General features: G+C 48.1%; 3 protein-coding genes across 7 annotated transcripts in view; 1 reads left to right on the top strand and 2 right to left on the bottom strand.

Annotated features, from left to right (window-relative positions):
- Positions 1-103,481, bottom strand: part of colec12 (collectin sub-family member 12) — a 354,609-nt gene extending 251,128 nt beyond the window's left edge. Inside the window, exons 1-2 of one of the 2 annotated variants that reach the window (XM_085992803.1) lie at positions 102,917-103,481; positions 74,667-74,720 (exon numbers count right to left, since the gene is read on the bottom strand). In XM_085992803.1, coding sequence (XP_085848929.1) covers positions 74,667-74,720; positions 102,917-102,947 — 85 coding nt within the window. In that variant the 5' untranslated portion in view covers positions 102,948-103,481. The remainder of the gene's footprint in view (positions 1-74,666; positions 74,721-102,916) is intronic. The other variant, XM_085992804.1, reaches the window with a different exon arrangement.
- A 20,537-nt stretch (positions 103,482-124,018) lies between these two features.
- LOC147114826 (uncharacterized) lies at positions 124,019-256,872 on the bottom strand. 4 transcript variants are annotated; one of them, XM_085992799.1, is made up of 6 exons: positions 234,106-234,223; positions 218,904-218,998; positions 163,272-163,455; positions 159,108-159,208; positions 151,603-151,839; positions 124,019-128,129 (listed from the first exon to the last, which is right to left on the bottom strand). In XM_085992799.1, the coding sequence occupies exon 6, from the start codon at positions 128,113-128,115 to the stop codon at positions 125,761-125,763; it is 2,355 nt and encodes a 784-aa protein (XP_085848925.1). In that variant the 5' UTR covers positions 128,116-128,129; positions 151,603-151,839; positions 159,108-159,208; positions 163,272-163,455; positions 218,904-218,998; positions 234,106-234,223; the 3' UTR covers positions 124,019-125,760. The 4 variants fall into 4 exon arrangements, 2 of the variants coding, with proteins under 2 accessions (XP_085848925.1, XP_085848926.1); XM_085992800.1 differs by lacking the exons at positions 218,904-218,998; positions 234,106-234,223 and adding an exon at positions 256,844-256,872; XR_015078997.1 differs by lacking the exon at positions 124,019-128,129 and having other exon boundaries at positions 151,471-151,839; positions 234,106-234,228.
- tyms (thymidylate synthetase) lies at positions 218,257-241,676 on the top strand. Its single transcript, XM_085992802.1, has 7 exons — positions 218,257-218,478; positions 220,957-221,030; positions 225,093-225,267; positions 225,436-225,537; positions 226,783-226,958; positions 228,903-228,974; positions 241,002-241,676. The coding sequence occupies exons 1-7, from the start codon at positions 218,343-218,345 to the stop codon at positions 241,137-241,139; spliced, it is 873 nt and encodes a 290-aa protein (XP_085848928.1). The 5' UTR covers positions 218,257-218,342; the 3' UTR covers positions 241,140-241,676.
- Positions 256,873-288,358: the final 31,486 nt, after the last annotated feature.

Genomic DNA, 288,358 nt, shown 5'->3' with positions numbered 1-288,358 from the left:
GGCGAACAGAGAGGGCGGCTTGACCTTCAGGGTAGCCAGACCGCACACTGTGAGGGGCGGCTGGGACCCACCGTAGGTAAGCGTGATACTTTGGTGGTGGCACTGGAAGTCCAGACCCAAGATCACGCTCACACAGAGATCTGGCATTATCAATAGTTTAAAATCTCTGTAATCATTGCCTTTTACCGACAACATAACGCGCAGAAACCTATAATTTTTGAGGTATGAGTCTTATCGGCCATGGCGATTTTGCCCTGTGTGGGGACTATCGTTAGAGAAAGTCGTTTTACCAGGCTAGGATGAATAAAGCTTTCGGTGCTCCTGCAGTCAATCAAGCATTTAACCTTGTTCCCGTTTACCTCTATGTCCATCATCGATTTAGACAACGGATGTGGCCTGGATTGATCCACTGTGATCGAGGCCACCAGTGGGTCCTGGAGGTCCGTGTAGTCAGGGCAAGATGGTGGACTCCATGAGGGTGGACAAGATGGCTTCCAAGATGGCCGCTCCCACGGCGCGCACGCGGCGGTGGTGGAGTTGGAGGCGGGGTTCCCTCTGCAGACTTTGCTGAAATGTCCTTTCTTCCCGCATTTAAAACAGGTGGTGCCCTTTGCTGGGCACAGATGCCTGGAGTCTTTGTCCTGACCGCAGAAGTAGCATTTCGGGCCCTGATGCATCGCGGCAGTAGTGGGGCTCCTGGGTGGAGGCTGGGGCTCCGATGGTGCTGGGCTGGCCTGAGACCTGGGAGGTGAAGATGGCTTCCAAGATGGCGGCCCCCACGGCGCGCACGAGGCGGAGTGGGCCGCGTGGCCTGGGGAACAGGAATCAGAGTTCCTCTGGGCCATATCCAGCGATCGCGCTATATCTATAGCCTGTTTTAAGTCCAGTCCCTCCTTTTCAAACAGTTTCTGCCGAATATAATTTGAATTGAGGCCCGCAATAAGGGAGTCTCGAATCAGCTCCTCCGTGTACACGATGGCAGACACGGCCTTACAGTTACAGTCTCTGCCCAGTACTTTTAGGTTTAGTATAAAGTCCTCTAGTGACTCACCATGCCGCTGCCTGCGAGTAGTCAGAAGATGCCTGGCGTACACCACGTTTATTGGCCGCGCGTAGTGGGCCTTCAGGATGGTGCAGGCCTCCTCGTAGCTGGTGGCATCTTGGATGAGAGGGGAGACCCGATGGCTCACCCAGTTTCGCAGGATTCCCAGTTTCATGTCTCCGGTAGCGGTTTCGGCTTCGGCTGCGGCTATGGCAGTGGATGAGTTTGCAATGAAAAATTCGAAGCATTGGAACCAGTGTCCGAACTGTGTGGCTGCATCTGAGGCATGGGGGTCCAGATCCAAGCGCTCTGGTTTCAGGAGTCGATCCATCTTGGTGTTTTAGTGATTAAAATTGATGTGCCTTCAATAACTCAAAGACAAGGGCCTAGAAATTCAGTAGCGTTCGCCAGCCGTTAACGCCTTAAGAGGGGTAGATTTCCAGCGCTAGGCACTTAGCGCCCGGGCGCAGTCCGAACTGCGCCTACGCCCAACTTCAGTTGACATTTAGCGCCGGCGCAAAGTGTTTGCGCCCGCTCAGCTGCGCGCGCAGCTTATGACGTCATTTCGTCGTGCAACGCTGTTTGTGCGCCCCAAACCGGAAATTCAGTGGCGCCCGCCCAATGTGGGCGTGGCGCTGTTAAGAACTGTGAACTGGAACGCAGCAGAGGCCCTGCGGGCCTCGGGGAGCGCTAATTAAAGGGCACTTAGACTGAACTATAAAGGCCAGCCATTTTGCTGCCATGACTTTAGTGCTTTGGATTTCTGGACAGAGACCAAGGAAGAGACCTTACTGATTTGGGCCAACATAGGAGAGGTATTTTTGGCTTCTGGCCAGAGCTTGGAAATTAGACTCATTGTGATTTCACTGTTTGCAAGTTTATTATGGGGGCTGCATGGGGTTCCAACCCTCAGTTCCAGCATTATGTGCGAAGGGCTCGCAGACGCTGTGTGAGAGGGCCAGCCATGCCTAGACGCAGAGGGGCCATCAGGCGTCGGCAACGTAGGCCTTACCCACTCAGGGAATACCGGCAGCAGGTGTCCTATCTCACCATGACTGCCGCGCATTGTGTTAAGAGGCTGTGCTTCAGAAGGGAGGTGGTTGCAGAGATCTGCCAGCTGCTTCACAGAGATCTGCGTCCACAGCTGATGTGCAGGACATCTCTGTCGGTGGAAGTGAAGGTCACGGTGGCTCTGAACTTTTATGCAAGCGGCTCCTTCCAAGCCGCTGCTGGGGACATAGCGAGCATCTCCCAGTTCGCCGTGCATCGCTGCATCCGGCAGGTCACCGATGCCCTTTTCGCAAGGAGACACCAATTCATCTCCTTCCCCATGACCCTAGAGAGGCAGGAGCAGCGTGCAGTCGGATTTGCCAGGATCGCCGACTTCCCCATGGTGCAGGGCGCCATTGACTGCACGCATGTGGCTATGCGGGCACCTATCGACAATGCCGAGGATTACCGCAACCGGAAAGGCTACCATTCCCTCAATGTACAGCTGGTGTGTGACCACAGGCAGCGCATCCTAGCTGTCAATGCCCGCTTTCCAGGAAGCAGCCACGATGCATTTATCCTGCGCCAGACTACTGTGGCTGACATGTTCCAGGCACAGCCTCCACCAAGGGGATGGCTTATTGGGGACAAGGGCTACCCTTTGTGTACATGGCCCATGACCCCGCTCCGCGCGCCCAGGACCCCTGCGGAGGAGGCATACAACGAAAGCCATCAAGCCACAAGGAACATCATAGAGCAAACGATTGGCGTCCTCAAGCAACGGTTCCGCTGCCTGGATCGTTCCGGCGGATCTCTACAGTATTCGCCGGATAGAGTCTCCCAGTTTGTCGTCGTTTGCTGCATGCTGCACAACCTGGCTATCCGCAGGACTCAGGCACTGCCACCTCGCGTTGGACCACCACCTCAGGAGGACGAGCAGGAGGACCATGAGGAGGAGGAGGAGGAGGAGGAGTACCAGCCCAGGAGGGAGCCACAAGGTCCAAGGGCCGTCCGCCGGCGGCTTATTGAACGACACTTCTAGGCCCCCTGTCAGGGAATGGCTTGTGGCAATGAACGCACCTGAATGCAGCTGCTCCGCAAGCCCTCAGCCGGTTAACGCAACAACCACTTGAAACATGACACCTGGACAAGCTGAATAAATAAAAAGCTTTATTTAACAAACTCAGGGCCCTTCCCACATGAAGCAGAAAAACAGACAAGACCCCCAAAAAACAGTCAAAAACATATCTCACTCCCACAACCTGGGGAGGAATAACAAAAATTGTCCTTCCAATTGGCCTTCATCCTCGGCCTTACCAAAATAAGACCCCCCCTCCAGAACACAAACACCCCCATATAAAAAAACATTTGCCTTCATCCTTGGCCTTACCAAAATAAGCCCCCCCCCTCCAGAACACAAACACCCCCATATAAAAAAAACTGTTGGCAACACACTCTACTTGGTGTGCCGAGAGGGCGAGTCCTTGTGCAGGCTTCTCCGGCCCCTGCCCGACCTGTTGCTCCGCCTCAACCTGGGCCCTGTGGGTGTTGCAAGGCTGGGGGAAGGCTCCTGAGGGGCACAATGCGTGACGGCAGATGCCCTTGGGGGTCGGCCTAGACGAGGTCCGGCCCTGGAGGGGCCGGCTGCTGACTGCTGCAGCTGTGGCTGGCCAGCATCAGTCTCTCCAGCAGCTCGTTGCACCTTGGCTGGGGGAGTGGCAGTGGCAGCTGCAGCAATGGGGGCAAGCTGGCTGATGCCAGGCGCTCGCTGGTCGCCAGAGACACTGGCACTCGGCCGGCCTGGCACTGCAGCAAGCGCAGCAATCTGGTGAAGGCCAGACCGCTGTGCTGCAGCAGGGCGGCGGGTGCCCTGGCGATGCTTCCGTGACACAGCGAGTGTGGCAGAAGTGAGTGCGCGAACTGCCCTGGTCTGTGCCCGCATCAGATCAGCCAGTGTCTGGATGGCACCACTCATGAACTCGCGACTCGCGTCCTGTGCTGCCGCGAGTTGGTCGACACCCCTGGCCTGTGCTGCCACGAGTTGCTCGACACCCCTGGCCTGTGCTGCCGCGAGTTGCTCGACACCCCTGGCCTGTGAGTCCCCGAAACTGACCACACTATGAGCCAGGGACTCAATGGCCTGAGGCAACTGTCCCACAACCCCCATGAACTCGTTGTGGCGCCGCTCCGAGGCCATGGACATTTCATCAAGGAGGCGCACCTCCTGGGCGAGGACCGTCTCCGGACTGGAGGGCGGACTCTCCCTCTGGGGAGAAGGCCGCCGAGCTGCCCAACCCTTCCCGCGTGCCTGGACGCCACTGGGCCCAGCAACTGCCCTCCCCTGCAACACTTCCCCCCTCTGGGGAGAAGGCAGCCGTGCTGCCCGACCCTTCCCGCGTGCCTGGACGCCACTGGGCCCAGCAACTGCCCTCCCCTGCAACACTTCCCCCCTCTGGGGAGAAGGCAGCCGTGCTGCCCGACCCTTCCCGCGTGCCTGGACGCCACTGGGCCCAGGAGCTACACCCCCCTGCAACACTTCCCCCTGGCTCTCCTCCAGGCAAGACGTGTCCCCTCCATTGCCATCCCCTGGCGCGGATGAGGGTTCCCCCGATGTGCCGCCTTCCTCTTGGTCCTCGTCGTCCTCCTCTTCCGAGGGACTGGCACTCTCAGCTTCAGGGACCTCCTCCTCACCAGCTGAAAGCAGGAAGGCACAAGAGTAGCTTTAGAGTGAGGACAGGGCGTCAGCGAAGGAGGCATGAGTAGTGCCATTATGCGCATTGGTGGGACAGTGGCAAAGGATGTAGATCTGAAGCGCAAGGGGAACCAGAGAGGTCCAAACGGTCATGTCCTTACCATTGGGTCCCAGCACAGGGTCGGCATCTCCAATAGCAACGGGGCCAGTCACCCGGCCACGCACGAGTCGAGCCACGCTCTCCTCCAGCTGACTGAGCTGCTGGAACTGGGGACGGCCTCCCCCGGTGACAGTCTGGCTCTTCAAATTCCGCGCCAGCTTGGCCTGCAAGAGAAAGGACGGCCTCTAAGTACAGTGTGGTGCCCTGTTGTTGTGTGCACTGCCTCCCATGGTCGAATAGCTTGGCCAGTGTGTTAAGTGCAGAGAGTGCTATTGATGATCATGCCAGTGCCATAGCTGCGGGAGGAGGGCTGGCCATTAGGCCTTTGAGGTCCCTTTGCCCATAATGTGAGGTGCACATGCAAGGATGAGGAGGACACTGGAAAGGGTACTCACCCTGACCAACCGACTGAGGTCGTTGAACTTCTTGCGGCATTGGTCAGCAGTCCTGGGGACATCGCTGTTGGCTGACACCCTCAGGGCGATTTCCCTCCAGGCTCTCCTATACTGCCTCCTGGGAGCCTTCTTGCCACTGTCCGGGCACAAGATCTCTCTGTTCTTTTCCAACCCCCTAAGCAGCACCCTCAAAGCATGCTCTGAGAAGCGCTGCGCTCGTTCACGGGCCTTCTGCATGGCTTCAGGTGCTATTTGGGTCCACCAGCAGTGTTCAGGCCTAGCTGCAGGGCTCCACTATCCAGGGCGTGGCTGCAGACAAAGTCGACCCTTCCCCCTTTAAGAGCTGGCCGGCGTCAGGGTGTCTGCTGTCAATCAAAACATGACCGCACCTGCGCTGCGCCCGGCCTCGGCGTTATCAGTCCGCACCGCCGGCTTAGCGCCTAAAGATAGGAGTGCAACGCCAGTTTCAGCGCTCGCCCAAACTCCTTGGCCAAAGCCACTGAATTTCGGCGAAGTAGCCTCCACTTTCCGGCGGGCGCTAACTTTAGCGCCCGCCCGACTTTACCGCCCCAAAAGTGGCTATACTGAATTTCTAGGCCACGGATTTTAAAGGATTCAACTAAAGGCTTTTAATCACTAAGAACATAGCAGCATAGCAGGTCTTCCCACATCGGGCTCGTCTGGTAGTGAATGACTCATGCAGCTCCTGAGACCTTTATATGGCAAAAGACAGGGGCGTAGCCAATACACGCAATAGGAACAAAGGGGTGTGGTTCACACAATACAAGCAGGTAAAATACAATCAGGTCTGATTGAGGCATATTTCATCACACCCCTCTCATTCTTCTAAACTCTAGCGAATATAAGCCTAATCGACCCAATCTCTCTTCATACGTCATTCCTGCCATCCCAGGTATCGGTCTGGTAAATCTTCGCTGCACTCCCTCCATGGCAAGAACATCCTTCCTCAGATAAGGTGACCAAAACTGCACACAATACTCAAGGTGTGGTCTCACCAAGGCCCTGTAAAAATGCAGCAAGACATCCTTGCTCCTGTACTCGAATCCTCTCGCTATGAAGGCCAGCATACCATTTGCCTTCTTAACTGCCTGCTGCACCTGCATACTTACCTTCAGCGACTGGTGCACAAGGACACCCAGGTCTCGTTGCACTTCCTCTTCTCCCAATCTATTGCCGTTCAGATAATAATCTGCCTTCCTGTTTTTGCCACCAAAGTGGATAACCTCGCATTTATCCACATTATACTGCATCTGCCATGCATCTGCCCAATCACCCCACCTGTCCAAATCATCCTGGAGTTTCTCTGCATCGTCCTCACAGCACACACGCCCACCCAGCTTTGTGTCATCTGCAAACTTGGAGATATTACATCTAGTTCCCTCGTCTAGGTGATTAATATATATTGTGAATAACTGGGGTCCTAGCACCGATCCCTGCGGTACCCCACTAGTCACTGCCTTCCACTCGGAAAAAGACCCGTTTATTCCAACTCTTTGCTTCCTGTCTGCCAACCAGTTTTCTATCCAAGTCAGTACCTTACTCCCAATCCCATGTGCTTTAACTTTGCATGCTAGTCTCTTATGCGGGACCTTATCGAAAGCCTTCTGAAAGTCCAAATACACCACATCCACTGGTTCTCCCTTATCTATTCTACCAGTTACATCCTCAAAAAATTCCAGTGGATTAGTCAAGCATGATTTACCTTTTGTAAATCCATGTTGACTTTGTCCGATCCTGTCACTGTTTTCGAAGTGCTCTGCTATTACATCTTTTATAATGGACTCTAGCATTTTCCCCACTACCGATGTCAGGCTTACCGGTCTATAATTCCCCATTTTATCTCTACCACCTTTTTTGAATAGTGGGGTTACATTAGCTACCCTCCAATCCATGGGAACTGTTCCAGAGTCTATAGAATTTTGGAAGATTACCAGCAATGCATCTACTATTTCTAGGGCCACTTCCTTAAGTACCCTGGGATGTAGATTATCAGGCCCTGGGGATTTATCGGCCTTCAATCCCATCAATTTCCTTAACACCATTTCCCTACAAATACTGATTTCATTCAGTTCCTCCCTTTCATTAGACCCTATGTTCCCTGACATCTCTGGGAGTTTATTTGTGTCCTCTTTTGTGAAGACCGAACCAAAGTATGTATTTAATTGGTTTGCCGTGTCTTTGTTCCCCATTATATTTTCCCCTGATTCTGACTGCAAGGGACCTACGCTTGACTTTACCAATCTTTTTCTCTTCACATATGTATAGAAGCTTTTACAGTCCGTTTTTATGTTCCCTGTAAGCTTACTCTCATACTCTATTTTCCCCCTCTTAATTAATCCCTTTGTTCTCCTTTGCTGAATCCTAAACTGCTCCCAATCCTCAGGTTTGCTGCTTTTTCTGGCCAATTTATATGTCTTCTTCTTGGATCTTATGCTATCCCTAATTTCCCTCATTAGCCAATGTTGAGTCACCTTTTTTGTTTTATTTTTATGCCAAACAGGGATGAACATATTCTGTAGTTCATCCATGCAATCTTTAAATGTTTGCCATTGCCTATTCACCGTCAACCTTTTAAGTAACATTCCCCAATCCATCCTAGCCAACTCGTGCCTCATACCATCGTAGTTTCCTTTATTTAAATTCAGTACCCAAGTCTCTGAATCAACTACTTCACTCTCCATCTTAATGAAGAATGCTATCATATTATGATCGCTCCTCCCCAAGGGGCCTCGCACAACAAGATTGCTAATTAATCCTTTCTCATTACATAATACCCAGTCTAAGATGGCCTGATCTCTAGTTGGTTCCTCGACATATTGGTCCAAGAAACTATCCCGTATACACTCTAGGAATTCCTCTTCCACAGTATTGTTACTAATTTGGTTAAACCATTCTATATGTAGATTAAAGTCACCCATGATAACTGCTGTGCCCTTATTGCAAGATGAATTTCTAGCCCCCCATCTTTTGAGTGTCAATGTGACCTTTGCCTGCCTAGGGTGTGGGCCCGAAAAGTGGCTGTTAAAATGGCGCATGCAGCGTGGCTCCGGTAAGTGCCACGCTGACGATATTTGAACGCCCCATTCCTCTCAAACACAGAGGGTTAAAATTGGGGCTTTAGAACATTTTCAATTTATCAAAGCATAAATGTTGCTGCAAGTGTTAACAAATAAACTTGGTTATAACATATGGAAAATGTTGGATGCATTATAACTATCCAGAGTTTAATATATCATAATTTCCTTAGAAATGCATACTACAGCTTTGCTTGAGTTACAAAATTGACAGGTTGCAAATGTAAACCACATGTTTGGTCAAAACACAACCTTTTGTGTTGCTAATAAGTGGACTTTTGTAAAGTCCCAATTAGGTTTTATGAATTCCAATAAGACACTACACGAGTACTTTCTTGAACAGAATATATGATAACTATTAATACTTTTGTGTTCCTGAACTTGGTTTTCTGAAGAGTAATTTAAAATATATTGCTTTTATCTGTAGGAAGTAATGCTTCCCATGGGTAAATTACATTTCATGAACATGTTCGATATCTAACGTTCCTTTTAAGTTCTTGCATGCTAGTGTAAGGCAATAGTCAAAACTGATTACTAACAGATGCTTTCCTCATGAAAAAATAAAACAAATTTGCTGAGTAAGTTATTAAACTGAAAAAGAAGTTTTCTTTGCTTTGCAAGTTAAGAAAATCTTCTGCATATGATTTACCAAACACAATTACCACTTTTTAAGAATTACTTGCAGCCATGGAGAAAGTTATGAGATGGTGAGTAAGTTACTGCTTGGTCATTACAAGTCACATGAAAAATGACAAGCTACTGAATAACTTTGTTGCCATAATGTCTTCAGGATGCAACAAATTGAAAGTTTATGGGCACATTAATCCACTAATCCAACTACAGCCTGTATGCAAGATACATTTCACCCTCATTAGTCAGTTTTACCATTATCTTCTCAGCTTCAAGACTGTTGTCAAACCTTGGCTCTCAACATTTTCTACTGCATTTTATGCTACGCTATGTCAAAGAGCACTCACTAAAGAAATGCATCTTGCTATAACATCTAAAATGTTTGTAACATGACCATTAGAGATAGATGAGTCTAAAATCCAATTGTAAAATTATTTCTTACTTTCAAATTCAGCCACACATGAGTCAATCTTCAATTTTAAAATTATATGCTCATGTTTTACTTTACATCCAGTATGGATATAGTTTAGAACTGTGGGGAAAATACTTATATCTATTTTGCCTCTCAGTAATTAGTATTATTATGTGGCCAGCCATGTTATATGTCAAGAGTAATACATTGCTTCTCTTACAATGCACATAACATTAAGGCGCTGGCTGGCATGGTAAGTTAGAGTATGATCATCTGAACTATAGAACCTAGGTCTCGATTTAGCAAAAAGGATTTAAAATGCCCCACTCTCTACTTAGTGTTAAAAGCCTAGACAATGGTTTTGACAAGACGCAATCCAGTTCACAGTGGCTAGAAGTTAACAGCAAACAGCTACCTATAATTTGGTATTAATTCAGCAATCTGGTTTAAAGTGTTCACACAGATACATGGAGAGAGGTGCCTCTTCAGAGATTCGGGTTCTTGGATGAGTTAAACTTTATACCACACTTCAGAGGGTTTTAGTTCTCATTGCCAAGAAGAAAATCCATTCCCCAGGGTTATCATCCCCCATCCTGGCTATGCTTAAACACAAGCCCCAAAACATTATTTCCTTCCAAAGGGTTTAAAAAGCTTATGTTATATTTTATATTATTTAAATTGGAAACTGAAAGAAAGACTTGCATGTATATAGCGTCTTTCACGACCACTGGATGTCCTAAAGCGCTTTACATCCAAAGAAGTACTTTTTGAAGTGTAGTCATTGTTATAATGTAGGAAACACAGCAGCCAATTTGCATACAGCAAAGTGATAATGACCAGATGTTGATTGAGTGATAAATATTGGCCAGGACACGAGAGATAACTCCCCTGCTCTTCTTTGAAATAGTGCCATGGGATCTTTTACGTCCACCTGAGAGAGTAGACGGGGCCTCAGTTTAACATCTCATCCGAAAGACGGCACCTCCAACAGTGCAGCACTCCCTCAGTACTGCACTGAAGTGTCAACCTAGAATTTGTGCTCAAGTCTTGGGACTTGAACCCACAACTTTCTGACTCAGAGGCAAGGGTGCTACCAACTGAGCCACTGGCTGACTGGTCAGAAACAATGCAGGAATTGGGCATTGTTATGAGGCACAAGTTGAGTTAATTCACACTATGAATTATGTGACTGGCTACAATAAGTAGCCCCATGGACTAGTCAAGATCAACCTGACATAGTTGTACTCAAAGTCATATCTTTCAACCAACATTTCAGACTCCTCCTTCATCAACCCTGGGTATATCCTGTCTCACCGGCAGGAAAGACCCACCACAGGTGGGGGCATAGTGATATACAGTTAAGTGGAGGTGTCCTTTAAGTCCTCAATGTTGACTCCAGCCCCTTTAATGTCTCATGGTTTTATGTCGAACAACGCTAGGGAAACCTCCTGCTTATTACAAATCAATACTCCTCCATGTTGAACACCACTTGGAAAAAGCACTGAGGGAAGTATGGACATAAAATGTGCTCTGGGTGTGGGACTTTAATGGCCACCACCAAGAGTTGCTTGGTCATGCCACCACTGACCAAGCTGGCCAAGTCCAGAATGATATAAAAATAGAAAATGCTGGAAACACTTAGCAGGTCAGGCAGCATCTGTGGAGAGAGAAACAGAGTTAACGTTTCAGGTCGATGACCTTTCATCAGAATGATATAGCTGTCTGAATTGGCCTGTGTCAGGTGGTGAAGGAACCACACAAAGAAATTACCTGCTTGACCTTGTCATCACCAACTTACCTGTCGTAGACACATCTGTCCACAATAACATTAATGGAAGTGACCACTGCACAGACAAAGTCTCTTCTTCACAGTGCAGTGTGACACTACCACTGTGCTAAGTAGAACAGACTAAGGGTAGATCTAGCAGCCCAAAACTGAGTATCCATGAGGCACTGTGGGCCTTCAGCAGCAACAGAATTGTATACCACCACAACCTCATGGCCCAGTACATCCTTCACTCTTTCATCTCCATCAAATCAAGAGATCAACCCTGGTTCAATGCAAAGTGCAGAAGGATCTTCCAGCAGCAGCACCACCATGCATACCTTAGAATGAGGTAACAATCTTGTAAAGCTACAACACAGGGCTGCCTGCATGCTAAGCCCCAAAACTAGCAGGTTATAGACAAAGCTAAACAGTTCCACAGCTAATGGATCAGAGCAAAGCTCTGTAGCCCTACCACATCCAGTCAAGAATGGTCGTGGACAATCAGGCAACTAAAGGGAGGAGGAGTTTCATGAACATCACCATTCTCAACTGTGGTAGAGCCACCACGTGAGTGCAAGACAAGGTTGAAGTGTTTGCAAGCATCTTCAGTCAAAAGTGCCAAATAAATGATTCTACTTATCCTCATCCTGAGGTCCACAGTGTCATAAGAGCTGCACACCGGAACTAGCTAATGTGGACAATTGCCAAGGTATGTCCTTTCCCCAAAATGCAAATCAAACCCAGTCAATTGCCCACTCTCTCGCTCAGCTTCCTCCCAATCATCAGCAAAGTGATGGAAGAAGCTCTCAAGTTACGCCTACTCACTAATAATCTGCTCTCTGATACTCAGTTTAGGAACTGTCAGGCCTTTTTTTCTTCCCTCCCACATGGCAGCTGTCCTTCATTCTGCCAGCGCAATTCACACTTCATCTAGAGCCATCCTTTATTCCTTAACCTGTCCCATTACCACCTCCTCTTGCCTTGAATATCTCTTAATGTCTCTCAATGTCTCTTAATCTCTCCTGCTTTCTATCCTATCACTGACCTTCCCTTTTGTTCTTTCATCCCCTCCTCCTTTTCCCAGCCCCTAAACCTGCTTTCCATTTCCTGCTTTTTTCCAGTTCTGACGAAAGGTCTTTGACCTGAAATGTTAACCCTGTTTCTCTCTCCACGGATGCTGCCTGGCCTGCTGAGTTTTTCCAGCGTTTTCTATTATTATTTCGGACTTCCAGCATCCGCAGTATTTTGCTATTGTATTAGGAATTGTCAGAGTCACTCCACTCCTGACTTCATCACAGCCTTGATCCAGACAAGACCGCAAGAGTTGAATGCCAGAGGAAAAGTGAGAGTAGCTGCCCTTGACATTAAGGCAGCATTCAACAGAATATGGCACCAAGCAGCCCTAGCAAAACTGAGGTCAATGGAAATTGAGGTGAAAACGCTCCAGTGGCTGGAGTCATACCTGATGCAAAGGAAGATAGTCGTGGTTGTCTAGTCATGGTTGTCGGAGGTCAAACATCACAGCTCCATGACATTACTGCCAGAGTTCCTCAGTGCAGTGTTCCTGGCCCAGCCATCTTCAATTGCTCCATCAATGACCATCCCTCCTCAAAAGGTCAGGAGTGAGGCTGTTTGCTGATGTTCCACAATGTTCAGCTCCATTCCAACTCTTCCGATAATGAAGTAGCCCATGTCAGTCAACAGCTGAACCTGGGCAATATTCAGGTTTAGGCTGGCATATGACTGGTAACATTTGCACCAGATAAGTGCCATCCCTTACAAAAAAGGCCTAGCCATCTCCCCCGAACTTCAATGGCACCACCATCACCGAATTCCCTGCCATTAACATCCATTAACCAAAAGTTTAAATAAGCTACACACATCAGCACCATGGCTGCAAAAGTAGGGCAGAAGGTGCGTACCCTGTGATAAATTGCCCACCTCCTGTTCCTTCAATGCCTCTCCACCATCTACAAGGCTGAAGTCAGGAGTGTGGTGGAATACCCACCTGCCTGGACAGGTGCAACGGAAACACTACTCAAGAAGTTCAACACCATCCAGCACAGAGCACTTCATTTGATTGGCGTCCTTACCACCCCCTCCAGCACCAGTACATTGTGACTATATACTAGCTACAAAGTACACTGCTGCAAATCACCAAGTTTACTTTGACAATAACTCTCAGGTTCATAACCTCTACCTCTGAGAAGGACAAGAACTGTGATGTCAAAGGAAGACCATCTACCACAAGTTTCCCTTCAAGTCACACAAGTTATTGCTTCATCATTGCTGGATCAATATATGGACATTCCTACCTAATACCATTGTGGGAGTACCATCAATACAAGGACTGTGGCAGTTCAAGGAGGAGGCCTACCAGCTGCTCAGGGCAACTAGGGATGGGCAATAAATACAGCCTTACCAGCATAGTCCACATTCTGAGATCAAATGAAAAAATTATGTTACCATGCCAACAGCCAAGAATATGTACTTCTGGATGGAATTTACTTGGCTCATATTACTCTGCTTGAATTCAAATTGCTCTTACATTTGAAAGTCAAACTGGGACACAACAAAAATATGGACAGATTACAATGCTTGTAATATAAGAAGGGAGAATGGGGGAATTAATAGGGAGGAAGACTCTGGAAGGCAATGGTCCTTGGGAGGTTGGGGGGGCAAATGAATTACTTGTTCTGTAATATTGTTACAAATTTGTGTGTTTTACACTGGACATTCTCTTGGGTTCAGTGATCCAGAGTGCACCTTTTTCTACCCAATATCTAGTTAAATAATAGTGTGACCCAGGGATTTTAACGTAGAAAACTTGTTGTATAAACCAGCTACTTCAATCTCGCATGTCCATTTTCCAGTCTTTATGAAAGGCAGACTGCAAAACACTCTAGTGACATGAGGCACGATTGTAAAACAACAATGACGGTCATCTGACCCTATCCTTAACTCTCCATCTTCAGGGAATTAGCCTGTCAAGCTGTCAAAGTTATCACTTTGATAAGGGAGCTTGAGGTACCTGAATGTCTGTTAAGCTAAGCCCCCTGCTGGGTGCATTTAATGAACCATACTTGCAGAGTCAGTTTACAATTAATTGACCTCTTGGGTTTTCCCCATTGTCTGAAAGCTACAGAAATGTGCATAAATAAATGATTTTATAGCTGGGACATCTACCTTTGAGTAGCTAATTAACGCTTTAAATTACCATAGTCACTACCCTAGTTTAATATCTACAGGTTAATGTTAAATCAAGAATACGGTATTTATTATTAAAAATATTATAAATTAGCAAATTTCTCCTCAGGTAATACCAGTAAATTCCTAAATGGTACAACTATATTAATCATCAATGCATAAGTACTTCAAAATTCATGTAATGAAAACACAATTCCAAAAAGGGTATGTTGCTTAAGTACTAAAAATGTCCCACTGCCCTTTCTTGGTTCCCAGCTTACCTATAACCTCAGCCAGAACATCTCCAGCAATGGCTTCTCTTCCCGCCCTGCATCATTACCTCTGGAGTCTCCCAAGGATCTATCTTTGAACCCCTCCTATTCCTCATATACATGCTACCCCATGTACCCTGATACCAGTTCTCCCTCTCCATCACCTCTCAATGGCTCCACGTCTCTGTGTTGGCAGACTGCTTGTCCGACATCCAGTCTTGGGTGAGTTGCAATTTAAATCAGTTAAAAATTGGGAAGACCAAGGCCATAGTCTTCGGTCCCTGTCGCAAACTGTGTACTCTTGTCACCATCTCCCCCCCACAACCAGACTGTTTACAACCTTGCTGTCCTATTCAACCCTTGAGTTGAACTTCCAACCCCATATCCTCTCAGTCGCACTGTCTACTTCCATCTCCATAACATCACCTGCCTCAACCCCTGCCTTAGCCAATCAACTGATGAAATCCTCATCCATGCTTTTGTTATCTCTAGACTTGACTATTCCAATGCTCTCCTGGCCAGCCACCTAATCTCAACCCTCTGTAAATTTCAGCTTATACAAAGAGAATTCTGGAGGAGCTGAAGGGTGGAAATAGGGAATGGCAAGGCCATGAAGGTATTTAAACACAAAGGCCTAGAAATTCCCCGTTGCAGCGTCGGCCGTTAATGGCAGTTTTCCTGAAAAAATGGCAGCCGCCTCGCTTCCACCTACTTCCAGCATGGGACATGGTGGCTGCCATTTTGGAGAGGTCAATAGCGTTGCCGATGCCTGCGCTCGCCTCGCCAATGCAAATTTGCTGATTGTGATGTCAATCGGTGTGCAACGTCTGATTTGATGCACAACTGTGATTTTGGACATCGCCAAACACCATAACGCCCTCTCCTAATCATGCACAGAAGAATGTGCATGCTGCAGTACTGCAGAGACGATGTTAGCATTTCTTAAAGGGATACACCCATCTTTCAGGTAAGTTTCGATTTCAGCTTTTAGAGTTTAAAAAAATATTTTATTGAAGTAGTGGCTTGTTGCAATACATTTAATAAGTTGTTAAAATGTGTAGGGAGTGCTGCTGGACTCTTGCAAGTCCTTAAAGGAAGGCCTCTGAGAAGACCACTTGCTCACAGTCCTGGGGGCACATAGAGATGAAGGGGACAAGCTGCTCGCAGACGGAAGAGCAAGAAGCAGAAGAGGAAAAAATAAAAGAGCAAGAAGCAGAAGAGGAGGAAGCGGAAGGAAGGAGGCAACCAAGACAGCCCCTTTCTGGCCGGGATATCCGGGATCGAATCATCCACCTACGGTACCAGTGAACACAGCCCCAATTCCCCTTTCAACATTTGCCCCACACCTTACCTTCCCTCTGTTACTGACCATCACAGCATCCTCTTGGCCACAATGCTGAAATAAAAGCCACCACAAAGCAAACTTTCCAATCCAACTTTATCCATATATGCATCAAATATTACATCAAAAAATCAACTGATCACCCTCGTGCATTCCCTTAGTGACTGTCTTGCATGTGCCTTTGCCTATGTCATGCAGTGCTACCCCAGTGGCTGCAGCATGGCTGGGGAAAGGCTACTGACTTTCAGTGGGGAAGACTGCAGATGGTCTTGCAGAACGACCCTGAGGAACTGGTGACTGGGAGTGTGAAATCGAATGATGGTGTTTCTTCTTCTTCACTCTCCTCTCCCTCTTCTTGGTTAACCACTGGCTGGGGAGGCTGGATTTCTTGGGTGTCTGAAATGAGGAAGGCATAAGGGTAGGGTTGTGGTGAGGGGAGGGTGGGAAATCAAGAGCTGCATGCTTACACAATGTGCAGCTTGTACATCAGAAGATATTGTGGGATGAGGGGGAAGTGAGATGCGAGGAAGAGGATAACATATGAGGATACTGGCATCTTGTATTCTTTCAGCCCTGCCACTGGCCAAGAACTCAGCCATGCCCCTGCCAAGAATGGTCAGCACTGTCTCCTCCAAGGGGGTGAGGTGAAGCTAGAAATGTGAGGTGTGCCTCATGTTTGGTAGACATTGTTGGTAGGTGAGTGATGGGTGGGGGGGGGTGACGGTCGTGCATTGAGCAGTGTGTGAAGTTAGTGTTGCAGTTGGTAGAAGATGCATTCACTGACTGACATAATAAAGACTCACTACGCACTTGGTTGTACATAAAGCAAGGCTTTAATCGACTTGTAACAAAACATGGAGGTCTAGTTAGTAGCCACTAGCTTCCTGTTCCCAGACTGTCTCTGGCCAAGCTGGGCCCATGCCCTAGTATTTATACTCCTCGGGTGGCACCCTCAGCTGGCCGTTCAGTAGTACTTCCTTGTAGAAGTTGCGATTTATGACACTGACCTTGACCACTCGTCTGAGGTCATGAAACTTCTTTGGCCACTGGAGCCAGTACGTTGCCCAACACTGCTGGCAGTGATGGCGGGTAGAGGACCTCTCTTCCAGTGTTGAGCCCCTGCACAAAGCTGGAGTGCTGCGTGCAAGACCGTGGATGCCCTTTTCCAGGCCTGTTGAGCCATTTGTGTTAGTGCTGAAGCACTTTTAACACCTTTTACGTGCAGAAGGCAGTTCAGCTTTAAGAGGTGAAGATTGCCTAATTTGGAATGATTTTTAATGTGCTTTTTACAGAAGGCAGTTGAGCTTTAAGGGCTAGAGACTGCCTATTTTTGATTGATTTTTAATTTTTTATTCAGGAGGCAGTTCACCTTTAAGGGCTCGAGACTGCTTTCTAACCATGCTTTAAGGAAATGTAGTCTCGTTCCAGGGATGCAACATTGGGCCTCCTGCTGAGCGCACAGCCTGAAGCAGCACGCACGCGCTAAAATTATTCAAATTAGCAGGCAGCACCAAAATAACGTGCTTCCTGTGATTTTTTAAATGGACGCGAGCAAATCTCGCCCCGTGGTTCCACCGCCTGTTTTCGGGCCTAATCAAATTTCTAGGCCCAGGATAAGAATTTTAAATTGGAGCTGTTGGAGATCCGGGAGCCAATGTAGGTCAGCAAGAACAGGAGTGATGGGTGAGCACTACCTGGTGCGTGATAGAGCATGAGCACCAGAGTTTTGGATGAGCTGAAGTTTACACAAGTCTGGAGGTGACAAATGCATGGATGAGAGTTTCAGCAGCAGATGGGCTGAGGCAGGGGCAGACATTTAAGCCATTTCTGGGGGGAGTTTCCCCCAAAATTATGGCTGTAGATCAGGAGAACCCTCGCGGTCAACAAATTCTTTTGCCACCGAAGTGATTTTTATCAAGTCAGCAACACTACAATTATCAAATGAGCAGTTAGAAAATTATTTTCATTGAAGTCATAATGATTAAGAGAGGGGACACAAATTGTATACACTATGTACAGAAAAAAAGAGAGTTAGTAATCCAGCACAAGATAGAAATGGCAGGGCAGGATGTAGCAGAACTTCTTGTAACTTTGGTTAAAGTATGATGAACTGACTTTACGGCTAATGGAAAAGAAAGACTGTGGGTTTTGCTACAGCTAACCACAAACTTTGTCTGCTGCTCATCTCAGGAAGAAAAAGTATACCAGAAATAATAACAACTTTGGTAATTTGCACATCAGCAGAATGGTAATGAGAGAAAAACAACTCCTTATATGGTAAAATAAAAACTTGCATTTATATAGCGCCCTTCATGACCTCAGGAAGTCTTTACAGCCAATGAAGTACTTTTGAAGTGTAGTCACTGTTGTAATATCGGAAAGGCAACAGTCAATTATGTGCACAGCAAGCTCCCACAAACGAGATAATGTAGCAGGAAGCCATAAAGGAAGACAAAGAATATTGCCATACAAGCATACAAGGTATTGATTGGGCTCGCTTCAAACTGTATAAAAGGAGAACGAACTGTGTTACTGGTAGGAGAGACAAACACAGCTCAGTGGAGTAACCACTGCAGTTGTTGAGATCTACATACAAGAACAAAGAACAAGAAGACAAATCAAATAGAGCACTCAGTAATGTTGCTACCATTTTCTGTAGTTGTTTTCTCCACTCAAAGTCAGAACTAGTAATAAGATTAATTCCCCTAATCATAGGAACAAGCGAAATTAACAACCTTACATTCCTTCAATTTCCTGCTTCCGACTGTCCATTTTACGCTGCTACAATGGGTGAGCAACAGTGAAAAAATCCAGCTAAAGTTTAAAAAAACTGGTAAGATATAATTCCTTCATGCAGAGGGTGGTAAATGTGGTGTATGTAACCTGTTCCACCTTAAGAAAACTACCTTAAGAGATGTACTACTTTCTCTTGGCTGCTGTATACTGTAATACCGGTGGTGACCACACCGGTATATAAGTGTTGTGTAGGGATTTGCTGGGCAGTTCAGCCCTGACCTCCGAATAGTAAAGACCTGTTAAAATTATTCTTGTGGTCTGTGTCCAGTGATTTATAATAAGCATAACTGGGACACACAGACTTAACAGTGGCGACGAGTCCGATCTTACCCTGCGGCAGTTTTACATCCAAGGCAGCTTCGTCCTCAGAACGGGCGTCGAGAAGAGGCATCCGCCCTCATCATCCTGCTGAGCACCATCGCACGGGAGGCATCGAGAACCCGGGTTAAAAAGAAAAATTCTGACCACGAAGCCCTCCATCAGCGACAGGCAGTGACCATCCCTTCTACCACGGTGGTGGGTAAGCCGATCAGCGACACGAGCAGAAAGTCGGCCACGTTGACTGTGGAGTGGGGGAGGGAAAACGGAGGAAAAAGGGCGGCGAACTCGACCACGGCTGGTGAAAAGGGCCGGGCTGCAATCGAGGCCGAGAGGCGCAGCGACTGGGGCAGCTTAAGGCGCGAGAGCCGCGGAGAACTCAAACGCAGCCAGTGTAAAGGACCGGGCTGCATGCGGGGGAGTAAAAGCAGCGTCGAGGAATTGAGAACCGCTGGGGAGGCGAGAACGGCAGCAGCACGGCAATCGCCATTGCAGCCAGCGGGGGAAGAAGGCAAACGCGTGAATCCGCCATTGTAGTCGGCGGGGGGAAGAAGACGAGCGCGGGAAAGACCGCCAAGCGCGGGAAGCCACCATTTTAGTAGGCGGGGGAAGAAGACAAGCGCGGGAAGCCGCCATTTTGAGAGAAAGAAAAATTTTAAAAAACTTGCAAGGATGCCTAAACATGGGAACATTAATACCTTTGATAGCGATATCGAAGATTGGACCACGTATGTAGAACGCATGGAAGTTTATTGTAAAGCAAATAAGGTACCAGATGATGAGAAAGCACTAACCTTATTAAGCTCAATGGGTGCGAAGACATACGGGCTATTGAAGCACCTTCTGTCACCAGATAAACCGGCGGATCAGACTTTCGCGAATATTGTTACTGTCCTGAAAAATCATTTAAACCCCATGCCGCTGATGATAGCGGAACGATTTAAATTTTACAGAAGAACGCAGCTGAAAGACGAAAGCAACGCTGAATTTTTAATTGAACTGCGTAAGCTATCAAAGTACTGTCAGTTTGGAACAGGACTAGCAGATGCGCTGAGAGATAAATTTGTGTGTGGATTGTTAAAAGAAGGAACACAAAAGCGACTGCTTGAGGAGAATGATCTTACGCTTGATAAAGCTGTCACTATTGCAGCATCGCACGAAGCCGCAGCGAGAGGCACTGCGGAAATGCAGCTATGGTCACCGGAACTCAGCACCAATCAAATGGTCTTGGGTACAGTAAAATGTTATCGTTGTGGAAAGACAACGCACGATCAGAACCAGTGCTGGTTCAAAAATCAGGAATGCAGAAAATGTGGCAGGCTTGGTCACATAGCTAAAGTATGCCGGTCAGGAAAGAAGACCAGCAACAAAAAGTCACCGCAGGAAAAGTACAGAAAGGTACAGTTCGAACGAACAGAAGTCAAATTCAGACTCCAGCAGTAATGAACTGGGTAGTCTAAAAGTACACAATGTTGGTAATGAAGCAGACCTCCAAACAATTTAGGTCACACTTCAGATAGCAGGAGTCCAAGTGAAGATGGAATTGGACACTGGATCGGCATTAACGGTCATGAATAAGCAAGATTACAAAAGGTTATTCCCACATATTCCCCTACGGGATACGGAGATTGTATTGAAAACATACACGGGGCAAAGAGTATACCCCATCGGGAAGATAGAGGTAAAGGTGGTCCACAAGGGCAAAGAAAGCCGAGGAATGGACTTATATGTGCTACCTGAGGGAGGTCCACCACTACTGGGACGGGAGTGGATTAGGAAAATAAATATGGACTGGCATTCCTTAAAAGCACTAGCGGTAGATTCCGGTAAAAAAGATGTCAAACCCAAACGATTGTCCAGAATATTGGACGATGCTAAAGAGGTGTTCCAACAGGGACTGGGAACACTGAGAGGAATTACGGCAAACATCAAGGTTGAAGAACATGCAAACCCGAAATTTTTCAAAGCCAGACCGGTACCTTATGCGATACGACCTGCTGTGGAAGCTGAGCTGGAAGGGCTAGAATGTTCAGGAGTACTGTCTAAGGTAGACTGGAGTGAGTGGGCCACACCCATTGTCCCCATCATGAAGCGTTCATCGAGCAACAAGCCGGAGGAACCGGGGAAGGTTCGCATCTGTGGAGATTTCAAGATCACTGTTAATCCGGTGCTTCACACGGTGTAGTATCCGCTTCCGCGGATTGAGGATATCTTTGCTTCGTTGTCTGGTGGGAAACACTTCACCAAGATAGACCTGGTGCAGGCGTACTTACAGATGGAAGTTGAGGAAGAGTCACGCCAGTATCTCACGATCAACACGCATAGTGTGACGGTGCCAGTCAGTTCCTTCTTTAGCCTCTAGATGGCACCTTCACCTGTTTGGCTCTAGCCCTTTGTTAATTGTTCCTAGCCTCCTGTGTTAATTCTTAACGGCCTGTTAGCTGTTCATGGGTTGCACCTGGTTTTCTTGGTATATAAGTTCTGTGGTTGCTTCCTTCCTTGCTCAGTCCTAACCGGGGATCCGGGGACTAGCCTTTGCTCTGTGGCTCCTGGCTTTGACTAGCTGGGTGCCATGGTTCTCTCGAGTTCTGTATTTAAGATGTAACTAACTCTGTTTTCTTGTTGTTCTTAGTCTTGATAAGGTGCTGGGTGGACTAGCCTGTTGCCATGCTGGCGCTTGTCTTGAGCTTTGTATTGAGAAGCCTGTTACCCCTGCGGCAGCCCCTCGTGATAGCGTGTCTCGAGTCTCGTCTCGGCAAGCTGGTTGCGCTTGTGGTAAGCTTATCCCAGCTCAGTATGGACAAGTATGTTGCCTCATGGAAGCTGTCCTGAGTTCCTATTCTTGACTAGCCGTTTTGTAACTTGTCTCGAGTTCTATGTATATTGTTCTTCTCTCGAGTTCTATGTATGATGTGGTGTTCCTGTCTCGAGTTCTTACGTATGTTGTTGTGTTCCTTGTATGAATCTAGTTATGTGTGAATCTAGTTAAGTAATGAATAAAGTACTGTTCCTTAAGATTGTATACCTGCCTCTAGCCTGGTTTCTGCACTTGGGTCCAGAACCTACCTTGCCCGGAGAGCACGGCCCCGTGGCTCCCCAACCCTGACACATAGAGGCTTGTACCGGTATAATAGACTGGTTTTTGGAGTGGCATCAGCTCCAGCAATTTGGCAGAGGGCCATGGAGCAGGTATTACAGGGAATTCCAGGCACACAATGTTACCTGGACGATATTCTGATTACAGGAGATGATGACGAGGAACACCTTGCAAATTTGGAACTGGTGCTCACCAGATTGAAAGAATATGGACTTCGAGTTAATCACCAGAAATGTGAGTTCTTTCAGAAGCGGATCTCGTACTGTGGTCATGTCATTGACCAGGAGGGGCTTCATAAGTCTCCTGACAAGATTGAAGCTGTTGTGAAGGCTCCCGCTCCGGATAATGTATCCCAGTTGAGGTCGTTCCTAGGGTTGATTAACTATTACCATAAGTTTCTGCCAAATTTATCCATGGTGCTGCACCCGCTGAACGCTCTTTTGCAGACGGGAGTACCATGGAAGTGGAGCGAGGACTGTAAGAGGGCCTTTCGTAAAAGCAAGGCATTGATCACCTCAGAGGAAGTGTTGGCTCACTTCAACCCAACGCTGCCTATTCGTTTGGCTTGTGATGCTTCTCCATATGGTATTGGGGCAGTACTCTCACACAAGTTGCCAAATGGCCTGGAGAGGCCAGTTGCGTTCACATCCAGATCATTGACCTCCGCTGAGCGCAACTATGCTCAGATAGATAGGGAGGCTCTCAGCCTTGTGTGGGGAGTAAAGAAGTTTAATCATTACCTGCAGGGCCAAAAGTTTACGCTTCTGACAGACCACCAGCCGTTGGTATCCATTTTTAACCCTAAGAAGGGTGTTTCGGTGATGACAGCACAGAGACTCCAGAGATGGTCCCTTTTCCTAGGGGCACATCAATATCAGATCGAATTCAAAGGTACAAAGCAGCATGGCAATGCTGATGGGCTGTCGCGCCTGCCACTACCTACAGAGGAGGAGGCACCGACGGTTGACCCTGTTGAGTTATTTCACTCGACCATCATCGAATGTTTACCAGTCACCAATGCAAGTATTGAAAGAGAAACCAGGAACGACCCGACACTGTCCCGGGTCTACGAAGTGACAGTGAAGGGATGGCCAGCACATGGTGATCCACTGTTATCGGCATTCTCAGCAAGACGAGAACAGCTGTCCGTCTGTCAAGGAACATTGATGTATGGAACAAGGGTGATTATTCCTCCTAAGTTAAGAGAGAGAGTTCTAAAGGAACTGCATGAAGGTCATCTGGGGGGAGTCAAGATGAAAAGCCTTGCTAGGGCTTATGTGTGGTGGCCGGGTATCGACCAACAGATAGAGGATCTGACGAAAAGCTGCGCAGGGTGCCAAAAAGTGCAAAATGCACCTCCGATTGCACCGCTGCATCCATGGGAATGGCCTTCAACCCCATGGCAACGTGTACATATTGACTTTGCTGGTCCATTCATGGACTCCATGTTTTTAATTGCGGTGGACGCACATTCTAAATGGCCAGAAGTGATTAAGATGACTACCACTACCTCGGAAAAGACGATCGCGGTGCTAAGAATGATATTTGCGAGAAATGGATTGCCAGAACAAATATGTTCAGACAACGGACCGCAGTTCGTGTCAGAAGAATTCCAGAAATTCATGAAGAAGAATGGGGTGAAACATTATACCTCTGCCCCATATCATCCGGCTACAAACGGGTTGGCTGAGAGATTTGTACAAACGTTCAAAAAAGCAATAAAGGCCATGAGTGAAGATCAGATTCCACTACAACACAAGGTGGACAAATTCCTACTGGCATATCGAAACGCCACTCATGCAGTGACAAAAGTCCTGCCATGATGTTCTATAACAGGAGGTTGCGGTCCAGGTTGGACTTGTTAAAACCAAACGTGCGGAGGGAAGTTGAAAACAAACAGTTCCAGCATATAAATAACAAGACCACTCAGAGTTTCGAAATAGGACAACCAGTGTTAGCCCGGGACTATAAAAACGAGAAATGGCAATCTGGAACAATTTGGGCCAGACAAGGACCCCTGATGTACATGGTAGATATTGGTGAAAATGTAATACGGCGTCATGCTGACCAACTGGTAGAATCGAGAACAAGGGTCGAACCCATGGTTACGGCAGAGACAACCGTGGAAGAAGTTAGTGAACCTGAAGCATCTACCTCAGAAGTGAATGTACCTGATGATGATGTCCAATCCATAAGAGATCAACTAGATGAGTCACCCCAGCAACGAGAATCAGAGACCCCTGAAAGGCGTTATCCAACTCGAATCAGGAGGCCTCCTCAGAGACTGAATCTTTGAACTGTTTTGCATGAAGTTGTATATATATATGTTATTATGTTATGTTAAATGGGGATATAACTGTTAAGCTAAAAAGGGAGGATTGTGGTGTATGTAACCTGTTCCACCTTAAGAGAACTACCTTAAGAGATGTACTACTTTCTCTTGGCTGCTGTATACTGTAATACCGGTGGTGACCACACCGGTATATAAGTGTTGTGTAGGGATTTGCTGGGCAGTTCAGCCCTGACCTCCGAATAGTAAAGACCTGTTAAAGTTATTCTTGTGGTCTGTGTCCAGTGATTTATAATAAGCATAACTGGGACACACAGACTTAACAGTAAACGTACATAATAGTCTACTGAGTGAGACAATGGAGAGAGGAGATGTAAATTTTAAGAACACGTTGAACAAACTTTTTGGCAGGCAGGGCTGTTTAAGGAATAAAAACAGAAAATGCTGGAAGTACACAGCAGGTTAGGCAGCATCTGTGCAGAGAAAAACAGAGTTAACATTTCAGGTCGATGACCCTTTGTCAAAACTGTTTAAGGATATTGGAGGTAAAATGGGATAAGAAGTTCTGTGACAACCAAACCATTGTTTTTTTTCTGGTGCGTATCATCCTCAGGTGTCCGTGGCTCAGGAAAGGAGCAGGCAAATTTCCTCAGCATTTGTCAAGGAGACTTCTGGTCATTTCCCTTCATCTGCCTCCAATTAAGCCACATCAATAAAGGGGGTGGGGGAAGATGTAGAATCGTACTGAGCACAGCCTTCATCACTTAAGTGTAAAGGACTAATAGCATGGCCTAGAACTTTGGGCGGCTGAGACTGCAAGTTACTTATACTGCACCTGAATGGTGATGCCTAAGGCAACCCTGATATTGAGTCTCTGGCCTCATTATAATTGGGCCGCCATGGTGCAATAGCCAGCCAGAGAAGAGGAGATCAAAATCGGGTCACTGTTAGCATCCCAGTAGCCCTCGGGTAAGTGGGTCTAGTGGTCAGGTCCAGGAGCGGGGTGGGGTACGGCAGTTGCTGTGCCGGAGATTGAGGGGGCCAGGGATTGAGGGGGCCCGGGATTGTGGGGGCCGGGGATTGTGGGGGCCGGGGATTGTGGGGGCCGGGGATTGAGGGGGCCGGAGATTGTAGGGGCTGGAGTATGAGGGGGCTGGGGATCCAGAGGGCTGGGGAGCACGAGTGTCGGGAGCAGCAACAAGCTTTAGTTAAATGTGGGGTTGGGAAGAGCACTCCTGCTCCTCAGGGCTCCACATTCAGGTAAGTAAATGTGAAAACTTATCTTGCAGTTTGCAGGCGATCCCAAGGTTTGGTTTTCCTGAGCGCTTCCCACGCTGGCACGGGCTGCCTCAGGGCAAGCCAATCTAGAAGTGGGGGCCTCAAATAGACGTTAGGCCTCTTATTTGCATATTCAAAGGGCCGAACACCTTCAGGTGTGGGCAAAGGATGACTTTTCTTTCCTAATATGGCGGGTGGCGCACTTCTGGCTGGAAATGTGTGCGCACTTTCCGCCCGCCATATTGGGGCCTTAGTAGGCCAGTTAGTGCCTGAAAAATGGATGCTGCGCAACTGAATTTATAGGCTCATATTTTTTGCCCCCAGGGTTCAGGGATAATCTAGTAGAATTTTAAAAATACTTTCTATCATTGAGGCAATTTTATTTCAATCTATTTTTCTTACTCAAACATCCTCTGATTAAGCCTAATGTAACCATATTTTTATAGGTAATTGGTACTGACATGGGTTCCAATGGTCATTGGGCTCAGCTTGTGTGCGTGTTGATCTAAAGGATCGTGGTAAAATTGCATTCCTTGAGCAATCTAGACGAATTTGAAAAGATAAGAAAAAAAATGATCTCTGGAGAATATTCTGGTATTTTAATGACAGCATTATAGAGAACCGTCAACCTATTCCAAATGATGTAAGGATAGACAAAAGATAAATGCATTCTGGAAAGGCACATTAAGATAGATTTCTTGCATCATGTAGTTATATATGGAGTCTCTTCAAATGAATGCATATGCCTCAACCACTAAAATTCTGAACGTAGAAAAAAATGTGTGGCATCTAAATTTATTATACAATAAAGTTTTCATGTTCTTGCTCAATTCCAAGTGATTACAGAAAACAGCAAGCATGTGCTTTTTTTCCTTTATATCTATCTATCTTATAAACCGGTCCGTCCGTCTGTCTGTCTGTTTGTCTGTTTGTCTGTCTGTCCGGCTATACAATCAAAAGTTATAGAGCATACCTACACATATGTTATATCAAAGGAAAGCTTATCATTAGGGGACTCTAATAGGCATATTTACTTTTTGGTCAGACAAAAATTGTTCCGACAGTATACAAAAAAGGTTCAAAAAACGGCAACATTCCGCTCATTAGCGTTGAGTGACGTGATGGTTGACCAATCGTACAGGGGATTAACCTGATGGTTGACCAATCGGTGCATCATGGGGGGCCTAATCCTTCTGAGCTGAGGTGAGTGGCCGCCATCTTGATTCCTAACGATTTATTTTTCCCACTTTCTGTGTGTTTATTTTTCCCACTTTCTGTGTGTGTGGAGGGGAAATTGTTTTTAAAAAAAGTAAATTAATTTGAAAATATTTTTTCTAAGCTGATTAATTTTCCTACCTTTCACCCTCTTTTTTTCCTCCTGACTCGCTACCTCCGCCAGGCGCCGCAACCTTGGGGGCTTACCCCACCTGCAGGCCTCGACGCCTCGGCCTCTCCTAGCCAGCCACGCCCGAGCTAGGCACCGCCCGTCCCGCCCCGCGATCGCCGCCATCTTGGTAAAGGCTGGCGGCGCGGGACTGGGCCGAGCATAGCCATCGCTGCCATCTTAGTAAAGGCTGGCGGGGCGGGAGTCAGCACGCGCGTCAATGTCAGCCCGGAGCGCGACCTGAGCTAAGGTGAGTCTGGCCGGGCCTCACGCGCTAGGCCGTGCACCGGCCGGCCCTGAGGCGCTGATCAGTGGAGGGGGAGGGAGGGAGAGGGGGGGGAGGGAGGGACAGGAGAGGGGGCGGAGGGAGGGAGAGGAGAGAGGGAGGGAGAGGAGAGGGGGAGGGAGGGAGAGGAGAGGGGGAGGGAGAGAGAGAGCTAAGGTGAGTCCGGCCGGGCCTCATGCGCTAGGGAGAGAGAGAGGGAGAGGAGAGGGGGCGGAGGGAGGGAGAGGAGAGGGGAGGGGGGAGGGAGGAAGAGGAGAGTGGGGAGGGAGGGAGAGGAGAGGGGGAGGGAGGGACAGGAGGGGTGGAGGGAGAGGGGAGGGAGGGAGAGGGGAGGGAGGGAGAGGAGAGAGGGAGGGAGGAGAGGGAGAGGAGAGGAGAGGGGGAGGGAGAGGAGGGGGGAGGGAGGGAGAGGAGAGGTGGAGGGAGGGAGAGGAGAGGGGGAGGGAGGGAGAGGAGAGGGGAGGGAGGGAGAGGAGAGGGAGAGGCGGAGGGAGGGTGAGGAAAGGGGGAGGGAGGGTAAATGAGAGGGGGAGGGAGGGAGAGGAGAGGGGGAGGGAGAGTGAGGAGAGGGGAGGGAGGGAAACAGTGAGGGGGTGGGACAGGGAGGGAGAGTTTGCCTTCTTCCTTCCTTCCTTCCTTCGCAGGGATCGATCGGACCAGGCCTGAGGCGCTCCTTCCCCCCCTCTCTCTCCAGGCTAATCCCGAACTAAATCCACCAGTCTCTCTCTCTCTCTTCCCCCCCGTCTCTCTCTTCTCCTCCCAGTCACTCTCTTCTCCCCCCAGTCTCTCTCTTTCTCTCTCTTCCAACAACAACATGCCCTCAAAAAACCCTTGGCACTGCCGGGCACTCCAGCTAGTTTATAATAAAAGCGCTCCTCAAATCTGTAGCACTCCACAGATATGAATACATTTGTTACTATTACAACTGCATAGAACATGCAGATTAATGCTGATTATGGGACAAAGAGATGTCTTAAACCATTTTGTGAAAGTGGCAGTGTAACTGCAGCCTTAGTGACCTGAAACAGATGCTCAAGGAGAAGATGACCAACAATGAAGGGTTGAAAGTAAAGCAAAAGGAGGGAAGTACAATATCCCTATTAAAATTACAGAAAGAAAAGTCCATACTATTAACAATTATGAATAAATTATTGCTCACTGGGTAAAAATTATCTAGAATGTACCTTTGGTTATGAGATTTACAACATATTTTGGCCACTTCTAGAGCCCTTGTCATAACAGTTTATTGCTATTACACTCAATGCCAAATCAAATGAGTTCAAATCCCCAGAGGTCATGCTAATGTTATACAATAATCTGGTCAAGTGCATCTGAACTGCTGCATACAGTTTTGTTCACAACAACATAATGACCTAGACATCCCACTGTTCTTTACTTGGCGGAAATGCAGCAGACATGCCACCTCCACAACCCCCAGATTAGCTATACAATGCCAAAAAAAATTAATGACTTGACCAGGATGGGCGAGGCACATATGCAACCCTCCCCACTGAAGGACTCACTGGCACCATCTTATCTGTTGTCCTTTTGGCATGACCAATGGGCTGGATTCTCCTCCACGATCCCACCTGATTTCAGGCAGGATAGCAGCAGAGAATGAGGAAAAATTGCTGCTTCACTGCCCCTCTCCCACTGTCCCTGCTGAGAGCGCTGCTGGTTACTCTTTCCCCACTTGTTGCATGCAAATGGCAGAAGGGAAAGTGGCCTCAGTCTCTGCCAAGGCTGCCAATCTTTGGGGCTCTTCTCCTCCTTTAAATGCCTTGATGCCTGTTCTGCTGCTGCAGTGATGATCCCATTGCAACACCACTGGAATATTGCTGCTGGTCACTGATGGGCTCCCTCTTGGCAGCAGGAATCCCACCAGGAGCCCGCCACACATCAGAAATAAACCCCAACCCAGGGAAATGGATTGGGGCCATGCAATCAGAGGGGTGGCTGAAATCCTGTCCGGCTGGAACTCCTTCCTGAAGAAGGGAATCCAGCCTAAAGTATCTGTGTTTTCTGTGTACCAGTTTGGACATTGTGAAGTGCCAATGCTCACTCCCACAGCTGTCTGTCCATTGGCAACTTGGGTGACTTCCTTGGGAGAAGTATCATTAGGATATTCACAGCTCTGATAGAGACCATTTGAGCTGCTTTTCTGAAAATAATGGTGTAGTGTATGTACCTTGAAGAAGGAACTATATTCTGCAGCCCCTGTATACTGCAGTACCAGTAGTAACCACCCCTGTATATAAGCCTGTGTAGTAACTTTGTATAGTAGTTGCAGTTTTGTCTCCATTCAGTAAAAACCTGTTATAACCAACTTCTGCAGTCCGTGTCTCAATTACACACGGACGTTACACTGGCGACGAACAGATCCGAACTTACCTACAGTTCTGCACCACCTCACGGGGATCCATCCCTGAAGCGAAGTTGTTAGAGGTCGAGGCCAGAAGAAAAAAAAAACGAACTGAAGAAACGGGCGTCGACCGTGGGCAACCGCCCTCTGATTCATCGAATTCGAAGATTTGCAGGAGAGGCTGTCGAGAGCTGGGCTTGGTTATCCAGTCTATGGTGTTCCAGCTAATCGGGCTGGTGGCAGGTAGTACACTGATCCTTCCTGGGCTGCGGCGGGCTGGAGCTCGATCGGGTGGCTTTTCAACGGGGCCGAGCAGCGTTGTCGGGAAGAGGAGAGAGAGAGGGTGGAGCACACAGGGCGCGGCCAGTGCTACGAAGCCTGGCAGCGTACAGACCCGCGAAGAGGGAGGAAAGTGTCCCATAGGGTCTGCTCTGACGACGGGAACAGTAATTAAAATAAAAGAAATTAGAAGTGCAGAAAGCCGCGAGGAGCTGCATTTTGCCACGGGGACCACGGAGAGCGGCGTTGGCAGCAGCGCGGGAGGGAAGTGCGCGAAGACCATAGGGCGTCGCCATCAAGGCATAAAAACGCCAGCAACAGCGCTAGCAGCAGCGGAAAAGACAGAAAGCGCGGGAGGCGCCATCTTAATCCAGCGGGGAAGAAGGCAAAGCGCGGGAGGCGCCATTTTGTTCAATCAGGGAAGAAGGCAAAGCGCGGGAAGCGCCATCTTAGATCTCCAAGATGCCGAAGACTGGCAATATCACTGCCTTCAATAATGCAATAGTAGACTGGACCACGTATGTGGAAAGAGTCGAAGTATATTGCAAGGCAAATGAAGTAGCTGATGAGAAAAAGGCATCGGTAATACTAAACTTAATGGGCGCAAGAACGTACGGCCTATTGCGGTACCTGATCACTCCAGTCAAACCGATGGCGAAGAGTTTGAACAAAATTGTTGATATCCTACAGGAACACCTAAATCCTACACCGCTGCTGATAGCAGAAAGATTTAAATTCCACAAGAGAAATCAGCATAAAGATGAGAGCAATGCTGATTACGTTACGGAACTACACAAGCTATCAAAGCACTGCCAGTTCGGGGCAGGACTGACAGATACCCTACGGGACAAATTTGTCTGTGGACTCCAGAGTGAAGGAACCCAGAAGAGGTTACTCTCAGAGAAAGAGCTGACGCTAGATAAGGCTTTCAGCGTGGCAGTATCGTACGAAGCAGCAGCAAGGGGAGCTGCGGAAATACAGCAAAAGACACAGGAATACGGCACCCATGAAATGACATGGGGATTTGAAAAATGTTATCGCTGCGGCAGAACAACCCATGACCAGAAGGACTGCTGGTCCAAGGACAAAACATGCAGGCAATGCTGAAAGATGGGACACATTGCATGAGTTTGCAGGTCCGGGAAGAAGACTAACGACAACAAAAAGACTACTAAGGAAAAGTACAGGAAAGTACAAAAGATGACGGACAGTACTTCCGAAGACCAGGAGAGCGATAGTGAATCCGGGAACAAGAGACTAAGCTGTCTCAAACTACACAACGTAATCACAAAAGAGGTTCACCGAACCATTTGGGTCACCCTCACGATAGCAGGGTCCCAAGTCAAAATGGAATTGGATACAGGATCAGCCCTGAACGTCATGAATCGACGAGACTAAGAGCGGCTATTCTCACACATACCCTTGAAAGACACATCCATTGTCTTGAAGACATATACGGGGCAGAAAGTATACCCCAGAGGGAAAATAAGGGTGCCTGTTGAATACAACGGCAAGGAAATACAGAAATTGTATCTGTACATATTGCAAGATGGTGGACCACCGTTATTGGGATGTGAATGGATCAGAAAGATAAGTTTAGACTGGCACTCCATTCAGGCACTGACGGTGGCTGGTAAAAAGGATGACGACATCACACCTGGGCGATTGTCAAAAATCTTGGCAAACGCTAAAGAGGTATTTCAACAAGAACTGGGAACTCTTAAAGGCGTAACCGCCTCGATAAAAATAGAAGAGAATGCAATTCCCAAGTTTTTCAAAGCAAGACTGGTATCATATGCAATTCGTCCAGCCATCGAGGCAGAGCTGGAGAATCTGGAGAATGCAGGCGTGTTAACTAAGGTAGACTGGTGCGAGTGGGCGACACCCATCGTTCCTGTCATGAAGAAAACGTTAAACAATAAGTCTGAGGAGCCAAGGAAGGTTCGCATCTGTGGGGACTTCAAGGTGACTGTGAACCCAGTCCTTCACACAGTACAGTATCCTCTTCCGAGGATAGAAGATATTTTCGCCTCACTATCTGGAGGGAAACGTTTTACAAAAATTGACCTAGCGCAAGCATATTTGCAGATGGAGGTTGAAGAATCCTCTAGGAAATATCTCACGATAAACACTCACAAAGGTCTTTACCAGTATAATCGACTGGTATTCGGAGTTGCATCAGCTCCGGCTATATGGCAAAGAGCGATGGAACAAGTCCTGCAAGGGATTCCGGGGACTCAGTGTTACTTGGACGACATCCTAGTGACGGGTGAAAATGACAGTGAACACCTTGCCAACCTAGAGCAGGTGCTCACTAGACTAAGAGAACATGGGCTACGAGCCAATCGCCCCAAGTGCGAGTTTTTTAAGAAACAAATATCGTATTGTGGCCACGTGATTGATGAAGAGGGGTTACATAAGTCCCCTGACAAAATTGAAGCGGTAGTTAAGGCCCCAGCGCCTGAAAATGTGTCGCAACTGAGGTCATTCCTCGGATTGGTGAATTACTACCATAAGTTTTTGCCGAATTTGTCCACAATTCTGCACCCACTGAACGCCCTGCTACAAACTGGAGTAGCATGGAAATGGAGCGATGAATGTAAGCGGGCCTTTCAGAAGTGTAAAGGCCTGATCACTTCAAGAGAAGTATTGGCTCACTACAACCCATCACTACCGATAAGACTGGCGTGTGATGCATCTCCCTACGGCGTTGGAGCGGTACTGTCACATAAATCCCTTGATGGTTTAGAGAGGCTGATAGCTTTTGCGTCACGCTCGTTAACTGCAGCCGAGCGTAACTACGCCCAGATTGACAGAGAGGCCCTCAGCCTGGTGTGGGGGGTGAAGAAGTTCAATCACTACCTGCACGGACAGAAATTTACTCTACTAACTGATCATCAACCTCTTGTCTCCATTTTCAACCCTAAGAAGGGCGTCCCGATAATGACAGCACAATGGCTACAGAGGTGGTCCCTTTTCCTAGGGGCACACCAATATGACATCGAGTACAAAGGAATTAAACAGCATGGGAATGCTGATGGATTGTCGTGCCTACCGTTGCCGACGGTGGAAGAAGCACCTGCAGTGGATCCTCTGGAGATATTCCACTCGACCATAGTCGAATGTCTACCTGTGACGAATGCAAACATAGAAAAGGAAACACGAAATGACCCAACACTCTCCAGGGTCTATGATTTAACGGTGAAGGGATGGCCAGCACATGGCGAACCACTGTTGCCAGCATTCTCGCCGAGAAGAGAACAGCTGTCAGTGTGCCGAGGAACCTTGATGTGTGGATCCAGAATAGTAATTCCACACAAATTGAAGGATAGAGTGCTCAATGAGCTTCATGAGGGTCATCTGGGAGGGGTAAAAATGAAGAACTTAGCCAGAGCCTTTGTGTGGTGGCCGGGAATCGATAGAAAAATCAAAGAGATGACCAAGAGCTGTACAGGATGCCAGAAGGTCCAAAACGCCCCACCACAAGCCCCTCTACATCCATGGGAGTGGCCCTCATCTCCATGGCAAAGGGTACACATTGATTTTGCTGGTCCATTTATGGACTCGATGTTTTTAATTGCGGTGGATACACATTCAAAGTGGCCAGAGGTAATAAAAATGTCCTCAACCACCACAGAAAAAACTATCACAGTCTTACGAACCATATTCGCCAGAAATGGGCTGCCTGAACAGATTTGCTCTGACAATGGACCACAGTTTGTGTCTGAAGAGTTCCGGAGGTTCTTAAAGAACAATGGTGTTAAGCATTACACATCTGCCCCATATCATCCAGCCACCAATGGATTGGCTGAGAGGTTCGTTCAAACATTCAAGAAGGCTATCAAGGCAATGTGTAATGAAGACATACCCCTACAACACAAGGTGGATAACTTCTTGTTTGCCTACCGGAATGCGACACATGCAGTTACCAACCAAACTCCAGCCATGATGTTCTTCAGTCGAAGACTAAGATGCCGCTTGGATTTGGTTGAGCCAAACATCAGAAGAGATGTGGAGAACAGGCAGTTTCAGAATATGAATGAAAGGCCAACCAGGAGTTTTAAGACAGGTCAACCAGTTTTGGCCCGGGATTACCGCACAGAGAAATGGCAGCCAGGAACGATCTGCACACGGCAAGGACCTCTAATGTATACCGTGGACATTGGAGAGAGCATTGTAAGACGCCATGCTGACCAGATTCTAGAGTCACTGGAAAACGTCAAATCTACACCACGATCCTATACACCTGGTGATGAAACCGAAGTACCAATTGCATCTACCTCAGAATCGATGATATTGGAAGCAGACGAACCAAACAACGACGTTGATCCCGAATCAACTTTGCCAGAAGAACCTGATACCCCAAAGAGGCGTTATCCGGACAGAATCAGGAAGCCTCCTCAAAGACTGAATTTATAATTGATTAACTTCAGCTAATGTATATAGCAACTGTAATTGCAAATATGTTATTTAATTATTAATCGAATGTTATGTACTGTTTAGCTAAAAGGGGAGGAATTGTAGTGTATGTACCTTGAAGAAGGAACTATATTTTGCAGCCCCTGTATACTGCAGTACCAGTAGTGACCACCCCTGTATATAAGCCTGTGAAGTAACTTTGTATAGTAGTTCCAGTTTTGTCTCCATTCAGTAAACACCTGTTGTAACCAACTTCTGCAGTCCGTGTCTCAATTACACACGGACGTTACAAATGGTCTTTCAGAGAATGTGCCCAGCACCAGTGGCCTGGCAGGCTGGTCTTCTCAGGACCTAGTATTCTCTCAGTAATGCAGGTCCACCAATTTTTTTCTCTCACATCCCCTAGATGCCTGAATATGTTGGTATGCCGTAAAGGACCAGGTTGCCCAGACCATTATACTGGAGATGCAACCTATAAATAGTCTTTTTCAGAAAATGGCTGCCAGAGTGAACAGCTACATCAAACCCATGAGGTTCATAGTGACCACCAGCAGCCCGACAACCCCTGCACTCAGGCATTGAGGTGGTACCTAGCAGAAGTTCAGTGTTAGCTACAAGTACTAGAGCATGTGGACGCACTAAAGGGAAGCACTATGGGGATGACCGAGTATCATGTTCCTCTTATTTGAATATAAAGCAATACATTTCCTTGGTACTTATTGGAATCTCAAGTGTTGCTCCCTAAAGTTGGATGTAAGAATTGCATGCTCTATATACTTTGTTGGCTGGATAATCCATCACCCTTTTATTTGCTTCCTATGCAGACAGACCCTTCTCTCGTCCTTTTGGTCCTTCTCCTCATTGTCAAGGAAAGCCAGGTACCGAGGAATGCCCAGAGGTAATGTCACCTTAATTGGCAAGCAAGGGGAATTCCCCTTTAAGAGATTGTCAGAACCCTTTAAAACCTTCTTGATCGTGATTCACAGCTTCAGTCCTGAAGAATAGTTACCCTTACGGTCACAGCCTAAAACTGACTGCAGAAATAAATGATCTCCTAATATGAACTGAAAATCCTAACTTACTCAAACGATTTTTGAAGTTTGGCAGCATTTCATTGCCTCCATTAGAATTTATATTCTTGAGTATTGGGCCCTCTATTCTGTACAAGCAGGCTTTACAAGTAGCATACAGTAGGGTGAAATGATGGAAAATCTAGCAAATAATATCATCCTATCCTCACTTATATGAAGCTGCTGAGTTGGTGACAGGTGGTAGAATTACATCTTAAGCTTGGGAGGAGGGGGCTGAGGAGAAAACCTAGTGGACAAATGCGTGGCCAGAAACTTGACGGCCCATGATTCTGAGCTGGTTTCTGTCCATGCACACCATGTTTGTGCTCATTTTCAGGTGGACGAAGGTTGAAGATTGAAGAGATCGCAAAGTCTCTGTTTGAAGAATGGACTCAGTCAAGAATATTTTGTGGACTTTATGGGATTTTTCTGAGGGTATTTTCCCTGTGATGGGATCGCCCTGTGCAGATACGTGAAAAACTGGTTTGTTAAAACTCCAGAGAACACATGGCAGTTGGCTGTGACAAAAGAACTGTCAGTCATCCAGAATGTATGGGTTCACCCGACAGTCCTGGAAAAAGGAAGGGGGGCCATTGACGAAGGGGCTGAGGACCCTGAGGCACCCGTTAAACTTGAACCTATTAGAAAGCCACTCTAATATGCAAAAGCACTTCTCACCTCCATCTCAGAAGAGAAGCAGAACAATGAACCCACTAGCCTCGCCAGCCGAAGAGGAGCCACTTTTTCCCAACACAAAGACTGAGAGATGTCCCAGACTTAGGGCCATTAGTCCAATCACGGAATACTCATGGGTCTGATTGTTGTGTATGTACCTTTAAGAGAATAACTGGTCTCAGACTGCAGTACCGGCAGTGACCACCCCTGTATAAAAGGCGCTAGTGAGCCTCTGTGTTTTCAGTTTCCCTATTGACTTCAATCAGTAAAGACTTGTTTTGTTCAACTCCTGCTGTCCGTGTCTCAATCATTCACGGACATAATACTGGCGACGAGCAGATACGAACTTACCTACAGTCTGCACCACCTCCTGGGATCCATTCCTGCAGCGAAGTGAGCAGAGGTCGAGGCCAGAAGGAAGAAAGAAGCAGTAGAAATGGGCGTCGACCGTGGGCATCCGCCCGTGTTAGCGGAGTTGAAGATTGCTGGAGAAGCTGTCGAAAGCGGGACCTGATTCCTGTCGACGGTGCTTCAGCTAATCGGGCTGGTGGCAGGTAGTACACTGATCCTTCCTGGGCTGCGGCGTTCATGAACTCGAGCGGGTGGCTTGCAACGGGGCCGAGCAGCGTTGTCGGGAAGAGGAGAGAGAGAGGGTGGAGCACACAGGGCGCGGCCGGTGCTACGAAGCCGGGCTGCGTATAGACCCGAGAAGAGGGAGGCAAGAGTCCCACAGGGTTGTTCCATGATGGGAAAATAATAAAAAAAAGAAATATTAAACGCGCAAGAAACCGCGAGGAGCTGCAGGTTGCAACGGGAACCGCGGAAAGCAGCGCTAGCAACAGCGGGGAAGAAGGCAAAGCGCGGGAGGCGCCATCTTAATCAGCGGGGAAGAAGGCAAAGCGCGGGAGGTGCCATTTTGTTAAATCGGGGAAGAAGGCAAAGCGCGGGAGGCGCCATTTTAGATTTTCAAGATGCCGAAGACGGGCTGTATCACTGCTTTTGATAATACAACAGAGGACTGGACCACGTATGTGGAAAGAGTCAAGGTATATTGCGAGGCAAACAAAATAGCCGATGAGAAAAAGGCATCGGTATTGCTAAACTTAATGGCCGCTAGAACGTACGGCCTATTGCGGGACCTGATTACTCGAGCCAAACCGAAGGCGAAGAGTTTTAACGAAATTGTTGCTATCCTACAGGAACACTTAAACCCTGCACCGCTGTTGATAGCAGAAAGATTTAAATTCCACAGGAGAACTCAGCATAAAGATGAGAGCAATGCTGATTACCTTACGGAACTACGCAAGCTATCAAAGCACTGCCAGTTCGGGGCAGGACTGGCAGATACCCTACGGGACAAATTTGTCTGTGGACTCCTGAGTGAAGGAACACAGAAGAAGTTACTCTCAGAGAAAGAGCTGACGCTAGATAAGGCTTTCAGCGTGGCAGTATCGTACGAAGCAGCAGCCAGGGGAGCTGCGGAAATTCAACAAAAGCCACAGGAATACGGCACCCACGAAATGACACGGGGATTTGCAAAATGTTATCGCTGCGGCAGAACTAACCATGACCAGAAGGACTGCTGGTCCAAAGACAAAATATGCAGGCAATGCTGAAAGATGGGACACATTGCACGAGTTTGCAGGTCTGGGAAGAAGACCAGCGACAACAAAAAGGCTACTAAGGAACCGTACAAGAAAGTACAAAAGATGACGGACAGTAGTTCCGAAGACCAGAAGAGTGATAGTGAATCCGGGAACAAGAGACTAAGCTGTCTCAAACTTCACAACGTAATCGCAAAAGAGGATCACCGAACCATTTGGGTCACCCTCACGATAACAGGGTCCCAAGTTAAAATGGAATTGGATACAGGATCAGCGCTAACCGTCATGAATCGACGAGACTACGAGCGGCTATTCTCACACATACCCTTGAGAGAGACATCCATCGTCTTGACGACGTATACGGGGCAAAAAGTATACCCCAGAGGAAAAATAAGGGTGCCTGTCGAATACAACGGCAAGAAAATACGGAAATTGTATCTCTACATACTGCAAAATGGTGGACCACCGTTATTGGGATGTGAATGGATCAGGAAGATAAGCTTAGATTGGCACTCCATTCATGCAATTACGGTGGACGGTAAAAAAGATGACGACGTCACTCCTGGACGATTGTCAACAATCTTAGCTAACGCCAAAGAGGTATTTCAACAAGAACTGGGCACGCTTAAAGGCGTAACCGCCTCGATAAAAATAGAAGAGAATGCAATTCCCAAGTTTTTCACAGCAAGACCGGTACCATATGCAATTCGCCCAGCCGTCGAGGCAGAGCTGGAGAATCTGGAGAAGGCAGGCGTGTTGTCTCAGGTCGACTGGAGCGAGTGGGCGACACCCATCGTTCCTGTCATGAAGAAAACGTTAAGCAATAAGTCTGAGGAGCCAAGGAAGGTTTGCATCTGTGGGGTTTCAAGGTGATGGTGAACCCAGTCCTTCACACAGTACAATATCCTTTTCCAAGGATAGAAGACATCTTCGCCTCACTGTCTGGAGGGAAGCGTTTTACAAAAATTGACCTAGCACAAGCATATTTGCAGATGGAGGTTGAAGAATCCTCTAGGAAGTATCTCACGATAAACACTCACAAAGGTCTTTACCAGTATCATCGATTGGTATTCGGAGTAGCATCAGCTCCGGCAATATGGCAAAGAGCGATGGAACAAGTCCTGCAAGGGATTCCGGGGACTCAGTGTTACTTGGATGACGTCCTTGTGACAGGTGAAGATGACAGTGAACACCTTAACAACCTAGAACAGGTGCTCACTAGACTACGGGATCATGGGCTACGAGCCAACCGCCCCAAGTGCGAGTTTTTTAAGAAACAGATATCATATTGTGGCCACGTGATTGATGAAGAGGGGTTACACAAGTCCCCTGACAAAATTGAAGCGGTTGTTAAGGCCCCAGCGCCTGAAAATCTGTCGCAACCGAGGTCATTCCTCGGATTGGTGAATTACTACCATAAGTTTTTGCCGAATTTGTCAACAATTCTGCACCCACTGAACGCCCTGCTACGAACGGGAGTAGCATGGAAATGGAGCAATGATTGTAAGCGGGCCTTTCAGAAGAGTAAGGACTTAATCACTTCAAGAGAGGTATTGGCTCACTACAACCCAGCACTGCCGATCAGACTGGCGTGTGATGCGTCTCCCTACGGCATTGGGGCGCTACTGTCACATAAATTCCTTGATGGTTTAGAGAGGCCGATAGCTTTTGTGTTACGCTCGTTAACTTCTGCCGAGCGTAACTACACCCAGATTGACAGAGAGGCCCTCAGCCTAGTGTGGGTGGTGAAGAAGTTCAATCACTACCTGCACGGTCAAAAATTTACTCTACTAACCGATCATCAACCTCTTGTCTCCATTTTCAACCCTCAGAAGGGCGTACCGATAATGACAGCACAACGGCTGCAGAGGTGGTCCCTTTTCCTAGGGGCACACCAATATGACATCGAGTACAAAGGAACTAAACAGCATGGGAATGCTGATGGATTGTCACGCCTACCGTTGCCGACGGTGGAAGAAGAAGACCTTGCAGTGGATCCAATGGAGTTATTCCACTCGACCATAGTCGAATGTCTCCCTGTGACGAATGCAAACATAGAAAAGGAAACACGGAATGACCCGACACTATCACGGGTCTATGATTTAACAGTGAAGGGATGGCCAGCACATGGCGAACCACTGCTGCCAGCATTCTCGCCGAGAAGAGAACAGCTGTCAGTGTGCAGAGGAACCTTGATGTGTGGATCCAGAGTAGTAATTCCACCTAAGTTGACGGATAGAGTGCTCAATGAGCTTCATGAGGGTCATCTGGGTGGGGTAAAAATGAAGAACTTAGCCAGAGCGTTTGTGTGGTGGCCGGGAATCGATAGAGAAATCGAAGAGATGACCAAGAGCTGTGCAGGATGTCAGAAGGTCCAAAACGCCCCACCACAAGCTCCTCTGCATCCATGGGAGTGGCCCTCATCTCCATGGCAAAGGGTGCACATTGATTTTGCTGGTCCCTTCATGGACTCGATGTTTTTAATTGCGGTGGATGCACATTCAAAGTGGCCAGAGGTAATAAAAATGTCCTCAACCACCACGGAAAAAACTATCACAGTTTTACGAACCATATTCACCAGGAATGGGCTGCCTGAACAGATTTGCTCTGACAATGGACCACAGTTTGTGTCTGAAGAGTTCCGGAGGTTCTTAAAGAACAATGGTGTTAAGCATTACACATCTGCCCCATATCATCCAGCCACTAATGGATTGGCCGAGAGGTTTGTTCAAACATTCAAGAAGGCTATCAAGGCAATGTGTAATGAAGGTATACCCCTACAACACAAGGTGGACAACTTCTTGTTTGCCTACTGGAATGCGACACATGCGGTTACCAACCAAACTCCAACCATGATGTTCTTCAATCGAAGACTACGATGCCGCTTGGATTTGGTTAAGCCAAACGTCCGAAGAGATGTGGAGAACAGGCAGTTTCAGAATATGAATGAAAGGCCGACCAGGAGTTTTAAGATAGGTCAACCAGTTTTGGCCCGGGACTACCGCACAGAGAAATGGCAGCCAGGAACGATTTGTACACGGGAAGGACCTCTCATGTATACCGTGGACGTTGGAGAGAGCATTGTAAGACGCCATGCTGACCAGATTCTAGAGTCACTGGAAAACGTCAACTCCACACCACGATCTGATACACCTGGCAATGAAATGGATGTACCAATTGCAGCTACCGCAGAATCGGTGATATTGGAAGCAGGTGAACCAAACAACGACATTGATCCCGACTCAACCTTGCCAGAAGAACCTGATACCCCAAAGAGACATTATCCAGACAGAATCAGGAAGCCTCCTCAAAGACTGAACTTATAATTGCTTAAACTTAACCAATGTATCTAGCAACCATAATTGTGATTGTAATTAGTTATCATTTAGTTGTTAAATGAATGTTATGTACAGTTTATCTAAAAAGGGAGGAATTGTTGTGTATGTACCTTTAAGAGAATAACTGGTCTCAGACTGCAGTACCGGCAGTGACCACCCCTGTATAAAAGGCGCTAGTGAGCCTCTGTGTTTTCAGTTTCCCTATTGACTTCAATCAGTAAAAACTTGTTTTGTTCAACTCCTGCTGTCCGTGTCTCAATCATTCACGGACATAATACTGATGATGGCCCATCACTAACTAAACACCGAGTGCTTAGAAACAAAAGGATTTTAAAGATTGGCGAGAAAGATAGGGGTAGCAAGACTCCTATAAAGATAGATCCTTTTCCACCATTTGCTCTCTCGCTCTCGCTCCACCAAGATCAACCTAACAAGAAGAAGTACCAGAGGAAGAAGCCGCTGAGACTGAGAACCCCATATCCCTCATAGGGAACGGCCTCCGGGCAGTGACTTCCCACAGCTGAGCGGAGCAATCGAGACCGACTGTGTGTGGTGGTAAGCATCGTCTCGAGTGTCCCAAGCCGGTAACCAGATATCCCAGACGAGCTGGGTGAAGTGTAAGGGGCTCAGGGTTTTTCGCAGAAGTGAAGTTTTTGGGCTATTCCGGGGTGGAAGCTTCGTTTGGTTCAGCCAGGCGAAGGGGTTTATGCGACTGGGTAATTCATTGGTAGGGGTGGAGTTAGAGTCCACCATAGCAACAAGGGAATTACTGCTTGTTATAGTCCCCAGTTTTGTACTGTATGTATGTTGTTTGTAACCTGGATCTTATTCTCCACAGAGACAGTGATTTCGTTTAGTAGTGCATGTTTTAGCCAGTGTATGTTAGACCAAATAAATATAAGAATGATTTTTCACCAAAGCATTCCTGTCCGTGACTTATTCCATTTACACTCTGAATAATAATTCCCGAGTAAGGCGGGGGCGATTCAAACTGTCTGTCTAGCAATTGGGCTAGGATCAAAACTGCTTACAAGATCCAGGCCAATGGGACCAGGCCCTAGAGGTAGTGCAGAGGAGAGCAACAAGGCTGATACTCAGTGTTAGAAGGATGTGCTAGGGCTTATCAGCTTGAAAAGATGTTTAGGAGGGGACCTTATAGAGTGACATTAGCTAATTAACAACAGGAAGATAAATGTAGAACAGTATTTTTGGACATACCAAGGAAGCAGGGCAAGAGAACACAGACTTGGGATTCTGAAAATGAAGTTTAAGATAGATACTAGGAAGTTTTTCATGCAGAGTGTAATCACAAGTTGGGAGGGTTGTTGAAGCTAAGATATTGGACCTCATTTAAGAAACAGCTAGATGCTGTAATGTTAAGTGGGTATGGTTGGTATTTTGGAGGCATCAGATCAAATGGGCCACAGGACCTCTTTCATCCAAACCCTTTTTGGTGAAATTCCTGACCCCTATTCTAGGATAGAACCTATGCATTCCACATTGGTAAACAAAAGTAGATATATCGTCTTTACATGTCCTTTTACGTGATTCTTTTATGAAGGGGAACAATAAAGTTTTGGCCATTAAGTTAGGTTCTAAGGACATGGTACTCTACCAGGAAATTGCACTCATTGGCCATCTAACCAGATCAGTTAATCTTGATTGCCTACGAAAAGCAATGCAGTGATGCAGCACACTGGAGCTGCAACCTGCTGCACCACAGTGCTAGGACGCAAAGTCACATCTGCAAATCCCCATTTTGGTTTCTTAATGGGAATTAAATATTCCAGGATACTTAACTTTTAGAAGATATAGGCAAAATGGAAAGGGAGGCGGGGTAGCCCTGATAATAAAAGATGGGATAAAGACAGTAGAGAGAAAGGATCTTAGCTCTGACAATCAAGAAGTAAAATCCGTTTGGGTGAAGCTAAGAAACAGCAAGGGGCAGCAAACATTAGTTGGAGTTGTTTATAGGCCCCTAAAAAGTAGTTGTAATGTAAGGCAGAGTATAAATCAGGAAATTAGAGGCACATGTAACAAGGGTAATGTGGCGGAGCCACTAAGGGACTCCAATCAATTGTATATAATTCCCTTTAATAATATGTTGGCTGCAGCCTGAGTCTGTATCTTTGTTTTCACTGTTTACATGTACAGAGCGCGGTCACTTTAATAGCGCAGGCAAACGCGATGACATCACGCCGTTCATCACGTGATCCTCCACCGGCGGGAAAAACGTGATGACATCATGACGTCAGCCACGGGACCGCCCTAGCTGTCCTCGTGGAGCCTCCGAACTGACTAGACCTATATTCGATATTCTCCTGTAGTTATCTGTTAAACTCTGTTACTTATCATTAAACCTCATTGATTTGATCGCCTGAGTGGACCTCAGTCTTTTGGATACGAACTAAACATTCCTACATTGGTGACCCCGACTTTTGCGAACGGTTTTCACAGAAGTTACCGAACGTGGAATCGAACGCCGTTGTTTTAAAGCTACCACAGTTCTGGGAGCAACAGCCAGCCGCATGGTTCATCCAGGCTGAAGCCCAGTTCGCCATCAGGAACATCGTTGTGGATCAGACCCGTTACTATCACGTGGTCTCCGCCCTCGACAGCGCCACAGCCTCGCGGATCATCAGCCTGCTTGGTAATCCACCAGAAGACCGCAAGTATGATACGATAAAGGTGCGGTTGTTACAGGTCTTCGGGCTCACGAAGTCAGAGCGCGCCCGTCGGCTGCTCAATCTGCCCGGCCTCGGGGACTCCAAGCCGTCCGAGCTCATCAAAATCAAATCAAATCAACTTTTATTGTCATTGTTAGTGCACAAGTGCAGTACAACGAAATGTAGGCTTGCCAAATGCTCACGCTCCTGGGCTCCGAACCGGAATGCTTCCTCTTCAGGGAGCTATTCCTCAGCCAGCTACTGGAGCAAGTTCAAGCTGCCCTAGCCAGGTCGGAAGTCACCGACTGCGCAGAGCTGGCTGCCGATGCAGACAAGATCTTCGCGGTGACACAGCAGTGCTGCGCTGCCACGAGGCGCCCATCCCCCACGGACGCCGCTCCAGCCCCTCAACCTGCGGGATTGTGCTTTTACCACGCCCGTTTTGGTGTGAAAGCAAGATGCTGCCGCCCTCCCTGCAGTTTTTCACTCAAAAAAGAAACAGCAGCCACCCTGTCGAAGAAGGGCCAGTTATAACGAGTGCCCCGCGGCTGTGATGGCAATCGGTAATTCGGGAAAACTCCTCTTCATCAACGATTCCCTATCTGGTCAACGTTTCCTTTGCGACACCAGGGCGCAGTGTAGCATCCTACCCACGTCCAATCTTGATCTACAAGTTGGGGGGCACGCCGCCCCCCCTCCAGGTGGCTAATGGCGGGACCATTCGGACCTTCGGAAGCCGTCGGGTCCAGGTGTGCTTCGGCGGCCAGCGGTTTTACTGGGATTTCATCACGGCCAAAGTCTCTCAAGCTATCCTCGGGGCGGATTTTTTGTGCGCCAACGGCCTCCTAGTGGATGTATGGCACCGCCGGTTGATCAATGCGGCCACTTTTCACTCCATCCCGTGCTACCGCGGTAACACCATGGCGCGCACTGTCTCCTGCGCGTCCCCACCTCCGGATGACTTCACTCGCCTCCTCGGAGATTTCCCAGACCTGACCAGACCCACTTTCTCTTCCACGGCCACGAAACATGGTGTCGAACATAACATCACCACTACTGGCTCCCCGGTCTACGCACGGGCCCGGCGCCTCGAACCTGGCAAGCTCGTGGCTGCGAAAGCGGAGTTCAACGCGATGGAGCGGCTAGGAATTATTCGCTGGTCGAATAGTCCCTGGTCTTCGCCTCTCCACATTGTTCCGAAACCTGGCGGCGGATGGCGGCCTTGCGGCGACTACCGACGCCTGAACGACGCCACTACTCCTGATCGGTACCCGATCCCTCATATTCAGGATTTCTCTGCACATTTGGCGGGAAATACCATTTTTTCAAAAGTCGACCTTGTCCGTGGCTACCACCAGGTCCCCGTACACCCGCAAGACGTCCCGAAAACTGCAGTCATCACCCCATTTGGCCTGTTTGAATTTCTGCAGATGCCGTTTGGATTGAAGAACGCTGCATAGGCTTTCCAGCGCTTGATGGACTCCATGCTTCGGGACCTCAAGTTCTCTTCATCTACCTCGACGACATCCTCATCGCCAGCCATAATAAAGAGGAGCACATCTGCCATTTGCGCACCCTCTTTAGACGCCTCAGTCAACACAGCTTGATCATCAACCTGGCCAAGTGCCAGTTCGGCCTGCAGCAGATTGATTTTTTAGGCCATTGCATCACAACAGACGGCGCAGTTCCCCTGCAAACGAAGGTGGAGGCAGTTACTTCGTTCCCGCACCCGCAGTCCATCAAGGCCCTGCAGGAGTTCCTCGGGATGGTAAATTTTTATCACTGGTTCGTCCCTAATGCAGCTCTGCTTATGCAGCCCCTGTACGAGGCCCTCAAGGGCAAGTCCGGCAAGGATCCGATCAGCTGGACGGTCGAAATGGACCGGGCGTTCGTCGACACAAAAGGCGCTTTAGCCAACGCAACCATGCTGGCATACCCGCTGCCCGGTGTCACCATCGCCCTTACCACCGACGCATCAGACTACGCCATCGTCGCAGTGCAGGAACAGTGGGTGCATGGGACGTGGCAACCGCTGGCGTTTTTCAGCCGTCAACTGCGGTGAAACGAACAAAAGTACAGCACGTTTGACCGGGAGTTGCTGGCCCTTTTTCTGGCTGTAATGTATACAACATTGAAGGGACTACTTTGTTTTGCGGATGTACATCCTTAGTTGCGAGCGTATATAACAGACGCGTATCGATTTGTATAGTCAGTTCCGAAATTCCAGTTAACAAGTAAAGATCACTTGAAGTTACTCTCAGTCTCTGCTGCTTTATTATTTTATGCAGTTGTGTATAGCGGTACAAACACAACAAATTGGCGACGAGAATTATGAACCTACGTCTTCCTATTCTGGCATTGCATCCAGAGGACATCGAAATTTGGAAGAAAGGAGCGAGAAGGTAGAGAAAACGGAGCATGCTTGCTAAGCTAGGCAGGGGATACGTAAGTCAAGTGAAAAGTGCACAGGACTTGCATGATGCTAGCTAACTAGTAAAGAAAGAAAAACGGGTTTGGAAAAAAAAATGGCGATGATTGGCACTATTGCAGCATTTGATAGCAGCATTGAAGACTGGGCAACTTACATTGAAAGAGTGGAGTTGTACTGTGAGGCTAACGGAGTGGAGGTAGAAAAGAAAGCTACTGTTTTGCTGACTGTTATGGGCGCAAAGACATACGGGCTGCTATGTAGTTTATTAACCCCTGAAAATCCAGCAAACAAAACATTCAAACAAATAGTGGACACACTCCAAGACCATTTAAGCCCCAAACCACTGCTCATAGCCGAAAGATTTAAATTCCATAAACGGAACCAGAACAAAAATGAAAGCATTTCTGAATATTTGGCAAAGTTGCGCAAATTATCAGAACATTGCCAATTTGGAGTGGGCTTATCAGACGCATTGAGGGACAGACTTGTGTGTGGCATGCAAAGTGAAAGCACACAAAAGAAGCTCCTGTCTGAAAAAGACCTCACATTGGAGAAGGCTCTGAGTATTGCAATATCAATGGAAGCAGCAGCACGTGGCGCTTTAGAAATTCAACAAAAATCCCTGGAATATTCAACTAATAAAATGTCACTGAAACAAGAAAAGAAGTGCTATCGCTGTGGCAAAATGTCACATGACCACAATGACTGTTGGTTTAAAGATTTAGGCCTAGAAATTCACTAGCCTAGCGCCGCTTTTGAGGCGCTAGAGGGACTAGCGCCAGAGTTATGGCCAGTTTAAAAATTCCCTGGGGCCCTAAATCGGCGTTGCACCGGTAGCGCTGCGCCAGCACCGATGACGTCATCGGTGTGCGCAGCGTCCCGGTTGCCGTGGTAACCCGCCCGAACTCCGAAATTGAGTTGCGGCCGCCTCGCCCGTGGCAGCCGCAAGCAACGTTCTGGCAGAGGTGCCTTACTTCAGTTTGCGCCGGCGCATTAAAGGCCCCGCGGCGGCCGGCCACTTTCCCGCCGGCCGCCTGCCCGCAGCTCCCTCCCCGGACTTCTCCCCCTCCCCCCCCGGAACAGATGCAAGCCCGGCACTTGTCCGAGGTGCCGGGCTCATTTTTAAGCTGATTTGCGCGGGCCGCGGCCGGGTGCAGGCAGCTCCTCCTTAACGGGAGGAGGAGGCCTGCACGTCCCCAGCCTGCCGCACCGCATCGGGTGCCGCAGCGCCGGAATTGCGGCGCGAAATGGCAGTTAGCGCCGATGTACCGCCGCAAAGACCCTTCAGTAGCGCCGGCAGCCGTTTGGGCGCGGCGCCACTGAATTTTTGGCGCGCGCAGGGGACTTAGCGCCGGCACTAACTTCCGGCGCTAAAGCCCTGGCTAAGCCAAAACCCAATTTCTAGGCCAAAGACTGCAGACAATGTGGCAGACGAGGGCACATTGAAAAAGTCTGCAAAGCAAATAAGAAGCCGAAAACTGATACAATACAGAGTAACAAAAAGGTACATCAAGTGACTGAAAACAAGAAACCTTTCAAAGATAGATACAAGAAGGTGCACTACGTGACTGGAGACAGTTCAGATAAAGAAAAAAGTGACACAGACTCAGAGGAAGAGGATCTGGCTTGTCTAAAACTACACAGTGTGAAAGAGACAGGGGATCACAGAATAATATGGGTTACTCCAGAAGTGGCAGGAGTTAGGCTGAAAATGGAGTTGGACACAGGCTCAGCTTTAACAGTGATCTCTGTACATGACTACAAACGACTGTTTTCACACATACCGCTAAGGCCAACTAAAGTACTGTTAAAGACATACACAGGACAAAGAGTGTGCCCCAAAGGTAAAATAAAAGTGACTGTGACATACAAAGAAAAAAAATACCGCAATTGAACCTCTATGTAGTGGAAAATGGAGGACCACCATTGCTGGGATGCGAATGGCTCAGGAAAATACAGTTGGATTGACACACCATCCAAGCACTGTTTGTGTCAGCAAAGGAGGACAGCAACGCCACTCCTGTGAGACTGTCACAAATACTCTCCGACTCTCAGGAAGTGTTCAAGAAGGGAATAGGAACACTTAAGGGCATGAAAGCAAAAATTAAGATTGAGGAGAATGCAAATCCAAAGTTCCACAAGACCAGACCAGTGCCTTATGCAATTTGCCCTTCAGTAGAAGCAGAGCTGGAGAACTTGGAGCAGTTAGGGGTCCTGTCCAAGGTGGATTGGAGTGAATGGGCCACACCTATAGTTCCAGTGATGAAGAAAACCTCCAGCATAAAACCAGGAAAGCCAAGAAAAGTGCGCATCTGTGGAGACTTTAAAGTGACTGTTAACCCAGTCCTCCACACAGTACAGTACCCATTGCCTCGCATTGAGGACATCTTTGCTTCCCTGTCAAGAGGGGAATGCTTCACAAAGATTGACTTGGCCAGGCCTATCTCCAAATGGAAATTGATGATGCATCAAAGAAGTACCTGACAATAAATGCGCACAAAGGCCTTTACCAGTACAATCGGCTGGTATTCGGAATAGCATCAGCTCCTGCAATCTGGCAAAGGGCAATGGACCAAGTCCTGCAGGGGATCCCAGGTACTCAGTGTTATCTTGATGACATCATTATTACTGGCAAGAATGACAACGACCACCTTTCCAACCTCGAACAGGTGCTCATCAGGTTACGGGAGTATGGGCTCCGAGCGAACCGAGACAAGTGTGAGTTTTTCAAAAAGGAAATCTCATACTGTGGACATGTGATTGACAAGGACGGTTTACACAAGTCTCCAGACAAAATTGAAGTTGTGATTAATGCACCAACACCTGAAAATGTGTCTCAGTTGAGATCATATCTTGGACTGGTGAACTACTATCACAAGTTCTTGCCCAACCTATCCACAGTGTTACATCCACTAAATGCACTGCTACAGACAGGGTCACAATGGAAGTGGAGTGACAGCTGTGAACAAGCTTTTCAAGAGAGTAAAAGACTCATTACTTCAGAAGAGGTGCTAGCTCACTTCGACCCATCCTTACCTATTCGACTGGCATGTGATGCTTCACCCCATGGCATTGGTGCCGTGTTGTCACATAAGTTCCCAGATGGCTCAGAAAGACCAATAGCCTTTGCCTCAAGATCATTGACTACAGCTGAACGCAATTATGCACAGATTGACCGAGAAGCCCTCAGCCTTGTGTAGGGAGTCAAGAAATTCAACCACTACTTGTATGGTCAACAGTTTACACTGTTAACTGACCACCAGCCTCTTGTTTCAATCTTCAACCCAAGGAAGGGCTTTCCAGTGATGACGGCACAACGGCTGCATGGTGACTCATTGTTTCCAGCATTCTCAGCTAGGAGGGAGCAGTTATCAGTGTGTCGGGGAACACTGATGTGCGGCTCACGAGTTGTGATTCCTCCCAAGCTTCGTAACCGAGTGCTAGATGAACTGCATGAAGGCTACTTATGTACGGTAAAGATGAAAAGCCTTGCCCGTGGATACGTGTGGTGGCCGGGAATTGACAAACAGATCGAGGACCTGACAAAGAGCTGCTCAGGATGTCAAAAGGTCCAGAACGCACCACCACAAGCCCCTCTCCATCCATGGGAATGGCCCTCATCACCATGGCAACGTGTGCACATCGACTTTGCTGGACCGTTCATGGACTCCATGTTCTTGATTGCAGTCGATGCACATTCCAAATGGCCCGAGGTCATTAAAATGAAATTAACCACATCTGAAAAGACCATTTCAGTTCTGAGGACCATGTTCGCTAGAAATGGCCTACCAGAACAAATCTGCACAGACAATGGACGACAATTTGTCTCTGACGAATTCCAAGGTTTCATGAGGAAAAATGGAATCAAGCACTACACATCTGCCCCGTACCATCCAGCTACAAATGACTTGGCAGAAAGATTCGTACAGACTTTCAAGAAGGCCATCAAAGCAATGTACAGCAAGAATCTACCACTGCAACACAAGATAGACAATTTCCTCTTTGCTTATCGGAACGCAGTACACGCAGCCACTAATCAGACTCCAGCGATGATGTTTCTGAACAGGAACCTGAGATCTCGCATGGACCTTCTTAAACTGAATGTACGTCGTGATGTAGAGAACAAACAGTTCAAACATTTGAATGCTAAGCCAACAAGAAGCTTCAATGTGGGACAGTCAGTCCTTGCTCATGATTTCCGGACGGAAAAGTGGCAACCAGGGACAATATCCACAAGAGAGGGACCACTGATGTATACTGTGGATGTGGGAGAGAACGTTTTGAGACGTCATGTGGACCAAATTCTGGATGTTCAGGTGAAAAACACTCCTATACCTCGCCCAGACTCACCTGACATGGAACCAGACACTCCTGATTCATCAGTATCAGCACCAGCCTCATCCACAGCTGAGAGCTCTACCTGTGCTGATAGCTCACCTGATGCAACTGTACCTGTACAGTCTCATTCCCCAAAGCAAAAGAGTCTGGAGAGACGTTACCCAGAGAGGCAGAGGAGGCCTCCCCAGAGACTTGACTTGTAAAAGGGCTGTTGACAAAATAAAATGTTATGTTGGAATTTGAATTTTGTTACTTTTAAGAAAACGAAAAGATTACTGTAAAGACAGGCTCTGTACGTTAATTATATAAATTTTGCATTAATATACTATTAAACTAAAGGGGGAGGAAGTGTAATGTATACAACAGTGAAGGGACTACTTTGTTTTGCGGATGTACATCCTTAGTTGCGAGCGTATATAACAGACGTGTATCGATTTGTATAGTCAGTGCCGAAGTTCCAGTTAACAAGTAAAGATCACTTGAATTTACTCTCAGTCTCTGCTGCTTTATTATTTTATGTAGTTGTGTATAGCGGTACAAACACAACACTGGCCATCCGCCATTTCCGGTTCTTGCTAGAAGGACGTCCGTTCGCGGCTTTTGTGGACCATAAGCCACTAACGTTCACTATGGCCAAGACCGCTGAACCGTGGTCAGCTCGGCAACAATGTCAGCTGACGTTTATCTCAGAATTCACCACTGATATTCAGCATGTGTCCGGTAAGGACAACCTGGTGGCGGATTGCCTCTCCCGTGCGACCGTTCATGCAGTCCAGCTCGGCATCGACTATGCCCTCATGGCTGCGGATCAAGCCTCGGATCCGGAGGTCCAATCTTACAGAACCAACCCCTCTAGCCTCCAAGCAGCTGACGTCAAATTCCATGATGCGGGCACTACGCTACTCTGCGACGTCTCCGTAGGAGATCCTCGCCCTATCGTCCCGGTCGCCTGGCGCCGAAAAGTTTTTGACGCCATACACGGGTTGTCGCACCCTGGCATGAAGGCCTCGCAATGGTTGATGTCATCCAAATTCGTGTGGCGGGGCATGCACATGGATGTTCGCGACTGGGCCAACACCTGCGTGGTCTGCCAAAAGGCCAAGGTGCAGCGTCATGTTAAGGCTCCATTGGCCACTTTCACCGTCCCGGAACGTCGGTTTGATCATGTGCATGTGGACCTGGTGGGGCCACTTCCGCCTTCGCATGGGTTTACTCATCTTCTTACAATGGTGGACCGCACCACTCGATGGCCGGAGGCGGTTCCTCTGTCTTCCACCACTTCCGTAGACGTCGCCAGGGCATTCATCTCGTCTTGAGTCGCCCGCTTCGGGGTACCGGCAGACATCTCGTCCGATCGTGGGCCGCAGTTCTCTTCGGAGCTCTGGAACGCTGTGGCTCAGGGGCTCAGCGTCAAGCTACATCGCACCACTGCCTACCATCCACAGGCGAACGGCCTGTGCGAACGATTCCACAGGTCGCTCAAAGCCGCACTGCGAGCCAGCCTTCAAGGCGTGGGCTGGGTGGACAGGCTTCCATGGGTCCTTTTGGGTCTTCGTACGGCACCTAAGGAAGATCTTCAATCGTCCTCGGTGGAGCTTGTGTATGGCCAGCCGCTACGCGTACCAGGGGATTTCCTTCCGTCTCCAACAGAGCCATGGTCCGCATCCCAGCAGCTCATCAGCCACCAGGAGGCAGCCAGAAGTTTCGCTCCAGTGCCTACATCGCATCACGGCTTGCAGAGTTCCCACGTCCCAGCTGAGCTGAAGAATGCCGACTATGTGTTTATCCACCATGACGCTCATCGGGACCCGCTCAAACCCCCTTACACTGGTCCTTTCCGTGTGATAGAGCCGGGAGACAAATCTTTTTTGGTTGATGTTGGAGGTAAACTGGACCACATTTCGGTTGACCAATTGAAGCCTGCTCACTTGGACCTTGACTGCCCAGTCGAGATCGCATAACCGCCGAAACGTGGCCGACCGCCCACAGTCGCCATGCCAGATCAAAAGCAACCACCCGCCAGCTCGCCCGCCGTCCATCAGCTTCCACTTCCAGGCTACAGAAGTCGATCTGACAGGCTTGTCAGGCCTCCTTGCCATTTTACTTTTGCTATTAAAGACAATTCTGGGGGGCGCATGTGGCGGAGCCACTAAGGGACTCCAATCAATTGTATATAATTCCCTTTAATAATATGTTGGCTACAGCCTGAGTCTGTATCTTTGTTTTCACTGTTTACATGTACAGAGCGCGATCACTTTAATAGCGCAGGCAAACGTGATGACGTCACGCCGTTCATCACGTGATCCTCCACCGGCGGGAAAAATGTCATGACATCATGACGTCAGCCACGGGACCACCCTAGCAGTCCTTGTGGAGCCTCCGAACTGACTAGACCTATATTCGATGTTCTCCTGTAGTTATCTGTTAAACTCTGTGGGGGAGAAATTCGGTTGGTAGCGCCAGCGATTAGCGCCTAAAGAGGCCGAGAAGTGGGGCACTAACCAACTAGCGCCCGGGCGCAGCGAACCCTGCGCCTCTTCCCATATTGAGTGGACTTTTAGCGCCGGCGCTAAATCTTAGCGCCCGCTCACGGGCGCAGGCAGATCATGACATCATTTCAGTGTGCAACGCCTTTTTGGCGCCCCGGACCGGAAATTCAGTGGCACCCCCCTCCGTTCCGCCTGGCGCTAATAAGGACAGCTTACCTGGAACGTTCCCCAGTCGCTCTCGGGCTGGGGGGGCGTTCTTTAAATGGGACTGCACTGGTATAAAAGCGGCAGCCATTTTGGGAGCACAACTTCTTCGAGAGTTTCACAGAGTTGCTGAGCTGCACTCTGAGAGCCATTTCACCAGTGAGCCAGCGCTGGCAGAGGAACTTCAGCCTTCTGACCATCACCTTGCTGCTGGTGAGCATTTACAACGGGAAAACTTTCTTGTGCGTTATTATTATGGGGGCTGCATTGGAGGGGAACGTCCTGCTGCTGAACCATCTGGAAAGGGCACAGAGATGCAGGGAGAGAGGGGCAGGCATGGCCAGATGGAGGAGGGCCAACAGATGTCGCCACATCAGACCTTACGCTGCCAGGGTTTTCCGACAGCAGTTCTCTTACTTGAACATGTCAGAGGAGCAGTGTCTCAGAAGGCTGTGCTTCAGAAAGGAGGTGGTGACTGAGCTGTGCCACCTGCTTCAGCCAGATCTGCAGCCTCAGATAAGGTGCAGGACCTCTCTGTCGGTGGCTGTCAAGATGACTGTTGCCCTGAACTTCTACGCGAGCGGCTCCTTTCAGGCCGCAACTGGGGACATAGCCAACATATCGCAGTTTGTGGTGCATTGCTGCATCCGTCAAGTAACTGATGCCCTGTTTAAAAGGAGGCGGCAGTACATCTCCTTCCCTATGACACTGGACAAGCAGCAGGAGCGCGCAGAAGGCTTCGCAGCAATAGCGGACTTCCCCATGGTGCAGGGCGCCATTGACTGCACACACGTGGCTTTGCGGGCGCCTGTATTGAATCCGGAGGAGTGCCGCAACCACAAGGGGTTCCATTCCTTGAATGTGCAGCTGGTCTGTGACCACCAACAGCTGATCCTCGCAGTCAATGCGCAATTCCCAGGCAGCAGCCACGCCTTCATCCTGCGCCAGACTTCAGTTGCAGACCTTTGAGGCCCCGGCTCACCCAGGAGGCTGGCTTCTCGGTGACAAGGGCTATCCTCTGTGCCCATGGCTGATGACCCCGCTCCGTTCACCCAGCACCCCTGCTGAAGAGCGCTACAATGTGAGCCATCAGGCGACGAGGAACATTGTGGAGCACACAGTCGGTGTGCTGAAGCAGCGGTTCTGCTGTCTGGACCATTCCGGAGGCGCCCTGCAGTACTCACCTGAGCGAGTCTCCCACTTCGTCGTTGTATGTTGCATGCAGCATAACCTCGCTATCCTACGCACCCAGCCAATGCCACCAGACATTGAAGCACCAGCAGAAGAGGAGGCGGAGGAGGAGGAGGAGGGGGAGGAGGAGGAGGAGGAGGCGGAGGAGGAGGAGGAGGAGGAGGAGGAGGACCAAGACGGGAGGGAGGCACAAACTGGAAGGGCCGTCCGTCAGAGGCTGATCAGAAGTCGCTTCTAGGCCCCTCTCACGGAATGCTTGGTGCCATTCGAAGAGCAGGAATGGAACCGTTCTGATAACCCAAAGCCTATGAAGGGCAATATGAATGTAAATAGCAGACATGGCCAATGTAAATAAAAACATTTGTTTATTTTGCAAAATGTGCTTCCTTCCAACATGACAAAGCAATGGCAACAGAAAGCAAAACTAACACTCTAACACATAAGGGACTCGCACACCCGGGAGACTATCCAAAACATAACTAACATTCAGACCAGGTGACTCGCACACCCGGGAGACTATCCAAAACATTACTAACATTCAGACCAGCATCCACGGCCTTGATTTCTACAAATAAGACGTCTCAGCAGCACCTTCTACTCATTCCCCCTTGATGGTGATCTACTTCTCTTGCGAGATCGGCCCCTTCCCTCCCTGCAACTCCTCCGTAATGGGACCCCAGTGGCTGCATCAAGGCTGGGGGAGGCCTGCTGACTGTCCGAAAGCGCAGATGCCCCTGAGGGATGGCCTGGACGACCTCTGGGCTTGGAGGGCCCGGATGCTGACTGCTCCAACTGTGCATGGGTGGAAGCAGTCTGTCCTGCAGGTGGTGGCAGCTGCAGTGGAGACGTGCCAGTGGTGGCATGAGGAATGCTGTCATCCTGAGAGCGGACACCTGCTCTGTGGTCGGCCGACACACTGGCACTCTGACGGGGCAGCACCGCAGCATGCGCACCAATCGGATGGTCCAAAGATTGCTGGCCTGCTGTGGTGTTGCAAGGGCCCCAGGTAATCCTGCCTGATCCAGTGAGGGTGGCAGCAGTCAGTGGTTGCGTGGCCTCAATCTGCGTCTGCATGAGACCAGCGAGTGACTGCGTGGCAGCACTCAGCACTTGCGTGGCAGGTGCCAGTGCTTCGGTGAAGCCCTGGACAGTCCTTTCCAGTGCTTCGGTGAAGGCCGGGACAGTCCTTTCCAGTGCTTCGGTGAAGCCCTGGACAGTCCTTTCCAGTGATGTCCCGATGCCCTGGACAGTCCTTTCCAGTGATGTCCCGATGCCCTGGACAGTCTTTTCCAGTGCTGCCCCGAAGTCCTGGACAGTCCTTTCCAGTGCTGCCCCGAAGTCCTGCGCACTCCTCACCTGTGCTGCCCCGTCCTTGCCTGTACTGCGCCGAAGTCTTGGACACTCCTTGCCAGTGTCTCGATGGATTCAGGCATCCTTGCCACTGCAGCCATGAGCTCAGTGTGCCTGAGCCGAGCCTGGGCGCTCATTTCTGCGAGGGCACGCACCTCTTCTGCGCTCTGTGCAGCAGTACTCGTGGCCTGATTCGCCCTCCGGGGAGACGGCCCCTGAGCTTCCCTACCCCCCTTGCGTTGCTGCAGCCCACTGGGCCCTGGAGCTGGTTCCTCCTCAGAGCCTTCCCCCCCGCTCCCCTCCAGGGAAGTACTATCCCCAGTCTGCAGATGGGCTGGCCCGCCTGAGGGTGGTATGGATGGTCCGGCTTCCTCCTGCTCGTCGCCTCCGGAGTCAGTGGCAGCTTGAGGGCCCGGCTCCTGAGCTGGTGATGCAGCATCTGAAAGCAGGGAGGTTGAAGAGTGGCTTTAGCAAAAGGACAGGGTGGCAGCAAGGGATGCATGAGTGCTGCAATGCTCTGACTTGGCTCCAGAGTGAAAAAGCATGCTGGTGGGGGGAACAAGTGGAAGGAGAGAGTTCAAAAAGGTGATGACCTTACCATCGCTGTGCACAATGGGGTCGGCAGCTCCAGTGGTGACAGGACCACTCATCCGGCCTCCAACAATCTGGTGGACTCTTTCCTCCAGGTCCGTGAGTTCCTGCAGCTGAGGAGGGCCCACTCCAGTATGATTCTGTTCCCCCCGGTTCCTGGCCAGCTTGGCCTGCAGGAGAAAGGACGGGAAGTGATGATACATTATGCCCTGAGCTGACATCACATGCCCCCCATGGTAGAATAGCCCTTACATTATGCCCTGAGCTGAATGTGCGTGTGTGTTTCTAGAAAGGGCCATGTGTGCTGGCTGACAGATGGCCATTGGGGCTTCGCGCACACTCTGGCCATAATGTCAGGTGCAGATGGAGGGATGAAGATGATTGCAAAAAAGGCACTCACCCAAACGACCCGAGTGAGGTCGTTGAACTTCTTCCTGCATTGCGCAGGAGTCCTGGGCACGATGCTGCTGGAGGCGACTCTTTGACAAACTTCCCTCCAAGCTCTGCGGTACTCACTCTGATGAGGCCTCCTGCCATTGTCGGGGTACAGCACAGCTCGCCGGCGCTCCACTGCGCCAACCAAAGCATCCAATGCCCCATCGGTAAAGCGCTCCGCTCTCTGCCTCACCCTCTCCATCTGTTGAAAGTTTGGAACGCCACAGAATGCACAGCACCGATTTTGAGACCTACAAGGCGCAGAGTGTGGCAGCTGATCCTAATTGACCCGCCCCTTTAAGAGCTGGCCGGCGCCAGCATGTCTTGGGGAAATCGACTATTGACAGCACCTGCTCTGCGCCCGGCCGCCGAGAAATTGAGTAGCGCCGCCGGGTTAGCGCCTTAAGAGTCCTGTGCAGCGCCTGATTTTACGCCGCAATCACCTTGAGGGGCGCAGCAACCCAATATCGCTCGAGGTGGCGATAAGTTGCGCCTGGCGATAAAATTTGCGCAGCGCCAATTCTAGCGCCCCAAACGGGGCTATACCGAATTTCTCCCCCTGTTACTTATCATTAAACCTCGTTGATTTGATCACCTGAGTGGACCTCAGTCTTTTGGATAGGAACTAGACATTCCTACATTAATACAGTAATCATGGGGGACTTTAATCTACATATAGACTGGGCAAACCAAATTTGCAGCAATAGTGTGGAGGACAAATTCATGGAATGTATGCAAGATAATTTTCTAGATCAGTATGTTGAAGAACCAACTAGGGAACAGACTATTTTAGAGCTAGTATTGTGCAATGAGAAAGGGTTAATTAATAAATAAAAACATAAAATGCTGGAAATACTTGGCAGGTCAGGCAGTATCGACAGAGAGAGAAACAGAGTTAATGTTTCAGGTCGATGACCCTTCATCAGAACTGGAAAAAGTTGGAGATGTAAAAGGTTTTCAAGCAAGTGTAGTGGCAGGGAGAGGGGGGAGGAGAGGAAAGAACAAAAGGGAAGGTCTGTGATAGGATGGAAGGCAGGAGAGATTAAGAGACAAAAGGGATGATGGTCCAAGGCAAAAGGAAATGGAAATGGGACAAATTAAGAAACAAAAGATGAGTCTAGATGAAGTGTAAATGGCAATGGCAGAATTATCAACAGCTGCCATGTGGGAAAAGAAATAGGGGCAAAGGTTATGGTCTGAAATTGTTGAACTCGATGTTGAGTCCAGAAGGCTGTAAGGTGCCTAATCAAAAGATGAGGTGCTGTTCCTCGAGCTTACGTTGAGCTTCAGTGGAACAATATAAGAGGCCAAGGACAGAGAGGTCAGAGTGGGAGTGGAGCAGAGAATTAAAGTGACAGGCGACCGGAAGCTCGGGGTCACCCTTACGGATTGAACGGAGGTGTTCCGCAAAGCAGCCACCCAATCTGCGTTTGGTCTCCCCAATGTAGAGGGGACCGCATCGTGAGCAGCGAATACAATATACTAAATTGCAAGAAGTACAAGTAAATCGCTGTTTCACCTGGAAAGAGTGTTTGGGGCACTAGACAGTGGGAAGGGAGGAGGTAAAAGGGCAGGTGTTACATCTCCTGCGCTTGCGCGGGAAGGTGCCAGGCAAAGGGGAAGGGGTGTTGGGGGTGGTAGAGGAGTGGACTAGGGTGTCGCGGGGGGAGCAGTCCCTTTGGAATGCTGAAAGGGGAGGTGAGGGGAAGACGTGTTTGGTGGTGGGATCACGTTGGAGGTGGAGGAAATGGCGGAGAATGATCCGTTGAATGTGGAGGCTGGTGGGGTGAAAGGTGAGGACAAGGGGAACCCTATCGTGTTTCCGGGAGGGAGGGGAAGGGCTGAGAGCAGAAGTGCGGGAAATAGAACGGACACGTTCAAGGGCCATGTCAACCACGGTAGCGAGGAATCCTCGGTTGAGGAAACATTTCTGACAAGGGGGTCATTGACCTGAAACGTTAACTCTGTTTCTCTCTCTACAGATGCTGCCTGACCTGCTGAGTATTTCCACATTTTCTGTTTTTATTTCAGATTTCCAGCATCCGTGGTATTTTGCTTTTGTCTTAGGGTTAATTAATAACCTTGTAGTAAAGGGGCCTTTAGGGAAAAATGACCATCATATGATAGAATTTTATATTGAGTTTGAAAATGATTTAGTTAAATCTGAAACTAGGGTCTTAACTCTAAACAAAGCAAACTACGTAGGTATGAGGGGCGAGTTGGCTAAGGTAGATTGGGAAACTACATTAAAAGGTATGATGGTAGAGAAGCAATAGCTAGCATTTAAAGAATTAATACATAATTTACAACAAATATACATTCCTTTAAGGCACAAAAACCCCACAGGAAAAGTGGTCCAACAGTGGCTAACAAGAGAAGTTAAAGATAGTATTAGATCAAAGGAAGAGGCTTATAATGTTGCCAAAAAGAGTAGTAAGCCTGAGTATTGGGAGGATTTTAGAATTCAGCAAAGGAGGACCAAGAAATTGATAAAGAAAGGGAAAATAGAATGAGAGTAAACTAGGGAGAGACATAAAAACAAACTGCAAAAGCTTCTATAGGTATGTAAAAAGGAAAAGATTAGCGAAAGTAAATGTGGGTCCCTTACAGGCTGAGACAGGAGAAATTATAATGGGGAATAAGGAAATGGCAGACAAATTAAACAAATACTTTGGCCGCGATTTTATTCGAGGAGGCGGGTTGGAGTCAGGTTGCCTGGTGGGCGGGTTCCGGTCCCGCTGTCGGTTTCAGCCGCTCCCAATTTGCGATTTTAAATTAAGTGGGCTCATTAAGCCTGCCGTGTGCGCTGCCCAGTCAAATGAGTGGGAGCGGGTCTGCTGATCGCCTCTGATGACGTCATTCCTTCAGTTGTTTTTAAGGCGCCCATGTAGCTTCAGCTTATCATTTCTTTTGTGCTACTGTGGGAATTGGCCCAGGTGACCATGATTGCTGGCAAAGCAAAGGCTGCTCCACACTTCGATGAGAACTCCCTCCAAGCTCTTGTGGAGGGAGTAAGAGGGCACAGGGAGATTCTGTTCCCTCCCGATGGCTGGAGGAAGCCTCCTCAGCAGACAAAGGCAGCCTGGCTGTAAATTGCTGAGGAGATAACTGCTAGGTCCTTATGCTCACGCACCTGGGTGTAGTGCCAAAAACGCTTCAATGATCTTCTGCGCTCATCAAAAGTGAGTATCACATCACACTTACCTTCAATCTGCTTCCATTCTCTTCTCATCACCAGCACTCTGCTTTGTCAGCCTGCTCCTCCACATCCCACCTTACCCTTACTTCCCTTGCACCTTTACCTATCCTTCTCTGTCTCTGCACTGAATCACTTCACCAGACTACTATGCACCCATCACACTCACTCTCACGGTTATGCAATGACAACAACTAACAGCTCACAGGGAGGCAGCTTCCTCTTGGCACCTCACTCCATCTTGGTCTCCCTCTAAGCTTCTATGTTATGGGTTCTTCACAGTCACTCCATCAATCTCGCTGAAACTCCATTTGTGTCCCTCCTTGCAGGAAAAGATAGCCCACAATAAGATAGAGAGAGCGACGACAGGAGGAGGGCCACCATCCCTCGCTACATTGACAAGCGCTGAGGAGGCTGCTCACAACATCGTGGGAGGTGGTGAGGAGCTGGAAGTGGGGGACGGAGAGACAGGCGCAGTTGAGGAAGATGGTGACAGAATAGATTTTCAACCCTCTCATTTAGATTTCATGATTGATTGAAATGGCATATGATGTTCATAGAGATTGACTTTTGATTATCTGCACAATAGGATGTTTGTGCTACCTAAATATCAGATGTCTAACACATGCCTTTACTCTCCCACAGGACCATCAAGAGCCCCACTCCTCATTGTCCAGGAGGAAGAGCCAGACGACTCCTCAGAGGAACCTTCAGCCTCAGAGGGAGCAGTGTCACCAGGACTCAGCACACCCAGCACCAGCACAGAAACGCACACCTTGGCGGGTCCTGCGCGACATAGAGTAGTGTTGTCACCTGATGTATCACAGCTCACAAGTGAGCATCAGCAGATGGTGGAGACAGCGACAGCAGCGGAGAGCCCTCGGCGGAGGGCGCTGGACGCTCTTAGCTCTGCCCAGCTGCATGTAGACGCTGTGCCTCTGGGGCCATCCAGAAGGAGAGCGGTGCTGGAACTTCAGGAACAAGTGCAGGAGTCTCTGACATGGTTTGCATGCAGGGTAACTGCAAGTGTGCAGAGAATGGAGGAGTCCATCTCAAACATCAGCACTGCCACGGTGGAGGCAATGGCACATTAACGTGTCGCCATGGAGAGGGTGGCAACCCCCATGGGGGAGATAACTCGCCAGACTCAACAGAGCATGGTGACTCTTCTAAATAGATGGTCTAATATGGAGGATAGATGGGCATCTATTGAGGAGAGACACCAGAGGTACATGGACATTGCCTGTTATGAGGACTGTCAGTACTGAGATCGGTCCTCATGGCCCCACTGATGTTCAGCAAGGTGCGCTCCAGTCACTTGCTAGCTCTGAAGTGCGAGTGACCCATGAGAGGGAAGTTGGTGGCCGACAACAAGGAAGTGTGGGCTCCTCTCCAACCGCTCACATGACCATGCCATTGCAAAGCCCGCAGTCAGAGCCTCAGATTCCACACCCAACTGAGATGGCTATCTCAGCCCCTGCACAGCTGCAGGAACAGCAGACTGTTGCGGAGCCCTCCCAGGCTCTCAAACCCAGAGGACACCCGCCAAAGGCATCTAAGCAGGCTCAGCAGAGAAGTGAGCAAGCTGCCTCTACATCTGCTGAAGCCACAGGGGAAGCACCACTTAGAAGCACGTGTAAGAGAAAGTTAACACACAAATAGTCACAAGGGTACTCACTTGGGTGTTTTCATCTGATACATTAATAATAACGATGACAAACTTTTTTATTAAAGAAAAGCCAGGGCAAAGATTCAAAGAGTTGGCTTATGACTGCTCAGAAATGGAAGTTGCACAGTGAAGGGTCAGGGCACCTTTCATCTGTAATGAGTCATAGAGTCATAGATTTAAACAGCACAGAAAGAGGCCCTTCGGCCCATCGTGTCCGCGCCGGCCATCAAGCCCTGTCTATTCTAATCCCATTTTCCAGCACTTGGTCCGTAGCCTTGTATGCTATGGCGTTTCAAATGCTCACCTAAATGCTTCTTGAATGTTGTGAGGGTTCCTGCCTCTACCATCCTTTCAGGCAGTGAGTTCCAGATTCCAACCACCCTCTGGGTGAAAAAGTTTTTCCTCAAATCCCCTCTAAACCTTGTGCCCCTTACCTTGAAACTATGCCCCCTGGTTATTGACCCCTCTACTAAGGGGAAAAGTTCCTTTCTATCTACCCTATCTATGCCCCTCATAATTTTGTACACCTCAATCAGGTCCCCCCTCAGCCTTCTCTGCTCTAAGGAAAACAACCCCAGCCTGTCCAGTCTCTCTTCATAGCTGAAGTGCTCCAGCCCAGGTAACATCCTGATGAATCTCCTCTGCACCCTCTCCAATGCAATCACATCCTTCCTATAGTGTGACGACCAGAACTGCACACAGTATTCCAGCTGTGGCCTAACTAGCGTTTTGTACAGCTCCATCATAACCTCCCTGCTCTTATATTCTATGCCTCGGCTAATGAAGACAAGTATCCCATATGCCTTTTTAACCACCTTATCTACCTGTCCTGCTGCCTTCAGGGATCTATGTACATGCACACCAAGGTCCCTCTGATCCTCTGTCCTTCCCAGGATCCTACCATTCATTGTGTATTCCCTTGCTTTGCTAGTCCTCCCAAAATGCATTACCTCACACTTTTCAGGGTTAAATTCCATTTGCCACTGTTCTGACCAACCCATCTATAGCGTCCTGTAGCCTGAGGCTTCCCTCCTCGCTATTTACCACTCCACCAATTTTCGTGTCATCTGTGAACTTACCGATCAGACCTCTTACATTCATATCTAAATCATTAATGTACACTACAAACAGCAAGGGACCCAGCACCGATCCCTGCGGTACACCACTGGACACAGGCTTCTAGTCACAAAAACAACCTTCAACCATCATCCTCTGCCTCCTGTCACTAAGCCAATTTTGAACCCAATGTACCAAATTGCCCTGGATCCCATGGGCTCTTACCTTCTTGACCAGTCTCCCATGTGGGACTTTGTCAAAAGCCTTACTGAAGTTCATGTAGACTACATCAACTGCACTACCCTCATCCACACACCTAGTCACCCCCTTGAAAAATTCAATCAAATTGATTAGACATGATCTCCCCCTGACAAAGCCATGCTGACCATCCTTGATTAATCCTTGCCTCTCGTCTGTGGGACAGCTCTCCCAATTTTGGCACAAGTCCCCAGGGGCTAGAAATTCAGTAGGCTTTGCGCCCAGTTTTCGCCCAAAGAGGGCTTTTGCGCCACTTGCTGAGCTTTCGCCGATATTCAGCGCTGCGGTAATGGCGGCGTTAGCCAGTAGCGCTGCGCCGCCACCGATGACATCATCGGTGTGCGCAGTGCCCCGCTACCGCCCCGCTACCGGCCCGACCGCCATATTTAGTTGCGGCCGCCTCTTCCGCAGCGGCCGCAAACAGCGATCAGAAAACGGGGCCGTCCTGTAGCGTTAGTGGGGCGAGTTGAGGCGGAGGTGCGGTCGGCCGCTTTTTCGGCGGCCGCCTGCCCGCACCTCCTTCCCCGGCCTCCTCCACCGCCCCCCCGCGGCATTGCCGGCTGTTTTCCGGGAGCCCGGCACTTCTCCGTGGTGCCGGGCTCATTTGCCGACACTAGCGAGCGGCGATCTCGCTGTTGCAGGCACCTCCCCCTTAAGAGAGGGAGGAAGGCCTGCAGTACCGCAGCCTGCCGCTCCGCAGAGGGTGGCGCTGCGGCACCTAGCGCGCCGATATTCAGTTTCAGCGCCCTAAGCGGGGGCGCCAAAACCCTTGAATAGCGGCCGCCTTCGAGTTGGGGCGCTGAAACTGAATTTCCGGCGGGCGCAAGTGGCTCCGCGCGCAGCGGTACTTTCTGGGCGCAAGCGAGCTGGCCACCCCAAACTGAATTTCTAGGCCCAGGTGTTAGTGAGGAGGACTCTGCAGGGCTGACTGGGCTGGGTGCGCTGTTGTCGTGTCCGAAGCTGGTTCCGAGGTCGATGCCAGGTGGTCCGTCCGCTTTTATTCTTATTATTGTTTCTTGTAGTGGTTTGTTACAACTGAGTAGCTTGCTAGGCAGTTAAGAGGGCAGTTAAGAGTCAACCACATTGCTGTGGGTCTGGAGTCACATAGAGGCCAGGCCAGGTAAGGATAGCAGATTTCCTTCCCTGAAGGACATTAGTGAACCAGATGGGTTTGTTACGACAATCCGGTAGTTTCATGGTCACCATTACTGATACTAGCTTTTTATTCCAGATTTATTTAATTAACTGAATTTAAATTCCACAGCTGCCATGGTGGGATTTGAACTCACGCCTCCGGATTATTAGTCAGGCCTCTGGATTACTATTCCAGTAACATAACTATACTACCGTTCCTGTAATGACTAAACACTTCCCGTACTCCTCCTCTCTCCACCCACCACCACAGCCACGTAATCTCCTGGGAGAGGCAAAAAGCAGAGATAAAATCCAGGACCAATATGAGGAAAAATACACTGGAAAATTCCTCTCCGATCCCCCCTCAGTCGATCAAAACTAGTCCAGGAGATCCAATGGACCAAGTATTACCCACAAAGACACTTGCCTTCTATATGATGAGATCTCTGCCCCAGTTGAATAATAGTTTTAATGCTTTTAAATTAATTTTGTTTTCTGTATTCCTTTATACAATAGATGAAATAACACCAAGCACAGGAAACCCAACAAATAGGCCTAGAAATTCAGTATCATCACGTTTGGGGCGCTATAGTCGAGCGTGCGCTAAATTTAGCGCCCGGCGCAAATTATCGCCACCTTCAGCGAAATTGAGTTGCTTCGCCCCAAGAGGTTGTTGGTGTGCTAAATCAGGCGCTGCACGACTATCCTAAGGCACTAAGCCGGAGAGGCGAGGCATTACCACCGAGGGCAGGCGCAGCGCAGGTGCGGCCAGTTAGCGATTGCAGGCAGACATGCTGGCGCCGGTCACCTCTTAAAGGGGGAGTGTCGATTTGGCTTGCAGCCACGCCCTGCACATTGGAGCCCTGATTCTCGGCCTGGACAGACCTGCTGCGACATTGTAACGCCTACGACCATGAAGAGGGCCAGGGAGAAAGCGCAGCGGTTCAGTGAGGGGGCCCTGAAGGTTCTGATTGGCGCAGTGGAGCGCAGGCGACCTATCCTCTTTCCGGACAGTGGCAGGAGGCCGCTGCCCAACGAATATCGAAAAGCTTGGAGGGAGGTGGCACACAGAGTGACCTCCAGCAGCATGGTACCTAGGACCCCGACGCAATGCAAGAAGAAGTTCAACGACCTCACTCGGGTTGTCAGGGTGAGTACCCTTTCCAGTATCCTCTTCATCCCTGCATGTGCACCTCACTTTATGGCCAAAGGGTCCTGAAAGCCCCAGTGCCCAGCCCTCATCCAATACCTATGGGCCTCTCATGAAACTCACATGCACATTCACCACTTTACACACTGTAAGGGCTATTTGACCATGGGAGGCAGTGCAGCCAAGATCAGGGCTTCACACTGTAAGGGCTATTCCACCATGGGAGGCAGTGCAGCCAAGATCAGGGCTTCACACTGTAAGGGCTATTCCACCATGGGAAGCAGTGCAGCCAAGATCAGGGCTTCACACTGTACTGAGAGCCCATCCTTTCTCTTGCAGGGCAAGCTGGCGCACAATAGGAGGCAGCAGCAATGGACCGGGGGAGGCCGTCCTGAACTTAAAGACCTCAGCGATCTGGAGCAGCAAGTGGAACGGATTATGGCAGGCCAGATGATTGGCCCCATCGCCACTGGAGATGCTGACCCTGTTCTGGGCAGCAATGGTAAGGTCATCACCTTTTTGACCTCTCTCCTTCCACTTGTGCCTCACACCAGCATCCTTTGCCACTATCGAACCAATGCAGTGCATTGCAGCACTCATGCCTCCCTCGCTGCCGCCCTGTCCTCACGCTAAAGCAACTCTTGTACCTCCCTGCTTTCAGATGCTGATTTGCCAGCTGAGGAGGCGGGCCCTCAAGCTGCCACTGTGAGTGATTCGGAAAGCGAGGAGAAGGAAGAGGAAGCCGGACCATCAGTGCCACCCTCAGCCGAGGCAGCCCATGGCCATAATGGGGACACGTCTTCCCTGGAGGGGAGCAGGGGGGAAGGGTCTGAGGAGGGTGAAGCTCCGGGGCCCAGCGGGCTGCAGCAACGTGGGGGGGGTGGGGTAGGGAAGCACGGTGGCCTTCTCCCCGGAGGGAGAGTGTGGCCTCCAGTCCTACTGCAGTGAGCGCAGAGGAGGTGCGGCTCCTCACTGAAATGGGCGCCCAGGCGGAGCACAGGCACACTGAGCTCATGGCTGCAGTGGCAAGGATGCCTGACTCCATAGAGTCACTGGCAAGGAGTGTACAGGAATTCGGTGCAGCACAGGCAAGGAGTCTGCAGGACTTCGGTGCAGCACAGGCGGCTTCCATGCAAGTGCTTAGTCGTGCCATGCAGTCACTGGCTGGTCTGATGCAGACACAGATCAGGGCCACATGAGCACTAACTCACCGGGGCCCTCGCCGCGCCGCAGCAGGCCAGCAGTCTGTGCTTCAGCAGATTGCTGCGCATGCTTCAGTGCTGCCCCGTGCGAGTGCCAGTGTCTCGTCCGACCAGGGAGTGCCTGTGCTTTGTCAGGTTGGCAGCATTCCTGCTGCCAACACTGTCACTCCTCCACTGCAGCTGCCACCACCCGTAGGACAGACTGCTGCCGCCCATGCAGAGTTGGAGCAGTCAGCAGCCGGGCCCTCCAGGCCCAGAGCTGGTCCAGGCCGACCCCCAAGGGCATCTGCTGTCTCACCAGCTAACCCTCAGCAGCCTTCCCCCAGCCTTGCTGCAGCCACTGAGGTCCCATTGAGGAGGAGCTGCAGGGCGGGTAGGGGCCATGCCTACCCATGAAGCAAGATGGATCACCCTCGCAGGTGAAAAAGTAGAAGGTCTGGCCAATTTTGTTGTTTTTTATAAACAGGCCGAGACTGTTGTATTTCTTTCTTATAAACAGGCCGAGACTGGTGTTTTTGTTTTTTATATAAAGGCCGAGGCTGGTGTGTTTGTTTTTTATATAAAGGCCAAGACTGGTGTGTTTGTTTTTTATACAAAGGCCGAGACTGGTGTGTTTTTGTTTGGGGGGTTTCTCTGAATTAGTTTGTCATGTGGGAAGGGCACAGAGTTATAAGAGTAAAAAATTTTCTTTAATCGCACTGTCCATGTTTGCTTTTGGAAGTATTGGTTGCTTTGATCAGCTGAGGGCTTGCGGAGCGGCTACATTCATCTTCCTTCATTGGCACAAGCCATTCCCTGAGAGGGGGCCTAGAACCGAGTTGCAATAAGCCGCAGACGGACGGCCCTTGCACTTTCTGCCTCCCTCCCATCTTGGTGCTCCTCCTCCTCCTCTGATTATCCTCCAATGTCTGCTGGCAGTGGCTGAGTCCTGAGGATAGCCAGGTTATGCAGCATGCAGCACACTACAACGAAATGGGAGACTCGCTCAGGCAAGTACTGAAGGGCTCCCCCGGAATGTTCCAGACAGCAGAACCATTGCTTTAGCACGCCGATTGTGTGCACAATGATGTTCCTGGTCGCTTGATGGCTGTCATTGTATCGTTCTTCAGCAGGGGTGCTGGGCGCACGGAGCGGGGTCATCAGCCAGGTGCACAAAGGATAGCCCTTGTCCCCGAGAAGCCAACCTCCTGGGTGAGCCGGGGCTTCGAAAAGGTCTGCCACAGAAGTCTGGCGCAGGATGAAGGCGTCGTGGCTGCTGCCTGGAAAGCGGGCATTGACAGCTAGTATCAGCTGTCTGTGGTCACACACCAACTGCACGTTCAATGAATGGAACCCCTTCCGGTTGCGGTAATCCTCGACATTCTCTAGAGGTGCCCGCAAAGCCACATGCGTGCAGTCAATGGCACCCTGGACCATGGGGAAGGCTGCTATTCTTGCAAATCCCATTGCGCACTCTTGCTGCTTGTCCAGGGTCATGGGGAAGGAAATGTACTGACGTCTCCTTTTAAAGAGGGCATTCATGAATTGGCGGATGCAGCAATGCACCGCGAACTGGGAAACATTGGCAATGTCCCCAGTAGCGGCTTGGAAGGAGCCGGTGGCATAGAAGTTGAGAGCCACTGTCACCTTCACTGCCACTGACAGAGACGTCCTGCTCCTCAGCTGAGGTTGCAGATCTGTCTGAAGCAGGTGGCAGAGCTCAGTTGCCACCTCCCTTCTGAATCGAAGCCTCCGAATACACTGCTCCTCAGACATGTTGAGGTATGAGAACTGCTGGCGGTATACCCTGGGAGGGTAAGGCCTCCTGTGCCGACGCCTGTTGGCCCTCCTCCATCTGGCCATGATTGGCACACTCTCTCAGCGTCTCTGAGCCCTCTCAATGCAATGGAGAAACCCAACATTTCCACCCATTGCAGCCCCCATAATATGTGGCCACTCAAGGCTATGACACTGAAAAATCAATCCACCTGCAAAGTTCTGGGCTGAAGCCAGAAGTACCTGTGCGAGCGCTGAGTCAATGCAGAAAGCTTTCTCCCTTTGTCTCTCTGTAAATCTCTCTCTCTCTCACACAGAAGGAGTGGTCCAAAAATGGCTACCAATAAGAAGCCAGGAAGAGCCCCCTTTAAATAGCACCCCCCAGCCCCACAGCGACTGGGAACTGTTCCACTCAACCAGTCGCTGGGAGCGCCAGGCGAAAAGAAGGGGGGCGCCACTGAAGTTCCGGTTCGGGGCGCAGCTGAGCGGGCGTTGCGGTTTTGCGCCGCCGCTAAATGTCCGCTCAATTTCGCGAGAGGCGCAGGTCGCGCCGCACCCGGGCGCTAGCCGCTTCGCGCCCCACTTATCGCTCTCTTAAGGCGCTAGCGGCTGATGCTACCAACTGAATTTCTCCCCCATAGTCTTTGGCATGCTGACACTACTGTTCTGAGAATTGGGAGCAATATCATTAACTGAAACCCATGGGATATAAAGTTCCAGCTAAGCAATAATAACAAAAGCAGGAAACAGATCAGCACACTTTGGAGTCTACATGGTCCCCAGGGACTTTCAGATTGCCAACTGCAGATGTTGATGGTTTTGAACTAAACCTACGAATACAGCGGCCTCACTCCAGTTTTCTTCACTATGTGAATTTTTATGACTATTCAGATTTTTTTTGTATTATTCCAATCAAAACCAACCTCCCACCACAATCCAACTTTAAGTTTTGTATTTTGGAATCAAACTGCAAATTAGTCACCAGCTGAAAAATTAACTGCATTTTCAGTGAAGAAATACAAGAATTCCTTCATTTTTTTCAAAGAGACAATTTAAAGGATAGTTTTCCGACTTTGTGCTTCTGGTGGGGAGTGTAACTCAAAAATTCAGACATGCGCCGCACAGTGCTCCCGTTTAACTGCGCGGCTGCGCAGCTGTCTGAAGCTCCCGCGGAAGTTTAAAGAGGCCGCACACCCCCCCCAAAAATGAGAGGGAACATTGGAGCCGTGCATGAATTTCCAGCCATCAATGGTCATACAATCATTTCTGATATACACTCCCAGTGGGTGAGGCAAAATGTGTGTGCAAAATTCAGAAATTACCCCTTTAGTGTTAAGTATAGCCAGAGAAGAAGTCTCATAAAGTCTGAATCCAGAGATTATAATCACCTTAGATTTCAGCTTCATTTGCAGGAAACGCCAGTGAAGTAAGTCTCAATGATCTAAAGTAAACATTCAAGTCACTTGCTGCAATCCTAACTTTTCCAGAAACAATCTGGATTATTTTTTCATTCTGATGCTTTTCTAGGATTGCATTTTCAGCAGAAACTTACAGCTAAGGTGCTCCAATAAAAATAAACGGAAATTTGAAAATCTTGTCAATAGTTGCATGTTTCACTATTTTTCTCCAGTAACCACAATGAATATTGAAAGAAATAGAGATATAGTAAAACACACAAGAGGATTAGTTAACAATAATTTTTTTTTTAGCAATCTCCATTATCTACTTCCAGCTCATAAATAAGTTATTTCGGATTTCCAACATCTGCAGTATTTTGCTATCATAAATAAGTTAATGTTCTTTTGGGTTTTGGGTTATTTAATGCTAACTTTCTTTGATGTGAAATTCATGTGTTTTCCACAATCTTTTCACCCATGTTGGCATTAGTACGAACACCAGAAATCGGGTTAATTGCAATTTAGCTCTGATATTACCGGTTTCACACTTCTGAATTGGTTTATGTAACACCTGACAACGTTCAGCCAGCTGCAGAAATCGCTATTCTGGACGAATATGTTTCAACTGCACACAAGAAAAACTCTTCACAGGCTGGTCTCTGTCCAAAACTGTAGATATTTCTTCGGAATTTCTCCCGCTCCACCACAGTAACTTCACCAGAAGTGCGACAGAAACCCCCATTTATGTGTAAACAGGGTTTCAGCCAAACTTTGGGTGAAGTTGCGGTGGTGGAGCAGGTGTATCTTTGAGGAAACTCCCAGCCATGTACTTGACAGATAAGAGGTGGCTGAGTGAGTGCTAACAAGATCATATTTCAGCATGACAGGATGAAGGTTGTGTCCTTAACTGGCCTGGATTATGGATGAGGTCAGTAAGATGTTGAACAATTTGTGCAAAAGTACAAAAGTAAGGCAACAGTAATACATCAATGAAAGGTCAAATATGCATTGTATTGCCATCAATGGCAAGCTGCTTCTGAAGTAAGTGTCCTGCTGCCATCAAAATATCATGCAAATATGGTGTGACAGTTGAAATTAATGTGCAAATTGCTTCCAAATTGTGTAGACCTCCACATCCATGGAAAACACAAACTATCCGTTATTGTAAATTCATATTTGTAAAAGAAAAATCAAGAAAAGGACAGTTCTGAGAGAAGATCTTGCTATCCTGGGAAGTCCATCTAGTAAAGTTTACTGGCTGAAAGACCCTTTTATTAAGTAAGTTGGCTTTAGCTGGACAGTCCATATCCTCAGAATTTTTTTTGCATGCCTGCATACTTACCATGTGCTTAGAATACTACATCTGAAACAATTATCACTGCATTCAGCCAATAAAGAAGAAATTTGTTTTGCAATGACTAGCATGACTGCATAGTAATATTTTCATGCTCTCCATTGTTCCATATACTTTCCTCACAAGTGCAGTCACTGATGCCATACAGGAGCAAGAGGAAGAGCAGCAGGAAGAGTGTTTCTCTTCTGTACAGGTTGGCAGCACAGAATCACCATGGGATTGGAAAGTATGATGGGGTACACTCTTTGAAGGAAACAGCATTACAAGAACATAAGAATTAGGAATTATTGAAGAGGCAGTGTCACTGGAGGAGTCTTTAGAGAGACTTGAAGATGCTGAATGGAAGTCCAACATCGCTAAACCCTCTACAGGCATGCCTACCTGGTAGTCTCTCAGTTGACCACTTTAAGCAGACGATGCTGAGCCATGTGTTTGGTGCGCCCACTTAATTTGGCTCAAAGGGGACCTGTGTACACCAAGGTCCAGGCACTCTGAATCAGTCTGTGTATAATATCTGAAGCATAATGTACAAAATGACATTTGAGGAAGACTTCTCCAACCTTTCAGCAAGTGAAATCTGGCAAGTTTCAAATGCAGTGGGACATGCTGCAGCAACCTCAGTCAATGAGACCATAAGCATAGTGTATGCATCTCGGATTGATGCTCACACTGCAGCTATGGGAACCTTGGGTGACAAAATGCAGGAATTAGTGAGAACTGGCTTTAATTAGAAGCAAGAGTGCAGGAAGGATTTTAGCAGCTTATACAGAACAATGCATTTTGCCTGGATGGGTGCAGCTGCAGCAACACCCAAGAACCACTGCACTGTATAGGACAAAGTGGTCCGTTTGATCGGTGCCCTGTCACTGGACTCAATATCCATCACTGGTGCACTGTGGCTGCAGTTCGCACTATCTACAGGATGCACTGCAGCAACTCGCAAAGCTTACTTCAACAGCACCTTGCAGTCCTATGACCTCTGAAGCCAGGAAGGCCAAGAGTAACAACTTCATGGGAACATCATTATATGCAAGTACCCCTCAAAGTCACACTGACTTTGGAGATATACCACTGTTCCTTCATCGTCACTGGGTAAAAATCCTGGAATTCCCTACCGACACCATCACTATGAGGACTGTAGCAGTTCGAGGAGAAGGCCACCACCATAAAACACTTCACCCTTTCACTTTGTGGCATCAATTTTCATCTTTGCACATAAATACACCTTTTCTCACATCACAGTTCTGTACATGTGATCTGTTAAAGGCACAGAGACATTTAGGCCTTTTACATTACAGTAAATAAATGTTGCCACCAATTATAACATCACATTGCCTATGCCTGTTCTGTAAACACCAAGGTATATCAGCAAATGGCCATGTGAATGTGTTACTGGTAAGGTGCAGGGCAACATCAGCCAAGCAGATGGGACAACATCACTAGACAAATGCAGTGCAGCAGATCAGAGACCAGTTGCTGCTGTTCTCATGCTACTACTTATCCTTATTTTTCAATAGGCAGATGTTGTTGCCGTTCTTTGTCCTCCCTTGGCCCTGGTGCCTGCTGATCCTCGGTGATCCATCTATTAATGGCTATGTTGTGCATCATGTAGTACATCGTCACTATTTGACCATCTTTTCAGAGATACATGAGGCAGCTGCAAAGGCAGTGAGGCATTATCTGAGCATACCAAAGACCTTCTTAATCAGCATTTCTTCCCTGAAACATTTACATTCTATCATTCATTGTTGCATGCTTGGACAATCTTCAAAAAATACACAACTAAAACCACCCAAGAAAACCGCAACTTAAAATTATTAGTATTTCACTGTGAACTCCTGACATGTGAATTCGCCAAATAAGTGAATAAAATGTTGTAGAAACAGATTGTTCATTTAGCAGGTATTAATTAGAGGGGGTAAATGTTATATTCAGCACTCCCAGCAAATATCATGAACTTGAACACACACGCCTGATTTTCTATCCATTCATTTTAAGTTAACTACAATTGCATAAAGGTCTGTGCCAGGAATGTTAAAAATGAGAATTTACCACATGGCTTTGTTTACCAATCCTAACCTATGACATAATGGCCCGGATTTTGTGGTGGTAATGACTGCAAAACTGTCAGTGTTCGCCATCATTACCCCTCTGAAATTGATTGTAACTTCAGGATTTAGCGCATGCGCAGATAAATGCGGGAATCCAGAAGTTGCCGTCAGCCATTCCCTGCTCTGCCACAGGCTGCATTTTGGAACTCCCCATAGCCGGCAATCAATGAAATCACTTAAACTGAAGAAAACTTGCACTTTTCCACTCTAATATTACTGTTAAACAGCCCGTAAAAAGTTAAGCCTTGTTGAAATAGATGTAACTGGGGTTTTAATGGCGTATTGACTGCTGAACAACCTTTCTGGCCCTGAAAACAAATGTTATATTTGTAGAATGTCAAATTTCTCCATTATGACAAAAATCACTAGATTTTTAAAATAAAAACTATTTTTTTTAAGTTTGTTTATGTTATTTCAGCTTCTACCTTAACCCCGTGTGTATGTCCCAATCTTTATTTCGCTCTCTAAAATTTTTAAAAACTGAATGATAATCAGTGCTTTTTATTTCCTGGTTTGCTGTCTGAAAGAATTCTTCAATGCGATTGGCTGCTTAGACAGCTTGATGACATCACTGTTAATGTATGTTGGGGATCCCCTTTTGACAGTGCTATAATCAAATTAAGGTTGACAAAGCTAAAGTTTTCATCACAGATATTGCAAGATCTTTGTGGGCAGCTTTCTTCGAGGTAAGCAGCGAACGCCGTCGCTTCGCTGCTGACTGCAAATTCCGGGCCAATGTACAATAGGTATATAAGACTTCCAATGGTAGGGTACTTTTGGTGAACTCACACTCCTGGAATAGCGAAGACTAGGCTGCTCCTAAATCTCCACTGTGACACGCCGTCAAACTTAGTATCAGCCTCTGTATTAACTTTTTCACTGCGGTTGTTATATTATTACCATAGATTTTATTAGAACTATTGAAAAATAAGACGTTTGCAGCAGTAGACACAATAGCACATTGCACCAATCTTATTATTATGCTGTCCCTTGTGTATAAACACGTGGCAAGATACTTTTCCAGAAAATCAATGTCTCCTTAACAGAACATGTTTCCAGGGAGATAATTGAATAGTAAAAGTAGAATCTTAACTTCAAGAAGAACTGTACACTTATGTGAGGTATACTGAATTCTGAAATATATTTAGACAGGAAGGTTCATCGTTCTAATATTGCTTAGAAATACAAACCTTTTATAAACTTGATTTGAAGAGGATTCAGAGAATCCATTCCCAGAACCAGTCTCAAAGGTGTTGTCTTGTGATGTTCCTTAAATTACAATCAGCTCTATCCCCTCTTCTCCAGATACACCCAATATAATGCTCAGGGAAATGCACTAGATGTATTCCAGTAGAGACGTCTTAATTACATGATCCTCACCTCAAAAAATCAGTTCTGTTAATGCCAAATTTTATGTTTTTTCTGTACATACTGTGGCGCCTTTATTCATTTAACAAATCTGTCTGTAAGTGATTAGTTTTGCAAACCTTGTTGGTAATCAGTACTCACCAAACCTCTTGTAACCCATTGAATGCACCTCCTCTTCTTCACTGTAGTCATCTGCTAGAACAAGTAGTTCAATCAATACAACAAAATGGAGCATGGTATTAACAAATACAGAAAGAAGAAAGCAAAGACTGGGCTCCTGCACTCCACATGAAACTATTAAAGGGAATAATCAACTGCTTCAAGTTCTGTGCATCCTTTATTAGGCAAAGTTGTGATCTCCACCCACATCCCCTTTACATCTTAAATTAATGGACTTTGACTTTTCACTTGCAATATATATGTTACATATATATAAGTTCCATTCTTCTTGTTATTCCCCATTGTTTTGACTTAATTTGAAGCAGTGTTCCATTTCTGCCTTTTCTATACTATTTATTATATGTCATATAAATGCTATGAGATTACCTTTCAATCACTGTTTTCAAGGTTGAAAGCCCAAGTTTCTTTAGTAGGGGCCAAGAATAGATCCTTGGGGGATTACAGAGGTAATGGGGCAGCCATTGCTGGAGATGCTATGGCTATGGTTGAATAGGTAAGAGTGGAACCAAGCAAGACTAGTTCCACTGAGTAGGACAACGGAGGAGAGGCATTGGAGGAGGATGGTGTGGCCATCCATGTCAAAGGCTGCAGAGAGGTCAAGAAGAATGAGGAGGGATTGCGTACCACGATCACTGTCAGAGGATGTCATTTGTGACTTTGATTCGGACTATTTCAGGGCTGTTGCAGAGGCAGACACAGAAACCTGATTGGAGAGATTCAAACATGAAGTTGTAGGAAAGATGAGCATGGATTTCAGTGGTAGCAACACATTCAAGAACTTTGAAGAGGAAGAGGAGGTTGGAGGTGGGGCAGAAGTTTGCAAGGGTTGAGGGTGTTTTTTTAAGGAGGGACTGATGACACTGGTTTTGAAAGACAGGGGGCAGTACCTGAGTAGAGTGAATATGGGGACCATGTAGGGAAACTGGGTGATCAGCAGTTTAGTGGGAATGGGGTCAAGACAGCAGGAGGTGGGTTTCATGAACAAGATGAGCTTGGAGAGGGAATGGAATGAGATAGGAGAGAAATTAGAAAATGACACGGGTTCAGGTTTAGGGCAGGAGATACCTTATGGGAGGTTTGGCTTGGTGGGCAAAGGGAAGGGGGGTTGCAGCAGACGCAGCTGAATGGATCGTCTTACTCTCAGTGACAAAGAAGTCCATAAGCTCCTTGCACTTTGTTGGAGCCGAGGGTGGAGGGAGCAGGGGAGAGGGGTTGAAGGAGAGTGTTGGTAGTACAGAAAAGAAGCCAGGAATTATATTTGCTTTTCAGGATGATCCTGGAGTAGTAAGCAGTTTGATAGAGGACAGGAAGGCCCACTAGTGCTTGATGTGGTCTAACCAGATTGGTGATGGATAGTTAAGTCAGTTGTGTGTTAAATACACTCAGGTCTGCGGCCCTTAGACTTGAGGAAGCAAAATGGGGTTCAGGCCAGGGGGAACAATCAGGCTGGGACAGAGTACGGGTTTCACTGGATACAAGCACATCAAAGGTAGAGGTGAGCGAGTCGTTGAGCAAATGAACAGCTGCAAAAGTATTGTGGCGAATGGAGGGCCAAAGGCTAGAATGTTGGAAGTTTGAAAGAGCAGTGTAAGTTACTTGGCCAAGAATTTTTTTCAGTGAGCATAAATGGGGCTGGATCACAGTAGGGGGGTGGCTGGTGAGGGATACAAGGAAGTGATCAGTGATTGAGACAATGAGAGGCTAAGTTGTTTCTTGCTATACTACTTTCAGCTTAGAAATCACTGTTGGTGGTATTAATGGACAAACAAACTTGTTTGTTAAACATTCTTTTGTCTGTTATTTTAACACGTGGCTAACTAAGGAAGTTAAGGATGGTATCAAATTGAAAGAAAATGCATACAATGTTGCGAAGATTAGTGGTGGGCCAGAGGATTGGGAAATTTTTAGAAACCAGCAAAGGATGACTAAAAAAATAATAAAGCGGGAGAAGATAGATTATGAGAGTAAACTAGCAAAAAATCTAAAAACAGACAGTAAGAGCTTCTACAAGTATATAAAAAGCAAGAGAGTAGCTAAAGTAAATGTTGGTCCCTTAGAGGATGAGTTTGGGGAATTAATAATGGGAAACAGGGAAATGGCAGAGACTTTGAACAAATATTTTGTATCAGTCTTCATGGTAGAAGACACTAAAAGCATCCCAATAATAATTGATAATCAAGGGGCTATAGGGAGGGAGGAACTTAAAACAATCACTGTCACTAGAGAAAAAGTACTAGGCAAACTAATGGGACTGAAGGTTGACAAGTCCCCTGGACCTGATGGCCTGCATCCTAGGGTCCTAAAAGAAGTGGCTGAAGAGATAGTGGATGCATTGGTTGTAATCTACCAAAATTCCCTGGATTTTGGAGAGGTCCCAGCGGATTGGAAAACGCAAATGTAACGCACCTATTCAAGAAAGGAGGGAGACTGAAAGCCGGAAACTATAGGCCAATTAGCCTAACATCTATCATTGAGAAAATACTGGAATCCATTATTAAGGAAGTAATAGCAGGACATTTAGAAAATACAATCAAGCAGAGTCAACATGGTTTTATGAAAGGGAAATCGTGTTTAACAAATTTACTAGAGTTCTTTGAGGATGTAGCAAGAAAGGTGGATAAAGGGGAACCATTAGATGTAGTGTATTTGGATTTCCAGAAGGCATTCGATAAGGTGCCACATAAAAGGTTACTGCACAAAATAAGAGCTCACGGGGTTGGGGGTAATATATTAGCATGGATAGAGGATTGGTAACTAACAGAAAACAGAGAGTCGGGATAAATGGGTCATTTTCAGGTTGGCAAACTGTAACTAGTGGGGTGCCACAGGGATCAGTGCTGGGGTCTCAACTATTTACAATCTATATTAATGACTTGGATGTACTGTAGCCAAATTTGCTGATGGTACAAAGATAGGTGAGAAAGCAAGTTGTGAGGAGGACACAAATTTTGGGCTCAATTTTAATAGCCCTGAGGAGGCGGGTTTGGAGGCAGTTGGGCAGCGAAAATGGGAAAAAATGGCTTCAGACTGCCAAGCCACCTCCAGCCCGCCCCCACACAATTTTCGTGAGTGTCGGGTCAGCCACTCCCAAACTGACCCGACTGGAACCGATGGAACTGGTAGTTAACAGCCTGTTAACTGCTTTGCAAATCCTATTTTTACAGTGGTCTCCCATTTTCATGCTTCTGGCTCCTGTTTCCCATCTTGTCAGAAACAGGCCAGCTGCAACTAGATGAGTTGCTGGAAGACATGATTTATAGTCATTGCTGCAGCACTTTAAAAGCGCTCCTGTAACATGGCTGACATTCAAATGCAACAACTTTGTTGTTGGAGGTTTGGAATAAGATTTTTCAAATCTACTGACCTTGTGACTGTTCAAGCTGATAGCCATCTGCAGTGTGACCTGATTGGAATAATTTCAGGCCACTTTGACTGTGCGCTTGCAAGCTTCTTGTCTCAAATGAAATCTATAGCAACAGGATGGGAACCATTTATATCCTCTCATCCTGGTCATCAGATTCGGAGGAAGAGCAGCCGCAGCAGCACCACAACCAGCCACAACAGCAGCACCAGCACCAGGAGCGCCAACCTCCTCCTCACCCACCTGATGATGCACAGGGCGGAGTGCCTCAGTGCAGGGCTGCACTTCGCCACAGGAGATACCCCCAACACAGGCAGAGGATCAGCTTCCTCAGCATGACTAAGCAGCTGAGCCAAAGGAGGCTGAGACTTTCGAGAGACATAGTCGCTGACATCTACAAAATGCTGCAACAACACCTGGTGCCCAGAGGAGTGTGTGGACGCTCCTTACCAGTTGCTGTCAAAGTCACCACTGCACTCAGCTTCTTTGCAGACATCAATGGCATCTCCCAGTCGGCTGCACACACCTGCATCATGCAGGTCACCGATGCCCTCTTTGCAAAGGCGCAAAATTACATCCACTTCTCCACGGATGGCCCAAGTGTGATGGCGCGTGCAGTTGGCCTTGCTAATATGACAGGCTTGCCAATGGTGCAGGGTGTCATCGACTGCACACATGTAACCATTAGGGCCCCCTATTACAATCCAGCTGTATTTGTCAACCGTAAGGGCTTCCACTCCCTGAACGTCCAGCTGGTGTGTAACCACAGGAAAATCATCATGCATGTTTGGGCAAAGTACCCTGGCAGTTGCCATGACACCTCCATTCTGCACCAGTCTACTGTGCCTCAGCTCTTCCATCCGCCAAACCAACTTTCCGGATTTCTTCTTGGCGACAACGGCTATCCCATGAAAAAGTGGCTTATGACACAGATGAGGAGGCCATCAAATGATGCTGAGGAGCGGTACAATGTGAGTTACATATCCACCAGAAATATCATCGAGCTTACTCAAAATGTGCTTCCAATGCCTCGACAGATCTGGAGCAGCTTTGCAAGTATACACCAGCCAGGGTGTCCAGAATCGTCATGGTCTGTTGTGCCCTGCACAACATCGCACAGCAACGCGGCTTAGTGCTGCCAGATGAACAAGTGGCTCAGCACACAGCCTCCTCAGGAGAAGAGGGAGAGGACAAGGAGGCAAACGAGGAGGAGGATGAAGAGGAGTACGGGGAGCGATGCCTTGCGGGGCCTGATGTGGCCAATCCAGCAGCAGGCGACCACATTGCTGGCCGTCAGGCAAGGGATGCACTCATCCATGCCAGATTCGCGTAAGCTTACGCTTCAACCACAGGAGATGAATATAAGTCCAATATTCTCAAAACCCCGGCATCATCTGTCCAATAAATGGTGGTTTGCGCTCAGTATCACCACCAACATTCTACATGGAATTCGCCCTGAGCCCTCACTCTTGAACTTCCATTTCCCTAACACAGGGGCCACACATTAGGTGATCTCAGCAGATCATTAAACCTTTATCAACACTGAACCCATGTGCGTCTGTACACAGACCTCGAACTCACCTCATCAGCAATTTGCAGTCAAGCTGCCTTGGTTTGCTGAGGAGGCTTCCTCCTTCCGTTTCCAGGGAAGAGGACCTCCTGACATCCTCTAACTCCCTCCACAAGAGCATGGAAGGAGCCCTCATTGAACCTGGGTGCAGCCTTAGTTTTTGGGGCTGCCATTCCTGCAGCAGCCAGCACCTTTAAGAGAAAAAGCCTAATGATTTTGCAAAGGGGACATGGCCCCTTTAAATTTTTACTCAAACAACGCATCATCAGAGGCGAGAATCTGACATGCTCCAAGCAATTGCCTGGAGGGACCTGCACGTCGGCCGTAACAAGGCCAATCAAGGTAAAATTGTAACTGCTGGGCGGCAGCATCCGGGAGCAGGTCCGAAAGCTGCCAAGCAGCAGGCCCGCCCTCAACCCGCCTCCATTAATAAAATCGCAGCCAAAGAGTCTGCAAAGGGATATAGATAGGTTAAGTGAGTGAAAGAAAAAGAAAGACTTGCATTTATATAGCGCCTTTCACGACCACCGGACGTCACAAAGTGCTTTACAACCAATGAAGTACTTTTTTGAAGTGAAGTCACTGTTGTAATGTGGGAAACGCAGCAGCCAATTTGCACACAGCAAGCTCCCACAAACAGCAATGTGATAATGACCAGATAATCTGTTTTTGTTATGTTGGTTGAGGAATAAATATTGGTCAGGACACCGGGGATAACTCCCCTGCTCTTCTTCAAAATAGTGTCATGGGATCTTTTACGTCCACCTGGGAGAGCAGTCAGGGCCTCGGTTTAACGTCTCATCCGAAAGACGGCACCTTCAACAGTGCAGCACTCCCTCAGCATTGCACTGGAGTGTCAGCCTAGCTTTATGTGCTCAAGTCCCGGGAGTGGGACTCGAACCCACAACCTTCTGACTCAGAGGTGAGTGTGCTACCCACAAAGCCACAGCTGACACTGACTAGGCAAGAATTTGGCAGATGGAGTATAATGTGGGAAAATATGAGGTTATCCACTTTGGTAGGAAGAATAAAAAAGCAAATTATTATTTAATTGGAGAGAGACTACAAAATGCTGCGATACAGAGGGATCTGGGGGTCCTCCTACATGGAAACACAAAAAAGTTAGTGTGCAGGTACAGCAAGTAATTAGGAAGGCAAATGGAATGTTGGCCCTTATTGCAAGGGGGATGGAGTATAAAGTGGGAAAGTCTTGCTACAACTGTACAGGGCACTGGCGAGACCACATCTGGAGTACTGCATGTAGTTTTGGTCTCCTTATTTAAGGAGGGATATATTTGCAATGGAGGCAGTTCAGAGAAGGTTCACTAGATTAATTCCTGAGATAAAGGGGTTGTCTTATGAAGAAAGGTTGAGCAGGTTGGGCCTATACTCATTGGAATTTAGAAGAATGAGAGGTGCCCTTATTGAAATATATAAGATTCTAAGGCTTGACAGGGTAGATGCAGGGAAGATGTTTCCCCTCATGGGGGAATCTAGAACTTGGGGGCATAGTTTCAGGATAAGGGGTCGCCCATTTAAAACCGAGATGAGGAGGAATTTCTTCTCTCAGAGGGTTGTGAATCTTTGGAATTCTCTACCCCTAGAGCTGTGGAGGCTGGGTCAGTGAATATGTTCAAGGTGGAGATAGACAGATTTTTGAGCTACAGGGGAGTCAAGAGTTATGGGGAGCGGGCGGGAAAGTGGAGTTGAGGCCAAGATCAGATCAGCCATGATCTTATTGAATGGCGGAGCAGGCTCGAGGGGCCAAATGTCCTAATCCTGCTATTTCTTATGTTCTTATTTTAAACAGATTAACACTTCTGTTAAATCAGTGGCCAAAGAAATGTCATACACATGCTATAAGTGCTAGTCCCCTAATATCACTGAAAGTAATTTCCAGGCTTGGTCTCAAAATGAATTGTTTAAAATATAACAGTATAGTATACAAATAGCTCCTCATTATAATAATTGTCGCAGGGCCTTAAGAGTTTCATTAGAAGATGTGTCTCCTGAATCACTTTGACCTTCATTTATTATCTTGTGATTATGGAGCCAGGATCTGTTATCTTTCTTTGGCTCCCACAAGGACAGTCTGTTAATCTTCATATAGACTGGGCGAATCAAATTGGCAAAGGTAGTCCGGAGGACGAGTTCATGGAATGTATTCGAGTTTCCTAGAACAATACGTCATGGAACCAACCAGGGAACAGGTTATTTTAGATCTTGTCTTGTGTAATGAGACAGGGTTAATTAGTAATCTCATAGTAAAGGATCCTCTGGGATAGGGTGATCATAATATGATGGAATTTGACATTGGGCTTGAGAGTGAAATACTTAAGTCCAAAACTAGTGCCTTAAACTTAAATAAAGCCAATTACGTAGGTATGGGAGGTGAGTTGGCTACAGTAGATTGAGAAATTAGATTAAAAGGTATGATAAGCAGTGGCAAACTTTTATAGAAATATTCCAAAATTCTCAATGAAAATACATTCCACTGAAAAATAAAAACTCCACAGGAAAAATGATCCATCCGTAGCCAACTAAAGAAGTTAAGTATAGTATTAGATAAAAAGAGGAGGCTTATAATGTTGCAAAGAATAGTAGGATGACCAAAAAATTGATAAAAAGGGAGGAAATAGAATGAGAGTAAACCAGCAAGAAACATTTTTTTAAATTGTAAGAACTTCTACAAGTATGTAAAAAGAGAGTAGCAAAAGTAAGCATTGGTCCTTTAGAGGCTGAGACAGGAGAAATTATAATGGGGAATAAGGAAATGGCAGAGGCTTTAAACAAAGTAAACAAAGTAGAAGACACAAATAGCACAACAAAAATAGTGGGGAAACAAGGGGCTAACAGGGGTGAGGAACTTAAAGTAATTAATATCTGTAGAGAAAAAGTCCTTGAGAAACTAATGGGACTAAAAGCTGAAAAATCCCCTGGACTTGATGGCCTGCATCCTAGAGTTCTAAAATAGGTGGCTGGAAAAATAATGGGCGTATTGGTTGTGATCTTCCAAAATTCTCTAAATTCTGGAACGATCCCCACGGATTGGAAGGTAGAAAATGTAACCCTGCTATTCAAGAAAGGAGGGAGAGAGAAAGTAGTTAGCCTGACATCAGTCGTCGGGCAAATGCTGGAATCCATTATTAAGGATGTGGTAGCAGGGCACTTAGAAAATCATAATATGATTAGGCAGAGTCAACATGGTTTTATGAACACAGAGAGTAGGGATAAATGGGTCATTTTCTGGTTGGCAGGCTGTAACTAGTGGGGTACCGCAAGGATCAGTGCTTGGGCCTCAGATATTTACAGATGAAGGGACCAAGTGCAATGTATCCTAGTTTGCTGATGATACAAAGCTAGGTGGGAAAGTATGCTCTCAGGAGGTACAAAGAGCTGGCAAAGGGATATAGACAGGTTAAGTGAGTGGGCAATAAGGTGTCAGATGGAGTATAATGTGCAGAAATGTGAGGTTATTCACTTTGGTAGGAAGAATAGAAAAACAGAATCTTTTTCAAATGGTGAGAAAATATCAAATGTTAGTGTTCAGAGATTTAGGTGTCCTCGTACAGGAAACACAGAGAGTTAGCATGCAGGCACAGCAAGCAATCAGGAAGGCAAATGGCATGTTGGTCTTTATTGCAAGGGGGTTGGAGTACAAGAGTAATCGGATCCAGTCGGCACTCAGATCCAGTCGGACGGAGTCGGTGCGGGGCATTCTGGGAAAGGCCTTGGTGTCGGTTACAGAGTCGTGATCGGCGATGCAAAACGAGTCACGGAACAGCCTCATGAATTGTTCATTCAAGGAAGCAGTGACCGGCGGCAGAGCTTAAATACCGGCAGTTGCGAGGTGAGGCCCAATCAGAGCATCGGACCTGTGAGGAAGCAGTGACCGGCGGCAGAGCTTAAATACCGGCAGTTGCGAGGTGAGGCGTACCAACTCCGCAGCAGAGGAGAGAGGTAAAAAGTAATCCAAGTGTGACGTCACCAGGAAGCAGGTAAGTGATTGGTTGGTGAGTATTTCTTTCTTTCTCCTTTTCATTACAAGCTTAAATTCTGCGGTTTTTTTTCTAGGGTCTCTGTGGTGTAGTGGGGACAGTTGGTAAATAAGCGCCCTAGAGTATATCTTTAACTGGTTGTACATAATAAGGCCTTTCTGCTGCAGAGTGACTGTTGGTAAACCATTTAACTGGTGTAATTAGAGGGATTGATTTAATTTAAACCCAATTAATTAAAGGGGATACTAGCATCTAAAATCAGGTAACAATAAAAAGTTTAATTAATTACATAGAATGGAGCAGGTGATGTGTTACTGTTGCGAGATGTGGGAGCCGGTAGACCCCATTGAGGCTCACGGTGATTACATCTGTGACAAGTGTCTGCTGCTACAGGATCTCCAGCTCTGTGTTGATGAGCTGGAGTCTGAGCTTCAGACACTGCGACACATCAGGGAGGGGGAGAAGTACCTGGACTCACTGTACCAGAAGGTGGTCACACCTATGAAGTTAATTAATTCAGATGTAGCACATGGCCAGGGTCAGGATGGTGTGACTACAAGCGAGGCAAGTACGGGGATCCAGGAGGTAGTGTTGGAGGAGCCGCAGCCCTTGCTCTTGGCCAACAGGTTCGAGGTTCTTACTCCCTGTGTGGACAGGAGCAGGGACTGCAGGGAGGATGAGCAACCTGGCCACAGCACCGTGGAACGGGGGGCCATTCAAGAGGGGGGAGTAAATAGAAATGTTGTAGTGGTAGGGGATAGTATTATTAGAGGGATAGATAGAGTTCTCTGCAGCCAAGAGCGAGAGTCCCGTAGGCTGCGTTGCCTACCCGGTGCCAGGGTTAAGGACATCTCCTCTGGGCTGGAAAGAAACTTGCAGTGGGAGGGGGTGGATCCAGTCGTGGTGGTCCATGTTGGTACAAACGACGTAGATAGGACTAGGAAGCCGGTTCTGTTAAAGGAGTATGAGCAGCTAGGGGTCAAATTAAAAAACAGAACCTCAAGGGTAATAATCTCTGGATTATTACCTGAGCCACGAGCAAATTTGGCTAGGACTAATAAAATTAGAGAGTTAAATGCGTGGCTCAAAGACTGGTGTGGGAGAAATGGGTTTTGCTTCCTGGGACACTGGCACCAGTACTGGGGCAGGAGGGAGCTGTTCCGTTGGGACGGGCTTCACTTGGCCAGTGCTGGGACTAGAGTCCTGGCGGATCAAATAACTAGGGCTGTAGAGAGGGCTTTAAACTAACTAGTGGGGGGGGAGGTTCCTAGAGAGCAAATAATAAAAATAACAACAGAGAAGGTCATAGACTTAGGTAGCAGTGGGGAAATTAAAAACCAGAGTGTGTCAGGAAGGGGCAGAAGGTATGGAGTAAAAGGTAAAGTAATAAAAAGGGCAAAAGCAGGAACTAAGTGTCACAAAACATATTTGAAAGTTCTCTATCTGAATGCACGTAGCATCCGTAACAAAATAGACGAGTTAATGGCACAAATAACTACATATGGGTATGATCTTGTGGCCATTACAGAAACATGGCTGCAAGGTGACAATGCCTGGGAATTAAACATACCAGGTTATTTAACGATCAGGAAGGACAGGCAGGAAGGAAGGGGAGGTGGGGTGGCTATGTTAATAAAGGAAGGAATCACTGTAATACAGAGAAATGATATTGGGTCAAAAGATCAGGATAATTAAACAGTTTGGGTGGAGATAAGGAATAATAAGGGGAAAAAAACACTAGTGGGCGTAGTCTATAGGCCTCCGAACAGTTGCAACTCGGTTGGACGGAGTATCAATCAGGAAATAGTTGAGGCTTGTAATAAGGGAACATCTATAATTAGGGGGGGTTTTAACTATCATATTAATTGGACAAATCAAACTGGGCAGGGCTGCCTTGAGGATGAGTTCATTGAGTGTATTAGGGATGGGTTTCTTGAGCAGTATGTAACTGAACCGACCAGGGGACAAGCAACCTTAGATCTGGTCCTGTGTAACGAGACAGGATTAATTAAAAATGTCCTAGTAAAGGATCCCCTTGGAATGAGTGACCATAACATGGTTGAATTCCATATTCAATTAGAGGGTGAGAAGGTTGGATCTCAAACAAGCGTGCTAAGCTTGAATAAAGGAGGCTATGAAGGTGTGAGAGCGGAATTGAGTAGAGTGGATTGGGAAAATAGATTAAAGGGTAAGATGATACATGATCAGTGGTGTACATTTAAGGAGTTATTTTACAACTTCCAAAAAATATATATTCAACTGAAAAGAAAAGGGTGTAAAAGAAAAGACAGCCATCCGTGGCTAAGTAAAGAAATTAAGGATAGTATTCGACTAAAAACAAGGGCATATAAGGTAGCCAAATCTAGTGGGAGGATAGAGGATTGGGAAAACTTTAAAAGGCAGCAAAAAATAACAAAAAGATTGATTAAGAAAGGGAAGATAGATTATGAAAGTAAATTAGCAAAAAATATAAAAACAGATAGTAAGAGTTTTTATAGTTATATAAAACGAAAAAGGGTGGCTAAAGTAAATGTTGGTCCCTTAGAGGATGAGACCGGGAAATTAATGGTGGGAAATATGGAGATGGCAAAAACACTGAATGAGTATTTTGTATCAGTCTTTACAGTAGAGGACACTAAGAATATCCCAACACTGGACAAACAGGGGGCTATAGGGGGGGAGGAGCTAAACACGATCAAAATCACTAAGGAAGTGGTACTCGGTAAAATAATGGGACTCAAGGCGGATAAATCCCCTGGACCTGATGGCTTACATCCTAGGGTCTTGAGGGAAGTGGCGGTAGGGATTGTGGATGCATTGGTAATAATTTTCCAAAACTCCCTGGACTCAGCAAAGGTCCCGGCAGACTGGAAAACTGCTAATGTAACACCCTTATTTAAAAAGGGCAGTAGGCAGAAGGCTGGAAACTATAGACCGGTTAGCCTAACATCTGTGGTAGGTAAAATGTTGGAGTCCATTATTAAGGAGACAGTAACAGGACATTTGGATAATCATAATTTAATAGGACAAAGTCAGCATGGTTTTATGAAGGGGAAATCATGTTTGACAAATTTGCTGGAGTTCTTTGAGGAAGTAACCTATAGGGTGGATAAAGGGGAACCAATGGACGTAGTGTATTTAGACTTCCAAAAGGCATTTGACAAGGTGCCACACAAAAGATTATTGCTTAAGATAAAAAATCATGGGATTGGGGGTAATATTCTGGCATGGATAGAGGATTGGCTATCTAACAGAAGGCAGAGAGTTGGGATAAATGGTTCATTCTCAGACTGGCAATCAGTAACTAGTGGTGTTCCGCAGGAGTCAGTGCTGGGTCCCCAACTCTTTACAATCTATATTAACGATTTGGAGGAGGGGACCGAGTGTAACATATCAAAGTTTGCAGATGATACTAAGATGGGAGGGAAAGTAGTGAGTGAGGAGGACATAAAAAACCTGCAAGGGGACATAGACAGGCTAAGTAAATGGGCAGAGATTTGGCAGATGGAATACAATACTGGAAAGTGTGAGGTTATGCACTTTGGCAGGAAAAATCGTAGAGCAAATTATTATCTTAATGGCAAGAAACTGGAAAGTACTGAAGCACAAAGGGATCTGGGGGTCCTGGTGCACGAAACTCAAAAGGTTAGTATGCAGGTGCAGCAAGTGATTAAGAAGGCCAATGGAATGTTGGCTTTCATTGCTAGGGGGATAGAATATAAAAATAGGGAGGTATTGCTTCAGTTGTACAAGGTATTGGTGAGACCGCACCTGGAATACTGCATACAGTTTTGGTGTCCATACTTAAGAAAAGACATACTTGCTCTCGAGTCAGTACAAAGAAGGTTCACTCGGTTAATCCCGGGGATGAGGGGATGGACATATGAGGAGAGGTTGAGTAGATTGGGACTCTACTCATTGGAGTTCAGAAGAATGAGAGGCGATCTTATTGAAACATATAAGATTGTGAAGGGGTTGGGTCGGGTGGATGCGGGGAGGATGTTCCCGATGATGGGTGAAACTAGAACTAGGGGGCATAGTCTTTGAATAAGGGGCTGCTCTTTCAAAACTGAGATGAGGAGGAACGACTTCACTCAGAGGGTGGTAGGTCCATGGAATATGCTGCCTCAAAAAGCTGTAGAAGCTACATCATTACATAAATTTAAAACAGAAATTGACAGTTTCCTAGAAGTAAAGGGAATTAAGGGTTATGGGGAGCGGGCAGGAATTTGGACATGAGTCTAGGTTCGGATCGGTCATAGCCCTGTGGGTAGCGGAGCGGGCCCAGGGGCCGTGTAGCCTGATCCTGCTCCTATTTCATGTGTCTAATTCTGTTAGATTCAGGAGATAGTTCTGTGATCGTAGATTGGCGGTTAGGATCAGATCAGCCATGATCTTATTGAATGGCGGAGCAGGCTCGAGGGGCCGATTGGCCTACTCCTGCTCCTATTTCTTATGTTCTTATGTTCTAGTAAGGAAGTTTGGCTACAATTGTACAGGGCTTTGGTGAGACCACACCTAGAGTACTGTGCACAGTTTTGGTCTCCTTATCTGGGGAAGGATATACTTGCCTTAGAGGCGGTGCAACGACGGTTCACTCAATTGATTCCTGAGATGAGAGGGTTGTCCTGTGAGGAGAGATTGAGTAGATTGGGCCTATACTCTCTGGAGTTCAGAAGAATGAGAGGTAATCTCATTGAAACATACAAGATTCTGAGGGGGATTGACAGGGTAGATGCCGAGAGGTTGTTTCCCCTGGCTGGAGAGTCTAGAACTAGGGGGCATAGTCTCAGGATAAGGGGTCGGCCATTTAAGACTGAGATGGAATTTCTTCACTCAGAGGGTTGTGAATCTTTGTAATTCTCTACCCCAAAGGGCTGTAGATGCTGAATCATTGAGTATACTCAAAGCTGAGATAGATAGATTTTTGGATTCTAGGGTTATCAAAGGATATGGGGATTGGGTGGGAAATTGGAGTTGAGGTTGAAGATCAGCCATCATCTTATTGAATGACAGAGCAGGTTCGAGGGACCAGTATAGCCTACTCCCGCTCCTAATTCTTATGTTCTTATGTTAAGTTTCAAAGCTCCTGGAAGAGGCCAGGAGAGAGAGAACACGTGCTCACATATTCTGGGATCAGTGTCTACTGTGATTATCTTGCGGAAAAGCAAACAGTTGCTGCTGAAGGCCCACTTTTTCAACTAGTGAAACCATCATTCAATTTGGTATAGTGTGTGTCCATGCTGTGGTAAGGATAGTGGTAATGCACTCACACAGTGTTGCTCATCTTGCCACTTGAGAGGAGCTCCAATATCTGCTGTCCACCTCGAGCGGACTCAAACACGCAATGTCAATGCCTAATGATCAACAAGTGACTATCCTCCTTGGAGGGGAGGTAGGTGGGCTCTCTTTGGGGTCAAGGTGGCTCCAAGATGATGCACATGGTGATGTAAATTCAGAAGCATATCAACCCTCTATGGTAGACTGGTAATCCAATATCTAAGCCAGGAATGTCCACAGTATGCCAGGAATGTCTGCAGTATTCCAGGACACTGTTGATAATCAACCAGCCAGCCTAGCTTGCTAATGGAACTTGGAGGCGTAGACTTATCTTTGGGTGTTAGGATTCTTCCCTATCAACTCCAGGTAATCCTGCAGACCAAAGCCCTCATGGCAGAGTGATCCTTAATGGACAATGAGAGGGAAGTTTACAAGTAAGCTGTTCTGGTAAGCTACACAGTTTTAGCAGTGCCCCTGTGCACATTTGGTGATATTTAAACTTCAGCTCTGCCAACCTGCACCTAAGCTCTCTGGACTTACATAAATGGGATATGTCCCCAGAGAGAGTTTGCACTCCATATTGTGCAAACAGAAACCCTACAGATGGGTGTGGATTCCTCAGTAGCTTGAATTGGAAACTGAAACATGGTGATGGGTTTCTACCAGTGGCTGAGCCAGAGGGCGGTCAGGGTGTGATTATAATGCTCCCTCCACCCAATCATTTTGAGGTCAACTAACACAGCTTTGGAGGACCGCCTCCATTTCAAACCCAGGAACCTCGGTCACCCATCTTTTTCCTCCAGGTTCAGCCTGCAACTATGTGCAGTTCTTGGCTCGGCTTTCTGACAAGTTTTGTCGGCCTTCCCCAGTTTCCAGCTCAATCCCCCTCCCTGCCAAGTCGGCCAAACCTCAAGTTTATCCTCCCTCCCAAGTTAGTTAAACTTAACTCTGCCACTGGTTTCTACATGAACAAAATAACTACAGGCTCACAATATGATTCTTGTCCTGCTTGAAACAAGTAAAATTGTTCATTATCATTCATCTTCATCCTTTATTATATCATAATTATTCTGCACCTTCATTTTTAACTGTTCAAAATTGAGTTTCAATCAAAATTAAAAGTGGATCAATGAGCTGACTGACAAAAACAATATAGTTTTATCTGAAAAGTCTTAAATGAAGCCTTACTTTCTAAGGAGGGGTCATACAGCCATGGTTGATGATTACCTATATCATTAATCAGGCATTAGATTTGAACAATAGGGTGTGATAAGGCAAAAAACATTCATAATTATAGCCATTAAATTTCCTTTGTACCAATCAAAATGGCAAAGTATATCTCAATCTGTATTGTTCCAACGGAATAGTCCTTCTGAAGTCATCAAAGAAATAGATATGGCAGACTCTGCAGCGAACTGCTAAGTCCCAATCATCTATTTATATCAAGAACAAAAGTGGACCCTGCACTGACCCTGGGGTACACCAATTCTATCCTTTCTCCAATCCAAGTAACAATTAATAACCCTAACTCTTCTTTTCTTGTCTGCTCATTGCTGTTGCATTTCACCATGCCTAAATTTTGCAACAAGCCCCCTATCAGGCACCTTATTGAACACATTCTGAGAATCCATTTACACTACATCTACTTAATATTCCCTTTATCTATACAGTCACTCTTAAAATAAACAAACTCAATTAATGTTTGTCAAACATAATGGCCTAGAAATTCAGTAAGGCGCCGCCAGCTTTGCGGCCAGTTACCGCCAAAAGAGGGCTTCTGCGCCAATACAGGAGTTTGCGCTGATATTCAGCGCAGCGGTAATGGCGGCAGTAGCCGTTAGCGCTGCGCCGGCACCGATGACGTCATCGGTGTGCGCAGTGCCCCGGTTCCGCCCCGATACCGGCCCGATCCCCATATTTAGTTGCGGCCGCCTCTTCCGCAGCGGCCGCAAACAGCGACCAGAAAACGGGGCCGTACTGTAGCCTTAGTGGGGCGCTTTAAGGTGGAGGTGCGGCCGGCCGCTTTTTCAGCGGCCGCCTGCCCGCACCTCCTTCCCCAGCCTCCTCCACCCCCCCTCCCCCCGTGGCATTGCCGGCTGCTTTCCGTGAACCCGGCACTTCTCCGTGGTGCCGGGCTCATTTGCCGGCACTATCCAGCGGCGATCTCCCCGTTGCAGGCACCTCCCCCTTAAGAGAAGGAGGAGGCCTGCAGTACCGCAGCCTGCCGCTCCGCAGCGGGTGGCGCAGCGGCGCCTAGAGCGCTGAAATTCAGTTTCAGCGCCCCAAGCGGGGGCGGGCACACCCTGGGATAGCGCCCGGTTCCGACTTGGGGCGCAAAAACTGAATATCTGACGGTCCCAAATGGCTCCGCGCCTAGCGCTAACTTTTGGGCGCTAGCCAGCTGGCGGGGCCATAGTGAATTTCTAGGCCAATGTGCCTATAACAAACCCATGCTTGCCACCCTCGATTATCCCATGCATTCCTAAATGCTCATGAGTTTGATTCTGAATTATGGATTATAAGAGCTTGTCCACAATTAGGTTTGAAGGATGCACCAACTGTCACACCTGGTTCTGGTCCCTGATGGCAACCTCTTTCCATTAGTTCAAACCAGAGATAAGTTTACCAAGAAGCCAAAAGTTAGCACATTTTGAGGAGGTACAAGGAAGATGACTGCTGGAGAAACAGAATGATGTTAATTTATGGCCTATTGGAAATTCCAGTTCTTTATCCATATGATGAACACATTTTGGGAGGAAAATTCAGTACCTTAGCGCTTCCTGCTAGCGTGAGCAGATGGCAGTAATGGGGCACTGATGCAGTAGCTCCAGGGCAGGGCAAATCCAGCAACGCATGGCAAATCTTCCCCCACCCCCCTACATTGCGCCGCCGCTACGAGGTACCACCGGGGACTTCAACACCAGGCAGATCGTGATGTCAATGAGCGTGCAACACTCATTGGCTGTCCGATCTGGAAAATTTATTGTTGCCACTTACCTTAGTGCCTTGACCAGACAGTGAAAGGGAGAGCTGGCGTGCAGCTCCAGGAAGTGGGCACCAACGATGTTATTTAAAGGCAGCTGTCAGGGCAGGTTAGTTTCAGTGGTTTGTTGTCAGTTTCACCCACTAGAACAGTTCCTATGAGTAATTTCAAGCTTCCTTTGTATCAGCAGTCTTCTGGCAACTACAAAGTAGCTACATTTATTGTTCAAAAATTCAAACTGCTGCACTCGGCAACATTAATGGGGGCTGTACTGGTATGTCACCTCGACCTCCAGAATCTACAGCGGAGGGAGCGTAGGAAGTGAGAAATACGGGAACATGTGCACAGAGAAATGAGGATAGGCTCACACCAGGAGGCCTTATCCTCTGAGGGTATTCCGACAGCACTTCTCCTACCTTCAATTAAGCAACGAGCAGTCTATTAGACAGCTCCACATCACCAAGATGGTGGTCACAGAGCCCTCCAAACAGACCTTCAGTCTCATACCAGGATGACTTAAACCCCAGATCCCTTTTGTTCACCACATCCCCATCATACCATCCCTGTGTCATGCCATATCACAGCGTCCTCCTAGGTGCAAAATTGAAATGAGAGACACCACAAAATATTGCAAACTCCATTAATAAATTTATCACACATATCACATTCATTCTAATAACTAATGACCATTGTGCCTGCCATAGTTGAATAGCTATCATTGTGTGAAAGGTGTGAGATGTGAGTGTGAGTGTTGGTAGGTAGAGATTGTTGGTGGGTGAGTGCTGGGGGACTGGTGCTTTGGGCAGTATGTGAAGCTTATGGTACAGATGGTGGTATGTAGCATTTGTTCAAGCATTCAATCACCCTGACCACCCGACTGAGGTGGCTCTGCCATGAGCACACCTGCTTCAGTCCTCCGGCTCCTTCTCCTTGTTGTGCTTCTCCTTGCTGAGGCAGCTGCACAGCCAGCAATGCTGAGAATTTGTTTTAATTCGTTCATGGGGTGTGAGCATTGCGGGCAAGGTCAGCATTTATTGTCCATCCCTAATTGGCCTAGAGAAGGTGGTGGTGAGCCACCTTCTTGAACCACTGCAGTCCGTGTGGTGAAGGTACTCCCACAGTGCTGCTAAAGAGGGAGTTCCAGGATTTTGACCCAGCGACGATGAAGGAACGGCAATATATTTCCAAGTCAGGATGGTGTGTGACTTGGAGGGGAACTTGGAGGCAGTGATGTTCCCATGCATCTGCTGCCCTTGCCCTTCTAGGTGATAAAAACATAGAAACATAGAAGATAGGAGCAGGAGTAGGCCATTCGGCCCCTTGAGCCCGCTCCGCCATTTAATGAGATTATGGCTGATCATCCAAATTCAGTACCCGGTTCCTGCTTTCTCCCCATATCCCTTGATCCCTTTAGCCTCAAGAAATATATCCAGCTCCTTCTTGAATATATTTAATGAATTGGCCTCAACTGCCCTGTATGGTAGAGAATTCCACAGGTTCACCACTCTCTGGGTGAAGAAATTCCGCCTCATCTCAGTCCTATATGGCTTACCCCTTATCCTTAGAATGTGACCCCTGGTTCTGGACTCCCCCGCCATCGGGAACATCCTTCCTGCATCTAGTCTGTCTAGTCCTGTTAGAATTTTATAAGTTTCAATGAGATCCCCTCTCATTCTTCTAAACTCTAGCAAATATAAGCCTAATCGACCCAATCTCTCCTCATACGTCATTCCTGCCATCCCAGGTATCAGTCTGGTGAATCTTCGCTGCACTCTCTCCATGGCAAGAACATCCTTCCTCAGATAAGGTGACCAAAACTGCACACAATACTCAAGGTGTGGTCTCACCAAGGCCCTGTACAACTGCAGCAAGACATCCTTGCTCCTGTACTCGAATCCTCTCGCTATGAAGGCCAACATACCATTTGCCTTCTTAACCGCCTGCTGGACCTGCATGCTTACCTTCAGCGACTGGTGCACAAGGACACCCAGGTCTCGTTGCACTTCCCCTTTTCCCAATCTATTGCCGTTCAGATAATAATCTGCCTTCCTGTTTTTGCCACCAAAGTGGATAACCTCGCAATTATCCACGTTATACTGCATTTGCCATGCATCTGCCCAATCACCCTGTGGTAAACCACTTTTATCGTTCACTATCGTTACACTATGGTTATCACTGTTTATATCGTTACACTATGGTTATCACTGTTTACACTGTTGTATCACTACACAAGGTTACCTCTTGCCACGCTGTTATACCTGGGCTGACCACAGCTGACTCCGCCCATGGCTCCGCCTGCTTGCCCTGGTATAAAGGTGGTCGACTGGCTGGTATTCCTCCTTGTTGGATCCGATCACCCACGAGGGTGGGCTCTGTTATTTAGCCAATAAAAACCTATAGTTACTAACTTAACTCGTCGCTTTTCATGAACTGAATTGATAGGTATATCAATTTTATTGGCTAAATTTTGAAATGTCTGTACCGGATCAGCCAAACGAACAGCCCCAGCCAAACGGCCAGCTACAACAGCCCCAGCAGCCGGCCTGGCTGCGAGCCCTCCGACCGCCGTACCTGGGTCTAAACCCACAGGCTGCGAATTCAGCCCTCGACTTCGAACACTGGCTGAGCTGCTTCGAAGCCTACCTGGGAGAATCCGGCGTGCCTCCGGTATCCAAACTAAGAGTTCTGACCGCCCAGGTGAGCCCTAAAGTATTTGCACTCATCCAGGACATTGCTACATACGAGGACGCCCTCAACCTGCTAAAAGAGCAGTACCGGAGCCCTGTAAACTCAATGTACGCCAGGCATCTCCTAAGATCCTGCTCGCAACAGCCAGGAGAGTCAGTTGATGATTTCTTATGGGCGCTGCAAATACTCGGCAGGGACTGTGACTTTAAAGCCGTAACAGCTGCAGAACATACCGATGGAAATATCCGCGATGCCTTCGTGAAAGGCCTTCGGTCAGACTACTCACGGCAAAGACTGCTGGAATCAAAGGACCTCGACCTGAAAACAGCTGCTATCCTCGCTCGCTCCTTGGAAGTGGCCCATCGGGACCTCGAGGCGTACTCCAGGTACTGTGCTGCGCGACCCTGGGACTCGGGCCCGACTCCGGCCGCAATACCCCTCGCACCGCCGCCCCTGGGGCCTACCACAGCGTCGGTGTCCCGGAACCGATCCGGACCGCCACCCCCGGTACCGGCTGCGACATCGGACCCCACGATCGGGCCGCCGGCTGCTTCTTCTGTGGCCAGGCGAAACACCCGAGGGCGCGCTGCCCTGCAAGAAACGCGACCTGCTCCGACTGCCACAAGAAAGGCCACTTCACGAAGGCCTGCAAGGGGAAAGCCACAGACGCCAGCAGTGCCTCATGCGAGTTGTGGGGGTGGCCATCTTTCATCAAGGCCACAGATGCCAGCATCACCTCGTGTGAGTTGTGGGGCGGCCATCTTTGATCAAGGCCACCGACGCCGGCAGTGCCTCATGTGAGTTGTGGGGGCGGCCATCTTCTCCACCATTTTGTTCAACGTCGTGGGCGCCGCCATTTTGTTCACCACACTCGACCACCACCTGGTCTCCAGACCCGACCACCGCCTCACCCGCAGACTACAGCAGCTCGCTCAGCCAAAAACAGCCTCCATCACACTTGACCAAGCTCGCCCGCATCACCTGTCCAAGTCCATGATGGACATCAAAGTAAACGGCCACGCCACAACCTGCCTGTTCGACAGCGGAAGCACGGAGAGTTTCATCCATCCAGACACGGTGAGCCGCTACTCCCTCACTGTCCGGCCAATGCGTAACCGGATCTCAATGGCGTCGAGGTCCCATTCAACAGACATCAGCGGCTACTGTGTTGTGACCCTGTCGGTTAGGGGCACGGAGTATAAAAATTTTAAACTTCTCGTCCTGCCCCAGCTCTGCGCTGCCGCAGTCGACTACGGGAACCTCGCTACCAACATGGCTGACTTCTCCGGGGCCCGTCTTGCTGCGGAAGCACGTGAGGGCCCATAAAACGGACACCCTGGTCGAGAGGGTGGACCTCCTGCACGCCAACCCCCAGTACGCCTATGTGGCATACCCAGACGGGCGGGAGGACACAGTCTCCTTACGAGACCTCGCACGCTCGGGCACCCCTGAGACACCACCGTTACCCCCCACCACTCCCCCAAATCCAGCCCCGGTAGACAGCATGCCGGAACCCCATGAGCCTTCGCCGACCACGCAGACACCAGCCTTAACTTTGAATACTACACCTCCGCCGCCGCTGCTGCGCCGATCAGAAAGGCTTACGAGGCCTCCGGATAGACTGACATACCCGAACTGGTAGTACACTTCACCCCGCCGGACTCAAATTTAAACAAGGGGTGAATGTGGTAAACCACTTTTATCGTTCACTATCGTTACACTATGGTTATCACTGTTTATATCATTACACTATGGTTATCACTGTTTACACTGTTGTATCACGACACAAGGTTACCTCTTGCCACGCTGTTATACCTGGGCGGGCCACAGCTGACTCCGCCCATGGCTCCGCCTGCTTGCCCAGGTATAAAGGTGGTCGACTGGCTGGTATTCCTCCTTGTTGGATCCGATCACCCACGAGGGTGGGCTCTGTTATTTAGCCAATAAAAACCTATAGGCCTAGAAATTCAGTTGGGCGCGCCAGCCGTTAGCGCCTTAGGGGGAGTAGATCTCGAGCGCTAGGCGCTTATCGCCCGGGCGCAGCGCGATCTGCGCCTCTCCCCAACTTCAGGACACATTTAGCGCCGGCGCAAAGTCTTAGCGCGCGCCCTGCTGCGCGCGCAGATCATGACGTCATTTAATAGTGCAACGCCCTTTGTGCGCCCCAAACCGGAACTTCACTCACGCCGGCCCATTGTGCGCCGGGCGTCCCGAGCGACTGTGAAGTGGAACGGTACACAGGCCAGCCGGGCCGGGGGGAGCGCTAATTAAAGGGCACTTACCCAGCAGTATAAAGGCCAGCCATTTTGCAGCATTCACTCTTGTGCAACGGTTTTTTGGACAGAGACCAAGGAGAAGAGTTTACTGCTTTGGACCAACACTTGGACAGGTATTTTTGGCTCAGGCCAGAGCTTACCAATTACCTTTGCCTTCATTCAGAGCTCAGTGTTTGCCAGCATATAATGGGGGCTGCATTGGGTGGCAACGCAGAATTTCAGCCTTATGCCAGAAGGGCTTACAGATGCCATGAGAGAGTGGCAGCCCTGGCTAGACGCAGAGGGGGCAACAGGCGTCGCCAACTGAGGCCTTACCCACGCAGGGTATACCGCCCGCAGACCTCCTATCTGACCATGTCTGCCGCGATGTGTGTTAGGAGGCTGCAATTCCGAAGGGAGGTGGTTGCAGACATCTGCCGGCTGCTTCAGAGAGATCTGCAGCCACAGCTGATGCGCAGGACGTCTCTGTCGGTGGCAGTGAAGGTGACGGTGGCTCTCAACTTCTATGCCTCCAGCTCCTTCCAATCCGCTACTGGGGACATCGCTAACATCTCCCAGTTCGCCGTGCATTGCTGCATCCGCCAGGTGACCGAAGCCCTTTTCAGAAGGAGACATCAATTCATCTCCTTCCCCATGACCCTGGACAAGCAGCAGCAGCGTGCAGTGGGGTTTGCAAGAATAGCAGGGCGCCATTGACTGCACGCATGTGGCTTTGCGGGCACCTCTTGAGCATGCCGAGGAGTACCACAACCGGAAGGGCTACCATTCCCTCAATGTACAGCTGGTGTGTGACCACAGGCAGCGCATCCTAGCTGTCAATGCCCGCTTTCCAGGCAGCAGCCACGATGCCTTTATCCTGCGACAGACAACTGTGGCTGACATGTTCCAGGCACAGCCTCCCCCAAGAGGATGGCTTATCGGGGACAAAGGCTATCCTTTGTGTGCCTGGCTCATGACCCCGCTCCGCGCGCCCACGACCCCGCTGAAGAGGCATACAACGAGAGCCATCAAGCGACGAGGAGCCTCATAGAACAAACAATCGGCATGCTCAAGCAACGGTTCCGCTGTCTCGACCGCTCCGGGGGAGCCCTCCAGTATTCGCAGGATCGAGTCTCCCAATTCGTCGTCGTTTGCTGCATGCTGCACAACCTGGCTATTCGCAGGACTCAGGCACTGCCACCTCATGTTGGACCACCACCTCAGGAGGAGGAGCAGGAGGAGCATGAGGATGACGAGGACGAGGAGTACCAGCCCAGGAGGGACGCACAAGGTCCAAGGGCCGCCCGTCGTCGGCTTATTGAACGTCACTTCTAGGCCCCCTGTCAGGGAATGGCTTGTGCCAATGATAGAACATGATTGCAGCCGCTCCGCAAGCCCTCAGCCGGTTAAGGCATCAAACACTTCAAAGATCAAACATGGACAATGTGAATAAATAAAATGCTTTATTGTACAAACTCTGGGCCCTTCCCACATGAAAACCAAAAACAGATGAAACCCCCAAAAAACACTCAAACACATTACTCGCTCCCACAACCTGGGGAGGATTAACAAAATAGGGCAACTAAAATGGCCGTCATTCTTGGCCTTCGTCCAAAACAAACATCACATCATCGGCCTTCAAAAAACAAACATCCAATTCTCGGCCTCAAGAAACAAACACAAATGGCCACACATTCGACTATTTGGCCCGCTATGGCGATGCCTTGGCCATCTTTGGGTGGCCCCTGCCCGCCCTGCTGCTCCGCCTCAAAGTAAGGCCATTGGCTGCTGCAAGGCTGAGGGCAGGCTCCTGAGGGGCACATGTCGTGACGGCAGATGCCCTTGGGGGTCGGCCTAGTCGAGGTCTGGCCGTCGAGCGGTCGGCTGTTGATTGCTGCAGCTGTGGCTGGCCAGCATCAGTCGCTGCAGCAGCTCCTGGCAGCTCCACTGGGGGAGTGGCAGTGGCGGCTGGAGGAATGGCGGCAAGCTGGCGGATGGCAGGCGCTCGCTGGTCACCTGAGACACTGGCAATCGCCCGGGCCAGCACTGCAGCATTCGCACCAATCTGCCGAGGGACAGACCGATGTGCTGCTGCAGCGCGCCGGGTGCCCTGGCGATGCCTGGCTGACACCGTGAGTGTGGCAGCAGTGAGTGCCCGTGTTGACCTGTTCACTGACCGCAGCAGAGCAGCCAGTGACTGGACGGCACCACTAATCACCTGGCCAGTCGCTGACAGATCTGCCCGGTATTCCGCCCGACTGGTGGCCTCTAAGGGCCCGAACTCGGCCACACTCCGAGAGAGCGAATCGATGGACTCAGGCAACCGTGCCACTGCCGCCATGAGCTCCATGTGCCGGCGCTCCGAGTCTGTGGACAAGCCTTCGAGGCGTTCCATCTCCTCAGCGAAGAGCATCTCCTGACTGGAGGCCGGACTCTCCCTCTGGGGAGAAGGCCGCCGAGCTGGCCGACCCTTCCTCCGTTGCTGGAGGCCGCTGGGCCCAGCAATTGGACTCCCCTCCGACGCATCCCCCCTCTGGGGAGAAGGCCGCCGAGCTTCCACCCCCCTCCCGCCTTTCTGCAGCACGCAGGTCCCAGGAGCTCCCCTCCCCTTCGACACTTCCGCCACGCTGCCCTCCAGGGAAGACGTGTCCCCTACATTGGCCTGGGTGGCCGCGGCTGAGGGTTCTCCTGATGGGCCGCCTTCCTCTTGCTCCTCCTCCTGCTCCTCCTCGGAGGGTCTGTCACTGGCAAGTTGAGGGACCTCCTCTTGACCATCTGAAAGCAGGAAGGCACAAGAGTAGCTTTAGAGTGAGGAGAGGGCGTCAGTGCGGGATGCATGAGTGGTGGCATTCAGCGCATTGGTCGGACAGTGGCAAAGGATGTAGATCTGATGTGCAAGTGGGACGAGAGAGGTGCAAAAGGTGATGTCCTTACCATTGCTGCCCAGAACAGGGTCGGCATCTCCACATGCAACGGGCCCAATCACCCGGCCACCCATGAGGCGCTCCACGCGATGTTGCAGGTCAGTGAGTGGCTGGATATGGGGTCGTCCTCCCCCGGTCGCAGTCCGGCTCTTGCGATTATTCGCCAGCTTGGCCTGCAAGAGAAAGGACGGCCTCTAAGTACAGTGTGTCGCCGTGATCTTGTGTGCACTGCCTCCCATGGTGGAATAGCCTGGCCAGTGTGTCGCCATGATCTGGTGTGCACTGCCTCCCATGGTGGAATAGCCTGGCCAGTGTGTCGCCATGATCTGGTGTGCACTGCCTCCCATGGTGGAATAGCCTGGCCAGTGTGTCGCCATGATCTGGTGTGCACTGCCTCCCATGGTGGAATAGCCTGGCCAGTGTGTCGCCATGATCTGGTGTGCACTGCCTCCCATGGTGGAATAGCCTGGCCAGTGTGTCACCATGATCTGCTGTGCACAGCCTCCCATGGTGGAATAGCCTGGCCAGTGTGTCACCATGATCTGGTGTGCAATGCCTCCCATGGTGGAATAGCTTGGCCAGTGTGTTCAGTGCAGAATGTGCAATTGATGCTCATGCCTGTCCCATAGCTGCTGGATGAAGGCTGGCCATTAGAGCTTTCAGGTCCCTTTGCCCATAACGTGAGGTGCACATGCAAGGATGAGGAGGTCATTGGAAAGGGTACTCACCCTGACAATGCGTGTGAGGTCATTTAACTTTTTGCAGCATTGGGCACCGGTCCTGGGGACGTCGCTGTTGGCTGACAGCTTGATGGCGACATGCCTCCAGGCTCTCCTGTAGACGCGGACCGTCGCCTTCTTGCCATTGTCCGGGTACAAAACATGGCGCCTCTTCTCCACAGCAGCAAGCAGCACACTCAGATCACGCTCTGAGAAGCGCTGCGCACGTTCACGGGCCTTCTCCATGTCTTCAGGCGCTATTTGGGTCCAGCAGCAGTGTTCAGGCCTAGCTGGAGGGCTCCACTATCCAGGGCGTGGCAGCAGACACAGTCGACCCTTCCCCCTTAAGAGCTGGCCGGTGCCAGGGTGTCTGCTGTCAGTCACGAGATGGCCGCACTTGCGCTGCGCCCGGCCTCGGCGCTATCGATCACCACCTCCGGCTTAGCGCCCAAAGAGAGGCGTCCAGCAGCAGTTTTAGCGCTCGCCCGAACTAGTAGGGCGAAGCTAATGAATATCGGAGAAGTGGCCTAGATTTGGCGGCGGCCGCAAACTTTAGCGGACGCCCCACTTTAGCACCCCAAAAGTGGCGTCAATGAATTTCTAGGCCATAGTTACTAACTTAACTCGTCGCTTTTCATGAACTGAATTGATAGGTATATCACACCCAACCTGTCCAAATCATACTGGAGTTTCTCTGCATCCTCCTCATCGCACACACGCCCACCCAGCTTTGTGTCGTCTGCAAACTTGGAGATATTACATCTAGTTCCCTCGTCTAGGTCGTGGGTTTGGGAGGTGCTGCTGAAGAAGCCTTGGCGAGTTGAGTTATGAGGTGCTACAGTATCAATGAACTTCCCAGTTATGTACTGGGAAAAGCCTGTGGCAGGGATGAGTTGCAATTAGACTGCACCTGATATTGGTCCACCCCTTCAGTGTAATACCAATGAGCTAGGCCTTTAAGACTTGAATTAGCACTCCAATCATTTCTTTGAGCAGGGAGAATGAATTTTGCGTGTAGTCTAAAGCATTAGCACCTGGCGCTAATTCTCAAACTTTTCTAATGATATCGCCCATTCCTGGGCTATAATGAATTTCTAACCCCTTGAAACTCTTTTCTTTGGGATGAAATAGATCAGGCAAAAGAGACTCGAGTTAGACATCAGCTATACCAGTCTTGAACTTCTAGATCTTTTTCTATTTCTAGCATTTCAAGCTAGTTCCTTGGTACATTGCTTTAGCACAGAACCATAACAGCAGTTCAAACTGGCTTAGCGTCAAGAAGGGATTGCTTCCTCGTATGCAAGCCCTCCCACCCCAAAACACACCATTTGCAAAATGCTCACTTTTCACGCTGGCAATGTGGGCTCCTCTGTTTCTCAGTCAATCAGAACCAGAACTCGTGTTGCAAAAGTGTCATCACTAATTTACTGACGCTGTCGAGTTTGTTTAGAGTAATGCCACTGTCAACCGTGGCAACAACAGTCTTCCAACGTCGCTTTACAGAGAACCGCGTGCTTGCATTGCAACCCCCAGTCTAAATACTGCTGGGTTTGTAAATTAAGACAATACAGATCTATGATAGAAATCTTGGAGAAACAAAATATTACTTTTGCTGAATAAGTAAGACCAATTACGGCCCGCAAACACATGGCCAATGCGCAGGTAAGCGAGTGAATTAAAATAGGAGTGGGTCATGCACAAGTTCACGAAGGAGCCAGGACCATTTTTCTATAGGGACTCTTGAACTGTAGCTCAACAAGACTTTTTTTCCTTTGTAAAGTCTGGATACTGCATTTACTGAAGAGAGATTTGAAAGTCACTCTAAGCAGCCAAATAACTTTAACTCAGTTCTAGTGCCGCTGGCACATAATTACTACCAGATGTTTTTTTTTTAAAAAGCAAATTAAAGGACATTGCAAAACTCGAGGTCAAAATTCCTGCTTTCAAAATGTAGAGTAAACAACACGACTGGAGGGATGTGGAGATGCCAGATTGCGAAAGGCGATCCATCATTATTCATTAGGACAAAGTTTCGGAACATTTATGAATAAGAATTTACACATTCTGCTCTCCATCCCCCTCACACATAAAAACAGCAAATCAGCATCGAAATCCGACACATTGGGGAATAGTGGGGAAAGTTCACCACGACATTAAATAGAATAAATTACTATTCTAAAATAAGACTCCTTTATGCCAGATATAATAAGTGTCATATAAACAACTTGTCAGCGTTGGCAAAACTACTCAGGTAACGAGAGTAACTTAATATTTAACGTCTTCTAAACTTTGCGGATTTTACATTTGTGGTTTTTAAAATTATTTTTAAACGAACAAAGCACTCATCGAAACATAACAGATTTCTCTCATTAAATTTAGAAACGATCAGGACGAGTTTCCCAAAGTAAAATTTCGCTCTAAGTTTGAACCTACCTTTCATTTTGGCGGCGAAGAAGAGGCTCATAAAAAAAGGAAAAAATCTGATCGTTCCAGAAAAACTAGTAAAACTATTCTGTTTCTTTAATTTTTCTTTGTCTCTTTCATGGTAGAACTTTGTATAAGTATCAACAATTGCGAAGCTAGTATTTCAGAGCTCAGATATAACACGTTCTTGGGGTTGCTTCCGAAGCTATTAAAACAAATAAAGTAAATCAATGAAAAGTGATGTAACGCTAAGATTCAAATATCCGCTGGTCCCAGTAGGTATTGGAAAAGCTAGCAAACTAGAATTGAGAGTGTCTCGCCAACCGATGCTGTCTGACTCTCTCGGATTACAAACTGCAGTAAGCAAAGTGTCTGGATCTTTGGAAGTTTTAAGTAGAGGATTTTATCCACGGGCTGCAATCAGACCACAAAAATGTAAAACGTAAAAGGAAGTCCCCAGCCTGCAGGCTCTCCTCTAGCACGTGTTTTCATCATCTGCCTGCTCTCCTTGCATTTGTTTACAGTGGGGATGAACACAGATTCCGCTGGAGCCCAAGGTAATGCTTTGGGCGAATACCAACAGATGATATGTCCCGATCGTATTACACATTACCTGACTCATAAGAAAAACTAGAGGAACAAAATCTGGTTTTCATTTGTGAAAACGTTGCACAACTTTTACAGGCTGTACTCTCTTGAGCAGCTTTTTGCTAAAACATTTCTGCTGTTCCTGTTGTGTTTTTGACTAGTTTTGAAATCGTCCCGTGTACTGTCAAAACAAAACACAATTTAAGAAAGGGCAGATTTATTGAAATGTGCTGCTCTTTTGTTACACTATAACTAAATATTGTTTCATAGCTATTTATGTGCAGGCCATTGTTCTCGATTTAAATTGGAGTTATACCACACTCTGAAACGGAGAAAACAGAGTAGAGTTAATGTTTTTTTTAAATTGTGCAGAGTTTTGATACCATGAAGAGAGAAAGACTATTTCCTCTGGTTGGATAGTCAGTAACAATGAACCATCAATTAAAGTTGTCACTAAGAGAGTGAGGAGATTTGTTGGAAGACATTTCTTTGTACAATTATTGAAGCATAGAATGCTTTGCCATAGGAAACAGTTGAGGCAGAAACCATTGTATCTTAAGGGAAAGGTAGATAAATACTACTAAAAATGCATTTATCAGTGTAGTCATGCCGGATTCGTTTGTTCTGTTCATATGAACCTCTGTCATCTCTGCAGCCATTTGGTGCAAAGGACATCCTACTTTGCAATCTGGTTTTAGAATGTGGAATCTGAATCATAGAATGTTATATAACAGGCCATTCCGCCCATTGCCAGACACAGCCAGATTTCTGAAAGTTATTTGCTTAGTCCCATTTCCCATACACTTTTACATTTTTCCTTTTAAAATATTTATCCATTTTGCTGGTCTGGAGTGGGGCTTGAATCCCACAATCTTCTGACTCAGAGGCAAGAGTGCTGACCACTAAGGCAAGCTGACACTTACTGAAATATAATGATCTAGAAAGCAGTCCTGAACATATTGCCCCTGAATTCGCGGTCGGTATGACGGCATACTCGATTCACGCCTTTGAAATTGACTGCAAGTGTGTGATTTCTGCATGCACATGCGCTAAATCCCGAACTTGCGATTTGTCAAGTCCCAAATAGACAGACGATCCACCGCAACTTTCAAGTCCTCATTCAAATAATGTGCTAGCGAAAAGTTGGGCTAAATGCCCATTAATTACCCTGAAAATTTTTACGGCGCAGGAGCCTGTTGCACAACGTACTAGACCTCCGCTGAGCCATTTCCTGGCCACCTGCACATGCTCACTTGTGCTCTGGTGTGAATTTATTTGAGACAACACAGCTCAGTGCAGCAACTAGGCTTTTATCCAGTACTTGCGAGTGGTACTTTGACTTCATCAAAATGATTGCTGAGAATGTTGACTCACACAGACCCTGCTCTCCATCCAGAATGCTCTTTGCCATGATGTGCTCTGTTGGATCTGCTTGTTATTTGTTGGTTTAGCTTTCTTCTGCTGGCTTGGAGAGATTATTCCGATTAGTTGAGCTGACCATAATGACAGCTCCCATCGCCAGACAATGTTACTGGTGTTTTTGTATCTTGCTGAAGTCCGTTGTTTTCACCCGTGTTACACAACATTTTAGCAGATAACCAATAAGAATTAACCAAGAAAGTAAAATGCACACTACGATCAAAAAACATTTGCACATTCTGTTTTTCATCTTACCATTTTACAACAAACGTACAAAAAGGTTAAAGTGCAAATGCACACACTTTACAAATATGAGTATTTAGATCACATGCCCAACAATGGTATCTCTTACTCATTTTTTATTTACCAACCAAAAATACAATGATTCACATCTGAATTCCCAATTAGCCACACGTGGCTAACATATTGGACAATGCTGGTGTAAAGAAGTTTCTCCTGACCTCTGTTCTAAATATCTCGGCCTAGAAATTCAGTCTGGCCACTTTTGGGGCGGTAAAGTCGGGTGGTCGCTAAAGTTAGCGCCCGCCGGAAAGTGTAGGCCACTTCGCCGAAATTCAGTAGATTTGGCCAAGAGTTTGGGCGAGCGCTGAAACTGGCGTTGCACTGCTATCTTCAGGCGCTAAGCCGGCGATGCGGACTGATAACGCCGAGGCCGGGCGCAGCGCAGGTGCGGTCATGTTTTGATTGACAGCAGACACCCTGACGCCAGCCAGCTCTTAAAGGGGGAAGGGTCGACTTTGACTGCTGCCACGCCCTGCATAGTGGAGCCCTGCAGCTAGGCCTCAACACTGCTGGTGGACCCAAATAGCGCCTGAAGCCATGGAGAAGGCCCGTGAATGAGCGCAGCGCTTCTCCCAGCATGCTTTGAGGGTGCTGGTTAATGGTGTGGAAAAGAAAAGAGAGATCTTGTGCCCAGACAGTGGCAAGAAGGCTCCCAGGAGGCAGTACAGGAGAGCCTGGAAGAAAATCGCCCACAGGGTGTCATCCACCAGCGATGTCCCCAGGAGTGCGGACCAATGCCGCAAGAAGTACAACGACCTCACTCGGATGGTGAAGGTGAGTACCCTTTCCAGTGTCCTCCTCATCCTTGCATGTGCACCTCACATTATGGGCAAAGGGACCTCAAAGGCCTAATGGCCAGCCCTCCTCCCGCAGCTATGGCACTGGCATGATCATCAATAGCACTTTCTGCACTTAACACACTGGCCAAGCTATTCGACCATGGGAGGCAGTGCACACAGCAACAGGGCACCACACTGGCCAAGCTATTCGACCATGGGAGGCAGTGCACACAGCAACAGGGCACCACACTGGCCAAGCTATTCGACCATGGGAGGCAGTGCACACAGCAACAGGGCACCACACTGGCCAAGCTATTCGACCATGGGAGGCAGTGCACACAGCAACAGGGCACCACACTGGCCAAGCTATTCGACCATGGGAGGCAGTGCACACAGCAACAGGGCACCACACTGTACTTAGAGGCTGTCCTTTCTCTTGCAGGCAAAGCTGGCGCAGAATTTGAGGAGCCAGTCTGCCACCGGGGGAGGCCGTCCCCAGTACCAGGCGCTCAGTGAGCTGGAGGAGAGCGTGGTTCGACTCATGCGTGGCCGGGTGACTGGCCCTGTTGCCATTGGAGATGCGGACCCTGTACTGGGACCCACTGGTAAGGACATGACCGGTTGGACCTCTCTCGTTGCCCTTGCGCTTCAGATCTACATCCTTTCCCACTGTCCGACCAATGCGCATAATGCCACCACTCATGCCTCCCTCGCTGACGCCCTGTCCTCACTCTAAAGCTACTCTTGTGCCTTCCTGCTTTCAGCTGGTGAGGAGGAGGTGGTCCCTGAAGCTCAGAGTGCCAGGCCCTTGGAGGAGGAGGACGACGAGGACCAGGAGGAAGGCGGCACATCGGGGGAACCCTCATCCGCGCCAGGGGATGGCAATGGAGGGGAGACGTCTGGCCTGGAGGAGAGGCAGGGGGAAGTGTTGCAGGGGGCTGTAACTCCTGGGCCCAGTGGGGTCGAGGCACGCGGGAAGGGTCGGGCAGCTCGGCGGCCTTCTCCCCAGAGGGAGAGTCCGCCCTCCAGTCCGGAGACGGTCCTCGCCCAGGAGGTGCGCCTCCTTGATGAGATGTCCGCGGCGTCGGAGCGGCGCCACAAGGAGTTCATGGGGGTTGTGGGGCAGTTGCCTCAGGCCATTGAGTCCCTGGCTCATAGTGTGGTTGCTTTCGGGGAATCACAGGCCAGGGGGGTCGAGCAACTCACGGCAGCACACGACAGGGGTGTCCAGCAACTCGCGGCAGCGCAGGACAGGGGTGTCCAGCAACTCGCGGCAGCGCAGGACGCGAGTCGCGAGTCCATGAGTGGTGCCGTCCAGACACTGGCAGATCTGATGCGGGCACATACCAGGGCAGTTCGGGCACTCACTTCTGCCACACTCGCTGTGGCGCGGAAGCATCGCCAGGGCACCCGCCGCCCTGCTGCAGCACAGCAGTCTGGCCTCCACCAGATTGCTGCGCTTGCTGCACTGCCAGCCCGGCCGAGTGCCAGTGTCTCTGGCGAACAACGCGCGCCTGGCATCAGCCAGCTTGCCCCCATTGGTGCAGCCGACACTGCCACTCCCCCAGCCAAGGTGCGACGAGCTGCTGCTGAGACTGATGCTGGCCAGCCACAGCTGCAGCAGTCAGCAGCCGGCCCCTCCCGGGCCGGGCCTCGTCTAGGCCGACCCCCAAGGGCATCTGCCATCACGCATTGTGGCCCTCATGAGCCTTCCCCCAGCCTTGCCACACCCACAGGGCCCAGGTTGAGGCGGAGCAGCAGGTCGGGCAGGGGCCGGAGAAGCCTGCATAAGGACTCGCCCTCTCGGCACACCCAGTAGAGTGTGGTGATAGCGTTTTTTTTTATATGGGGGTGTTTGTGTTCTGGGGGGGGGGCTTATTTTGGTAAGGCCGAAGATGAAGGCATTTTTTGTTTTTATGGGGGTGCTTGTGTTGTGGAGGGGGGGGCTTATTTTTGTAAGGCCGATGATGAAGGCCAATTGGATGGGCACGTTTTGTTATTCCTCCCCAGGTTGTGGGAGTGACAGATGTTTTTGACTGTTTTTTGGGGGTCTCGTCTGTTTTTCTGTTTCATGTGGGAAGGGCCCTGAGTTTGTAAAATAAAGCTTTTTATTTATTCAGCATGTCCAGGTGTCATGTTTCAAGTGGTTGTTGCGTTAACCGGCTGAGGGCTTGCAGAGCGGCTGCATTCAGGTGCGTTCATTGCCACAGGCCATTCCCTGACAGGGGGCCTAGAAGTGTCGTTCAATAAGCCGCCGGCGGACGGCCCTTGGACCTTGTGGCTCCCTCCTGGGCTGGTACTCCTCCTCCTCCTCCTCCTCCTCCTCATGGTCCTCCTGCTCGTCCTCCTGAGGTGGTGGTGCAACGTCAGGTGGCAGTGCCTGAGTCCTGCGGATAGCCAGGTTGTGCAGCATGCAGCACACGACGACGAACTGGGAGACTCTATCCGGCGAATACTGGAGAGATCCGCCGGAACGATCCAGGCAGCGGAACCGTTGCTTGAGGATGCCAATCGTTTGCTCTATGATGTTCCTTGTGGCTTGATGGCTTTCGTTGTATGCCTCCTCCGCTGGGGTCCTGGGCGCGCGGAGCGGGGTCATGAGCCATGTACACAAAGGGTAGCCCTTGTCCCCAATAAGCCATCCCCTTGGTGGAGGCTGTGCCTCGAACATGTCAGCCACAGTAGTCTGGTGCAGGATAAATGCATCGTGGCTGCTTCCTGGAAAGCGGGCATTGACAGCTAGGATGCGCTGCATGTGGTCACACACCAGCTGTACATTGAGGGAATGGTAGCCCTTCCGGTTGCGGTAATCCTCGGCATTGTCGATAGGTGCCCGCATAGCCACATGCGTGCAGTCAATGGCGCCCTGCACCATGGGGAAGTCCGCGATCCTGCCAAATCCGACTGCACGCTGCTCCTGCCTCTCTAGGGTCATGGGGAAGGAGATGAATTGGTGTCTCCTCGCGAAAAGTGCATCGGTGACCTGCCGGATGCAGCGATGCGCGGCGAACTGGGAGATGTTCGCTATGTCCCCAGCAGCGGCTTGGAAGGAGCCGCTTGCATAAAAGTTCAGAGCCACCGTGACCTTCACTTCCACCGACAGAGACGTCCTGCACATCAGCTGTGGACGCAGATCTCTGTGAAGCAGCTGGCAGATCTCTGCAACCACCTCCCTTCTGAAGCGCAGCCTCTTAACACAATGCGCCGCAGTCATGGTGAGATAGGACACCTGCTGCCAGTATTGCCTGAGTGGGTAAGGCCTACGTTGCCGACGCCTGATGGCCCCTCTGTGTCTAGGCATGGCTGGCCCTCTCACACAGCGTCTGCGAGCCCTTCGCACATAATGCTGCAACTGAGGGTTGGAACCCCATACAGCCCCCATAATAAACTTGCAAACAGTGAAATCACAATGATTCAAATGTCAAAGCTCTGGCCAGAAGCCAAAAATACCTCTCCTATGTTGTCCCAAATCAGTAAGCTCTGTTCCTTGGTCTCTGTCCAGAAATCCAAAGCAGTAAAGTCATTGCAGCAAAATGGCTGGGCTTTATAGGTCAGTGTAACTGCCCTTTAATTAGCGCTCCCCGAGGCCCACAGGGCCTCTGTTGCGTTCCACTTCACAGTTCTTAACAGCGCCACACCCACATTGGGCGGGCGCCACTGAATTTCCGGTTTGGGGCGCACAAACAGCGTTGCACGCCGAAATGACGTCATAAGTTGCGCGCGCAGCTGAGCGGGCGCAAACACTTTGCGCCGGCGCTAAATGTCTACTGAATTTGGGCGTAGGCGCAGATCGGCCTGCGCCCGGGCGCTAAGTGCCTAGCGCTGGAAATATACCCCTCTTATGGCGTTAACGGCTGGCGAACGCAACTGAATTTCTAGGCCCTCACATTTAATCTCATATCTATCACCCTTTGTTCTTAAGCCCCCAACTACTGGAAACAGTCTGTTTCTATCTTCCTTGTCCCATCCTTACATAATTTAAACACATCTATCACATTGGCCCATAATCTGAGTTGTTCTAATGAAAGAAGTCTATTCAGAGTATAATAACTGCTGTTATTTTTTTAACCAAAATGTATCACCTATTGATACTGAATTCCATTTGCCACTTTTTAGCTCATTCCCCCAGCTTATCAATATCCTCTTTGTAGTTTCCTTTGGTCTTCTAAATAATTACGTATATCTCCTATTTTGGTATCAGCTGCAAATGTTGACCCCACTCCCTCTAGGCCTATATCCAAATCATTGATATACACAGAGAACAGAAGTGGACCCAGAACTGAAACTTGAGGAGCACCACTATTCACTTCCAACCACTCTGTCCACAACTCTTATGATATTTTCTCCCTTCCAACCAATTTTTAATCTAGTTTGCTGTCCTCCCCCTAATTCCATAACCCTTAATCTTCTCTAGTAATCTCCCTTATGGTACCTGGTCAAATGATTTCCTAAATTCCACAAAATCACATCCACTGCATTCCCCCCATCTACCACATCTGTTACCATCTCAAATCATTCTGAGGTTTATCAAGCATGATTATCCCTTTTGAAATCTGTGCTGGATACTTTTAACTATTTTCTCTTTATCTAGATATGTGGTAATTTCATCCTTAATTATAGACTCTAACATTTGCCCTACCAGCAATGTTAAGCTAACTGGTCTGTAATTACCCAGCTTAGCTCTGCCTTCCCTTTAAAAAATGGGTACTATGCTGGTCACTCTCCAACATACATCCACACTCAATAGAACCCTGGAATACAACTTCTAGTGTTACGTCCGAAGTAACACTCTTATTACTGTGGGAATAACTAACTGCTTTTATTTCCAGACCCACTAGCACATTCCCATCAAAGAATACAAGAGAAGTTCATTTGCTGCAATGTGCTTCCTCCCATTTGGGGCCATCACACTCCATCTGGAGCCATCCTTTGTTTCTTAACCTGTCCCATTACCATCTCCTCTTGCCTTGAATATCTCTTAATGCCTCTTTACTTCTCCTGCCTTCCATCCTCTCACAGACCTTCCCTTTAGTTCTTTCATCCCCTCCCCCATTTCCCAGCCCCTAAACTTGCTTTAAAATCTGTTCCTTTTCCTGCTTTTTTCCAGTTCTGACGAAAGGTCTTCGACCTGAAACGTTAACTCTGTTTCTCTCTCCACCAATGCTGCCTGGCCTGCTGAGTTTTTCCAGCGTTTTCTGTTGTTATTTCAGATTTCCAGCATCCGCAGTATTTTGCTATTGTATTGGGGCCATCTAGTGTTCAGTTAACAATATGCAAGTACCATACCTATCAGTTTCCCCTTCAAAATAACAAGGAGAAAATAATTACCTCCAAGTATGAGCCTGGTTAACAACAACAAAAAAATTAAGAAATTCAGGGACGGCGGCCTAGATATTCAGCCGCGTTTGCGCCCACTTATTGGCTATAAAGTGGTTTGCGCCGGAAGTTTTTTAGCATCCGAAATTGAGTTGGTCCCTAACATCGGCATTAGCCGGTAGCGCTGCGCCGACACCGATGATGTCATCAGTGTGCGCAGCGCCCCGGTTCCAATGGTAATCCGTCCCGATGGCCAAATTCAGTTGCGGCCGCCTCGCCCGTCGCGGCCGCAAACAGCGTTTGCAAAACGGTGCCTTACAGCTCCGAAAGGCCGGCGCATAAAGGTGGAGGGGCGGCCGGCCGCTTTCCCGGCGGCCGCCTGGCCGCACCTCCCTCCCCGGACTCCTGCACCACCCCCCCGCGGCATTGGTGTGTGACTCCCGCGAGCCCGGCACTTCTCCGTGGTGCCGGGCTCATTTGACGGGGGAATCCAGCGGCGATCTCATGGCTGCAGGCAGCTCCTCCTTAAGAGATGGAGGAGGCCTGCAGTACCCTAGCCTGCCGCACCGCATCAGTTGCCGCAGCGGCAGCTGGGCGCCGGAAACTGACATTCTTCGCCCCAAACGAGGCGGCCAAACCCTCCAATAGCGCCCGCCTCCGTCTTGGGGCGGCACTACTGAATTTCAGGCGGGCGCTAGGGGAATCCGGCCCAGTGCTAAATTTCGGGCACTAAAGACCTGGCGCGGCGATACCGAATTTTTAGCCCTATATCTTACAATGACATAGTACGCGGGAAAGATGGGTTATACCAATATTAGAACCATAATGAAAATCACTACACTCATAACTATCTCCAAGTCCAAATGATTTGGAGGTTTCCTTGACCTTTGTTGATATCTTTGGCTATGATTGATAATGGGTAAGCTAGCACCTATAATAAGAGCAGTGGATGGTAACTTCTCAGGTTCAGTTTCAGCAGTCAGGGTGCAGAACGTTCTTCAGAGATCGTCCTGGAGAGTTCACACCAGAATCAGGAGCACAAGCAACGTCCTGGCAGGTGGTTGGTTCATTACACATGGGAATAAGCAAAACAGCTGAACCTTTCTGAGGAGCTGTAATAACTACTTCTTTAGGTGGAACAGGCATTGAGGTGACAGGCAATGTTATCATTTGGTACATCAAAGGTAGGTCAATGCAGTTCTCGTAATTGATCCTAATGATACTTCCACAGCAAACCATTCACCAAAACTAAAAACAGCTCCAATCCTCTTCTCAATAACACTAACACACCACTTTTTCACATTCCCATGGCAATCAAAACATATTGGGTCATAATTTGCTGTCAAAATAACAGTGAGGCTACTGGCGCTCACCGTTATTTACGTGCAAATGCTACAGCAACTTCAGGTGAGGGCGGAAATCCAACAGTTGCTGTTCGAGATGCGCCACTCCACCATTAGCTTCGTGAAACCGGCATCTCGCTGTCTGCCTCACCATTGAAGTGCATTAAATGGCGTGAAGTTGCTGTATTTACATGGTAGATATGAACTAAACTAAACTCGCCACAGAAGCTAAGTCTTGTCCATTTCAGTCTAAGTACCATTTAAGCTCGGGGCCAGGGATCGCGAGTGGCGCTCGGGGCCAGGAGTACAGATACAAATACAGGCACAAATACAAAAAACTGATGGGGCTCCACTAACCTCCCCCCCAACTAATCTTCACCAGAATATCAGTGCTAATTTGATCTTGTGAGAGACAACATCACTCATGTCCGAGGCCGAGACCCAGGAGCGAGGACGAGCCCAGCAGCGAGGTCAAGGCCCAGGAGTGGCACAGCATGGGCCAGCAGCGGGGTCGGGGCCCAGGGAAGGTGCGGCATGGGCCAACAGTGAGGTCAGGAGGACCACAATGCAGCCTACGAAACCCAAGCAGAGAGGAACTGCGGGAAGGAGGGAGGAGGACGGTAGGAGTATGTTTGTGTGTGTGTGTGCTAGGCCGTTGTAGCAGCGCCTGCTCTCCAATCGTCTTGGATCCCCTTGCCATTGGACCAAGCCCGTGTGGTAGCTGGTGTGCAATGGCCATCCCACGTTAAAAGAATTCAAGCACAGGCATCTTCCACCCTTTAAAATGAAGTTTGGGTCCTGGAACGTCAGGACCCTCATGGACAACTCCAACAGTGACAGATCGGAACGCCGTACTGCTAACGTTGCCCGGGAGCTCAAACGTATTGACATTGACATCGCCGCCCTAAGTGAGACCCGGCAGGCAGGGGAAGGCCAGCTCAAGGAGCAAAGGTGGTGGCTACACCTTCTTCTGGAAAGGCAAACCTGAAGAAGAACGCCGCCTCCATGGGGTAGGCTTCACCATAAAAAATGAACTAGTTGGGCATCTCAGAGACTCCCCTTGCGGTATAAACGAGCGCCTCATGACTCTTCGGCTCACCCTAGCCCGGAATCAGTGCGCTACGGTCATCAGTGTGTACGCCCCAACACTGGAAGCCACAGAGGAGACCAAAGAGGAATCCTACTCCAGCCTCGAACAATCCCTGTCCCGAGTCCCAATGGGCGACAAGCTGATCCTCCTTGGCGATTTTAACGCCAGAGTTAGAAAGGTCACAGACCTCTGGGGAGGTGTGATCGGCAGAGAGGGGGTAGGGAAAGCCAACTCCAACGGTACCCTCCTCCTGTCGAAATGCTTAGAACATGGCCTTGTCATAACCAACACCTTGTTCTGTCAGAGAGACAAGTACAAGGCTTCATGGCAGCACCCTCGCTCCAAGCACTGGCATCTGCTGGACTACGTCATCGTCTGAGCATGGGATTGCAGGGACGCCCGCATCACCCACACCATGACAGGAGCCGATGACTGCTGGACAGACCACCGCCTAATCCGCTCTGTTACCTCCATCAACGTAGCCCCAAAACAGCGGTGGCAACAGAAACAATGCCGCAGGAAAATCAGTGCTGGAGCACTCAAAGACCCCGATAAGAAAGCCCTGTTCAGCCTGCACCTCACAACCAACCTGACAACTTCCAGTAATGCAGAGACACTAGAGTGTCCACAACATCTGGTCTGCACTCAAGGCCTCCATAATCAGCACCTGGGAAGAGACGCTCGGTCACTCGACCAGGAAACACCAAGACTGGTTCGACGAGAACGACCAGGAGATCCAGGAGCTAATAAGCTGCAAGTGCAAGGCATTTCTGATCTGGAAACAGCAACACAATTCAAGAGCAAGAAAACTGCTCTACAGACGCCTGAAGGCCGAGGTCCAACAAAAAACCCGTGACCTAAAGAACAGATGGTGGGTGGAGAAAGCGCAGGAGATCCAGCAACTAGCCGACAACCACGATGTGCGTGGATTCTTCAGTGCAGTCAAGACCTCCTATGGCCCAAGCATCTGAGGTCCTACCCCACTGCGGGCCAAGAATGGAGAGGTACTCATCAGGGACAGGGAGGCAGTCAGTGCCCACTGGAAGGAGCACTTCAAAGATCTCCTTAACCGAGACTCTGTCTTCGACGCGAGTGTCCTCAATTCCATCCCGCAGCATGCTACCCGCCACCACCTCAGCACAACCCCTGCCCGGCATGAGGTTGAAAAGGCGATCCGACAACTGAAGAACAACAAGGCCTCAGGAACAGATGGAATCCCTCCCGAGGCACTAAAGCATGGTGGAGAAGCACTACTGGCGTGAATTCATGAACTCATTTCTCTTATCTGGAAGGAGGAGAGCATGCCAGGGGATCTCAGAGACACTGTAATTGTGACCATCTTCAAGAAAGGTGACAAGTCCGATTGCGGTAATTACAGAGGAGTTTCCCTGCTGTCTGCCACAGGTAAAGTCATCACAAGAATCCTCCTCAATCACGTTCTCCCAGTGGCTGAAGAGTTCCTCCCAGAGTCGCAATGCGGATTCCGCCCACTAAGGGGCACAATGGACATGATCTTCACCGTGCGTCAATTACAAGAGAAATGCAGGGAACAGCACCAACCGCTGTACATGGCCTTCTTTGACCTCACAAAAGCCTTTGACACTGTCAACCGTGAGGGATTATGGAGTGTCCTCCTCAAATTTGGCTGCCCTCAAAAGTTTGTCACCATCCTCTGCCTGCTTCACGACAACATGCAAGCCGTGATCCTGACCAACGGTTCCACCACAGACCCAATTTACGTACGGACCGGGGTCAAGCAAGGCTGTGTCATCGCACCAATGCTCTTCTCGATCTTACTTGCAGCAATGCTCCATCTCACCCTCAGTAAGCTCCCCACTGGAGGGAAACTGTTAAAACTTCATCGCCTCCAGCCCAGATCCAAGGTCGTTCCATCCTCTGTCATCGAATTACAGTATGCAAACGGCGCTTGCGTCTGCGCACACTCGGAGGCTGAACTCCAAACCATCGTCAACACCTTCACCGAAGCATACGAGAGCATGGGCCTTACACTAAACATCCGTAAGACAAAGGTCCTCTACCAACCTGCCCCTGCCACACAGTGCTGCCCCCGATTATCAAAATTCACGACAAGGCCTTGGACAACGTTGACCACTTTCCATACCTGAAAGGATTCGCAAATTTCATGTCTTCCCCGAAGATTTACTTTTGGCTTATTGAAGAAACCCTGGCTGGACTGAGTTTAAAATCCAGGGCTCCAGGGCTCAACAAGATGGTTGCGGTCAACCTCATGGCCAAGCCCTGTAAGTTTCAGTTTGGATTGACAAAGAAGGAACTTTCCGGAAATTAGAATGCAGACAGACCTTCTGCATTTATGCATGAGAAGCAAACCCAGTGGCATTCGGGCCTCTGATTAAAACCCATCAAGGTTGTTTGCACAGACAATCAAGAGCAGGCAAAGCCTATTCAATATGTAATAACTGCATTCAGACCTTCGTTAGAGAACATCAACACTGTTTGCAAACGATCAACGGGGCATTCAAACTGGAATGGCCCCATCACGAAACCAGTTGGACAAAGGGGAACACTGATGAGACGTTTAAAACTGATTAACCGGCCATTCAGGTTGATGGGCCCAGATTGGTACCCTTTGTATGAGCTTCAACACGTCCAGGTCAGACAAAAGAAATGAGCTGATCTGGCGGGAGATAAGGGCTACCAGAAGGGTATAACTAGTCCCTCGGGAAGCCATCTCTCTCTCTCTCGCCTTGCCTCCAGTGTCCTGCCGTATCATCAACTCAGCGAGAGGATCGTCAATGAAGAGCCCGTCCAGGGAAGTAGGACACCCGCAGTTACGTTTGAATTACTGGGCTATCTCTGCTCTGGGGCGGTGAAAACCTAAAAACATCGACAGGCAACAGGGCACGGAGCAGGCGTTTCAACATCCTAGACTGGTGAGCATCAATTTTCTGGCCCATCACAAGACAACCTAGATAGGTGTAAAAGGGTGGGAGTTAAGGGGAATTGCTAAAGTGTAATTTTAGTCATTTTCCCTCGATATGTCCATTTCTCCTCCCCCGCTAAGTGTAATTGTGTTGCATCCATAGTGATTTTCTCTGTATAGTAATTGTTTCTCTATTTTAATAAACATTGGTTTTCTTTGCACCGAACCACTGGTCTCGTTTGTCTATATCGCTACTCGTAAATAAGTCCGGTGCTCAGAACTAAAAGGGGGAAGTGGTTCGAACTGCACAGGGCTGGGGCAGCTCAGGCACACGACTGACTGACCAGACAAAAACCCCAAACCAAAACCCCCTACAGAAATGGCGAGCCAGGTAGGAGCATCGGCGACAGTATGTGATATGACAGACAGTGGTGCGGAGGGAGAAACCGCAATGGAAGAGAGGTTGTCCACTCATGTGTGCAGAAAGGTCAATATCGCCAAGAAATGGGTGGGCGCTATGTTAAAGGCCGAGCGTCCCATAGACGCCGCCGCCCAGTGGACGGCGAGTAAACAGCATAAGAGGGCAATTGAAAAGGCAGTCTGGTTAATGTGTCATAAGAAACAAGTCTTGGTGCTGGACAGTGTTGTAGCAGCACAGGCTGCCAAGCTCAAGAAATTGGCCCTAGAAATGCAGGATAAGGTTGTAGCGGAAAAGAAAATGCTAGTGGCACTTCAGGCGTTAAGCCAAGAGAGAGCGCAGACGGCAAGGGAACACCAGGCAAAGATAGAGCGCCTGGAGGCCTGGGCCGACGAAGTGCAACGGGAGCATCAGGCAAGGGTAGAGCGTCTGGAATACCAGACCGCTGAAACTAAAGCCAGCGCTAGGCGCAAGATGGAGCACTTAGAATACCAGGTCAGAGAGGCGAGGGGCAGCGAGATAAAGCTGCAGGACATGATTTGCGACATCACCCAAAAATTAAAAGAGCAGGAGGAGAAAGTAAGGGAGGTAAAGGCAGCATACAAGCTAGCCTGCGACCGGGGGTTCGAGGAGGCAGATCACGGGCCCTTTAGGGAGGAGATAGAAAGTTTGGCCATGGCCTTATCGAGGGCGAAGGGCATGGTATGCCTCATCAGCCCGAAGGCGGGCCAGTCGGACTTTACCGGCAACCCAAACAGAACCATCCCACAGGCAGCACCTTGAACAAAGTTGGCTAGGGAATCAGAGGTCCCACGGCCGCCACCCATAGCTCCGAGCTTTCAGGAGTCCTGGCAGCAAGGGGGGGTGGAGGATGAAGTGGTAGGGGAAGCACAGCAGGCCCCGCTAGATAGGCCGGGACCAGAGCCGGTGTACCCCCTCCGACAACGGAGGTACGGCCCGCCCATTGACGACGAGGACCCAGGGGCCATCCAAAATCAGTTTGTGGTGCCGCATGGCACCCAACAGCTCAGGGCCATGGTTAGTCATATCCCCAAGCTCACCGAAAAGGGAGACCCCTCTCTGCATTTCAGGGACATAGAACAGGCAGCGTGCGTTAATGACTGCGATGATGCAGAGCAAGCTAAGATGCCGCTGTTTTCTCTGGGGAGTGATCTCCTCCAGACCCTGTCTGATGAATGTAAAAAGGGGCAGAAAGATTATGAGGATTTGAGGAACGAGATATTGGAGGCCATGGGACTCAATGACGGTAGTCCATTCGCCCGGGTGGAAAAAACGGCACAGCTCCCAGGGGAGTCCCCGCAGGCATTCGCAGACAGACTGTGGCCAGTCTACTGGAGCGCATGCCCGGGAATGCCAGCGTGGACCTTACTGAACCAAGTCCAATTGACCCACTGGCTCCGTTGTCTAATGACAAACTGCCTGCCCCAAATCCGAGCCCAGGCTGCGGCCTGGTTTGACCCCCGTAGCCCCCAGACCACCGAGGAAATGGTGATCCACCAGCTCACGATAGCATTTAAAAATATAAGGGGTATCGAGGCGCCCCAACCTAAGGGGAAAGTCCATGAGGTTAAACCTGGGGGCCAGAATAAGAAAGAGTGACACCAGGAGGGGAACCATCCCTCCAAGACTAAGTTAAACTGTTACGGGTGCGGGAAGGATGGCCAATGGCGCAAGGATTATAAAAATCCATGGAATGACAATAAGGGGAAGAATTCAACAACCCCAGCCCAAAGGGCAGGGCCAGGTATCCCTCCCGCTGCGATCGAGCAACTCCTGGAGTCGTTACAGTCCCTACGCTCTCTCCTCCTGGCCAGCCCGGGGAAAATAGCAGCCACCACCAGTGCTTTGACCCCGTCTGCCCCATCCCACTCCCAGCAATGACTAGAGCCAATGCAGCCTGTTGACCTGTGTCCCCGCGAAAACGCTGAGTGGAGCAGGCCCTATGTTAGGATGGGGGTGAAGACGGTGCAGGGGAGATACTCGGTGGACACTGGAGCTTCCAGCATGGTGGTCCATTCGGAAGACTTGACCAATTCACCCCGGTCTAACAAGGTCCCATTTAGCTTAATGGGACCCACAGGGAACGAGCAGGCTGGGGAAAGGTCAAAACCTTTGGCCATAGGTTTAGGATCCCTCCATACCACATGGGAGGGTGACCAAAAGACCATGAGGTAGCCAAGCAGGGGGACAGGGAAGGAGAGTTCTGGGACCCCTGTAGAGCAGGCCCGGTAGCAGCAATCCGGGACAAGGGAGGCACACAGGGGGTAGCTTTGGCCCCGGACCAAAAGCAGGTCCAAGCCCAAGATCCCGCCTTTAAGGCCGCCCTGGTAAGGAGAAAGGATTTAGAACAGGGTTACTGGCAGGCTGCTAGTTATATTAAACAAAGTAAGTTTTTTAAACCCGAAAAGAAAGAGCTGCCAGTTGGGACAAGGTCTGAGGATAGATCCTCAGTCCACAGGGGGTACAAGCTCACAGGCTGCACAGGCAGGCGCTGTGGCTTGTGTTAGGGGAGGAGCCATTCCGTCCACTGTCCAGACCACTCCCCCTCTCCTATGGGATTCCGAGGAGAAGGAGCCCGAATCAGATGGCCCCGAGCCCAAACCAGGTTTTGAACCTGGAGGGGAAGACCCTCAGCCATCGGCAGCCGGTGGTGAGGGATTGCCCGTCCCCAGTTCAGGTTTGGGAAGGGAGGGACCCGAGGGAGAAGGCCCCCAGCCAGCGAGGACTGTGACCCGAGCCGAGGGTCCGCTCGCCAGGGTAGCCCCACCGGTAGCACTCCCTAGGAGGCCTCCTCGGCCACCCCAGCCCAGAAAAGTATGGTCACCGGCTCTTCAGTTAAAAAGGGCGGCCTCCCGTGTCAGGGAGAAGCCGAAAGACAGAGGTCCCCAGCCAGCAGCCATAAGCTGCGAGGGACCAGAAGTGGAGATCAGTGTAGCCACGCCACAGGGAGCAGCCTGCAACAGCCCAAACAGGGATTAGGCTGGCCGCCCGAAGACGGGCGGCGGATGTATATAGTTTAGGTAGTTTAACACTTAAGTTTATATAGTGTTAAGTTTAGGGTGTTTAATTTAATTCTAATTAAGGTGATGGTTAGTTTTAAGTAATCTGCTCATAGTGTGTACATTTGAGTCAAGGTCGCAAGACCCAACCATGCTTCAACCAAGCCAGAGAATCTCTAGGGAACCTGGCTGTGTGCTTCTATATCTGTTACAGGAAAATTTACGGAATGAAGGGGGGCGTAATCCTACTCGTCCTGATAGGACTGAGCTTCGGAAGGAGAGGTGACGTGGAGGATTCCCACCTCTATGGGTGCTCCGGAGACACAGCACCGATAGCAATCGATGGGAGCGGCGAACGGGATGCAGAGGAGAATTTTACCAATTATGGGAATAGTAGTCAGAATGCCGGTTATGGGTAGGACAGCCCGACCCGCACCGGTATACAGGGTGGAGAACATTGGAATCATTCAAGGGGTGCACACATTCGTTTTGCAGCGGTCCCGCCCTATGTCAGAAAGTGGGAGCATGCTATGACGGGTACTGACCTCTCGGGGTGCCGTAGCGGGGAGCACACATCATCCTGTGTCCCCAGCACTTGAATGCCTATTCGAAACCACAATGCGGGTTCAGAGCTGCTGACGCGAAACCTATAAATTGTACCATGGAAGCCATGGCACAAGGCCATGTTCCCCCACAGGTAGCATATATAGCGGGTGGGACATATTGCGTCACCACAGGAGCGTCTCACTACCAGCACGGACAGCACAGCTGGTGCGCGGTGAGTGACAGCAGCTTCTGTTTTAAACCCGAGGCAGAAGTTCAAGTGGCACAGACATGAATTGTCCCCATTCCTGAACCATCCACTGTTCACCTCACTGTGGAGGAGAATTTTACCCACTTCCAGAAATATGTCGCCCACTTCGGTTACCCGATTCCCCCTCTCCCAGAGCACCTTACCAAATTATTAAAAGCTGTTCTAGTATCACAAAAGCACTTCTACACTTTGGAACAGAAGACTGTACAGATAGGGGCCGACATTTTAGATATTACGACCCCGCCCTGGTGGGACATTTTTGAGAGCATAGAGGTCCCCTCCTGGATTTGAATGGCGTCCCACATCTTAGTAGTCTGTCAGCTAGGGATCGTCCTCTACCTGGTTTGTGTCCAGTGTAGGAGAAAGGGTCCCGGGGTAGAATTTAAAGCAAAAGGGTTGTGGAAGGACCAGTATGCCCGGGTGGAAGAAGAAACACCCATGTGAGCTTTGTGTCATATCACTGCCGAGTGATGGCAGATCCGTTTGTTATTTTTTAATAAAGCTCGTTCCTTCCGTTCGTTATTTTTAATAAATATGGTTTTGGCCTGATGTTAATTTTATTAAAGATTGTGTGTTGTAATAAAGTTTTATGATGTCCCAAGTAGTGCAGGGGTGTTGGACGCCATCCGTGCTTGGACTATTGTAACAGATAGTAATTGTTTCTATCATAGCCATGATGTGGAGATACCGGTGTTGGACTAGGGTGGACAAATGTGAGAAGTCACACAACACCAGGTTATAGTCCAACAACTTTATTTGAAATCACAAGCTTTCGGAGCGCTGCTCCTTAGTCAGGTGAAGTGAAGAGATGCATATAGGCACAGCATATATAGTCAGAGAACACTGCCAGATGATTACAGGTAATCTTTCTAACTGCCCTTTATCCCACCTCGGCAGAGAGATAATCACAGCAATCAAAGGTGTGGATGGTGTCCAAACAGGTCAGTCAGGAAAACATTACATCAAAGAACAATGAGGTGGGGTCACCAGGGGTCAAATGTTGCAGATGCTGGGGTCTGTATGAAAAACAAAAAACAAACAAAGAACAATATAAAGAAAAAAATTTTTTTTGCTGGAAATCACAGCAGGTCCGGCCGCATCTGTGTAGAGAGAACAAGCCAACGATGACTCGAGTCTGGATGACTCTACGTCAGGTGGGGTTACATGTAGCGTGACATGAACCCAAGATCCCGGTTGAGGCCGTCCTCATGAGTGCGGAACTTGGCTATCAGTTTCTGCTCGACGATTTTGCGTTGTCGTGTGTCTCGAAGGCCGCCTTGGAGAATGCTTACCCGAAGATCGGAGGCTGAATGTCCTTAACTGCTGAAGTGTTCCCCGACTGGGAGGGAACACTCCTGCCTGGCGATTGTTGTGCGGTGTCCGTTCATCCGTTGTCGCAGTGTCTGCATGGTCTCGCCGATGTACCATGCTCCGGGGCATCCTTTCCTGCAACGTATGAGGTAGGCAATGTTGGCCGAGTCACATGAGTAGGTACCACGTACCTGGTGGGTGGTGTCCTCACGTGTGATGATGGTATCTTTAGTGTCCGAGGATCAATAATACTCAGACTGCAGGAGAACAATAAAACAGGTATTTACTGGACAGAGAGTAATTCAAGACTGAAATACAGAAGCCTGCTATGGCTTTATATACAGGGGTGGTCACTGCCGGTACTGCAGTATAGAATCAGTTCTTCTCTTAAAGGCACATACACAACAATTCCTCCCCTTTTAGATAAACAGTACATAACATTCATTTAACAACTAAATAATAACTAATTACAATTACAATTTTCTCTGTACTATATACATCAACTGAAATAATCATTTATAAGTTCAGTCTTTGAGGAGGCTTCCTGATCCTGACTGGATAGTGCCTTTCTCGAGTATCCTGTTCTTGCGGCGGAGTTGATTCTGGCTCATTGTCATTGGTTGGTTCGTCAGCTTCCAATACCACTGCTTCTGAGGTAGACGCAATCTGTACTTCGGGTTGATTACCAGGTGCACCTGCTCGTGGTATGGGTTTGGCTTGTTCCTGTGACTCTAGAATCTGGTCAGCATGGCGTCTCACGATGCTCTCTCCAACGTCCACTGTGTACATTAGTGGTCCCTGCTGTGTGCATATCGTTCCTGGCTGCCATTTTTCTGTTCGGTAGTCGCGGGCCAAGACTAGTTGCCCTATGTTGAAGCTCCTGGTTGGCTTCTCATTTATGTGCTGGAATTGCTTATCCTCAACATCTCGTCTTATGTTTAGTTTGAGCAAATCCAGGCGACATCTTAGCCTTCGGTTGAAGAACATTATGGCTGGAGCTTGGTTGGTGACTGCATGTGTCGCATTCCGGTAAGCAAACAAGAAATTATCCATCTTGTGTTGTAGTGGTATGTCGTCATTATGCATTGCCTTTATGGCCTTTTTAAAGGTCTGAACAAACCTCTCAGCCAATCCATTTGTGGCTGGATGATATGGGGCAGATGTGTAATGCTTCACCCCATTATTCCTCAGAAACCTCCGGAAATCCTCTGACACAAACTGTGGCCCATTGTCGGAGCAAATCTGTTCTGGCAAGCCATTCCTGGTGAAGATGGTCCGTAGGACTGCAATAGTTTTCTCCGTGGTGGTGGAGGAGATTTTGATGACCTCTGGCCATTTCGAATGGGCGTCCACAGCAATTAGGAACATTGAGTCCATAAATGGACCAGCAAAATCAATGTGTACCCATTGCCATGGAGATGAGGGCCACTCCCATGGATGTAGCGGGGCCTGTGGTGGAGCGTTTTGGACCTTCTGGCATCCTGTGCAACTCTTGGTGATATCCTCGATTTCTTTATCGATTCCCGGCCACCACACAAACACCCTGGCTAGGCTCTTCATTTTTACCCCTCCCAGATGACCCTCATGAAGCTCATTGAGCACTCTATCTCTCAACTTGGGTGGAATTACCACTCGGGATCCACACATCAAGGTTGTAGGGGGTTTCTCTTGCTCGTTCTGGCCTCCTACCAGGCTTCGTGCAATAATTACCCTTGAGTGGTTCGACCCACTCTTCCCTACGGTTCTAGACCTTGGACTTAGGTGCAGGGAACTGTAGTGCAGAGAAAAACTCAATAGACCAGGTTGAATAGCACGAAATGGATGCTTTTATTATTAAACAGTTTGCAGCATTATAGAATACATGTCATAAGCACAGATTAAAGTAACTACAAGCATACACATATCTACAAACTTAACTCTATGGAAATGGGAAACACACGGCACATCGTAAAAGGGGAAACACATTACGATTACCCTTAACCCCCTCCCCTAGACCTAAACTAAGTTTCGACTTGAGGAACTCGGGATCATACTCACCACTTTGATTCGCGAAAAGGGGGTTCACAGCCTTTTGGCACAGCTTTCCGTCGTCACGTGGATTTGGAAACTTCTGGCGCAGTTTGTTTTTCTTACGCGATGAAGCAGCAGATACAGCCTTGATGAGCGCTCGTCATGGATGAATCCGTTAAACCTGTGTTACCTTTACTGAAAGGCTGCTGAAGAACTGGATGCACCTTGGAGACTCTGCTACCGATGTGATGTTGTAGAAATGGATGCACATGGAAGGTCCGTTACCGAATGGGATGTTGAGGCACTGGAGTGCTAGGCCCGGAGTGTCCTTTTCTCCGGCCTGGATTGTCGTTTTTCCCGAGGGTGTCTTCTCCTTCGGCCTGGGTCGTCGATGATCTCCCGACAAAGGTACCCGGGCCACCCTCCTTCGTCTTCCCGTCGTGGCCGAGCCTTGTTTGGCCGAAGAGTCCGTCCCGAAGCGTTCTCAAAAGAGACGTCCTGAATCGAATCGTAACTACTGAATCGTGTTCCCGAAGCGTGAATCTGAAGCGAAGCGCCCTGATGGACCTTTCAATCCACAGTTATACCTTTTTGGGACAGTCTTATCTCCCGCCAAATCATAGTCCAGTCTTTGTAATATTTTTGGCGGGCAGAAATCTCTGCAGGGGCGCTTTGTCTTTGTAACGGGAGCCGGTGATAGCTTAACTGGCCTTCCTGGGCCGATAATGTCTTTTTCTTTGTCACCGTAACTCGGTTCGTATATTGATCGGTCTGGAGATTGCCCTTGATGGCTGTTAAACGGTTTTTCTTTGTACAGTAAATGGGTTTAAGTGTTCATTCAATTGTCCACCCATTTCTTGATGGGCCTCATCCTGTTACCCAAAACTGTCCTGTACTTAGAATCTAATTAGTATGTATGCTCAGTTCCATGAGTTTCGGTTTCCCGATACTGGCTTACGCGGGCTTACTGTCCTCAATCCACAAGCCTGTCTGGCTTGCAGTAACAGAAATCAAATGGTCCCAGAAACTGATCACGAGGTCCGGCGGCCATTTTGTATGCCCTTTTATCAAAGGTTTTTCTGTACAAGCTTCTTTTGGTCAATAAACTGTCTTATTAACCCTATTTTCTTGCGTGATTAATTACTGAAAATTTCGAATCTTACAGTCCGCCCTGTGATACTGAGAGCTTGCTTAAAGTATCAATAATCCTTGGTGAGCAAATTTTCCCTGATTCCTCACATCCAAACATTCCTGGTAATTAACTATCTATGACCCTCACGACACATGCAGTTCCCATTTCAGAAAAATTACCTTGTGTACAATTGGACAATCATAGGCAGTACTACCATAAACTATAACACATTCATCTTTCAGATGTGAAGGGGCCGATACCCCTTACACCACCTGCATACACCTTTTATTAATCAAAAAAACAGAAAATCTTATCAACGGCTATAACACAACAGTATTCACACACTTAAATCATGCAGTGGCTAAAATCAAGAGTGGAGGGACGCTTTAACTTTTAATACTTAGCAGCTTAAACTGGGGTGTCCTCTTCCCCCACTCGTACATAGCGTTCTCTCCATTCTCCTGTGTTCTCGTGCCTCTGGAGGCGTTTGCCTCTCTTGCAATGCACGAACAGTAGGAATATTACAATTAAAACCTGACACACTACTAGGATATGGGATGCTATTCTAATCCAGGCCAGGATCGCTATATTAGTGAACAGGTCCCACCATGGTGGGGTGACTATGTCCAATATGTCTTTCCCTATCTCTAATGTCTTCTGCTCCAGTGTGTAAAAATGCTTCTGTGAAACTATAACGGCTTTTAAAATCTTGGTGAGGTGTTCGGGAAGAGGGGGAATGACATAACCAAAATGCGCGATGAATCGCTGCAAGTCCGTGAAATTCTCTTTTACAGTGAGGTGAACGGTGGAAGGTACAGGAATGGGGACAATCCATTTTTGTGCCACTTGAACTTCAGCCCTGGGTTTAAAACAGAAGCTGCTGTCACTGACCGGGCACCACCCGTGCTGTCCGTGGCGGTAGTGAGGCGCTGCAGTGGTGACGCAGTATGTCCCACCTCCGATATATGCCACCTGCGGGGGCACATGGTCCTTTGCCATTGCCTCCATGGTGCAATTTATCGGCTTCGCGCTAGCGGCTCTGAACCCGCACTGTGGTTTCAAAAAGGCATTCAAGTGCTGGGGACACAGGATGATGTGTGCTCCCCGGCTTCGACACCCCGAGAGGTCGGTGCCTGTCATCGTACGCTCCCATCTGATGACATAAGGTGGGACCACTGCGTAACGAATGTGCGCACCCCCCTGAATGACTCCAATGTTCTCCACCCTGTATACCGGGGCGGGCTTTGCTGCGGGACCCAACACCGGCATCCTTATCACTATTCCCATGATAGTGTGATTCGAGCGTCCGCAGTCCACTGGGACTGGGTACGCCTCTGCAGCTAGTCTGAGCTGGCACGGACTTAATGCGTTCTCGAAAGAGTGGAGCGCTTGCAAGTGCTTGTTGCTGATCCAGGACGGGACCAAACCTTGTTTTAAATCCTCCAGATTACTGCGGCCCTCGCCCAGTAACCACGCCCCGTATAGCACACAGGCCTCGTTCTGCGCAGCCTGATCGGACGCATTCCGATCCTCCCTAATGAGTGCATTTACCGTTCTAGCGTGTTTCTCCAGCTCAGCAATTATTTCTTTTAAGTGTAGTGTCATGGCCTGGTCCTCATGTAGCTCAGAACCCACTACCTTATTTTCGTTAGTCAGTATGTTCCTTAACTGGGCTTTTAAACCATTGATCTGTGTCTGCAGCTCCACGTTGTCTAGAGCGTTGACAACAGACGTCCCAGTGTTAAAAACAGTGAAAATGTCATTTACAGTACCCCTTCTTTGCCTCCCTACCTGATCCAAAACTTCCTGTGGTGTGGTGTATAATTTGGCCTTGTCAATGTCGGCAAAGTCAAACTCGTAAAATTGTCTGAACATTCGGGTTAACAGGACCTGGTACAACTGTTCCGTCTCCTTGGGACACCACTCCGGCAATCGTACCTCAGTGAGGTTTAAAATCACTGAGGCCACCGCGTAGTGTACCCCTTGGTACATCACCTGACCAGTGGGTACCAATACTAAACCGTTCCCGGGTCCCTTTGTGGCGGTGGGGCACCCTTCCTTCTGGGCTAGCGCTACCGGAATCGTGGGCAGGGGCTTGCGTGGGCGGGTGATGAGTTCAGTGGCGTTTACCGGAATCGGGGAGAATGGGGCTCCGCACGCCCGAGTGCTGACATCCCATCTCATCCCTTTCCCTTCATCCTGCCACTGCCTCTGGAAAAAGATGGATACGCCCTTGGGGCAAACGCGTTTTGAACCCCACATACAGACATATATCCCTTCATCTGGTTCCCACCATTTGTCCGAACACACACATAATTGTCCGTCAGTCCCCGTAATTGTCCGATGGGTATTGTTACCCAGTCGCTCCCACTCGATAGTAGAGTTCTTCATGTCCTTTCCCAGCTTTCGTAGCCACCACCATCTACTTAGTGGTACGTTCCCATTACACACCAAACAGATCCTCTTTCCCACGGTAACGCTGACTCTGGGTGCAAGCATCCTCACCCGAGGGCACGATAACAAAGTCTCTTGGTAGGCAAAACCGAAATTGCTGGAGTATTCCGTAGAATTCGTCCCCAGCCATCCTGGCCATCTCCCTTGGTGGAAGTAGGTGGCGGTTTCCTCAACCTCTCGCTTCCCCGTCCCATCCGTCGCGATGGGGGCTGTGTCCCCAGAACATCCGAACACGATGACGTCCTTGGTGCGGCCTCGGTAGGCCAGCCCGCACCCGATCGCCGCGAGCGCTATGAGAATCCTTTCCATTGTATCCCTGGTTTCTGTAATCAATAAGAGGATGTAGCCAGGCTCCCAATAGGCGCTGGCCTAATTAAATGGACGCGCGGGTCCCTTGACCCCGCTTCCAAACAAACACACATACTGGGCAGACTTCGAAAACTACCTTTTAAAACGTCCCCATCCTCTTAAACTTTACATCCCTTAAACTATCATTATAATTACCTAGCTTAACTTATCATTTCCTAAACCTATGTACAGCGCCGCCCTCCTTCGGGCGGCCTACTTAATTCCTGTGAGGGTTGCAGCGTGCCGCTCCCTGTGGCGGGGCTGCACTGACCTTCGGCTTTGATCCCCCGCAGCCTGTCGCTGCTGAACGGCAACCGTGCCTTTCCTGGGCTGCTCTGGACCGAGGTTGGGGGAAATAAGGAGAATTTGGCCAATGCTTTCTGGGCTGAGGCGTTCGAGTCGACCTACGAGGGGATGCCTTGGGCGATGCTCCCAGGGCTGATGGACCGGGGGTCGGGACCTTCACCGTCACAGCCTGTGGTCCCACCACAGCTGCCGGCTCCGGCTCCCTTCCCTCTGGCTCCGCCCCCCCCGGGGCTGGGATTTGTGGCATCCGACCCCACCTCACCTGTCCCTACAGGTGGTGAGTCTCCGCCCCCAATCCCTACCTCCCCTAAGCTTGAGTCGAGGGCGGGATCTTCGTCCTCTGACTCTTCCTCCTCCGTGATCGGGTCAAGCGCGGAGTCGAGCTGTTCGGGCTCTTCCTCGTCCGAATCCCAAATTAGAGGGGAGACCTCCCACTCCATTGGGATGACTCCTCCCTTCACGCAGGCTACAGTTCCAGCCTGTGTGGTCTGTGACTCTGTCGCAGGCTGAGGATTTTTGTCCTCAGACTTGGCCCCTGTTGTTGGCCCTTGTGCACCCGGCTTAAACAGCTTTCCCCACTTCGCACTAAACCACTTGTTGCGTCGGGACACCTCCACTGTGCGAGTGGCGTAGACCGGCGGATTTTGCACCGATTCCGGCTCATCCTCCTGGTCTACGTTTCTCTCGCCAGCGCATAGGGTTAGACCCAAGAATTTTACTTCTCGCCGGCCAACCCGCGCCTTTGTGGGGGTTTCCTTAACACTCTCTATCTCCTCCACACTCGTACCCCCTCCCCAGAGACAATGATTTCTCAGGTCCACGTGGATCCCGTGGGCTACCAAGAAATCAGACCCCAGGACTCCCGCTCCACCTCCCTCTTCCCACTTCATCAGGATACACTTCCACATGGTGCGGAGTGGCCCTAAACGAATGGAGAGGGGAAGAGAATGTGCGCCAGCCTGTTCTTCGCCCGTGAAGCCCAACAGACGATATGGGACCCCGGTGGACAGAGGCGAGGCGGTGGGGTTATCTGCGTGGATTACGGTGCACGATGCTCCCGTGTCCAACAGATAGGTTTCCTTCACCTCCTCTACCTCCATCTCCACGAGGGGTCGCCTCCATGCATCGTAGCGGAGCAGACACAGGTAGACGGGCGGCGCCGACTCTAGTCACTTGGGTACAGCGATCGGAGTTTCGGGAGCGACAAGGCCGGTGGCAACCGCTATTTTTCCCTGCGAGGTCATTAGAGACCGCATTGCCTCTAAAACTGACTTGATCGCATCGGGATGGATCGACACATCGGCTCCTTTCTCCCGGATGGGCGTTTGGGCTGGGGCGAGGGAGTTTTTCCCTTTAAATCCTTCCAGGGATTTTTACAGTCCCGGCGCCAATGACCCTCCTTCCCACACCCGTAACAACTGCTCTTGGCTTGGGGAGGGCGATTCCCCTCCTGATGCCATTCCTTTTTAGCAGGAGCTGCAGGCCTCGCCTCATGCACCTTCCCCTTTGAGGAAGGCACATCCCTACTCTTGCTGTTCCTGTAACTTATCGTGAGCTGATCAAGTACTACTTCCTCCGTGGAGCGGGGGTTAGTGGGGTCAAACCATGCTTTGGCCTGCTCCCTCACCGGTGGCAAGCAATTGGCGACCAGACACCGGAGCCAATGAGCCCTTTGGTCATTATTCAGCCCGTTCCGGTCCGGCCCGCCCGGACAGCTACGCCGATACACTGGCCACAACCTTCCGGCGAAAACCCGTGGGGGTTCTCCCTCTAGCTGTACCGTCCTTTCCAATCGGAGGAACGGAGTTCCGTCACCCTCCCCTATAATCTCCAGGATCTCGTCCCGTACCTCCTCATACGTCTTGCGCCCTCTCTTGCTCTCGTCAGGGAGACACTGGAGGAGCGAGCTGTCCAGGGAGAACAGCAGCATTTTGGACAGTTCAGCCCCGTCGCAGTCATTAACTGCTGCGGTTTGCTCCACGTCCCTAAAATGTACGGAGGGATCTCCTGACTCGGAGAGTTTTGGGATGTGACTGATCATTTCCCTTAGCTGTCGTGCGCTATGGGGCATTATGATCTGATTCACGAGGGGTCCGTCCTCGCCATCCTGGTCTGGACCGAGCCTCCGGTGTCGCGTGGGACACATCGGTGCCGGTCCCGACTCTACTACCTGGTGTTGCTCTACCTCAAGAACCTCTGTGTCTGACTTCTCCGTTTCCTTCCCCGGAGTCCAAGACTCAGTATAGGCGGGAGGTGCCGAGGGCTCGGGGGTTGGTACCCCAACTGCCTCTTGCGGAATCGGTCTTTTGGATTCCTTGGCTAACAGTAGCTGGCTCGCTGGTGGGTTTATGAGACACACCAAGCCGTTTGCCTTTGCTAGGGCCGTTCTCAGGTCCTCTAGCTCCCTGTGGCAAGCGCTATGGTTGGTGTTCTCAGACCTATCCTCCATGGCCATCTTATATGCTGCCCTAGCCCCCAAAATACTTTCCTCCTGTGTCGCTACCTGCTTAGCTAGGCAGAAACACCTATCTCTCATTCTACCTTCACTGGCCTTGGCCTCAACGACCTGACACTCCAAGTAATCTATCCTGGTCTCATGGCGGTGAGTTACGGATTGGCGTTCCTGATTCAGCGCGTTAAGCGATTGAATTAGTTTCTGACCTCCCGCAACCTTTTCCCCTACTTCTGTTAGTAGCCCTTTGATCTGGGCTGTCTGTGCTACAACGACCTGGTCCAGAAGCTTCTTGTAGCACATCAGCCAGACCGCCTTTTCTACCGATTTCTTATGCTCTTTGCTTTCTGTCCACTTGATGGCTGCGTCTAGCGGGCGCCTATCTCTTAATAGGTCAGATATCCACTGTTATGTAAGGTTTACCTTCCCAAAAACATAATCCGCTATTCTCTCATCCATCACATTTCGTTTATTCAGACCATGATCTAACACACTACATTCCTGCTGCCAAGGTCCTGCCGCGGTCGCCATCTCTGTAGGGGGTTTCTCTTGCTCGTTCTGGTCTCCTACCAGGCTTCGTGCAATAATTACCCTTGAGTGGTTCGACCCACTCTTCCCTACGGTTCTAGACCTTGGACTTAGGTGCAGGGAACTGTAGTGCAGAGAAAAACTCAATAGACCAGGTTGAATAGCACGAAATGGATGCTTTTATTATTAAACAGTTTGCAGCATTATAGAATACATGTCATAAGCACAGATTAAAGTAACTACAAGCATGCACATATCTATAAACTTAACTCTATGGAAATGGGAAACACACGGCACATCGTAAAAGGGGAAACACATTACGATTACCCTTAACCCCCTCCCCTAGACCTAAACTAAGTTTCGACTTGAGGAACTCGGGATCATGCTCACCACTTTCAGATTCGCGAAAAGGGGGTTCGCAGCCTTTTGGCACAGCTTTCCGTCGTCACGTGGATTTGGAAACTTCTGGCGCAGTTTGTTTTTCTTACGCGATGAAGCAGCAGATACAGCCTTGATGAGCGCTCGTCATGGATGAATCCGTTAAACCTGTGTTACCTTTACTGAAAGGCTGCCGAAGAACTGGATGCACCTTGGAGACTCTGCTACCAATGTGATGTTGTAGAAATGGATGCACATGGAAGGTCCGTTACCGAATGGAATGTTGAGGCACTGGAGTGCTAGGCCCGGAGTGTCCTTTTCTCCGGCCTGGATTGTCGTTTTTCCCGAGGGTGTCTTCCCCTTCGGCCTGGGTCGTCGATGATCTCCCGACAAAGGTACCCGGGCCACCCTCCTTCGTCTTCCCGTCGTGGCCGAGCCTTGTTTGGCCGAAGAGTCCGTCCCGAAGCGTTCTCAAAAGAAGAGACGTCCTGAATCGAATCGTAACTACTGAATCGTGTTCCCGAAGCGTGAATCTGAAGCGAAGCACCCTGATGGACCTTTCAATCCACAGTTATACCTTTTTGGGACAGTCTTATCTCCCGCCAAATCATAGTCCAGTCTTTGTAATATTTTTGGCGGGCACAAATCTCTGCAGGGGCGCTTTGTCTTTGTAACGGGAGCCGGTGATAGCTTAACTGGCCTTCCTGGGCTGATAATGTCTTTTTCTTTGTCACCGTAACTCGGTTCGTATATTGATCGGTCTGGAGATTGCCCTTGATGGCTGTTAAACGGTTTTCCTTTGTACAGTAAATGGGTTTAAGTGTTCATTCAATTGTCCACCCATTTCTTGATGGGCCTCATCCTGTTACCCAAAACTGTCCTGTACTTAGAATCTAATTAGTATGTATGCTCAGTTCCATGAGTTTCGGTTTCCCGATACTGGCTTACGCGGGCTTACTGTCCTCAATCCACAAGCCTGTCTGGCTTGCAGTAACAGAAATCAAATGGTCCCAGAAACTGATCACGAGGTCCGGCGGCCATTTTGTATGCCCTTTTATCAAAGGTTTTTCTGTACAAGCTTCTTTTGGTCAATAAACTGTCTTATTAACCCTATTTTCTTGCGTGATTAATTACTGAAAATTTCGAATCTTACAAGGTCCCCCGGCACACTGACAGCTGTTCTCTCCTTGGTGAGAATGCTGGCAACAGTGAGTCGCCATGTGCTGGCCATCCCTTCACCGTCAAATCATAGGCCCGAGAGAGTGTCGGGTCATTTCGGGTTTCCTTCTCTATACTTGAGTTTGTAACAGGTAGACATTCGACTATGGTCGCATGGAATATCTCAACAGGGTCCACTGCAGGTGCTTCCTCTACCGTAGGCAACGGTAGGCGCGACAGCCCATCAGTGTTTCCATGCTGTTTCGTACCCTTGTACTCTATGTCGTACTGATGTGCCCCTAGAAAAAGTGACCATCTTTGCAGCCATTGCGCCGTCATCACCGGAACGCCCTTCTTTGGGTTAAAAATGGAGACTAGGGGCTGATGATCAGTCAGTAGGGTGAATTTCTGCCCGTGCAGATAGTGATTGAACTTCTTCACCCCCCACACCAGGCTGAGGGCCTCCCTGTCAATCTGGGCGTAGTTACGCTCGGCTGAGGTTAACGAGCGCGACGCAAAGGCTATTGGCCTCTCTGAAATGTCAGGGAATTTGTGTGACAGCACCGCTCTGATGCCGTAGGGAGACGCATCACATGCTAACCGAATCGGTAGTGTTGGATTGTAGTGGGCCAATACTTCTTTTGAAGTGATTAGGCATTTACATTTCTGAAAGGCACGCTTACACTCATCACTCCATTTCCATGTTACTCCAGTTTGCAGTAGGGCGTTCAGTGGGTGCAGAATTGTAGATAAATTCGGCAAGAACTTATGCTAGTAGTTCACCAACCCGAGGAACGACCTCAGTTGCGACACATTTTCCGGTGCTGGAGCCTTGACTACAGCCTCAATCTTGTCCGGCGGCTTATGCAACCCTTCCTCATCAATCATGTGGCCACAATACGAGATTTGTCTCCTGAAGAACTCGCATTTGGGGCGGTTGGCTCGTAGCCCATATTCCTGTAATCTCGTGAGCACCTGCTCCAGGTTGGCAAGGTGTTCACTGTCATTTTCGCCCGTAACCAGGATGTCGTCCAAATAACACTGGGTCCCCGGAATCCCTTGCAGGACTTGTTCCATCGCCCTCTGCCAAATAGCCGGGGCTGATGCTACCCCGAATACCAGTCGATTGTACTGATAAAGGCCTTTGTGAGTGTTTATCGTGAGGTATTTCCTAGACGCTACTTCCACCTCCATTTGTAGATACGCTTGGGCCAGATCAATCTTTGTAAAGCGTTTCCCTCCAGATAGTGAGGCGAAAATATCTTCTATCCGTGGAAGTGGATATTGTACTATGTGCAGGACTGGGTTCACAGTTACCTTGAAGTCCCCACAGATGCGAACCTTCTTCGGTTCCCCAGGCGTGCTGCTCAATGATTTCTTCATTACAGGAGCGATGGGTGTGGCCCACTCGCTCCAATCCACCTTGGACAGAACACCCGAACGCTCCAGACTCTCCAGCTCTGCTTCAACGGCTGGGCGGATCGCGTAAGGTACCGGTCTGGCCTTAAAACATTTTGGGTTTGCGTTATCTTCGATTTTTATCGTTGCCGTTACTCCTTTTAGAGTCCCAAGTCCTTGTTGGAACACCTCTTTCGTGTCAGTTAGAATTTTTGACAGTCGTCCAGGTGTGACGTCATCATCCTTTTTATCAGTCACAGTTAGCGCCTGAATGGAATGCCAATCCAATTGTATTTTTTGGATCCATTCACATCCCAATAATGGTGGTCCTCCATCTAGTAATATATATAGATACAGTTTCTGTGTTTCCTTGCCGTTGTATTCAACTGGCACCCTTATTTTTCCTCTGGGGTAGACTTTTTGCCCCGTGTATGTCTTCAATACAATGGACGTGTCCTTCAAGGGTATGTGTGAGAATAGCCGCTCATAGTCTCGTCGATTCATGACAGTTAGGGCTGATCCTGTGTCCAATTCCATCTTTACTGGGGACCCTGCTATCATGAGGGTGACCCAAATGGTTCGGTGATCCTCCTTTGCGATCACGTTGTGTAACTTTAGACAACTTAGCCTCCTGTTCCCGGAGTCCTTATCACTCTCCTGATCTTCCGAACTACTGTCTGTCATTTTTTTTACTTTCTTGTACTTTTCCTTAGTAGTTCTTGTAGTGTTGGTTTTCTTTCCCGACCTGCAGACTCTTGCTATGTGTCCCATTTTCCCACATTGCCTGCATACTTTGTCCTTAACCCAGCAGTCCTTCTGATCATGGGTTGTTCTGCCGCAGCGATAGCACTTTTCTGCTCCATACGCCATTTCATTAGCGCTGTATTCCTGTGGTTTCTGTTGTATTTCCGCAGCTCCCCGTGCTGCTGCTTCGTAGGATACTGCCACGCTGAAAGCCTGTTCTAGCATCAGGTCCTTTTCCGAAAGTAGTCGTTTCTGGGTTCCTTCACTCTGGAGCCCGCAGACAAACTTATCCCGCAAGGTGTCTGCCAGTCCTGCTCCGAACTGGCAGTGCTTCGATAACTTGCGTAGTTCCGTAAGATAGTCAGCATTGTTCTCATATTTGTGCTGGTTTCTTTTATGGAACTTGAATCTTTCTGCTATCAGCAGCGGTTTAGGGTTTAGGTGTTCCTGTAAGATATTAACAATCTCCTCAAAACTTTTCTCCATTGGTTTAGCTGGGGTAATTAAATTCTGCAATAGGCCGTACGTTCTCGCGCCCATCAGATTTAATAATACCGACGCCTTCTTTCCATCGGCCACCTCATTTGCCTCGCAGTACACTTCAATTCTTTCCACATACGTGGTCCAGTCTTCTACCTCATTGTCGAAAGCAGTGATACTGCCACTTTTCGGCATCTTGGGTGATTTAAAATGGTGCCTCCCGTGCTTTTTCTTCTTCACCAATTCATTAAAATGGCGCCTCCCGCGCTTTTCCTTCTTCCCCAATGGAATAAAATGGCACCTCCCGCGCTTTTCCTTCTTCCCCTTGCTGCCACGCTGCTCCTAGCATTCTACAGGGTAATGGCGGCGACCCGCGGCTTCAGCGCGTCTCAGTTTTCCTTCCCCGTGTTCTATCCTCTCCACGCTGCCCTGTTCTTGAGCACCGCTCTCTTTTCCTCCCGACGACGCTGCACGGCCCCTTTGCAGAGCCGCTCGATCGAGCCCGAGCCCGCCGCAGTCCGGAAGGGTCAGCGCACTACCTGCTACCAGCACGACTTGCTGGAGCACCTCGACTGGGGAGCCAGGCTCAGCTCTCCACAGCCTCCCCTGCAACTCTCCAATGGATCCCTGGGTGGTTGCCCGCGGTCGACGCCCGCCGTTCGACTTCGACCTCCAAGAAGCTTCTCTTCAGGGAAAAGATCCCCGTGAGGTGATGCAGTACTGCATGTGAGTTCAAACCTGCCCGTCGCCAGTGTAGTGTCCGAGGATCAATAATACTCAGACTGCAGGAGAACAATAAAACAGGTATTTACTGGACAGAGAATAATTCAAGACTGAAATACAGAAGCCTGCTATGGCTTTATATACAGGGGTGGTCACTACCGGTACTGCAGTATAGAATCAGTTCTTCTCTTAAAGGCACATACACAACAGTATCTGTGTTGATGATCTGGCATGTCTTGCAGAGGTTGCCGTGGCTGGGTTGTGTGGTGTCGTGGATGCTGTTCTCCTGAAAGCTGGGTAATTTGCTGCGAACGATGGTCTGTTTGAGGTTAGGCGGCTGTTTGAAGGTAAGTAGTGGTGGCATGGGGATGGCCTTAGTGAGGTGTTCGTCATCATTGATGACATGTTGAAGGCTGCGAAGAACATGGTGTAGTTTCTCCGCGCCGGGGAAGTACTGGACGACGAAGGGTACTCTGTTGGTTGTGTCCCGTGTTTGTCTTCTGAGGAGGTCTATGCGATTTCTCGCTGTGGCCCGTCGGAACTGTCGATCGACGAGTCAAGCGTCATATCCCATTCTTACGAGGGCATCTTTCAGCGTCTGTAGGTGTCCATCGCATTCCTCCTCGTCTGAGCAGATCCTGTGTATTCGCAGGGCTTGTCCATAGGGGATGGCTTCTTTAACGTGGTTAGGGTGGAAGCTGGAGAAGTGGAGCATCGTGAGGTTGTCCATGGGCTTGTGGTAGAGTGAAGTGCTGAGGTGTCCGTCTTTGATGGAGATTCATGTGTCCAAGAATGAAACCGATTCTGAGGAGTAGTCCATGGTGAGTTTGATGGTGGGATGGAACTTGTTGATGTTATCGTGTAGTCTTTTCAGTGATTCTTCGCCGTGGGTCCATAGGAAGAAAATGTCATCGATGTATCTGGTGTATAGCATTGGTTGGAAGTCTTGTGCAGCAAAGAAGTCTTGCTCGAACTTGTGCATGAAGATGTTGGTGTATTGGGGTGCAAATTTGGTCCCCATGGCTGTTCCATGTGTTTGGGTAAAGAACTGGTTGTCAAAGGTGAAGACATTGTGGTGAAGGATGAAGCGGATGAGTTGTAGGATGGCGTCTGGAGATTGGCTTTTGTTGGTGTTGAGTACTGAGGCTGTCACAGCGATGCCGTCATCGTGGGGGATACTGGTGTAGAGTGCCGAGACGTCCATCGTGGCGAGGAGTGTTCCTGGTTCAACTGGTCCATGGGTGCTGAGTGTCTGTAAGAAATCTGTAGTGTCACGACAGAAGCTGGGGGTTCCCTGTACAATGGGTTTCAGGGTGCCCTCGACGTATCCAGAGAGGTTCTCACATAGGTTTCCGTTGCCTGATACGATAGGACGTCCGGGTGTGTTGGCTTTGTGTATCTTTGGGAGGCAGTAGAAGTCTCCCACGCGGGGAGTACGTGGGATGAGAGCACGTAGGATGCTTTGAAGTTCTGGATCGAAGGTCTTGATCAGTCTGTTGAGTTGGCGGTGTGTTCTTTGGTCGGATCTGCGGGTTACTGTCTGTAGTGTTGCTGTTTGTCCAGTTGTCGGTATGCTTCTTTGCAATAGTCCATTCTGTTCTGTATGACGATGGCTCCTCCTTTGTCTGCTGGTTTGATGACGATGTTGCGGTTGGTCTTGAGAGCGTGGATGGCGTTGCGTTGTGCTCGGGTGACATTCTGGACTGTCTTGTGAGTGCGGCTGATTAATCTGGCGTTGATGCATCTCCTGACAGCTTGAGCATACATGTCAAGCTTAGGGCAGCGACCCTCCGGAGGGGTCCAATTTGACTCTTTCTTCTTCGGTCGCTGTGCTGCGGATCTCTCTGTCTGCTGTTCCGGATCATTGATTGTCTCCTTGGGTTCGCTGCTGACATCTTGGGATTTGTGGAAGAATTCCCGGAGCCTCATTCTCCTGATGAATTCCTCTGTGTCTGCCGCGAGACCGATGGGGTCCATTTTGGTGGTGGGGCAGAAATTGAGCCCTCGGCTGAGAACTTCGATTTCGTCTGGTTGAAGGGTGTGGTCGGACAAGTTGACGATGGACTTCCCTGTGGTTTCAACTGTGGTACCGGGGGAGGCTTGGTTGCTGCTGGTGGTGATGCCGAGTTTCTCAAGCTTCCTGTTCTTGGTGTGTATGTAGGCAGCGTAGTTCTGTTGCCTCGTCTGTTTGGCGGTGTCTCATAGCTGGTCTGCTGTATCCTGAGCACAGGCTGAGAACATGGACTCTATCTTGGTTTCGAGGTTGCGGCATCTGCTGTAGAGCTGGTGTATGAGATGGTTGAGGAGTGTGCGAGAGGTACGGCGGCAGAGTCTCTCAGCGTAGTCTGTGTTGTTGGTCGACTTGGGTGGGTTCGTGATCTGTAGTCCTTTCGGGATCTTGTCTGCTTTCTTGCATCTCTGTAGAAACTTGATGTCTGTGTTGATATGCGCGATCTTCTTGGAGATCCTCTCCACTTTGAGCCAGCAGTTTGTGGTGTCCATAGTAGCCATGATGTGGACACCTACAGATGCTGAAAGACGCCCTCGTAAGAAAGGATATGACGCTCGACTCATCGATCGACAGTTCCGACGGGCCACAGCGAAAAATCACATAGACCTCCTCAGAAGACAAACACGGGACACAGCCAACAGAGTACCCTTCGTCGTCCAGTACTTCCCCGGAGCGGAGAAACTATGCCATGTTCTTCGCAGCCTTCAACATGTCATCGATGACGATGAACACCTCGCTAAGGCCATCCCCATGCCACCACTACTCGCCTTCAAACAGCCACCTAACCTCAAACAGACTATCGTTCGCAGCAAATTACCCAGCTTTCAGGAGAACAGCGACCACGGCACCACACAACCCTGCCACGGCAACCTCTGCAAGACATGCCAGATCATCAACACAGATACCATCATCACACGTGAGGACACCATCCACCAGGTACATGGTACATACTCATGTGCAGGAAAGGATGCCCCGGAGCATGGTACATCGGCGAGACCATGCAGACACTGCGACAACGGGTGAACGGACACCGCACAACAATCGCCAGGCAGGAGTGTTCCCTCCCAGTCGGGGAACACTTCAGCAGTTAAGGACATTCAGCCTCTGATCTTCGGGTAAGCATTCTCCAAGGCGGCCTTCGAGACACACGACAACGCAAAATCGTCGAGCAGAAACTGATAGCCAAGTTCCGCACTCATGAGGACGGCCTCAACCGGGATCTTGGGTTCATGTCACGCTACATGTAACCCCACCTGATGTAGAGTCATCCAGACTCGAGTCGTCATTGGCTTGTTCTCTCTACACAGGTGTGGCCGGACCTGCTGCGATTTCCAGCAAAAAAAATTTTTTTTTCTATACTGTTCTTTGTTTGTTTTTTGTTTTTCATACAGACCCCAGCATCTGCAACATTTGACCCCTGGTGACCCCACCTCATTGTTCTTTGATGTAATGTTTTCCTGACTGACCTGTTTGGACACCATCCACACCTTTGATTGCTGTGATTATCTCTCTGCCGAGGTGGGATAAAGGGCAGTTAGAAAGATTACCTGTAATCATCTGGCAGTGTTCTCTGACTATATATGCTGTGCCTATATGCATCTCTTCACTTCACCTGATGAAGGAGCAGCGCTCTGAAAGCTTGTGATTTCAAATAAAGCTGTTGGACTATAACCTGGTGTTGTGTGACTTCTCACATTTGTTTCTATCGATAGATGCCTGTCGTGCACTGCGGTTTTCTCTAAGTAAGGGGAATGTATGTGTCGAGGGATCGTGGATAGATAAATATAGGGGAAGGTTGTTTGTGGGGCGTCAGGAATTTGCTCACCTTGATTGGACACTTCAAGCAAGTTTCAGTATCCTAGGGGGGGACTGAGAGGATTGGCAAATTTCATGTCTCCCCCGAAGATTTACTTTTGGCTTATTGAAGAAACCCTGGCTGGACTGAGTTTAAAATCCAGGGCTCCAGGGCTCAACAAGATGGTTGCGGTCAACCTCATGGCCAAGGCCTGTAAGTTTCAGTTTGGAATGACAAAGAAGGAACTTTCCGGAAATTAGAATGCAGACAGACCTTCTGCATTTATGCATGAGAAGCAAACCCAGTGGCATTCGGGCCTATGATTAAAACCCACAGACAATCAAGAGCAGGCAAAGCCTATTCAATATGTAATAACTGCATTCAGACCTTTGTTAGAGAACATCAACACTGTTTGCAAACAATCAACGGGGCATTCAAACTGGAATGGCCCCATCACGAAACCAGTTGGACAAAAGGGAACACTGATGAGACGTTTAAAACCGATTAACCGGCCATTCAGGTTGATGGGCCCAGATCGGTACCCTTTGTATGAGCTTCAACACATCCAGGTCAGACAAAAGAAATGAGCTGATCTGGCGGGAGATAAGGGCTACCAGAAAGGGTATAACTAGTCCCTCGGGAATGTGGAAGTACAGTTTCTCATTTAGACATAAAATGGCTTCCTGAGCATAGAATGAAATCCATTTAAACTTTAAAATGGTCAACAGCATGATTCACTAATCATGTTTCAAGGGAACGAGATAATTTAGGAATGCTATATACGTACTCCTTGTTTGTGATAAGCTTAACAAGGAGCCTCATTTACCAAACAAACAGCCAAGGACATGATAAGGTAAACATCAGCCCACAGGCCCAGTTGGTACAGTGAGAGAACAGAGGGAACAGAGAGATCCCATAATAAAGGATTAGTTAATCTTATCCCAAGGTATTTCCGTTCGTTATTCTAACGCAGCCCGGAATACGTTGTTTCAATAATTCGCAAGGTCTGTGCCTTTGTAATCAGTTATGATTCAATACTATGTCATGTGGCATAGAAAGCCTGTTTTGCTTCTGTACTGTATAAATATACTTTGAAGAGGTCTGATGTAGCCCTTGTCTACACAACTCTTCCCTTGCAAGCAAATAAAGCCTGTCTTTAACGATACTTTGTGTTTAAGAGTCTTACTCGGGAGTCGAGACTTCGACAGGAAGCCATCTCTCTCTCTCTCGCCTCGCCTCCAGTACCCTGCCGTATCATCAACTCAGCGAGAGGATCATCGATGAAGAGCCCGTCCAGGGAAGTAGGACACCCGCAGTTACGTTTGAATTACTGAGGTATCTCTGCTCTGGGGCGATGAAAACCTAAAAACATCGACAGGCAACAGGGCACGGAGCAGGCGTTTCAACATCCTAGACTGGTGAGCATCAATTTTCTGGCCCATCACAAGACAACCTAGATAGGTGTAAAAGGGTGGGAGTTAAGGGGAATTGCTAAAGTGTCATTTTAGTCATTTTCCCTCGATGTGCCCATTTCTCCTCCCCCGCTAAGTGTAATTGTGTTGCATCCATAGTGATTTTCTCTGTATAGTAATTGTTTCTCTATTTTAATAAACATTGGTTTTCTTTGCACCGAACCACTGGTCTCGTTTGTCTATATCGCTACTCGTAAATAAGTCCGGTGTTCAGAACTAAAAAGGGGGAAGCGGTTCGAACCGCATGGGGCTGGGGCAGCTCAGGCACACGACTGACTGACCAGACAAAAACCCCAAACCAAAACCCCCTACATACCTCGGGAGCCTACTGCCAACAAAGGCAGACATCGACGACGAAGTCCAACACCGCCTTCAGTGTGTCAGTGCAGCCTTCGGTCGCCTGAGGAAGAGAGTGTTTGAAGACCAGGACCTCAAATCGGCACCAAGTTCATGGTCTACAGAGCAGCAGTGATACCCGCCCTGCCGTATGTCTCAGAGACATAGACCATGTACAGCAGGCACCTCAAAGCACTGGAGAGGTACCATCAACGCTGCCTCCGCAAGATCCTGCAAATTCATTGGCAGGATAGGCGCACCAACATCATTGTTCTCACTCAGGCCAACATCCCCAGCATTGAAGCTTTGACCACGCTTGATCAGCTCCGATGGATAGGTCACATCGTCTGCATGCCCGATACGAGACTCCCAAAACAAGCGCTCTACTCGGAGCTCCGACACGGCAAGAGAGCCCCAGGTGGGCAGAGGAAACACGTCAAGGACACCCTCAAAGCCTCCTTAAAAAAGTGCAACATCCCTACCGACTCCTGGGAATCCCTGGCCCAAGACCACACAAAGTGGAGGAAGGCGTCAAACATCTCGAGTCCCTTCGCTGGGAGCAAGTGGAAGCCAAGCGCAAGGAGCGCACGTCAACCCAAGCACCCCACCCACCCACCCCCTCAACCACTGTTTGCCCCGCCTGTGATAGAGACTGTAGGTCCCACATTGGACTCATTAGTCACCTGAGAACTCATCTTTAATGTGGAAGCAAGTCATCCTCAGTTCCGAGGGACTGCCTAAGAATAGGAGTTCCCTTTTAACAATGTGATAAGTGTTAATTACTGCCAGTCAACCTCTCTGGCACTGTAAATTAACTATTGCAAGTGAGGAGTCTCATTCCTTCAGATTTTAATTGGTGGATATCTTAAAAATGTCAAATTTGAATTATTTTTTACTTTTCCTTGTTGGCTCTTTTCTCTCTCTCTCCTAATCCAATCTTTCTTTCCTTCTCTTTATTTTTATTTTTGCACCTGATTTGGCATTGAATTCACCCACTTTCTTCTCAGTCCGTGCACTGTTAATTTCACAATCCTTCAACCTAATAGGTTAAGGAGATACACAGTCGTTTTCCCTGTTCACTCAGGTCCCAGATGCCTGGTTTCCCTCGCTGTGACATTATCAGTTCACACTTTCAGCAACCTGCCACGCAAAAAAATTAAAGAAGCTAAACATGCAAGGGAAAATTTAACTAACGGCAGACGCCGTTAGATGCCCAGCCACAGCGAATTATGGCCCAATACTCTTTCCCCCACGCAATATTGCTTCAAAATTGGTGATCCAGCATTACAAAGTTTTCTTCTCGACATAGACGTTTCCAAGTCACGTTTAAAAATATCAAAACAAGTACATAACTTACTTCCAATGAATAATGCAGCAGGTGTAATACTGAGGCATCGTATGACAACTCAAAAGAAATACAGCTAATTTCTAATGCATGTTGCAGAATCTTGTAACACCTTCTTTAAAGAAGTTTTGAATGTACATATAACCCTCTCAATTTCCCCTTTAACTGCGGGTGTCCGCGTGCTAATATGAGACACACTATTCTTATTCAAAAACGAAGAAAAACCGTATGACTGAAAAGTGGTCTATTGTCACAGACCAGATCTATAGGAAGTCCACATCAGGCAAGCAAATACTGTAACACATCAATCATCGCTGTTGCATCTGTTGATGACATCGGAACCAAAATAAGTAAAATTTTCTACGTAAAAATTAAGTCTTCCTACATACTCATTCAAGTTTGACTCCATTCGATGCTTTCTGATTTTTCCAACTAATGCCGACATGATAAAGAAAGTTCAGTGACAAGATAGATCACTACCTAAGTAACAAAGATGTCCAACATTCAATCTTTTTAACAATTTTTATCCTTGGTGCCACTGTTATGTCCAAAGTAATGTTCTTATTACTCCATTTATTTCCAGACCTTCTAGAACAAAGGAATAAAAGAGAATTGTAATTGCTACAATGTGTTTACTCCCATCAGGGAAGTTTACAATATGCCAGTACCATAAATGTCATCTAGAACCTCTGCAATTTCCTCCCTTATCTCCCAAAGAATTCTAGGATGTATCACATTAGTCCCTGGCCTTTTCTCCTCCTTTAGCTTAACTAAATTATCTAAAATGTTCCTTTTATCCATCATGCCTCAGTAATGCATTATCTACAGAACACCTCTAAAAAGTGTACCTCCCCTATAAGGGCTGTAGGCTGCCTTCAAGTGGCGACAGGCACAACGGATTTCCCAGCCTCCCAAATGACAAGCTGTCAATTAATAGCATTATTAGCGCTGGTAGCTTGCCTGTTGTATTTAAATGGGGTCTTGCCACAAAAATTGATTGGGCCTCCCAATGACATCATCAAGCAGGTGGAGTGGATGCCCCACGATTACCTGCCTGATGAAAGCCATATATGAAAATCAGCCACTTTGTTTCAAAAATGCTCATGAACCATACCTTCCCTTTGTGGCCTCAAAGTAATGAGGGGTGTATTTCCATGGGGTTCTCCTGCTCTGCCGCTGTAACTTTGGCAGAAGAGCCACAGGAACCCCATGTTTCCGTTTACACCATTTTTCTGGGGTTTCCACGGCTCTTCTGTTGAACTAACAATGGGTGAATGGGAGAACCCACTGCGGAAATTCATCCCTGAGAATTAATGCTACTGGAGAGAGGATATATTCAGTAAAAAGACTGTAACTATTTGCTTTAAATATCATGACCAGTAACAGCTGGTTCATCGATTCCTGCTTGCTGTTGTTTAGAATCACAGAAAATGGATTGTATGTTCAGCTATGCCTCAATGATTGAAAGGCAACCAGAGGGATCTGACACAGAATAAATTATGATTCCGAGACGGTGAAAACAGCAGTGCTAACCACCTTTTTAAAGAAGGACCGTGGCGATAAAGCACAGCGCCTAACACTGTGCCAGAATATTACAAAAAACAGAAGTGCAAGACATAGGGCCACCTCATTGACTCCACAATTTAAAAAAGTATTGCAACATGGTTACCTATTTCAAGAAATCAGAAAAAAATATCCACTAATCTGATGTCATAGCCATCTACTCCCTGCAAAGTCAAAAGAAAGAACTTCTGCTACTTTTCACTCAAATTATCAGAAATCCAGGGGTTAAACAAGCTCCTTCTTGAGTGCATCCATGTGCCTGGCAGCTGCACTTTTCACCTTTCACTTTAAATCTTGACTCAATAAACACAATCAAGTGGTAGGAATAATGGAAGTGAACAGAACACAAGTGTTTAGAATAGCTACCACCAGTGTTAAGCAAACACTGATTCCTACAAATGTTTAACAGATATACCAACTGTGTTGCCTTGCGATCTACCAGCAACAACAAGCAGTTACAAGTAACAGGCAACCAAACAGCAGTGCATTTGAAAAGATCAGTAGCATATATATTTTCATGAAAATAATCAATTATAACATTTCATATAATTACTGTATAATTTAATTTCTCAAAAAACTTTATTGTTTTCTTGAGTTCATTTTGTTATGCTTATGGTGCCAAAAAGAAAGAATTTGGCCGTGAAATTCATGGCCGGTTTGGATGACTTAATGGCAGCCACCTCACTTCTGCCACTTATAGCACGGAACACAGCAGCCGCCATTTTGGGCAGGTGGGCAGCGCTGCCATTGCCTGTGCTCACTCCAGATATAGAAATGAGTCAGATTGTGACATCAATCAGCGTGCAACACTGAATTGACGCACAATCTGGTATTTTTGATGTCGCTGCTTCTTTTTTATGCTCTCTTAAAAGCAGTGCCTGCAGCTGTATGACTGACTCCCTAGCAGTTCTTCTTAAAGGGACACACATAACTTTCAGGTAAATTAAAATTTTTGCTTTTGTACTGGTTTCTTTACATTTTATTGCAGCAGTGGCTTGGTGTAAGACATTTTAAAAATGGTTAAAGTGTGAAGGGAGTGCTGCTGGATGTTTGCAAGGCTTAAAGGAAGGCCTCTGAGAACATCACTTGCTCCCAGTTCTGGGGGCTCTAGTTGCAGTCCCCCTTGGGCTGCAGCATGACATGGAAATGGAGCAGAGGCAGCAAAGGGGACAAGCTGCTCACAGAGGGAGGAGGAGGAGAAAGAAGCAGCAGAGGAGGAAACAGAAGAGGAAGTGGAAGGAAGGAGGCAACCGAGACAGTCCCTTTCTGGCCGGGATATCCGGGATTGAATCATCCGCCTGCGGTACTAGTGAACACAACCCCGATTTCCCTTTCAACATTTGTCCCACACCTTACCTTCCCTCTGTTACTGACCATCACAGCATCTTGGCCACAATGTTGAAATAAAAGCCACCACAAAGCAAACTTTCCAAACCAGCTTTATCCATATATGCATCCAATATTACATTTTAAAAATCAACTAATCACCCTTGTGCATTCCCTTACTGAGTGCCTTGCATGTGCCTTTGCCTATCCAAGTACTCTTACACTGTGCTACCCCAGTGGCTGCAGCATGGCTGGGTAGAAGGCTGCTGACTTTCAGTGAGTGAGACTGCAGATGGCCTTACAGGATGACCTCGACGAGCTAGTGGCTGGGAGTGTGAAATCAAGTGATAGTGTTTCTTTTTCTTCTTCACTCTTCTCTCCCTCTTCTTGGTCAACCACTGGCTGGGCAGGCTGGATTTCTTGGGTGTCTGAAATAAGGAAGGCACAAGGGTAGGGTTGTGGTGAGGGGAGGGCGGTAAAGCAAGAGGTGCATGCTTACACCATGTACAGCTTGTAAATCAGAAGAGATTGTGGGGTGAGGTGGAAGTGGAATGTGAGGAGGAAGATAACATATGAAGATATCGGCATCTTATATTCTTTCTGACCCGCCGCTGGCCAAGGCTCACCCATGGCCCTACCAAGAATGGCCAGCACCATCTCCTCCAAGGGGGTGGGGTGAGGCTAGGAATGTGAGGTGTGCCTTGTGTTTGGTGCAGATTGTTGGTAGGTGAGTGATGGGGGGTGGGGGTTGTGGATTGAGCATTGTGTGAGACTAGAGATGCAGTTGGTAGGAGATGGCTTTTGAAGATGCATTCACTGACCTTGACCACTGGTCTGAGGTCATGAAACTTCTTTGGGCACTGGAGCCAAGTCCTGGGGGGCGACATTGCTAGCAGTGACTCCTTGGCGATCTGGTCCCACATCCTTCTTTCTGGAGGGCCTCTTGTGGGTAGAGGACCTCTCTTCCAGTGTTGACCCCTGCACAAAGCTCAAGTGCTGAGTCTGAGACCCTGGGTGCACTTTCCCTGAGCCATTTGTGTTAGTGCTGAAGCACTTTTACCATTTTTCATCAGCAGCAGGAAGCTCATCTTTAAGAGGTGCAGACTGTCTTTAAGAGGCGCAGGCTAGCTTTAAGTAAAGCTTTACCTAAAGCTAGACTCGCTTGAACCTCGGGAACTTCGGGCCCCTGCTGAGTGCACAACCTGTGAGCAGTGCATTCAGTGCTCGGCTGTGCGCTGCAATCATTATAATTAACAGGCAACCCGAAGTTGACGTGCTGCCTGTGCTCCTTGAGTGGGCGTGGGCATATGGTGTATCATGGTACCCACGCCCATTTTTTAGCGCTGTTGAATTTTACCCCCTTGTATTTATATGGCACCTTCCTCAACCTCAGGATGTCCCAAAGTACTTCACAGTCAATTATATATCTTTGGAAGTGTTGTCACTGTTCTAATATAGGCAAATACAGCAGCCAATTTGCTCACATGAGGTTCCACAAAAAGCAATAAGATCAAGTTGATTTGTTTTTGGTGGTGTGGGTGGAGGTCAGGACCTCAGGAGAACCAATCCATTCTTCAAATAGTGCCATGAAATCTATTACATCCTCCTGAAAATGCATCTGATCTGAAATTTCATCTGAAGGTCGGCACCTCTGATCATGCAGCATTCCTTCAGTACTGGATTGAAGTGTCATCTTAGATTATGTGCTTAAATCCCTGTAGTGGAACTTGAACTCACAACCTTGTGGCTAAGAGGCATGAGTGCTATCAAATAAGCCAAGCTCACACTTAAACACACCAATGCATACTTAAATGAGGGAAAAAAAGAATTACTTAAGAATGAAGTAAATTTAAAAACAAATAATCATTTTTGGAAACAAAAGGAAGCACTACACAGTAGTGCTATTTGTGGGAGCTTGCTGTGCACAAATTGGCTGCCACATTTCCTACATTACAACAGTGATTACACTTCAAAAGTACTTCATTGGCTGTAAAGCACTTTGGGACATCTTGAGGTCATGAAAAGCGCTATAGAAATGCAAGCTTTACTTTCTTTACTTTGTCTAATTCTGCTCCTACTCCTCGCTGGCTGTACATTCACTTTTGCTGTTTGTGTAGCTATAACTGATTTTCTCAGGGGGTGGGGGAGTATGAAGTGTCGGGTCATGATGCTCCAGGCATCAGGAATGTGGGGCAGGCTTGATGGATCAGCTGGTCTTTTCCTGCCTGTCATTTTTGTATGTTCATATGTACACGGTTATGCACACATATTCCTTCGAGGAGCTTCTAAATTATTACACAGTATTGATTCCCAATTAACAAGGCACATTTCTTTTTCAATCCCTGCTGTAATACACCACACATTCAACTACTTTTGGATATTCTTCAGGGTTCTTTTACTGCAAGAGATTGTGTGTAACTACTCAGCGACCTATTCCTCTCTACAAATTCTGGAGCTTGATGGATTCACTGTAATTGCAGAGATGAAGGTCTGCCTCCTCAACGCCTCCTCCATGAAGTTTGACTTTGTGCCCCATTAATCCTTTCTTTCCGGATCTTTCTGCAATGTCCGCAGGTGATATAGCCGCACAGTGATTTATAGGGATCAAGGACTTAATTTCCAGCTAGTTAATCTGATTAAAGCAATTATTGAAAAGTCAGTGGCAATTTATCATCTAAGAAAGTAGAAAATTACATTGCAGAGGGACTGAGTTGCACTGTAAATTAGCACACTGTCCTTTATCTTTGGAACTTGGGTTTTAATCTAGTCCAGATTTATGCAATCAAAGGTTTGTCTTGTCAAATGTATTTGGGCAGTTTTAATGCAGGTCTTTTAGCATACAATCAACATACTGTGTGTGCATCCAGGATGTTAAAAGCTATTTTGGTGGTATCTACACTGTAATTGCAACTAGAAACCACCTAACTCTTAGAATGCTATTTTCAACTGTTTTTATTTTGGTGAGTTTTTTTTTGTTCATCGACTTGAAGGATGCCAGAGCTGCAGAATTAAACATTTTCCCATTTCAGACATTCATGGGGCAAATGTACACAGTTCACTAGTTGTAGTGAAATTGTAAATGCAAATACATTAAAGTGTTTACGATTTCACTACAAATACCTACCAGAATAAATCTTCTCCACGTTGTCAGCTTTGACTTTTCTAAGGTCAGGTATAGCTTGACCAGATCCATAGTAAAGCCCCTACACTCAACCCTAATATTTCAGAATAAGCACCTGCATTTGTAATATACATAAGCTTATCTTACTAGGAACCAGGAACACTCCTCGCCACAATGGACGTCTCGGCACTCTACACCAGTATCCCCCACGATGACGGCATCGCTGCGACAGCCTCAGTACTCAACACCAACAACAGCCAATCTCCAGATGCCATCCTACAACTCATCCGCTTCATCCTTGACCACAATGTCTTCACCTTCGACAACCAGTTCTTTACCCAAACACACGGAACAGCCATGGGGACCAAATTCGCACCCCAATACGCAAACATCTTCATGCACAAGTTCGAGCAAGACTTCTTCGCTGCACAGAATCTCCAACCAACGCTATACACCAGATACATCGACGACATTTTCTTCCTATGGACCCACGGCGAAGAATCACTGAAAAGACTACACGATAACATCAACAAGTTCCATCCCACCATCAAACTCACCATGGACTACTCCTCAGAATCAGTCTCATTCCTGGACACACGAATCTCCATCAAAGACGGACACCTCAGCACTTCACTCTACCGCAAGCCCACGGACAACCTCACGATGCTTCACTTCTCCAGCTTCCACCCTAACCACGTTAAAGAAGCCATCCCCTATGGACAAGCCCTGCGAATACACAGGATCTGCTCAGACGAGGAGGAACGCGATGGACACCTACAGACACTGAAAGACGCCCTTGTAAGAACGGGATATGACGCTCGACTCATCGATCGACAGTTCCGACGGGCCACAGCGAAAAATCGCATAGACCTCCTCAGAAGACAAACACGGGACACAACCAACAGAGTACCCTTCGTCGTCCAGTACTTCCCTGGAGCGGAGAAACTACGCCATGTTCTTTGCAGCCTTCAACATGTCATCGATGACGACGAACACCTCGCTAAGGCCATCCCCACGCCTCCACTACTCGCTTTCAAACAGCCGCCTAACCTCAAACAGACCATCGTTCGCAGCAAATTACCCAGCTTCCAGGAGAACAGCGACCACGACACCACACAACCCTGCCACAGCAACCTCTGCAAGACCTGCCAGATCATCAACACAGATACCATCATCACACGTGAGGACACCACCCACCAGGTACATGGTACATACTCATGTGACTCGGCCAACGTTGTCTACCTCATACGTTGCAGGAAAGGATGTCCCGGAGCATGGTACATCGGCGAGACCATGCAGACACTGCGACAACGGATGAACGGACACCGCGCAACAATCACCAGGCAGGAGTGTTCCCTGCCAGTCGGGGAACACTTCAGCAGTCAAGGACATTCAGCCTCCGATCTTCGGGGAAGCATTCTCCAAGGCAGCCTTCGAGACACACGACAACGCAAAATCGTCGAGCAGAAACTGATAGCCAAGTTCCGCACCCATGAGGACAGCCTTAACCGAGATCTTGGGTTCATGTCACGCTACATGTAACCCCACCTGATGCAGGGTCATCCAGACTCGAGTCGACATTGGCTTGTTCTCTCTACACAGATGCGGCTGGACCTGCTGTGATTTCCAGCCAAAAAAAATGTTTTTTGTCTGTTTTTTTGTTTTTCATACAGACCCCAGCATCTGCAATATTTGACCCCTTGTGACCCCACCTCATTGTTCTTTGATGTAATGTTTCCCTGACTGACCTGTTTGGACACCATTCACACCTTTGACTGCTGTGATTATCTCTCTGCCGAGGTCCGATAAATGGCAGTTGGAAAGGTTACCTGTAAACATCTGACATGATTCTCTGACTATATAAGCTGTGTCTTTATGCATTTCTCCACTTCACCTGAAGAAGGAGCAGCGCTCCGAAAGCTTGTGATTTCAAATAAAGCTGTTGGACTATAACCTGGTGTTGTGTGATTTCTTACATTTGTCCACCCCAGTCCAACTCCGGCATCTCCACACCTTATCTTACTACTTAGTTCATGGATATATTTTGTATCAAACAGAAAAAATAAACTGGACTCAATATCGAGTTCAACAATTTCAGATCATAAGCTCGGCCCCCATTTCATTTTCTCTTGTAATTGTTCCACTCCTTTCCCCCCCCCCCTTTCCTTTTGTTTCTCTCTCACACCTGGCAGCTATCTTTTGCCCTGCCAGTACACTTTACACCTAATCCCAGCCTATTACCATCTCGTCTAGCTTCTAATCTCTTTTACTTCTTTTGTTTCTTTTATTCTTTTGTCCGATCGCAGCCCTACCTCCGATCTAGTTTCTTTTCTTTCCAGTTTTGAAGAAGGGTCCAACCCGAAACGTCAACTCAAATTTCTCTCCACGGATGTTGCCTGACCTGCTGAGTTTTTCCAGCATTTTCTGTTGTTATTTCGGATTTCCAACATCTGCAGTATTTTGCTATCGTATCAGAATAAATTAAGTGTTTGTGACAGCTCAAAGCTTCTGCGAACCTAAAACAGCATCTGGATTCAAAGGAAATTTGGCTGCAAAACAAAATATTTGAGGAATTTATGATAATCAGATAATTTGTGAAGACAGTTTTAGATGTTATTTAATGGCATTTTTTTAAATATTCGTTCATGGGATCTGGGCGTCGCTGGCTAGGCCAGCATTTATTGCCCATCCCTAATTGCTCTTGAGAAGGTGGTGATGAGCCGCCTTCTTGAACCGCTTCAGCCTGTGTGGTGAAGGTACTCCCACAGTGCTGTTAGGGAGGGAGTTCCAGGATTTTGACCCAGCAACAATGAAGGAATGGCGATAGATTTCCAAGTCAGGATGGTGTGTGACTTGGAGGGGAACTTGGAGGTGGTGGTGTTCTCATGCGCCTGCTGCCCTTGTCCTTCTAGGTGGAAGAGGTCGCGGGTTTGGGAGGTGCTGCCGAAGAAGCCTTGGCGAGTTGCTTCAGTGCATCTTGTAGATGGTACACACTGCAGCCATGTTACCTGTCACTTATCAGCCCAAGCCCAAACGTCATCCAGCTCTTGTTGCATGCGGGCATGGACTGCTTCATTTTCTGAGTAGTTGTGAATGGCACAGAACACTGTGCAGTCATCAGTGAACATCCCCGTTTCTGACCTTATGTTGGAGGGAAGGTCATTGATGAAGCAGCTGAAGATGGTTGGGCCTAGGACACTGCCCTGAGGAACTCCTGCAGCGATGCCCTGGGCTGTGATGATTGACCTCCAACCACCATAACCGTCTCCCTTTGTGCTAGGTATGACTCCAGCCAGTGGAGAGTTTTCCCCCCCGATTCCCATTGACTTCAGTTTTACTAGGGCTCCTTGATGCCACACTCGATCAAATGCTGCCTTGATGTCAAGGGCAGTCGCTCTCACCTCACCTCTGGAATTCAGCTCCTTTGTCCATGTTTGGACCAAGGCTATAATGAGGTCAGGATCCGAGTGGTCTTGGCGGAACCCAAACTGGGGATCAGTGAGCAGGTTATTGGTGAGTAAGTGCCACTTGATAGCACTGTCAATGACACCTTCCATCACTTTGCTGATGATTGAGAGTAGACTGATGGGACGGTAATTGGCTGGGTTGGATTTGTCCTGCTTTTTGTGGACAGGACATACCTGGGCAGTTTTCCACATTGTCGGATATGCCAGTGTTGTAGCTGTACTGGAACAGCTTAGCTAGAAGCACGGTGAGTTCTGGAGCACAAATCTTCAGCACAATAGCCGGGATGTTGTCAGGGCCAATAGCCTTTGCTGTATCCAGTGCGCTCAGCCGTTTCTTGATATCGCGTGGAGTGAACCGAATTGGCTGAAGACTGGCTTCTGTGATGGTGGGGACATCAGGAGGAGGCCAATATGGATCAGTCACTCGGCAATTCTGGCTGAAGATGGTTGCAAATGCTTCAGCCTTGTCTTTTGCACTTATATGCTGGGCTCCACCATCATTGAGGATGGGGATATTCATGGAGCCTACTCCTCCCATTACTTGTTTAATTGTCCAGCACCATTCACGAGTGGATGTGGCAGGACTGCAGAGCTTTGATCTGATCCATTGATTGTGAATCCGTCTGCTGCAGATCCCTGGAAGGAGCCTGAGGCAAAGAAGTTGAGGGTGCTGATAACTTTGACAGCCACTGGTAAGGCGTGTCCACCTGCTTCTCTGTGACGACCTGGCGCGATAGCCTGAAGCTCCTCTGGCACTGCTGGTCAGTCATGTTGAGGAAGCTAATCCTGTTGTTTAATGGTCCACCACCATTCACGACTGGATGTGGCAGGACCGCAGAGCTTTGATCTGATCCGTTGATTGTGGGATCTCTTAGCCCTGTCTATAGCATGCTGCTTCTGCTTTTTAGCATGCAAGTAGTCCTGTATTGCTGTGTAAGTGTAAATTAATTCACTCTCTTCTGTATAAGGTAAAAACACACACAGTTTATTATACGAAGCGCTTCGGGAGAAGAAGTTAAAGACTCCGCAGTCTAGTAACCCTCTTCTTGCCGTCAAAGTGGTAGCGAAACTCCTTTTATACATTTTATGAGCCGGATAAGCAAAATATTACACACAAATGTCTCACCCAATCACGTTCCCTTAGCAACAATTTCCTTGTCCAATTATACACTTTCAATACCAACTTAATTATAGTTTGTGCCTTTAGCTGAGTTTGTTTTCTCTTAAGCTGAGTTTGTTTTGTCTTCCTTGGTGGACTTCATGTTACTCTGCACGTACACAGTTTGATTGCTGACATTACTTGCCGCACTCAGATCGGCGGAGCCATTTTGTCTTGGTTCATAGATAGGGGTTTCTGTGGTCGCGACCGAGACTCCAGGATGGTATGTTGCCTCCCTGGTGCAAGGGTCAAGGATGTCTCGGCGCGGGTGCAGAACATTCTGGAGGGGGAGGGGGAACAGCCAGTTGTCGTGATACATGTTGGTACCAACGACGTAGCTAAAAAAAGGGAAGAGGTCCTACAAGTAGAATTTCGGGAGTTAGGAGCCAAGCTAAAAAGTAGGACCTCGAAGGTAGTAATCTCTGGATTACTACCAGTGCCACGTGCTAGTAGGAGTACAGAGAACAGGATAGTTAGGCTAAATACGTGGCTTGAGCAGTGGTGTAAGAGGGAGGGTTTTAAATTTTTGAGGCATTGGAACCAGTTTTGTGGTAGGTGTGACCTATACAAAAGGGACGGTCTACACCTGTGCAGAGATGGAACTGATGTTCTCGGGGTAATTTTTGATAAAGCAGTTCGGGAGCATTTAAACTAGTATGGCAGGGGGCTAGAAACCTATGTAGTGAAATAGAGGAAAGTGAAAGGCAGACAGAAATAAATGATAAAAGGGTGAGGAACAAAAAACAAAGGGCCAAACTAATTCATAAAAAATGTGAGCATAAAAAAAGCCTGAGGGTTTTATACCTTAATGCGAGAAGCATCAGGAACAAGGTAGATGAATTAGCTGTGGAAATAGAGGTTAATAATTATGACCTAATTGGGATTACGGAAACATGGTTGCAGGGTGAGCAGGGCTGGGAGCTTAACATACAGGGGTATTCAGTATTTAGGAAGGATCGACAAAAAAGAAAGGGAGGAGGGGTAGCATTGCTAGTAAAAGAGGGGATAAATGCAATTGAAAGGAAGGATATTAACTCAGTTAATACAGAATCTATATGGGTGGAGCTAAGAAATAGCGAGGGGCGAAAAACATTAATAGGAGTGGTATATAGGCCTCCAAATAGTAAAATAGAGGTTAGGGAGGGCATCACGAGGGAAATTAGAGAAGCGTGCAATAAGAGCACAGCTGTCATCATAGGTGACTTTAACTTACATATAGATTGGACTAGCCTAATCAGTAAAAATAATGAGGAGGAGGAATTCCTTGAGTGTTTGAGGGATGGTTATCTGGATCAATATGTCGAGGAACCAACTCGGGAACAGGCTATATTGGACTGGGTACTGTGCAATGAGAAGGGACTAATCAGTAATCTTGTTGTACGGGGACCCTTGGGTCAGAGCGATCATAACATGATCGATTTCTCACTCGAAATGGAGAGCGAAGAAATTGACTCAGAGACTAAGGTCCTGAATTTAAACAAGGGGAATTATGATGCCATGAGACGGGAACTGAGTAGGTCTGATTGGACAACGTTCCTGGGAGGACTGGAGGTAGATAAACAATGGCAAACATTTAAAGATAGAATGACAAAATTGCAAAAATTGTTTATACCAATCTGGCATAAAAGGAAATCTAAAAAGGTGACTCAACCGTGGATAACAGGGGAAATTAGAGACAGCATAAAATCCAAAGATAGGGCGTATAAAATAGCCAAAAAAAGCGCCAGAGCGGAAGATTGGGAACAGTTTAAGATAGAGCAAAGGAGGGCAAAGGGCATAATCAAGAGGGGCAAAATAGCTTACGAAAACAAGCTGGCGGAAAATATAAAAACTAACTCCAAAAGCTTTTATAAGTATATCAAAAGGAAAAGACTGGTGAAAACCAAAGTTGGTCCATTGCAGTCAGATACGGGGGAATATATAATGGGAAATAAGGAAATGGCAGATCAACTAAATGCATACTTTGGGTCAGTCTTTACGAAGGAAGACACAAAAAACCTCCCTGGGATATCGGGAAAAATAGGGACATTGGCAAAGGAGGAACTGACGCAAATCAATATCTCTAAGGATATGGTGTTAAGGAAGCTAAAGGGATTGAAGGTGGACAAATCCCCAGGGCCTGATAACATGCATCCTAGGGTACTGAAGGAGGTGGCCCTAGAGATAGCGGATGCACTAAGGATGATTTTTCAGAATTCATTAGACTCGGGAACAGTGCCGATGGATTGGAGGGTAGCTAACGTTACCCCACTATTCAAAAAGGGGGGTAGGGAAAAAGCAGGTAATTACAGACCTGTAAGCCTTACATCAGTTGTGGGCAAAATGCTGGAGTCCATCATTAAGGATGAAATAGCGGAGCACTTAGCAAATGGGGACAGGATAGGACAGAGTCAACATGGATTTACAAAGGGTAAATCGTGCTTGACTAATCTATTGGAATTTTTTGAGGGAGTAACTGGTAGAATAGATGGGGGAGAGCCAGTAGATGTGGTGTACCTGGACTTCCAAAAGGCCTTCGATAAGGTCCCACATAAAAGATTAGCATGGAAAATTGAGGCTCATGGGATAAAGGGGAAAGTTTTGGCGTGGATAGGGAACTGGCTGTCAGATAGAAAACAGAGAGTTGGAATAAACGGCTCATTTTCTGAATGGCAGGCAGTAACAAGTGGGGTACCACAGGGATCTGTCCTGGGCCCCCAGCTGTTCACAATTTACATTAATGACCTGGATCAGGGAGTCGGATGCAGCATTTCCAAATTTGCAGACGACACTAAACTAGGAGGGGGGGTGGGCTCAGAGGAAGAGACCAGGAAGCTCCAGAGCGATTTGGACAGACTGGGCGATTGGGCGGATAAATGGCAGATGCACTATAATGTGGACAAGTGCGAAGTTATCCACCTTGGGTGCAGGAACGGGAGGGCAAATTATTATTTAAATGGCAATAGATTGGGAGAGGGGGAAGTACAGAGAGACCTGGGTGTTCTTGTACACCAGTCACTGAAGGCGAGCATGCAGGTGCAACAGGCGGTCAAGAAGGCAAACGGTATGCTGGCCTTCATAGCAAAAGGGTTAGAATACAGGAACAGGGATACCTTGCTGCAGCTGTACAGGGCACTGGTGAGACCACACCTCGAGTACTGTGTACAGTTTTGGTCGCCTCATCTGAGGAAGGATGTTCTTGCCATGGAGGGGGTGCAGCGGCGATTCACCAGGCTGATACCAGGAATGGCGGGAATGACCTATGAGGAGAGACTATGTAGTTTAGGGATGTACACACTGGAGTTTAGAAGATTGAGAGGGGACCTCATAGAAGTGTATAAAATTCTGACAGGTCTAGACAGACTGGATGCAGAAGGAATGTTTCCCTTGGCGGGTGAGAACAGAACTAGAGGACATAATTTAAGGATAAGGGCTAAACCATTTAGGACAGAGATGAGGGGGAATTTCTTCACTCAGAGAGTGGTGAACCTGTGGAACTCATTGCCACAGAGGGCAGTGTACGCCAGCTCATTAAATATATTTAAGAGGGAATTAGATATATTTCTACGGGCAAAAGGGGTTAAGGGTTACGGAGAGAAGGCGGGGACGGGATACTGAATTAAAGGATCAGCCATGATCTCATCGAATGGCGGAGCAGGCACGAAGGGCCGAATGGCCTACTCCTGCTCCTATCTTCTATGTATCTATGTATCTATGTCCCTTTATAATTTCACTTCTTACAGTCTCTCCTGTTGGTCCCTGGCCAAACCCAATTGGCCCGGGGAACCATTCTGATATGATTAGTCCTTGTATCCCATTGCTTGTATCGGTCGTTCTTTTCTGGTTGTATTTGGAATCTTTTAGATGAACAAGTCAGTTCGTCCTTGATAAACTTTTACAACCGGGGCTGCAGGAGCAACATGTTTGGCCATCTGTGCACAGCAACATTTCAACAATAAAAACATACAATATATCACGATTACTATCACAAAGAACAATATCAGTCCCTGTACCAGTGAGGTCCCAAGCGATCCCAACCAACCAGCCGCCCAATTTTGAGTTTGAGTTTCTCCACTTCCTTTCTTATGTGCTCGGCCAAGTTCTTAATTTTCTCCGATTTGTCTGGGATATATGTGCAACATTCAGTCCCTATTAGCGCACACGTGCCCCCTTCTTTGGCTAATAAATAATCTAAGGCCATTCTGTTCTGTAAGGCCACTGTACGGAGTGCCACCATTTCTGCACTAATGTCACGGATAGCCTCGGCCATATCATTGGCTGTGGTTTCTAATACCTTCTCATCTCGTCCATGGTCAGTCCTACCCCCAATGGGGCTAGCAGGACACCAAAGAATTGTTGAAACGTAGTCAGGTCTCTTTTCTGTACATGATTTCCCTGTACTTGTGAGAGGTGGTCTACAAATCTAATATAGGGGACTACGTAGCCTAGGTAGCAAGACCCGATCCAGGTTGGTGGCAACCATGGGTATGCTTTGTGACCACAGATAAAGTAAGTACCATTATAGGAGGTGAGATTTTGAACTACTGACTCACGGACTCTCCATCTCCATCTGATCCCTTCCATATCCTTTCCACTTGTTTTGTTTAGAACATTTGTTAGTTCAAAGAGACACAGTTCTGTGTCCTATTAATCTTCGTAACACTAAAAGACAGGGTACAATTACTATGTCCCACTGCTTGTCCTCCTGTTTCATTTCTACTTAAACATATCGCCCCCCTGTGGTCTTCCAGCTCCCGAGGTGTTAGAGAGAACCAAGAACAGGGGTGGTCTGGTGTGATTGTAATTAGGCTGGTATCATCCCTGGAAAGTGGTCAGATTATAACCTGCTGACCTCCTTTGTTCCCTATCCCCCTCTTGGCCATATGAATCATTAAAATCACTACTGTCGTTTTGGCGCATGACTCATTCAGCCGTCTCTGATGCATTAAAGGGGATGGGTCTCAAGGGGATGCCTCCCCTCGAGTGGATGGGCACATGTGCACATACTCAACATCCCTTTGTTTTTCCTGCTTGCGCTGCAGATTGGTACGACATATACAAAAAGGTATTTATATTTAGTTCTCTGGGGTTTCTCTTAGTGCTCTCCAGCTCTGGAGCCTGCCTCAGTATTAACAGACAGATCCCCAATAAACACGTACATAACACCAAAATTAATTTTACCATTTTTACATCAATTTATATCCACACTTACAGAAATTAACAATGTTCAAAAAGGCGTCCTTGTGTCAATTCTTTCCAGCCGTCTCAATTTCTCCTCCAGCCATCTTCCTGGTGAAGGTTTATTCTGAAAGGCTGGACAGACATAATTATCTGGATGGTGATCAAATCGTCATGCTATGCTTACACTATGTTTTTGTCCTTGTATATCTCTCCCCCCTGTTGGCCATGATAATGAGCCAGTATTTTTCGCAACAAGGACAATGTGGCCCGTACGTTTAATCGGGGTTGTACACTTTCAACTGTGTCCAATGTTTCCATCTACCCACCCCCTTGATGTCAACGCAGGCACAGGTATCCCCGCTGATGATGACCTGATAAGGTCCTGACCATTTTGGGGCAAAACCGGGTTTACCAGGTAAAACTTTTACCATGACTTGACTTCCCGCGGGAGGGACAGCCAGAAACTCGAGCAGATTTGTTTTGTCATCTGCCGCAGCCTGCTTATCTCTAATTTGTTGTTGCATTTCTTTTAATTGGTTGCTTAGTTCGAGGACATAGCGGCGCAGCCTATCCTTTAAAGGCCCTACATCAGTTCCTCCGGTAATTATACCTTCCTGTGTTTCGGAACATTTATGTGGAGTACCCTCGTGTAAGAGTCCCTCTGCAGGGTTCTCCCCCGTATCTCGTATGATTCTGACGGAGCGGTCGACCGGCAGTAGAACTGCCTCCCATCGAGCTCGGCGCATATTTGACACCGATCTCAACTTTCCTGTGTTTAACATTTCTACCAGTGTGTGGCTGGTATGTAGAATAATATCTCCGGTCATAATGGTGGGCTCACTGATTTTAACCGCCCATGCGGCACAATCAAGTGCGGCCACGCATCGTGGTAGGCCAGCCGCTACCGGGGATTGTTGGGTAGAGTAATAGGCCACCGGTCGCCGCCTATCACCATGTTGTTGTGTAACCACCGCTGAGTAGAACCCGTCCTCGTTTCCACAGTGTACGTGGAACGGTTTTCTCATGTCTGGTAATCCCAATCCCGGGGCCGTTATTAGAGCCTGTTTTAATTCAGTATATGTGTTCTCCTCTAGTGGCCCCCACTCAATGGGTTCTAATGCAGGTTTGGCTCCCTTTACCAGTTTCTGAATTGGCGCTGCGATGGCAGCAAAATTTAGTATTAAATTCCTACTGTAGTTAATCAGTCCCAAAACCTTCCGAACTCCTCTCACTGAAACGGGTCTGGGCATTTCTTGGATGGCCTTCCGACGATCATTGGGCATAGTCCTGGTTCCCTGAGACAATTGTTGTCCCAGATATGTAACTGTGGGCTTGCCCAATTGGACTTTATTAGGGTTCACCTTAAACCCTCCTTTCTCTAGGGCTTGTAAGACTTCGACCAAAGCTGCCGCATGTCCCTGTTGGTCTTCTGATGCTATCAGGAGATCATCCACATACTGCAGTACGGTGCTGCGGTAAGGGGTCAAATCTATCATTTGCAATAGTGAGTTCATTTCCCGGTGAAATATTGCCGGGCTATTATGGAAGCCTTGGGGAAGTCTGGTCCAAGTGTACTGCTTGTCCCCCACAGTGAACACAAACTTCTCCTGTGAGCCGGGGTCCAACGGTAAAGACCAGAACCCATTTGCTATATCTAACACGGTGACTATCCGGTGTTCGGGACTTAATCCGTTCAAAATAGTGGCTGGGCTTGCCACAATGAGGTGCAACTTTGGGGTTACTTTGTTTAATGCAGTATAGTCGATTCTAAGGCGGTATGACCCATCGGGTTTCTTAACTGGCCATGTCGGTGAATTGGTCGTACTTTCCACCTGCCGTATTATTCCTTTCTGCTCTAATCGACTATCTCCCCTACTGCCTGTTTGGCTTTGGGCTTGATAGGGTTTTGTTTATGAGGTTTATGGTTAGGTCCAGGGATGCATATGGGTTTGGTAATAACCAACCCGGCGTCCTGTTTTGAAGTGGCCCACACGGACTTCATGGCCTCGCATATCATTCCATAATCCCCTTCTTATTTCCAATCTCTGCCTAGTGTCTTTATACTTCTTACCAGGGCCAAGCCAGATGATGGCTTGTCCCAATTATTCTTATTTCCGTCTCCCTTTGCCCATGTTAATTTCCCTTGGCTTGAGTCGATTAATAATTTAAATTCTTTAAGCAGATCGATTCCTAAAATGGTTCCCTCGCTATTGGGACACACATAAAATTGGGCAGGCAATAAGCGCCCTGCCAATTCTAATACTTGAACCTCACTTCGGAATGCTTTTATACGACCTCCCCCTACTCCCATTATTTCTATTTTGTGTTTAGTCAAAGGCAGAGGCAAATCCGTGATTGATACAGAAGCTCCCGTGCCCACTAACATATCACACTGCCGGCCCCCTAACAGCGCCTGTACGTAAACCCGGGGATCTTCTACCTCTCTCCTTCTTACGGGGGCCTCATCCCGTCACTGGCCTCCCTGATTCTTTACATATTGGAGAAACTCGTGGAAGAGGGGGCCGTGGCCTTCTGACTCCACCTGCGGGTCATTCTTCTTGGTCCAACATCTGTCGGATGCGTGTCCATCCTTTTGACAGTTGGTACACACGGGCCTGTTTTATTTGGGGGCTCGGCATTCTTTAGCCATATGTCCCATTTTCCTGCAATTAAAACATGCTCCCTTCTTTCTTGGGATAGTCCCTGATCCTTTTGACAATGCTCCTACCCTTTCTTGTTTAATAACGGGCAGCCATTCCACTTCCTTTGCGTCTACTTGACAGGCCCATTGTACTACCGCATCATAAGTGTTAGCGGCCACTACTCCCATCTTTAATATCGCTTGGTGGGACGAGGATAATCCGTCATTAAACATTTGTATAAATGCCCCGTCCGCCATTTGGGGATTGGCCTGCCCCGATGATTCCTGATAGGCAACAAATAATCGTTTCCCATAGTCGCTACTGCTTTCCCCCTTTCGCTGTTTTATCATCATTATACGTCCCCAGTTTGGTGAGGATCCTCCCAGGGCCGCCTGGACTGCCGTTTTGAAGGGGTCGTAAGCAACCCTTTGATTCGCCCTATCTGCATTTAGGTTCATTAATGCCCACTGTCCACTTCGAAATCCTCCCTGGTCTCCAGGCCCTCCTACATCTCTCCATTTGTCCGCAGGACATTTGGCTCTGACCAATTGATGTATATCCCGGGGATGTAGGTCGTGGATGTCCCACATTTCCTCAAGTTCCCTCCAAAATTCCATATTAGTACAACGGGTCTTTAATGTCCTCAAATCTTTTAATATCGTTTGCTTCTCCAGAGGACTAAAGGCCTGGTATTTTGTCGTGGGGGCCACTAGCGTCCCTCCTCTCTTGAGGGGTGTTACCTTTGTCCCCTGTTTTGTAGTTTCACCCTCACTATCACTATCTTCTACCGGCGGTGCTGATGCCGCCGGGGCGTAAGGAGGTGGTTTTTCGTCTTTAGATTCGGAACCCTGTATTCCTACAGGGGTGCAAAGGTGTGCCTGTTTCTCATTCCAATACTCGGACTTCTCATCCTCGTGGTGACCGAATCGTCCCCCCCACATTAATTGACTCTCTAATTCCTGGATCCTCTCGTTTTCACTTGCAAGTCTAGTGTGAAGTCTCTGTACCTTATTCGTTAATGCAACTAACTGGTGAACTAGTATCACACCCGCCTTCTTTCCCTTTTTCTGTTTTTGTCCTTCCCACCATTCTCTTTGGGCTTTCGGATTCTGGAGCTGGTCCCAGCCCTCCTTTCTCATCTTATCAACTAAGCCCTTCCGGTCGTCTGCATAGAACCTAGTAAGGGACACTGCTGGTCCCAATTCTATTTCTTTCCCCGACGCTATTATGTAGTCCAACTTACAGTCTTACCAATGTTGAGTTCCTCTACATGGGTTCTTGATGCCTATTAGGGATTTCAAGGGCTTGTTAGTCACAATCTTTCTGACGTCACGATCCTTTAGAGACCAAGCTCAATCTCTACATCCTGGCCATTACGTGGGGCCCAATCGCCCTCTTAATTCCGGCTCAGGCTAGATGAACGAGATGTTGGCTCTACCTTGTCCTCTGTCGATCGGTCAGAAACTTATCTATTCCTCCTCAACATTTATCGCTACCACATTAGGTCTTATCAACTCACACTTCACACTTTACACCAAACTGTGTCTCCTTACCTATCACAGATCCTTTAATTCTTGATGTTCCGGTACCATTGGTTCCACCCCTCTTCCGGGCGACTCAATTGATGGGTGGTCAAAAATTTGACTTACACCTGTGTTCACCGGTGCGGAGCGGACCTCAGCCCCAGCGCATCCTGCCGACTACGCCAATTGTAAGTGTAAATTAATTCGCTCTCTTCTGTATAAGGTAAAAACACAGTTTATTATACGAAGCGCTTCGGGAGAAAAGGTTAAAGACTCCGCAGTCTAGTAACCCCCTTCTCGCCGTCACAGTGATAGCAAAACTCCTGTTATACATTTTATGAGCCGGATAAGCAAAATATTACACACAAATGTCTCACCCAATCACGTTTCCTTAGCAACAATTCCCTTGTCCAATTATACACTTTCAATACCAACTTAATTATAGTTTGTGCCTTTAGCTGAGTTTGTTTTCTCTTAAGCTGAGTTTGTTTTGTCTTCCTTGGTGGACTTCATGTTACTCTGCATGTACACAGTTTGATTGCTGACATTACTTGCCGCACTCAGATCGGCGGAGCCATTTTGTCTTGGTTCATGTCCCTTTATAATTTCACTTCTTACAGCTGCTTCCCCAGGTTGGCACCTCATTTTTAGGTATACCTGGTGCTGCTCCTGGCATGCTCTTCTGCACTCCTTACTGAACCAGGGTTGGTCCCCTGGCTTGATGGTAATGGTAGAATGAGGGATATGCCGGGCCATGAGGTTACAGATTGTGGTGGAATATGTTCTGCTGCTGCTGATGGCCTACAGTGCCTCATGGATGCCCAGTTTTGAGCTGCTAGATCTGTTCTGAATCTATCCCATTTAGCATGGTGGTAGTGCCACACAACACAATGGAGGGTGTCCTCAGTGTGAAGACGGGACTTTGTCCCCACAATGACTGTGTGGTGGTCGCTGCTACTAATGCTGTCATGGACAGATGCCTCTGTGACAGGTAGATTGGTGAGGATGAGGTCAAGTAGGTTTCTCCCTCGTGTTGGTTCTCTCACCACCTGTCGCAGGTGTAGGGGGTGGCCTGTGGGGTGGCACGTGCGCCCAGTCAGTTATGCCTCTGACTGTTTATCAGCGGTTTGAATCGCTCCCACGCCCCTGGGTTCCAGACACCGGATTTAGGTAAAAGGCGACGGTACAAAGAAGACTCGAGTAGACAGGTGGTTGGATGTAAACAAAAACCAAGATTTTATTGAAGAGAAAAAATTTATACAATCTTATGGAAAATTACTAGTGTACACTTCTACAGGCAAAAATACAAAAGAATAACTATACTTATACAGGGAATGGGGAGCACACGGCACATCGAGGGAAAACAAACTATCTTAACAATCCCCTTATCCTTATCCCACCCCCAATACCTAACTAGATTAAGCTATGAGGGGCCAGAATTTATGCTCACCAATCACAAGGGTTTGTTGGACTCAAAACAGCGGTGGGGTTCGGGGTTCGCTCTTGGTGCTCTCTGGAGTCTGCCGTCATCACGTGGTCTCCGGGCGCTGCAAGGGCGTTGTCCAGGTTCGAGTACCCCAAAGTTAAAGTCTCTGTTTGGGTACTTTACCTTGCAGGGATGATTCTTCGTCGTCGGCCGACAGTTTGAGTTTGTATGAAGATAGTCGTAGGTTGGCTGAGGCTGAAGGCCCGATAATTCAAAGCCTCCCCTCAGTTCGTCTCCTCAGTCGGTCTTCTTCAGTCGGCCTTCCTCAGTTGGTCTTCCCTCCTCCCCTCGTCGCGTCCCGCCTCGCCTGGCCTGAATTGTCTGTGTCCGCCCGATGCAGTGCCGGGGCGATTTCCAGTTGGAGTGGCAAAAGGCACGGGCAAAGGCCAGGGGGTAAGTGCGGGACGGGGAAAGAGCGACAGCCACGAGGGCGAGGGGCCGAAGAGCGGAGAGGGAAGAGAAGAGAGCGATTGCTACCCGGGGGCCTTCAATTATACTCTTTTCGAAAACTCTTATCTGCGCACCAAATCAGGTTAGTTCTTTGTCTTAATCTTGGCGGGTAGGCGTCTAGTAGGGTGTACCTGTTGATCGTTTGACTATAGTCGATCACCATCCGTTTCTTCTCGCTACCCCTTACCACTACCACTTGGGCGCGCCACGGGCTGTTGCTGCGTTCAATAATGCGCTCTTTCAGGAGCCTGTCTACCTCGGTCGCGATAAACCGCCTGTCCTCCCAGCTGTACCTCCTGCTTTTGGTCGCTATTGGCCGGCAGTTAGGGGTAAGGTTCGCGAATAGCGAAGGCGGTTTTACCTTCAGGGTAGCCAGACCGCACACTGTGAGGGGTGGCTGGGACCCACCGTACTTGGGCGTGATGCTTTGGTGGTTGCACTGGAAATCCAGGCCCAAGATCACGCTCGCACATAGGTTCTTCATGATTAATACTTTAAAATTATCATATACAGTTCCGTTAATGCACAATTGTACCGTGCAGTAACCCAGAATGGTCGATGTCTGGGTTTTATCAGCCATAGAGATGGTACCCTGAGTAGGGACCACCTTTAGGGAGAGTTGTTGTGCCAGTTCTGGGTGGATAAAGCTCTCCGTGCTTCCACTGTCAATTAAGCATTTAACCCGGCACCCGTTTACCTCGATGTCCACCATTGATCTGGATAGCGGGTGCGGCCTGGTCTGGTCCACTGTGACCGACGCCACTGTAGGGCCCTGATCAATACAAGATGGCGTCCACGCTGTCTGCTCACAAGATGGCGGACCCCACGAGGTCGGGCAAGATGGCGTCCAAGATGGCCGCTCCCACGGCGCACACGCGGCGGTGGCGGGTTTTCCGGCGGTTGGTTTTCCGGCGGGGTTCCCTCTGCACACCTTCCCGAAGTGCCCCTTCTTACCGCACTTAAAGCAGGTGGTGCCTTTCGCCGGGCACAGGTTTCTGGTGTGCTTTGGCTGCCCGCAGAAGTAGCAGTTGGGTCCCTGACGCGTCGCGGCTGTCGTAGGGCTTCTGGGGGGAGAGCGGGGCCCAGCCGGTGTTGGGCTGTCGGGCGGGGAAGATGCCTTCCAAGATGGCGGCGCCCTCAGTGCACACGTGGCGGCGTGGACGGCGCGGGCTGAAGAGTAGGCGTCCGAGTTTCTCTGGGCCACATCCAGGGATCGCGCGGTGTCCGCAGCCTGTTTCAGGTCCAACCCCGTTTTTTCCAGCAGTCTTTGCCGGATGTAAGTGGAGCTGAGGCCTGTGATGAAGGCATCGCGAACAAGCTCGTCAGTGTACACTGCGGCTTTTACATCTCGGCACTTGCAGTCTTTGCCAAGCATTTTCAGGGTGCTTAGGAACTCCTCCACCGATTCCCCAGGTCGCTGTGCACGGGTAGCAAGCAGGTGCCTAGCATACACCTCATTCGTAGGCTGCTGGTAATGCGCCTTTAAGATGTCGCAGGCGGCCAGGTACGTCTCGGCGTCTTGGATGAGGGGGTAAACCCGGTGGCTTACCCAATTCCGCAGAATTCCGAGTCTCATCCTCGCAGCGTCCGTAGCGTCTTTGACGGCTGCGGAATTGTCCAGGAAGAATTCCATACACTCAAACCAGTGTCCGAAGCGTGCTGATGCGTCCGGAGCATGTTGATCCAAATCCAAACGTTCGGGTTTCAGGAGTTGATCCATAGTGTTGAAAAATAAGTTAATAAAATTGATGTGCCTCAATAATTCCGAGACTCGAAGTTAGCAGAACAAAAACAAGGCTTTTATTAACTTAGAAAGTAACACGTAAGAGAGAGAGATGTCTTCCTTCTGGAGACTGAGGCCAGACTGAAGCTAGCTTACAAACGGGGCCAAGTATGGGCGGAGCCCTACACACAGCACATTCCAGCACATTCCAGTGTACAATACAGCACATTCCAGTACACAATACAATGAGGTCTGGGGGAAGGGAAATGACACTGAAACCGATCTCAGTCACAGGCAGTGGTGAATGGAATATTTCATCACATGTAGACTGCTTGATGGCCTTAACTGTAGGCCTAAACTGAATTTAGATACGTCTCCAATTCGGTCTAATACATAATTCAGAGTCCTGTCTGGTTTCAAAACACAAAGGCCTAGAAATTCATTGACGCCACTTTTGGGGCGCTAAAGTGGGGCGTCCGCTAAAGTTTGCGGCCGCCGCCAAATCTAGGCCACTTCTCCGATATTCATTAGCTTCGCCCTACTAGCTCGGGCGAGCGCTAAAACTGCTGTTGGACGCCTCTCTTTGGGCGCTAAGCCGGAGCTGGTGATCGATAGCGCCGAGGCCGGGCGCAGCGCAGGTGCGGCCATCTCGTGACTGACAGCAGACACCCTGGCGCCGGCCAGCTCTTAAGGGGGAAGGGTCGACTGTGTCTGCTGCCACGCCCTGGATAGTGGAGCCCTCCAGCTAGGCCTGAACACTGCTGCTGGACCCAAATAGCGCCTGAAGACATGGAGAAGGCCCGTGAACGTGCGCAGCACTTCTCAGAGCGTGATCTGAGTGTGCTGCTTGCTGCTGTGGAGAAGAGGCGCCATGTTTTGTACCCGGACAATGGCAAGAAGGCGACGGTCCGCGTCTACAGGAGAGCCTGGAGGCATGTCGCCAGCAAGCTGTCAGCCAACAGCGACGTCCCCAGGACCGGTGCCCAATGCCGCAAAAAGTTAAATGACCTCACATGCATTGTCAGGGTGAGTACCCTTTCCAATGACCTCCTCATCCTTGCATGTGCACCTCACATTATGGGCAAAGGGACCTGAAAGCTCTAATGGCCAGCCTTCATCCAGCAGCTATGGCACAGGCATGAGCATCAATTGCACATTCTGCACTGAACACACTGGCCAAGCTATTCCACCATGGGAGGCAGTGCACACCAGATCATGGCGACACACTGGCCAGGCTATTCCACCATGGGAGGCAGTGCACAGCAGATCATGGCGACACACTGGCCAGGCTATTCCACCATGGGAGGCAGTGCACACCAGATCATGGCGACACACTGGCCAGGCTATTCCACCATGGGAGGCAGTGCACACCAGATCATGGCGGCACACTGGACAGGCTAATCCACCATGGGAGGCAGTGCACACAAGATTACGGCGACACACTGTACTTAGAGGCCATCCTTTCTCTTGCAGGCCAAGCTGGCGAATAATCGCAAGAGCCGGACTGCGACCGGGGGAGGATGACCCCATATCCAGCCACTCACCGACCTGCAACATCGCGTGGAGCGCCTCATGGGTCACCGGGTGATTGGGCCCGTTGCATGTGGAGATGCCGACCCTGTTCTGGGAAGCAATGGTAAGGACATCACCTTTTGCACCTCTCTTGTCCCACTTGCGCATCAGATCTACATCCTTTGCCACTGTCCGACCAATGCGCTGAATGCCACCACTCATGCATCCCACACTGACGCCCTCTCCTCACTCTAAAGCTACTCTTGTGCCTTCCTGCTTTCAGATGGTCAAGAGGAGGTCCCTCAACTTGCCAGTGACAGACCCTCCGAGGAGGAGCAGGAGGAGGAGCAAGAGGAAGGCGGCCCATCAGGGGAACCCTCAGCCGCGGCCACCCAGGCCAATGTAGGGTACACGTCTTCCCTGGAGGGCAGCGTGGCGGAAGTGTCAAAGGGGAGGGGAGCTCCTGGGACCTGCGTGCTGCAGAAAGGCGGGAGGGGGGTGGAAGCTCGGCGGCCTTCTCCCCAGAGGGGGGATGCGTCGGAGGGGAGTCCAATTGCTGGGCCCAGCGGCCTCCAGCAACGCAGGAAGGGTCGGCCAGCTCGGCGGCCTTCTCCCCAGAGGGAGAGTCCGGCCTCCAGTCAGGAGATGCTCTTCGCCGAGGAGATGGAACGCCTCGAAGACTTGTCCACGGACTCGGAGCGCCGGCACACAGAGCTCATGGCGGCAGTGGCACGGTTGCCTGAGTCCATCGATTCCCTCTCTCGGAGTGTGGCCGAGTTCGGGCCGTTAGAGGCCACGAGTCGGGCGGAATACCGGGCAGATCTTTCAGCGACTGGCCAGGTGATTAGTGGTGCCGTCCAGTCACTGGCTGCTCTGCTGCGGTCAGTGAACAGGTCAACACGGGCACTCACTGCTGCCACACTCGCTGTGTCAGCCAGGCATCACCAGGGCACCCGGCGCGCTGCAGCAGCACATCGGTCTGTCCCTCGGCAGATTGGTGCGCATGCTGCAGTGCTGGCCCGGGCGAGTGCCAGTGTCTCAGGCGACCACCGAGCGCCTGCCAGGAGCTGCTGCAGCGACTGATGCTGGCCAGCCACAGCTGCAGCAATCAACAGCCGGCCGCTCGACGGCCAGACCTCGACTAGGCCGACCCCCAAGGGCATCTGCCGTCACGACATGTGCCCCTCAGGAGCCTGCCCCCAGCCTTGCAGCAGCCAATGGCCTTACTTTGAGGCGGAGCAGCAGGGCGGGCAGGGGCCACCCAAAGATGGCCAAGGCATCGCCCTAGTGGGCCAAATATTCGAATGTGTGGCCATTTGTGTTTATTTCTTGAGGCCGAGAATTGGATGTTTGTTTTTTGAAGGCCGATGATGTGATGTTTGTTTTGGACGAAGGCCGAGAATGACGGCCATTTTAGTTGCCCTATTTTGTTAATCCTCCCCAGGTTGTGGGAGCGAGTAATGTGTTTGAGTGTTTTTTGGGGGTTTCCTCTGTTTTTGGTTTTCATGTGGGAAGGGCCCAGAGTTTGTATAATAAAGCATTTTATTTATTCACATTGTCCATGTTTGATCTTTGAAGTGTTTGTTGCCTTAACCAGCTGAGGGCTTGCGGAGCGGCTGCAATCATGTTCTATCATTGGCACAAGCCATTCCCTGACAGGGGGCCTAGAAGTGACGTTCAATAAGCCGACGACGGGCGGCCCTTGGACCTTGTGCGTCCCTCCTGGGCTGGCACTCCTCGTCCTCGTCGTCCTCATGCTCCTCCTCCTGAGGTGGTGGTCCAACGTGAGGTGGCAGTGCCTGAGTCCTGCAGATAGCCAGGTTGTGCAGCATGCAGCAAACGACGACGAATTGGGAGACTCGATCCTGCGAATACTGGAGGGCTCCCCCGGAGCGGTCGAGACAGCGGAACCGTTGCTTGAGCACGCCGATTGTTTGTTCTATGAGGCTCCTCGTCGCTTGATGGCTCTCGTTGTATGCCTCTTCAGCAGGGGTCGTGGGCGCGCAGAGCGGGGTCATGAGCCAGGTACACAAAGGATAGCCTTTGTCCCCGATAAGCCATCCTCTTGGGGGAGGCTGTGCCTGGAACATGTCAGCCACAGTTGTCTGTCGCAGGATAAAGGCATCGTGGCTGCTGCCTGGAAAGCGGGCATTGACAGCTAGGATGCGCTGCCTGTGGTCACACACCAGCTGTACATTGAGCGAATGGTAGCCCTTCCGGTTGCAGCAATCCTTGGCATGCTCAAGAGGTGCCCGCAAAGCCACATGCGTGCAGTCAATGGCGCCCTGCACCATGGGGAAGCCCGCTATTCTTGCAAACCCCACTGCACGCTGCTGCTGCTTGTCCAGGGTCATGGGGAAGGAGATGAATTGATGTCTCCTTCTGAAAAGGGCTTCGGTCACCTGGCGGATGCAGCAATGCACGGCGAACTGGGAGATGTTAGCGATGTCCCCAGTAGCGGATTGGAAGGAGCTGGAGGCATAGAAGTTGAGAGCCACCGTCACCTTCACTGCCACCGACAGAGACGTCCTGCGCATCAGCTGTGGCTGCAGATCTCTCTGAAGCAGCCGGCAGATGTCTGTAACCACCTCCCTTCGGAATCGCAGCCTCCTAACACACATCGCGGCAGACATGGTCAGATAGGAGGTCTGCTGGCGGTATACCCTGCGTGGGTAAGGCCTCAGTTGGCGACGCCTGTTGCCCCCTCTGCGTCTAGCCAGGGCTGCCACTCTCTCACGGCGTCTGTAAGCCCTTCTGGCATAAGGCTGAAATTCAGCGTTGCCACCCAATGCAGCCCCCATTATATGCTGGCAAACACTGAGCTCTGAATGAAGGCTAAGATAATTGGTAAGCTCTGGCCTGAGCCAAAAATACCTGTCCAAGTGTTGGTCCAAAGCAGTAAACTCTTCTCCTTGGTCTCTGTCCAAAAAACCGTTGCACAAGAGTGAATGCTGCAAAATGGCTGGCCTTTATACTGCTGGGTAAGTGCCCTTTAATTAGCGCTCCCCCCGGCCCGGCTGGCCTGTGTACCGTTCCACTTCACAGTCGCTCGGGACGCCCGGCGCACAATGGGCTGGCGTGAGTGAAGTTCCGGTTTGGGGCACACAAAGGGCGTTGCACTATTAAATGACGTCATGATCTGCGCGCGCAGCAGGGCGCGCGCTAAGACTTTGCGCCGGCACTAAATGTGTCCTGAAGTTGGGGAGAGGTGCAGATCGCGCTGCGCCCGGGCGATAAGCGCCTAGCGCTCGAGATCTACTCCCCCTAAGGCGCTAACAGCTGGCGCGCCCAACTGAATTTCTAGGCCAAAGTCTCTCTTCACAGAAAACTGCAGCTTTGTTTTCAATCCACAAGCTGTCTGCGTTGCAGAGTCCATTTTAAAATCCCACAGGCTTTCTGCCATGAGGCACGGATGCCATCTTGGGTACCCTTTTTGATTTAAAATGTCCACACAGGGTCCCATTTATTAATAACAGCCTTCGGGGAAATGCAGAAATTTTGCAAATCTTACACAGGCCTAGACTGGCAGCTATGTCCTTCAAGAATCGGCCAGCTTGGTCAGTATTGGTGCTACCAAGTCACTCTTGGTGATGAACATTGAAGTCCCCCACCCAGAGTACATTCTGTGCCCTTGCTACTCTCAGTGCTTCTTCCAAGTGGTGTTCAACGTGGAGGAGTACTGATTCATCAGCTGAGGGAGGGCGGTAGATGGTAATCAAAAGGAGTTTTCCTTGCCCATGCTTGACCTGAAGCCATGAGACTTCATGGGGTCCAGAGTCAATGTTGAGGACTCCAAGGGCCACTCCTTCCCGACTGTATACCACTGTGCCACCACCCCTGGTGGGTCTATCCTGCCGGTGGGACAAAACCTACCCAGGGAAGGTAGCATAGTGGTAATATTACTGGGCTAGTAATCCTAGAAGCTCTGGACTACTGATTCAGAGATGTGAGTTCAAATCCCACCAATTTAAGTTCAGTTAATTAAATAAATCTGGAATTTTAAAAAAGCTAGTATCAGTAATGGTAACCATGGTTGGATTGTTGTTAAAACCCATCTGGTTCACTAATGTTCTTTAGGGAAGGAAATCTGACTCCAGACCCACAGCAATGTGGTTGACTCTTAACTGCTCTCTGAAATGGCCTAGCAGACCACTCAGTTGTAACAAACCACTACAATAATAATACCACCTGACACCGACTACGGCACACCCAGCCCAGTCGATCCTGCAAAGTCTTCCTCATCAACATCTGGGGACTTGTGCCAAAATTGGGTAGAGCTGTCCCACAGACTAGTCAAGCAACAGCCTGATGTAGTCATACTCACAGAATCATACCTTTCAGCCAATGTCCTTTAAGAAGGAACTCACTAATCATTCAAAAATTTAGTTTTTGGAATTGTTATTTTTTTAATCATAAACAAAAATGTGAGTGTTTTCCTCATTCTACAAGGTTTAACAGTAGTGACTGAAGAAAGTTTTGACACATGAATTATGAAGGAAGTTTTATGCTTTAACACTCCTGGTGCAAAGCTTTACGTGACAGATGTGCATATCGGGAATTCAGACATGAAGGTCAGTGTACCTGAACCATGGGCCCACAGAAATTTCTGGCCATTAAAATGAATGAGCAGAAAATCATGCAGGCTGTGAATTAGGCATGCTAACTTCCAGGTCCCTGCAAAGCTCTGCATAGGGATTCCTAAATCACAAAATGTAGCCATGATATTTTCTTCAGGTTGATTGTTCTTACAATTCTATGATTGTATTAAAGTGGAATAAAACAAATTTTTAAAACAAAATTATTGCTTTGTTTAGGAAATGATTTAAATATCATACGCATGCATTATGATGCCGAAAGACACACAGAATTAAAATAATACAGTCTATTATAAAAGATGTAATAGCAGAGCACTTGGAAAGCAGTGACAGGATCGGACAAAGTCAACATGGATTTACAAAATGTAAATCATGCTTGACTAATCTACTGGAATTTTCTGAGGATGTAACTGGTAAAATAGATAAGGGAGAACCAGTGGATGTGGTGTATTTGGACTTTCAGAAGGCTTTTGATAAGGTCCCACATAAGAGATTAGTGTGCAAAATTAAGGCACATGGGATTGGGGGCATGGTATTGACTTGGATAGAGAACTGGTTGGCGGACAGAAAGCAAAGAGTTGGAATAAACGGGTCGTTTTCCGAGTGGCAAGCAGTGACTAGTGGGGTACCGCAAGGATCAGTCCTAGGACCCCAGCTGTCACAATATATATTAATGATCTGGACGAGGGAATTGGATGTAATATCTCCAAATTTGCAGACGACACAAAGCTGGGTGGGAGGGTACGCTGTGAGGAGGATGTCGTTAAACTCCAGTACGATTTGGACAGGTTGGGTGATTGGGCAGAAACATGGCAAATGCACTATAATGTGGATAAATGTGAGGTTATCCACTTTGGTGGCAAAAACAGGAAGGCAGATTATTATTTGAATGGCAATAGATTGGGAGAAGGGGAAGTGCAAAGAGACCTGGGTGTTATTGTGCACCAGTCGCTGAAGGTAAGCATGCAGGTGCAGCAGGCGGTTAAGAAGGCAAATGGTATGTTGGCCTTCGTAGCAAGAGGGTTCGAGTACAGGAACAAGGATGTCTTGCTACAGTTGTACAGGGCCTTGGTGAGACCGCACCTTGAGTATTGTGTGCAGTTTTGGTCGCCTTACCTGAGGAAGGACGTTCTTGCCATGGAGGGAGTGCAGCGAAGATTCACCAGGCTGATACCTGGGATGGCAGGAATGATGTATGAGGAGAGATTGTGTCGATTGGGCTTATACTCACTGGAGTTTAGAAGATTGAGAGGGGATCTCATCGAAACCTATAAAATTCTGTCAGGTCTGGACAGACTAGATGCAGGAAGGATGTTCCTGATGGCCGGGGAGTCCAGAGCCAGGGGTCATAATCTAAGGATAAGGGGTAAGCCATTTAGGACTGAAATGAGGAGGAATTTCTTCACCCAGAGAGTGGTGAACCTGTGGCATTCTCTGCCACAGAGGGTGGTGGAGGCCAGTTCATTAAATATATTCAAGAAAGAGTTGGATATATTTCTTGAGGTTAAAGGGATCAAGGGATATGGGGAGAAGGCAGGGACAGGGTACTGAATTTGGATGATCAGCCATGATCTCATTGAATGGCGGAGCAGGCTCGAAGGGCCGAATGGCCTACTCCTGCTCCTATCTTCTATGTTTCTATGTGCTGCACAAAATTTAAAAGTGGGTTTCCACAGCTAACATAATGCTGTTGCTCCCTTGGTATCTCAGCTAATTAAGACAGAAAGTAACTGAAACATACAGACCTAGAGGGCCCCAGGTTAAATCCCAAGTCTGTGCTGAATTAGTTAATTTTAGCTGAAGAGGTATTGGAGGCACTTTAGTTGGCCTCGGTGCCCTTCAGCTAGAGCTGGTGAGAGAGAAAAAAATGACCAGGGTTCTCACGCCTGATCACTATGCAGAAAACCTTGCTGGAAGTGTGTGTTTGTGGACATCAGTTGAGGACAGGGTCACGCTTGGCTATGATGTTTCCTGCATTTGAATAGCCTGCTAATATTTACTGTCTAGGCTTACACATGAAGGATGGCCATTTGGTGAGATGGTGGAGAGCACCCAGCAGCTGTGGAACTCGACCCCAGCAAGGAGTCAATCGCTGGAATTTTCAACTTCTGTAGGGGCGTAAAACGGGCGATATCAGAATGGCTGCCCATTATACACCTCACCCGATTTTCCTTTCCATTGAAGTCAAGCACTGAAGGACTAAGCTGTTATTCGGTGGGCAGGCGAAGTGCCCAGGACATGTAACCCTGGAAAATCCAGAAATATACATGCAAAATGGTACAAGCTACTTCCATTTATTGATTTTCCCTAATCCATTTATTGCTTTGTCTTGTGGTGAACAAAGTAACACTCAAGACAGAGATTTTGTCTGGTTGTGACCCTATCTAAACCATAGTTTTAATGGGAGAAATGTATCCCTCGCTCTTTGTTACTCTTGTCTTATATCTTTGTTACTCTCTCACTTTCTCTCTCAAATACCCCTTTTCTTTCTTTCTTGTTTATTCTAAATGAGTTAATGCCTCTGCTAGAGAAGCAAAGTTATGGATTACATACAAATACATTAGGCACTCATTTGCAATTAACCCACAGTATAATTTCAATGCTTTTAGGGTATTAAAGGAAACAGGTGGGGTAATTTCAGATGCATTGTCATAATTTTCCAAAGCTCTCTAGATTCAGGAATTTTGCCTTTGGATTGGAAAATTGCAAATGTCACTCCATTATTTAAGAAAGGAGGGAGAGGGAAACCAGGAAACTACAGATCTGTCAGTTTAATGTCAGTTGTGGAGAAGTTAGTAGAACCTATCACCAGCGACAGAGTGACTGATAATTTGAACAAATACAAGCTGATCAGAGAGATTCAGCATGGATTTGTGAAGGGTAGGTCATATCTGACTAATCTAGTTGAATTTTTTGTGGTCACTAGCATAGCAGATAAGGGAATGTCTATGGATGTTATCTATATGGACTTCCAGAAGGCATTTGATAAGGTTCTGCACAAGAAATTATTAGCAAAAATAAAAGCCCACTGAATTGAAGGTAACCTTGTTTGCAATTGGTTGGGAGGTAGGAGACAAAAAGTAGGGATAAAGGGGACATACTCTGATTGGCAGGATGTGGTGTTCCCCAGGGAACTGTACTGGGGCCTCAGCCTTTCACCATATGTATCAATGACTTAGATGAAGGAATAGAGAGTTGCATATCCAAGTTTGCAGATGACACTATGTTAGGAGACACAGTAAGTTATGTAGATGAGAGCAGGAGTTACAAAGAGACATAGTCGGATTAAGTGAGTGGGAAAAACTGTGGCAGATGAAATTCAGTGTGGGGTTGTGTAAGGTTACTCTCTCACTTTCTCCCTCAATTACCCCTTTTCTTTCATTTTGGATCCAAGAAAGACAAATCAGAATATTTTCTTAATGGCGAGTGACTAGGAATTGTGGGGGAGCAAAGGGATCTGGGTGTCCAGGTACACAAATCACTCAAAGCTTTGACTTTAATCAAAAATCAGGCGAGATGTAAAACGGGCTGCCAATTCGCTATCACCCATTTTACACTATCGCACAAAGTTAAAAATCACCCCCTTATTAGTTTACAGGTGACACCCTGAGCATCAAGGTGAAGCATATTTAAAATCCATATGTATGCTATTAAAAACCTTCTGTTTGTGTGCCTATATTATTGTATGATCGTAATATTGCAGTAAGCCTCTAATATAACCATGTGAAACCATACATTAATCAGATCATTGGGAAAAAATATCAACCCATTTTCGCCAGCTACAATAGTTCACCATTCCTCCCTCAGTTAATGTTCCAACCCATGCACATTACTCATTCTGTAAAAGAAAAGTGCAAATGCTAGGTACTCTGCAGCCCACTGTTCTCAAACTCACTACAGGTTTCAGGAATGGTATCTTATCTTTGGCACTCTGCAGCCCTCTGGTCTGAACTTTGACTTTAGCTGTATCCTCCAAATTCTTCACAGCAAGGAATGCTTGTGATGTGTGGGGAGTCTGTCAGTGTCCGGGGAGAGGGGAGGCAGATTGATGGGTGGAGTGGAGACCCTTCTTTAGAACACAGTGCTGGCAGGGTCTGCAGCCATGATATTAATCTGTTTTTTTCTTATCTCAAGACTGTTGGACCCCCTGTGTATGTAGTCCCTACCCCAACCAGTTCTTCATTTTCAGGGCCTGCATAGTGCTGAAAACTAGCTGAAAAGCTAAGGAATGTGAAAAAAGCAGCAGAAACTGATTGGGGGAATGATACTGGTCAGGAAACAGTATGAGGGCAAAAGAATGCATCGGGGTTTGGGTGGGCTGGAGCAGGTTTGCATGGGCTGAGGACAGGGAATAGCAGCCTGGGATTGATGTTGGCCACTTCAAAGTGGCTCACAGTGTCACATCCTCACTACCACTATATAATTCCCCCTGAATTAAAGTCTCTTAGCCGGTGCCTGGGAAAGAGGAAGTCAAGTTTCTTTCAGCAAAGTTTTCAAAGCATGGAATGCTTTGCCAGAGGGAATAGCTGAGGCAGATACCATTGCATCTTCAAGAGCAGAATAAATAAACATTTAAAACAGAGGAAGATAAAAGGCATGGGGGAGAGAGAGCAGGGCACAAGGATTACTTTTGGATTACTCCAGTAAAGAGCCAGCACAGACACGTGGGCTGAATAGCCACTTTCTGTGCAGTAAACTTTTATGTTGTATGACAAGTACCACAGATGGGGGTTGGGGCAGAGGAAAAAGGGCAAGATAAAGCAGCTGCAGTTGGTGGGTGGTGTGATGAAATATTCCATTCACCACTGCCTGTGACTGAGATCGGTTTCAGTGTCATTTCCCTTCCCCCAGACCTCATTGTATTGTGTACTGGAATGTGCTGTATTGTATACTGGAATGTGCTGGAATGTGCTGTGTGTAGGGCTCCGCCCATACCTGGCCCCGTTTGTAAGCTAGCTTCAGTCTGGCCTCAGTCTCCAGAAGGAAGACACCTCTCTCTCTTACGTGTTACTTTCTAAGTTAATAAAAGCCTTGTTTTTGTTCTGCTAACTTCGAGTCTCGGAATTATTGAGGCACATCAATTTTATTAACTTATTTTTCAACACTATGGATCAACTCCTGAAACCCGAACGTTTGGATTTGGATCAACATGCTCCGGATGCATCAGCACGCTTCGGACACTGGTTTGAGTGTATGGAATTCTTCCTGGACAATTCCGCAGCCGTCAAAGACGCTACGGACGCTGCGAGGATGAGACTCGGAATTCTGCGGAATTGGGTAAGCCACCGGGTTTACCCCCTCATCCAAGACGCCGAGACGTACCTGGCCGCCTGCGACATCTTAAAGGCGCATTACCAGCAGCCTACGAATGAGGTGTATGCTAGGCACCTGCTCACTACCCGCGCACAGCGACCTGGGGAATTGGTGGAGGAGTTCCTAAGCACCCTGAAAATGCTTGGCAAAGACTGCAAGTGCCGAGATGTAAAAGCCGCAGTGTACACTGACGAGCTTGTTCGCGATGCCTTCATCACAGGCCTCAGCTCCACTTACATCCGACAAAGACTGCTGGAAAAAACGGGGTTGGACCTGAAACAGGCTGCGGACACCGCGCGATCCCTGGATGTGGCCCAGAGAAACTCGGACGCCTACTCTTCAGCCCACGCCGTCCACGCGTGCACCGAGGGCGCCGCCATCTTGGAAGGCATCTTCCCCGCCCGACAGCCCGACACCGGCTGGGCCCCGCTCTCCCCCCAGAAGCCCTACGACAGCCGCGACGCGTCAGGGACCCAACTGCTACTTCTGCGGGCAGCCAAAGCACACCAGAAACCTGTGCCCGGCGAAAGGCACCACCTGCTTTAAGTGCGGTAAGAAGGGGCACTTCGGGAAGGTGTGCAGAGGGAACCCCGCCGGAAAACCAACCGCCGGAAAACCCGCCACCGCCGCGTGTGCGCCGTGGGAGCGGCCATCTTGGACGCCATCTTGCCCGACCTCGTGGGGTCCACCATCTTGTGAGCAGACAGCGTGGATGCCATCTTGTATCGATCAGGGCCCTACAGTGGCATCGGTCACAGTGGACCAGACCAGGCCGCACCCGCTATCCAGATCAATGGTGGACATCGAGGTAAACGGGTGCCGGGTTAAATGCTTAATTGACAGTGGAAGCACGGAGAGCTTTATCCACCCAGAACTGGCACAACAACTCTCCCTGAAGGTGGTCCCTACTCAGGGTACCATCTCTATGGCTGATAAAACCCAGACATCGACCATTCTGGGTTACTGCACGGTACAATTGTGCGTTAACGGAACTGTATATGATAATTTTAAAGTATTAATCATGAAGAACCTATGTGCGAGCGTGATCTTGGGCCTGGATTTCCAGTGCAACCACCAAAGCATCACGCTCAAGTACGGTGGGTCCCAGCCGCCCCTCACAGTGTGCGGTCTGGCTATCCTGAAGGTAAAGCCGCCTTCGCTATTCGCGAACCTTACCCCTAACTGCCGGCCAATAGCGACCAAAAGCAGGAGGTACAGCTGGGAGGACAGGCGGTTTATCGCGACCGAGGTAGACAGGCTCCTGAAAGAGCGCATTATTGAACGCAGCAACAGCCCGTGGCGCGCCCAAGTGGTAGTGGTAAGGGGTAGCGAGAAGAAACGGATGGTGATCGACTATAGTCAAACGATCAACAGGTACACCCTACTAGACGCCTACCCGCTACCCCGCATATCAGAAATGGTGAACCAAATCGCCCAATACCGGGTGTTCTCCACCATCGACCTCAAGTCAGCGTACCACCAGCTCCCTATCAGACCAGAGGACCGCCCGTACACCGCCTTCGAGGCGAACGGACGCCTCTACCAATTCCTCAGAGTCCCCTTTGGGGTGACGAATGGGGTCTCGGTCTTCCAGAGGGAGATGGACCGCATGGTCGATGACCACCACTTGCAGGCAACCTTCCCCTACCTCGACAACGTCACCATCTGCGGTCACAACCAGCAGGATCACGACTCGAACCTCGAGAGGTTCCTGAAAACCGCACAAAAACTCAACCTCACCTACAACGAGGACAAGTGCGTTTACAACACCACGTGCCTCTGCATACTAGGCAGCGTGGTGGAGAATGGGGAAATCGGGCCAGACCCCGACCGATTGCGCCCCCTACGGGAGCTGCCCCTGCCCAACACTCCCAAAGCCCTGAAAAGGTGCCTGGGGTTATTTTCTTATTATTCCCAATGGGTCCCCAACTACTCCGACAAAGCCCGCCCCCTCTTGAAAGCATCCTCTTTCCCGCTCTCTGCTGAGGCCCACGCCGCCTTCAAAAGCATTAAGCAGAATATTGAGCGGGCCACGCTACAGGCAGTGGACGAGAACACTCCATTTCAAGTGGAAAGTGATGCGTCTGACTTCGCCTTGGCGGCCACCCTCAACCAGGCGGGGCGGCCCGTAGCTTTCTTCTCGAGGACCCTCCAAGGGCCCGAGATCAGGCACTCCTCCGTGGAAAAGGAGGCCCAAGCCATCGTGGAGGCAGTGCGCCACCGGCGCCACTACCTAGCCGGCAAACGCTTCACCCTACTTACCGACCAGCGGTCGGTAGCGTTTATGTTCAATAATAAACAGAGGGGGAAGATTAAAAATGATAAGATTCTTAGGTGGCGGATCGAGCTCTCCACCTTCGAGTACGACATCATTTACCGGCCAGGGGCCCTTAACGAATCCCCTGACGCCCTCTCACAAGGGATGTGTGCCAGCGCCACCGGGGATCGGCTACAGACCCTCCACAACGACCTCTGCCACCCAGGGGTCACGCGGCTGTTCCACTTCATAAAGTCCCGTAACTTACCCTACTCGATTGAGGAAGTTCGGTCCCTGACCAGGAACTGCGGCACTTGCGCTGAGTGCAAGCCTCGGTTCTACCGCCCAGATAGAGCCCACTTAATCAAAGCTACACGGCCCTTTGAGCGGCTCAGCTTAGATTTCAAGGGCCCCCTCCCGTCCGTCGACCGCAATGTTTACTTCCTGAACATTGTGGACGAATGCTCCCGGTTCCCATTCGCCTTCCCCTGCCCAGACATGACCAGCGCCACGGTCATTAAATGCCTCAACAGCCTGTTCTGCCTGTTCGGTATGCCGAGCTACATCCATACGGATAGGGGGGCGTCCTTCATGAGTGAAGAGCTATGCCAGTACATGCTGTCCAAGGGGATCGCCACGAGCCGTACCACCAGCTACAACCCCCGGGGTAATGGCCAAGTGTAGCGAGAGAACGGGACAGTATGGAAAGCAGTCACTCTAGCTCTAAGGACCAAGGGCCTCCCTATCTCCCGCTGGCAGGAAGTCCTCTCGGATGTGCTCCATTCGATACGGTCGCTATTGTGTACGGCCACTAATACCACGCCTCATGAACGAATGTTTGTCTTTCCCCGGAAATCCACCTCAGGCGTATCCATGCCGTCATGGCTCTCCACCCCAGGTCCGGTACTCGTGCGAAGGCATGTGAGGGGCCACAAGACGGACCCTCTCGTGGAGCCAGTACACCTACTCCACGCCAACCCTCAATACGCATATGTCCGGCACGCCGATGGAAGGGAGGACACTGTGTCCATAAAAGACATCGCCCCAGCCGGCATCGACAACAACCACGGCAATAGCGGCAACGACGATCACAGCAACTCTTACCCACCCACTACTCTTTCATCACCCCCGGAAGAACACCGACCAACGGCACCCCCACCAACTACCCCTCCAACAACCCTGGCGGCACCCCCGGCAGAGACCCAGGAGGCTACCGGGGACACCCAGCCGACACCCGCGGCACCGCAACAGCCACGTCGGTCGCAGAGGACTATCAAGCCCCCGAACAGACTAAATCTATAGAAGGGGTGAATGTGATGAAATATTCCATTCACCACTGCCTGTGACTGAGATCGGTTTCAGTGTCATTTCCCTTCCCCCAGACCTCATTGTATTGTGTACTGGAATGTGCTGTATTGTATACTGGAATGTGCTGGAATGTGCTGTGTGTAGGGCTCCGCCCATACCTGGCCCCGTTTGTAAGCTAGCTTCAGTCTGGCCTCAGTCTCCAGAAGGAAGACATCTCTCTCTCTTACGTGTTACTTTCTAAGTTAATAAAAGCCTTGTTTTTGTTCTGCTAACTTCGAGTCTCGGAATTATTGAGGCACATCAGGTGGGCTGATCCTCATTGTTTTCTTCCTCCTCATCATTATCGCCATACTGAATTGGATAGACAAACTCCCCAGCTCCTCAGTCTCCTCCTCATCCCCGCCCCCGTTGCTGAGGTGGATCCGCACGAAAGGAGGATGGAAGCTAAAAATGGGTGAGCATTACCCACTCGGGATTAAGGAGACATAGAAAGTGGGTGGAAGGTACTGTGGTGATTCAGAGGAATTCCAGGGTGCTCAGTTACTAACTGGGTGCCGGCAGGATGACACAGACCTTGCCATCTTTCATGGCAAAAGACAAGTGAGTGCTCATGAGCTGCATGGTGTCCCCATGTCCATTGATGCCCAAAATTCTATCAATCTCAGTCTTGAATATACGCAACAACCTTGTTTACCTTTAGATCTCAGGTCTCTACTGGAGATTTTATCTGTGGTTATTTCACTTCCTTCAAGAGAGCCCATGGCATGCAAATTGTACCTGGCTTGCTGGATGGGAGAGGCTAATGGATCTATTGGTTATATTTCTCAATACTACCAACTTACTGCTGAAGTGTAGCACCGGTATTCTCAAGTTTTACAGATGCAGTAATACCGAGTCTGGCCACCTGCCTAGTCAACAGAACAGTACTTTTATTATTGTAATCATCATAAGATACAAAATGACAGTCAATCTTCATAAATTGCAGCAGTGGTAATATAGCCAGTAGTAGCTATTAGAAAATAGCACTGCATCCTAAGATACAGGAATCCCAGGTTTTTATAAATCAAGGCAGAATTGATTGCGGAGGAGTTCCTGATTTGCTGGGTGAAACATAAACTGCCCAGTTTCAAAAGATGAAGAACACATGAAAAGTTTAGGAAAAAACATCTGGTCCATCAAGCCTGCCCCATCTCGAAGTAGTACAATCACACGCACCACCACCTGCTCAAGGGCAATTAGGAATGGGCAATAAATGCTGGCTTTGCCAGCAATGCCCACATCCCAGGAACAAATTTTTTTAAATCCTACTCGCCCAAGGTATGCCTGGGAAAGGCAAAAAACAAAGAAAAACTTGAGACCGATTCAGGGAAAAATGCTGGGAAATTCCTCATAAATCTCACAATTCCGAGCTACCTTTTAACCTCTATAACTTGGAATGTTCTTCCCTCTCGGGAACCTGTCCAGTTCTTTTTTCAAGGACTGCAGGGAATCTATACTCACTGCAGGCTTCAGTAATCTGTTCCATGAGGTGTTGACTCTCTGTAAAAAGAAATATTCCCTAACATCTAACCTTTGCCTGTGGATATCATATCCATACCCCTAGTTGATCCAACCCTATCCATCTCAAACAATCCATTTAAATAATCCTTCCATTGTTTTTAAAACCTTCAATTAGATCTGCTCTAAGCTTGCATTTCCACAATGAAAATAGCCCCTATCCTGATGACTAAGACTGGCTATAATTTTGGTTGCCTTCCTCTGCACCTTCTCCAGGGTTTTGATATTGGCTGCCATGTGTGAAAACCAAAAACTGCACACAACGTACCAAAGTGTGTCTGTATTAAGGTCATGCACAGTCTAAGTATAGTATTCTTGGTATTATGTTGTACTGTCCTAGCAATGCAACCTAAAACCTTATTTGCCCTTCCAAATGATCTCAGCACACCACTCATGATCCTTCAATGATTTATCAGCTATAACCCCAGTTCCTTCTCTTGCTCTATAACCTAACAAAGGCATAATGGGATTGATGAATACTACTTCAGAAAGCAAAGGGTTTGATGAGCCGTTGGAAAGTAAAAAGAAAATAGAACCAGAGGCGACATTACACAGAGTGGTTAGGATTTGAAATGCACTGCCTGATAGGGTGGTGGATACAGAGGCAATAGTAGCCTTCAAAAGAGAACTGGATAAATACTTGAAGGAGATAAAATTGCAGGGGTAAGGGGAAAGAGCGGGAAGTGGGACTAACTAGATTTCTCTTCGAAAGAGTCAGCACAGACTCGATGGGCCGAATTGCCTCCTTCTGTGCTGTACTATTCTATGATACAATTCAGGCCCTTTCAGTGGCCTGCCTTTGGCAAGCATTATGTCCCAATTTGTCCTGCTAAAAGACAGAGTGAATGAGGGCAAAGTTAGCAGTTCATTCCATTGAGAAATAAAAACTCCACGAGAAAAGTGATCCATCCGTGGCTAACTAAAGAAGTTTAGGATAGTATTAGATTAAAAGAAGACGCTTATAACATTGCAAAGAATAGTAATAAGCCTGAGGATTGGGAGAGCTTTAGAAACCAGCAAAGGATGACCAAATGATAAAAAGGGAAAAAATAGAATGAGAGTAAACTAGCAAGAAATATAAAAACAGATTGTAAGAGCTCCTACAATTATGTAAAAAGAGAGTTGCAAGCGCTGGTCTCTTAGAGGCTGAGACAGGAGAAATTATAATGGGGAATAAGGAAACGGCAGGGACTTTAAACAAATATTTTGTATCTATCTTCACATTAGAAGGCACAAAAAATATACCAAAAATAGTGGGGAACCAAGGGGCTAATAAGAGTGAGGAACTTAAAGTAATTAATATCAGCAGAGAAAAAGTACTTGAGAAACTAATGGGACTAAAAGCCTGTACCTGATGGCCTACATCCCAGGGTTCTAAAACATACGAAATAGGAGCAGTACTAGGCCATTTGGCCCGTCGAGCCTGCTCTGCCATTCAATAAGATCATGGCTGATCTTTGACCTCAGCTCCACTTTCCTGCACTATCCCCATATCCCTTGATTCCCATAATATTCAAAAATTTATCGATCTCTGTCTTGGATATACTCAACGACTGAGCCTCCACAGCCTTTGGGGTAGAGAATTCCAAAGATTCACCACCCTCTGAGTGAAGAAATTTCTCCTCATCTCAGTTCTAAATGGCCTACCCCTTATCCTGAGACTGTGACCCTTGGTTCTAGACTCCCCAGCCAGGGGAAACATCCTCCCTGCATCTACTGCATTAGAAGCCCTGTAAGAATTTTGTATGTTTCAATAAGATCACCTCTCATTCTTCTGAACTCTAGAGAATATAGACCTAGTCTACTCAATCTCTCCTCATAGGACAATCCCCCCCATCCCAGGAACCAGTCTGGTGAACCTTTGTTGCACTCCCTCTATGGCATGTATATCCTTCCTTAGGTAAGGAGACCAAAACTGTACATTATACTCCAGGTGAGGTCTCACCGGGGCCCTACATAATTGCAGTAAGACATCTTTACTCTTGTACTCAAATCCTCTTGTAATAAAGGCCAACATAGCATTTGCTTTTCTAATTGCTTGCTGTACCTCCATGTTAACTTTCAGTGATTCGTGTACAAGGACACACAGGTCCCTCTGAACACCAAGATTCCCAGTCTCTCAACATTTAAAAAATACTCTGCTTTTCTATTTTTCCTACCAAACTGGATAACTTCACATTTCTCCCCATTATATTGCATTTGCCATGTTCTTGCCCACTCACTTAGACTGTCCATATCCCCTTGAAGCCTCTTTACATCCTCCTCACAACTTACATTCCCACCCAGCTTTGTATCATTAGCAAACTTGGATATATTACATTTGGTCCCCTCATCCAAATCATTGATAGAGATAGTGAATAGCTGAGGCCCAAGCACTGATCCTCACAGTACCCCACTAGATACAGCCTGCCAACCCGAAAATGGCCCGTTTATTCCTGTTCTGGATTCTGCTCGGATGACCTTGAGCACCAGAGGGGCTGTATAAAGACAAATTCATCCTCTCCTCACTACTGCTGGGCCTCAATGTCATAGAGCCACAGTCCTCAGGGCGGCGGTCGAACAGAGGCACACACCGTCCCCGAGCTGGACTTCAGCCAGCCGCCCGGCCCTGGGCTCTCCAGGCTGCGGATCGCGGCTCCAGTGCCCGGCGGCTCCCCCATCAGGGACACCCTAAGGTCAAGGCCCAGCATTACCGGCGGTGCACCGCCCAAGAGCACGAAAGGTCGCGCAGGACCGGTTGCCAGTTTTACCGCGGCCGAACCCTCTCCCGCGCCGCCTATCACTCACACCGGGACGGCGTTTACAAACCGCCCGCACGACCTCACCTGGAGCTCTCGCCGCCATCTTCGTGGCCGGAATAAGAGGTGGCTGCAGAGATAGTGGATGCATTGGTTGTGATCTTCCAAAATTCCCTAGATTCAGGAACGATCCCAGCGGATTGGAAGGTAGCTAATGTAACCCCGCTATTCAAGAAAGGAGGGAGAGAGAAAACAGGGAACTACAGTCCAGTTAGCCTGACATCAGTTGTAAGGAAAATGCTGGAATCCATTATTAAGGAAGTTGTAACAGAGCACTTAGAAAATCATAATATGATTAGGCAGAGTCAACATGGTTTTATGAAAGGGAAATCATGTTTAACAAATTTATTAGAGTTTTTTGAGGGTGTAACTAGCAGGGTAAAGGGGAACCAGTGGATGTAGTATATTTGGATTTCCAAAAGGCATTCGATAAGGTGCCACATAAAAGGTTGCTATGCAAGATAAGGGCTCATGGGGTTGGGGGTAATATATTAGCATGGATAGAGGTTTGGTTAACGGACAGAAAACAAAGAGTGGGGATAACCGGGTAATTTTCCAATTGGCAGGCTGTAACTAATGGGGTGCCGCAAGGGTCAGTTCTTGGGGTTCAGCTATTTATAATCTATATTAATGACTTAGATGAAGGGACCGAGAGCAATGCATCCAAGTTTGCTGACAATACAAAGCTAGATGGAAAAATAAGCTGTGAGGAGGACACAAAGAGCCTGCAAATGGATATAGACAGGTTAAGTGAGTGGGCAATAAGGTGGCAGATGGAGTATAATGTAGGGAAATGTGAGGTTATTCACTTTGGGAGGAAGAATAGAAAAACAGAATATTTTTTGAATGGTGAGAAACTATTAAATCTTGGTGTTCAGAGAGATTTCTGCATACAGGAAACACAAAGTTAGCACGCAGGTACAGCAAGCAATTAGGAAGGCAAATGGTATGTTGGCCTTTATTGCAAGGGGGTTGGAGTACAAGAGTAAAAAAGTCTTACTACAATTGTACAGGGCTTTGGTGAGACCACACCTGGAGTACTGTGTACAAAGTTGGTCTCCTTATCTGAGAAGACATACTTGCCTTCGAGGCGGTGCAACAAAGGTTCACTAGATTGATCCCTGGGATGAGAGGGTTGTCCTATGAGGAGAGATTGAGCCTATACTCTCTGGGGTTTAGAAGAATGAGAGATGATATCATTGAAACATATAAGATTCTGAGGGGGAGTGACAGGGTAGATGCAGAGGTTGTTTTCCCTGTCAGGAGAGTCTAGAACTAGGGGGTATAGTCTCCGGATAAGAGGTGGCCATTTAAGACTGAGATGATAATTACTTCACTGAGGGTTGTGATTCTTTGGGATTCCTGACCCCAAAGGGCTGCGGATGCTGAGTCGTTGATTATCTTCAAGGTTGAGATAGATAGATTTTTGGACTCTAAGGGAATCAAGGGATATGGGGATCAGACGGGAAAGTGGAGTTGAGGTCGAAGATCAGCCATGATCGTATTGATCAGCGGAGCAGGCTCAAAGGCCTACTCCTGTTCCTACTCATGAAGTTCTGATGAGGTGTGGATGCCAAGTCGCATGGGAGAGATGAAGAAATGCTGAGGTGCGATGCTGTTAAATTGGAGGAAGGGGTTTTAAGGTTGTACATGTAAGTAATTGCTGTGAGGGGAGTTAGGTAGCCATCGTGCAAGATACCGGAAGTCACCCTTAAACAGAGTGTTGTGGGAAGGGTAATTTGTGAAAGTGTTGCTCTAAGAGGATGAAGAGTGTGCTGGGACCCAGGGTAGGAAAGGAAGAAAAGGGAAAATTCCCCAGTGTGTTATCTTGCTAGCATTGGTAAGGTCATTGAACTTCTTGCAGCACTGCTTTGTAGTCCTATGGGTGAGGGTGTTTGGCACTCAGTGCCAGTGCCACTTTCCTCCAGGCAGCACAGTGACATTTCTGGGAAGCTTGGTGGCACCCACCCTGGAGTCTGTGCTTCCTGCCTTCGATTTCCTTGAGAAGGGCTTGGAGGTCTAAATCAGTGAAGTTCTTTGCTCTTCTTCTCTGGCTTGGTGCTATGCACTGCTGCCCTCTGGGTCCAGATGGTATCTGCGTAGTTATATTTCTCTGTACATGTATAATAAAAATATTGCTAAGACATGCAGTGAAATTATTAGAGAGTGAAATAGAATCGCCAAGCACTGTTCCTCTTTCAACTGTTTGTCACCCAGTCCACCAGAGAGAGCAGGCTGAACTGTCTTTTCAAAAGCTGCACTTAAGTTTTCAGGTGGTTTAGCTGTTTACACTTGTTTTACACGGGTTTTGCACCAATGGGAATGCAAATGAGCAAACCCAAAGCTGAGTGGACTTCCTTCCGCAGATTTTTTTAAAAGGGCAAAAGCAGGCATAACTCATTTCGAGGTGATTCTAGGTTTGGAAAAACAATTGTGAACTTTGCTGCCCACTGGTGGCTGACCTACTTGCAAATTTATTAATGCAGGAATCTCCAAGCACATTTGTACTGGGGGTAAATTTACACACTTGCTGTTCAGTCTACCGAAACTACAGCAGAAAACCCGAACAGCGTAAACAGTGGACAGGAGAAAAACTCTTCACAAATTCACGCCCACAGTTTCAAATTAGTGAATCCACAAATGTTTCCAAATGACAAACCATGACCATTTCTTTTTAATATAATCGACTTATGTTGTTAATTCAGACAGAAATTCCTGTATACCAAAAATATTATTCTCAGGGTGTGGGCGTCACTAGTAAGGACAGCATTTATTGCCATCCCTAATTGCCCTTGAGAAGGTGATGGTGGGCCTTCTTAAACCGCTGCAGTCCGTGGAGTGAAGTTACTCCCACAGCGCTGCTAGGCAAAGAGTTCCAGAATTTTGACACAGCAATGATGAAGCCAGGGTGATAAAAGTCCAAGTCAGGATAGTGTGTGTCTCTCTCAGTACTGCACTGAAGTGCCAGCCTAGATAATGTGCTCAAGTCTCTGAAATGGGTCTCTGAACCCACGACCTGACTCAGAGGCGAGAGTGCTACTACTGAGCCAAGGCTGACACCTTGGCTCAATGGAAGCATTCTTCATGATTAACTAATATTCTATAGAAAAAGGTAGGAAACCTAATTGTCATAAGTAGTGGCTTTCAAGTTAACTACGTACATTTACATCTTTACTGCGGCAGCGGCGGGAGGAGTCTCGGAGCGGAGGAGCAACTACAAAAGGCCCCAGAGGCTCAGGTAGGCCTCAGAGCGGCAGCAGCGGGAGGAGTCTCGGAGCGGAGGAGCGACTACAAAAGGCTCCAGAGGCTCAGGTAGGCCTCAGTGCGGCAGCGGCAGGAGGAGTCTCAGAGCGGAGGAGCGACTACAAAAGGCCCCAGAGGCTCAGGTAGGCCTCAGTGCGGCAGCGGCGGGAGGAGTCTCGGAGCGGAGGAGTGACTACAAAAGGCCCCAGAGGCTCAGGTAGGCCTCAGTAATCTCCAATCTCAGGGAAGGAGAGAAGTAAAAAGTAATTAAGGTGTGATGTCACCACAAAACAGGTAAGTGATTGGTTGGAGTATTTCTCTCTTTTTAAAACTTTAAGTCTGTGGTTTATAGTTTTTAAGGTCTCTGTGCTGTAGCGGGGACAGTTTGTAAACCAGGGCCCTTAATTATATCATTTAACTGTAGTGAAATTGGTGGGATTCATTTGTTTAATTTAATTGCAATTAATTAAAGGGTAAGTCATGTCAGGACAGCCCAGCCCCGTGTTATGCTCCTCCTGCGCTATGTGGGAAATCAGGGACGCTGCTGGTGTCCCTGACGACCATGTGTGTCGGAAATGTATCCAGCTGCAGCTACTAGCAGACCGCATTGAGGCGCTGGAGCTACGGATGGATGAGTATTGGAGCATTCGCGATGCTGAGAGGATCGTGAATAACACGTTTAGTGAGTTGGTCACACCGCAGGTAAGGGCTGCACAGGCAGAAGGGAAATGGGTGACCATCAGGCGGAGCAGTAGAAGCAGGCAGGTAGTGCGGGGGACCCCTGTGGCCATCCCCCTCTCAAACAGGTATACCGATTTGGATACTGTTGAGGGGGATGACTTACCAGGGGAAGGCAGCAGCAGCCAACTTCCTGGCACCGGGGGTGCTTCTGCTGCTCAGGAAGGGAGGAAAAAGAGTGGGAGAGCAATAGTGGTAGGGGATTCTATCGTAAGGGGAACAGATAGGCGTTTCTGTGGCCATAGACGTGACTCCAGGATGGTTTGTTGCCTCCCTGGTGCCAGGGTCAAGGGTGTCATTGAACGGCTGCAGGGCATTCTGAAGGGGGAGGGTGAACAGTCAGAGGTCGTGGTTCACATTGGGACCAACGACATGGGTAGGAAGAGGGATGAGGTCCTGCAGCAAGACTTTAGGGAGCTAGGTAGCAGATTAAAGAGCAGGACCTCAAAGGTTGTAATCACTGGATTACTCCCGGTGCCACGTGCTAGTGAGTATCGGAATAGGAGGATAGAGCAGATGAATGCGTGGCTAAAGAGTTGGTGCAGGAGGGAGGGTTTTCGTTTCCTGGATCACTGGGTCTGCTTCTGGGGAAGGTGGGACTTTTACAAGTCGGACGGGTTGCACCTGAACCAGAACGGGACAAATATCCTTGCGGGGAGGTTTGCTAGCACTGTTGGGGGGGTTTTAAACTAACTTGGCAGGGGGATAGGATACAGAGTGGAGCTATAATAGGGGGTGATGTACAGCCAAATATAGAGGAAAAAAACAAGTCAGCTTGGAAGGCAGAGCAAATATGTAACGGCACAAGGGAGTAGGGCAAGGCTGGATGGCATTTATTTTAATGCGAGGAGTCTTGCGAATAAGGTGGATGAACTGAAGGTGTTGATGAATACATGGGAGTATGATATTGTTGCTATCACGGAGACATGGTTGAGGGAGGGGCAAGACTGGCAGCTCAATATTCCGGGGTATAGAATCTTCAGGCGAGACAGGGGGGGGGGGTAAAAGAGGAGGGGGTATCGCAATATTAATTAAGGAGTCAATTACTGCTGTAAGGAGGGATGATATATTAACAGGTTCCTCTAATGAGGCCATATGGGTAGAACTTAAAAACAAAAAGGGGGCAAGCACTTTGCTGGGAGTGTACTATAGGCCCCCAAACAGTCAGGGGGAGATAGAGGAACAGATATGTAGGCAAATCTCAGAGAAGTGTGCAAATAATAGGGTAATAATAATGGGGGATTTCAATTTCCCCAATATTAACTGGGATAGTCAGAGTGTGAAAGGTTTAGAGGGTGCAGAATTCTTAAAGTGCATCCAGGAGAGCTTTTTGAGCCAGCATGTAGAAAGTCCTACAAGAGAGGGGGCGGTACTGGACCTAATTCTAGGGAATGTGGCTGGGCAAGTGGTAGAAGTGTTAGTAGGTGAGCACTTTGGTGACAGTGACCATAATTCGGTGAGATTTAAGGTAGTCATGGAAAAGGACAGAGATGGACCAGAAATAAAGGTTCTAAATTGGGGGAAGGCCGATTTTAATATGATAAGGCAGGATCTGGCCAAAGTGGACTGGGATCAGCTACTTGTAGGAAAATCCACATTGGAGCAATGGGAGTCTTTCAGAAAGGAAATTGAGAGAGTACAATGGCAACATGTTCCCGTAAAGGTCAAGGGTGGGCCCAACAAGCTCAGGGAACCTTGGATGTCAAGGGATATACGAGAATGGATTAGGAAAAAAAGAGGGGCTTTTGGCAGATACAAGGGACTAAAAACAGAGGAAGCCCTAGAGGAGTATAAAAGGTGCAGGGGGATACCTAAAAAATAAATTAGGAGAGCGAGGGGCCATGAAATAACACTGGCGAGCAAAATAAAGGAAAATCCTAAGGCGTTTTATAAGTATACTCGCTGGGGGTGCCCGGCGTTGCCAGGGCAATTTTGGGCCGCGCGGTCTCCCTGCCCCCGTCTGTCCCCTCTCTCTGTCCCTCCCTCCCCTCCCCTCTCGCTGCGTAGCGCGTGAGGCCCGGTGCCGTTGTGATACCGGCCGTGCGGGGCCTAGAGCTTCAGGCCCGGCCGGGCTCTCGGGCCGAGACGGACCCCAGCTGAGCTCCCCCGCAGGTGGCGCGGTTGACGGCTGGCAGCTGCCGCTCCCCTGCCCGCTGTGTGTAAACTGACCTGCAGCTCCCGGAGCCCGGTGCCGTTGTGATACCGGCCGTGCGGGGCCTAGCACTTCAGGCCCGGCCGGGCTCTCGGGCCGAGACGGACCCCAGCTGAGCTCCCCCGCGGGTGGCGTGGTTGACGGCCGGCCGCTGCCGCTCCCCCGCCCGCTGTGTGTAAACTGACCTGCCGCTCCCAGAGCCGCAATGTGGGGGTTTGTTTGGCTGGTGCTGTGGCTGTGGGGATGAAAAAAATGGCGGCGAAGTTTCGGGAGACTGGAGGATTAGGTCCCGCCCGTTACGCAGCGATTGGTCAACCATCAAGTCACTGAACTGTAGGATTGGTCAACCAGCACGTCACTCAACACTAATGAGAGGTAGGATTGGTCAACCGCTAATGAGCGGAGTTTTGAGGATTTTTGAACGTTTTTTGTATACTGTCAGAACAATTTTTGTCTGACCAAAAAGTAAATATGCCTACGAGACTCCCCTAACGATAAGATATAACATGCATGTAGGTACGCTCTATAACTTTTGATTGTATAGCCGGACAGACAGACAGACAGACAGACAAACAGACAAACTCTTTTATATATATATAGATAGATTAAGGGCAAGAGGATAACTAGGGAAAGAGTAGGACCCATTAGGGACCAAAGTGGCAATCTGTGTGTGGAGCCAGAAGATGTAGGTGGGGTTTTAAATGACTTTTTTGCATCTGTGTTCACTATGGAGAAGGACGATGTAGACATAGAAATCGGGCAGGGGGACTGTGATATACTTGAACATATTGGCATCGAGACGGAGGAGGTGCTAGCGTTTTTAGCAGGCTTAAAAGTGGATAAATCCCCAGGCCCGGACGAGATGTATCCCAGGCTGCTGTGTGAGGCAAAGGAGGAGATTGCAGGGGCTGTGACACAAATTTTCAGAACCTCTCTGACCACAGGGGATGTGCCAGAGGACTGGAGAACAGCTAACGTAGTGCCATTATTCAAGAAGGGTAGTAGGGATAAACCAGGGAACTACAGGCCAGTGAGCCTAGCATCAGTGGTAGGGAAATTATTGGAAAAAATTCTGAGGGACAGAATTAGTCTCCACTTGGAGAGGCAGGGATTAATCAGGGATAGTCAGCATGGCTTTGTCATGGGAAGATCATGTCTGACCAATTTGATTGAATTTTTCGAGGGGGTGACTAGGTGTGTGGATGAGGGTGGTGCAGTGGATGTGGTATACATGGATTTCAGTAAGGCTTTCGATAAAGTCCCGCATAGGAGACTGATCAAGAAGGTAAGAGCCAATGGGATCCAGGGTGCCTTGGCACATTGGATCCAAAACTGGCTTAGTGGCAGAAGGCAGAGGGTGATGGTCGAAGGTTGTTTTTGTGACTGGAAGCCTGTGTCCAGTGGGGTACTGCAGGGATTGGTGCTGGGTCCCTTGCTGTTTGTGGTCTACATTAATGATTTGGATGTGAATGTAAAAGGTATGATCAGTAAGTTCACAGATGACACGAAAATTGGTGGGGTGGTAAATAGCGAGGAGGGTAGCCTCAGTCTGCAGGACGATATAGACGGGTTGGTCAGATGGGCGGAACAGTGGCAAATGGAATTTAACCCTGAAAAGTGTGAGGTGATGCATTTTGGAGGGACTAACAAGGCAAGGGAATACACAATGAATGGTGGGACCTTAGGAAAGACAGAGGATCAGAGGGACCTTGGTGTGCATGTACATAGATCCCTGAAGGCAGCAGAACAGGTGGATAAGGTGGTTAAAAAGGCATATGGGATACTTGCCTTCATTAGCCGAGGCATAGAATATAAGAGCAGGGAGGTTATGATGGAGCTGTACAAAACGCTGGTTAGGCCACAGCTGGAATACTGTGTGCAGTTCTGGTCGCCACACTATAGGAAGGATATGATTGCTTTGGCGAGGGTGCAGAGGAGATTCACCAGGATGTTACCTGGGCTGGAGCGCTTCAGCTATGAAGAAAGACTGGACAGGCTGGGGTTGTTTTCCTTGGAGCAGAGAAAGCTGAGGGGGGACCTGATTGAGGTGTGCAAAATTAAGAGGGGCATAGATAGGGTAGATAGAAAGGAACTTTTTCCCTTGGTAGAGGGGTCAATAACAAGGGGGCATAGATTCAAGGTAAGGGGCAGGAGGTTTAGAGGGGATTTGAGCAAGAACTTTTTCACCCAGAGGGTGGTTGGAATCTGGAACTCACTGCCTGAAAGGGTGGTAGAGGCAGGAACCCTCACAACATTCAAGAAGCATTTGGATGAGCACTTGAAATGCCATAGCATACAAGTCTACGGACCAAATGCTGGAAAATGGGATTAGATTAGACAGGGATTGATGGCCGGCGCGGACGCGATGGGCCGAAGGGCCTCTTTCTGTGCTGTATAAATCTATGACTCTATGGCCTAGAAATTGGGTATAGCCCCGCTTGAGGCGTTAGAACTGGCGCTGCGCAAAGTTTATAGCCAGACGAAACTTATCGCCGCCTGGCGCGATATTGGGTTGCATCGCCCCCAAAGGTGATTGAGGCGCGAATTCAGATGTTGCACGGGCCTCCTAAGGCGCAAAACTTCCGGCGCTACCCAATATCGGCGCGGACGGGCGCAGTGCAGGTGATCTCAATTACCGATAACCACGAGACTTCCAGGCGCCAGCCAGCTCTTAAAGGGGTGGTTCAGTCAGCCTCAGCTTCCACACTCATCGGCCTGTAGGCCTCAGAATCGGCGCATGCCCTTCTCTGGTGCAAAAAACTTGGTCAAGATGGAGAAGGTGAGACAGAGAGCAGAGCGCTTCAGCACTGAGGTTCTGGAGCAGTTGGTGGCCGCAGTGGAGCGCCGTCGAGATGTTCTCTATCCTGACAATGGCAGGAGGCCGAATCAAAAGGACTACCGCCGAGCTTGGAGGGATGTTTGTCAGAGGGTCAACTCCAGCAGTATGGCGACCAGGAGCCGTTCAGTGCAGGAAGAAATTCAACGACCTCACTCGGGTCGTGAGGGTGAGTGGTGTTTATGCAAACTTCTGATTCCCTCCATCTGCACCTGACTTCATGGCTACAGGGTGCGCTATGCCCCAATGGCCATGTGTCAGCAAGCACCCATGGCCCTTTCTGGGCACACACATGCACATTTGACTCAAGGCGTCATGTAAGGGCTCTTGCACCATGGGGGGCATGAGATGATCACTCAGGGCATCATGTAAGGGCTCTTGCACCATGGGGGGCATGAGATGATCACTCAGGGCATCATGTAAGGGCTCTTGCACCATGGGGGGCATGAGATGATCACTCAGGGCATCATGTAAGGGCTCTTGCACCATGGGGGGCATGAGGTGATCACTCAGGGCGTCAAGTAACAGAACTTCCCCTTCTTTCCCCTGCAGTCCAAGCTGGCGACGATTCGCAAGGACCAGCTTCGAACCGCTGGAGGACCTCCACAAGTGGTCACTCTGACGGATCTCGAGGAGAGAGTGCATCAGATTCTTGGAGGACGTCTGAGTGGTCCTGTTACCACTGCAGCTGCCGACCCCATTGTCGACAGCGATGGTAAGGATCTCACCTTTTTCAGCTGTCTCCTTCCACTTGGTCCCCCCGCCAGCATGCTTTCTCACTGTGGAGCCATGTCAGAGCCTTGCCGCAATCTGGCATGCCTTGCTGCCAACCTGTCCTTTTGCTAAAGCCACTCTTCCACCTCCCTGCTTTCAGATGCTGCATCACCAGCTCGGGGTCCGGGCCCTGAAGCTGCCAGTGCCAGTGGCTCCGGAGGCGAGGATCAGGAGGAAGCCACATCATCCGTAGGGGAGCCAACACATCTGCAGGCTGGGGATAGTAGCTCCCTAGAGGGGAAGGGGGGGGGCTCTGATGAGGAGCCAGTTGCCGGAACAAGCGGCCTGCATCAACGCAAGGGGGGTAGGCAAGTTCGGGCACCGGCTCCCCGGAGGGCGAGGCAGGGAGCGATGACTGCTGCACAGAGTGCAGAGGAGGTGTGTAGCCTGGCTGAAATGAGCACCCAGGCCCGGCTCAGGCACACTGAGCTTATGGCTGCAGTGGGGAGGATGCCTCAGTCGATAGAAACACTGGCAAAGAGTGTGCTGGACTTTGGCGCTGCAATGGAGAGGACTGTCCAGGGCTTCGGGGCAGCAATGGAGAGGACTGTCCAGGGCTTCGAGGCCGCTATGGAAAGGACTGTCCAGAGCTTTGGACAATCCCTGGAAAGGTTTGTCCAGGGCTTGTCCGAGGCAGTGGAACAGACTGCTCCGGCCTTGTCTGAAGCAATGGAGAGAACTGTCCAGGGCTTCTCCGAAGCACTGGCACCTGCCACACAGGTCCTCACTGCTGCCATGCAGTCACTTGCTGGCCTCGTCCAGACCCAGATTGAGGCAACGCGAACTCTCACTGCTGCCACCCCATCTGCATCAGCTACGATCACCCCGGGCCCTTCCAGTACCACACGAGGCCAGGAATCAGTGGAGCAGTCGCTTGTGGCGGTGGAGCCGAGCCGGTCCCCTCCGAGAGCCAGTGTGTCGTCCGACCATGGTGCAGGTGTCCTCTCTCGGCAGGTGAGCATTGCTCATGCCACCGCTGGAACGTCTGCAGTGCAGCTGCCACCACCTGCAGTGCACACTGCTTCCAGCCATGGCCAAATTAAGCAGCCAGCCTCCGCACCCTCCAAGACCAGAGGTCGTCCAGGCCGTCCATCAGGGGCTTCTGCGATTCCAGACAGTCACCAGGCGTCCCCCAGCCTTGACCCCGCCACTGGGGTTCAATTACGCAGGAGCAGCAGGGAGAGAAGGGGCCGACCGCGAAAGAGAAGTCGGTCTCCATCAAGGGGCCAGCAGTAGAGGGAGTTGCTGAGACATTTCTTCCTCCAAATTCAAGGACGCCCTCACCTGTTGTCATTGTTTGTGATGGTTTATTTAGCTTTGCGGCTTTGCCAGAGAGTTGACTGTTATTTTGTTAGTTATGGTTTCTGTTGACATGACGTTGTTATGCTGGAAGGAAGCACTTTTTTGACAATAAAGACATTTTTTTATTTACAATGGTACTCGTAACTATTTACAGTCATGGTGGACTTCCTAGGCTTTGACCAATCCGAAGTGCGCAGGACGAATGACAGCCATCATTCCGTCAGAGGGGCCTAGTACCGAGTCCTTATGAGCCTCTGACGGACGGCCCTTCCACTTTCAGGAGCCCTCCCATCTTCCTCCTCCTCCTCCTCCTCGTCCGCCTGCTCTTCCTCCTCCTCCTCGTCCGCCTGCTCTGCTGGACCTTGAGGATCGGCTGGCATTGGCTGGGTTCGTTGAATGGCCAAGTTGTGGAGCATGCAGCAGATGACGACGATGCGACCCACTTGCGAGTACTGCAGGGCTCCCCCCGAATGGTCCAGACAGCGGAAACGCTGTTTGAGAACACCAATAGTGTGCTCGACAATGTTCCTGGTCGCCTGATGGCTGCTGTTGTAAAGCTCTTCTGCCGGGGTGGCGGGCAAACGGAGTGGGGCATGAGCCATGGGCAGAGAGGATAGCCCTTGTCGCCCAGAAGCCAGCCTCGTGGGTGAGCCGGGCCCTCAAAAAGGTCAGAAACTGAGGTCTGCCGCAGGATGAATGCATCGTGGCTGCTCCCAGGGAATTGTGCGTTGACTGCCATTATCATCTGGCGGTGGTCACAGACCAGCTGGACATTGAGGGAGTGGAACCCCTTTCGGTTGCGGAACTCCTCTGGATTCTGCAATGGCGCCCGCAAAGCCACGTGTGTGCAATCTATGGCCCCCTACACCATGGGGAAGTCCGCAATAGCAGCGAAGCCCTGCGCGCGCTCCGCCTGCTTCTCCAGGGTCACAGGGAAGGTGATTAATTGACGCCTCCTTCTATAGAGGGCAGCTGTCACTTGCCGGATGCAACAACGCACTGCAAATTGTGTTATATTCGCGATGTCCCCAGTGGCTGACTGAAAGGATCCGCTTGCGTAAAAGTTCAGGGCAACAGTCACTTTGACGGCCACCGATAGAGAGGTCCTGCACCGTAGACGCGGCTGCAGATCCTCAGCAAGCAGGTGGCACAGCTCAGTCACAACCTCCTTACCGAATCTGAGCCTTCGCAGACACTGCTCCTTGGACATGGTAAGGTATGACACCTGCTGCCTGAAAACCCTCGCAGCGTATCGTCGGATTGGCCGACCTCCATTGCCCCTCCTCCTTCTGGCCAATCCCGGCCCTCTCTCCTGCCGTCTCTGTGCCCCTTCCAAGTGTCCGGCCATGAGGACGTTCCCCTCCAAAGCAGCTCTCATTGCTATGCCAGACGGGCAACACGCAGTAATGTCTAGCGCTCCAACTGCTCCGGACAGGCCTGCAGGTCCCAAGTCTTCGAAGGCTAAATCCGAAAAATAGTGTGCAACAGTAGTTCACCAACTCTCTCCAGCAACGAACAGAATGAACAGGCCAAGTGCCTGCAGCTTTTATACTAGAGCTGTCCCCTTTAAATAGCGCCCCCCGACTCTGAGACGGGCCTGGGAACGTTCCATCCAACTGTCACTAATAGCGCCAGGCGGAAAGGTTCCGGGCGCCACCGAATATCCGGTCAGGTGCGGCAAAAAGGCGTTGCACACTGAAATGACGTCATTAACTGCCTGCGCACGCTAAGAGTTAGCGCTGGCGCTAAATGGATACGCAATATGGGAGGTGTCGCTATCTTCATTGCGCCACAATTCTTGGCCTCTTTAGGCGCTAATCGCTGGCGCAACCAACCGAATTTCTAGGCCTATGACTCTAATCATATTTCTTCATATAGCTTGCTGGGTTGAACCAAAAATCTTGCAATTCGAAAAGGTACAGTCTATCCTAAGTTGTTTCTTAAAGCAATCTTATGCATGATTTATATTATTAAATATAAATTTTCCTATGAGAATGCTACTTTTAATTTTTAAGGTGGAAGGATAATAATCATAGAATGATACAGCAAAGATGGAGGCCATTCGGCCCATAGTGCCTGTGCCAGCTCTGTGGTAGAGCTATCCAATTAGTCCCACTCCCTGGCTCTTTCTCCATAGCCCTGTGATTCTTTTCAGTATTTAGCCAATTCCCTTTTAAAAGTTACTATTGAATCTGCATTCCAGATCACAATTCACTGCGCAAAAAAAGTTTCCTCATGTCACCTCTGGTTCTTTTGCCAATCATCTTAAATCTGTGTCCTCTGGTTACCGACCCTTCTGACACTGGAAACAGTTTGTCCTTACTTACTCCATCAAAACCATTCACGATTTTGAACACCGCTTTCAAATCTCCTCTGCTCTAAGGAGAGCAACACCAGCTTCTCCAGTCTCTCCACATAACTGCAGTCCCTCATCCCTGGTACCATTCTAGTCAATTTCTTCTGCACCCACTCCAAGGCCTTGACATCCTTCCTAAAGTATGGTGCCCAGAATTGGATACAATACTCCAACTGGGGCCTAACCAGTGTTTTATAAAGGTTTAGCATAACTTCCTTGCTTTTGTACTCTATGCCTCTATTAGTAAAGCCAAGGATCCCATATGCTTTTTTAACAGCCTTCTCAACTTGTCCTACCACCTGTAAAGATTTGCGTACATACACCCCCAGGTCTCGCTGTTCCTGTACCCCTTTTAAAATTGAACCATTTAGTTTATATTGCCTCTCCTCATTCTTCCTACCAAAATGCATCACTTCACAGCGTTAACTTTCATCTGCCATGTGTGTGCACCCATTTCACCAGTCTGTTTATGTTCTCCTGAAGTCTGTTACTATCCTCATTGTTTATTACATTTCAGAGCTTCGTGTCATCTTCAAACTTTGAAATTATGCTCTGTATACCCAAGTCCAGTTCATTAATATGTATCAAAAAGAGCAGTGGTCCTAATACCGACCCCTGGTATGCTTTCCTCCAGTCTGAAAAACAACCGTTCACCACTGCTCTCTGCTTTCTATCCCTTAGCCAATTTTGAATCCATGCTGTCACTATCCCTTTAATCCCATGGGCTTTAATTTTGCTAACAAGTCTATTATGTGGTCATTTGTCAAACACCTTTTGAAAGTCCATATACACATCAACCACACTGCCCTCATCAAACCTCTCCATTACTTCATCAAAGTACTCAATCAAGTTAGTTAAACACGATTTGCCTTTAACAAATCCATGCTGACTTTCATTTATTAACCCATACATTTCCAAGTACCAATTAATTTTGTCCTGGATTATTGTCACAAAGTTTCTCCACCACCAACGTTGGGCTGACTGGCCTGTAGTTGCTGGGTTTATCCCTCTCCCCTCTTTTTTTAAAACAGTGTAACAGTTGCAATCCTCCAGTCCTCTAAGGAGGATTGGAAGATTGTGGCCAGAGCCTCCGCAATTTCAACCTTTACTTCCCTCAGTAACCTAGGATGCATCCCATCTGGACCAGGTGACTTTTCTACTTTAAGGACTGCCAACCTTTTAAGTACATCCTCTTCATCTATTTTTATCCGATCCAATATCACTACTGTCTCCTCTTTTACTGTTATATTGGCAGCATCCTCTTCTCTAGTGAAGACCCATGCAAAGTACTAATTTAGTACCACAGCTATGCCCTCAACCTCCACAAGAATATCTCCTTTTTGGTCCCTAATCAGCCCCACCTTTCCTTTGACTATCTGATATACCTATCAATTCCTCCAATAAAAGGCGAAGAGTTACGAAGGTGACTAAAGGTTTTTATTGACTAAATAACAGAGCCCACTCTTGTGGGTGATCCGATCCAAGCAGGAGGAATACCAGCCGGTCGCTCACCTTTATACCTGGCCTGGTGGGTGGAGCCAAGGCGGAGTCGGCAGTGGTCATCCCAGGTATAGCAGTGTGGCAAGAGGCGACCTCGTACCGTGATACAATAGTGGTCAGTGATACAGTTATAACGAACAGTGGTGAACAGTGCTAACTACTAACAGTGATACGATAGTGAACGTGGTTTACCACATTCACCCCTTGTTTAGAATTAAGTCCGGCGGGGTGAAGTGTACTACCAATTCTGGTAGGTCAGTCTGTCCGGAGGCTTCGTAAGCCTCTCCGATCGCCGCAGCGGTGGTGTTGCCTTATCCGGTGCTGGTGCCTTATCCGGTGTTGATGCTGGTGTTTGCGTGGTCGGCGAGGGCTCGTGGGGTTCCGGCATGCCGTCTACCTGGACTGAGGTTGGGGGGGGGTGGTGGCGGTGTTTCCGGATCGGCTGAGGGTGCGAGGTCTCGTAGGGAGACAGTGTCCTCCCGCCCGTCTGGGTACGCCACGTAGGCGTACTGGGGGTTGGCCTGCAGGAGGTTCACCCTCTCGACCAGGGGGTCCGTTTTATGGGCCCTCACGTGTTTCCGCAGCCAGACCGGCCCCGGGGCAGTCAGCCAGGTTGGTAGAGTGGTTCCCGTAGTCGACTTCCTGGGGAAAACGAACATTCGTTCATGGGGGGTGGTGTTAGTGGCCGTGCAAAGTAATGACCGGATGGAGTGCAGCGCTGTCGGGAGGACTTCTTGCCAGCGGGAGGTTGGGAGGCCCTTAGACTTTAAGGCTAAGAGGACGGCCTTCCATACCGTCGCGTTCTCTCTTTCCACCTGACCGTTACCTCTGGGGTTGTAGCTGGTGGTCCTGCTTGCTGCAATACCTCTCTCTAGGAGGAATTGCCGGAGTTCCTCGCTCATGAAAGAGGAGCCCCGGTCGCTGTGTATATAGTTCGGGAACCCGAACAAGGCGAAGAGGGCATTCAGGCACTTAATGACCGTGCTACTGGTCATGTCAGGGCAGGGGAAGGCAAAGGGGAAACGGGAGTACTCATCAACGATGTTGAGGAAGTACACATTACGGTCAGAGGACGGGAGGGGCCCCTTAAAGTCGATGCTCAGGCGCTCGAAGGGGCGGGTGGCCTTGATCAGGCTTGCTCGGTCCGGCCTATAGAAGTGCGGTTTGCACTCCGCACAGGTCTGGCAGTTCCTGGTCATGGTCCTGACCTCCTCGATGGAGTAGGTCAGGTTGCGGGCCTTAATGAAATGGTAGAGTCTGGTGACTCCGGGGTGGCAGAGCTGGTCGTGGAGGGTCTGAAGCCTATCGATATGCGCGCTGGCGCATGTCATTCGTGAAAGGGCATCAGGGGATTCGTTCAGCTTGCCTGGCCGGTACAAGATCTCATAATCGTAGGTGGAGAGCTCAATTCTCCATCTCAAAACCTTGTCATTCTTGATTTTGCCCTTCAGCTTGTTATTAAACATGAAAGCCACCGAACGCTGGTCGGTGAGGAGGGTAAATCGTTTGCCTGCCAGGTAGTGCCTCCAGCGCCATACTGCCTCCATGATCGCCTGGGCCTCTTTCTCGACCGACGAATGTCAGATCTCGGGGCCCTGTAGGGTCCTTGAGAAGAAGGCCACTGGCCTCCCCTCCTGGTTTAGGGTGGCGGCTAAGGCGAAGTCGGATGCGTCGCTCTCCACCTGGAAGGGGATGGACTCGTCCACTGCGTGCATCGTGGCCTTGGCTATGTCTCCCTTAATGAGGGAGAAGGCCGCGCACGCCTCCTCCGTGAGGGGGAAGGAAGTGGCTTTCAGGAGGGGTCTGGCTTTGTCCGCGTAATTGGGTACCCATTGGGCATAGTAGGCGAAAAGCCCCAGGGTTCTCCTAAGTGCTTTAGGGCAGTGGGGGAGGGGTAGCTCCATGAGGGGGCGCATTCTTTCTGGGTCGGGGCCGATGATTCCGTTCTCCACTACGCAGCCGAGGATGGCAAGGCGCGTGGTGTTAAACACGCATTTCTCCTTATTGTAGGTGAGGTTCAGCCGTTGGGCCGTACGGAGGAATTTCTCCAGATTCGCGTCATGTTCCTGCCGGTCGCGGCCGCAGATAGTGACGTTATCTAGGTAGGGGAATGTAGCCTGCAGTTCGTTCTGGTCAACCATCTGGTCCATCTCCCTTTGGAAGACCGAGACCCCATTAGTGACACCGAAGGGGACCCTAAGGAAGTGGTATAGGCGCCCATTCGCCTCGAAGGCGGTATACTGGCGGTCCTCAGGGTGGATAGGGAGTTGGTGGTAGGCCGACTTCAGGTCGATGGTCGAGAATACTTTATACTGTGCAATCTGATTGACCATGTCAGATATGCGGGGGAGGGGGTATGCGTCCAGCTGGGTATATCTGTTTATGGTCTGGCTGTAGTCGATGACCAGGCGGTTTTTATCGCCGGTCTTTACGACTACGACCTGGGCACGCCAGGGGCTGCTGCTCCCCTCGATAATGCCCTCTTTCAGGAGGCGCCGCACCTCAGAGCTAATGAAGGCTCTGTCCCCGGCGCTATACCGCCTGCTCTTGGTAGCGACGGGTTTGCAGTCAGGGGTAAGGTTAGCAAACAGAGAGGGTGGCGGGACCTTGAGGGTGGAGAGGCTGCAGGTGTTACGCGGTGGGCGGTTTAACGTTTGCTGGTTGTTGACTGTGAGTGGGGGGAGGGGTCCACCGTATGCTAGGGTTACGCTTTGGAGGTGGGATTGGAAGTCCAGCCCTAGTAGGACGGCAGCGCAGAGATGGGGGAGGACGAGGAGTTTAAAGTTTTTATACTCCGTGCCCTTAACCAACAGGGTCACGACACAGTAGCCGCTGATGTCCGTGGCGTGGGACCTCGATGCCATCGAGATTCGGCTGCGCGTTGGTAGGACAGAGAGGGAGTAGTGGCTCACCGTGTCTGGGTGGATGAAGCTCTCCGTGCTTCCGCTGTCGAACAGGCAGGTCGTGGCGTGGCCGTTCACTTTGATGTCCATCATTGACTTGGACAGATGGTGCGGGCGGGCTTGGTCCAGGGTGACGGAAGCTAGTGTGTAGCTGAGCGAGTCGTTGTCATCTGCGGGCAAGGCGGTCGGGCGTGGTGAGTAAAATGGCGTCTCCCACGAGGTAGGGCCCCATGAGGCACTATTGGGGTCGGTTGCCTTAATCAAAGATGGCCGCCCCCATGACTCATGTGTGGGGATGCTGGCCTCAGTTGCCCTAAACGAAGATGGCCGCCCCCATAGTTCGCATGTGGCACTGCTGGCCTCTGAGGATCCGCTCCTGCAGGCCTTGGAGAAGTGGCCTTTCTTCAGGCAGGTTTTGCATATGGAGTTCTTGGCTGGGCAGCGCGACCTCGGGTGCTTCTCCTGGCCACAAAAAAAACAGCCGGCGGCCCGATCGCGGATGCCCGATGTCGGGGCCGGTGCCGGGGGTGGCGGGGCCGGTCGGGTCCGGGACGCCGACGCAGAGGTAGGTCCCGGGGGCGGCGCTGGGACGGGTGCTGTGGTAGGGGTCGGGCCCGAGTCCCAGGGTCGCGAGCAGTACCTGGTGAATGCTTCCTGATCTTGGTGGGCCACTTCCAGGGAGATAGCAAGGGCTTCAGCTTTTTCCATGCTGAGGTCTTTAGCTTCCAGCAGTCTTTGCCGTGAGTACTCGGACCGTAGGCCTTTCAGGAATGCGTCGCGGATATTATCTTCAGTATTTTCGGCTGCCGACACCGATTTAAAGTCACAGTTCCTGGTGAGTGCATATAGCGCCTGTGAGAATTCGGCTACTGATTCTCCTGGCTGTTGCGGCCGTGATCTTAGGAGGTGCCTAGCGTACATGTAGTTTACCGGGGTCCGGTACTTCTGTTTCAGCAGGTTGATGGCGGTCTCGTAGGTAGTCATGTCCTCGATGAGAGTGTATACTCTCGGGCTCAGTTGTGCCTGCAGGACACTTAGTTTGGATGCCTGAGGGACGCTGGATTCTCTCAGGTATGATTCGAAGCAGACCAGCCAGTGTTTAAAGTCTGCGGCTGAGTTTGCTGCTCGTGGGTTCAGGTCCAGGTACGGCGGTCTGAGGGCTCGCAGCCAAGCTGGCTGGTGTGGCTGTGCTCCTGGGAGTTGCGCTGGTGGCTCCTCCGCCGGTTGTGACTCGTTGTCGGACATCATTAAATTTAGTCAATAAAATTGATATACCTATCAATTCCTCCAATAAAAGGCGAAGAGTTACGAAGGTGACTAAAGGTTTTTATTGACTAAATAACAGAGCCCACTCTCGTGGGTGATCCGATCCAAGCAGGAGGAATACCAGCCGGTCGCTCACCTTTATACCTGGCCTGGTGGGTGGAGCCAAGGCGGAGTCGGCAGTGGTCATCCCAGGTATAGCAGTGTGGCAAGAGGCGACCTCGTACCGTGATACAATAGTGGTCAGTGATACAGTTATAACGAACAGTGGTGAACAGTGCTAACTACTAACAGTGATACGATAGTGAACGTGGTTTACCACACTATCATTTTACTATTTTAATGTTTAGACAAGAGTTTTGGGTTCCCTTTTATGTCACCTGCTAATCTATTCTCAGACTCTCTTTTTGCCCTTCTTAGTCCCTTTTTCAGATCTCCTCTGTACTGTCTAAATTCAGCTTGGTTCTCTACTGTATTGTCAACCTTACAATTGTCATAAGCCTCCTTTTTCTGTCTCATTTTAATCTCTGTGTCTTTAGTCATCCAGCGTGCTCTAGCTTTGGATGCCCTTTCTTGCCCCCTCGTGAAAATGTGTCCATTCTGTACCCGAACCACCTCCTCTTTCAAAGCCTCCCATTGTTCAATTACTGTTTTGTCTACCAATGTTTGATTCCAATCCCTTTTCAACTCACTGAAGTTAGCCCTACTCCAGTTAAGTATTTCTACATTTGATTGTTCCTTTACCATAACTATTCGAAACCTGATATTGGGCCAGGTTTTCCGATCGGAGGCGGATGCCTCTGATCTGGAAAAACCTATGAACTTACCTGCTGGCTCCGTAGGTCCCGACACTTCCGCTCCTGGGCCTCTCCTGGTGCCCGCGCACAGAGGCCCAGGTATCCCAGGGGCGCAGGCGGTTCGCAAGCGTCCCTGGGGTCACGTGGGCCATGGGAAACCAATCAAAGAAGGGAATCCCCTTCACACTTTTGACAGGTTTCTCCGCTTACACCTGTCAAAAGTATGAATGGGGATCACTCAAAAAACACACTAAAACATTAAATACAAATTTTAAAAACCATCACGTATTTAAAATTAGTTAAAATTACATTAAATTAAATATTTTAAACAAAAATTTAATTTTTTGAAAAAAATAATTAAAGTTTTTTACGGAGCTAAAAATAAACTTACCTTTTTTAAAGTATTTAAAAATTATAAATGAGTGAAAAAATGTTTTACTTTTTTAAACTCTTATGCTGATAAAAGCAGGCCTTATGCTTGCTTTTACCAGGCATAAGATTTTTTAAGGTTTTCAGTGGGCGGAGGTTCTGCAGAAAGCAGAGGCCCTTCTCCAGGGCAGGTGGATGATCTGTCAAGAGCATTATTGACAGATCGGAAGTGCCGGTTTTCAGCGCATGCGCTTCGCATGCCTGAAACCAGCACTTGCGAGGCCCCTTCGGGTACACCTCGTACACACCCATGGGGGTTGAAAAATACGGGCCATTATGTTCACTGTCCCCCAAAATGCTCCCCTGCTGAAACATGCTCCACTTGACTCATTTCATACTCCAGAACTAGATGCAGCACTGCTTCCTTCCTTATTGGGCTGGAAACATACTGAGCAAGAAAGTTCTCTTGTACACATTTCAGGAATTCCTCCCCCTCTTTGCCCTTTAGTTATTATCCCACTCTATATTAGGATAATTGAAGTCCCCAATTAATACTACACTACAGCAAATTTGCTCCCCTATCTCCTTCCCACTATTTGGTGGCCTATAGTATACACTCAGTAGCATAATAGCTGCTCTATTGTTCCTTAATTGTAACCAAATAAATTCTATCTTTGACCCCTCAACTACATCATCCCTCTCCAGTGCTATAATAGTTTATTTGATCAATACTGCCCCCCCACTCCTTTCTTTCCTTCCCTATCTTTCCTGAATATCTTGTAGCCAGGAATATTAAGTTCCCAATCCACCCCTTCTTTGAGCCAGGTCTCTGATATTGCCACTACATCATAGTCCCATGTGGCGACTTGTGCCTGCAGCTCACCAATCTTATTCACCATGCTACATGCATTTACGGACATGGACTCCAAACCCATCTTAGACTGCCTCGCATTTGCCCCCCGTCTTATCCCTCCTATTTCTTAACTATTCTTTACTCTAGTGCTATTTGTCTCTCCCCGTCCTCTGTGCACCTTGTTCCTCCTTTCTAATGTTTTATCATGGTGCTGCCCCCCTGCCAAATTAGTTTAAACCCTCCCCCATAGTACTAATTAACCTTCCCGCGAGGACATTCGTCCTAGCTCTCGAGGTGCAACCAGTCCACCTTGAACAGGCCTCTCCTGCCCCAGAAGTGGTCCCAATGCCCCAGGAATCTGAAGTCCTCCAACCTGCAGCATTTCTCCAGCCACACATTAACTTGTCTTATCCTATTATTTCTATACTCACTAACACATGGCACTGGGAATAATCCAGAGATTACTACCTTTGAGGTCCTGCTCTTTAATTTCCTCCAGAGCTCCTGAAACTCTGATTGCAAGTCCGCAACCCTTTTCCTTCCTATGTCATTGGTTCCCACATGGACCACGACTTCTGGCTGTTTCCTTTTCCCCTCTCAAAATGTTCTGCACCCTCTCAGTGATGTCCTTTACCCTGGCACCAGTAAGGCAACATACAATGCAGGACTCACGTCGGCGGTTGCAGAACCGCCTGTCTATCCCCCCATCAAATCCCCTATGACCATTGCACTTCTACACTTTGCTGTGCTCCCCTGTGCAGTCATTTGCCCCACTGTGCCGTGGATGTGCTATAGACTGCACTCCCCCAAGGTGTCCACCCTTATAGTACATTATTGGAAGTCATTTACTACAGTTATGAGAAAGAATGATACTGTTCTGGTAAAAAAATATAGCTTTTAGGATCAGTGACAGATTGCTCTGCTTAATTCTAGCCCTGAGTTCTCACTGTCCAGGTTAACAATTAAGGGCTTCCTCCCTGTCATCGTTCAGCAGACAATCATGTTTGAGCTTGTAACTGAACACTGGAAATCTTTTAATCCAGTCTGTGGAAGCCAGCCTTGTGGCAAACTAGTAGAGAAGCAGAAATGGATGTCTTGAAGCAGAAATTGTTGCGATCTTAAATAATATTTATACAAGAAAATTAACCTGTTTTCTAAAACAAAAATAGAAAATGCTGGAAACACACAGGTCAGTCAGCACCTTTGGAGAGAACAGACAAGTCAACACTTCAGGTGTAGTTCTTTCATTGTGAATCTCTTGCTTACTTTGCACAATTCCTGAATTGGATCCACAGTGATACAAGAGTTGATTATCTTTTCATAACCTCTAGTATCAGAACAAAACTCTACGAATCGATAATGCATTCCTCAGCATCCACAGTGCTGCTACACTTTGGGTGCTGGCACTCCACATTATAGGGCCAGGTTTTCAGTGTGCCGTGAGGCGGGCTTTCAGGTGTGCGGGGGGGGGCAAAAATCCCGAATTCGGGGGGTCCCAACACCATCCCGCCCAAATCCCGCCTCCGCATAAGTTTCAAGGGAGGCGGGTACCCACCCCGCACTGGGACCCGAGGCGGGAAGGGATTAGTGCCAATTAACTGCCTAGTAACAGGTAGTTAACAGGCAGTTTTTAGCCTAATCCCTATTTTGAGGGGCGTCGTGTGGGTTTCCCGACGGCTCCAAACCACGCCAGGTTAGAGCAGGCGGGCCGTCGGGTTGAAGGACTTGGAGGGGTCGCGATGTCGGTGTTCAGGTGAGTGATGGGTGCATGAGTGCAAAGGTAAGTGTGTTTGGTGTGTCTAAAGTGTGTAAAGAAGTTTTACTTACCTGTACTTACCTTAACTGCCTTTCTTCCTCTAGGCATCGGGAGTCCATCACTCAGCCGGAACTGAAAGCTGAGTGGCTGCGATCTGTCAAAAGTGACAGCCTTCAGCTTTCAGTGTCGGTGAGAGTTCTAACTGAGTCTGCGTAGAAGGACTCAGGTTGGAAGTCAGACTGTCAGTGTTTGACAGCTTCAAACAGCTGTGAAACACTGATATTTCATCTGTCAAAAACTCTTGATAGATGAAATTTCAATCTGTGACGTCACCTGTTGCCGGGTGGCCCTTAATTGGCCTGCTGAGCCCGCTGCGCGGGCTCAACAAGGTCAATCAAGGGAAAATTGCGTCAATTGGCCAGGCACCGATGGAGGCGGGACTAAAACCCAAAAGTTATAGTCCCGCCTCCTTCCCGACAGCTTAATGAAAATCCAGCCTTATGTAATGGAAAAAAGGCAGCTGGCCTGCCCGCAAGCACTTCTAAGTATGCAAATTCCTGGTCTACAATCCACCAAGTCTCGCTGTACCCTAATTATCAAACCCAAGTTTTAGGGAAAATCCCAGCTTTCATCTACACTGAAATTGTATGAAAAAGGCAGCTGCTTTCAGTGTAATCATGGAAGATTTACGCTGTTACATTTAGTCCCATGGTTTCCCTACCACCATAAAATACACTGGGAAACACCATAAACATTATCTTGTTATTTTTTTAATTTGTTGCGCTGACATACTTGTAGAGCAGAATAAGTATAATCTTTAGCATATGCATTTTGATCTAAACTGAATTTCAAGAGTTGCTGCCAATTCTTAGTGACTCATAGCATGCCCCAATAATTCTTTCAGATGAGAACTTGTGAGGGTAGGCATTCCTTTTTAAAGGACCATAACCCTTCAATCAAACCTATAATTGTAAGCTAGATGTTTTAATTATACAGCCAAATGAAAGTTATCATCTTTTAAGTCAACAAGTCCAATAATATGTGATTTCAAAAACCTCTTTTTTTTATTCGTTCATGGAATCTGGGCATCACAAGCTGAGTGCACGTTTCTGGAGGTAGTCACCCCGCAGCTTAAGAGTGTGCAGGCAGAGAGGGAATGGGTGACCGCCAGACAGAAGAGGAGGACCAGGCAGGTAGTGCAGGAGTCCCCTGAGTGCATCTCACTCTCCAACCAGTATTCTGTTCCAAGTTCTGGTGGGGAGTGCAGCCAGAGACAACCACGGGTGGCTCAGCTGCACGGGGGGGGGGGAGGAAAAAGAGTGGAAGAGCAATAGTGGTAGGGGATTCGATAGTTAGGGGAGCAGACAGGTGTTTCTGCGGCCGCAGACATGACTCCAAGATGGCATGTTGCCTCCCTGGTGCCAGGGTCAAGGATGTCACTGAGTGGCTGCAGGGCACTCTGAAGGGGGGGAGGGTGAACAGCCAGAGGTCGTTGTCCATATCAGTACCAACAACATAGAAAGAAAGAGGGATGAGGTCCTGTAGGCAGAGTTTAGGGAGCTAGGAGAGAGATTAAAAAGCAGGACCTCAAAGGTAGTAATCTCCAGTTTACTCCCGGTGCCACGTGCTAGTGAGTACAGGAATAGGAGGATAGAACAGATAAATGCGTGGCTGGAGAGATGGTGCAGGAGGGAGGGCTTTAGATTCCTGAGGCATTGGAACCGTTTCTGGGGAAGGTGGGACCTGTACAAGCCAGATGGGTTACACCTCAACAGAGCCGGGACCAATATACTCGCGGGGTATATTTTTGCCGGTGCTGTTGGGGAGGGTTTGTTAGTGCTGTTGGGGAGGGTTTAAACTAGCTTGGCAGGGGGATGGGCACCAGCATATAGGAGTAGAAAAGAGGAATAAGGTTTGTAAAAGAGTGAGTGTGTTGGATAGTACTAGAGAAGAAAGTAGTACTAGAGGCGGAAGTAGTACAATATTAGATAGGAGCAGACTAAGAAAGACTACGAAAAATTCAAAAATGGGTTCAGAATGCATGTACGTAAACGCACAAAGTGTGGTGAATAAGGTTGGTGAGCTACAAGCACAATTAGCCGTGTGGCAATCTGATGTGGCAATAACGGAAATGTGACTTAAAAACGGTGAGGACTGGGCACTTAATATTCAAGGGTACAAGGTGTTCAGAAAAGATAGGGAAGGAAAAAAGGGAGGTGGGGTGGCAGTGCTGATTAAGGAAGACATTGTAGTGTTGGAAAGGGAGGATGTTGTTGAGGGGACAAGGACAGAATCCATTTGGTTAGAGTTGAGGAGCAAAAAGGGTATGATCACACTATTGGGGGTATTCTACAGGCCTCCAAATAGTGAGAGGGAGGTAGAGGAGCAAATCTGCAGGGAAATCGCAGAGATATGCAAGAGCTAGAGAGTGGAGATATTGAGGGACTTTAATTACCCAAATATCGATTGGGATAATGCTAGGGTAAAGGGAAAGGAGGGGGAGGGATTTCTGAAATGTGTTCAGGAGAATTTCCTTGACCAGTATGTTCTTGGCCCAACTAGGAAGGAGGCATTGCTGGATCTGGTGCTGGGGAATGAGGTGGGCCAGGTCAACCAAATGTCTGTGGGAGGACACTTGGGTACGAGTGATTATCGTATCATAAGATTTAGATTAGCAATGGAGAGGAGCAAGTTACAATCTAGAGTAGAACTTCTAAACTGGAATAGGGCTAAGTTCAATGGGATGCAAAAGGATCCAGCCAGGGTAAAATGGAACCAAAGACTGACAGGAAAAACTGTAACAGAACGATGAGTGATCTTTATGATAGAGATGTTCCAAGTACAGGCTAGGTACATTCCAACAAGAGGGAAGGGTAAGGGAGCCAAAGCAAGGGCTCCTTGGATAACGAGGGAGACAGAGGAGAAGATGATGAAACAAAAAAAGAGGGTGTATGATGCATGTCAGATGAATTCTTCAGAGGAGAACCAGACCAAATACAATAAGTTGAGAGGGGAAAATAAGATTGGCAAAGAGAGAATATGAGAGTAGAATGGCAGTTAATGTAAAAGGGAACCCAAAAATCTTCTACCGGCATGTAAGCAGTAAGGCCTAGAAATTCGGTGGCGCCCCGTTTGAGGCGCCAGTCTCGCCAGGGCGCCGGAAGTACCGCCCCAGAAGGAGTCGCGAGCGCCCGCCGGAAATTCAGTTTGAGCGCCCCAAACGGAAGCGCGGCGCTACTCAAGGCGCCCCGCATCCGTCTTGGGGCGCTGCAACTGAAAATCGCAGCGCAACGTGCCGCAGTGTGCGATGGTGTGCTGCGGTACTGCAGGCCTTCCTCCCCTTCTTAAAGGGGAGGGGCCTGCTGCAGCGCATTCTGAGATCGCGAGTGCCGGCAAAAGAGCCCGGCACTGAGGAGAAGTGCCGGGCTCTTGGGAGACAGCCGGCACAACACAGGGGGGGGTGCTCAGGAGGCCGGGGACGGCTGTGCGAAGAGGTGCTGGCAGGCGGCCAGCAAAAAAAAGGCCGCCCCGCACCTCCGCACCACTACCGCCGCAGGTAGGCCCCCCTGAACCGGTCGCAAATTGCGACCGGCGTTACAGCGGGGGGCGCTACCAAATTTGGCGATCGGGACGGTAGCAGGGCGCTGCGCACACCGATGACGTCATCAGTGGCGGCACAGCACTACCGGCTAACGCCGCCATTAGCGCCCCGCTAAATTTCACAGGAGGCATGGCCAGTGGCGCTAAACCCACTAAGTGCCCTCTTTGGGCGCTAACTGGTGGTGCAGCCCACCGAATTTCTAGGCCTAAGTGCTTAGTAAGAGGTGGGGTGGGGCCTATTAGCGACAAAGAAGGTGTTATATGCTTAGAGGCGCAGGGCAAGGCTAGAATACGCAACGAGTCCTTTGGAACGGTGTTTACTAAGGAGGTGGATGCTGACATAATATCAGTAGAAGTGGACAGGGCCTTGGTACAGGGCCTTGGTGAGACCACACCTTGAGTACTGTGTGCAGTTTTGGTCGCCTTATCTGAGGAAGGATGTTCTTGCCATGGAGGGAGTTCAGCGAAGGTTCACCAGGCTGATACCTGGGATGGCAGGAATGACGTATGAGGAGAGATTGGGTCGATTGGGCTTATACTCGCTGGAGTTTAGAAGAGAGGGGATCTCATTGAAACTTATAAAATTCTGACAGGACTGGACAGACTAGATGCAGGAAGGATGTTCCTGATGGTTGGGGAGTCCAGAACCAGGGGCCACAGTCTAAGGATAAGGGGTAAGCCATTTAGGACAGAAATGAGGAGGAATTTCTTCACCCAGAGAGTGGTGAACCTGTGGAATTCTCTACCACAGAAGGCAGTAGAGGCCAATACATTAAATATGTTCAAGAAGGAGTTGGATATATTTCTTAAGGCTAAAGGGATCAAGGGATATGGGGAGAAAGCATGATCAGCCATGATCTCATTGAATGGCAGAGCAGGCTCGAGGGGCTGAATGGCCTACTCCTGCTCCTATCTTCTATGTTGCTATGAAAAGGTAGAAGCAATGGAAGGGGTGAAAATTGATAGACAGGATGTACTAGAAAGGCTAGGTATGCTTAGAGTGGATAAGTCACGTGGTCCAGATGGCTTGCATCCCAGATTGCTAAGGGAACTGGGGGATGAGTCAGCGGAAGGGCTTGCCACAATTTTTCAATCTTCCCTAGATGCGGGGCAGGTGCCTGAGGATTGGAAAGTAGCAAATGTGACACCATTGTTCAAGAAAGGGTAAAGGGTGTAAGGACAATCCTAGTAACTACAGGCAGGTCAGTTTAACATCAGTGATGGGTAAAGTTTTAGAAACAATAATCAAGGAAAAAATTAACGGGCACTTGGAGAGGTTTAAGCTAATTAAGGAGAGCCAACACGGATTTGTAAAAGGCAGATCATGTTTGACTAATCCAATTGAATTTTTTGATGAAGTAACAGGGAGGATCGATGAAGGGAATGCAATGGATGTTGTCTACATGGATTTTAGGAAGGCGTTTGACAAAGTACCACATAGAAGGCTGGTTAAAAAAATTGAGGCTCATGGAATAGGTGGGTCAGTGGCAGCTTGGATAAGGAATTGGCTTAAGGACAGAAAACAGCGAGTTGTGGTAAATGGCTGTTTTTCAGACTGGAGGATGGTAGACAGTGGTGTTCCCCAGAGAGAGAGAGAGCAAGAGAGAGAGATAGATACAAATAAATAAATAAATAAATAAATGACCTGGATATTGGAATACAAAGTAGAATTTCTAAATTTGCCGATGACACCAAACTTGGGGGGGGGTGGTGGCAAACAGTGAGGATAATACCAATCGACTGCAATAGGACATAGAAAGGCTAGCAGAATGGGCAGATGGAATTTAATACAGAGAAGTGTGAGGTGAGGCATTTTGGCAGAAGGAACAGGGAGAGGCAAGATACACTTAATGGCAGTTTTAAAGGGTGTGCAGGGACAGAGGGACCTGGGAGTTAATGTGCATAGGTCCCTGAAGGTGGCAGGACATATTGAGAGAGTGGTTAGTAAAGTATATGGGATCTTGGGTTTCATAAATAGAGGTATTGAGTACAAAAGTGCTGGTTAGGCCACAACCGGAGTATTGCGTCCAGTTCTGGTCACCACACTTTAGGAAGGATGTGAAGGCCCTTGAGAGGGTGCAGAGATTTACTAGAATGGTTCCGGGGATGGGGGAATCTTAGCTGCAAGGACAGGTTGGAGAAGCTGGATTTGTTTTCATTAGAGCAAAGGAGGTTGAGGGGTGATTTGAGAGGTGTACAAGATTATGACAGGTTTGGATAGACTAGACAGGGAAAGGCTGTTCCCACTAGTTGATGGTACAAGGACTAGGGGACACAGATTTAAGGTTTTGGGCAAGAGATACAGGGGGATGTGAGGAAAAACTTTTTTACGCAACGAGTGGTGAGGACCTGGAACTCGCTGCTGACGGAAGTGGTGGAAGCGGACACACTCAGTTTTCAAGGGGAGACTGGTTAGGGACTTGAGGGAAATAAACTTGCAGGGCTATGGGGATAGAGCGGGGGAATGGGACTGACTGGATTGCTCCACAGAGAGCCAGCACAGACGGGCCGAATGGCCTCCTTCTGTGCCAGTATGACTCTATATACTGCCCATCCCTAATTGCCCTCCAGAAGGTGGTGGTGAGCTGCCTTATTGAACCGCTGCAGTCTGTGTGGTGAAGGTACTCCCACAGTGCTGTTAGGGAGGGAGTTCCAGGATCTTGACCCAGCGACAATGAAGGAACGGCGATATACTTCCAAGTCAGGATGGTGTGTGACTTGGAGGGGAACTTGGAGGTGATGGTGTTCCCATGCGCCTGCTGCCCTTGTCCTTCTAGGTGGTAGAGGTCGCGGGTTTGGGAGGTGCTGCCGAAGAAGCCTTGGCGAGCGTCTGCAGTGCATCTTGTAGATGGTACACACTGCAGCCACAGTATGCCGGTGGTGGAGGGAGTGAATGTTTAAGGTGGTGGATGAGGTGCCAATCAAGCGGGCTGTTTTGCCCCGGGTGATGTTGAGCTTCTTGAGTGTTGTTGGAGCTGCACTCATCTGGGCAAGTGAAGAGTATTCCATCACACTCCTTACTTGTGCCTTGTAGATGGTGGAAAGACTTTGGGGAGTCAGGTGAGACACTCGCTGCAGAATACCTAGCCTCTGACCTGCTCTTGCTGCCACAGTATTTATGTGGTTAGTCCAGTTAAGTTTCTGGTCAATGGTGGTGATTAGAACTTGAGAAAATGGATGGGTTCAGATTTGATGGGAGCGATGAATTTTAGAGTTATAGACAACTGTAACCGTTACTGTCTATCTTCTTCTTAGGCAGTCCCTTGGAACAGAGGATGACTTGTTTCCACATTAAAAATGAGTTTGCAGGTGTCGGATGAGTCCAATGCGGGACCTAGTCTCTGTCACAGGTGGGGCAGACGGTGGTTGAAGGGGTGGGTGGGTGGGGTGCTTGGGTTGACATGCACTCCTTGCACTGCCTGCGCTTGCTCCCGGCGAAGAGACTCGAGGTGTTCGGCGCCTTCCCGGATGCTTCTCCTCCACTTTGTGCGGTCTTGGGCCAGGGATTCCCAGGTGTCGGTGGGGATGTTACACTTTTTCAAGGAGGCTTTGAGGGTGTCCTTGAAGCGTTTCCTCTGCCCACCTGGGGCTCTCTTGCCGTGCCGGTGCTCCAAGTAGAGCTCTTGTTTTGGGAGTCTCGTATCGAGCATGCAGACAATGTGACCCGTCCATCGGAGCTGATTGAGCGAGGTCAAAGCTTCGATGCTGGGGATGTTGGCCTGAGTATAAGGCATTAAATATAAACAAAGTAATTCTGCCAATTCTGCATTCATTCCATTAGATGGCAGTCTATTCCATAAAATATCGTGTGCTCATGCATGTTTCGTAAATGATAACGAGTTGAAAATGGGAAAGGATGTCACAAAATATGTACTATTTTTTGTAATTTCCTCAAATACAGATTTTCTGCAACTAAGATCATTGTGTTTTGCTGTCATTTCTTTGCTTTTTGATGGAGAGTTAAAGTGTCCAAATGATAATGTATTTTCAACACTACTTCACTGACAACTTGATTTTTTTGTAGAAATGCAAGAAATGTCCCAATGTGCTTCACAGATTGGTGTAGGAAATGGACACCGAGCTATAGAGAGGTTAGGAGAAAAGAGAAGTAGATATTTAAAGGTTGGTAAAGCTATGGAGGGAATTCCAAAGAGTAGGACCAAGGCCAAAGGTTCTGCCACCAATGGTGGGGACAAAAAGTCTCAAATCAGGAGATTGTAGGAGCTTGCAGAAGTAAAATTCTTGATGGAAAATAATGGCTATTATTATAGTCTCCAAACTAGTGGTTTTCAAACTGTTGTGTGGAAAAACCCCATCTTAACTTCTAAAATAGTGCTTTCTGACCAAAAGTAAAGTCATATCATTGCAGAAAATGTATTTAATTAATATAGGGTGACAAAAATAATATACTATTAATGAACCAATTTTCATTTATATCACACCTTTCACAACCTCAGGACATTTCAAAGCATTTCACAGCCAATTAAGTACTTTTGAAGTGTAGTCACTATTGTAATGTGGGAAAACACAAGAGTTAATTAGTGCACAGCAAGACCCCACAAACAGCAATGAGATAAATGACCAGATGTTTTTCAGTGATGTTGGTTGAGGGATAAATGTTGACCAGGACAACTCTCCTGCTTTTTTCTGAATAGTGGATCGTTTACATCCACCTCAGTGGACAGATAGGGCCTCAGTATAACATCTCGTCTGAACGACCGCACCTCTGGCAGTGCAGCCCCCCTAACACTTCACTGAAGCGTCAACCTAGATTATGTGCTCTGAAGTGGGGCTCCACCAGACTCCAAAGCAAGAGTGCTACCACCAAGCCCAATCCAAAATAAGCTTATTAAATCAACAAATACAGAAATCTAATCATGAAATAACACAGAAAATGTTAGAAACATTCTGCAGGTCAGGCAACATCTGTGGAAATATTAACAGAGTTAACGTGCGCACCTCCTTCCTGCCTGTCCCGAGCAGTTCATCGGAACTGACATCTCTGGCATATTTACCATAATAAAAATTGTGTATTTTTCACTTTTAAGTAACCCAACTGATCGCCATTAGATGACTAAAATTCATTCATATACCAAAATGAGTACCTTCGGGAGGCAAATCCTGGAAATTGCGGTTGGGGGCCGGTAAAAATGTTTCAGTGGGGTTTTCAGCCTGTGACTTTGCAGTCACATACCTGGCTGCTTCTAACATCATAAACAATCTTAGCAATGAAAGTGAACCTCTGTTCTCTCCACAGATACTGACTGACATATTGTGTGTTGGCAGCCTGTTGCAAGCTGCTGCTGCCGCGGTCCTTCACTAACACTGCACATACTTCCCACCCACCATTAGCATTGGACCTGGAGCGCGAGCCGCTTTGGCGCGCGAAGCAAAATTGCGCGCGCAAATTCCCCTTCTGTCCCGGATTCCCCGCGGCCAGAGAGGGAAGGGGACATCACAAACAGCCCATCGCCAGCCAATAGGCAACCCGGCAGTGGAATGGATTAGATCCGATTGGACTGCACGCCGCATCACAAAAAGGAATAACCAATGGAAGCGAGACTCATTCATTTTGTTACAAGGCAGAAGGCGGGAAAAAATATTCCGCAGAGTCGCTCACGGCAAAGGGTCTGCTGCAGGAGGTGCGCGCCGAGACAGAGATGCAGCAAGTCAATGATGAGCTCCAGTACTTGCAGCACATCAGGCATATTCTGGAAACAGGTTTCCAGAAAGATGACCGGACTGGCACAGGCACCGTCTCAGTTTTTGGTTTGCAGGCTAGGTATAATCTAAGGGGTAAGTAACTTGTGTGGTAACAGGCCAGTGGAAAAGACGCCGCCCTGGGCTTTCATTTCCCAGCCTGGGGAAGTTTTAATTGAGAAATGCAGATTTTAGGCTGAACGACTACTTCGTGATGATGCAGAGTTAAGTGGAAATGTGGCGCCAATTTTTGAATCTATACTTGGATAAAGAAAACGAAGAAAGAATTTGCAGCATTTAGATAGCACCTTTCGCCACCCCCAGATCTTCCAGATCGCTTCACAGCCAAACAAACATTTTTAAAGTGTAGTTATTATCGTTATAATGCAGGGTGGCGAATGTGTGCACCACAACGTGCTACAATGAGAAAACGGCCAATTAAACTGTTACTGATGTTTAAGGAATAAAATGCCCCCCCCCCCCCCCCCCGCGAATAGTGCCATGGGATCTTTTACACTCACCTGTGTGGGAAGATGAGAGCTCGGTTTTACATCTCATTGCGGGGGTGGGTGGTGTTACCATTATCCTCTATGCTTCACCAGGTAGCAATAGAACTCTGTATAGTGAAAAACTGGCAATAGGTTGAACTGTCAAACGTAAGCTTTTCTGCTCTAATATCACTTAAACACCCTGTAAAAAGTTACGCCTTGCTGGAATAGGTGTAACTGGAGTTTTAACGGCCTATTAACTGCTGAACAACCGTTCTGGCCCTGCAAAACTAATTTTATATTTATGGAATGTCAAATTTCTCCATTATGATAAGTTACTAGATTTTTTTAAATAATAAACATTTGTTAACGTTTATGATATTTTAACTTCTACCATAACCCAATGTGTATGTCCCAATCTTTATTTCATAATCTCAAATTTTTAAAAAGTGAATTAATAATCAGTGCTTTTTATTTCTTGGTTTGCTGAATGTGTGAATTCTTCAATTTGATTGGCTGCTTTGACAGCTTGATGACATCACTGCTGCTCTACATTGGGGGTCCCCTTTTAACAGCGCTACAAATAAATTAAGGACGAGAAAGCTAAAGTTTTCGCCACATTTCGAGATCTTTATGGGCAGCGATCACCGTTGTTTCGCCACTGGCCGCAAATTCCGGGTCATGGTCTGCCAATTGTAGAGATCCAGAGTTAATAATCTGTAATTTTCGATGTGTACCTCATCAGTAAAAAGGTTACTTGTTCACCCTGTAGTTTACTATTCCAAATTGCTTTACACAAAAAATAATTTGTCAGTTCATATGGAGTGTGAGTTTACCTGTGTAAATATTTGGAGCTTTTACACTGGACACGAGAAAAAGTATTTGTAGTTTGTCCAATTGTAACATATCTCATGTTAAAATCTGTGAATTTCAGTGACAATAGTAACTAAAATAAAGAACATTAAAATGTTGGATCTGGTATTTTTGGTGTAGTAGGATAGCAGGAATGTCTGGAACTTTTAAAAATTCACTTTTTTTTTAAACCAAATTTTCATTCCTTTGCTCAAGCCACTGAGTTGTACTGGGCTGTGGCTCCACAGTAGCCAGTAGTCCTCCATTACCTCGTGCAAGTATTTTAATGTCTGGGCTTATATGGTGCGTTGGTAGGCTGTTCAACAAGTGGTGGGACTTGACTGACCCGCATCCTGTTCTTACTAGTTGTCCACACATTCATGTTCCAGCAACAGTTCAGGGGTTTTGGAGTAAAATCTCGACTGACTTTTTTTCTCCTTACTCATGGGCTTTAAGACTAAGTATAGCACCACAATTGCTGCTCTAGCTGAGATCTGCTGATTCAGTACCGATTAGGGATCAAATCTTCATGATCTATGCAGCTCACTATCACAACCTGTTGTGCCTTTACCAACTAAGCCTTCAGGGTAGTTACAGACTATATTTTTGGGAGTGGTTTCATGTTTCATTTTTATAAAGCTGCCCCTATAAATGGTGTTGTGTCCCTGATATTTATGGAAATCTAAATGAAAATATCTTGAGCTAACTGCAGCTTTTTTTCAGCATCTCCACACCTGTTTCAGACAGCTTATTAAAAATAAAACTTTACTCTATTGACTGACCCTCTTTAATTGTCCAAGACTTTTATTTTTTAAACTGCTGGATTTGACTGCTAGTTTTCTGTGTGCTGCTTGTAAATCTGCAGATGCTGGTATGAATGGTCAGAAAAATTGGCCTTTTATCATATGTTTTCTGCTAGTGGTATGAATCTTCCAAATACTTAGCCTGTTCTTAAAATAAGTGCATTTTCACTGGGCCTTAATGCTTGTAGCATAGGTAGGGACCCACCCCTGGGTGCAGAGTTAGTTTTTCATTTTCTCATTTTTTGTAGAAGATTGTAGCGATCAAACCAGTAAAGGGCTGGCTAAATTGACACTAAAACCACCCAGTGATCAGTGAGCGATACAGGCAGTGACCTTGCTGCTTAACCCAAGTCACAGGAGTTTCATCACAGAGTACTAAATTGCATTATTCTGTGTGCTGTTAACAAAGTTCATCAAATTTTGTTTTTCAGATTCTTTTCCCCTCCTCACTACTAAACGAGTGTTCTGGAAAGGAATTCTGGAAGAGCTGTTGTGGTTTATCAAGGTAGACACTACAGTTTTGTGCATAGATTTTACAAAAGTTCCTACATATGCTGTAGCAATAATTGGATAAGTAGCATCATCTTGTGACATCCTTTAATTAATTTAATGAATTAGCTTTATCAAACCAACTGTATAATGTGTTTTTTGAAATTTGTTTTTATCCCTGAATACTTTGCATGTACTCGAGTGGGGGGGAAAAGAATGCAGTAAATCGTATTTATTGTTGTATAGTTGTAACTGCAAATTCTTTGCAATACTAATGCTTGTTATATGCAAGCGATGAATAGAACAAAACATTTATATAGCACCTTTTTTAATGTAAAATGTCCCACGGTGCTTCACTAACGTTATCGAACAAAATTTGACACCAAGCCACATAAGGAGATAACACGATAAATGATCCAAAGCTTGGTGAAAGAGGTAGGTTATTAAGGAGCTTCTTAAAGGAGAAGAGGTTTAGGGAGGGAGTACCAGAGCTTGGGGCCTAGGCAGCTGAAGGCACAGCAGCCAGTGGTGGAATACTTAAATTTGGGGATGTGCAAGAGACCAGAATTGGAGTGCAGAGATCTCAAAGGCTTGTAGAGATGTAAGAGGTTACAGTGATAGGGATGGGCAAGGTCATGTAGGGATTTGAAAACGAGGATGAGAATTTTAAAATTGAGGTGTTGCTGGACTGGGAGCCAATGTAGGCCAGCGAGCACAGGTGTGATGGGTAAACAGGACTTGGTTAGGAGTTAGGATACGGGCAGCAAAGTTTTAAATGAGCTCCAGTTTATGTAGGGTAGAAGATGGGAGGCCAATCAGAAGAGCATTGGAGTAGTCAAGTCTAGAGGTAATAAATGCATGGCTGAGGGTTTCAGCGGCAGATGGCACTGAGGCAGGAGCAGAGTCGGGCAATGTTACGGAGGTGGAAGTAAGCAGTCTTGGTGATGCGGTTATGTGGTCGGAAGCTCATCCTGGGTTCAAACACGACACCAAGGTTGCGAACAGTCTGGTTCAGTCTCGACCGTTGCCAGGGAGTGGGATGGAGTCAGTGGCTTCGATCTTCCCTATATTTAATTTGACTAAATTTCTGCTCATCCAGTACTAGATGTCAGACAAGCAGTGTGGCAAATTCAAGGCAGTAGAGGGGTCAAGAGAGGAGGTGGTGAGGTAGAGCTGAGTGTCGTCAGTGTACATGTGGAACCTGACATTGTGTTTTCAGATGATATCACTGAGGGGTAGCGCGTAGATGAGGAATAGGAGGGGTTAAGGATAGATCCTTGGGGGGGACTTCAGAGCTAACATTACGGGAGCAGGAAGCGAAACCATTGGAAGTGATTCTCTGGCTATGACTGCATAGATAAGAATGGAACCAGGCAAGGGCAGTCCCTCCCAAATGGACAAAGGAGGAAAGGGATGGCGGAGGATGGTGTGGTCAGCCGTGTCGAAGGCTGCAGACTACGGTCACATTAAAACATTTGTCATTTGTGACTTATTTAAGGGCCATTTCAGTACTGTGGCGGAAACCTGATTGGAGGGATTTAAATACGTAATTTGGAAAAGATGGGCACAGATTTGGGAGGTGAAAACCCGTTCAAGGACATTGGAGAGGAAATGCAGGTTGGAGGTGGGGCGTAGGGTAGAGGGGTCATGGGTGTTTTTTTAAGGGGAAGGGGGATGACAGTAGATTTGATTTTGGTGGGGGAAGGAGGAACTACCTGAGGAGAGTGAACTGTTAACATCAGCTAACACGGGGGCCAGGTAGGGAAGTTGGGTCGTCAGTAGTCTGATGGGAATAGGGTCGAGGGAACGGGAGGTGGGTCTCGTGGACAGGATATGTTTGCAGAGGACATGAGGGGCGATAGGAGAGAAACTAGAGAAAGATGCGAGTTCAGGGATAGGGCAGGAAGGTATCTTGGGGGGAAATTTTGCCTGGTGTGCTCGGGGAAGGGAGGGAAGTGGCAGAGGCGGCTGAACTGGTGGCCTCGGTGATGAAGTCCATGAGTTCCTTGCAGTTGTTGTTGGTAAGGGTGGAGGAGATAGGTTTAAGAAAATGGTTTGTAGTCGAGAAGAGAACCTGGGTGTTAGCTTTGCATTCCAGGATGATCCTGGAATAGTGAGCAGTTTTGACAGAGGAGAGCTTTATGTGGTTTAGCCAGGTCTGGCGGTAAATGGTTAAACCAGCTGTCTGCCATAGATGTTCGTCTGTGTCCCTTCGGTAGACCAAGGGGTGATTTGGTGATGAGACTATACCGTCATCGCGGTGGTTTGGGCAAGGCAAGTGATGGCAGGTATAGGTGGGGCGGGGGGGGAGTGAAACTTCATTAAAGGGGGAAGTTGTCATCACCCCTCAGCTAGGTCTCTGTCAAGGTCATGATGTCTATGCAATCAACCACAATATGCTGATGGATGGCAAGGGCCTTGTTCACAAGTGAATGGACGTTCTGGAGGGAGATGGGGAGAGAGACGGTGATAGCCGATCCACTGGCAGAGTCCACAGGGTTAGCCATGAGAGGGATGGGAAGGAGGTTGGTGAGATTAGCAATCGGTGGGCGTGCTGGACGGGAAGGTCGGCGTGAGAGTAGGATGGGGAAGTTGGGGTTGCTGCTCCGAAGGAGGCAGTAATGAGTGCCTTGATGGGCCCTTGGGAATAGTCCAAGAGGGACACAGAAGATCTGTAGACTTATCAAAGAGGAGTCAAGCCGAGGACAGCGGCAGGGGAGTAGGAAGGTTGAGGAGTGCTGATGGGTTGGGGAAAGGATTTGTGAGGGCAGAGTACCCGAGAGGGGCGATGCGAAAGGAGGCATGACGACAGGATAGAGGAGCCTAGGAGGGGTAAAGAGGGGAAATAGAACTGATGGGCTTGGTTTTGGAGCGACAGCCAAACCGTGCACGCAAATGGACACGGAACTTGAGCTACACAGGCATGGTTACATGCAAGATTGAGATAGATAGGTCCTGATAATAAGCAGGGAATAGAGAGGAGACAATAGGAGGGAGTCCAGAGTTAGTCAGGGGTCTTGTGGTGGGATAAAGTTGATGGAGTCAATGAAGAAAGGTTCAGAGGCAGGTGTGGAGGGCGAGCGAGTCCAGAAGCTGTCTTGACCTTAGATATTTTCCTCATTAATAAACAGTATGTATTTAAAAAATACTTTCCAATACTCCTTTCCTATGCATGCTTTTTTTTGACTTCTCAAGTGGTCATTCTTCATATGTGAACCTAGACAATCGGTTCCAGCAGAAGATTTTTTTGACCGTCCGGTGCATCACTGCTAAGTCTAGTCCTATTCTCATTCAGCCAACTTAGCACAAACTGGAGTTAAACATGGGACCTTCCAACCTATATGCTTTAGTGCTAAACCACTAGACCATTCAAGTTGCTCTATCGGTATGCTATTAAATCTCAACTACCCAATACTTTTAGAATAGTTAATTTCATCCTTTCCAAGTTATAATAGATTGAATGCAGTTTTGCCATGTTTTTCTGAATTAGCTAGCAATGCGAGAATGGAGCATTTTGCACAGTGCTGTGTACACTGGGGGAAAATACTAAAAAAAAAAGCACATTGTTTTTGAAAATGTTCCTGGTATAGAATGATAAGTGTTTAGTTAATTGTATTCTGTTCTGATATTATCTTCTGCCCTGCAGCATGTCCCAGGAGAAGTAAAAATCAGGGGAATTAAAAAACACTTGAATGGGCCTCCCTTGGTGGCTCTGTGTGGCATGATAGAGCTCTACAGATCAGGAAGTTCCAAGTTCAACCTTGGTCTGTGCTGAGTTGCATAATCTCAGCCAGGACAGCAATTGAGGTGCTACGATTGGCTGAGGAATAGAAAGTGACCAGAATTCCTGGTGCTGATCACGCTCCAGTGATCCCGGTTGGAAAGTGCATGTGTTTGGAGGTTAATTTCAGACATGATCTAGAACAGCTTGGTAGCTCTCAGGTTTGAATACCAGACAGCATTTGCTGTATAGGCTCTCTTCTGCAGAATGACCAGCTGCCACAGAGGAGTGAGTTTAAGAATAAGTATTCCTGCTGATTCACCTTTTCGGCATTCTTTATTTTCAATTTTATTTCAGGGTTCTACCAATTCTAATGAGTTGTCAGAAAAAGGAGTTAGAATTTGGGACGCTAATGGATCTCGAGACTTTCTGGACAAGCAAGGATTCACATCCCGAGAGGAGGGTGACTTGGGGCCTGTTTATGGCTTCCAGTGGAGGCACTTCGGGGCTGAATATAAGGACATGCATACAGGTTAGGAAAGATTACAGTGTTATACCATATCTCAAAGAATTAATTTTAGGTTTCTGGAATAGCGGTATTTCTGCTGGGAAGAAACTGACTAATATAAAACTAGTCTAAACTGGTCAACTGAATGTTTTGGGGAAGTTTCCTTTTCTCATTAAGCTTCTTTGATTGTAGATTACTCTGGACAAGGAGTCGATCAGCTCCAGAATGTAATTGATACCATCAAAACCAACCCGGAGAATCGCAGAATCATCATGTGCGCTTGGAACCCTAAAGGTAAAAGAAAAAAATGACACACAAACTGAGAATCTAAATGAAGTTGGAGCCTCCAAGGGGTTAGTTGGTGAAGGCAAGTGTATATGCTAGATGGTCCCAGGTTCGATCCACAGTCTAAATTAGCCAGTTTCAGCTGCGATGGCAGTGAGATATTACTATTGACCTTAACATCCTGTTGGGAAGGGGAAAATTGGTCAAGGTTCTCGCTCTTGATTGCAATCTAGTGACAACTGCTGGAAACCACACAAATGTGGCTGTCCAGTAAGAATAGAACCAGTTATGATTGCAATGTTCTTTCTTCCCCTCCTTCTTCACCCCCCCAGCCAAATGGCCTGCCGACACATACTGTCTAGGCTCGCACCTGAAGAATGAACTCTCAGATGAGATTACCGAAGGGTCATCAGAGCCTGTGAAACTGTACCTCCACATCGGGCAATGCATTCAGCAGAAAAGTTGGCGAGAAAATTGGCAAAAATTGAAATTGGGAAACATTAACGAGTAGTTTAATCCATTTACAAAGTCTGCGAGTATAACCTGTACTTATAATGTTACCTGTTTTCATAGGACTCTTAACAGCATGATTTTCATATGCACTATCTCTTTCGGGGGAGGGGGGGCAGCAAAAGATGAAGAGGGTTTGATTTAGTGTAAACCTTTTTAAAAGAATTTTAAAGCTAAAAATATGCTTTAGATGTTTAGAGGAAATGGTAAATTTTAGAACTTCCTGTTCAAAACTATTGAGCAAGTGAGCTGGGATGTGTACTCAAGTGGCTATCGAAGCAAAGACAATCGCAGCATTTTAAGAGGAAATTGGCTAAATGCTTGAAGAAAAATATGAAAGTGTACGGGATATAGCCCCAATGTGAAGCTAATAGAAGCATAAGCACGATGGGCTTATTGGCCACCTTTTGTGCTGAAGGTTCTATGGTTTTGTGACTGCATATAGTGACTACAGAGATGAACAATCAATACAATGGTAAATTAGTGGAGAGATAAAGTTTTTATCTTTAGTTCCACTAGCTGAATCAAATTGCAACATGTCACCTAGTCAAGCAGTCTGGAAACATGACAACAAAGCTAAATGGAGTTTATAAGCACACTTAACACTGAGGGCCAGATACTAGTTTGAATTTCAATGAATATACAAACTTTCTACTTTAGTTTGTGCATTAAAGCAAATCCCAGGAGCGCTTCACTATAAATAGCCATTGCATTCTTTCCTGATCCTCCTCCTTGTTTCTGCAGATCTTTCTCAGATGGCTCTACCTCCCTGCCATGCTCTGTGCCAGTTCTATGTGGTCAATGGAGAGCTGTCCTGTCAACTATATCAGAGGTCAGGAGATATGGGCCTTGGTGTTCCGTTCAATATTGCCAGCTACTCATTGCTGACTTACATGATTGCACATATCACAGGACTAAAGGTACTTTGAGCTTGTTTTGTATTTATATAATGTTATCCATACCAAAGTGCTTCACACCAATGTATTACTTTTGAAGTGTGATCACGATTATGTCGGCAAATATAACGCACCAAGATCCTGCAAACAGCCAATGAGATAAGTGACAGTTAATCTTTTTTTTGGTGGTGTTGATTGATGGAGGAATGTTAGCCAAGGTAATGGGAGAACTCCCTGGTCTTTGAATAGTGCACTTGGGAACTTTTTTATATCCAACCGGTTGTCTCTTTAATATCTCATCTGACAGGCAGCAGTTGGGACAATGCAGCACTGTTAATGATTATATGCTCAAGTCCTAGTTGCTTTTTCCATTTCTTCTGACTCGCAGGAGAGTGCCACCAACCAAGCCAAGTGGATATTTGATTAAAAGCATTGATGGGAATTAAAGCAGTGGAAATTGATTCTTACCATAGTCTTTCAATGGGAGTGAACATGGATGTTGATATAATGGCCCGGATTTTGCTCTCGGCGGCGAAGCAATGGCGCTTGCCATTCACCTCGCCGACAGCTGCCTACAGACTTTTCGCAGGCTTGTCAGAGGAGAGTTCCTCTAATCCAGCATCTTTTCCAGCGTGGTGCCCTCTACAGGGGATCTGTGGTGGCAGTCAGCAGGGATAGCAACAGCGAAGCTCTTCAACAATCAGATTGAAAAATCCTTACCGAGACAGTCCAAACCAGGAAGTATAAAGCAGGAAATATAAATTAGATTTAAATGATGTATAGAAAGCGAAATAAAGATTGGAAAATACAGATGGGATTAAGGGAGAGAGATAAGAGACAAACTGAAAGTTAAAATCTCAAACACTATTTTTCTTCTGAAGGAATGAAACTCCACACTTGTAAAATTAATTTTTCAGGGCTAGAGAGGTTGTTCAGCAGTAATTATCACTTATCGCACCATTTAAAAACTCACTTACTCCTGAATGCACCAGCCCTAACACTTTTTTAGTGCGGAACTAGTGGGTTAAAAGCAGCAAGTGCACACAGTTGCAGTCATTTCAGTGCCGAGCCTATCGGCAAAGACTGCAACAATGCACCTTGGGGAGGAGCAGGGTATCTGACAGCAACTTCTGGATTTCTGTGTTTAACGGTGCATGTGCGGATGCCAGAAGTTGCTGTTATATTTGCTCCATTACAATGGTGAGCGCTGATGGCCTCACCGTTATTCTCATTGCAAATTCCGGGCCAATGCTTCTAAAAAACGGGATTATGTAAAAGAAGCAGCTGATTTTTTTAGATTAACAGGTTGGCACCTCATCTGTGAATAACATTTTAGCTGCTTGCATATGAAAAGTGAATTTGGTATTCCAATAATTTGGCAACAGGAATATAATTTGATGTGAAATCTGTTTTTAATTGCTCTCCCAACGGTAGCAAAACGAGCAGTAGTGTCTGAGATCTCTGTCTTGAGCTATATAAGGATATTTCCTGTTGTGTTAATCTTCAGTTATTTCTATTGCCTGCATTGACTACAGTGTATTATAACTCACAGTATTGCAACTTTTTTTTTCACACAACACAATACCATTGTTGTCTTTGGCTTGGTGGCAAAAGTTTGTTTTAAATCTTCTATTAACTCTATCTTATACAAAGTCTAGGCTTTTCTCCACCACTGACCATCATTTCTGGTGGTGGTAGTGACTTTCTCAAAACATGCTCATACATTTTCTGGCAACTGCTGAGGGAAGTGTGAAGTAAATTTGCATGGTCATTTAGTGGAGATACAATCACTCTAAAAAGGCAGTGGTCAGTCTGGCCAGTGTCAGACCACTGGCCTTCCTTCTCCATAACCAGTTTAATTACTTTTTATAAGGCTTGACAAATGTAACAAAATTCCTTGACTAGATAACCTGCCGTGACAAGTGCCTGCCGAGCTATTCTCCTAATGACTATTTGCTCTCCTTTCAGCCTGGTGACTTTGTGCACACACTGGGTGATGCTCATGTTTACAAGAACCACATTGAGGCATTGAAGATTCAGGTAAATGTTGCACTTTCAATGACCTGAAGTAAACATAATTTTGCCCCTTATTGTAAATTCTTACAAGTACAAAGACCCACCGCGAGATGAATTGGTGTTTCATCTGTAACTCCCAAGGGGGTAGGTGGAATGGATATCTTTAAAAGAATGCTCAATTTCACAACCATTTTAACAGTACAAACTAAAAAGCTGCAAACTAATTTATTCCAGCAGTTTCACTTTCTTCTGTACATTATCCAATCTGAGTTGATTTAAAAATTAACCCTGCATAGCTAGGTTGCCATTTAACCTCTGGATACAAAAAACAAGAAGTGTGAATTCTAATCACCAATTTTTAGATGGGACTGCTAGGGCACTCCCAAATACAAATACCATGGAGTAGAGGTTCCACTTTGGGCGCAATCGGAAAATTGGATCCAAATTGCGCTGCTTAGGTTGCAGTTCAAGTTTCCGCAAAAACTTAATTGTATAATCCCAAACTTAGTCTTCCGTGAACTAGCGCAACCCCGCAGCGTAATCGAACGTAATTTTTTTTCCATTTAAAAAGTATTCCTTGATGTACTTAAGAGTGGTAACCTGGTGCAGTTTTATTAATACAGCTGAAAATGGGTTTATCACCAAAAATAAGCAGCTTAAGAAGGGTTCCAGTCCTCTACCTGTGAGTAATCTGATTTAAAATCGCTGAAAATGACGTTAAAAAAACAAAACTGAACCATTTAATAATTCATTGGTATACACTAGTCCGTTTCTTTATTAAATTAAATATATAATGAGTTGAAAAGTTAGGAGCCTGTGTGCCTAAGAAAATGAACGCAATTTGCAGAGTCTTCTCCAACCAGCGCAATCGGCAGAAATTTTGACCCGTGGGTGTGGCCAGCTTGTGGGTGGGACCTGATTAGGGTGAATTGAATCTTGAACTGGAGTAAAAGATTGCGGAAAACACACATGCAAATTTTTTAGGCATAACTCGCTTACGTTTAAAATTCACCAATCTTTTGTGCTGGTTCGACCGATTGCACTGGAATAAGAATATAATAGGAGCAGGAGTAGGCCATACGGCCCCTCAAAACTGCTTCAATAAGATCATGGTTGATCATCAACCTCAACTCCACTTTCCCACCATATCCCTTGATTCGGTTAGTGCCCCAAAAATCTTATCGATCTTGGTTTTGAATATACTGAACGACTGGGCATTCACAGCCCTCTGGGATAGAGAATTCCATAGATTCACACCCTGAGTGAAGAAATTTCTCCATCAGTCATAAGAACATAAGAAATAGGAGCAGGAGTCAGCCATTTAGTCCTTCGAGCCTGCTCCACCATTCAGTAAGATCATGGTTGATCATCTACCTCACCTCCACTTTCCTGCACTATCCCCATATCCCTTGACTCCCTTAATATTCAAAAATCTATCGATCTCTGTCTTGAATATACTCATGGTGTGGAGATGCCGGTGTTGGACTAGGGTGGACAAATGTAAGAAGTCACGCAACACCAGGTTATAGTCCAACAGTTTTATTTGAAATCACAAGCTTTCGGAGCGCTGCTCCTTTGTCAGGTGAAGTGGAGAGATGTCGATAGACACAGATTATATAGTCAGAGAATAATGCCAGATGATTACAGGTAATCTTTCTAACTGCCATTTATCACACCTCGGCAGAGAGATAATCACAGCAATCAAAGGTGTGAATGGTGTCCAAACAGGTCAGTCAGGAAAACATTACATCAAAGAACAATGAGGTGGGGTCACAAGGGGTAAAATGTTGCAGATGCTGGAGTCTGTATGAAAAACAAACAAATAACATTTTCTTTGCTGGAAATCACAGCAGGTCCGGCCGCATCTGTGTAGAGAGAACAAGTCAACGACGACTCGAGTCTGGCTGACCCTACGTCGGGTGGGGTTACATGTAGCGTGACATGAACCAAAGATCCCGGTTGAGGCCGTCCTCATGAGTGCGGAACTTGGCTATCAGTTTCTGCTCGACGATTTTGCGTTGTGTGTCTCGAAGGCTGCCTTGGAGAATGCTTCCCCGAAGATCGGAGGCTGAATGTCCTTGACTGCTGAAGTGTTCCCCGACTGGGAGGGAACACTCCTGCCTGGTGATTGTTGCGCGGTGTCCGTTCATCCGTTGTCGCAGTGTCTGCATGGTCTCGCCGATGTACCATGCTCCGGGGCATCCTTTCCTGCAACGTATGAGGTAGACAACGTTGGCTGAGTCACATGAGTATGTACCTGGTGGGTGGTGTCCTCACGTGTGATGATGGTATCTGTGTTGATGATCTGGCATGTCTTGCAGAGGTTGCTGTGGTAGGGTTGTGTGGTGTCGTGGTCGCTGTTCTCCTGAAAGCTGGGTAATTTGCTGCAAACGATGGTCTGTTTGAGGTTAGGCGGCTGTTTGAAGGCGAGTAGTGGAGGCGTGGGGATGGCCTTAGCGAGGTGTTCGTCGTCATCGATGACATGTTGAAGGCTGCGAAGAACATGGTGTAGTTTCTCCGCTCCGGGGAAGTACTGGACGACGAAGGGTACTCTGTTGGTTGTGTCCCGTGTTTGTCTTCTGAGGAGGTCTATGCGATTTTTCGCTGTGGCCCGTCTGAACTGTCGATCGACGAGTCGAGCGTCATATCCCGTTCTTACGAGGGCGTCTGTAGGTGTCCATCGCGTTCCTCCTCGTCTGAGCAGATCCTGTGTATTCGCAGGGCTTGTCCATAGGGGATGGCTTCTTAAGCGTGGTTAGGGTGGAAGCTGGAGAAGTGGAGCATCCTGAGGTTGTCCATGGGCTTGCGGTAGAGTGAAGTGCTGAGGTGTCCGTCTTTGATGGAGATTCGTGTGTCCAAGAATGAAACCGATTCTGAGGAGTAGTCCATGGTGAATTTGATGGTGGGATGGAACTTGTTGATGTTATCGTGTAGTCTTTTCAGTGATTCTTAGCTGTGGGTCCATAGGAAGAAAATGTCGTCGATGTATCTGGTGTATAGCGTTGGTTGGAGGTCCTGTGCAGCGAAGAAGTCTTGCTTGAACTTGTGCATGAAGATGTTGGTGTATTGGGGTGCGAATTTGGTCCCCATGGCTGTTCCGTGTGTTTGGGTAAAGAACTGGCTGTCGAAGGTGAAGACATTGTGGTCAAGGATGAAGCGGATGAGTTGTAGGATGGCGTCTGGAGATTGGCTGTTGTTGGTGTTGAAATCACAGAAACCCCACAGTGCAGATAGAGGCCATTTCGGCCCATCGAGCCTGCACCGACACATATCCCACCCTATCCCCGTAACCCCACGTATTTAATCCCCCTAACGCTAAGGGTCAATTTATCATAGCCAATCATCCTAACCCGCACATCTTTGGACTGTGGGAGGAAACCAGAGCACCCGGAGGAAACCCACGCAAACACGGGGAGAATGTGCAAACTCCACACAGACAGTCACCCGAGGCCGGATTCGAACCCGGGTCCCTGGCGCTGTGAGGCAACAGTGCTAACCACTATGCCACCGTGCTGCCCTGTCGCAGCGATGCCGTCATCGTGGGGGATACTGGTGTAGAGTGCCGAGACGTCCATCGTGGCGAGGAGTGTTCCTGGTTCAACTGGTCCGTGGGTGCTGAGTTTCTGTAAGAAGTCTGTAATGTCGCGACAGAAGCTGGTGGTTCCCTGTACGATGGGTTTCAGGATGCCGTCGACGTGTCCAGAGAGGTTCTCACACAGGGTTCCGTTGCCTGATACGATAGGACGTCCGGGTGTGTTGGCTTTGTGTATCTTTGGGAGGCAGTAGAAGTCTCCCACGCAGGGATGAGAGCGCGTAGGATGCTTTGAAGGTCTTGATCCAGACTTGATAGCCAAGTTCCGCACTCATGAGGACGGCCTCAACCGGGATCTTTGGTTCAGGTCACGCTACATGTAACCCCACCTGACGTAGGGTCATCCAGACTCGAGTCGTCGTTGGCTTGTTCTCTCTACACAGATGCGGCCGGAGCTGCTGTGATTTCCAGCAAAGAAAATGTTATTTGTTTTTCATACAGACCCCAGCATCTGCAACATTTTACCCCTTGTGACCCCACCTCATTGTTCTTTGATGTAATATTTTCCTGACTGACCTGTTTGGACACCATTTACACCTTTGATTGCTGTGATTATCTCTGCCGAGGTGTGATAAATGGCAGTTAGAAAGATTACCTGTAATCATCTGGCATTATTCTCTGACTATATAATTTGTGTCTATAGGCATCTCTCCACTTCACCTGACAAAGGAGCAGCGCTCCGAAAGCTTGTGATTTCAAATAAAACTGTTGGACTATAACCTGGTGTTGTGTGACTTCTTACATTTGAATATACTCCACGACTGAGCCTCCATGGCCCTCTGGGGTAGAGAATTCCAAAGATTCACTACCCTCTGAGTGGAAAAATTTCTCCTCATCTCAGTCCTAAATGGCCAATCCCTTATTCTGAGACTGTGACCCCTGGTTCTAAACTCCCCAGCCAGGGGAAACATCCTCCCTGCATCTACCCTGTCAAGTCCTGTAAGAATTTTGTATGTTTCAATGAGATCTTCTCCTCATTCTTCTATAGGCCTAGTCTACTCAATCTGTCCTCTTAGGACAATTCCCCCCACCCCCCCATCCCAGGAACCAGTCTGGTGAACCTTCGTTGCACTCCCTCTATGGGAAGTATATCCTTTCTTGGGTAAGGAGCCCAAAACTACACAATATTCCAGGTGTGGCCTCACCAGGGCCCTATATAATTGCAGTAAGATGTCTTTACTCTTGTACTCAAATCTTCTTGTAATAAAGGCCAACATACCATTTGCTTTCCATATTGCTTGCTGTACCTACATGTTAACTTTCAGTGATTCGTGTACAAGGCCACCTAGGTCCCTCTGAACACCAACATTTCCTAATTTCTCACTATTTAAAAATAGTCTGCTGTTCTATTTTTCCTGCCAAAGTGGATTACTTCACAGTCCTAAATGGCTGACCCCTTATCCAGAGACTATGATCCCTAGTTCTAAAGTTACCAGACAGGGGAAACAGCCTCTCAACATCCACCCTGTCGAGCCCTCTAAGAATTTCATACATTTCAATGAAACGCGAAACAAGCAAAAACTCTATCCCCCTGTTGTCCAGGGAACCAATGCTGCTACTTACTTTTTTTGCGTGTGTGTGATTCTTGTGACCGGTCATCGCATTAGCAGCTCCTCATATGGTTTGCTAAATGTCCTGAACTGGTTACATGTGCGTACGTGTACCACAACAACTGTTTCAATGTCCAGGCTTGTTGCATAATGATGTTCCAAGCCTTCTCATGTGTTGCACGCAAACAGTCTATAAATAGAGGCCATGCATTCATACCTCCAGTAGCACAAATCTGCATACGCACTGAAAATTGATTTCTGTTTTTAAAATTTCCTCCAAAGGGCCTATAGGCCGGAATTTTCTTTACCGGCGTGGGCGGTCGGCATGGCAGGTCGCGATCTGTTGTTGCTTCCATCCCGCTGCAGAAATAGACTTTGCACTAATGGGCCTTATTAAGCCCACCCTGCACTCAACCGGCCCTCTTAAATGGTGCGGGTCTGATGACTTCATCAATGACGTGTTTTCAGCTGGGATATTTAAAGGAGCCATGGCCATATTGCATTTGTAGGTTCATCTAGGAGTGTGCAGTCACCGCATTGGAGGCTTTGATTGCTCCAAACACTTGGGAGACACGACTGCACAGAGGCAGAGGGTTGCACCCAGGATCTCCGATGACTCCCTCCATATGCTTGTGGAGGGAATCGGAGCAAGCAGGGAGGTCCTCTCCCCTTCGGATGGATGGAAGAGACTTCCGCAGGAGACAGAGAGCCAGGCTCCAAATTGCAGAGGTGAACAGCATGAATGTGTTCAGGAGGACTTGGGTGCAGTGTCAGAAATGTTTCAATGATCTCATGAGATCAGGAAAGGTGAATGCAAAGCCACACTCAACTTCATCCTGCTGTGCATCTCAACACATTCCCATCACTCTGCCTTCCCAACCCTACTCCTGCATATCTTTATTCACACCAATATCCCTTGCCTCTCTCTATCTACATTATCACATCTCCCTCTCATCCTAATGCAATCATACCAACAAACACACAAGTAGGCTACTTGGCACTGCCACCCCACTCCATTATAGTCACCCTCTACAGATGTAACCCATCCATTCCTTACACTCATTCTAACACTCACTCAACCTCTTCTTTCCCTCCTTGCAGGAAAAGAGAGTGCACAAGGAGAGGAAGAGAACTGGAGGTGGCCTTCCATCCTTTGTCACCCTCAACAGCAGAGGAGGCTGCGTTGGAAGTATCAGGAGTGGAAGAGGAGCAGGAGGTGGGAGATGGAGAGAAGGGGACATCTCGGCAACCTGGTGACAGAATTACCTATCATACAGCTAGCTACATGGCATACATCAGTCACTCATATGGGGACTGATGTCATCAGCCACTGGTCATCATGTGCATAATGGTATCTGTACCCATTCTTCATATGGCATATCTAACTCATCAAGAGCCTCCCCCTCCACTGTCCAGGAGGAGAGGAGGACGACGACTCAGAGGAGCCTCCAGCCTCTGAGGGCGCAGCATCACCAGACATAAGTGCACCCAGCACCAGTGCCGAGACGCACACCATGGTGGGTCCCACGCAAGATAGAGTAGTGTTGTCACCGGGTCTGTCACAAGTGAGCAAGAGTAGATGGTGGAGCCGGGGACAGCAGTGGAGACTCTTCACTGCAGGACGCTCCCAGCTCTGCTCAGCTGCATGCAGACGCTGAGCCTCGGGGACGATCCTGGAGGTGCAGGGGGCTCCGACAGGTTTTAAGACCACGATATCCGCAAATCTTCAGAGAATGGAGGAGTCCATCTCCAACATGAGCACCACTGTGTTGCAGGCCATTGGGACTAGGCTCTCCCATGGATAGGATGGTCACCTGCATGGAGCAGCTAATGCGCCACTCACAGGAGCACATGGTCTCTATGGAGATTAGATAGCTTTCTATGGAGCATAGATGGAAGAGGTACATAGACCTTCTGTCTAGGAGGGATGTCGGCATAGACGTGGGTCCTCATGGCCTCACTGATATACAGCAAAGTGCTCTCCAGCTTCTTTCTAGCAGGGAAGTGTGGATGGCCCACGAGAAGGATGACGGTGAGAGTGGACATGGAAATGTGGGCTCCTCTCAAAGTGCTTACACTTTTCCCCCATTGCCATCCCTTCAGTCAGAGCCCCAGATGCCTCCTGGAGTCATGATCGCTGAGTCTGCCCCTGCACAGTCGCAGGAGGAGCAGACTTTGGCGAGGCCATCACAGACTCCAAAACCCAGAGGATGTCTGCCAAGAGTGTCTTAAGCAGTCGCAGCAGGGAAGTGAACAGGCTGCCTCTACATCTGCTGAAGCCACGGGTCACGCCTCGTAGAACCACGCATAAGAGAAAGATGATTCACAAGGGTAGCCACTTGAGTGTTTTATTCAATGTTGATGTCAAGTTTCTGTTAATGTGATGTCAACCATAAAAATCTTTATTTTCACCACTTTCTGATCTTGGACAAATTTGTGTGCACCTTTGGAAGTGGCTCAGTGAGTTGCAGTGAATGGTGAGACATAACGTTACCTCCGGCAATGGTGGCCAATGTGAAAGCAATGGCTTGGTCATTGTCGGGCTCCTTTATGGTGTTGCTGTGGGGTGTTGCCAACCTGGCACAGCATGTATCCGCCATATGGGTGTATTGCGTAAAGTTAAGTAAATCTGGCCATGATGAGGCCATCCCTGTCCTCCCCAGGCAGCAATGTGCTTGGGTGCTGGTGGGATCTGGTCCACAGGTTACTCCAGCTCCTCTGAAGAGGCTGTGCACTCGGTGCCTTGCTCCTCGCTGCTACACTATGTTTTGCAGGGCGCAGTAGACCACAACGAATCTGGAGACCCTAGCTAGTACATACTGCAGGGCTCCTCCAGATCTGTCAAGGCATCTGAAGTGCATTTTGAGCATGCCTATTGTCTGCTCTATGACATATTTGGTGGAAATGTGGCTTTTATTACATCTCTCCTCGGCCTCAGTACTTGGTCTCCTCAAGGGTGTCATGAGTCACGTCTTCAGTCTCCCTCCAAGCAGCCAGCTTGAAAGTATGTTTGGATGAGCGAAGAGCTGAGGGAGGGAGGGTGGATTAGCGAAGGATGAAAGAGTCATGGCAGCTGCCAGGGAATTTGGCACACACATGCATGATGATCTTCCTATAGTTGCAGACCAGCTGCACATTGAGTGGAAGCCCTTGCGGTTGACAAAAGACTCCTGGGTTATGATGGGATGCCCTGACGGCCACATGTGTGCAGTCAATGATGCCCTGTACCCATGGGAAGCCAGCCAGAGCAGCAAAGCCAAGTGCCCACTCAGTAACATTGGCTTCATCGGTGGCAAAGTTAATATAATTGGCTGACTTGTCAAAGAGGGCATTGGTGACTGTGATGCATCTGTGGGCGGCCGACTGTGAGATGCCACAAATGTTTGCTGCAGATCCCTGGAAGGGACCTGAGGTGAAGAAGTTGAGGGTGCTGATGACTGACTGCCACTAGTAAGGCGTGTCCACCCGCTCCTCTGGGCTGCAGGTCTTGCTTGAGCAATGTGTCTGTGACAACCTGCCACGATAGCCTGAGCCTCCTTTCGCACTGCTGCTCGGTCATGTTGAGGAAGCTCATCCTCTGCCTGTATCCCCCGTGTTGGGCATGTCGTCTCTGGCGCGGTGCAGCCCTGCGCTGATTCCCTCTCCTGTGCAGCATCAGGTGGTTGAGGAGAAGGTTCGTGATGTTGGTACGGCTGGTGTTGGGGCTCATCGTGGTTCGATTCTGAGGACCAAGGTGGGACAGTATAAATGGCACCCATGCTGATGTAATAGATGGCAGGTCAAGTAGAGATGAGGAAAGCAATCTGTCAATGGTGTGATAGGTTGTACCAATGAGGTGAGACTGAATGGTGACTTTGCTGCAAACTTTTGCAGCCTGTAGAAAGCTAAATGCAGTTAGCAACAGTGTCTGCCTGAGGAAAGTGATCAGCTGTGAGGTGGGAGCTTTTATAGTACATTTCATGCTGTCATTTAATCAACTGGAGCAATGGCCACTCAACTCCCACCTCAGGCTGACCGACATGGTTCCCGAGCTGTGTGAATCCCGTGAGCAGCCAAGGAAATTTGAAAGGTAGGCTGAAAAAGGCGCTTAAGGGTCTGACAACAAGCTGGTAATGATTTGAATTAGGTCGCCCGCCTCTTCCAGTCGGGTTGCTACCGCAACGGCAAATGCGCCCGAGGAAAGGTGCGTGGGAGACGAGATAATGGCATGTTGCCGACCCGCCCCAACTTATTTCAGATTTCCCACCGACCTGCCTCTGGTCACGCCCACACGGACCCTAGAAAATTCTGGCCATAGGAAGAGCAGTGCCAGATACTAATGAAATGGTTGGTTGATGGGGGCCGCAAGTGGTCCACCGGGGTCTTTTTAGCATCACTTTCCCAGGACCCAATTTATGAGCTTTTTAAAATGTAGGTTTATACACAATTCAGACAGTTCAGCTGCCGAAATGTGCAAGTGTTCCCAGCATGCACAGCTCTAACTTAATCCAAATGGATTCCAGCCCACTGAATTGAAACCACTAATTCCCGTTTTAGTGGAAGATTGATCCAACTCTCGTTCAGAGTTGAATTTCCTATGGAACTGAAATTCTGTCATTTTACAGGAAACTGGAGGATAAAAGCTTCCTCAATGATCTGCCTAAACTTGAGTTGGAAGTAAATTACCCTCCATTTTGTGTGAATAGATATTACTGTATATTCTTGGTTTGAACAAGTTTTTTATTTTGCATTTAAAAATTGAATTATCCAATAATTTGAATTAAGCAATGTAAAGAAAATACTGTTTTTTTAAATCTCGAACAGATTTGAATTAACTAACTTCACCTTTAAGAGGAATAGACTGCATTTGTGGCACTTCGCCCTTTTTAATCACAAATGGATCTGACTGCATGAGCAATGAGGGCTATTTTGAAACTGATGTCATAAGAACATAGGGGTTAAATTCCCACAGGGCTTTCTTGATTGTCTGCTTAAGTTAAAGCAGATGATTGAGAAACCCCATTGAAATTGGACCCTTGAAGGAGAAGGCAAATCAAGCCTGTTCTCTCCACAGATCACATACACTCTGCCAACTCCACACAACCTCCTATGGGTGACAGTGAAGTCAAATTATGTTCTTATTACTTTGGATTCTGGTATTTTTACCAGATTTTTAGGAGCCATCATTTTGTCATTCAGTCCTTTTTTGTGTGGGTGTTGTTAGATTCAAATTCGGAGAAACTCTAGACTGAGATGGAATTGAGGAGAAAGTAAAAGTTTTATTAGTAAAAAGCTTGTGCACAAGGGAGAGAGGCTGATCTCCCCAGAATCGAACCTTTCCTCTCAACGAAATACAATCTACAAGCCTTGATATACCTTTCGATAGGTACCGCCCATTAGGTTGCAAAAGTAGGCGTACACATACAAACAGCCTTATTGGTTGGCGTGATTAGTCACTCAATGTCGGGAGCCGCCCTGAAGTGTTCTGACATACAGCATAACAGTTTCTAGCTTCTGTGAGCAAAGTCATTTAATTCTTGAGATGATAAACAATGTCCACTTTTGGTTGCGAACAGACATCACAAAGGAAGATAAGGTGTTTGAGGCAGAAATAGAAATGGCTGACTCCCTATGAAGTTCAGTTCCCCTTATCTCTCAGAAGGCCAGCTGCATTAAACACTGCTTCTGTAACACTGATAACAACAAAGACAGAGACTAAGAGTCTAGTAAATGTTTTTCCTACAGTACTTGGTTAATATGATGGTCAAGTATCCCATCATGCTTCGCAGCTACCTAAATGCTACATGTTCATTTTATATATATTTCCTAATACGTGAAGCTAAACATCCTTTGAATGGTTTCTAGTACTACAGCCCTCCCTACAGCTTTGGTTAATATATTTAAAGACTAGAGGATTCAGGCTTTGATTCACAGGCCTATTTTTGCAATCCAGCAGTGTGAAAATTAAATCCGTGATGATAACCAACCATAAATTAAGCTCTACAAAGGTTTTCCCCTAACCCCCAAAAGGAACTGATGTTCAGCTTAATGAAATGAATTCATACTTGTGTATTATTTTGCAGATCTCAAAAGCACATTAATTATCATGTTCCAGCATGTGTTTCATTATTGGTGTCTTTCTATCAGTTATGTTAAGCAGATATATTTAGATACTTTTAACTCCTCTCCAGCTATGAGAAACATTGACTTCTTAACTGTGTTTCAGTTCCACAGTTGCCAGGCACCAAAATTCCTCTCAAAGGGACATTTTCACATATGTGTCTGGGGAACTTAAAGGATATTCAATCATGGGAGGGGGGCAGGGTTCACAGCAACAGGGAGCTAATGGATAATCAGGAGCTTGAACCCTACCCACTATATCCTATCTATGCATCCATTCATTCTCCTTTCCACCTTCCCCCACCCCACTTAACAGTGGTTCTAAGGCCAATTGTAGCTCCCCTTCTGTTGCACCTGTTGAATCCTGCTAACTGAAACGTGGACCACCCTGGTCTATGTTAATAGAGAGTAGCTGAAACAAAAATTTGCATTTATTTAGTGTCTTTAATGTAGAAAAACCTCCCAAGGCACTTACTGGGGGTCTGTTCCATATGCCAGAGCTTCTTGGGGAGAGTAGGATGAGGTTTCTTTAATAGTGACAGGTGTTTATATCATACTGTAACTTTTCATGCAAAATTCACAGGGCCTTGTATGAAAGTATGCGTGGGAATGTAACCCTTCTATTTACCATTATTTTAAAAAGAAGAAAGGTATCCTTTTTATACAGCTGGATTTTTAGCTATCTTCCATTTACACGAAGCTGAGATGTCACATACACAAATCTACAGTGTTCATAAGTTTGGAGTGTCTGTTTTAAAGCACAGAACCGGTTTTGTAAAACCTCAACACATCTGTTCTACTTTGACACAGCTCCAGCGTGAACCCAGGCCTTTTCCAAAATTGAAGATCTTGTGCAATGTGGAAAATATCAATGACTTCAAAGCAGAAGACTTCAGGTTAGAAGGCTATAATCCACACCCAACTATCAAGATGGAGATGGCTGTGTAACACTACTTCTGCCTGCCTCAGCTGATAATAAATAAACAAATAAATAAAAGGTCGAGACTGAAGAAAGAAAAGCATGAAACTCCATAATTTTTTTAAAACAGTAAAGAGGGGACTGGTGCCTTCAATTTTGTGTGGGGAACTGCATCCTTCTTCGAATGGCCTTCAAAACAGCAACATGCAGTAAGAAAATCAGGCCGGCCCCAATTAAGTTTGTTTAGGTTTAACATAAAAGAGCATCCACTTTTTTTTTTGCAGTAGTCTACAATTTTTTTTTGCAGTAGTCTACAATTTGTTTATGTAAATTACCATTTTGGAGATTATTTTCTTTCCCTGGAACAAGGTAGCATTACTAAGCATTCTAGTAGTCCCTTACAACCTTATAAGGCTACTGATCGTCTGGTTTTCACAGCAAAATGGATGGAATTGCAGAATACAATCCCTAATACAACTGAACATTATGAAATTGCATGCAATGTGACTTATTCAGTGACTGTAAAGCAGTGACCCAATCTATAATTACAAGGTTCTTTGCAACAATCCTGTTTTGAAAGTGTTGATTTTTCCTTTTTTTTCCCCTCGCGATTCAGGTATAAGTGTATATCTTTGCTATTGTAATATTGTTCCAATTCTAGAAACATTGGTCCTGATATTACTAAGAAGGTGACTTTCCAGCCAGGGGGATGGAATTGCATGGATGAAACCTGGAAGTCAAATGAGTGGGTCAGAATCTGCAAGCTCAACTCAATTGTACCAATTAATTTTGACTTCCAGGCTTTGCGTCTCCAAGCCGCGCAGCGGGCGTGATGCACAGACTCATGATGTGATCTCAGCTGTATTTAAAGGGACAAGCACATATGGAAATTGGAGGAGTTCAGGATAGATGGTGGACATAGAGCATAGGCAGTACCCAGATTCAATGACTCATCACGAACTACTGCTCAGAGCAGGAAAGACATACTTTTCCCCTGTAATGGGAGGAAGAAACCTGCAGCTCTCACCAAGATGATGTGTTTGGAGATAGCTGAGGAAGTGAGTAACAGGAGTGTGGTGCCCAGGTCTTGGATGCAATGTAGGAAGCGGTTTAATGACCAAACCTAGTCCGGGAAAGTGAGTACATTTGCTGATTCACCTACATCCTGTGCTTTAAGCCCACCCCCCACCACTCTGTCTTGCCAAGCATTCTCCGTCATATCACTTCTCACACCCACTCAACTTTCAGCAGCAGCCAGCCTTCATGTTCTATGCACTTCATCACCTCCCCATTTATCCATCCATCATTTCCACTCACCCCAATTCTTATGCGATGTGATGCACCTGTCTCGTAGTCACCCTCACTGAATGCACTGCATCCAGCTGCTGAATCCATCCTCACCTTCACTCACTCTGGTCTGTTTTTTTGTCCCTTGTAGGATAAGAGAGTGTAAAGTGTGAGGGAGGGGACTGGAATAGTCACAAATAGTCTAGTTCACAGATACAGAGGAGGACGCCTTGGAGATAAGTGACTAGTCTGCATCCCTCAATCAGAGATGGAGAGACGGGGTGATAGGTGGTGACAGAATTATAAATATCTCTGACACACATATGCTGACTTTATTTCACCATGACTGAACAATGAGAAGATTGAAGTAACAACAAAACGCTGGAAAAACTCAGCAGGCCAGGCAGCATCCGTGGAGAGAGAAACAGTTAACGGTTCAGGTCGAAGACCTTTCGTCAGAACTGGAAAAAAGCAGGAAATGGAATAGATTTTAAAGCAACTCCAACCTACCTCCCTCTGAACATGCAGCACTCCATTCTCTCAGATCCAACCCTGACATTGTCATTAAACCTGCTGACAAGGGTGGTGCTGTTGTTGTTTGGCGAACCAACCTCTACCTAGCGGAAGCTGAACGCCAACTCTCCAACACCTCCTCCTACCTGGACCATGACCCCACTACCGAGCATCAAGTCACCGTTTCCAAGACTGTCACTGACCTCATCTCCTCTGGAGATCTTCCCCGCCCCCCCCCCCCCACAGCCACCAACCTCATAGTTCCCCAACCCCGCATAGCCCGCTTCTACCTCCTTCCCAAGATCCACAAACAGGACTGCCCTGGAAGACCCATCGTTTCAGCCTGTTGCCCCGCGGAACTTATCTCGACTCTATTTTCTCTCCCCATGTCCAGTCTTCCCACCTACATCTGCGACTCTTCCGATGCCCTCCGCCACTTTTCCAGTTTCCCGGCCCCAACCGCCTCCTTTTCACTATGGACGTACAATCCCTCTACACCTCCATCCCCCACCAGGATGGCCTGAGGGCGCTCCGCTTCTTCCTTGAACAGAGGCCCAATCAGTCCCCATCCACCACCACCCTCCTCCGCCTGGCTGAACTTGTTCTGCCTTTTCGTGGGATATGTGGAACACTCTTTGTTCCAGTCCTACTCGCGTCCCCTCCCTCACCTCTTTTTCCGGTACATTGATGACTGTATCGGTGCTGTCTCCTGCTCTCGCCCTGAACTAGAAAATTTAATTCACTTTGCTTCCAATTTCCACCCTTCCCTCACCTTCACATCGTCCATCACCGACTCTTCCCTTCGCTTCCTCGACTTCTCCGTCTCCATCTCTGGGGATAGGTTATTGACAAACATTCACTACAAGCCCACTGACTCCCACAGCTACCTGGACTACACTTCCTTCCACCCCGCCTCCTGTAAGGACTCTATTCCATTCTCCCAGTTTCTCCGTCTTCGCTGCATCTGCTCTGACGATGCCACCTTCCACAACAGTGCTTCCGACATGTCTTCCTTTTTCCTCAACCGAGGATTCCCCTCTACTGTGGTTGACATGGACCGTGTCCGGTCTATCTCCCGCACTTCTGCTCTCACCCCTGCCCCTCCCTCCCGGAGCCACGATAGAGTTCCCCTTGTCCTCACCTTTCACCCCACCAGCCTCCACATTCAACAGATCATCCTCCGCCACCTCCAGCGTGATCCCACCACCAAACGCATCTTCCCCTCACCTCCCTTTTCAGCATTCCGTAGGGACCGCTCCCTCCGCGACACCCTAGTCCACTTCTCCAGCACCCCTTCGCCCGGCACCTTCCCGTGCAAGCGCAGGAGATGCAACACATGCCCTTATACCTTCCCACTGTCCAGGGCCCCAAACATCCCTTCCCAGTGAAACAGCGATTTACTTGTACTTCCTGCAATTTAGTATGCTGTATTCGCTGCTCATGATGTGGTCTCCTCTACATTGGGGAGACCAAACGCAGATTGGGTGACCACTTTGCGGAACACCTCCGTTCAGTCCGTAAGGAGGACCCCGAGCTCCCGGTGGCCTGTCACTTTAATTCACCGCTCTATTCCCACTCAAACCTCACCGTCCTCGGCCTCTTGCATTGTTCCACGTAAGCTCAAGGAACAGCACCTCATCTTTCGATTAGGCACTCTATAGCCCTCTGGACTCCAATTTACAGATCATAACCTCGGCCCCTATCACATATATATATAATTATATATATATATATATGTGTATATTATGTATATATATAATATATATTTTATTTTTTAAATTTATTTTCTTTATCCATACTTTTGTTTGGCCTTTTTTTCTTCCCTCCCACATGGCAGCTGTCCTTCATTCTGCCAACGCAATTCACACTTCATCTAGAGCCATCCTTTGTACCTTAACCTGTCCCATTACCACCTCCTCTTGCCTTGAATATCTCTTAATGTCTCTCAATGTCTTTTAATCTCCCCTGCTTTCTGTTCTATCACTGACCTTCCCTTTTGTTCTTTCATCCCCCCCCCCTTTTCCCAGCCTCTAAACTTGCTTTAAAATCTATTCCATTTCCTGCTTTTTTCCAGTTCTGACGAAAGGTCTTTGACCTGAAACGTTAACCTTGTTTCTCTCTCCACGGATGCTGTCTGGCCTGCTGAGTTTTTCCAGTGTTTTCTGTTGTTATTTCGGATTTCCAGCATCCGCAGTATTTTGCTATCAAATGAGAAGATTGAGTATGGTTGGCAAGATTATGACTTTGCCATGACTGAGTCATATCCCTTTTGTCTTCCAGGGCCTTCACGCGTAAAGCGAGTCGCAGGACATAATGAGGATGATTCCTCAGAGGACCTCATTCCTTCTGAGGGTGCACTGTCAACACTTACAGCCATGCACCAGCGCAGATACTCACACTTCGGTGGGGCCACTTGGATAGCTGCGTTTTCGCCTGGTGATTCACATCTCAAGAGACCATGAGCAGACACTGGTGGCAGGGACAGCTGTGGAGAGTTCGCGTCGTGGGACAAAATCCTATCCAAGCTCTGCTCAGCTGGACACAGATGCTGAACCCTGGGGGCTATTGTTGAGCAGAAGAATGCTAGAGGTGCTTCAGCAACTTGGCCAGGTACTGACAGACGTGCCACGCACACTCTCCAAAATAGCAAAGCAGATGGAGGAGTCCAACTCGATCGCTCGTGGATTGGTGGCGCAAGGAATTGCTAGAATGTCTGCAATGCAGAGAATGGCCGCCTCCTTGGAGCTTCAAGCACGGCTTTCAAGTGAGTCCATGTAGGCCATGACTATGCCCATGCAGACTTTAGATGCTAATTTGTCTGCTGTTTTAAACAGGATGACCTACCTTAATGTCATCTTACAACACGTCACTGATTTCCATCAAGTTGGCATGCAGCAGAGTGGTAGGAGTGATGTGGCACTGGCCCAGGAGAGGGATGATAGAAAGGGGACATGGGAGTGAGAACTCCACTCAAAGCACTTCCACTTCTCACCTGTTGCCCCCTCTTTCCCCTCTCTCCCCAGCCAGTACCCAACATGCTCCCGATGGCCAAGTCTGCCTCTGTGCAGGTGGAGCAGTCTTTGGGGCCCTGGGGGCTCCAAACCTTGGAGGGCATAGGCCAAAAGCATCTCAACAGTCAGAGCAGGGATCTGAGCAGGCTGCCTCTATGCTGAAGCCACACAAGATGCACCACGTAGAAGCAGTAGGAAGCGTAATTTGAAGAAATTGTAGTTCACCAAGGGTATCCACATGTGTCTTTGGCAAAATGTTGTGTTAGGTTTACTTTTTTTAATAATCCCACATAAAATTTATTGATTAGCACCATTTCCACATCTTGCCCATTATTGCATCCCAAGTGCCAAACTCGCCCTATCACTTTTCTTATGATGAATGTTAATGCATGACTATACATTGGGCAGATGTGCAATGGGTGGATAAGTGGTTGAAGGTCTGTTTAGTGCAAAGGGGAGGCAGGGATGGCCCTGGTGGTGGGAGCGGACCGCAGGACTTCATTTCTTATGTTTTGCACTAGGTGAACTGTTGTGATATTAGGGCAGCTAGTCTGGCGATGGATGCCCCATCTTCATCCTCCTCCTCCTCCTGCTCCTCATCCAAAGTTGATTGATAAGCCCTTTTGTCGTCCTCCACCTTCAATCCTCTCTGCTGTGCAAGACGCAGCACACTATTATTCTGGATACCCTCACTAGCGAGTATTGAAGGATGCCTCCAGAACTAATCAGCCTCCTGAACTGCATCTTCAACATTCAAATGGCTTGCTCGATGACACACCTGATGGTCATGTGGCTCTCGTAGCACTCCTGCGCCTCATTGGTGGGGTTCCTCACCGGTGTCATGAGCCAAGTTTGAAGGAGGTATACCTTGTCTCCTATGAGCCAGACCTTAAGTCTGTTTCCTGGAACAAAACGTTCTGGTATGTTAGACTGCTGCAGTATGAAGGCATCATGACAGCTCCAAGGGAATCTGGCGCACACCTGCATGGAGCTCTTGTGGTTGCACACCAGCTGCACATTGAAGGATGAATATTCCTTGTGGTTTATAAACATTCCTGGTTCCTGTGGTGGTGCTCAGATTGCCACATGTGTATAGTTGATGGCACCCTCTACCTGTGGGAATCCTGTCAGAGGCTATTGTCATCATGGGAAATTTACATAATTGTTGGCCCTGGCAAACAAGCCATCAGCGACCTGCCTTGTGCAGTTATGTGCAGCCAATTGGGAGACCTGAATATGTCTCTGGCAGCACCCTGGTAGGATCCGGAGGTGAAAAAGTTGAGCACGATGGTCACTTTCACAGCTACTGGTAACTCATGGCCAGCAGGGAGCAGGCCTTCCACTAGAAGGCTGCAGATGGCTGCCACCACCTGACATAACAACCTCAGCCTGCGGAAACACTGCTTTTCCGAGAGGTCAAGGAAACTGAGCCTCTGTCTGTAAACCCTGTAATGTGAGTAGTGCCTCCTGCAACCTTGGCCTCCCTCCTGTGCTGATCCCACCACAGCATATGGATGGTGATGGGCTTCCTCTTCTGATGTTCTGTCAAAACATCCAGTACGCCTCCCATCCTGAAGTCTGTTTGAAAACCTTCAAGTTTGAAAAAAGCTGTATCCACACACGCACTCTCTGCCAAACGTCTGCTAGAGGGAACTGAGACACCAGCTGCAATAAGTGAACTTTTATTCAGATGGGACAATGACTAATTTAAATGCCCATCTGAACTGCTGCTCAAACCTGCCTCCGTTCCCCTGGTCAGTTTCCCGAGCCCCAGGAAACCAGTGCTGCACAAGTTAAATTTGGAGCTAAGTTTAAAAACAATTTGCAAAGATCTCAATATCGTCTCTTAAGGATGTTAATTGGGCCAATAAGTACCTGCTTGCATGCAATAATTAAATCCCTGACTTTGGTGTATAGGTTTATCGCCGGCATTCAAATGCGCCTCCGTTAATCCCAGAAGTGAGTGCATTGGAGCCGGGTTGCGCACCTGCTCTAAAAAAAATTTTTACCCCCCACCTGTTCTTGGTGGTTAAGATTTCCCCACCCCCCAATTTAATTTCAGTTTTACAAAATTTGTGCTGATGATTAATTCAGCGCAGTATCTGTTAACTGAAGAATAAAGGACATAATGCTTTTTTTTCACAGTACTCTTGGAGGAAGGATGTATGTTTTTAGGAGGTATATTTTCATAAGATACCAATAAGTTGCTGAATGTTTAAGTTTTCATTAAAGAATACATGAGGACAAGACCCTATAATGCGCTAGCAAAGATTCATCTGTAAATTGCACTCTACTGGCATTTTAAATTGCAATTATTTACAAGTAAACTTACAAGACATTCATTAGCTGTAATCGGATTAGTATCCCTAAGCTTCAGATGATAAAAATTGACCAGGGTTCCCGCTCCTCTTTGCTATTCAGTGAATCCCCCTACTGGAGATTGTGTATGTGTGAGAACATCTGGTGAGAGTGACATTGGACTCGGTTATATCTTCCATGGTTGAGTAGTCTGTCAGCAATAGCTATCTAGCCTCATGTGAAGAATGACTGTTTTAACAAGGTACTGGAAGGCAGGTGGTATCTGTGGAAGTATGCCCCAGCAAGAGTCTGTCTTCCACCATTACCTAGCTAAGATGGTATGAAGGGATAATTACTAGTCCTATCCCCTTTAGGGCTACCCCGGATCAGGTGTATTCCTCAGACGTTCACTTTAAACTAAAATTTGAGGTAGCCGAATCCTAAAGACGCTTAATTGGGTCTAAAGGTCCGGACTATCTCTCCCTAAAGGAAAGGAACAACCTGAAAATGTTACCATCCTCCAGGTAGCACTTTTAATAAGTTTAGCTAAACTGTAACGTTCCAGATATTATGAGGGTCCAGAAAACTCCCCCAGAATTCTGCAACTCCTCACCAAAGAGTGTACAGAGATTGAGTTCGCGAAATAACAACAGAAAATGTTGGAAACACTCAGCAGGCCAGGCAGCATCCGTGAAGAGAGAAACAGAGTTAACGTTTCAGGTCTGGGACCCTTCATCAGACCTGAAACGTTAACTCTGTTTCTCTCTCCACGGATGCTGCCTGGCCTGCTGAGTGTTTCCAGCATTTTCTGTTGTTATTTCAGATTTCCAGCATCCGCAGTATTTTGCAATTAGATTGAGTTCGCGAGTTTGATACAGAAGTATTATGTGAGACAATTCTAAAAATATATAGATTTATTAAAGAACCGATATATAATTTACAGTTGGTGAGTCAATCGCAACATTAACAGTTCCAAAAAGAGAAAGCTTTACAATCTTATAAGAGATTCTTACTCTCAAATCTTAACTTCGCTACAGTTTTACAGTTCTTAAAGTTTAATCAGGATATCCACCAAAATCAAATACAGTATCTTGATCCCCGAGGTACAAAGGGTTGTAGACTTAGAGAGCTAGCTCTGAAGCCGAGAATCGCTTTGCCCCTTTAAGCGAGTCTATGATCCCATTTGAGAGTTCAATATTTATACCCTTTCCAGTGGTGTTTTCTTTAAGGTTTTCTGCTGATGTAAGCTAATTATCTCTCGTCATTTTTCTGCTGACCCCTGCAGTTCTTAGTCACCTCAGCTGGTAGCACTACAGAACTATGTCTCTTCTCTAGGTGTTCTAAATTTATCATAAAAAACGGCGCAACAGCAGGTGCGCTTTACTTGGTATCATTTTTATGAAGGCAGATGCTTGTTACTTTTATGTGCTCCTTTACAAGGTGTAAATTAGAACACCTTGTACTGGGTAACAATTGTCTTGTTCCCAAAGGTTCAGACTTCAGGAGCCTTTAACCTTCTGTTTCAATAAGGTTATTGATTCAGTGTCAACAACTTATCTTATCTCTATAGCCAGAATGCTATCACAGCTTTTCCATCATTAGGTTTCTAGATTTCCAGACCCAGTTTGTCATGTTTTAATAAGGCCAGAATTCTTTCATAGAATGGTGTCTTTTTCTGATTAGGTTATATTGCTTATTCCTTCACAGGTAGGCATCTTTTTATACATCTGTATAGCTCTCTGCCAATATTGCTGAACTAGCCACTGCTGGTTAGTATACAGGAGCAGTGCAGAAATAGTTTGCCCTCTGAATTTCCCTATCCACAAAGGCAACACCCAGACACCCTGGCTATGATCAAAATTTAAATATATGGAATCACAAAGGAAAACGAATATTGTAAGACTAGCACCACATATGTTACAAACACTGCCTACTCACAAAATAAAGACTGCAGTATAGATTACTATATATTAGCTGCTTCCTAGTTACCATGCGCCTAAGCCCTGCCAGTGACATCAAACATTCCTGCAAAAAACTCAGCATTCCATAAAAAATTCTGGACTATCAAGCTGCGATTGATGTAAATTGGTAGCTGAAGTTCTCGGCACGAAGTCTAATTCAGTGCAGTGTTTGAAGCAGATTCCTCAGTAACAGTAAGGAGTAGAATCAGTCTGTTGCACACTTACAATATGGTAAGGGAGAATAAATTATTGAATCAGCATATAGGACCACAAGAATCAGAGATTGAGATGCCGGAGCAACTTTAGATACTTGAGTGATGGTGGACTGTGAAAGGGGTATGAGCTCCAATAAGGAAAATGTGTAAACTAGGTGGGGGTAAAGTATGTGTTAGGCTACCCTTTGGCCCAGTTGAGCACGTTCCCGTTTAATCAAAAATGTTACTAGTTAAATTCCTGGTCTGTAAAGGTACTTCTTTCTCGATTGCAGAAGCATCTATTCTTGGGTCATATAAACTTAGGAGCAGGTTTGATTACGCCTGTGTTAAATCTAAAAGTTCAGTAGGGGAGAAGGGAGTAGTGATATTGGATAGGGTAAAAATAGATAGAAATGAGGAGCTAAATAGGTTGGCATCATTCAATGTTAACAAGCCACCTGATCCAGATGGGATGCATCCTAGATGGCTGAGAGAAGCAAGGGTGGAGATAACAGACGCTCTGACCACAATCTTTCAGTCCTCCTTGGATATGGGAGTGGTGCCAGAGGACTGGAGGATTGCAAATGTTACAGCCCTATTCAAAAAAAAAAAGGAGAGAGCAATAAACCTGGTAACTACAGGCCAGTTAGTCTAACGTCAGTAGTGGGAAAACTACTGGAGACCAGTGTCGAGGACAAAATTAATTCTCACTTGGAGAAGAATGGGTTAATAAGGGACAGCTAGCACGGATTTGTTAAAGGCAAATTGTGTCTGAGTAACCTGATTGAGTACTTTGATAAAGTAACAGGGTTGAGGAAGGTAGTACAGCAGGTGTATATATGGACTTTCAAAAGGCATTTGATAAAGTACCACATAACAGACTTATTCGTAAAATATAAGCACATGGGATTAGAGGGACGGTGGTAACTTGTGTACACAATTGGCTAAGTGATAGGCAGAGTGTAGTGGTGAATGGATGTTCTTCTGACTTGAGTGAAGTATGCAGTGGGGTCCCCCAGGATTCAATATTGGGATCATTGCTTTTCTTGTTATATATAATTGACCTGGATTTGGGTATAGGGAGTACAGTTTTGAAGTTTGCGGATGATACAGGACTTGCCAACATATTAAATAGTGAAGAAGATAGTAGCAGATTTCAGGAGGACAGACTGGTAAAATGCGCAGGTACATGGCAGATGCAATTTAGTGTGGATAAGTGTGAAGTGATGCATTTTGGGAGGAACAACATGGAGAGGCAGTATAATCTAAATGATACTATTTTGAAGGTTAAGGGGAGACCTAATAGAGGTATTTTGAGGGGTGCAAGAGCAGAGTGACCTCTAGGTGCATATTCACAAGTCTTTGAAGGTGACAGGACAACTTGATACGGCAGTTAAGAAAGTGTATGGGATACTTGGCTTTGTAAATAGGGGCATTGAATATAAAAGCAAGCAAGTCATGTTAAACTTTTACAAATCACTGGGTAGGCCTCAGCTGGAGTATTGTGTACAATTCTGGGCACCACATTTTAGGAAAGATGTCAAGGATCGGAGAGGATACATAGGAGGTTTACCAGAATGATATCAGGGATGAGGAACTTCTGTTATGTGGAGAGATTGGAGAAGCTGGGATTGTTCTCCTTAGAACAAAGAAGGTTAAGGGGAGACCAAATAAGGTATTCAAAATAATTAGGGGTTTTGACAGAGCAAATAGGGAGAAACTTTCCTCTGGCAAATGGGTCGATAACCAGAGGCCATAGACTTAAAATAATTGCCAAAAGAACTAGAGGGGAAATAAGGAGAATTATTTTCACAGAGGGGTGTTAAGATATGTAAATACACTATCTGAAAGGGTGGTGGAAACAAATTCCATCGAACTTTCAAAAGGCAATTGGACATGTACTTGAAGACTAATTTACAGGGTTATGGGGAAAAAGCTGGGGTGTAGGACTAAATTGGACAGCTCTTTCATTTTTACCTCTAAAGTTGTGTATATGTATGTATACATTGAATACAAAAACAAGGAGGTCATGAATTTATATGGCACTGATTGGAGAACTGTTTGCTGTGCAGTTTTGAACAACTTTATAGAAAGGCTATTTAAGCCATGGATAAGGTGCAGCAGAGATTTAGTTTGATGATACTAGGGATGAGAAAATATAATGGGTGAACAGGTCAGAAGTAGAAATCACTCCTTATAGTTATAATGAAAGGCCTAAAATCATAATTCAAAGATAAAATTAGTGAGCATTTAGAAATGCATAGGTTAATCAAGAACAACCAGCATGTATTTGTTAAAGGCAAATCATGTTTGACAAATTCAGTGGAGTTTTTTTTTAAGTGACCAATTTGCATATATAACGGGAAGGTGGTACATGTAGTGTACCTGGATTTTCAGAAGGCGTTCCACCAAGGTGTCTCACTAGAGGCTTGTCGGAAAAATTGAGGTGTGTGGTATAAGAGGAAATGGAACAGCATGAATGAAAGTTGGCAGACAGGAAACAAAGATTTAGGGCTGGATTTTCCAAGCCCCATGGGACTGCTGGTAAACTCGGAGAAAGTGGGGACGGATGGCAAAGCCGCCCCCATCCTGCCTCTGTGCCATTTTGCCAGGAGGCGAGAAGGTGTGCAGCTTCGGGTCTCGTCTCCTGGAAGCGGGAAAGGCATTTAATCCTTTTAACTGCCCGTTAACAGGCAGAAAAAAGGATTAGTGCCATTTCACCTTCACAGGCGAAGGCTTCCCGACCTCGGAGAACCCCACCGGGTTGGAGGAGACATGGAGGAGGTCTGCGGCGGTCGGAGGCACCTGGAAGTAAGGTGTAGAGGTGAGTGATGGGTGCAAGTGTGGAGTGGTAAGTATGCAAGGTGACTGATAAGTTTAAAAAAGTGTTCACTTACCTTGTTTTCTTCCTACAGCCTTTAGCCGCGGTGGATCGGGAGAGCAGACATCCTGCTTGTCAATTTCACAGACTGGCTGTTGGAACCTCTGTTCCAACAACCCTGTGAAATTTACAACTTTGAAAGATTTGATGAGTCCTGAACACAAAGGCTCATCAAACTAAAGAGGATGTCAGTGTTTGACAGCTTCACAGAGCTGTGAAACACTGACATTTCTTCTTTCAAAAAGTCTTGACAGATAGCACGTCTGACATTGACGTGATTTGTCAGTGACTTCCTCCCTAATTGGCCTGCTGAGCCCGCAGGGCGGGCTTAACAAGCTCAATCAGGGGGAAATACCTCTGGTTGGTCAGGCGAGGATGGAGGCAGGACATTGACATGGCAAGCAGCAGTCCTGCCTCCTACTCGCCTCCATTCACAAAATCCAGCCCTTAGAGTTAGTGGGTGTTGCTTGGAATGGAGAAGGGTTGGAGTGGTCAGTGCTGGGCCCATTTTTGCTCTCAATATGTGTACATAATAGATAACTTGGCCTTGGGTGCAGGAAGCACAATACCAAAATTTGCTAACAACACAAAAAATGAGGGGAAATACTAAAAGGCTTCAGAAGGATATCGGTTAGCAGAAACAGCAGGCAGGTGGCAGATTAAAAGGGGAAATGCATTGTGGAAGGAAAAACAAGGAATGGGAAAACACACTCAATAGAAAGATATGGAGGAGGGTAGAGGAACAGAGAGATCTTGGGGTACAAATACGGAACTCCCTGCAGGTGCAGATAGACAATACAGATAGCCATGAAAAAGGCCAACAGTATTTTGTGTTTTTATGAATAAGGGCATAGAATACAAGAGCAAAGAGGTAATGATAAGTTTGTACAAGACACTGGTTAGGCTCCAGTTGGAGTACTGTATGGCGTAAAAAGGACATTAAAACCATACTGTACAACGTAGATTCACCAAGATGATACCAGGGATAACTATAGTTATGAGAAGAGACTCAAGATACTTAAAATTATGTATCAAATCCCCCCCCCTTAACCTTCTCTATTGGAGCAGAGAAAGTTAAGAGGATTCAATAGAGCATTTTAAAATTATGAAGGATTTTGATGTGAATAGGGAAAAACCCATACACCTTTTAAGGGATGTGTAGATAAACGTTTGAAACTGAGGCTGATACAGGGTTATGGGGAAAGGACAGATCAGTCAGATTAGTTTTGGATTGCTCTAGCCAAAAGCACAGACATGATGGGCTGAATGGCCTCCTGCGCTGTAAACTTCTAACCTATAGAGGGAACACAGAAAGAAATGACTATATATATACTGTAAGATTCGCAAAATTTCTACATTTCCCCAAAGGTTATTAATAAGAAAAGGGACCCTGCATGGACATTTTAATGAAAAAGGGTACCCAAGATGGCGTCCGCGCCTCGTGGCAGAAAGCCTGTGAGATTTTAAAAACTTGGACTCTGCGGCACAGGCAGCTTGTGGAGAAATCGAAACCAAAGCTGCAGTTTCTGTGAAGAGAGACTTTGCATTTTGAAAACCAGACAGGACTTTGAATGATGTATTAGACCAAATCGGAGACAGATCAAAACCCAGTTAGGCCTATAGTTAAGGCCATCAAGCAGTTTGCATAAATAATCGGGAACAGCTTAAGGAAACTATCGAGGCTGGACAGGCCCATTAAGATGTATTAATAACAAAACAGGTCAATTATCAGGCCAGTAGATGCGATTACCGGCCATCCAAGCCAGCCAAGATTGGGACAATGAACTAACCTGATTTGGCGCGCAGATAAGGGCCATCCGAAGGAGTATAATTGTAGGCCCACTGGCAACCTTCTCTCTGCGCTCTGCTCTCAGCCTTTGCTCCGGCTCCGGCCCCTCGCCCTTGTGGCTACTGCTCTTCCCCTGTCCCGCGCTTACCGCCCAGCCACTGCCCGTGCCTTCCCCATTCCATCAGGGACGCCCGGCATTGTGCCAGGCGGACACGGACAAACCAGGCCAAGCGGGACGCGACGAGGCGAGGTGGTGAAGAAGACGAATGGAAAGACGATTGAAGAAGAGCTTCGAATAATCGGGCCTTCAGTCCAGCTGACCTGCGACTATCTTCATGCAAACTCCAACTGCCGGCCGAGGAAGAGGAATCATCATCCCTGCGAGGTAAAGTACCCAAGCAGAGACTTTAACTTTGGGGTACTTGTACCTGGACAACACCCTTGCAGCACCCCAAGACCACGTGACGACGGCAGGCTCCAGAGAGCACAAAGAGCGAACCCCAAACTCCACCGCTGTTTTGAATTCAGCAGACCTTTTTGGATTGGTGAGCATGAATTCTGACCCCTCATAGCTTAACTTAGTTAGGTGCAGGGGGTGGGATAAGGATAAGGGGATTGTTAAGATAGTCGTTTTCCCTCGATGTGCCGTGTGTTCCCCATTCCCTGTATAAGTATAGTTATTTCATATTTTGCCTGTACAAGTGTATACTGGTAACTTTTCATAAGATTGTGTTAATTTCTTCTTCAATAAAAATCTTGGTTTTGCTTACATCCAACCACCTGTCTACTCGAGTCTTTTCTGTGTCGCCGCCTTGTACCTAAGTCCGGTGTCTAGAACCCAGGGGCGCGGGAGCGATTCCAACCACTCATAAACAGTCAGAGGCACAACTGACTGGGCGTACGCGCCACCCCACACCACCCCTTACAATACCTGGATATTTATTTTATATATATATCACCATCGCCTTATATCACCTTATCAAGTCAAAACATCTCAAAGCACTTATAATATTTACTTTTGCAGACCAGTAGTTGTTGTTACATGGGCAAACAGCAGCCATTCTGCACCAGCGATATTCAACAAACAGCAATTAAATGAATGTTCAATTAATCTATTTTTCATGATATAGGTTAAAAGTTGGCCAGGACATCAGGAAATGTTTTTTGGATGGTGCTATGAGATGTTTAACATCCATCTGAAGCACCCAAAAAGGTAGATGATACCTTGGCTTAATGTCTTCACTGAAGGACAACACCTCTGACTCTGCAGCAATCCCACAATATTGCACTAAGTGTCAACCTTGATTATGTGCTTGAAAGAAAGCATATGTTTTGTTGTCTGTCAGCAGCACCATGGGAGAGTAACTATATTTCTAACATATATATAAAAAATGGTAGGTGGGTCACAACATTACATTTCAAAATACATTGAAAACCACTATTAACTGTATGGGATATTTCCAGTGGATGTACCTGTAATGCCTGTAGGTGGCACTGCAATGAGGGTTTTTTTTTCGCCATTAAAGTTTCAGATAACAGAAAGGAAAGGAAAGACAGACTTCCATTTCTTTAGCTCCTTTCACGACTTCAGGATGTCCCAAAGAGGTTTACATGCAATTAAGTACTTTTACAGTATAGATACTGTTGTAATGTAGGAAATACTGGTTTTACATCTAACTGTTATAACACGTAGGCCTAGAAATTCATGGACGGCAAAAAAGCTGCCGGTGCCAGTGTTAACAGCTGCCGAAAATGGTGGTGCTGGGGAATAATTAACATTAGCCCAGCGCTAAACTCACAGTGCAACGCCGTCCTGGTGGTGTTGGTCCCGGAAGGAAGCCTCAATGTAACGTGACCGCTGCATCATTGCAGCAAGAACAGCCTGCTCTGAAAGCAAGGCTGTCATTTCAGAAAGCAGTGGAATTGCCTTCTGAAATGAAAAAAAATTAAAATCGTAAAAATAGGCCGTTTTTAGCCCTTACAGCTCAACTGCCTTCTGAAAAAAAATAACTTTAAAAAGAATTCCGAAATCTTCAGCTCTTAAAGCTGAATTCCCTTCACCTTGATTGGCACCCCATCCACCACCTTAAACATTCACTCCCTCCACCACCGGCGTACCGTGGCTGCAGTGTGTACCATCTACAAGATGCACTGCAGCAACTCGCCAAGGTTTCTTCGCAGCACCTCCCAAACCCGTGACCTCTTCCACCTAGAAGGACAAGGGCAGCAGGTAGGAAATTTTGTAAAATTCTGTCCTAGCAAAGGTTACCTGGTGCCTCCTTCATCTGCAATTTCCCTCCGATCTGCCAGTCTCTCCCTGGTTTCCTTTGTATCTCTCCCACATGAGCATGGTTGGAGTCATAAGTCATTGAGTCATAACAGCACAGAAGGAGGCCATTCGGCCCATCGAGTCCATGCCGGCTCTCTGCAGAGCAATCCAGTCAGTCCCATTCCCCCGTTCTATCCTCGTAGTCCTGCAAGTTTATTTCCCTCAAGTGCCTATCCAGTCTCCCCTTGAAACCATTGAGTGTGTCTGCTTCCACCACTTCCGTCGGCAGCGAGTTCCAGGTCCTCACCACTCGCTGCGTAAAAAAGTTTTTCTTCACATCCCCCCTGAATCTCTTGCCCAAAACCTTAAATCTGTGTCCCCTAGTCCTTGTACCATCAACTAGTGGGAACAGCCTTTCCCCATCTAGCCTATCCAAACCAGTCATAATCTTGTACACCTCTATCAAATCACCCCTCAACCTCCTTTGCAATAAAGAAAACAAATCCAACTTCTCCAACCTGTCCTTGTAGCTAAGATCCCCCATCCCCGGAACCATTCTGGTAAATCTCCACTGCACCCTCTCAAGGACCTTCACATCCTTCCTAAAGTGTGGTGACCAGAACTGGACGCAATACTCCAGTTGTGGCCTAACCAGCGCTTTATAAAGGTTCAGCATAACTTCTCTAATTCCTCCTTTAGTCAGGCTGCTGATACTCAATGCCCCAATCTGGTATATGAGGCATTCCTTGTTGCTTTTGTCATGCATTCTAACATATTTTTGTATCTGTCCACTAGTTTCCAGTAGAGTTAGTGAAGTGCCTTCTGTTACGTTACTTCCTAGGAGGAAACAGGAGTTGAACATTCTGTATAATTGGTACAAAATGCTGCCTCCGCTCATTAAGCGCCATGCACTTTAAAATAAAATTCATCACAAGCTTTCCCTGCCTTGTTATTATCTCCACCCTCACTGTCAGCCAACACAACAGAAATCTCAAACCCCAGTGGCTCATTTTGTAAATAAAACAGCAGAGCAGTTTTGAGACAACCAGATTGTCCCTGGCCCACAGACACATCTACTCCCTCCTTACCATCTTACCATGATGCATTAATTGCCACCCAACTCTTTGCCTCCTTCTCTCACCACCTACAAAGATAGGTGAGAAAGCAAATTGTGTGGAGGATGCAAAGAATCTCCAAAGGGATATAGATAGGTTAAGTGAGTGGGCAAGAATCTGGCAGATGGGAGTTTAACGTGGGAAAATGCGAGGTTATCCACTTTGGTAGGAAAAAAAAACCCAAATTATTATTTAAATGGCGAGAGATTACAAAATATTGAGGTACAAAGGGATCTGGGGGTCCTTGTACATGAATCACAAAAAGTTAGCATGCAGGTACAGCAAATAATTAGGAAGGCAAATGGAATGTTGGCCTTTATTGCAAAGGGAATGGAATATAAAAGTAGGGAAGTCCTGTTACAACTGTACAGGGTGCTGGTGAGACCACACCTGGAGTACTGCGTACAGTTTTGGTCTCCTTATTTAAGGAAGGATATACTTGCATTGGAGGCAGTTCAGAAAAGGTTCACGAGGTTGATTCTGGAGATGACGGGGTTGTCTTATGAAGAAAGGTTGAACAGGTTGGGCCTATACTCATTGGAGTTTAGAAGAATGAGAGGGGATCTTATTGAAACATAAAAGATTCTGAAGGGGCTTGACAGGGTAAATGCAGAGAGAATGTTTCCCCTCATGGGGGAATCTAGAACTAGGGGGCATAATTTCAGAATAAGGGGCACCCTTTTAAATTGGAAATGAGGAATTTCTTCTCTCAGAGGGCCGTGAATCTTTGGAATTCCCTTCCCCAGAGAGCTGGGTCATTGAATATATTTAAGGTGGAGATAGACATATTTTTGAATGATAAGGGAGTCAAGGGTTATGGGGAGCGGGCAGGGAAGTCGAGTTGAGGCCAAGATCAGATCAGCCATGATCTTACTGAATGGCGGAGCAGGGTCGAGGGGCCAAATGACCTACTCCTGCTCCTACGTCTTATGTTCTTATGCTCACCCTTCCAAGGGTGGAGTCCTGCCACTCCCAACATCGCGTGCTCACATTGTGCCCCCCTGACCATGGCCCAGCCCACTCCTCATCTATACGCTCCCTCAGTGGTATTGCCCATGAGCATTGGCTCGGCTCCAAAGGTGCACCAAAGATATCCATTTTTACCCCTCCACCATCAGCCTCGTGCTGTTCAACTGCCCTTTATGACATTAAGTTGTGGAAGAACAAAAGTTTTTCTGCAGTTCAACAAGAGGAAGCTGATCAAAGGTGAAGCAGGAGCAGGGACACTGCAATTGTTGGGGTTGGGGTTGGGGCTCTGCGACCTTAGCCCTGGCAATTGCAATCCACCTCTGCCCATGGAGAGTTTTTTTGGTCCCTGTGATCAGACCCCTGGCAGATGCCCCGCCCACCCTGCTGAATCTCTTAACAAGCCTAGCCCCCTCTGCAGAATATTCTCCAGGCCCCATGGGACGGTCCATGTCAGCAGCCATCCCCCCGCCCCACCCACACACACACATCCCTGGTTACAGTTTCCGGGCCTGTAGCCCTATCGCCAGCCAGCTTCTCCCCATGGCAAAGCATATGTTTTTGAGCCCTACAAATGGATCCTTGGCAGTCACGTACCCTATCCACTTTCTCTTTCCACTGTCCCCTTCCTCACCGCCATCCCTTGTCACTCTTCCCAACTTTCCTCTCTGCTTCTTGACCCTCTCCACCCCTATTCATCTGCCTCTTTCCGAGCCTTGGTTCAATTATCTATAAATCTGCTTGAGCTGACTACTTCACTTGGTCTGGATTTCTTGTTTGGAACACTGCAACCCATCTGTAAATACCGCTTCTGGAAATTGCAACACTTGCTCCAAGAGAGGCCTGACCATCAGCATTCCACCTTTTTGCCCCGAACTGTCAGCCTATCCACAGTTGCCAACCCTGGAGCAACGTAATCACTGTTGACAGCACCAACCCAGTGATTGCCATTCCTGTAAGTTGAATCTGGGCTGAAAAAGTGAGAGTGAGATTCCATCCAAATTTAATTTCCTTGTATACCAATCTGTAAACAAGTTTCTGCAACCACACATTCAACTTCATTTGCAGAGCCTCCCTCCTCCACATGTCCATCAATGTCAGGACCCCTCCCCCTGCATTCAGCAGGAATATCAGACCCTCTGAGACCCCAGCCTCCACTCAGTAAGTACTATCTACAGGATGCACTGCAGCAACTTAACCAAGCTTACTTTAACAGCACCTCCCAGCCTATCGACCTCTACCACTAAGAAAGACAAGAGCAGTAATATCTTGGGAACATTATCATTTGCAAGAACATTTCTGGTCTAAGTCACACATAGTCCTGATCCAATTGAATGGTGGAACAGGCCCGAGGGCCTGAATGGCCTTCTCCTGTTCCTATGTTCCTGACTAGGGCTTACAACACTATTCCTTCATTGTTGCTAGGTTAAATTCCTGGAATTCTCTACCTAACACCATTTCGGGAGCAATATCTATTCAGGGACAGCAGCACTTCAAGGAGAAAATGCACCACCACCTTCTTAGGGCAACTAGGGATGGAGAATACATGTGAATTTGCTGGTTTTACCCATATTCTGAGAACAAATAGTGAAATAAAGGATGGAATGCGTGACTTTAAAATGGTTACTGAATTGAGTCTGCACACACCAGCTCAATTATCCCCTGCCCTCTAACCTCACTTTACCTGAACACTACACTTGTCTTAACTCCCCATGTGCAATGCCAAGAGAGATTGATAAATTAGTACATTGTGCATTGCATGGTATAACATTCCTGTTATAAGTTCATGTATCCTTGTTTTCTCTCTGTTTATTTGCTTGTCTTAGGAGATTGAGTGATTTTTTGGGGGAGGGGTGGCGGAGGTTGATGGTGTGTGTAAGTCTTACCATGTCAGGATGAGACAGGGTTGACAAACCAGCTGGTCTGTTCCTGTTCTTTTTTGTATGTCCATATCCTCTGATTAATGAACGATGCCACTTATGAGATCTGTGAGTTAACATAATCCCCCACATTCTCTGTTCCTCAATGGCTGAGTGGGTTTATCTAGTGAGTCGCTGAACACACAGGCTGGTAAGATGTCGCGTTCAATCCCTATTGTGGACTGGGTTAGCTAGAATGGGTTAGAGTGAGGAGAATTGGCCTGCTGCCCACTCTTGATTGCTATTCAGTAAACCCTGTTGGAAAGTGCATGGTTGTGGATGTCAGCAGAGGACAGGGTCAGGCTCACCTGTGCACCCACCACCCGCCCCCACCCCGGCGGTTTGACACTTACTGTTCACACGTGACAAATGACCACTTCAGTAGGATTGGCGAATGCAAAACTATACATCAGCAATGTGTCAGTGCATTCAGGAAAAATGGGAGGGTAGAAAATTAGCAACAAAAGAGTGAAGAGAAAATAAATCACATTTTCCATACTAAACATTGTTGATGAGTTCAACTAATTTTCCCATACAGTAATTGAATTTCCATTATAGCTAAAATTAGTCATACTGTGCGCATCACTAGGTTCAGGTCAATCTATTGATTGCTAGGGGTAGAATATTCAGCTGTGGAGAAGCATTATTTGACGGGAAGCAGGATATTAATTACTGGGTTAACTGGTTACAGGGTAGATTTCTACAATATATGCCAGATAAGGATTATTCCAGTAATGTACTAAAACAAATTACATACTGGCACTGGAAGTCTGATGAAGGAATCCCAGGTGCTGCATGATGAAATCAGCACTAGCCCTTTGCTCTATATCACATGGCTTTACCTTCACCTTCAAACAACTTTGGAAACCTCTGCAATAATAATTTCAGGAAAAAAGTTGCTTTAGTTATAAGGACTAACCAGAATACCTGGGACTCTTTTCACTAGAATAGAGAAAGTTAAGAGGAGATATACTAGAGCTATTCAAAATTATGAGGGGCCTTTCATAAAGTAATTAAGAAAAAACGATTTCCACTGAGCAGTGATTCACTAACTATAGACCCGATATTCATTGCCCCACCCTTACCCAGGCACAGGACAAGCAGAATAAATCCGTTGCGATCCATTTGTCCAGACTGCCTGAATTTGGTGGGTCGGGCCGTTAACCTGGCCTGGTCATATTTCCAGTACAGGCCTGCCTCATGGCGTGGCCTTGCACTGGGAATCGGGCTTGAGCACCTGCATCTGTGGGTCTGGCCACTGGAGTCGGGGCCTTCTGACTGCTGCTGAAGAGCAACAGCCAGAAGATCGCTGGGCACTAAAAAGCACTTTGTCCTGCAATAAGAGGTTGGCCATTTGCCTGCTCGATACTCTTTGCCTTACTATCAGTGCTGGGTAACTTGAAAATTTGGATTGACTATGGAAGACACTTTTTGTTCTAGCCCATTTTCAACTTCAAGGGGAGCCAGAATTATATCCCTGGAAGCATTATCCCAGTTTGTCAGAGTGTCTTGTAGCACTCTACTGCTGTGGAGATAGTCTCGTAGGCTATTATGAATAAGAGTTACTTATTTCTCCTTAGTGTAATAAACTGAATATGACACTATCCCTATATACATTTATCACCTCCTGGACCCCAAAGAGAGTGAAGGGGATAAGATCCTTTGTTCCATGTCCCCTCACCAGCTGTAATGGGTCACAGATGAAAGGAGATTTGCATTCTCACTCCATCTCCCATTGCAAAATGCCCACAGTACAGAATTTTCATGAAAATGTACTAATCTCACTCAAAAAAAGGAAAATTTGTGTTTGGAAACACCATTCTGGTGCAGTAGTGGGGACAGGATAGGTTGTGTTAAGAAGTCCCTTCTTCTCTTCTTAGGCAGTCCCTCGGAACCGAGGATGACTTGCTTCCACATTAAAAATGAGTTTGCAGGTGACTGATTAGTCCAATGTGGGACCTACAGTCTCTGTCACAGGTGGGGCAGACGGTGGTTGAAGGGGCGGGTGGGTGGGTGCTTGGGTTGACGTGCGCTCCTTGCGCTGCCTGCGCTTGGCTTCCGCTTGCTCCCGGCGAAGAGACTCGAGGTGATCGGCGCCTTCCCGAATGCTTCTCCTCCACTTTGTGCGGTCTTGGGCCAGGGATTCCCAGGTGTTGGTGGGGATGTTACACTTTTTCAAGGAGGCTTTGAGGCTTTGAGGAAGTAGCAGTGAATGCAAAGACCGTTAGAAAAAACAGCATTGCCTTGGGATTTCTTCATGTCATTGGGTGCAAATTGGAAATAAATGCTTAATGATCACTATTAGCATATTTGCATGTACAAACTCATTCATAAAAACAAATGATGCATTATTGGACCCTCTTTAGCATACAAACCCCCACAGGGAATTGAGAACAGCTGCTGTGGCTGAATTGCATGACATTTTTCTTTAAGTCTGTAACATGATTTACATGAGCAGATTGTTGGTAATGCTGAATATGTCTGTTACTGGGGAAAACAGCAGGGGCTCGCCTTTTCCATGGGGATTACTTTTAATTTGGTGTTCATCAAAGTGAGGAGACATATAATAACAAAATACTGGGTAATGGAACACTTTTTTATTTCAGGCACCTGATTTTAATACGAGGTGCAAGTTCAGCGTGGGGGTGGCGAGGCAAGTGGCAGGCTCACTCTGACTCGCTGATGTGAGGCCCTGGCAGTTTTAAATTCCGGGCCTCACTGCCACCGTCCAGCCCGACCTCTGCCTGAACCCGCCGAGAATGACACAGAGGCCACTGGGTGGGAGCAGGATATCGCCAAGGACCCAAGAAAACAGACCCTGGTCTAAAGTTAGTGTCGGGGGGGCGGGGGGGGGGGGGGAGTTTTAAGCCGATTGTGGATTCGGGATGGGGAAAGGAAGTCTAGGGCAGGCGAGGCCCAAGGATTCTTTGTGAGGCCTGGAAGCGCACTACTGCTCCTTCTGGCCCATAAGGAAACCTTCAAAAAATTAAATATTTTTACTTATTGGGTCTCTCCTGGCCCTGGAGCATTCTCATCCCAACTTCCCCAGGGACTGTGCATGGTTTGCGTGGCCTGGGGCTAAAATAAGTCAGGGTCTGAATGATGTCATCAGACCACAACTTTTGCATCTGTTGAAGCCCTCGCCTGTCTGGGGAGAGGGTCTCCGACATTGTCCAACACGCACATGTTATAATGGCACAGGGCATGAGTGCGGCACAACGATGGTTAGCAGCACAATTTTAACCCAACCCCCTCCCATCATGTCTTGTTCTATTGGGGCGTGAGGGTTAAAATCAAGGTTTTCAGCAGACTCTGGTCAGGTCCTGCATCATTAGACACAGTAAATCATCCTCTACTCAGTCTGCATTTCATTTCTATTTACCACATCAACCATCCTGTGGCCTCTCTCGGTGAGATTTGTCAGTTTACTGTCAACTACTAGTAAATTTTGCATAGTTTTGGGGAAATGCCAAGCACCCATATGACTGAAACTCCCCAAAAACATATCATATAGTGCCTTTATGGTCAACAGACGCTTTCATCCCATCAATTTGGGCAGGATTTGAAACAAGTGCAAGAAGTGAAAAGAACATTTGGGGTCATTTTCTGACTTTATGTACCCAGTGGGGAGCCTTGGCCACTAAGAGCACATATTGGAAACGTGGGCATGTACTGCCAACAACTTCTAACAATAAAATCATTGGCAGCAGCCGCCCAAATTTCTGATTTGCACTCTCAGTAGGTGAGGTTCCCTGCCAAGAGCACAAAGTCAAAAGACTATCCTTATTGTGCTAAGCCACTAGTCTATTCGAGTCCTGTTTTTCCCCTTCTTCCTCCCAGTTAGGACCAATCAGGTGCTCCAGGTGCAAAGCAGACAGCACTGGTCAGAAAATCAGAGGCCTGCTGTGCCTGATTTTCCATCCATTCATTTAAGTCGATGGAAAATCAGGCAATGCAGGCCCGCAATTTCCCAACCAGTGCTCCCTGCAAGCGTACAATTGAGGAATCAGCCCTATTACTTTTATCACTTGATTTCCAGTGGTTTACCTTTTGGTTATAGCGATCACCAGGTAAAACCAATTTTCCAACATTACCCATGTTGCTGGTAATAATCTACTGTAGGTGTTAGCAACTGGATTAATAACGCTGCTTCACGACCAATGAAAGTATTTTTGAAGTGTAGTTACTGTTGTAATGTAGGGAAATGCGGCAGCCAACTTGTGCACTGCAAGATCCCACAAAGATCAATGAAATAAATAACCAGATAACCTGTTTGAGTGATGTTGGTTGAGGGATAATTGTTGGCCAGGACACCAATAGGTTAAATGGCACAGCTGCAGGGTTGTAACAGGCAAGTTTAGGATAGACACCAGAAGTATTTCTTTACACAGAGGGTGAGCGACAGATGGAATGGATTGTCAGGAAGAGCAATTGAGACCAGGAGATGTAACAAACAATTAGCTGCTCTAATGGAAATGTGGTAGGGTTGGTATTCTGCAAGGAGGAAATCAAATGGGAAGAAGGGACTCCTTCATCCAAGCCTATCTTGTGATCAGTGTGCAGAGCTCCCAATTGTTATGCAGTGGAACAATCATCCATTGTGGATAAGCGTCATGCACTTTAAATTTCTAGCTTTCTTGGCTTTGTCAAATTCCAAATATTACGGCTAAAATTTTCTGGTGTCCATGCAGGTGTGATCGGAATTTTGAAATAAGTTGGAGCGATCGGGAACCTGCCATCATCCCGCCCCCACGTGCCTTTTCCTCGGGCGCATTTGCCAGTGCGGCAGCGACCCGACTGGCAGAGGCGGGCGACCTAATTCAAATCATTACCACCTTGTTGTCAGACCTTTAAATGCCTTTTTCAGCCTACTTACTGCATTCCTAGAACACATTGAGCTTTCTACAGGCCACAAGTGTTTGCAGCAAAGTCGCCATCCAGTCTCACCTCACTGGTACAACCTATCACTCCATTGACAGAATGCTTCTCTCATCTCTACTTGACCTGCCATCCATTACATCAGCATGGGTGCCATTTATACTGTCTCACCTTGGTCCTCAGAATCGGACTACGTTGAGCCCCAACACAGGGAAGGCATTTATTTTAATGCAAGGAGTCTTGCAAATAAGGTGGATGAACTGAAGTTGTTGTTGAACACATGGGAGTACGATATTGTTGCTATCACGGAGACATGGTTGAGGGAGGGTCAGGACTGGCAGCTCAATATTCCGGGGTATAGAATCTTCAGGCGAGACAGAGGGGGGTGTAAAAGGGGAGGGGGTGTTGCAATATTAATTAAGGAGTCAATTACTGCTGTAAGGAGGGATGATATATTAGCGGGTTCCTCTAATGAGGCCATATGGGTAGAACTTAAAAACAAAAAGGGGGCAAGCACTTTGCTGGGAGTGTACTATAGGCCCCCAAACAGTCAGGGGGAGATAGAGGAACAGATATGTAGGCAAATCTCCGAGAAGTGCGAAAATAATAGGGTAATAATAGTGGGGGATTTCAACTTCCCCAATATAAATTGGGACAGTCAGAGTGTGAAAGGCTTAGAGGGTGCAGAATTCTTAAAGTGCATCCAGGAGAGCTTTTTGAGCCAACATGTAGAAAATCCTACAAGAGAGGGGGCGGTACTGGACCTAATTCTGGGGAATGTAGCCGGGCAAGTGGTGGAAGTGTCAGTAGGAGAGCATTTTGGCAACAGTGACCATAATTCGGTGAGATTTAAGGTGGTCATGGAAAAAGACAAAGACGGCCCGGAAATAAGGGTTCTAAATTGGGGGAAGGCCGATTTTAATATGATAAGGCAGGATCTGGCCAAAGTGGACTGGGAGCAGCTGCTTATAGGAAAATCCACATCAAAACAGTGGGAGACTTTCAGAAGGGAAATAGAGAGAGTACAACGCCAACATGTTCCTGTAAAGGTCAAGGGTGGGACCAACAAGCAAAGGGAACCTTGGATGACAAGGGATATACAAAAATGCATTAGAAATAAAAGGGGGGCTTTTGGCAGTTACAAAAGACTAAAGACAGAAGAAGCCCTAGAGGAGTACAAAAAGTGCAGGGGCATACTTAAAAAAGAAATTAGGAGGGCGAGGAGGGGCCATGAAATAACACTGGCGAGCAAAATAAAGGAAAATCCTAAGATGTTTTATAAGTATATTAAGGGCAAGAGGATAACCAGGGAAAGGGTAGGGCCCATTAGGGACCAAAGTGGCAATCTGTGTGTAGAGCCAGAGGATGTAGGCGGGGTTTTAAATGAATTTTTTGCATCTGTGTTCACTATGGAGAAAGACGATGCAGACATAGAAATCGGGCAAGGGGACTGTGACATACTTGAACATATTAGCATCGAGAGGGAGGAGGTGCTAGCGGTTTTAGCGGGCCAAAAAGTGGATAAATCCCCAGGCCTGGACGAGATGTATCCCAGGCTGCTGTGGGAGGCAAGGGAGGAGATTGCAGGGGCTCTGACACTAATTTTCAGAACCTCTCTGGCCACAGGGGATGTACCAGAGGACTGGAGAACAGCTAATGTAGTACCATTATTCAAGAAGGGTAGCAGGGATAAACCAGGGAATTACAGGCCAGTGAGTCTAACATCTGTGGTGGGGAAATTATTGGAAAACATTCTGAGGGACAAAATTAATCTCCACTTGGAGAGGCAAGGATTAATCGGGGATAGTCAGCATGGCTTTGTCAAGGGTAAATCATGTCTAACAAATCTGATCGAATTTTTCGAGGGGGTGACTAGTGGGGTGGATGAGGGAAATGCTGTGGATGTGGTGTACATGGACTTCAGTAAAGCTTTTGACAAAGTCCCGCATAGGAGACTGGTCAAGAAGGTAAGAGCCCATGGGATCCAGGGTGCCTTGGCGCGTTGGATCCTAAACTGGCTGAGTGGCAAGGAGGCAGAGGGTGATGGTCGAAGGTTGCTTTTGTGACTGGAAGCCTGTGTCCAGTGGGGTACCTCAGGGATCGGTGCTGGGTCCCTTATTGTTTGTGATCTACATAAATGATTTGGATGAAAATGTAAAAGGTATGATCAGTAAGTTCGCAGATGACACGAAAATTGGTGGGGTGGTAAATTGCGAGGAGGAAAGCCTCCGGCTACAGGACGATATAAACGGGTTGGTCAGATGGGCGGAAAAGTGGCAAATGGAATTTAACCCTGAAAAGTGCAAGGTGATGCATTTTGGACGGACAAATAAGGCAAGGGAATACACAATGAGTGGTAGGACCCTAGGAAGTACAGAGGGTCAGAGGGACCTTGGTGTACATGTACATAGATCCCTGAAGGCAGCGGAGCAGGTAGATAAGGTGGTTAAAAAGGCATATGGGATACTTGCCTTCATTAGCCGAGGCATAGAATATAAGAGCAGGGAGGTTATGATGGAGCTGTACAAAACGCTGGTGAGGCCACAGCTGGAGTACTGTGTGCAGTTCTGGTCGCCTCACTATAGGAAGGATGTGATTGCTTTGGAGAGGGTGCAGAGAAGATTCACCAGGATGTTACCTGGGATGGAGCGCCTCAGCTATGAAGAGAGCTGGACAGGCTGGAGTTGTTTTCCTTGGAGCAGAGAAGGCTGAGGGGGGACCTGATTGAGGTGTACAAAATAATGAGGGGCATAGATAGGGTAGATAAAGAGGAACTTTTCCCCTTAGTGGGGGGGTCAATAACAAGGGGGCATAGATTCAGGGTAAGGGGCAGGAGATTTAGAGGGGATTTGAGGAGGAACTTTTTCACCCAGAGGGTGGTTGGAATGTGGAACTCAATGCCTGAAAGGGTGGTAGAGGCAGGAACCCTCACAACATTCAAGAAGCATTTGGATGAGCACTTGAAATGCCATTGCATACAAGGCTATGGACCAAATGCTGGAAAATGGGATTAGACTGGACAGGGATGGATGGGCGGCGCAGACACGATGGGCCGAAGGGCCTCTTTCTGTGCTGTAAAACTCTATGACTCTATGACTCTATGACCAGCAGCACCAGGCACACCAGCACCAGCAGCACCAACAGCAGCAACACCACCAACCTTCTCCTCAACCACCTGATGCTGCACAGGAGAGAGGACATCAGCGCAGGGCTGCACTGCACTGGAGGTGATACGCCCAACACAGGGTATACAGGCAGAGGATGAGCTTCCTCAACATGACTGAGCAGCAGTGTCAAAAGAGGCTCAGGCTATTGAACCAGGTCATCGCAGACATTAGCAGATTGCTGGAGCAAGACTTGCAGCCCAGAGGAGCGGGTGGACACGCCTTACCAGAGGTTGTCACCCTCAACTTCTTCCAGTTCTCTGCAGCAGATATTTGTGGCATCTCGCAGTCGGCTGCCCACGGATGCATCACACAGGTCACCGATGCCCTCTTTAACAAGTCAGCCAATTATATCAACTTTGCCACTGATGAAGTCAGTGTTAGTGAGCAGACGCTCAGCTTTGCTGCTCTGGCTGGCATCCCGCACGTGCAGGGCGTCATCAACTGCACACATGTGGCCATCAGAGCACGCCATCATAACCCAGGAGCCTTTGTCAACCACAAAGGCTTCCACTCCATGAATGTGCAGCTGGTCTGCAACCACAGGAAGATCATCATGGATGTATTTGCTAAATTCCCTGGCAGCTGCCATGACTCTTTCGGCCCTCACCAGTCCACCCTCCCTCAGCTCTTCGCTCCTCCAAACAGACTTTCTGGCTGGCTGCTTGAAGTCAAGGGCTCTCCACTGAAGACGTGGCTCATGACACCCTTGAGGAGGCCAAGTACTGAGGCGGAGGAGAGATATAATGAAAGCCATATGTCCACCAGATGTGTCATAGAGCAGACAATAGGCACACTCAAAATGCACTTCAGACACCTTGACAGATCTGGAGGAGCCCCTCAGTACGCACCAGCCAGGGCCTCCAGAATCATCGTGGTCTGCTACGCCCTGCACAACAAAGCGCAGCAGCGAGGATTAGTGCTGCATGAGAAACAAGGCACTGAGTGCACAGCCTCTTCAGAGGAGAAGGAGCAGGAGGAGCAGGAGCTGGAGGAACCTGTGGGCCAGATCCCACTAGCACTCGAGCACATTGCTGCCCAGGAGGCCAGGGATGGGCTCATCATGACCAGATTTACTTAACTTTATGCAATACACCCATATGGCTGCCACATGCTGCGCCAGGTTGGCACCATCCCACAGCAACACCATAAAGGAGCTTACACTGACCAAGCCATTCCTTTCACACTGACCAACATTGCCGGAGGTAACGTTATGTCTCACCATTCACTGCAACTCACTAAGCCACTTTCAAAGTTGCACACAAATTTGTCCAAGACTGGAAAGTGCTGAAATTAAAGATTTTTATGGTTAACTTCACAGTAATGGAAACTTGACATTAACATTGAATAAAACACCCAAGTGGCTACCTTTGTGAATCTACTTGTGTGTCATCTTTCTCTTACGTGTGCTTCTACAAGGTGCTACACCTGTGGCTTCAGCAGAGGTAGAGGCAGCCTGCTCACTTCCCTGCTGTGACTGCTTAGACACTCTTGGCAGATGTCCTCTGGGTTTTTGAACCTGTTAAGGCCTCGCCAAAGTCTGCTCCTCCTGCGACTGTGCAGGGGCAGACTCGGCCATCGCTGTCCGAGGAGGCATCTGGGGCTCTGACTGAGGGGATGGCAATGGGGGAAAAGTGTAAGCACTTTGAGAGGAGCCCACACTTCCATGCCCCCCTTCACCGTCATCCCTCTCTTGGGCCACCCACACTTCCTGCTAACAAGGAGCTGGAGAGCACCTTGTTGCATATCAGTGGAGCCAAGAGGACCCACGTCTACACTGACACCCTCGTATTCAGGAGGTCTATGAGCCTCTGCCATCTATGCTCCATAGATAGCCATCTATTCTCCATAGAGACCATGTGCTCCTGTGAGTGGCGCATTAGCTGCTCCATTCAGGTGGCCACCCTAACCATGGAAGAGCCTACAGTCGCTGTCGCCTGCGATACGGTGGTGTTCATGTTGGAGATGGACTCCTCCATTCTCTGACATTATGGTCAGAGCCCCCTGCATTTCTTCCTGCACCTCCAGGATTGCCCTCTTTCTGGATGGCCCCCGAGGCTCAGCATCTGCATGCAGCTGTGCAGAGCTGGACGCATCCTATGTCCTCCAGCGAGGAGTCTCCACTGCTGTCCCTGTCTCCACCATCTGCTCTTGCTCACTTGTGACAGACCCGGTGACAACACTACTTTATCTTGCGTGGGACCCACCGAGGGGTGCGTCTTTGCTCTGGTGCTGGGTGCGCTTATGTCTAGTGACGCTGCGCCCTCAGAGGCTGGAGGCTCCTCTGAGTCATCGTCTTCCTCTCCTCCTGGACAGTGGCGGGGGGGGGGGGGGCTCTTGATGGACCTGTGGGAGAGTAAAGAGATGAGTTAGATATGCCATATGAAGAATGGGTACAGATACCATTATGCACATGATGACCATTCAGTGGCTGATGACATCAGTCCCCATATGAGTGACTGATATATGCCATGTAGCTGTATGATATGTAATTCTGTTACCAGGTTGCTGAGATGTACCCCTCTGTCCATCTCCCACTTCCAGGTGCTCGGCCACCCCTGATACTTCTAACGCAGCCTCCTCTGCTTTTTGTGAGGTTGGCAAATGATGGAGCTCCACCTCCAGTTCTCTCCCTAGCCCTCTTATTGTGAGCTCCCTTTTCCTGCAAGGAGGAAAGAAGAGGTTGAGTGAGAGTGATGGAATAAGAACATGAGAAATAGAAGCAGCAATAGGCCATTCGGCCTCTCGAGCCTGCTCCGCCATTCAATAAGATCATGGCTGATCTGATCTAGGCCTCAACGGCACTTCCCTGCCTGCTCCCCATAACCCTTGACTCCCCTGTAGCTCAAATATCTGTCTATCTCAGCCTTGAATATATTCAATGACCCAGCCTCCACAGCTCTCTGGGGTAGAGAATTCCAAAGATTTATGACCCTCTGAGAGAAGAAATTCCTCCTCATCTCAGTTTTAAATGGGCAACCCCCTATTCTGAAACTGTGCCCCCTAGTTCTAGATTCCCCCACGGGGGAAAACATCCTCCCTGCATCGACCCTGTCAAGCCCCCACAGAATCTTATATGTTTCAATAAGATCACCTCTCATTCTTCTAAACTCCGATGAGTATAGGCCCAACCTGCTCAACCTTTCCTCATAAGACAACCCCTTCAACTCAGGAATCAACCTAGTGAACCTTCTTTGAACTGCCTCCAATGCAAGTATATCCTTCCTTAAATAAGGAGACCAAAACTGTACGCAGTACTCTAGGTGTGGTCTCACCAACGCCCTGTACAGTTGTAGCAAGACTTCCCTACTTGCTATAAAGGCCAATATTCCATTTGCCTTCTTAATTACTTGCTGTACCTGCATGCTAACTTTTTGTGTTTCATGTACGAGGACACCCAGATGCCCTTGTACTGCAGCATTCTGTAGTCTCTCTCCACTTAAATAATATTTTGCTTTTTTGTTTTTCCTACCAAAGTGGATAACCTCACATTTTCCCACATTATACTCCATCTGCCAAATTTTTGCCCACTCACTTAACCTATCTATATCCCTTTGCAGATTCTTTGTGTACTCCTCACAACTTGCTTTCCCACCTATCTTTGTATCGTCAGCAAATTTGGCAACAGTACACTCGGTCCCTTCATCCAAGTCATTAATATAGATTGTAAAGAATGGGTGTGAAGAATGGATGAGTTACATCTTTAGAAGGTGACTATGATGGAGTGGGGTGGCAATGCCAAGTGGCCTCCTTGCGTGTTGTTAGTTGGTATGATTGCTCGAGGATGAGGGTGAGTGTGAGGGGTAGCTAGTCAGATGGGGATGTGATAATGTAGATAGAGAGAGGGGGATGGGTGGACATGCAAGGTATGTTGGTCTGAGTAAGGATGTGCAGGAGTAGGGTTGGGAAGGCAGAGTGATGGGGATGTGATGAGAGGCACAGCAGGATGAAGTTGATTGTGACTTTGTACTCACCTTTCCTGATCTAATGAGATTATTGAAATGTTTCCAGCACTGCACCCAGGTCCTCCTGAACACTTCCCTGCTGTTGACTTCCTCTGCAATTTGGAGCCTGGCTCTTTTTGTCTCCTGGGGAAGTCTCTAACGCCCATTCAAAGGGAAGAGGACCTCCCTGCGTGCTCTGATTCCCTCCACAAGCATATGGAGGGAGTCATCGGAGAACCTGGGTGCAACCCTCTGCCTCTGTGCAGTCATGTCTCCAAGTGTTTGGAGCAATCAAAGCCTCCAGTGCAGTGACTGCACACTCCTAGATGAACCTTCAAATGCAATGCGGCCATGGCTCCTTTAAATATCCCAGCTGAAAACGTGTCATCGATGATGCCATCAGACCCGCACCATTTAATAGGGCCGGGTAACGTGCAGGATGGGCTTAATAGGGCCCATTAGAGCAAGGTCAATTTCTGCAGCGGGATGGAAGCAAGAATGGGATCACGACCCGCCACACTGACCGCCCACACCTGACCCGTCCATGTAAAGAAAATTCCGGCTTACAAGCATGTCAGGGAATTTTGTTAATAGCAGCACAAGAATTTATTACTGTCACTGAGACATCCTGATCTTCAGTTACTTCTAGAACTGCCAATTTAAAAGTATAATTTTATTTAGAGTGCCAGTGAATCACTGTTAAAAATTGAGACTGTAACAAATGATTAAAATACATTATATTCAAAGCATTAATTGAAGCAGTTCCGAGGAATGAGTGCAGTAGGAAATCAGTCACAGTTCCTGCTCCTAAATAAATTATGCAAATGAGAGACCATTAAATAACAAAAAAATTGATTCAATGATCTGTACCCCCACAGGAGCAGTATAAACAACAGAGAGAACATTTCTGTTTAAAACAGCATGACTTACGACTGCATGGATCCGTTTCTTTGATGGGGAGATTTTTCGATATTGTTTCATCTGAATGCAATGTCATGTGATGTTTGATAAAGTACTGTAGCCGTTTTGTGCTGTACACTGGATTTGATAGGCCTGTCGTATTGTCAGAGTTTTTTCCCACAGCATACTTCAGAAAAAAATCACTGTCTGCTATATGCTCAAAGAGAGTGTGACAGAAGTTAGTTCAGAACCTTCTACTAGATTGAATGAATGTAAGAAGTCACACAACACCAGGTTATAGTCCAACAGTTTTATCTGAAATCACAAGCTTTCGGAGCGCTGCTCCTTCATCAGGTGAAGTGGAGAGATGCATAAAGACACAGCTTATATAGTCAGAGAATAATGCCAGATGATTACAGGTAATCTTTCTAACTGCCATTTATCACACCTCGGCAGAGAGATAATCACAGCAAAGGTGTGAATGGTGTCCAAACAGGTCAGTCAGGAAAACATTACATCAAAGAACAATGAGGTGGGGTCACAAGGGGTCAAATGTTGCAGATGCTGGGGTCTGTATGAAAAACAAAAAGCAAACAAAAAAACATTTTTTTTGCTGGAAATTATATTGTTCCCCCATTTGGGATGTGTCACAATTCATTTTTCAATGTATGGTAAGTCACTTGAATTCAGATTTAAAACAGCGTTTTTTATTCCAATTTTATTCCCTTTCCTCTCTCCACTTCTAAAGGTGCTGACTATTGCTGGGGTTTGACTGCATGGGTGCTGGGTGTTCCTCTGAGTGGCCTTTTTTCATGCGTCTAGACTGGGAGAGGGTCATTTTAACTTTTATCGCTGGGTGAGAAATAAGCAATAGGACTGAAGAGATTTAAACAGGCAGCATTTGCAGGCTGCAGGACCTTGTTGATGAAGGCTTGGGGGAACTTTTTGAAGGCTTAGGCACAGCTGTAGAAAGTTGGAGCCTCACACACTTCTCCAGTGTGAGCTCCTGGGAAGCCCCTCTCACCACCCTAACTCAGCGCCTCCTCAATGGAGGCATCTACCAGAAGCATGGGAGGCCTTTGGTACCTTCCCTTCCTGGCATTAGAGGATCTCCAACAGCAGAGGAGGCTGGAGCAACTCCAGCAACAGCATCACCAGCAGCACCAGCAGGAGCGGCAGGCTGCGGGTCACCCACCTGAGGCAGCACAGGCCAGAAGGGGTCAGCGCATCGAAGGCCGTCGGCGCAGGAGAGACCCCCCAAACAGTACAGACACAGGGTCAGCTACCTCAACATGACTGAGCAGCAGTGCCAGAGGCGGCTCCGACTTTTGCGAGAGGTTGTGACTGACATCTGCGCAATGCTGTGGCAAGACCTGGAGCCCAGAGCAACAGGTCCACACTACTTGCCAGTGGCCATCAAAGTCACCATTGCACTCAACTTTTTTGCCTCAGGCTCCTTCCAGGGATCAGCAGCAGACATCAGCGGCATCTCCCAAGCTGCCGCACACACATGCATCACGCAGGTAACCGATGCCCTCTGCCATCACGCACAATCACATCCATTTCACCAGGGATCGTGCAAGTGTGAGAGCGCGTGGATTCGCTCAGCTGGCAGACTTTCCAAGGGTGCAGGGCGTCATTGACTGCACACATGTGCCCCTTAGGGCACCCCACCGCAATCCAGGAGTTTTTGTCAACCGCAAGGGCTTCCACTCCCTTAACGTTCAGCTGGTGTGTGACCACAAGAAGGTGATTTTGCATGTTTGTGCCAGGTTCCCTGGCAGCTGCCATGACTCCTTCATACTGCACCAGTCTACTGTGCCTCCGCTATTCAGTCCGCCAAACGAACTTCAAGGATGGCTACTTGGAGACAAGGGATTTCCCCTGCGCTCTTGGCTAATGACGCCGTTGAGGAGACCAGCCAGCGAAGCTGAGGAGCGCTACAACTCCAGCCACATTACCACCAGATGCATCATCGAGCAAACCATCGGATTGCTGAAGATGCGCTTCAGATGCCTCGATAGATCAGGTGGAGCCCTACAGTACTCATCAGCCAGGGTCTCCAAAATCGTCATGGTATGCTGTGTGCTTCACAACATGGCACAGCGTCGTGGCTTGCTGATTCCGCAGGACCAAGAGGCTCCTCACAGAGCTGCCTCGGATGAGGATGATGCTGAGGAGGAGGAGGAGGACAGAAATGAGCAACCAGCGGCACCAGTGCGCGAGAACATTGCTGGGCGGAATGCAAGGAACGCACTCATCCTGGGCAGATTTGCGTAGCCTGGTACATCAAACACTGCAGCCTCACTGCTTCTTAACTGACCATGGACAGTGGCCCATGCCTGCACTTTCCAACAACTTTGACCAGCTTGCAGTCATCTGCAAGTTATCCTAAGGCCTCTATGTGACATCCCCATTCGCCAAATGACAGACGCCATAACTGCAGCAGCTGGCACCAGATTTTTTATGTACAGGAAAATGATGGCATTAAAACTATTTACAAGACTGGATGGTGGAATAGTTATGTGAATGTGAGCATAGAGAGAGACGGAATGGGTAAGGGTGCATGGATGTGACTGTGAAGTGGGATGTGGAAGAAGAGATTGCTGAAGCTGAGTGCTGTTGGGGAAAGGCAATGGGGATGAGGTTGAGGGTGATGGAAACTTCATACTTGCTTTCCCTGTGCGGCGAAGGTCATGGAAGCACTTCCTGCACTGCAGCCAGGTGCAACGGGTGACACCCAGAGAGTTTACCTCTGCTGCCACCTCCATCCAGGCAGCCGTGGACTCTTTGGGAGGCCTCTTCCTCCCTGAGCGAGGGTAGAGGACCTCCCTGTGGGCCCTTACCCCATCCATCAAGGTCTGCAATGATGTCTCATTGAATTTGGCCGCAGCTCGGCCTCTGCCGCTGGCAGCAGCTGGTGCAGCCTCCTCTGCCATTGTGCAAAAGTGATTGAGAAGCCTGCAGAGGTGGAGAAGCTTGCTGGACACTTTGAAAGCACTACGAATGATCACATCATACTGTGGGGCTTTCTGACATGAATTGGACAATTAGCAAGGCTGCCCACATGCTGGGAATTAATTGGCCACTTAAGGGAAAATTGCGTGGAGCTGGCTGACACATTTTTTTTGAGTGTCAGAAACCCCACATTCGGGGAAACCCGACCATTTCCCACACAAGCAAAAAATCGGGCCCATCGTGTCTCTGGTGACTTTTCTGAGGTGAGAAGTCAAACCTTTGAAGTTTTGAAATGCAGAATCTTCTTCTTAGGCAGTCCCTCGGAACCGAGGATGACTTGCTTCCACATTAAAAATGAGTTTGCAGGTGACTGATGTGTCCAATGTGGGACCTACAGTCTCTGTCATAGGTGGGGCAGACGGTGGTTGAAGGGGCGGGTGGGTGGGGTGCTTGGGTTGACGTGCACTCCTTGCACTGCCTGCGCTTGGCTTCCGCTTGCTCCCGGCGAAGAGACTCGAGGTGTTCGGCACCTTCCCGGATGCTTCTCCTCCACTTTGTGTGGTCCTGGGCCAGGGATTCCCAGGTGTCGGTGGGGATGTTACACTTTTTCACGGAGGCTTTGAGGGTGTCCTTGAAGCGTTTCCTCTGCCCACCTGGGGCTCTCTTGCCGAGCCGGAGCTCCAAGTAGAGCGCTTGTATTGGGAGTCTCGTATTGGGCATGCAGACAATGTGACCCGTCCAGAAAGCAGAATACGACATAACTCATGAACCTAATCAAGTGGTTTTCTGCCACCTTTGTAAACTTTAGGAGTGAATGAACAATTTTGTGCTGTGATAAGGATAAGCCACACAGGACTTGTGAGTGTAAACGTTTGACAGCTCAAACAGCTCAGACCAACATTAAACATAGAAACATAGAAGATAGGAGCAGGAGTAGGCCATTCGGCCCCTCGAGCCTGCACCGCCATTCAATGCGATCATGGCTGATCATCCAAGTTCAGTACCCGGTCCCTGCTTTCTCCCCATACCCCTTGACCCCTTTAGCCTTAAGAAATATATCCAACTCCTTCTTGAATATATTTAATGAATTGGCCTCTACTGCCTTCTGTGGTAGAGAATTCCACAGGTTCACCATTCTGGGTGAAGAAATTCCTCCTCATTTCTTTCCTAAAAGGCCTACCCCTTATCCTTAGACTGTGACCCCTGGTTCTGGACTCCCCGACCATCGGGAACATCCTCCCTGCATCTAGTCTGTCCAGTCCTGCCAGAATTTTATAAGTTTCAATGAGATCCCCTCTCATTCTTCTAAACTCCAGCAAGTACAAGCCCAATCGTCCCAATCTCTCCTCATACGTCATTCCTGCCATCCCAGGTATCAGCCTGGTGAATCTTCGCTGCACTCCTTCCATGGCAAGAATATCCTTGCTCAGATAAGGCGACCAAAACTGCACACAATACCCAAGATGTGCTCTCACCAAGGCCCTGTACAACTGCAGCAAGACATCCTTGTTCCTGTACTCAAACCCTCTCGCTACAAAGGCCAACATACCATTTGCCTTCTTAACCGCCTGCTGCACCTGCATGCTTACCTTCAGCGACTGGTGCACAAGGACACCCAGGTCTCGTTGCACTTCCCCTTCTCCCAATCTATTGCCATTCAGATAATAATCTGCCTTCCTGTTTTTGCCACCAAAGTGGATAACCTCACATTTATCCACGTTATATTGCATCTGCCATGCTTTTGCCCAATCACTCATCCTGTCCAAATCATCCTGTAGTTTCTCGGCATCCTCCTCACAGCACACACGCCCACCCAGCTTTGTGTCGTCTGCAAATTTGGAGATATTACATCTAGTTCCCTTGTCTAGATCATTAATATATATTGTGAATAGCTGGGGCCCAAGGACCGATCCCTGCGGTACCCCACTAGTCACTGCCTGCCACTTGGAAAAAGAGCCGTTTATTCCAACTCTTTGCTTTCTATCTGCCAACCAGTTCTCTATCCAAGTCAATACCTTGCCCCAATCCCATGTGCCTTAACTTTACATGCTAATCTCTTATGTGGGACCTTATCGAAAGCCTTCTGAAAGTCCAAATACATCACATCCACTGGTTCTCCCTTATCTATTTTACTATTAAAGAAACATTTCACTATCTCTGAATGATTGATTTACTGCAAAAGGCAAGGAAAGCTGTATAAAGCACAGTGGCTAAAGAACAGTGGCACTACAGTCAGAAGAAGGTGGCTTGGCCAGTCATTTCACCTACGAGGATCAGGCTGCAGTCGGAAGGAGGGGCCTGGCCAGTCTTTTCGCTTACGAGGACCTCCAATCAACGCTGGACGGATCATCGGCGGGTGATTGTATGTCTGATTTCTTGTAATATTACTGGTGGACTGCTCGAATAGTGGTTGGGGTTTTGAATCTGTCTTAGGAACAATAAAAGGTTAAAGACAGAACCCATGTGTCTGGTGTCATTTCTCATAAGTCTCAAGTCCAAACTCTATAACCTGTTGGATGGGGCGAGGGGTAATTCCACATGTCTTACGGGGGGTGGGGTTATCAAGGACAATTCTGGGATTTGGAGGATGGAGAGAGGGAGATATAACCCATTTGACGAAGATTTGGGGAGACACGTGTTCACCTCATCCCCTCCAGTGGTTGCGCCTTTTCTGCGATCCACTGGAGTAGGCATCGTGGGATGCACAGTTCACTTTAAGGAATTTGTTAGGGTTCATTTAAGTTGTGACAGGGTTCATTTAAGTTGTGACTGGTCTGAGACTGGTAGCTGCAGTTAAGGTTTCAGCCAGCCACTACTCTATTTACACAGCCTGGGTGAAGTTCTGCTGCCCCAGGAGAGAGCTCTGTGCACACGAATTTCCTCTCCTGGCAGTTAAAGTGTAAATGTTAAGATCTTGGGGGCACCAGCATCCACACTGTTTAAATATTTAAATTAACTCCAGGTCCAGGAGGCCTAAGGGATGCAGTCAAACAGAACTTGCAGCACTCTGTTCTCTCAGATCCAACCCCAACATTGTCATTAAACCTGCTGACAAGGGTGCCACTGTTGTTTGGTGAACCAACCTCTACCTTGCGGAGGCTGAACGCCAACTCTCTGACACCTCCTTCTACCTCCCCCTGGACCATGACCCCACTACCGAACATCAAGCCATCATTTCCAAGACTGTGACTGACCTCATCTCCTCTGGTGATCTTCCCCCCATGGCCGCCAACCTCATAGTTCCCCAACCTGCACAGCCTGCTTCTATCTCCTTCCCAAGATCCACAAACAGGACTGCCCTGGTAGACCCATCGTTTCAGCTTGTTCTTGCCCCACGGAACTGATTTCTTCCTATCTTGACTCTATTTTTTCTCCCCTTGTCCAGTCTCTTCCCACCTACATCCGCGACTCTTCCGACACCCTCCGCCACTTCAACAGTTTCCAGTTTCCTTGCCCTAACCGTCTCCTTTTTACTATGGACGTCCAATCCCTCTACACCTCCATCCCCCACCAGGACAGCCTACTGGCACACCACTTGTTCCTTGAACAGAGGTCCAGCCAGTCCCCATCCTCCTCTACCTGGCTGAACTTGTTCTCATATTGAACAACTTCTCCTTTGACTCCACTCACTTCCTCCAAATTAAAGATGTTGCTCTTGGAACCTGTATGGGTCCTAGCTATGCCTGCCTTTTCGTGGAATATGTGGAACATTCCTTGTTCTAGTTCTACTCAGCTCCCCTCGCTCACCTCTTTTTCCGGTACATTGATGACTGTATCAGGACCGTTTCCTGCTCTCACCCTGAACTAGAAAATTTCATTCACTTTGCTTGCAATTTACACCCTTCCCTCACCTTCACATGGTCCATCTCTGACTCTTCCCTTCTCTTCCTCGACTTCTCTGTCTCCATTTCTGGGGATAGGCTATCGACAAACATCCACTATAAGCCCACTGACTCACACAACTACCTGGACGACACTTCCTCTCACCCTGCTCCCTGTAAGAACTCTGTTCCATTCTCCCAGTTTCTCCGTCTCCGTCGCATCTGCTCTGACGATGCCACCTTCCACATTTGTCTTTCTTTTACCTCAACCGAGGATTCCCCTCTACCCTGGTTGACACAGCCCTCGACCGTGTCCGTTCTATTTCCCGCACTTCTGCTCTCACCCCTTCCCCAACCACCCCCCCAGAACCACGATAGGGTTCCCCTTGTCCTCAACTTTCAACCCACCAGCATCCATATTCAACAGATCATCCTCCGCCATTTCCGTCACCTCCAGCATGATCCCACCAGCAAATACATCTTCCCCTCCCCTCCCCTTTCAGCATTCTGAAGGGACTGCTCCCTCCGTGACACCCTGGTTCACTCCTCAATCACCCCCTACACCCCCTCCCCTTCCTACGGCACCTTCCCGTGCAAGCGCAGGAGATGCAACACCTGCCCTTTTATCTCCTCCCTTCCCACCATCCAGAACCCCATACACTCCTTCCAGGTGAAACAGCGATTTACTTGTACTTCTTGCAATTTAGTATACGGTATTCACTGCTCACGATGCGGTCTCCTCTACATTGGGGAGACCAAATGCAGATTGGGTGACCGCTTTGCGGAACACCTCCGTTTAGTCCATAAGTGTGACTCCGAGCTTCCAGTCACCTGTCACTTTAACTCTCTGCTCCACTCCCACTCTGACCTCTCTGTCCTTGGCCTCTTACACTGTTCCAATGAAGCTCAACGTAAGCTCGAGGAACAGCACCTCATCATTCGATTAGGCACTTTTCAGCCTTCTGGACTCAACATCGAGTTCAACAATTTCAGACCATAATCTATACCCCTATTTTTTCACATGGCAGCTGTTGATGATTCTGCCATTTCCATTTACACCTCTTCTAGACTCTGTAGTGTATGTACCTTTAAGAGAGAACTACTTTTACAGCTCCTGTATACTGTAGTACCGGCAGTGACCACACCTGTATATAAGCCTTGAGCATGCCTCTGTACTGTCAGCCTTTAGACTACCCTCCTCCAGTAAACACCTGTTGATTGTTAAGTTACAGCCTCCGTGTAGTTATTGGAAAACATCATACTTTAAGAATCACGGATTCAACAGTGGCGACGAGGTTGATTCGAATCTACCTGCAACTCTGCATTTCCCTTCAACGATTCGCTCCGGGAGGGCGGTGGAAGAAAGTCGAGGCCAGAAGCACGGGCGTCAACCACGAGCAACCGCCCAGTCATCCGGCAGAGAATGAACATCGCAGGGGAGGCTATTGAGAGCCGGGCTTGGTTCCCCAGCCACGACGATCCAGCAACAGACTGGCAACAGGTACAGCGCAGACCCTTCCCGGACAGCGGCGGATGGAGCCGACCGACGGCATAGAAAAAGCCGAGCAGCGTCGACGGGGTAAGAGAGAGGGTGAAGCGCACAGGGCGCAGCCGGGGGTTGAAAACTGAGCGGCGTCGAGGAAAAACAAAACCGAGAGAGAGAGGGTAAAGCAGCAACCGGGTTCAGGACCGAGCGGCGGCAACGGGAGAGGTGCACAGGAGAACGCGCAGAGCACAGCCAGGGCTCAAGGGCTGAACAGCGTCCGCGGGGAGAAGAAGGGAGAGCGCGGGAGACGCCATTGAGCCGCGGAGAAGAAGGGAGAGCGTGGGAGACGCCATTTTAGAAGCCGCAGCGGAGAAGAAGGGCGAGCGCGGGAAGAAAGGAAAGCGCGGGAGACGCCATTTTGTGCCAGCGGTGAAGAAGGGAGAGCGCAGGAGACGCCATTTTAGACAGTTAAATCACACCCAGGGATGCCGAAGAGTGGCAGTATCACTGCGTTCGACAATGAAGTCGAAGATTGGGCGACATATGTGGAACGCATTGAGGTGTACTGCAGGGCGAATGAAGTGCCAGATGCTAGGAAAGCACTGGTTTTGTTAAATTCCATGGGTGCAAAAACTTATGGCTTACTGTGAAACCTAATAACCCCAGAGAAGCCAGTGGATAAGAATTTCGAAAACATAGTGGAAATCCTACAGGACCACTTAAACTCCACACTGCTGCTGATAGCAGAAAGATTTAAGTTCCACAAAAGGAACCAGCATAAAGACGAAAGTAATGCTGAGTACTTAACGGAACTGCGCAAGCTATCGAAACACTGCCAGTTTGGATTGGGACTAGCAGATACGTTAAGGGACAAGTTTGTGTGTGGGCTTCAAAGTGAAGGAACCCAGAAACGGCTTCTATCAGAAAAGGATCTTACGCTGGACAAGGCTTTCAGCATGGCAGTATCACACGAAGCAGCTGCAAAGGGCGCTGCAGAGATACAACGGAGACCGCAAGAATATGGCACCAATGAAATGTCATATGGAGCAGGGAAGTGTTATCGCTGCGGCAGAACAACACACGACCAGAAGGATTGTTGGTTCAAGGACCAAGTGTGCAGACAGTGTGGAAAAGCAGGATACATAGCAAGAGTCTGCAGGTCAGGGAAGAAAACCAGCAGCAAGAAATCTCCACAGGAGAAGTACAAAAAGGTACATAAGGTGATGGACAGTAGTTCAGACGAACAGAAAAGTGATACAGACTCCGGAAGCAAGGAGCTGGGTTGTCTGAAACTATACAAGGTAATCAAAATGGAGGATCACCAGACTATCTGGGTCACACTCAAGATAGATGGAGTCCAAGTGAAAATGGAATTGGACACAGGATCAGCCCTAACAGTCATAAACCAAAGGGACTACAAGCGGCTATTTTCACATATACCCTTGAAAGCTACAGAGATTGTCTTGAAGACGTACATGGGGCAAAAAGTCTACCCCAAAGGAAAAATAAGGGTGAAAGAGATATACAAAGGCCAGGAAATACCTAAAATGGACCTATATGTATTGCCAGATGGAGGACCACCACTACTAGGATGTGAATGGATCCGGAAGATACAATTAGATTGGCATTCCATACAGGCACTGAAGGTTGAGGCCAAAAAGGATGACGACGTCACACCTGGACGACTGTCAAAAATGCTAACTGACGCACAAGAAGTGCTCCAGGAGGGACTCGGAACACTAAAAGGCATAACAGCAATGATTAAAATAGAGGAAAATGCAAGCCCAAAGTTTTTTAAGGCCAGACGGTGCCTTATGCGATCCGACCAGCCGTCGAAGCAGAGCTGGAAGGGTTGGAACGTTCAGGAGTACTGTCCAAAGTAGACTGGAGCGAGTGGGCTACACCCATCGTTCCTGTAATGAAGAGGTCGTTGAGTAATGCGCCTGGGGAACCAAAGAAGGTCCGCATCTGTGGGAATTTTACGGTGACAGTGAACTCAGTCCTTCACACGGTTTATATCTGCTTCCACGGATTGAGGATATTTTCGCCTCGCTATCTGGAGGTAAACGCTTCACCAAAATTGATCTGGCCCAGGCGTACTTGCAAATGGAGGTAGAAGAAGCCTCGAAACAATACCTCACGATCAACACTCATAAAGGTCTCTACCAATACAACCGGCTGGTGTTCGGGGTAGCATCGGCTCCGGCTATTTGGCAAAGGGCAATGGATCAAGTCCTGCAAGGGATTCCAGGGACCCAGTGTTATTTGGACGACATCCTGGTCACGGGCGAAAATGACAGTGATCACCTCACCAACCTGGAGAAGGTGCTCACTAGATTAAAGGAATATGGGTTACGAGCTAATTGCCACAAGTGCGAGTTTTTCCAGAAGCAGATCTCGTATCGTGGCCACGTTATTGATGAAGAGGGGTTACATAAGTCCCCTGAAAAGATTGAGGCAGTAGTCAAGGCTCCAGCACCGGAAAATGTGTCACAACTGAGGTCATTCCTCGGGCTGGTAAACTACTACCATAAGTTCTTACCAAATTTGTCTACAGTATTTCACCCACTGAATACCCTACTGCAAACAGGGGTACCATGGAAGTGGAATGACGAATGTAAACGAGCTTTCCAGAAGTGCAAAGAATTGATCACATCAAAAGAGGTGTTGGCCCATTTCAACCCAGCACTACCAATTCGGTTGGCATGTGATGCATCACCCTATGGTATTGGAGCGGTGCTGTTGCACAAATTCCCAGACAGGTTGGAGAGGCCAGTAGCCTTTGCGTCTCGGTCACTAACCTCAGCCGAGCGCAACTACGCTCAGATCGACAGGGAGGCCCTCAGCCTAGTATGGGGAGTAAAAAAATTCAACCACTATCTGCATGGGCAGAAGTTCACCTTGCTGACTGACCACCAACCACTTGTCTCCATCTTTAATCCAAAGAAGGGCGTTCCGGTGATGACTGCACAACGGCTACAAAGATGGTCCCTTTTTCTAGGGGCGAACCAATATGAAATAGAATATAAAGGCACGAAACAGCATGGAAACGCTGATGGGCTATCACGCCTGCCACTGCCTACTGTGGAGGAAGCACCAGCAGTGGACCCTATCGAGATATTTTATTTGTCAATAATTGAACGATTGCCAGTAACTAACGCGGATATAGAGAAGGAGACCCGCAATGATCCAACACTGTCTCAGGTATATGACTTGACGGTGAGGGGATGGCCAACACATGGCGACTCACTGTTGCCAGCATTCTCATCCAGAAGAGAACAGCTGTCAGTATGCCAGGGGACAGTGATGTGTGGATCCCAAGTGGTAATTCCACCCAAGTTAAGGGAGAGAGTGCTCAATGAGCTTCACGAAGGTCATCTGGGAGGGGTGAAAATGAAAAGCCTTGCTAGGGCTTATGTGTGGTGGCCGGGGATCGATCAACAAATCGAGGACCTAACAAAGAGCTGCTCAGGATGCCAGAAGGTCCAAAATGCACCACCACATGTGTTAAGTCTGTGTGTTCTAGTTGTAATTACTAACACAGACTACAAGATTAAAGTTCAACAGGTCTTTACTGGTTGGAGGTCAGGACTATACTAAATACAATATTACTACACAGTGCTTATATACCGGTGGTCACCACCGGTATTACGTATACAGCAGCCAGAGAAAGTAGTACATCTCTTAAGGTGGAACAGGCTTAAGTTCTCTTAAGGTGGAACAGGTTACATACACCACAATCCTCCCTTTTTAGCTTAACAGTCATATCCCCATTTAACATAACATAATAACATATATAACTTCAGGTATAAACAGTTCAAAGGTTCAGTCTCTCAGGAGGCCTTCTGATTCGGTTTGGATAACGCCTTTCAGTGGTCTCTGATTCCTGTTGCTGAGGTGACTCCTCTAGTTGGTCTCCCATGCATTGGGTGTTATCATCATCAGGTACATTCCCTGCCGAGGTAGATGCTTCAGGTTCATTAACGTCTTCCACAGTTGTCTCTGTCGCAACCATGGGTTCGACCCTTGCTCTCGATTCTACCAGTTGATCCGCATGACGCCTGATCACATTGTTACCAATATCTACTGTGTACATCAGAGGTCCTTGTCTGGCCCGAATTGTTCCGGACTGCCATTTTTCGTTTCCATAGCCCCTTGCCAACACTGGTTGTCCTACGTCGAAACTTCGAGTGGTCTTGTTATTAATATGCCGGAACTGTTTGTTTTCCACTTCCCTCCGCACATTTGGTTTTAACAAGTCCAACCTGGACCGCAACCTCCTGTTATAAAACATCATGGCAGGACTTTGGTTAGTCACTGCATGAGCGGCGTTTCGATATGCCATTAGGAAATTGTCCACCTTGTGCTGTAGCGGAATCTGATCATCGTTCATGGCCTTTATTGCCTTTTTGAATGTTTGGACAAATCTCTCGGCCAACCCGTTTGTCGCCGGATGATATGGGGCAGAGGTATAATGTTTCACCCCATTCTTCTTTAAGAATTTTTGGAATTCTTCCGACACGAACTGTGGTCCGTTGTCCGAACAGATCTGTTCTGGCAATCCGTTCCTTGCGAATATTGTTCTTAACACCGCAATTGTCTTTTCTGAAGTAGTGGTATTCATCTTGATCACTTCTGGCCATTTGGAATGTGCGTCCACCGCAATTAGGAACATGGAGTCCATGAATGGACCAGCAAAGTCAATATGTACGCATTGCCATGGGGCTGAAGGCCATTCCCATGGGTGTAGCGGTGCGATCGGAGGTGCATTTTGCACTTTTTGGCACCCAGCGCAGCTTTTCGTCAACTCCTCTATCTGTTGGTCAATACCCGGCCACCATACATAAGCCCTAGCAAGACTTTTCATCTTAACTCCCCCCAGATGACCTTCATGCAGTTCTTTTAGAACTCTTTCCCTTAACTTGGGAGGAATAATCACTCTTGTCCCGTACATCAAAGTACCATGGCAGACGGACAGCTGGTCTCGCCTTGCCGAGAATGCCGGTAACAGAGGATCACCACGTGTTGACCATCCTTTCACTGTCACCTTGTAGACTCTGGACAGTGTCAGGTCGTTCCTGGTTTCTCTTTCAATACTTGCATTGGTGACTGGTAAACACTCGATGATGGTCGAATGAAATAACTCAACAGGGTCAACCTTCGTCATTTCTTCTTCTTCAGGTAGTGGCAGGCGCGACAGCCCATCAGCATTGCCATGCTGCTTCGTACCTTTGAATTCTATTTGATATTGATGTGCCCCTAGGAAAAGGGACCATCTCTGGAGACGCTGTGCTGTCATCACTGAAACACCCTTCTTAGGGTTAAAAATGGATACCAACGGCTGATGGTCTGTCAGAAGTGTGAATTTTTGGCCCTGCAGGTAATGATTAAACTTCTTCACTCCCCATACAAGGCTGAGAGCCTCCCTATCGATCTGCACATAGTTGCGCTCAGCGGAGGTCAATGATCTGGATGCAAACGCGACTGGCCTTTCCGTGCCATTTGGCAACTTGTGTGAGAGTACTGCCCCAATACCATATGGAGAAGCATCACAAGCCAACCGAATAGGCAGTGTCGGGTTGAAGTAAGGTTGAAGGGCAGCATGGTGGCATAGTGGTTAGCACTGTTGCCTCACAGCGCCAGGGACCCGGGTTCGAATCCGGCCTCGGGTGACTGCCTGTGTGGAGTTTGCACATTCTCCCCGTGTTTGCGTGGGTTTCCTCCGGGTGCTCCGGTTTCCTCCCACAGTCCAAAGATGTGCGGGTTAGGATGATTGGCTATGATAAATTGACCCTTAGTGTTAGGGGGATTAAATACGTGGGGTTACGGGGATAGGGTGGGATATGTGTTGGTGTAGGGGTTACGGGGATCGGGTGGGATATGTGTCGGTGCAG

This window comes from Somniosus microcephalus, chromosome 7, assembly GCF_052327205.1.
Source record: "Somniosus microcephalus isolate GS21.2 chromosome 7, FLI_Smic_1.0, whole genome shotgun sequence".
Classification (NCBI taxonomy): Eukaryota; Metazoa; Chordata; class Chondrichthyes; order Squaliformes; family Somniosidae; genus Somniosus; species Somniosus microcephalus.
This window is presented reverse-complemented; position numbering and strand designations above follow the sequence as displayed.

Coding starts and splice junctions, on each gene's coding strand:
- LOC147114826 (XM_085992800.1), bottom strand. CDS start 128,115: ATGGAAAGGATTCTCATAGCGCTCGCGGCGATCGGGTGCGGGCTGGCC.
- tyms (XM_085992802.1), top strand. CDS start 218,343: ATGCAGCAAGTCAATGATGAGCTCCAGTACTTGCAGCACATCAGGCAT. Junction 218,479..220,956: donor GGCTAGGTATAATCTAAGGG/GTAAGTAACTTG, acceptor TTTGTTTTTCAG/ATTCTTTTCCCCTCCTCACT. Junction 228,975..241,001: donor TTGAGGCATTGAAGATTCAG/GTAAATGTTGCA, acceptor ACTTTGACACAG/CTCCAGCGTGAACCCAGGCC.